Source organism: Carcharodon carcharias, chromosome 3 (genome assembly GCF_017639515.1).
Source record: "Carcharodon carcharias isolate sCarCar2 chromosome 3, sCarCar2.pri, whole genome shotgun sequence".
NCBI lineage: Eukaryota > Metazoa > Chordata > Chondrichthyes > Lamniformes > Lamnidae > Carcharodon > Carcharodon carcharias.
The window spans coordinates 19,916,351-20,174,542 of NC_054469.1; the positions used below are offsets into that span (position 1 = coordinate 19,916,351).

At 48.7% G+C, this 258,192-nt stretch overlaps 1 protein-coding gene across 1 annotated transcript; it reads left to right on the top strand.

Moving 5' to 3' along the window:
* Positions 1-13,786: 13,786 nt before the first annotated feature.
* acvr2ba (activin A receptor type 2Ba) lies at positions 13,787-241,906 on the top strand. The gene is made up of 11 exons (XM_041184224.1): positions 13,787-13,984; positions 184,450-184,657; positions 187,811-187,917; positions 189,366-189,517; positions 192,365-192,508; positions 207,210-207,353; positions 211,838-211,986; positions 225,528-225,642; positions 228,937-229,075; positions 235,983-236,113; positions 241,083-241,906. Exons 1-11 carry the CDS (start codon positions 13,936-13,938, stop codon positions 241,275-241,277), a joined length of 1,533 nt encoding a protein of 510 aa, XP_041040158.1. The 5' UTR covers positions 13,787-13,935; the 3' UTR covers positions 241,278-241,906.
* Positions 241,907-258,192: the final 16,286 nt, after the last annotated feature.

The following is a 258,192-nucleotide window of genomic DNA, read 5'->3' on the forward strand; positions in this document are numbered from 1 at the left end:
CCCCTTTGCTGAGGAGAATTATGAGTGTCAGGCCTGTGATCCCGCCAATCATCCTCAGGCAGGAACGGTTCCTGTACACGCTCCCCCATTCTCGCTTAGAACATGGGCAATTCAACAGATACAGCTGGTGGAAATGCTCACTATCCTCAGGAGTCCCTCTTGCTGAAGGCTGCAGGGTTCTCCAGTCACATTGCCCTCGGCACTGATCACTTTGTAGGGATCCAGGCACCTACAAGAATAACTTATAACTGTGTTATAAGGCATTTCATGGGAGCCTTGTAAAACAAAATACAACACCCAACCACAGAAGGGGATATTAGGTCAGATGATCAAAAACTTGGTCAAAGAGGTAGGTTTTAAGGAGTGTCTTAAAGGAGAAAAGCAAGGTGGAGAGGTGGAGACGTTTAGGAGGCCATTCCAGAGCTTGAGGCCTCAACAACTGAATGGCAGAGAAATTGTGGAGAGAGAGATTGGGGATGCACAAGAGGCCAGAATTAGAGGAGTGCGGATATGTCAGAGGCTTATGGGGCTGGAGGAGATTACAGAGATAGAGAGGGGTGAGGCCATGGAGAGATTTCAAAGCAAGGATGAGAATTTTAAAATCAAGATGCTGTTTGACCAGGAGCCAATGGTAGGCCAGTGAGCACAGGAGTGTTAGAGGAACGGGACTTGAGTTAAGACATGGGCAGTTGAGCTTTGGATGACCTGAAGTTTATTGTTGGTGCAATGTGGGAGACCAGCCAAGAGTGTGTTAGAATAGTTGAGTCTAGTGCTAATGAAGATGTGCGTGAGGCACCTCTGCTGTGCAATTAGTTCCAGGAAAGTAGCCCACAGGCAATACAGGTGATGGCAAATCTCTTAAAAAGGAAGGTGTTCAAGGCACTGAGATGTTGACAACTCTGCTTCCAAAAGCAGCAACTTGCATTTATACGACACCTTTAACAGGACAACACAGGAACATTAGCCAACAAAGGTTATCCCTGAGCCAAAGACAGAGACAAGTGATCAAAAGCTAGGTCAAAGAGTTAAGTTTTCAGAAGTGTCTTAATGGAAGGAGGGAGGTGGAGAGGCAAAGAGGGAATTCCAGAGTTTGCAGGCTAGATGGCAGTTGCAATTGCTAGGGTGAAATCGGGAATGCATAGGAGGCCAGAATTTGTAGGGGTTGGGGAGGGGGGTGTCCATAGAATTCTCGGAGGATTGTAAAACTGGAGGAAATTACAGAGATAGGGAGGGATGAGGTCATGGAGGGATTTGGAAACAGGAGGAAAACTATAAAAGGGAAGCATTAGTGGAATGGGAGCCAATGTATGTCAATATGGATGGTGGTGATTGGTTGTTATGTACAGAAATGGTCATTATGTACAGCGATGGCCATTAGGTACAGTGAGGGCCATTATGTACAGTGATGGTCATTATTTACAGCAATGGTCATTACTTACAGCGATGGTCATTATGTACAGCGATGGCCATTATGTACAGTGATGGCCATTATTTATAGCGATGGTCATTATGTACAGTGATGGCCATTATGTACAGCGATAGTCATTATGTACAGCAATGGTCATTATGTACAGCGAGGGTCATTATTTGCAGTGATGGTCATTATTTACAGCGATGGTCATTCTGTACAGCGATGGCCATTATTTACAGTGATGGCCATTATTTACAGTGAGGGTCATTATGTACAGTGATGCTCATTATGTACAGTGATAGTCATTCTGTACAGCGAGGGGTCATTCTGTACAGCGATGATCATTATTTATAGCGAGGGCCATTATTTACAGCGATGGTCATTATGTACAGCAATGGTCATTATTTACAGCGATGGTCATTATGTACAGCGAGGGGTCATTATGTACAGCGATGGTCATTATTTACAGCGATGGTCATTATGTACAGTGAGGGTCATTATGTACAGCGAGGGGTCATTATGTACAGTAATAATAGTTCTCAATGATGGATCAGAAGCTGAGCTCAGGGTCAAGTCAGAGACAGAGCTTGTGAACAGTGTGATGCAGCCTCAGACAGTGATTAGGGAGGGAGATACAGCTGGTATCTAGGGAATGGAGTTTGTGATAAGGCCAAAAACAATGGCTTCAGTCTTTTATTCTGGGCTCTGTTTATCCAGTACTGGACATTGGACAAAGCAGCCTGAGAGTGCAGATTCGGTGGAGGGCTCACTAGGAATGGCAGTTAGGTAGAAGCCGATGATGTCAGCATGCATGTGGAACCCGACACTGTGTTTTTGACCAGGTCCACTGAGGGGCAGCTTGTAGATGGGAAACAGGCGGGCGAGCCAAGGACAGAACCTCATGGCCCAAGGAGGTATGTGCGTAAAAGACCCACCCACACTGGATGGGAGCTGTTTTGTCCTGTTGGTGTCATAGATAAACTAATGAGCTTCAGTTGTGAGGATGTGCTGCGGTTCTGTATTAAAGCAAGGTCACTTCCACAACTTGGTGTCTCATGTGTTCTGCAAGGCGGAGGCTTAGAAAAGACCCCTTGGAAGTGGGTAGTGGGCTGCTATTCGTGGTTCTGGAGGTAAGCAACCTCTGTTGTCTGCTGAGAATCTCGCAATACGTAAGGTTTCCAGCTGGCCGGTGGGCGATGGGTAAAGTTGTAATGTTTTAGTTAAAGGATACAGTTAAAAACCCCGAGGAGAAAATTCCTCTCGGCGTAACATGTATCCGTTCCACCCGCCTTGACGGTTTGCTGGAGAGAGATGCAATACAGAGAGAGAGAGAGCACATTCTCCCACCCCACCACACCTCCCCACCGCCCCCCCACCCCCCACCAAAATCTACAGTAAATAATAATCCTGCCATTGAGCAATCTGTTGCATTCTAACCAAAATATTTGGCACGCCACGTATTCAGCGAAATGGAATCTAAGGCAGGAGATAACATCTAAAAAAAACAAGCACACTGTGACACCGAGTTGACAAACCTCCTGCTTAACTGCAAAATCGGAATGCAGTGAGGGCGAAATAGGCTTCAGTGAAAGGCAGAACCAAAAAGAGCTGAACCCCACACTCGACACTTAATATTTCCCAGTATAAAATTCCACTTCATTTGCCGTGTGGAGGGGGGTTTGGGGAGGGGTGGGTGGAGTTAGTAAACACAGAGAGAGAACCATCACCTAAATGAACTGGTGGGTCACTGGTCAAAAATTTAGTCACTTAATTGAAGTGTCATTTGATTGCCGGATTCCAAAAGAATGTAAATTGCTGGAAAATACATGGAAGAGTCAACACAATCTCCACATTCACTCAGTCTCAAACTCACATTCTCACTCCCGTACACATTCACTTACACTCACATTCTCACTTGTACACATTCGCTCACACGTTTTCACTCATTTACATTCACTCACACACATTCTCACTCTCATGCACATTCAATCACATTTTCACTCACACATTTTCACTCATATACATTCACTCACACACATTCTCACTCATACACGTTCACTCACACATTTTCACTCATATACATTCACTCACACACATTCTCACTCATATACATTCACTCACTCACATTCTCACTCTCATACATGTTCACTCACACACATTCTTACTCTCATACACGTTCACTCACACACATTCTCACTCATGTACATTCATTCACTCACATTCTCACTCTCATACACGTTCACTCACACACATTCTCACTCATGCATATTCACTCACACATTCTCACTCTCATGCACATTCACTCACACACATTCTCACTCTCATGCACATTCACTCACACACATTCTCACTCTCATGCACATTCACTCACACACATTCTCACTCTCATAAACATTCACTCACACACATTCTCACTCTCATACACTTTCACTCACTCACATTCTCACTCATATACATTCATTCACTCACATTCTCACTCTCATACACATTCACTCACACACATTCTTACTCTCATACACGTTCACTCACACACATTCTCACTCATGTATATTCAATCACTCACATTCTCACTCTCATACACATTCACTCACACACATTCTCACTCATGCATATTCACTCACACATTCTCACTCTCATGCACATTCACTCACACACATTCTCACTCTCATAAACATTCACTCACACACATTCTCACTCTCATACACGTTCACTCACTCATATTCTCACTCATATACATTCATTCACTCACATTCTCACTCTCATACATGTTCACTCACACACATTCTCACTTATGTACATTCACTCATACACATTCTCACTCATGCACACTCACTCACACACATTCTCACGCATGCACATTCACTCACACGTTCTCACTCCCATACACATTCACTCACACTCACATTTTCACTCTCATGCACATTCATTCACACAAGTTCTCACTCTCATACACATTCATTCACACTCACATTCTCACTCTCATACACATTCACTCACACTCACATTCTCACTCTCATGCACATTCACATACACATTCTCACTCATACACGTTCACTCACACACATTCTCACTCTCATACACATTCACTCACACACATTCTCACTCATATACATTCATTCACTCACATTCTCACTCTCATACATGTTCACTCACACACATTCTCACTTATATACATTCACTCATACACATTCTCACTCATGCACACTCACTCACACACATTCTCACTCATGCACATTCACTCACACATTCTCACTCTCATGCACATTCACTCACACGTTCTCACTCCATACACATTCACTCACACTCACATTTTCACTCTCATGCACATTCACTCACACAAGTTCTCACTCTCATACACATTCATTCACACTCACATTCTCACTCTCATGCACATTCACTCACACACATTCTCACTCTCATACACGTTCACTCACACACATTCTCACTCATATATATTCATTCACTCACATTCTCACTCTCATAGACGTTCACTCACACACATTCTCACTCTCATACACATTCACTCACACACATTCTCACTCATATACATTCATTCACTCACATTCTCACTCTCATACACATTCACTCACACATTCTCACTCTCATGCACATTCACTCACACACATTCTCACTCTCATACACGTTCACTCACACACATTCTCACTCTCATACACATTCACTCACTCACATTCTCACTCATATACATTCACTCATACACATTCTCACTCATGCACACTCACTCACACACATTCTCACTCATACACATTCACTCACACACATTCTCACTCATATACATTCATTCACTCACATTCTCACTCTCATACACGTTCACTCACACATTCTCACTCTCATGCACATTCACTCACACACATTCTCACTCTCATACAAGTTCACTCACACACATTCTCACTTATATACATTCACTCATACACATTCTCACTCATGCACACTCACTCACACACATTCTCACTCATGCACATTCACTCACTCACATTCTCACTCATGCACATTCACTCACACTCACATTCTCACTCTCATACACATTCACTCACACTCACATTCTCACTCTCATGCACATTCACTCACACACATTCACACTCTCATACACGTTCACTCACACATATTCTCACTCATATACATTCATTCACTCATTCTCACTCTCTTACACGTTCACTCACACACATTCTCACTCATGTACATTCATTCACTCACATTCTCACTCAAATACATTCATTCACTCACATTCTCACTCTCATGCACATTCACTCACACACATTCTCACTCTCATACACGTTCACTCACACACATTCCCACTCTCATACAAGTTCACTCACACACATTCTCACTTATATACATTCACTCATACACATTCTCACTCATGCACACTCACTCACACACATTCTCACTCATGCACATTCACTCACTCACATTCTCACTCATGCACATTCACTCACACTCACATTCTCACTCTCATACACATTCACTCACACTCACATTCTCACTCCCGTACACATTCACTTACACTCACATTCTCACTTGTACACATTCGCTCACACGTTTTCACTCATTTACATTCACTCACACACATTCTCACTCTCATGCACATTCAATCACATTTTCACTCACACATTTTCACTCATATACATTCACTCACACACATTCTCACTCATACACGTTCACTCACACATTTTCACTCATATACATTCACTCACACACATTCTCACTCATATACATTCACTCACTCACATTCTCACTCTCATACATGTTCACTCACACACATTCTTACTCTCATACACGTTCACTCACACACATTCTCACTCATGTACATTCATTCACTCACATTCTCACTCTCATACACATTCACTCACACACATTCTCACTCATGCATATTCATTCACACATTCTCACTCTCATGCACATTCACTCACACACATTCTCACTCTCATGCACATTCACTCACACACATTCTCACTCTCATGCACATTCACTCACACACATTCTCACTCTCATAAACATTCACTCACACACATTCTCACTCTCATACACTTTCACTCACTCACATTCTCACTCATATACATTCATTCACTCACATTCTCACTCTCATACACATTCACTCACACACATTCTTACTCTCATACACGTTCACTCACACACATTCTCACTCATGTATATTCAATCACTCACATTCTCACTCTCATACACATTCACTCACACACATTCTTACTTATATACATTCACTCATACACATTCTCACTCATGCACACTCACTCACACACATTCTCACTCATGCACATTCACTCACTCACATTCTCACTCATGCACATTCACTCACACTCACATTCTCACTCTCATACACATTCACTCACACTCACATTCTCACTCCCGTACACATTCACTTACACTCACATTCTCACTTGTACACATTCGCTCACACGTTTTCACTCATTTACATTCACTCACACACATTCTCACTCTCATGCACATTCAATCACATTTTCACTCACACATTTTCACTCATATACATTCACTCACACACATTCTCACTCATACACGTTCACTCACACATTTTCACTCATATACATTCACTCACACACATTCTCACTCATATACATTCACTCACTCACATTCTCACTCTCATACATGTTCACTCACACACATTCTTACTCTCATACACGTTCACTCACACACATTCTCACTCATGTACATTCATTCACTCACATTCTCACTCTCATACACATTCACTCACACACATTCTCACTCATGCATATTCACTCACACATTCTCACTCTCATGCACATTCACTCACACACATTCTCACTCTCATGCACATTCACTCACACACATTCTCACTCTCATGCACATTCACTCACACACATTCTCACTCTCATACACTTTCACTCACTCACATTCTCACTCATATACATTCATTCACTCACATTCTCACTCTCATACACATTCACTCACACACATTCTTACTTATGTACATTCACTCATACACATTCTCACTCATGCACACTCACTCACACACATTCTCACGCATGCACATTCACTCACACGTTCTCACTCCCATACACATTCACTCACACTCACATTTTCACTCTCATGCACATTCATTCACACAAGTTCTCACTCTCATACACATTCATTCACACTCACATTCTCACTCTCATACACATTCACTCACACTCACATTCTCACTCTCATGCACATTCACATACACATTCTCACTCATACACGTTCACTCACACACATTCTCACTCTCATACACATTCACTCACACACATTCTCACTCATATACATTCATTCACTCACATTCTCACTCTCATACATGTTCACTCACACACATTCTCACTTATATACATTCACTCATACACATTCTCACTCATGCACACTCACTCACACACATTCTCACTCATGCACATTCACTCACACATTCTCACTCTCATGCACATTCACTCACACGTTCTCACTCCCATACACATTCACTCACACTCACATTTTCACTCTCATGCACATTCACTCACACAAGTTCTCACTCTCATACACATTCATTCACACTCACATTCTCACTCTCATGCACATTCACTCACACACATTCTCACTCTCATACACGTTCACTCACACACATTCTCACTCATATATATTCATTCACTCACATTCTCACTCTCATAGACGTTCACTCACACACATTCTCACTCTCATACACATTCACTCACACACATTCTCACTCATATACATTCATTCACTCACATTCTCACTCTCATACACATTCACTCACACATTCTCACTCTCATGCACATTCACTCACACACATTCTCACTCTCATACACGTTCACTCACACATTCTCAGTCTCATACACATTCACTCACTCACATTCTCACTCATATACATTCACTCATACACATTCTCACTCATGCACACTCACTCACACACATTCTCACTCATACACATTCACTCACACACATTCTCACTCATATACATTCATTCACTCACATTCTCACTCTCATACACATTCACTCACACATTCTCACTCTCATGCACATTCACTCACACACATTCTCACTCTCATACAAGTTCACTCACACGCATTCTCACTTATATACATTCACTCATACACATTCTCACTCATGCACACTCACTCACACACATTCTCACTCATGCACATTCACTCACTCACATTCTCACTCATGCACATTCACTCACACTCACATTCTCACTCTCATACACATTCACTCACACTCACATTCTCACTCTCATGCACATTCAATCACACACATTCTCACTCTCATACATGTTCACTCACACACATTCACACTCTCATACACGTTCACTCACACATATTCTCACTCATATACATTCATTCACTCATTCTCACTCTCTTACACGTTCACTCACACACATTCTCACTCATGTACATTCATTCACTCACATTCTCACTCAAATACATTCATTCACTCACATTCTCACTCTCATGCACATTCACTCACACACATTCTCACTCTCATACACGTTCACTCAGACACATTCCCACTCTCATACAAGTTCACTCACACACATTCTCACTTATATACATTCACTCATACACATTCTCACTCATGCACACTCACTCACACACATTCTCACTCATGCACATTCACTCACTCACATTCTCACTCATGCACATTCACTCACACTCACATTCTCACTCTCATACACATTCACTCACACTCACATTCTCACTCCCGTACACATTCACTTACACTCACATTCTCACTTGTACACATTCGCTCACACGTTTTCACTCATTTACATTCACTCACACACATTCTCACTCTCATGCACATTCAATCACATTTTCACTCACACATTTTCACTCATATACATTCACTCACACACATTCTCACTCATACACGTTCACTCACACATTTTCACTCATATACATTCACTCACACACATTCTCACTCATATACATTCACTCACTCACATTCTCACTCTCATACATGTTCACTCACACACATTCTTACTCTCATACACGTTCACTCACACACATTCTCACTCATGTACATTCATTCACTCACATTCTCACTCTCATACACATTCACTCACACACATTCTCACTCATGCATATTCACTCACACATTCTCACTCTCATGCACATTCACTCACACACATTCTCACTCTCATGCACATTCACTCACACACATTCTCACTCTCATGCACATTCACTCACACACATTCTCACTCTCATAAACATTCACTCACACACATTCTCACTCTCATACACTTTCACTCACTCACATTCTCACTCATATACATTCATTCACTCACATTCTCACTCTCATACACATTCACTCACACACATTCTTACTCTCATACACGTTCACTCACACACATTCTCACTCATGTATATTCAATCACTCACATTCTCACTCTCATACACATTCACTCACACACATTCTCACTCATGCATATTCACTCACACATTCTCACTCTCATGCACATTCACTCACACACATTCTCACTCTCATAAACATTCACTCACACACATTCTCACTCTCATACACGTTCACTCACTCATATTCTCACTCATATACATTCATTCACTCACATTCTCACTCTCATACATGTTCACTCACACACATTCTCACTTATGTACATTCACTCACACACATTCTCACTCATGCACATTCACTCACACGTTCTCACTCCCATACACATTCACTCACACTCACATTTTCACTCTCATGCACATTCACTCACACAAGTTCTCACTCTCATACACATTCATTCACACTCACATTCTCACTCTCATACACATTCACTCACACTCACATTCTCACTCTCATGCACATTCACATACACATTCTCACTCATACACGTTCACTCACACACATTCTCACTCTCATACACATTCACTCACACACATTCTCACTCATATACATTCATTCACTCACATTCTCACTCTCATACATGTTCACTCACACACATTCTCACTTATATACATTCACTCATACACATTCTCACTCATGCACACTCACTCACACACATTCTCACTCATGCACATTCACTCACATTCTCACTCTCATGCACATTCACTCACACGTTCTCACTCCCATACACATTCACTCACACTCACATTTTCACTCTCATGCACATTCACTCACACAAGTTCTCACTCTCATACACATTCATTCACACTCACATTCTCACTCTCATGCACATTCACTCACACACATTCTCACTCTCATACACGTTCACTCACACACATTCTCACTCATATATATTCATTCACTCACATTCTCACTCTCATAGACGTTCACTCACACACATTCTCACTCTCATACACATTCACTCACACACATTCTCACTCATATACATTCATTCACTCACATTCTCACTCTCATACACATTCACTCACACATTCTCACTCTCATGCACATTCACTCACACACATTCTCACTCTCATACACGTTCACTCACACACATTCTCAGTCTCATACACATTCACTCACTCACATTCTCACTCATATACATTCACTCATACACATTCTCACTCATGCACACTCACTCACACACATTCTCACTCATACACATTCACTCACACACATTCTCACTCATATACATTCATTCACTCACATTCTCACTCTCATACACATTCACTCACACATTCTCACTCTCATGCACATTCACTCACACACATTCTCACTCTCATACAAGTTCACTCACACACATTCTCACTTATATACATTCACTCATACACATTCTCACTCATGCACACTCACTCACACACATTCTCACTCATGCACATTCACTCACTCACATTCTCACTCATGCACATTCACTCACACTCACATTCTCACTCTCATACACATTCACTCACACTCACATTCTCACTCTCATGCACATTCAATCACACACATTCTCACTCTCATACATGTTCACTCACACACATTCACACTCTCATACACGTTCACTCACACATATTCTCACTCATATACATTCATTCACTCATTCTCACTCTCTTACAGGTTCACTCACACACATTCTCACTCATGTACATTCATTCACTCACATTCTCACTCAAATACATTCATTCACTCACATTCTCACTCTCATGCACATTCACTCACACACATTCTCACTCTCATACACGTTCACTCACACACATTCCCACTCTCATACAAGTTCACTCACACACATTCTCACTTATATACATTCACTCATACACATTCTCACTCATGCACACTCACTCACACACATTCTCACTCATGCACATTCACTCACTCACATTCTCACTCATGCACATTCACTCACACTCACATTCTCACTCTCATACACATTCACTCACACTCACATTCTCACTCTCATGCACATTCGCTCACACACATTCTCACTCTCATACATGTTCACTCACACACATTCACACTCTCATACACGTTCACTCACACATATTCTCACTCATATACATTCATTCACTCATTCTCACTCTCTTACACGTTCACTCACACACATTCTCACTCTCATACACATTCACTCACTCACATTCTCACTCATATACATTCATTCACTCACATTCTCACTCTCATACATGTTTACTCACACACATTCTCACTTATATACATTCACTCATACACATTCTTACTCATGCACACTCACTCACACACAGTCTCACTCATGCACATTCACTCACATTCTCACTCTCATACACATTTACTCACACACATTTTCACTCTCATACACGTTCACTCACACACATTCTCACTCATGTACATTCATTCACTCACATTCTCACTCTCATGCACTTTCACTCACACATATTCTCACTCTCATACACATTCACTCACTCACATTCTCACTCATATACATTCATTCACTCACATTCTCACTCTCATACATGTTCACTCACACACATTCTCACTTGTATACATTCACTCACACACAGTCTCACTCATGCACATTCACTCACATTCTCACTCTCATACATGTTTACTCACACATATTCTCACTCTCATACACGTTTACTCACACACATTCTCACTCTCATACACGTTCACTCACATTCTCACTCTCATACACATTCACTCACATTCTCACTCTCATGCACATTTACTCACACACATTCTCACTCTCATACACGTTCACTCACACACATTCTCACTCTCATACACGTTCACTCACACACATTCTCACTCATACACATTCACTCACACATGTTCTCACTCTCATACACATTCACTCACACACACATTCTCACTCATATACATCCACTCACACACATTCTCACTCATATACATTCACTCATACACGTCCACACTCATACACATTCACTCACACAATCTCTCACATACACGCTCTCTCTCTCTTTTTCATTTGCATACACGCACTAAAAGTGCACTGGCCGCTTTAAGAAGCAGAAGCCGGCACGTTTGCAGAGATTGGCTGATAGCAATATCCACTCGGCGAGCAAACTGAAATTGCTGGAATGCAAATTTCAAAAGAGAACCCCCCACCCCCCGCGAAACAGTGTAGGGCTCTGAATCATTCTAAAGAGCAGCAAGATTCTAGAGAGATTTTAAAAAAAAAAAAATTCATAAAGAAACCAGGGGAAGGAAGGAAGAAAAAAAGGAACCGAGATTAAAGTCTAAAGACAATTCCGAGCAAGAGTAATTCCTCCCTCTCCAGTGTTAATGCATTGACTGAAGGATTTCTCTCTGTTTGTATCACTGAGTTGCAAGTAGCTGACACATTATTCCCCCCTCTCACTTTTGTCTCCCCAGATTATTTTTTTTAAACAAGCATGCATTTATTGCAGGATTTCTCCCTCTCCCCGTGTCACTTCGAGCCAATGCTATGCAGTTGACACATGGTGTACTGCTATTATTCTCTCTCTCTCCCTCTCCCTCTCTCTGTGTGAAGCAAACATCCGGGTTTCCCTGTTCACTGCTGGACAAGCTTTTTTAGAAGCCATTTTGGACTGGGTTCAGTTTTTTTTTCCCGTGAATTCGCCACACCGCCCGGCCATTCAAAAATTATGCCCCATCTTTGGCGAAGATTGAATCTTTGCCAAGCTCTTCCGCTTCAGAAGATCAAATCCAGCTCTGCGGTCGCTGCTGTGCACTGGGGTTAGCTGTGCAAAGAGTGAACTTTTGTTGCATTTCTCACAGGCAGAAATAATTATATATATATATATAAATATATATATATATAATCATCATCATTATTTTGGAGGAGAGGGGAACACACAAGCGTCAAAAGAGGAGGAGAGAGGAAACACGAGAGGAAGGAGGAGGTGGTTCCAACAACAATAACAAAAATAAGCAATTGCTTGGTTTCTGTGTGTTTTGTGCCTGAAGAGTGTTGGACTACTGAGCGTGGACATCAGCGGGCCCTGGGTCACTGGGTCATTTTATCCAGCTCTTTTTTTTAAAAAAAAGAAGAAAAATTGGGGAGGAGAGAAAACAAAAAAAACATGTTTTAAATGTTGTGGAAGTGAACGGATGCCCTACCGCAGGAAATTAATCCAACATTTTTGGTGCATTTAAATATGATTATTTGTTGCCTGAGTTTCATACTTCTAGCAACTTTTTCTGCAGGTAAGGATTGGCGGCTGTGAAACCACCCCCTCCCCTCTTTTTTTTTTGTCTCTTTCTTGTTCTGAACCTGGGACTAACCTCGAGATTTGTGGAGAAAGAGGGCAGAGAGATTCAGATTATTTATTCTCTATGTGTGTGTTGCTTTGATTTTTCTCCTCTGTGCTTTATAAATGACTACAGATGCTTGTGGTTTGTTTTGCGGGAGGTGACTGGATTTTGTCTGTGGATATGCAGTTGTAGTTTTGCATTGTACAATATTGGGAGTAATTTGTGGTCTTCCTATTTGTATGTATGTGTGTGTGTGTGTTTTCCCCTGAATGATTCATGTGGCCTGATTTGTAAAGTGGAGCGATTCGCCTGTGTAAGTTTCTGGAATGAACAAAGCAGGTTTTGTGTGAAGGGGTTTTATTCCTTTTTTTTTAAAAAAAAAAGTTTTTGTTTCATTCGCAAAATATTGGAAAGCAATGTGAGTGTTTTTTTTAAAATAGAGCTATATAATGCGCCCCTTATTTTGTACTGGGGAAAGTTGAGTTAGGCGTTTGGAGAATGGAAGAATTGTAAAATGATAGCCACAAATCATTTCCTTGAATATCTTTCTTGCATTGTAAACACAATCCGATACACACAATATGAACACACTTTTTTTAATGATTCATGTGAAATAAGGACAGATTCTTACTTTCCCTCATTTTGGCTTCATATTGTGTCATTCTCTTCCCCCCCTCCCTTGTTGATATGAGACATTTATTTAAAACCTCTTCAAAATGCCCAACTTTTCAAAACAAAGCAGGTACAGGCACATTTTTTTGCGGTGGTTGCTGTGTCTCACACATTATTTTGTAGCCCAAAAGTGAAACATTGTGAAACCCTTTTAACTTTGTGTGGGGGTGGTTGGTTGGTTGGGTGGTGGGAACACAGAGATCCCATCACGTTTGAGCTGGTGGTGGGTTGAGGGATATCAACAGAAAGTGATCGGATGGTTCTGCAAACAAAGAAGTCGAGGCGTCCGTTTGAAACATTTTCTTTTGCAATATAGTGGCAAGGATGAGCTTTGCAAACAGACACACACACAGAGCAAACCATACATTGAACTCTCTAGGAAATTGCACATAGCTTTATTTAGACTGGGTTGTTAAATATGCACCAAGCCCCCCCCCCCCCCCCAACCTCCTTAGTTATGGTAAACGCGTGTGTTCCAACTCCACTCCCTTTTGACTTTAAATCATAATTTAATGTAATTTTTTAAAAAAAGATCTCTCTCTCTCTCCTGTTCTCTTAACCCAAGTTTGCATGTGCGGTTAGCTTAGCCTTTTGTGTGTTTACGTTGTGGGTGTGTGTTGTGTGGGGGTGGGAGGGTGGAATTGTCACATGGTAGTTGGATGTGTGTCAACTATGGATCCGAAATGAGAAGACAAACCGGTGGGAGTGGGGGTGTGGGGTGGAGGGAAGGTGGAGAGCAAGGAAACAGTGTGTTTTAAGGGAGACACGTGGTGGAGGAGAGTTGTAACAATTTTGAGCCGCTGGAGTGAGAGAATCTGATTCATTCTTTGAGTGCGGAAGCTTGTGGTCAACTGGTGTGGCTTTCTTTGATCCCCTCTCGCTTCGCTTTCCAAGGCGAGACACTGTGGCCAGCATGGGTGAGGCAACTGTGCTTTAAAAGAGCGATCTGTTTTTCACGTGTTTTCTCAAAACTTTACCTCCCCCCCTTTTTTTTCTCCTTTAAAAAAAAACAATCCGGTTCGTCGTTAAGTGCAACGTGTTTTTTTTTTCTTGTTCACCAAATCCCTGGGGTTGAGTAAAGCGGAATGAGCTGAAATGCAGCAGGTCTATTGTATGCATGTGGTGCTTGTGTTCCCCTGGCCTCGCTTTGTGTTGTGATGGTTGGATTTCTGGTCTGCCAGTTAGTTACTTGTACATACTTTTTTCCCTAAGCATTTCCACCACCCCCTTCCCCCTCCTTCCCAACTCTTGCAGGATTGTGTTTTCTGCAGGCCCTTCGGCTTGTGAGGTGTGTGACAATATGCAAACGTGAAAGCATGTTATTTGGTTCTTTCGTGATTTTCTTTTAAAAGAAAGATAAATGTTGAGAAGTGAGGAATGTAACCAGCGGCAACTTCTGCCAGGAGAGGAGATTGAGAGTTAACCTTACAGAATGGGACTGCAGCCACACACACACAGGCCAGGCTGAATAGGGAGGGAAGGGCACCAGCGAACTAACTGGGGTTTTACAATAACCCACAGCTTCTGAGGTTGATTTTTAAAAAACTGGTGTCAGCCCATTGATAAATCTGCTCACTTGTGGTCTTTTTGGTGGTTGAAAGCATTCTGTTGCAATTCTGACTCCACTTTGCGTCTAAGTGGCTTGTTGGTTATTTAATTTGGAAAAAGAATGAATCTGTGTGGGGGGGGGGGGGGAAATGATTTATTGTCCACTCTTTTAAAGTTGTTTACTTGTTTTTTTTAAAAAAGTGTACGGGTCTATTTGAAAATCTTCAAACGTCATGCATTTTCTTATTAACAGGTTATCCATTCCAGTTTTACATAGCATATCAGGGGAAACTGCATGAAGGCTTGAGTGAATGGGGGAAGAGCGTAAACCCCTGTTGGGCTGAATGGCCTGTTTCTGTGCTTGTACATTTTGATGTGCTTGTAGTTTTGGTGGGTGAAACGGTTCAGGGAGGTTACGGCCAATGCAGTTGGCTAAAACAATGCGCACACGTTTGTATAACAAATTCCTAGATGTTTTTGTGATTTCTGTCCTACCCCCAACTCTGTGCATATTAAATATAATACCACTGCAAAAAAAATTGTTTTTTATAAATAGAAAAAGGGTATTTTTATTTCAAGGTACCTGGCATGTGTGTATGTTGGATGTGTAATACTGGGCAGCAGTCAATGAGATTATTTCTCTGCATGTGTTTGCATGAGATTATGTCACAATACACAAACTTGTAGGGCAATCTCCTAATGATGCTTTTATTTTCAACTGTGTTCAGCAGCTAGCCACATGGGCATGATTATAAACAGACTGTGATGGCATTTTATTAAAATAAACTTTTCCTGTTTAATTTTGGAACGAGAAACATTTGAATTGTGTGTCTCCCGCCAATGCTATGAATACTTTGTCTGCTTCCCCCTCCCCCCCAAAAAAACCTTTGTTTTTATACAGCTGCATCAAAACCCTTTCCTTCCATGTACAAAACATGCCTCTTTTACTCCAACCCCTCTTTCAAATTGGTCAAATCAAACCCATTTGTCTAGCTGAAGTGAATCAGAACGTGTATTGCAGATTGGAGGGAAGTAATTTCTGAAGTGCACAGTCTGGAAACGAGCTGCCCTTCACGTTTCCAAACTCCTGCTTTTACAAGATGCAGTCAAAAAACACAAGGCTTTTACATGAGGCTTTGTTTTAAGTTGAAATCCAGAGTTTTTAGACTTTGAATATCTTAAACAGGCATCAATGTTTATGAAGTGAATTTTGCAAGGTGAGTAGGGGTATTTGGCTATCGTTTTCAATCCTTCGCTATGTCAGCATGGAACCAATGTGACTCTTTCAAAGTTATCCCCACTCTCAGCGCGCCAAAAAACCCCCATCAAATTGCTGCATCTATTTAATGTGAGAGCTTTGCTGTGTTGTCACTACATTTTGACTAGTGTGTAATGGTAGGTGGATGGGTGTACGTCCTTCCAAATATAGCTGGTGTTTGGCAAGGCAAGAGTGTTTTGAACCATATAACTCTTCGGTGGTGATGGATCTGTCACTAGTGGAAGCTGTTCGAGTGTTGCTGAATTAACTTGTACAAAATTGGAATATGTTGACCTCACTCTATTCTTTTTAATCTGTCGTGTGACAAATAAGCTGCAGAAACTGTTTTGGTTTAGACCAGATCACTCTGAATGGAGTAATTTACAGCTTAATCTTTATTCCATTATACTGCTTTTACCTTTCTCCTCGATGTTGAGTGGTTCTTTTTAGTTACTTTTGTGACTAAGTGCCCAACAGGACCCGTATGGCACCTATTAAAGAATATTGCAATAATAGAGCACCAATATTCCCCATTCTGTTTAGTACAGAAAGCTGTGCATTATACTCTTGTCAGTCAAACAACTGTATTTCTTGACAGTAATGACACAAAATGAACACTACACTTGTCTACCGCTAACAGAACCAAACTCAACGACTGAACACGTGAAGCTGTCAAAAAAGCCCCATTCTTTATTTCACAAAACAGTGACAATGCTGGGATCGGTGATAGAAAAGTAGCCTTGAACGCAAACAAATATTTCCAAAGCATAAGAAGAATTAAGGAGCTTCGATTAGATCTTGGCTCCTACCGGCATTGCTCAATCGACTGAGCTTTTGCAGCTTGTGACACTATCAGAACCCATCTGTTAAATTTGAAATCTTTTTAACTCTTCCTGCAGCATTCACTCTGCTCATAAAACGAGGAAGTAATTTAGGAGTTTGAAGTGCTGGAGTCAGGTTGAAGTGATTGATTTGCCCATTTTCATAGATAGCTGGGGGTGATTCACTCCTGGTAACCATTTGAGTTCTGCAGTAGATGTACTGCAGCACTTTCTGGTCTTAAAATCCATTCACAAAGCTCTGAAATGTTGTAAGCTCATTTGTTTACTGCCTTGCATCATCGCCTGTTTCGCCTCCCCACCCCACCCTGCACCACCGCCCCCCCCCCCCCACCCACCCCCTCTCACCCCCAAAGCTGGAAGCTGCTGATTCATGGTGAGGGGTTTCTGCATAAGGCTGCTTGTTGTCTGACATCTGGCACAAGTGACTGTCAGCCTGGATGACAAATTTCAGCCGGCTTTCCTCCCATCCAGTTGGGAGCCATAACTGGCAAGCCCACTCCTGTCTTGCCAACGGACTCACTGGATTGTCGCCAGGCCTTAAAAAAACAAAGCCTAGGCCGATATTTTCTATCCTCCATAAATGCGCTCATCCAAAGCTCTCTGCTCGTGACTTAAGACACACCGCGTCCCGTTCCCCTATCAACCCTGTGCTCACTGACCTACATTGACTCCTGGTCAAGCATCACCTCAATTTTAAAATTCTCATCCTTATTTTCCAATCCCTCCATGTCCTCGGGCTCCCTACCTCTGTAATCTCCTCTAGCCCCACAACCCTCTGAGGTATCTGCACTCCTCTACTTCTGGCCTCTCGAGCACCCCCCTCCCCCAACTTCGGTTGCTCCACCATTGGTGGCCGCGCCTTTGGTTGCCGAGCCCTCAAGCTCTGGCATTCCCTCCCTAAGCCTCCCCGCCTTTCTGTGTCACTTTGTCCCTTTTAAGACACACTCTTTCAAACTTACCTCCTCCTATACCAAGCCTTGGACCAACTGCCCTAATGTCACCTTAGTGGCTCGCTTTCCCATGAAGCCTCTTGGGATGTTTTGTTATGTTAAAGTGCAAAATAAATGCAAGTTGTGGGTTGTTGTGGCCAGTTGCTGCCTTGGCTCAACACAGACTGGTTGTTAAAGTCTAGGGCCTTCCCAGTCTTGGTGGCACTGTTTCAGACTTGGCTTTAGATATACTGAATGAGCTATTTTAAGAAACGGTGATGTGGCATTATGTTGATCAGCAGGTTTTGTTACCTTGAGATTACTGAGGTGCCCAGGCTCTCCTTTTACAGGTATTGCATCTGTTTGATAGATTAGCTTTCGCGAGGAGGTTTTGCAGTGTAATGATGGAGCTAAGGCAGGTAAACGAAGTTAAATACAGACCAGCCGCAATCTAAATTGGGTGGCGGAATGGGCTGAGAGGGGCTGAATGGCCTCCTGTTTCTAGAAGGGAAGAATGTGCAGGGTTACGAGGAGAAGATGGGGGGGGGGGGGGCGGCGCGGGTATGTCACTAAATGAATTGCTCATTCGGAGAGCTGGTGAGGGGCCAAATGGCCTCCTTCTGTGCTGTAATAATTTTGTGACGTGCAGATGAGAGCAAAAATTCAATTCTTCCAATTTCGGCACATGGGGATGTAAACAGGCCAATGTGGCTGTTCTGGCGGCAGTGAGGAGCCTCTTTTTCTTAACCTTGGGAACTGATGTCCCTTTCACTGCACCACAGTGAAATTGTGATGAGAAACTCCGATGACACAAAATTCTGGTTATGTCAAAGCCATCAACCATTCCTGCTGGCAGAATAGCAAATCCCACAGAACAACGCCCGTGATGAGCTGGAATTCCACTCCGGTAACTCCGGATGAGCTGAACTTGCCTATGCTTGTCATGTGACTGTACCGACCAATCAGAGCAGGGTTAGACCACGAAGAGCACCATATCACGGAGTGCTGGGCAAGCCCACCGTTTGATACTGAGATCTCCTTGTGAAAGGACGTGCAAGAGCTGGGAGTATGGCTAAACCTGCGCCAAAGTTGATCGGAGAGGAAAGTGAAGTTGATGACAACAAGTGGGGAAACTGTGGCATCAAGCGGGAAGTGGACATCGCGAAGGAGTGGGAGGGAGATTCCGCCATCAAGTTAGCCCACCATTACAAAACACAAGGCGAACATCTTGGAGCAGGTCAACGAGCAGGTCTCCTCTCCATCAAGGAAGAGGATGAGTATGGCTGCCTATCCCAACATCGAAGAAGCTCCACAACAGGGCAGCCCCGAGCAGAGAACCTTCCCACCTCTGTTCCAAACCCACAGGGAAGGGGTGTCGCCCTGCCGAAGAAGCTGGGCCACCTGGAGTTCACCTGACGGATGGTTGGGCCGATTCCGCGCGGGAAGCCGCGAGGGTGCAGCGGTGACAGTTGATTTGGCTCCAGAACGGCCACCCCCACCCCTTGAGCCAGTATGCACCACGAGACGTTTTTAACGTGAGCGAAACCAGGCTGTAAAGTCTTTTGCCGGACCGCCCTTCGATGTTAAAGGTGAAACATATAATAATGGCGGAAAGCGGGGCCAGGGATGTGTCGCTGCGCTAGTCTGCACCGACGTGGGTGGCACCGAAAAACTTGCTGCTTCCTGGGATAGGAAAGCTGAGGGAGCCGCAATTGCTTTGCGAATGTCAAGATGCTGCCCACGCAGTACGAGGCTAACAAAATCACCTGGGTGACCTCCAGCAATTTTTTTTTTTTTTTTTTTGAGGCGTGGATCAGGAAAGTGGACAAATTGAATAAAGACTTTGTCTCACTTTTTACCATGTTTTGATTTGGCATTTGATTCTGACAAGTTTTTGACAAGTTGTGTTTGTAGCTATATCAGGTTAGATTGAGATATGTTCGTATGGGAATGGGGGCCTCCTTGGGCCTCACCAGGCTCCGCTTAACACGAGCTTGTGGGTGGATCCCTTGGGATTCGGCTCATCGGGATTTTTACTGTATCACGTTCTGTGTATATTCTGTGTAGGGGGCATGGTGCTGGAGGACTAGTGAACAGCTGGTGCTGTTCCTATGTAAAAGACATGATGGGACAAATCCTGGGAACTCTAGACCAGTGATAGGAAAGGTCCTGTAATGAATGCTAAAAGATGAGAGAAGAGAATCTAGAGACAGAAAATGCAATGGAAATTGTCTTCCTGGGTTCCAAAAGGTAAAATCGTGCTTAACAAACTTTAAAAAAAATTCTTTCATGGGATGTGGGCGTCACTGGCAAGGCTGGCATTTGTTGCCCGTCCCTAGTTGCCCTTGAGAAGGTGGCGGTGAGCTGCCTTCTTGAACCGCTGCAGTCCATGTGGTGTAGGTACACCCACAGTGCTGTTAGGGAGGGAGTGCCAGGATTTGGAGGCTGGGTTGTTGAATATATTCAGGGCTGAATTTGATTTTTGATCGATAAGGTGGTTATGGGTTGGGGGGGCAGACAGGAAAGAGGAATTTAAGCCACAATCGGATCAGCTGCGATCTCATCAAATGTTAGTGCAGGCTGAAGGGGCCCAATGACCCACCCCTGATTCCTGTGTTCTTTAACCCGGTAACGGCGAAGGAATGGCGATACATTTCCAAGTCAGGATGGTGAGTGGCTTGGAGGGGAACTTGCAGGTGGTGGTGTTCCCATCTATCTGCTGCCCTTGTCCTTCTGGGGTCGTAGAGGCCTCGGGTTTGGAAGGTGCTGCCTAAGGAGCCTTGGTGAGTTTCTGCACTGCACCTTGTAGATGGTACACGTGCTGCTACTGTGTGTTGCTGGTGGAGGGGGGTGAATGTTTGAACCTGATGGAATTCTTTGAAGATGTAATGGAAAGAGTAGACAAGTATAATGTAGCAGAGGACTGAGGTGGGCAGATTCTCCAGCATCCAGATGTCTGGATTTTCAAAAGGCTAATTATAAAGTAGCTCCGGGCATGGCAAAGTTTTAGAGTATGTGGAGTTCAGGGACAGTTAGTTGAATTGAAAGCAAAAGGAGGTTAAAAGAAAGCAGTGAATAGGGTAAAAGGTCAGCAATTCCAATTGGAGGTGGGCGTGGAAAGCAGTGTTCCACAAGAATAGGTGCTTGGACTCTGTTCGTAATTTACATTAATAATTTGGGCTAAAAGAAAGAAGACTTGCATTTACATAGCACCATCTTACGACCACAAGGCATCTGAAAGTGCTTTACAGCCCTTTCTAATCCCACCTTCCTGCACCCGGCCCATAGCCCTGCAGCTTACAGCACTTTCAGCGCAGATTCAGGTACTTTTTAGAAGAGTTTAATGTTTCTACCTCTACCACCAACTTGGGCAACAGATTCCAGACACTTTTTTTTTAAAGATCGGATTGACGCGCGGTGATGTCGGGACACACACCCCCGACATCACCACACGCCATTTTAAGCGTTGGCATGCAGGGCCCACCCCCTGAACGCCAACCAGAAGATTCTGCCCATGGGATCTGCTCCATCATTACCGCATTGGAGTGTCAGTCTTGATTTTTTAAAAAAAAATATGTGCGCTCAAGCTCTGGAGTTGGACTTGAACCTGGAACCTTGCGATTCAGAGGCAAATGTGCTGCCGACCGAGCCACAGCCACCGCTCGCTCTTTGTGAGCCTGACTCCCCTGCTCTATCCCCATAGCACCACAAATTTCTCTTTTCAAATTCCCTTTTGAAAGTTTCTGCATGAATCTGGCTTGACTCTCCACCCCCTCCCCTCTCGCCCCGCCCTTCGGGAACTCAAACCAGGTCCAAACAACTGGCTGCTCCTGACATCCTTTTCAAATCTCCCTAGCATCCTTACAAGCTGACTCTAGTCTGGCTGTAACTCAGACGTTCACCTTTAGCCGTTGTAATTGGGAAAACACGGCAGCCAGTTTACACACAGCAAGGCCGCACCAACAGCAATGTGATCCTCTGCTTTTTGCGATGTTCGTTGAGCGATAAGTATTGACAGGACACCGGACTCCCCTACAACCCTTTGAAATGGTGCCCTGGGATCTTTGACAGTTGTCTGAGGGGGCAGATGGGGCCCACTGTTCAACATCTTATCCGAAAGACAGCACCCCTGACAGTGTAGCACCCCTCCCCCTCAGTACCGCACTGGAGTACCAGCCTTGATTTCTGGGCTTAATTCTGGAGTGGGACTGGAACTCAGAACCCTCTGACTCTGAGATGAGAGTGCAACGTGATACAAAGAGGTTAGAAAACTTGCAGACTGAGCAGTGAAGTGGCAAATGATGTTTGATGGGATGCACTTTGGGGGAAAAAAATAGCAATGTCACTTAGAGAAAACAGATGAATGGAATGGTGTAGAGAAGCAAAAGGGTCATGGACACAAGTGAGTAAATCACTTATAGCAGCTTCACAAGTCAGGAAGGTAATTAAAAAGCTCTCAAAGCCTTAGCATTTATTTCCAGGAGAATTTGGTGGTTGTGAAATTTATGTTGAACTTGTATGGAATCCTGGAAAGGCCAAACTTGGAAGTACTTTTGTACAATTCTGCTCTCCGTCCCATTAAAAAGGACGAGGAAGCTCTGGTGAAAGTGCAAAGATGATTTACAATCGTGCACCAGAACTGAGAGATTACAGCAATCAGGAACAGATTGAGCAGGTTTGGGCTTTATCCTTTAGGAAAGAGAAGACTTAGGGATGACATGACAGAGGTCCTTACTATTACACCACCATAAATAGTTTTGATGTTACTGGGCTAGTAATCCAGAGGCCCAGGCTAATGTTCTGGGGGACATGGGTTCAAATCCCACCAAGGCAGCTGGTAAAATTTTAAATTCAATTAATAAATCTGGAATATAAAGCTAGTCTCAGTAACGGGGATCATGACAACCGTCATTGATTGTTGTAGAAATCCATCGGGTTCATTAATATCTTTTAGGGAAGGAAATCTGCCATCCTTACCTGGGTCTGGTCTACTTATGACTCCAGACCCACAGCAATGTGGTTGACTCTTAACTGTTCTCTGAAATGGCCCAGCAAGCCACATAGTTTAAAAGCAATTGGGGATGGGCAACAAATTCTGATCGAGCCAGCGACACCCACACCCTGTGAAAGAATTTTTTTTGAAAAAATGAAAGTAAAATTATGTAGGGGTTGGGCAGGGTAGATGTGGTGAGAATGTTTCCACTCCTATTGAGTTTCTATCAAAAAGGGGCTTGTATAAGGACACGAAGGGGAAATAAAATGCAGGGCTACGAGGAAAAGGTGTCCGGGGTTGGGGTGTCACTCAGAGTTGTTCTTTGAGAAGGGCCAGCACAGACACACCAAATGGCCACCTCTTGTGCTGTAGTCATCCCATGATCACTTGTGGGAGAATCCAAAACTAGGGTTCAGAGACACGGGATTGTCACTAATAAGGGCAAAGTGTCCTTACCCAGAGAGTGGTTAGAACGTGGAACTTGCTACCACAGGAGAGAAGTGGCTTTGATGCCTTCCGAAGGAAACTGAATGATGGACATGAGAGGAAAGTGACTGGAAAGGCAGGCAGAAAAAATGGAAGGAGACTCGTGTGGGTCAGTATAAACACAGTAGTTGGGCCGAATGGCCCACTTCTGTGCTGTATATCTGATTTAAATGTTGTAATTTTGCCAGAAAGGGTATGAGCTGGGAGGGAGCAACAGTGGGAGCCTCTTCCCGAAAAGGATACAAACATTGCCTGTCGTGGAACATGTATGTAGGATTCACTTCACAGTGGATTGCATCTGTATCGGGGTCACTGACGTGCAGAATCAGCGTTGCCACGAGAATATTTTAACACCTGCGAAACTTTCAAGAAATTGTATTCTTTTGCTCTTTGGCCTTAACTTTGAAATGCCCAATTTAGGAACTTTTGTTTTCTTTTTGTGCAGTTCTTTGGCTGAAAGGGGGATGGAAATCGAGAGTTATGAGTGTCACAGCTGTGCTCCATACACACACACACATATATACACGCACACACACCAGCCTTTTTGAAAGGGTGAGGTGGAGCAGTTGAATTAATCACACGCCTGGTGTCACATCAGTTCTAAAAGGGGTCCTTTCCTTATGGAAACGGAACCGAGCTTCCTTCACTCCTTCACTCCCACTGTAGCTTCCAGCTCACAAAAGGTTATCGTGAATGCTACATATTGCACAGCTGGCAGGCTGTAGAAGCACTAGTGTGGCCTCGACATTCGAGCAGCTGTATCCAGCGCTGACCGCTTCACCAAGGGTAAAATAAACTCATCTCAGAGCTTCAAGTGTGAGGGATGATCGATATGAGGATGGCATGAACTGGAGTCTATTTCTGGGGCTCGAGAGCCATTGCTGCTAAAGCAGTTTCGGACTTTAGCACGTTATTCTCTTCCTTGCTGTTGGAGATTTCTGTCTTGGACTGTCGGTTGATAGACACAGTGCATAAAATAACAATTAGTCAATGTTTTCACCCATTGAAACAGTACACAAATTCAGCGATCACTAATTCTTTTCGGAACACAAAAGACTTGCGTTTATATAGCTCCCTTCACAGCCAGCAGAGATTTCTGTGCTTTGCAGCCAATAAAGCACTTTTGAAAGTGTATTCACTGTTGTAATATAGCAAGCGTGGCAGCCAGTTAGTGCTTGGCAAATCCCCACTGCAGCATTATGGTAACGCCCAGTATTGTTTTTGGGATGTTGATTTGGAGGACACTGGACACAGCCCTTCTTTGAAATAGTGCATTGCCATCTTTCTACCTGGGCAGGTAGCTGGGGGGCCTCTGTTTAATGTCTCATCCGAAAGACCTCCAACCAGCACTGCGCTGGAGTGTCAAGCCTTGATGTTTGTGCTCAAGCCCTGGAGTGCGACTTAATCCCAGAATCTTGTGATTCAGAGGGGAGTGTGCCACCAACTGAGCCATAACTGACTGACATGTGTACATATAATTGACGCACGCGCAGGTGAGAGAGCGTCTTAAAAGTTGCCTGAAAGAGACGGTGGATAATTGGTCATTGTCCAATAGTCTTGTTAATTATAAAGTGGACTTGTAAGGGAAAAGGTCTGGAAGCTTTTGGTCAAGTATTTTGTTGTACCGTTGCCGGACTGTGGTGTCACATCCATTAGTGAGAGCATGTTAGACTCCTCTCCAGGCCTGGCATTTTGTGATGAGAAAGTTAAACTCTTTCACATTATTTAACAATTCCAATTCCCAGAGTTTGAAGAGGTTGGGATTGCAAAGGGGGCATTGATGTAGGTTTCTGGGATGGGGTGGGGGGAGGAAATGCCAAGGTTAACCCCAGAAACCAGAGTTTCAGAGGCCCTGGCTAATGCTCTGGTGATTATAGGTTCAAATCCCAACGTGGCATCTGATGGAATTTAAATTCAATTCATAAAATCTGGAACTTCAAACTAGTCATGGTGATGGTGACCATGACAACAGCCATCGATCGTTGTAAAAACCTACCTGGTTCACTAGAAACACAGAAACTTGGAGCAGGAGGAGGTCATTCAGCCCATCGAGCCTGCTCCGCCATTCAGTATGAGCATGGCTGATCCTCTGCCTCAATACCATACTCCCGCTCTCTCTCCATACCCCTCGATGCCTTTAGAGTCTAGAAACCTATTGAATTTCCTCCTTAAATATATTCAGTGACTTAGCCTCCACAGTCCTCCTCCTGTGGTAGAGAACTCCACAGATTCGCCACCCTCTGAGTGAAGAAATTTCTCTTCATCTCAGTCCTAAATGGCCTGCCCTGTATCCTGAGACTGCGACCCTTTGTTCTAGACCCCCCCCCCCCCCCCCCCCCCCCCCCCCCCCCCCCCGCAGCCAGAGGAAATATCATCTCTGCACCCAGCCTGTTCAGCCGTGTCAGAATTTTATATGTTTCAGTGAGATGTTTTATATGTTTCAAAGGAATAATGTCCTTCCAGGGAAAGAAATCTGCCATCTATACCTGGTCTGGCCTACTACATGTGATTCCAGATCCACAGCAATGTAACTGCCTTCTGAAATGAATAAGCAAGCCGCTCAGTTAAAGGGCAGTTCGGGATGGGCAGTGAATGCTGACCTTGCCAGTGATGCCCCTAACCCATGAAAGAGTTTTATAAAAAGTTTTTTGCTAGGCGAGCTCTCACTTCGACAGGCTGAAAGGATTGAGAGGAAGTTTGATACAAGTTTCTAAAATGCCAAAAGAAGTAACAAGTGGAAATGCAAGCGAGCTATTAACCTGCTGCTGTAAGCACCAGGCTAGGGAGTATGTTAACCATAAAAAAGTGTCAAGTAAAGTTTGAAATCAGAACTATCTCCCCCTGCCCCACCCCCACTGAAGGAAAACAGTTGAGACACTTTTTTATTAAAACAATAAATTGAATAATTCTATTTGGTAGCTTACACTGAGCATTGACAATGCAATGTTTGTTCTTCACTAACACTCCTGTAAGAGGGTCTTCAGATTTGTTACGTTTGAGGCGCTAAATAAATGCAAAAGCAAAATTCTCATGACAGGCCATTGACCTGAAAGATTAATCCTGTTTCTCCCTCCACTGATGCCACCTGACCCATTGAGTATTTCCAGCATTTTCCCTGTCTACATAAATGCAAGCTGTCGTTTGAGAATCAGTCAGGAGAGTTAGCCGTTGTTCGATAGGTGGGCCTGGTCTTTTCCTCGTCCTTTAGTCGCATACGTTTTAGTAGGAATCTCTGGTCAGGGGCAGAGTTCACGGTGAACTCTATCTGTTTTCCTCTCCTTGCCCTAGCTCCTCCCTCACTCCCCTTAGCTTGAATGGAAAGTGCCCAGTTCCCCCTTTGGCACTCTGCCCAAAATCAGCTTCTGGCCTTTCTAACTGTACCAAACGGAGCAGTGCATTTACCCACCGAGTCACTCAGCTGGAGGGTGTTTATGCTACAGTTGCTTACGTGCAAACCCCTTACAGTTACCCACTGCAGGAGGTCCGGGGCTCAGGCCCCCAACTCTACAATCTGAGAGCATGACCTAAGATGACACTTTGAGGGAGTGCTGCACTGCCGGAGGCGCTATCTTTCAGCTCGGGCATTAAATTCCATGTTCTGCTTGTTCGGATGGATATGGAAACGTTCCCGTAGAACTTTCTCAAAGTAAAGCAAGGCATTCCCTCAACATCCTGGGAAATTTTCAGCCCACAAAATGGATTCACTTGGCAATGGTCTCAGTGCTGTTTGTGGAATCTTGCCGTGTGCAAACTGGCTGCGCTACTTGCCATCAGTAACCAAGCATTAAAAGTATTCGTGGCCTGTGAGGGGCCAGATCTGCCTGGGCCACTTATTAAGGAGCCTTCCCTGACACTCGCCTTTGCAAATCCAGTGGATTTTACACTGTGCCATCAGTTCTCAGTCGTTGACCCAAACTGTTCACTGATGTCAGGGTAAAAGCAGAGCTTGAGTGATACGTGAATTTTCACAAGCCTGGTAGTGTGTGAGATATTTAAAGTGTGCCCTCCTCTGGGCCTTGTGCTCCCCATTAGAGATCCTGGAACCTCATTCATGCGACAGGAGCACGACGACATGAGAAATAGGAGCAGGAGGAGTCCATTCGGCCCCTCGAGCTCAGTCCACCATTAAAAGAGATCATGGCTAATCTGATCGTGGCCTCAACTCCACTTTCTTGCCTGCCCCCCCCCCCCCCCCCCCCCCCCCCCCACCATAACCCTCATCTCCCTTGTAGATAAAAAGTCTGTCTAAGTCAGCCTTGCATTTATTCGATGACGCAGACTCCGCTGCTCTCCGGGGTAGTGAATTCCAAAGATTGATGACCCTCTGAGATAAGAAATTCTTCTGCGTCTACACCTTAAATGGGAGACAATTTATTTTGAAACTTTTTCCCTTAGTTCTAGATTCCCCCACAAGGGGGAAAAACCCTCTCAGCATCCACTCTATGAAGCCCCCCCCCCCCCCAGAATCTTATGTTTCAATAACATTACGTTATACTCTTCTAAACTTTGATGAGTATAGGCCCAACCTTTCCTCTTAAGACAGACAGACAGACCCTTCATCGCTGGGATCAGCCCGATGAATCTTCTCTGAACTGCTTCCAATGCAAATCTATCCTTCTTTGAAGGAATAAGGAGAGCAATGTTGTAGGCAGTACTCTAGGGTACTGTAATGCCCTGTGTTGTGATAGCCAGACTTCCCTACTTTTATACTGCAATAAGGGTCAACACTCCATACGCCTTCCTAATCACGTACTATACCTGCACGTGTTTCATGTACCAGGACATCCAGATCCCCCTGTACTGCGGTGTTCTGTAGTCTCCCTTCATTTAAATAATAACCTGCTTTTCTGTTCTTGTGGAAACCTCACATTTTTCCACGTTAAACCCCGTCTTCCATTTTCTTTGCCCACTGACTATCTATATCCCTTTGCAGAGCCTTTTTATCCTCCTCACAACTTACTTTCCCACCTAACGTCAACAGACTTATCGACAATGCACTCTCTCATGCCTCACCCTCACAACAATAAAACCCCTTGGAATATGTCTGCCACACGAATTGAAAGTAGATCAGGGTCTAGTAGAAATGTCTGGCCTTAATGTGAACAATAAATATGAAAGGTGCTACATAAACGCAAGTCTTTCTTTCTGAACCATCAGGATGTGGGATGGGGGAGAGAGGATTTTTTTTTTTGAATACATTAAAACAATACAGCAAGAATCATTAACTTAACTGAGAGTCTGCAATTCCATTTTTTCATACATTTTGGAAGCACTGTCTGAAAGCAGCAACAACTTTTATTAGATTTAAAGAAATATTAAGTTATAATTGGTCCCTGATCTGTTTAGAGGGGAGAAGATTCATTCGCTTGATCACTGGGGGTGAAGAGTTTATCTTATAAGGAAAGGCCGAGCAGGTTGGGACTATACTCGTTGCAGTTTAGAAGGATGAGAGGTGATCATCTTGAAACATGGAGGATTCTGAGGAGTCTTGACAGGGTAGATCCTGAGAGGGTGTTCTCCCCTCATGGGGGACCCTAGGGATTAGGGGGCAGAGTTTCAGAATGTGCAATTTGATATAGCCCACACTAAGGCCAGAGATTTTCACTGCTGAAAGAGAGGGCAGTTTGGTTCTTTACCTTTAGGTTTAAATCAAGACATGTAAAGATGTTTCCTCTTGTGGGAGAATCTAGAACTAGGGATCACTTTTTAAAAAAATAACGGCCAGCCCCTTTAAAACAGAGGTGAAATGAGTTGTTTTTCTCTGAGGGTGGTGAGTCTTTGGAACTCTGCTCCTCAGAAGGTGGTGGAAGCAGAGTCTTCAAACGTTTTTAAGGCAGAGGTGGGTAGATTCTTGCTAAGCAAGGGGGTGGGGGTTAGTGGGGGTGGGATGCAAATTTGAGGTTACTATCAGATTAGCTATGATCTTATTACATAGCGGAGCAGGCTCAAGCGGCAGAATGGCCTACTCCTTCTTGTTAATATGTTCCATGCCAGTGTTTATGCTCCACTTGAACCTCCTCCCATCTTTCCTCACCTAAATCTATGATAACCCTCTATTCCCTTCTCCCTCATATGCTTACCTAGCTTCCCCTCAAATGCATCTGTACTTCAACCACTCCCTGTGGTAGTGGGTTCCACATTCTCACCCACTCTCTGGGTGAAGACCTTTCTTTCTAATTCCCTATTGGATTTCTTGGCGACTGTTATATTCCCTCTCCACAAGAGGAAACTTCTCTCTGTATTCATTCTATCAAAACCTTTTAGTGTTTTAAAAACCTCCAGTAGGTCACCCGCCAGCAGCCTTTTTTCAACAGAAAAGAAACCCAGCCTGTCAATCCTTTCCTGAAACAAAGGATTTAAAAAAAAATTAATTCATGGGATGTGGGCTTCGCTGGCTGGGCCAGCATTGATTGCCCGTCCCTAATTGCCCTTGAGAAGGTGGTGGTGAGCTGTCTTCTTGAACCATTGCAGCCCATGTGATGTGCGTACACCCACAGTGCTGTTAGGGAGGGAGTTCCAGGATTTTGACCCAGCAACTGTGAAGGAATGATGAAATGTTTCCAAGTTAGGATGGTGAGTGACTTGGAGAGGAACTTCCAGGTGGTGGTGTTCCCATGTATCTGCTGCCCTCGTCCTTCTAGGTGGTAGTGGTTGTGCGTTTGGAAGGTGCTGTCTAAGGAGCCTTGGTGAATTCCTGCAGTGCATCTTGTAGCTGGTACACACTGCTGCTACTGTGCATAGGTGGTAGAGGGAGGAATGTTTGAGGATGTGGTGCCAATCAAGCGGGCTGCTTTGTCCTGGACGGTGTCAAGCTTCTCGAGTGTTGTAGGAGCTGCAGTCAAGTAGGGAGTATTCCATCACACTCCTGACCTGTGCCTTGTAGATGGTGGACAGGCTTTGGGGAGTCAGGAGGCGAGTTAATCATCACAGGATCCCTAGCCTCTGACCTGCTTTTGTAGTGAGGATGAGGATATTTGTGGAACTTCATCCTCTAGTGAGTTGTTTAATTGTCAATCGCCATTCACAACAGGATGTGGCAGGACTACAGAGCTTAGATCTGACCCATTGGCTGTGGGATCGCTTAGCTCTGTCCATCACTTGCTGCTTATGCTGTTTGGCACGCAAGTAATCCTGTATTATAGCGTCACCAGGTTGACACCTTGTTTTTAGGTTTGCCTGGTGCTGCTCCTGGCATGCCCTCCTGCACTCTTCACTGAACCAGGGTTGATCCCCTGGCTTGATGGTAATGATAGTGTGGGAGATATGCCGGGCCATGAGGTTACAGATTGTGTTTGAGTACAGTTCTGCTGCTGCTGATGGCCCACAGCGCCTCATGGATGCCAGTCTTGAGTTGCTAGATCTGTTCAAAATCTAACCCATTTAGCATGGTAGTAGTGCCACACAACACGATGCAGATATATCCTTCCTTAAATAAGGAGACCAATACTATACACAGTACTCCAGATGTGGCCTCACCAACACCTTGTGCAACTGGAACAAAACTTTCCCACTTTTATATTCCATTCCTCCTGCAATAAATGACAACATTCCATTTGCCTTCCCAATCACTTGCTGCTCCTGCATTATTAACTTTTCCTGATTCATGTAGCAGGACACCCAGATCCCTCTGTACCTCAGAGTTCTGCATACTCCCTCCATTTAAACAAAATGCTGCTTTTCTATTGTTACATTTTCCCACGTTATACTCAATCTGCCAATTTTTTCTCCACTCACTTTGCAGACTCCTTATGTCCCCTTCAAGACTTAGTCTCCTACTTATCTTTATATCATCAGCAAATTTAGCAACCATACACTCAGTCCCTTCATCCAAGTCATTGATATAGATTGTAAATAGTTGAGGCCTCAACACAGATCACTGCAGCACTCTACTCGTTACATCGTGTCAACCTGAAAATGACCCATTTATGCCTACTTGCTGTTTCCTGTTAGCTAACCAATCCTCTCTTCATGCTAATATGTTACCCCTACACCCTAAGCTCTTTCTTTGTGTAGTAACCTCTGATGTGGCACCTTGTCAGAAGTCTTCTTGAAATCTAAGTCCACCACGTCCACAGGTTCCCCTTTATCCATGTTGCTTGGTATTTCCTCAAACAATGCTAATAAACTAGTTTCACAAAACCATGTTGACTCTGCCTGATTGCATTGAGGTTCTGTTCCAAAACCTCCTCAATAATAGATTCCAGCATTTTCCCCATGACAGGTATTAGGCTGACTGGCCTGTAGTCTCCTGCTTTCTCTCCCCCTCCTTCCTTGAGTAGAGGTGTTACATTAGCTGTTTTCCAATCTGATGGGACCTTTCTAGAATCTAGGGAATTTTGGAAAATTGGAACAAATGCATCTACTATCCCAGCAGTCACTTCTTTTGGGACCCAAGGGTGATGTCCATCAGGTCCTGGGGACTGGTTAGTTTTTAGTTCTAATAATTTTCTCTGCATCCTTTCCCTGGTGATTGTAATTGCTTTTAGTTCCTCCCTCCCTTTCACCTTTTTGATTTACAATTATTTCTGGAATGTTATTAGTATCCGCTACAGTGGATGCAAAATATCTGTTTAATTCATGCCATTTCCTTATTTTCCATTATTATTATGTAACAAGATCAGAGAGAGGTGCTTACAGGATTTAGAATACATTTACATTCACTAGGCCAGATACTGCATAAAAATGAGGTATTAATTGAGTGTCTAACTAGGTCAGTTTAACAGATTTGCATTATCAAAGGGGGTGAGGGTGTTTAAACTAGAAACTTAACTACACATAAAGATAAAAATAGCTTTTTATACATTTAATGCCATGCAAGTCCACTAAAGATGTGTCTGAGGGGAATTGGCATTTAGTTACTGGGCTACATACCATTCTGTCCCCTTCAAAAGAACACTGTATTCTCATTTTCCCCTGGCGATGCTGATCCCTATTGGATTCCAGTACCATGAGTACAAGGCAGGTGCTCATCCCTGTTGAGATCTAGTTGTGTAGGTGCTCAGCAGATACTGACCCTTAACTGGAATCCAGCAACAGGGATGTTGGTCTGCTGTGGATTCCTACGGGGGTCCATTCCCCTGGATCCTGCTAGCCCTGGGGTCTCAACCCATGGGCTGCCATCCTCCAATACCTTGCTGGGCACTCATGTTCTGATATCTTGTCCTCCTGACCTGAATTAATCCCTCTCCAGAAAGAGAATCATCACCAATTAGTCATTACAGCACAGAAGGAGACCATTCAGCCCTTTGAGTCAATCCTAGCTCCTTGTGGAGTAATCTAGTCAATCCCGTGCTCCCACTCTATCCCCGTGACCTTGTAAGTTTGGTTCCCTCAAGGATCCATCCAAATTCCTTTTGAAATCATTCTTCCTTTCTATTTCCACCACCCTCACAGGCAGCGAGTTCCTGGTCACGACCACTCACTGCGTCTTTGTAATAATAAGCTCCTCACGAACATAGGAAATAAGAGCAGAAGTAGGCCATTTGGCCCCTTGAGCCTGCTCTGCCATTCGATAAGATCACGGCTGATCTGTTTGTGTTTTGAATTCCAAATTCCCATCTACCCCTCATTAACTTTGATTCCCTTGTCTAACAAGAATCTATCTACCTCCACCTTTAAAAATGTTCAATGACTCAGCCTCCACTGCCTTCCGAGGCAGAGAGTTCCCAAGCCTCCTCATCTCTGTCCTAAAAGGGAGACCCCTAATTTTAAAATCGTGCCCCCCCACCTAGTTCTGGACCCACCCACAAGAGGAAACATCCTTTCCACGTCCACCTTGTCAAGGCCGTCCAGGGTCTTGTATACTTCAATCAAATCACCCTTCACTCTCATAAACTCCAGTGGGAACAAGCCCAGTCTGTCCAACTTTTCCTCATGAGACAACCCACTCATTCCAGGTATCAATCTAGTAAACCTTACATCCCATCTCCAACCCCCTCCCCCCCCCACCACCCACCTGTATCACTTGTCCAAAATCTTCAATCTGTGCCCCCTAGTCTTTGTAGCATCAACTAATGGGAACAGCTTTTCTTTACCAACCCTATCTAAACCGGCCACAATCTTCTGCACCGCTATCAAATCTCCCCTCAACCTCATTCTGCTCCAAGGAGAACAACCCCAGCTTCTCCAACCTAATGTAGCTAAAACCCCTCCTCCCTGGAACCGCTCTGGTTATCATTGGACAAGTGATGCGCTTTATGTAAGATTACATTGGGTTTTCAGCCCAGCAACAGGCCGCTCGGCCCACCTAGTTCATGCTGGTGTTTATGCTTTACTCAAGCCGCCTCCATTTATTTTTCCTCATTTGAATCTACCAATGTAACCCTCTATGCCCACCTCCCTCCTGTGCTTGTCTAGTTTCCTGTTAAATACATCTATACTTCAACCACTCCCTGTGGTAGCGAGTTCCACATTCTCGCTACATTTGTGTAAAGAAGTTTCTTTTGAATTCCCTGTTGGATTTCTCGGTGACTATCTTATGTTGATACAAGATATCTTGTCCTCCCCACAAGAAGAAACGCTCTCTCTGCATCCACTCTATCAAAACCTTTCAGGATTTTAAAGTCCTCTAGGTCACCCCCTCAGCCTCCTTTTATTCAAGAGATAAGAGGCCCAGTCTGTCAACCCCTTCCTGATATGTACACACCCTTATGAGACAGGCAAACCACCAGGATCTACTCACAAGTGACTAACTGCACAACCCAACTTCTTTTAAAGGGTATAAATGTAGTTATAAGTGCAAAAAAAAAATCCTACTAATGGAACTTTAACACACAGTCGATTAGCCAGCTAGCCAACTGAGCTATAGTGTGATGCGGGGTGATGCCAATGGCATACAGGATCAATCCCTGTACTGTCTGTGCTAGTTCATAGAGACTTGCCTCCTTGCCTGATGTGGAGTGGTGCTCTCAGGCTAGATAACCAATCCCTCCCCTTCTCTAATGGAGAAAGGTGGCCTATGGCTAATTACTTCTAACCAAAGCTCTATATGTGTAAGATATCTGCTTTTGATGATATGGCAGCATAGTGGTAATGGCACTGCATTAGTCATCCTGAGGCACAGACAAATGTTTTTTTTTATTCATTCACAGGATGCGGGATTCGCTGGCTGGGCCAGCATTTATTGCCCATCTCTAATTGCCCTTGAGAAGTTGGTGGTGAGCTGCCTTCTTGAACCGCTGCAGTCCATGTGGTGTAGGTACACCCACAGTGCTGTTAGGGAGGGAGTTCCAGGTTTTTGACCCAGTGACAGTGAAGGAACGGCGATATATTTCCAAGTCAGGATGATGAGCGACTTGGAGGGGAACTTCCAGGTGGTGGTGCTCCCATGAGTTTGTTGCCCTTGTCCTTCCAGATGGAATTGGCCTTGGTTTTGGAAGGTGCTGTCTAAAGAGCTTTGGTGAATTCCTGCAGTGCATAGGGATATGAGTTCCAATCCCACCATGGCAGCTTATAGTGCAATTTAAATTCAATTAATAAAATCTGGCGTAAAAGCTACTGGGGAAGTAATAGTGAGCATGATGCTATTGGATTGTCATTAAAAACCCATCTGGTTTAGTGATGTCCTTCAGGGGAGGCAATCCACCCCTGCAGTGTGGTTGGCGCTTAATTGCCCTCTGCAATGGCTTAGCAAGCCATTCAGTTCAAGGGCTTTGCCAGCAACACTGACACCCGAGAATAAATTAAAAAAAAATGTGATTATATTGAAGAGATTGTACCATTCAGAGATGTGGAGCCTCAACAGCAGCTGAGAACTCGATTAGGAGCAGGAGTAGACCACACGGCCTGTCGAGCTTGCTCCGCCATTCAGTACAACCATGGCTCACCTTGGGTTTCAACTCCATTTTCCTGCCTGCTCCCCATATCCCTTAGAATTCCGGTCTCTCAGGGAATTGTCTATCCCAACCATAGATGTATTCAGCGATGGAGCATCCCCAGCCCTCTTGGGGTGGAGAACTCCAAAACCCCAACAAGCCTTTTCAGTTGATTTTCTCCTCAGCTCAATCCTAAATGATTGTCCCCTTACCCTGCCACAACGCTCCTGTATTTCAGATTCCCCGACCATCTCCATCCCCAGCGCAGTTGCACCAATACCTGCCTGTATCAGCACACGTTTCCATACCCGCTTTCTAGGTGATGCCTTTTAACAGCTGTTGTTCTGGGAATAGGCCTTGGCTCACTTTAGGCAGGTGGGTGGCGCGTGTTGTGCTCGTCTCCACCTTGACGTTCCAGACACCTGAGTGCAGGTTCTGTGATCCAGCCTCCTCTGACATCGAACTGTGTAATTCTCATGCAAGGGGTTTTGTAGGTTTGCAAGAGATATTGTGGCCTTCACCACATTTTGGACATTTGACAAGATGTTGCCTGGTAATAACTAAACCAGACAGTCTAGATTTATTGGCGCATATCACAGGCCTGCAAAATGCCACAAACTCTAAGATGGCACATTTCAAAACTACTTCAAGGAGGGAGGAGGGTGGGTGTTAGTCTCAATGCCTGTTGAATAAAAGGCATCGTTGCAGAAGGTTGCCCCCAGAAGGACAAGGGCAGCAGACGCATGGGAGCACCAGTCTCTCAAGCCCCCCTCCAAGTCACTCACCACCCTGACTTGGAAATATATCACCGTTCCTTCGCTGTCGCTGGGCCAAAATCCTGGAACTCCCTCCCTAACAGCACTGTGGATGTACCTACACCACATGGACTGCAGCGGTTCAAGAAGGCGGCTCACCACCACCTTCTCAAGGGCAATTAGGGACAGGGCAATAAATGCTGGCCCAGCCAGCGAAGCCCACATCCCGTGAATGAATAAAGAAAATTTCACCTTGAGTATTGTTGTTGACTCCTGTTTGAAGTGTGTGGAAAGAACTGACTGGAGTCATCAACCATCGCCAGCAGTCCAAGGAAGCTGAATAAAGCTATTGAATAGTCACAATACATCCGTGACGGCTTAAGCTTTTAAAATTATGATGGGTTTTGTTGGGGGAAAATCAACTTCCTGTGAGGTGCTAAAGGATCAGTAATTAAAAATTGTCACTAACAGAGTGAGCAGGAGATTTTGCAAGAACATCTTGGTTCATGGGTTTGCTAGAATATTCTAAGTTCTTCCTCCGGGATTGGGTAAGATCAAGAGGAATGTGAGCCACACGTTCATATGTTTTACAGAGTTGGATTGAGCCCCTAACTATTCTTTGTGATAGATTTCGCCCCCCCCCCCCCCCGCTTTGACAGATGAGTTGTTGACCTTCTAGGTTGATATCGTCTCAAGGGTGATGTTAAATCAGTTTGTGATTGGCAGACCTGATGGTAACTATTCCATGCGAAGTCAGTGTTGGAGGGATGCGTCAAGACTTTGCGGCGTGTTGGCTTATCCTGTAGATATCTGACTCTGTTCTCCTCAAGCGTTGAGGTCGCTCAATGACGGAGGCTTCTCCTTTTGGATCTGTTGTCCAGGATTGTTTTTTTTTTCTCTCTCACTGGGATCCAACTTGCAGCCTCTGGGAATGTCTTTGTATCTAAGTTTGGGGCGTCCTGTGGTGTGGGCCCCTGTGCTTGGCTAGCTATGGAAAACCCCCTTTGGTTTACGGGAATCCTCTGTGCGGACCACGTGGTGCACCCAGCGAGGCTTCACTATTGTTTATAAGGAGGAGGTAATTAGGTTCATCTCACGTTGAGGGGGTATGAAATTTCTTATAGTGATTACACTTCACAGAATCACAGAATCACACAGTGCAGAAGAGGCCCTTTGGCCCATCGAGTCTGCACTGGCATTGCTGTCGGGTTCCTGAGCGGATTCCTGAGGTTGTGAAAGGGGCTGTTTAAATACAAGTCTTTTCTAGATTGATGCTCCCAGTGCTGGAACATTGGAATTGAAGTCCACTACCTATTGCACACTTGGTAATAATTTAGCTGGACAGACCCACAGTACATTAGGAATCCGAGGGTGATTGACCATCTAACCTTGCTCGGTAATAGAACCTGGGTAAGTAGATCTGTGACTGGAGGCTTCTTAGCAGGTGCAGCCTGACCAGCCATTACCCTGATGGCTGGGTGGTCCGAGCAAGCCACACACCTTCAGGACAAAGTTGCTGGACCAGCACCACATCACTAGCACCACCTTAAACATTCACTCCCTCCACCACCAATGCACAGTGGCAGCAGTGTGTACCATCTACAAGAGGCACTGCAGCAACTCACCAAGGCTTCTTCGACAGCACCTTTCCAACTCAGCCTCTACCACCTAGAAGGACTAGGGCAGCAGACAGATGGGAACGTCACAAGCTGGAAGTTCCCCTCCAAGTCACGCCTCATCCTGACTCGGAAATATATCGCCATTCCTTCACTGTCGCTGGGTCAAAATCCTGGAACTCCCTCCCTAACAGCACTCTGGGTGTACCTACACCGCATGGACTGCAGCGGTTCAAAGAGGCAGCTCACCACCACTTTCTCAAGGGCAACTAGGGATGGGCAATAAATGCCGGCCCAGCCAGCGACACCCATACCCTGTGAAAGAATTTTTAAAAAACAGAGAAACCCTTAGTTGTAGCACCCTTACCCTGTGATGGTAAACTGTTAGCTGATTGCTCAACTTTTAGTTGTTTAAACTTCGACAATACCCTGAACTTTGGGCTCTTGGTTGCCTACACCTAAGCTGTCCGCACTGTCAATTTTCAGCCCTGGTGTTAAGCTGAGGCCCCATCTCCTCCCTCAGATAGATGTAAAAGATCCCGGGGTGCTGTTTTGAACAGGAGCTGGGAAGGTCTCTGGTTTCTTAGTTGATATTCCCTCCTTAACCAACATCCCCGAAAGAGATTATCTGGTGAATACCCTATTGCTGTTTGTGGGTGCTTGCTGTGCTTGGAACCTTGAGTCCTGAAGAAGAGGCATATTGGACTCGAAACATTAACTCTGCTTCTCTCTCCACAGGCGCTGCCAGAGATTTTCCAGCATTTCCTGTTTTTAATTCCGGATCTCTAGCACCTGTGACATTTGGGTTCAAATGTGTCTCAAACGCAGGCTGCCCCAAAACAACCCCTTTTTATTTTATTCAGAAGGGTTTAAACTCGGGTGGATTTTAAATGCTCTGGTGGGGTGAGGTGGGGGAGGGGAGGGGGTTGGGGGGCTGGTTGGGGTGGAAATCTGCACCTTGGGTTGCGTGGTAAGTATTGCAAGCTTGCAATCGCCCCCGAGCCTACAACACTCAAGACAAGGAGGTGAAGAAGGAAGCCCTGCATACCTTGAATACCTAGCAGCATGCTTGTGACGTATATGCAGACAAACCAGAGGGACCAGGGGATGGTTGCCGCAGCGATGGTGCCACATTTTATATCCAAAGCTCTCGCTTGGTTTCAGTAATCCGGCCTCCTGACTAGCTGTCACATGCTGTACCGTTCTGAAGCCTGGTGGCCTAACTTTGAGATGCCCAATACATTTCTGCACACTTACACGCTGTAGTCACTAATGGCATCTTTCTTTAGCCGGGAATACGAACATACGAACGAGGAGTAGGCCATTCGGCCCCTCGAGCCTGCTCTGCCATTCAATAAGATCATGGCTGACTTGACAGTAACCTCAAATCTGCATTCTGCCCACCCCTGATCCTTGCTTACTAAGGATCTATCCACCTCTGCCTTAAAAAAATATTCAAAGACTCTGCTTCCATCGCCTTTTCAGGAAGAGAGTTCCAAAGCCTCACGACCCTGTGAGAGAAAAATATTTCTCCTCATCTGTGTCTTAAATGGGCTTATGTTAAATGCAGTTTGCAGGCATTTCAGGCAGGCCCCTTGTGTTTTGCTCCTCTTACTGTTACATGCAGTAGTGGCTCTCCGCTGTGTTTGAAATGAGCCATTGTAAGGTGTAGAGTGATGGATCACAAAGGGTTCTGAATAGATGCCGTATGTGTTAGAATGAGGGGAATTGTGTGGTTACTCACTTTGTACTGTTTGAGGCAATATTCCCGCTATCCCAGCTGGATACTGCACTTCCATCAAAGTGACCAGTTGATGGGCAAGGTGAGGTGAAGCTGCCTTGTGTAGCGCCGCAGCGCGCGTGGCTTGACTTGTTGGCAGAGCTGGCAGTCACGTCGCCTGCTGAGAGTGAAGAAGTGATTTCAGGTTCTAAGTGCATGGCCTGGGCGTATTTTGTTTATTTGCGGCTGAAGGAAGTGATCCCGGGCAGAGGGATTCCTCACGCTTGTTTGTGTTAAGCCTAAAACTGGAGGTGACGTTGGTTTTCCTGATGTGACTGAATGGCTTGTGGCTGCGCTGGAGTCCGCGGTGATGTCACAAACGTGCTGTCCGCTGAGCGGGATTTCGCACTGTCTGTGTTGGTAGGATTCAGAAGAAACCTCCCTTTGTACAGAGCCTCTTGTGTCCCTGGGGTTTCCACTTTTTTTAAGCGGGCAGTTTGCGTAATGCAAGGTCGCAAGACCTTGATTGACCTTTGAACGATGTCGGTTTGATGGATGAATGTGGACAGGTCACTCTAGGGTCACTGTCAGTGCTCTGGTCGCTATGGGATCTCTAGTCCATGGGACCTCTTGGAACCACCTAGACTGGCAAACAGGACTAAGCTCAACAATGGTCACGTTCCTCTGGGTTTTTTTCATTGATTGCATTTGTTGCCTATCCCTAATTGCCCATGTTCAGGGGGCAGTTAAGAGTCAACGACATGGTTGTGGGCCTGGAGTCCCCATGCAGGCCAGACCGGGTAAGGATGGCAGATTTCCTTCCCTAAAGGACATCATTAGACTTCTAATTCCAGATTTTTATCGAATTCCCTCCGCCGTGGTGGGATTCGAACCCGCGTGCCTAGAGCCGCATTACCTCGGGCCTCTGGATTGCCAGCCCAGCGACAATACCACTTCACCATCACCTCCACATAACTTTGCTAATCGCAAGCACGTTGCTCCACAGAGGCACTTGCGTTTGTATCGCGCTGGTTTGAGATCAGGGTTTCAGCCCCATCTCTGATCCATGTCCAACCAGGCCCCAGGCTTATTAGAATTTTGAAATCGCCAGTGATATCTTTTACTTAAACCGTGATGCTACCATCAGCTTTTTGCCTTTGCAGCCGCCATTTAATAACCTTTTAAGGACTCAGCCGCACGCCGTCCCGTGGGTCTCGGAACTGTCTGGTGGGATAGCGATGGGAAGCAGTTTGTGCACGGCAAGCAGAAACATGTTGGAAATAAAATTGCATTTAGGCCCACGTATTAGTGATTTGGGGCTCAGCTGGAGGCGAGTGGACAGCGCTGTCACCTCTTGAGTCCAGATGTTGTGGATTTATGCCCCCCTCCAGTGTAGCACTGAGAGAGAGCTGCTGGGGTTGCCAACCCTCCAGGATTGGCCTGGAGTCCCCGGAACTGAAGCTCAATCTCCAGGACCGCAGCTTGTGTGCAACCCTGGAGAAAAATCACGGAGGCGCTTAAAAAAGATGGTGGTTTTTATTTTGCCATTTTCTTTGACGTTTCTCCTTGCCGCTTATAAAAATACTGAAATGGGGGAAGAGGGCCGTTTGGCAGCATGCAATTGGGTCATGAGTCTTTTTGCTTTCCAGTTGGCGTGGGATGTGTTGGCCCACCAGTTTGCTGGAGTGTGGGGGAAACGTCATGTGATGATAGCCTCCAGGGATATACTTAATCGCAGTTGGCAGCCCCAAGTGCTGCACTGTCAGAGATACCGTCTTTTAGATAAGTCATTAAACAGAGGCTCCGTCTGCACCCCCCTCGGGTGGATGTCAAATACCCCCATGGCACTATTTGGAGAGGGGCAGGGGAGAGAACAGCATCCAGCACGGATTATCTGTGTATGATCACAGTGCTGTTCCTGTGGCCTTGTGTGTGTAAACTGGCTGTTGTGTTTTCTGCAGAGCAACAGCTAAAGGGATGACTGGTGAATGTCCGAGTTAAGAGTCAGACCAGTGTCAGTTTGTAGGAGTGCCAGGGAGATTTTGAATGCGTATGAGGAGCAGCCAGTCTTTCTGGCCTGGAAATGGGGCCGCCCAAAGGATGGCGGAAGCAGGTTCACGTGGTAACTTTGGACGTACGCTTGAGCAGGGTTAATTTGTGAGCTGTGGGGGTAGAGCAGGGGAGTGGCACGAATAGTCCAGCCCTGACCAGCAGGAGGAAGATGACTCGAGTGGGCCCCCACCTGTGCTGCAAGGCTCAATGATACGGATAATTCCGAACCTTTCCTGGCTCCCTAAATGTGTGCAGTACAGTGAGATCAGGTTGGGGAAAAAGTGCACCAAAAGCTCCTCAATTGGCGACCTGCTTTTTGCGCAGTAGCAGCATTGCTCTCAGGAGATTTGCAGTGCCCTTCCAGACGTTTCTTCCCTCTGTAAGCTAGCGGCTGATTTAGCAACGCCCCCAAGACCAAGTGAATTCTTCGTTTCCGTTTGTTTTCAGGCGATAGGGACCAAGGCCTTATTTATTACCCGCCCTTAGCTGCCGACTCTTGTAGGCCTTTGGATGGTCTGTCTGACCCAGTAGACGGGGAGTCCCAGGTATTTGATACCACAGAGCTAATTCAGAATGGTGCCCGACTTGGAGAGGAACTTAGAGATTGGCATCACTGCTTTTGTTTTACTTGACGTTATCAGCAGCTGGGCTGTTGAGGGTGACCATGGCTGACCTTTGGAAAGGAAGTCCTGTCGGTCACTGGGCTTCAGGCATGGAGGGGAGCGGGTACCCAGTCCAGAGGCAGTGAGCTATTCTCCTGGTGATGTTGGGCAATTTGTGCGCATCCAGGAAGATGCGGAGTATTTCCTCACAAGCCTGACTCTAGCCTTGTTAGATGGGCCGAATTCCCGCGCGCACGTTTGTCCTTGCGCAGGGCGGCGACCTGCCGTTTCGTGAGGTGTTTCTTGCTCGGGAGTTCAAAGCCAGGGCCGTCTGCAAGATGCATTGCAGCAACGCACCACAGTCCCTTCGACAGCACCCCACAAAGCCATGACCTCTGCCCCCTAGAAAGGCAAGGGCAGTAGGTGCATGGGAACAGCACCACCTGCAAGTTTCATCGAGCTTGTTCAAGACAGAGGCGGGTAGCTTTCTAGGTATGAAAGATACCAAGGGATATGGGGGTAGTGCAGGAAAATGGTTATGAAATGGAACATCAGCCATGATCCAGTTGAATGGTGGAGCAGGCTCAAGAGGCTGAATGGCCCACTCCTGCTTCTAAGTTCCCCACCAAGTCACTCACCTTCCTGACTTGGAAATATATCGCCGTTCCTTCACTGTCGCTGGGTCAAAATCCTGGAACTCCCTCCCTAACAGCACTGTGGGTGTACCTACACCACATGGGCTGCAGCGGTTCAAGAAGGCAGCTCACCACCACCTTCTCAAGGGCAAGTAGGGATGGACAATAAATGCTGGGCCCAGCCAGCGAAGCTCACATCCTGTGAATGAATTTTTTTTAAAAAAGCATTATGACCTTGGCTACAGAAGTAATAGCGATGTGTATCTCTACCACCACCGTGGCTAGAAGTGAGAGTTTGCAGCCCTTAAGGATTCTGGCGAAAGGCGAGGATTGGAGAAACACTCTTATGGGGAAAGGTTTGCTGGCCTATGGGGCAAGAGCAGGGCTGTGGGACTAACGGAATTGCTCGTTCAAAGAAGTGGCCCAGTCTTGAATGCCACCCCAAGTTTCTGTGATTCTAGGTGATAAGAGATGGAGTTTATATAAAAAAAAGGATTAGTGGGTAGTCCTGCCCAAAGGACTAGGGGGGGAAAAAAAAAGTCCAATGGGTTTCCCTCAACCTGACACCTATGCAATGGGAATTGGCTGCTTAAGTGTCTAACAGGAATTACAAATGGGCGTTTTAATATGGGCATGTGCACCATGTGAAAACCAGCTTGTAATTCAGTACTTACCGAACACTGAGTTATGTAAATTGGTTTCCTTTTTTACAATGCGGTTTTTTTCTTTCAGCTGCTTTTGCAGAAAGGAGCGGGTGAGAGAGAGCAGAGCGTTCCTCATGATGTGAATGATCTGGCACAGCTTCTGAGGCTTCTGTCTGGCCTCCTGCCATTGATCTGCAATCAGCCTCTTGTGAGGTGTAACTCTCTCTCTCTCTGCCGAACATTACCTTTGTCACCAGTGAGTGACAGGGGAGGAGTATTTGTTTGATTCTTTGACACGTATTTTCCTGTCCCTTTCTTGTGTTGTAGAATTTTTATTTATATAAGTTCCCTGCGGTGGCTGAACGGACCAGAGTTTCCTGCACTGGAGGAGATGCGTTTGAGTGAATCTGTTTAAATCAGGAGCACAGCGCATTCATTGTTTCCCGCTTCTTCAACAACAGCTGCTTGCATTTACATAGCACCTTTCTAACAAAGCAGTCTGTACCAATGTGCTTCATGGGTGTGGTGTCACCAAACAAAACTTGGCATCAGGTAAGAGAAAATGATCTCACAGTGGATGACCAAAAGCTCGGTCAAAGCTGCAGGTTTTAAAGAGTGAAGTGAAGGAGAAGAGAGAGGTTTCGGGAGAGAATTCCAGAACTTAGGACCTGAGCCACCGAAGGCACAGCCACAAGTGCAGAGGCAATTAAAATGCTGGAGGGGCCATAATTGAAGGATAGCGGAGATCGCCGAAGGTTTGCAGCGACTTACCCTCCAATTTTCTCTTGGGAGTGCACAGCCGATTTGCGTGGCCCCTTTAAATTGTTTTGTGTCGCTGTGCACGCGCGGCGACCTAAAGGGGACAAGCTTGAGTGGGGCCTGCTGGGAGGGCCTTCGGGTTGCTGTGCTGTGGGGGGGAGTAGTGAAGCCGTGGAGGGATTAAATCTGAGCAGTTTAAAATCGAGCTTGCTGCTGACTGGGAGTTAGTGTAGGTCAGCGAGCACATGGGTGATAGGTGAACGAGGCTTGGTGTGAGTTAGGAAGTAAGTGTTTATTCTTTCCCCTCCCTTTGAAAATGGCAATGGATTTAGGATGCTGTGGGAGGGTATTTATACTAATACCCCCTTGAACTGGGAGCTGTGGAGGGTGTTACACAAATACCCCCTTGAACTGGGAGCTGTGGAGGGTGTTACACAAATACCCCCTTTAACTGGGAGCTGTGGAGGGTGTTACACGAATACCCCCTTTAACTGGGATCTGAAAGGGTGCAAGATGTTGGTCAAGCATGATGTCCCTGTTAATGTTCTTGACAGTGGAGGCTCCTCCCCCCCTCCCCCCATGGAGAATAGCAGCATGGTGGTACCGTGCATCTCGAGCACTGGCTCACAGTTGAACAATAAAGGCTCTTACATCATGACCAGAGCGCGATGGGATGGCTAACCTCTGACCTTCCTGACTATGTCGCGCAGTCAGACAGGAGGGGCAGCAGGTGTAGCTTTGTGCTGGACTCTCAGTTGGTGGCCTGATGTACGCTGTGTTTAGACGTATGATGAAGGGAGTGTGTTGGAGGGTCTGTTACTGGATGTTGTGTCGTGCCCTGTGGCTATCGTTCCTGGAGCTGCTCGGAATGAGGATTTCGTGCTGAAGCCTCCCATTTACGCAACTACTGTTTGCCTCAGGTACATGAGGTGGATAAGGTGCAGCAGATGCTTTAAGAGGCTCTGATTGGTGGATTTTGGAGGAGTAGCAGATTCAGAGGAGGGGGGAGGTGGTGGAGAAAAGATCTGGATTCTGAGACAGGTCACTGACCTCCAAACATGAACGCCATTTCTCTCTGTCCACCCGATCATGACAGGCCCTGCTGACTGCTTCTCTGCTTTAATTAACTAGGAGGAAATCTGGTCTAGATTTTGGAAATTTCAACTGTAAACCCTGCAGCGGCTGTAAACGTTCCTCCCGTGTTGTTTTGGGTGGTGGAGAGGTCTGCATGTGCAAACGTTGTTGCCACATGAAAGAGCCCTTTTAGATGGCAGGCTGGGCTCCGGAATGAATGACCCGAGACCAAGGGAGCCGAGGGCTTTGTCAGGGTGGGGGGGAGCAGGCAAGGCTACAATCAGATCAGCTATGACCGGAGCAGCCTAGAGGGGCTGAATGGCCTACTCCTCTTATTTCTCCCGTCCTTATTCCTGTTCTTCCCTAACTGGCTTTATGTGCCGCCGGCAGCTTCTCTGGGAAAGTCCTGCCTGAGGATACCGATATGTACCAAGCAGCTCGAACAGATTGACCACAGCAGATGAGTAATGTGGTTGTGTCACGCCTTCACTGCCCCGTGGCATTGTGACACGGAAGCATTTATGGGGATGCATTTGTTTGAGCGATGAAGTCATGGCTTAGGTGCGGCCATATAAACTGAGAATGGCCACCCAGTGGCTGGGGTTACCCTTGTGACCCAGTGACCTGGGGCTAATAACCTGGGGGGCATGAATTCACATCCCACCACAGCAGACGCCGTGTTCCGATCCAGTCAGAAATTGGATGGCGAAGCCAGTCTCAGTAATGGTGACCATGAAACCATTGTCAATTGTTGTAAAAACCCATCTAGGTTCACTAATGTCCTTCAGGGGAGTAAACCTGCTGCCCTTCCCTGGCCTGCATGTGACTCCAGATGCCCTCTGAATTGGCCGAGCAAGCCATTTCAGTTCAAGGGCAGTTAGGGATGGGCAGCAAATGCTGGCCTTGCCAGCGATGCCAACGTCACATGAAAGAATTAAAATGAAAGGACTTGCGTTTACTGAGCATCTTTCAGCAACTCGGGATGTCCCAAAGCACCTTGTAGAAAGTGAGGCCCTTTCTTGTGTGTTTTGATGTAAGAAATGAGGCAGCCAATTTGTGCACTGCAAGTTCCTACAACTATCAATGTGATGATAAGTTTTAGACATGTTGACTTAGGTGATTAAATATTGACCGGGATATATTTATATACACTGGAGATCAAACTGCTGTCAGTGCAGTGCTTGATGGTGAATATCCACTTGATTGGCACCCATCCACCACCTTCAACATTCACTCCCTCCACCACTGACGCACAGCAGCAGCAGTGTGTATCATCTACAAGATGCACTGCAGCAACTCACCAAGGCTCCTTTGACAGCACCTTCCATCCAACACCATCTACCACCTAGAAGGACAAGGGCAGCAGACACATGGGAACACCACCACCTGCAAGTTCCCCTCCAAGCCACACACCATCCTGACTTGGAACTATATCAGCGCCCCTTACTGTTGCTGAGTCAAAGTCCTGGAACTTTCTAACAGTGCTATGGGTGTACCTACATCACATGGCCTTCAGTGGTTCAAGAAGGCACCTCGAGGGCAATTGGGGATGGGTAACAAGTGCTGGTCTAGCCAGTGATGCCTACATCCCATGAAGGAATAAAAAGAGGACAGCATCGGTGCCAAGACACCGAGAGGATAAAAGCTTCCTGGGAACTGTCTTAACTTGATTTTAAAATCAAACCTAAATGGAATACCTCCATCTGACTGGTGGCCAAAGCAGAGCCAAGGAAACCAAGATTAGACTTCTCACGTGCCGCTCATGTTAAACAGCCATTTGATAAAGTGCTGCACAGCAGACTTTTCAGCAAAGTGTCATTGAATAAAAAGGGCAGTAGCAACATGGATGTGAAATTGGCTGACTGATGGGAAGCAGAGGGTAGTGGTAAATGGATCTCTTTTTGGATCGGAGGAAAGTTTGTAGCGGAGTTCCCCAGGGGTCAGTGTTGGGACCGCTGCTTTTCCTGACATATTTTAATGACCTAGACATTGGTGCACAGGGCACAGTTTCAAAGTCTGCCCATGATATGAAACTTGGAAGCATTGTGAACTGTGAGGAGGACAGTGTAGAACTTCAAAAGGACACAGAAAATGCTGGAAAAAGTCAGCAGGTCTGCCAGCATCTGTGGAGAGAGGAGGAGAGTTGACGTTTCGAGTCCCTATGACCCTTCTTCAGAGCTCTGAAGTTATGTAGATAGATTGGAGGAATTTGGACTGTTTTTGTGGAAGAGAGAAGGCTGAGAGGGATTTGATGGAGTTGTTCAAAATCATGAAGGGTCTGGACAGAGTAGATAGGGAGAAACCATTCCCATTGGTGAAGGGTCGAGAACAAGAGGACACAGATTTTAAGGTAATTGGCATAAGAAGCTATGGAGACATGGGAAGAAATTTTCTCATGCAGCGAGTTGGTTTAGATCTGGAATGCACTGCCTGAGAGTGAGGTGGAGGCAGGTTGAACCGAGGCATTCAAGAGGGATTTGGATTATTATCTGAAAATGAAGAATATGCAGGGTCACGGGGAGGTGGGGGAGTGGAACTCGGTAAATTGCTACTTTGGAGAGTAGACACAGATATGATGGGCCGAATGGCTGCCTCCTTTGCTGTAACAATTCTGTGATTCTGTGAAATATGTCTGGTGCCCAGGGCTAGTTCTCCTGCAGTAAAGCATCTCAGAAAGCCACAGCTTTCAATTGACAAAACTAAATGCAACCCGTAGAAATGCAACCACAGGGTTGGGAGCGACGTGTTTAATGGCAGCTGTGGCTCAGTTGGTAGCACTCTCCCCTCTGAGTCACAAGGTTCAGGGTTCAAGTCCCACTCCAGGGCTTGAGCACAAAAATCAAGGCTGATGCCCCCATACACTACTGATGGAGTGCTGCACTGTCAGGGCTGCACAGTTGGAGGTGCTTTCAGATACGATGTTAAACCGAGGTCTCAATGGGCAGGTGAAGATCCCTTGGCACTATTCAGAGAAGAGCAGGAGAGTCTCCCCGGCGTCCTGGCCAACATTTATCCCTCGATCGACAGCACAGAAACAAAAGTATCCGGTCATTATCGCGTTGCTGTTTTGTGGGAGCTTGCTGCGCGCAAATTGGCTGCTGCGTTTCCTACGTTACAACAGTGAGTACACTTTAGAAGTACTTCATTGGCGGTGAAGTGCTTTGAGACATCCTGTGGTCATAAAAAGGGTTATGTAAATGCAAGTCTCTTTTTCACACTCTCTCTCTCTAAACCACCCTTGTGTGGCTGGTGGGGGAGAGCTCCATTGCGTAAGGTCATATTGTTGCCTGGAGACCAATGTTATCTGTAGTGCTACATGGCTGGAGGAGCCTGTGTGCTTGTTATCTGAATCTTCCTGCTGTGACTGGAGTATAAACAGGCCAGGACAGCTTCATGCTGTGGCACCCAGCTACACCAAAGATTCTGCAGCTCCCAGTTGAAAGTGGCCTGAAGAGACGGATGTCTTCCTCGCTTAGTTGAGAAGTGCCGTTATCCCTCGGACCCCTGCCTGCCCTGTATAAACGCCAGCTCTTTCTTTCACAGTATCACGGCACCTTTACAGCGCAGAAGGAGGCCATTCGGCCCATCGAGTTTGCGCTGGCCCTCTGAAATAGCAGCCCACCTCGTCCCACGTCCCCCCCCCCCCCCCCCCCCCCCCGCCTTATCCCCCTTAGCCTTGCACGTTCTCTCTCTTCAGGTAGCAATCCGATTCCGTTTTGAATCGAACCTGCCTCCACCACCCTCCTCAGTACCCCCCCCCCCCCCCCCCCCCCCCCCCCCCCCCCCCGCCCCATGCAGTACAGATGCAGCAACCATTAACTGTAAGAATACGCCGCATGTCCAGTTATGGGTGCGCTACCCGCATCTCGAATACGCAGAGATTTGAGAGTTGTGTGGTGGTCTTCTCTCAAAAGGTAGATGGTAAGAGGTAACCGATCCAACTCCTCATGTTGCCTAGGAGACCTGGAGTTCCCTCTTTTACACCTCTCCGCCTCTCTACCTCGCTTTCCTCCTTTTAAGACGCTCCTTAAAACCTACCTCTTCGACCAAGCTTTTGGTCATCCCACCTGTGGCTTGTTGTCAAATTTTGTTTCATCACCCTCCTGGGAAGCACCTTGGGACATTTCATTACATTTAAAGGTGCTATATAAATGTAGGTTTGTAGTTACTGTAAATCTGGCACTCGTTTAAACTGGAGTTTAAACCACCACATCCTAAAACGAAAAAGCCGTTCTGCTTACCTTTTTTTTTCTGCTGTTCTTAAGATTTTACTCAGAGCTTGATTCCCTCTTGGTATCGTATCAAGTCTGAAATCGTTTTGTATCCTTTTATTATTAACCCATTGCAAGATGAACGAGTTAATGAGGGACCGTGACCCAGTGGTGTTTTAACTATGGTGAAGGTGCTGTACAATTGCAAGTTGTTCATTGTACGCAAGCTCAGTTATTTTCTTGCATAACTGATGCTGGTTGGGACCGATGTGTCTCAAAAGTTGAATAGTACTCAACTGCAACAACAATCTGCATTAATATAGCTCCTTTTTAATGTGGCGAAACATCCCACGATGACCTTTGGGAGCTATTATCACACAAAATTTGATGTCAGGAGACGTTAGGACAGGTGCCCAAGGGCCTGGTCAAAGAGGGAGGTTTTAAGGAGCATCTTAAAGGAGGAAAGATTTGGGGGTAGTTTCCAGAGCTTAGGGTTCAGGCAGCTGAAGGCACAGCCACCGTTGGTGGAGTGGAGAAAATTGGGGGCGCAAAGGAGGTCTGGATTGGCGGAGGGCAGAGATCTCGGAAAGTTTCGGGGGCTGGAGGGATCGAGGGGGGAGGGGGGGAAACCCTGGACGGATTTGAAAGCAGGAACGAAGATGTTAAAATTCGGGTGCTGCTGGACCGGGAGTCAATGTAGGCCAGCGAGCATGGGGATGATGGGGTTTGTGGGACAGGGAGTGAGTTACGACACTGGGGGGTGGGGGTGGGGGGGAGGGTGGTGGTGGTGCGCAGATGTGCTCCAGTTTACAGGGGATGCAAGATTCAGCGTTTTAAAAATTCTTTCACGACAAATAGGCATCGCTGGCAAGTCCAGCATTTGTTGGCCACCCCTAATCACCCCTTGAACTGAGTGGCAGAGGGCATTTCAGGGGGCAGTTAAGAGTCAACCACACTGTGGTGGGTCTGGCGTCACATGTAGGCCAGACCGGGTAAGGACAGCAGATTTCCTTCCCTAAAGGGGTGTTAGTGACCCAGATGGGTTTTTACAACAATCAATACATGGCACAATTACTGAGAGACAAGCTTTTAATTCCAGATTTTTTATTTATTAATTTCATTAATTGAATTTAAATTCCACCAACTGCCATGGTGGGATTTTTATTTATTCACGGGATGTGGGCTTCGCTGGCTGGGCCAGCATTTATTGCCCATCCCTAATTGCCCTTGAGAAGGTGGGGGTGAGCTGCCTTCTTGAACCGCTGCAGTCCGTGTGGTGTAGGTACACCCACAGTGCTGTTAGGGAGGGAATTCCAGGATTTTGACCCAGCGACAGTGAAGGAACGGCGATATATTTCCAAGTCAGGATGGTGAATGACTTGGAGGGGAACTTCCAGGTGGTGGTGTTCCCATCTATGTGCTGCCCTGGTCCTTCTAGATGGTAGTGGTCGTGAATTTGGAAGGTGCTGTCGAAGGAGCCTTGGTGAATTCCTGCAGTGCATCTTGTAGATGATACACACTACTGCCAGTGTGTGTCAGTGGTGGAGGGAGTGAATGTTTGTGGTTGGGGTGCCCATCAAGCAGGTGCTTTGCACTCATCCAGGCAAGTGGGGAGTATTCCATTACACTCCTAACTTGGTCCTTGTAGATGGTGGACAGGCTTTGGGGAGCCAGGAGGTGAGTTACTCGTCACAGGATTCCTAGCCTCTGACCTTCTCTTGTAGCCACAGTATTTAAGTGGCTAATCCAGTTCAGTTTCTGGTCAATGGTAACCCTCAGGATGTTGATATTGGGGGATTCAGTGATGGTAATGCCTTTGAAAGTCAAGTGGATTCTGATAGGTAGACACTTGCCAACCAATCAGCGCCCTCTACTCTTGCAGTATAAATTGTTACAAAAACAGAAAACGCTGGAAAAACATAGCAGGCCTGACAGCATCTGTGGAGGAGAGAGAAAAACAAAGTTAACGTTTTGAGTCCGTATGACCCTTCTGCAGTATAAATTGTTGTTCCTTTTGAAATTTGGCATTCTTGCACCTGTCCTGATGAGTGCAAGACGAAAAGTTTTGACAGCGTGTCTCTTTTTTCGGCAATACTCACATCCTGTGCCACCAAGTGACTGTTTGTATAAGTGCGTGTTTTTGGAGCACAACACAAGGTCTCGCAGCCAATCGAGAAGACCCACTGCCACCTTGTTGGGAAAGCTGGGGTAGTGGGGATGGGGGGAGTTCAAGTGGGAAATAAAAGTGGGCTGTACCAGTGTTGCCCACGTCCAGAAAAACCACGTTTCTGTTTTTTTTTGATGGTGCCTCTGCAGCAATTTGTCAGTGCGAGATTCATGAAAGAGTATTTGTTGTGGAGAGGACGGCTGTTACTGTACCCCATCCTGCCACTGTGGATGAGATCACTTGATCAATTGTGTAGCGTTAATTGACAGCAATAACGACACTGTGTGATATTGTGCTGTAGCAGGCCAGAAAACCAGCACTGTGCTTTCGCTTTCAGCAACATGCCTAAGTCGCTCGCACACACAAGCTGCCAAACATCGCACCGCACAGCTACCCTTCTGAATTAAAAACAATGAGAAATGGTGAAAAACCACGGCAAAGTTGTTCCTTTTTAAAATGCATCTTGTTTTGTTTGACACATCGCATTGAGCAACCGTTCCATGGAGGAAATACTAATGTTGCATCTAATGCAGAAGTGTGGTAACTGGGAGAGAACGACTCGTGAGATTTTGTGATGGTGAGCAGAGTCTGTAATTTAAGCAACAGTTTTATCATCTCCAGGATCCATTACTCACTCGCTGTCTCACCCATGGTGTGACATGAAGAACTTCAAGCGGTTATATTTGAGGTCCTTTTACAGAGCCGTAACGTTTCCTCTTGTCACGTGTCAGCAAGAATGACTTTTCTCGAAGTGGCCAAAGCCAAAAAAAACTGCGGATGCTGGAAATCTGAAATAAAAACAGAAGATGCTGGAAATACCCAGAGTCTAGCAGCACCTGCGAAGAGAGGAACAGACTTTAATGTTTCAGAGCTGCAGCCTTTAGTCAAAACTGGAACACGTTCAGAGGCGGACAGGTTGAAATCAGCTGCTCGGTAGTACCGAACTTGAATATTGCTGAAGAGAGAGAGGCATGTTGCTGAAGCTTTTTATCTTGCACTCATCAGAACAAACACAAGAATGCCAAATTTTGACTGACCACAACAATTTATGCTGCAGGAGGAAAGGGTGCTGATTGGTTAGCAAGTTGACGCCGATTGGCCGAGGTGTTGCCATGGAGAACATCGGGCTCCCCAAGATCCTGGGTAATTCAAAAAAAAAGGGCGCAAGGCTTGAACATATTCCTTTGGTTTGCAGGGGACGGGTGCCTGCGTATGAATGTATGTCACTTCCAGCAAATGTAAATGGATCATAATAGTTAGTCAAGCTCATTGGGGAGCTTTCCATGTTCAAGCACTCTCCCCTTGTGCCCCCATGACTTATATTCATGAATGATCAGGTCCATATTTTAATGGAGCCTTCACCACCAGTTATGAAGTTTATTCTGTGTTCCAATTTTTAAAAATTATCTCATGGGATGTGGCTGTCACTGGCAGGGTCACCACTCACTGGCCTTCCCTGATCATTCAGAAACAACCAAGATTACATTTCCACTTTGTGCAGTTTGCATTCTTTAATTTTAATTATTGGGATTTTCTTTTAATGTAAATAAGGATTTTGAGTTATAATTGAGCATCTCAAGTTACTGGCACTAGTCAATGCTAGTGTTTTAGTCTAGGATTTAGCCACCAAAGAGGAAACGGTTTCCTTTTTGTTTAAAAAAAAAAAGTATTATTAAAATAAACCCTCCAGAAAATTCGAAACAGTACAAGCTAGCCTCACAAGTATGAGTGTAAATCAGACTCTGCTCGTCTGAGCTTGCAGGGCTTGAGAGGGTGGGTGGGGGGGGGGGGGGTGCGCAAGGGCTTGAGGGGGCTATGGGTGGACTGAATGTGTCTCTCGGATCTCGGGCTTCTGGGATTGAGACTGCCCGTGCCCACGTGACAGCCTGCTCTTTGTGGGATCTTGCTGTGTGACAGACTAGCTGCCCCTGTTTCTGCCTGTTGTATCAGCGACCATGACATCAGCAAAAAAAGCTTTGAATATAATTCCTTCTAACACCGGGGAAGGACCCCCTCCCCCCCGCCAAAGGTGCTTTGCGGAGGTGTCATTACAAGAGGAATGGTTGGCGAGCTAAGAGAGGAGGCGGTATAGAAGATGCTTGAGAAAGCCGATTGGGGTCATCCTCAGGAAGTGGGAAGACGTTACATAAATGCCAACTCATTTCTAAAATTCATCCGTGGGTTGTAGGCAAGACCTGCGTTTGTTGCCCATATATAAAAGAAAAGAAAGACTTGAATTTCCTCTTCCTGATCACTGGACATCTTAAAGTGCTTTACAACCAATGAGGCACTTCTTGAAGTGTAATAATGTTGGAAACGCAGCAGCTAATTCACACTCGGTAAACTCCCACAAACAGCAGAGTGAAAAATGCGCAGATAGTCTCTTTTTGGTGATGTTAATTGAGGGATAAATTTTGGCCGGGGCACCAGGGATAACTCCACTGCTCTTCTTTGAAATAGCTCCACAGGACCTTATACATCTCCACCCCCCCCAACCCCCCCAAAAGCAGGCAGCTGAGGCCTCGGTTGGACGTCTCATCCAAAAGACAGCACTTCTGACAGTGCCGCAATCCCACAGCACTCCCCAGGAGAGCCAGCCTTGACTTTTGTGCTCCAGCCCCTGGAGTGGGGCTTGAACCCAGAACCTTGCGGTTTAGGGGCGAATGTGCTACCGACTGAGCCACGGTTGACAAGCCTCTAATTGCCCGCGAATGTGGTGGTGAGCCATCTACTCGAACCACTGTGCTCCACAGTTCTGTTCGGGGTTGGGGAGGGAGTCCTAGAACTTCGACTCAAGTGACAATGAAAGACCACAATATATTTCCAAGTCAGGATGGTGTGAGGCTTGGAGGGGAACTGCTTAAACATTTAATAACCAATTTTCAAATTTTCTAAAGTGCCTTTGAAATATTTTGCTGTGAAAGGGGTTTTATAAGCTAGGAGTTTAAACCCAGGAGAGCAAAGTTAGACTTAAAGGAATAACGCTGGCAGCAGAACCACTTTAGGGATGGCCTCGAAGCATCCCCGAAGAGGTCAAACATGCTCACCGACCCGTGGACGCCCCTGACCTGTGACCGACCGAAATGGAGAAGGCTCATTTGGGAAGGCACCGAGTGACTTTGTCAGGGCCCTGCAGAGGGGGTGTCAGATGGGAGAGCGCAAGCCTCAGAACAGCCCACCTAAGCTGACCTTTCAAACACCACCTGCCTTGCATGTGGCAGAGTCGGGCATGGGACTTGCCAGCCATCTTCGAACCCTGTTGAACTGGAGTGGAGGCAAGACTGCACCCCACCACCCCCCCGCCCAGTCCCGAGGGGCGGCTTAGGAAGAGTGCTGGCAGACCGACAGGCTCTGATCATTAGGCTGGGAGCACGGATGTCGCTCCCAGCAGAGCTGCAGGTCTGATGATTTCTGCAGTTGTTGTGTGGGGTATCGAGTTACCACACAGCCTGCCATTGGCTCGCTGAGCTGTGCAGTCGCAGTTGGGTTCCTGTTTGCAAGTGTTGCCGCTTTCCCCTGTGACTCTTTGAGCTTTTAATTGGGATGCACTGTAAAACCGCAGTGCAAGCCCGAACAATATCCAAATTAAACCCTCGCCTTGTTTCCTCCGAACAGCCCATTGCATCTGCCTCAATCGCTGCTCTGCTCTGCTCTGGACAGACTTTTTGTTTTCGCTGTGACATGCTGGGGTCAGGCCACGGAAGCTTTGTAAACAAGGATGAGAATTTTAAATCCCCTGCAATTCTGACCTCTTGCACATTCATTGCCCATCCCTAGTTGCCCTTGAGAAGGTGGCGGTGAGCTGCCTTCTTGAACCGCTGCAGCCCCTGCAGTGTAGGTACACCCACAGTGCTGTTAGGGAGGGAGTTCCAGGATTTTGACCCAGCGACAGTGAAGGAACGGCGATATATTTCCAAGTCAGGATGGTGAGTGACTTGGAGGGAAACTTCCAGGTGGTGGTGTTCCCATCTATCTGCTGCCCTTGTCCTTCTAGGTGGTAGCAGTCATGGGTTTGGAAGGTGCTGCCTAAGGAGTGCTGCCTTGGTGAGTTCCTCTTGCCTTGAATTCTGTCCCTATCCCTCTGCCTGTCTGCTGTCCTTTCAGACTTACTTGAAAAGTACCTGCTTGACCAAACATTCAGTCCCCCGACCTAATATAATGTCTTCTATGGCTTGGTGTGAAATTCTGTTTGCTAATGCTCTTGTGACATGCTTTGGGACATTTTACCTTGTTAAATTTGCTACACAGGTGCAAGTTGTTGGTCAGACTGTGTTTGAGGGAGGTTTATTCTCACTGGTGGTAATCTTGAGACTTCCTTCGCTGGTACCCAGCCACATGAGGTGTGGGGGATCTCCCCAGGCAATGTGTTGTGCTCTTTACGTAACATTGCATTAATCTACATTAGAAGTTGTTTGTTCTAAATCAATGAATCAATTGTTTAAGCTCATTGAAGGCTCTTTGCCCTCCCCCACCATATGGCGCCACTATCTCCGGTTCCTCAGCAGAACGATACCTTAAAACCCAAAGGGGATGGGTGTGTGTGTCTGTGCTTTCGCTTAGAATTTCCAGTGTCTTTCATTAGTTTTCAAACCAGCCCTGATGCAAAAAAAAAAGCCTAGTCTATTCGGAAGTGTATTCTTCAGTAAAACTGCACCAAAGGACACGTTGCCTGTTTTACTCTTTAAGCTTCTGCTTTTTTCTGCCTGTTCCTTTTATCTTGAGTTTCAGTGCTTGGCTGCACAGTGACTGTGCCACTGCTGTCCAACGCTACAGAGCCACATGTGGCTAATTGGGTATCCAGATGTGGCTAATTGCATTTCTGATTAGTGCCAAAAAAATGAGTATTGGACACTTGTTGAGCATAGGCTGAATCCCAAGGGTCACTCACATGACATGCACGTGTGAACTTATGGTCAAGTGAAAAACTGTGTCTGTGTGTCAGTGTTGTAGGGAAGCGTACAAGTGTGAGTGCATTCAGGGTACATGGTGTCATAGTGGTTATGTTACTGGACTTGTAAACCCAGAGGCCTGGACTATTGATAGGAGATGAGATCAAATCTCAGCAGAGCAGCTGATAATTCAGTAAAACCTGGAATAAAAGAATCTATAGCCTCAGTAATGGTGACCATTGAGCTGCCATGTTTTTTTGTTTAAAAACTCACCTAGTCCTCTAATGTGCATTTTTAGGGGGGGGAAATCTGACACCCTTGCCCGGTCAGGGTTACACGTGACTCCAGGCCCACAGCAATTTGGCGGATGTTAACTGGCCTAGCAGGGCACTCAGTTTTAGAGTTGTCACGGCCTATCGGGTTCCTGCAGGCTCCGTGTGGAGAAATCCCGTCAGCCCCGTTGCCTTGGAGCCTGGCAAGTTTCTTTCCCTCGAGTGGCCATCCAACTTCCTAGTTGCAGTTAAAACCCCATAGCAGTTTGGAAGGGTAGCTGGCTAATAGGAATGAGTAATAAACGCTGGCCTTGTCGGTAACACCCACTTCCTGAAGGTGCACCTGTGGATTGCCCCGCGACCTGCTGTGGATAACACTGGAGTTGATCACAGTGCCACATCGGGTTACGCTGAGGGTTTGCAACTCTCTCTCGGGATTCAATGGTTCTGGTGCTGCCATTGGCCCTGCTCTCTTTCTACTTTGTGTTTTCTACAGCTGGTTTCCTTTGGCTATACTTTCTCTGGTACTTTGCTGGCTCGCTGCCCCGCAGTGAGGTTATTAGGGCTGTTTGTTGGTTTGTGTTTATCTGTTATTGGGCATGTATTCACTTTCTTAAATCTTTAATCTCCCTGTACGTTTTATGTGCCTGACTACTGCTGACTGCCCTGTTGAGGCGATGCAAGGCTTCTCGCACAATGTGTTGGAGCTCACCGGTGCTCATGTCCCTGATGCAACCACTAGGGTCAGAGCCCCTAGGATTTTAATGATTCTTGTGTCCCTCTAATTCCATTCTGTCATTGAGGGGGTTACTATGTGCGCGCACATGTACTTTCACTGTTACAACCTGTCCCCGGGCGAGGTTCCCCCAATTTGTTATGATCCCGGACGAGGTACCCCAAATTGTTATGCTCCTGGTTGAGGAGGGATGGACTTGCTCCCTTTCCTTATTCAACCCCCTTGGTTGGTCACAACAAGGTTAATTTAAAAGGGATCCCTTCACCCGTGGATACCTGTCCCCAGTCTGAATCTATTAATGTTTTAAAAGGAGCCAATTTAACCAGGCTGTCTTGAGTCAAAGAGTGAGTTTATTAGTTACTAAACGCGAGAAAGAATAGTAAAAACGCAACACACATATACACAGATTAGAAACGAGAAATTGAGTCCACAAATAAAAGCTAGTGAGGTATATGCATCAGTACTTTGGCTCCTCTGTGAGGAGGAGTAGATGGTGAAACATTGTGGCCGTTCAGTTGGGGTGATTTCGATGGCGCTGACTTTGGCAGTTGAGGAGTGGATTTGGAGATTCTTGGTTCTGCAGGTTAGCTGGAAGGAGTTGTTCTGTTTCCTTTTTGACTGTGGCTTTGCTGAATTGACTTGCTTCCAGCAATCAGAGAGGGAGAGAGAGTTTTTAACTTGCAAGCACAGGGATGCCCAGTTGGTGTTCTTTAGCTGTGACCTTCACAGCGCGCGCGCGCGCGCGCGCACACACACACACACACACCCACACACACACACACACACACACACACACACACACACACCATCAGATTAGCACACAGAATGTGGGTTGCAGTTGGCTTTTTTAAAACCCCTTACCTTGTGTATTCCTGGAAGGGAAAAAAACATGTCTTTCGCCCAGATCTGTTTCCTTTTCAACTCAGTTCATGTTCACAGCCTGGGGTATAACTCAGGAGGTGGTTTTGGCTGAGATGGTAATCATTTTCCATTATCTCCGCAACCACAGGAGATTACCGTTCAGTTTGCATTGTATCTTTTCCTTCGAAGTGCTGCTGTCTGAAGTAGGCCATGTCACACCTTTTTAGGTGTGACATTCTGTTCTCTCCAAACTATTTGATCAAGTAATCCACATAAGAATTTTCCAGCAAGTGGTTACCTTACAGCCTCTACCAGCTTTTGCATGTATGTCCTTTTTAAAAAAAACATGCTTTACTTAAGTTCAATATGTCCGTGAGTAGTTCTGTTTACAGAATAACAGTTTAAAAAAAAATCATTGGCAGTGAAACAGCTTGAGGTATCCTGAGGATATGAAAGATGCTGTATCAATGCGAGTGCTTTCACACTAACTGAACATCAAGAGGGATCCATTCACATGGGAGGAAGGTTCGGGTGGGGTGGGAGAGGGGGGAATGCATTTTACAGCCCCTTCCCCGCTGCTATATCTGAAAGCTGGGGGGTGGGGGTGGGGTGTGGATGGAGAGAGAAAAATGGGTAGCTAGCCCAGCATTGACCCACCCACCCCTGAGCTGTCCCCCATGTTACGCTGGTAGGGTAAGGCATCAGTCAGCCCTCCTGCCTTTATGCCTAGTGAGGCCCTTAACTGATCAATTAATGGCCAATTATGGGACTGTTTCCAACCCTGTTGCAACATACGTAAGGCCAAGGATGACAGGCAAATTCATGAAGCGTTCCATAGTTTAGACTTACAAAAAAAAACATACGTAAGGCTGGGGAAGGCCGGTTGAAGGAGGCCAGCCTGCTACTTTATTCAATTCAGGCCAAAAGGTGGGAAGGAAGGAAGGTACCTCTTTATAGGTGTGTCCACTGGGGGCACAACACCCCCCACAACCCACTCAAGATTGCGCCCCCTCCACCACACCTTTCCCCCGCCCCCCCCCCACTGAGCCTGTGAAACCTAACGCCCACCCCCACTCGCCCCTTCCGTTCCTAGAGTTCCCGATCCCTCCCGGACCAAAATTCAACTTTCTGGGACTCCCTTGTAGTCCCAGCAGTGACCACTACTGAGTTCTGGCGCTGCTGGGACTACGCAGCTGCTGGTCAATCAGATTGGCCGGCAGCTCCTGAGGAGGGCGGGGCTGACCCACGTTTCACTTGTGAGAGCTTCCCCCCCAGCGTATTATCGCTCTGGGGCGGCCACTTCTGAAGTTGGTGAGCTACCGACCGATTTGACTACTGGTGGGGCAAGGAATACCCCCACCATTTCTATCAGCCCCCCCGCCAACATAGAGTTCACCCAATGAAATCAATGCTAGGAGACATTTCCACTTCTAGTTAATTTATGTTCTTTTCACTTATTTTATTACTTGTTGATGTGGGGGACAGGGGTTAGGTCTCCTTTTTGGAATGAGTCCACGTGCTGACTCAAGACAGTAAAATGTCAGATAATTGGGTTGGATGTACAATTGTTTGGAGACTTGAAGCAGAGTTCAAAAGCACTTGGACCACCAGCTTGTGCACCAGTGGAAATCTGTAAGGGGGATCGTTGATGCCATGGGGGGTGAAGTAATATGTATACACACCCCACACGTGCGTCCAAATGCTGCCCTTGGGTACGATTAAATAATTTTCATTATTTTTTACTTCTTTAAGGGTGCCTCCATGTTGAAGGGCCCCCTCGGTCGCCGACCGGTCTCAGCAGCGCCCACCTCTCTCGATGTGGCTGCCCAGGCTCCAGAGTCGGCCCTCTGACCGGGCTAGCAGCATCAGGGGGTCTGCCCCACCATCCACAACAGGGCAACAAGCTCAGCCAATTAGGAGGGTGGACCGATGGACGCGGGTATAGGCAAGAGCACTTACACACCTGTTCTTTCCAGAAAAGTCAGCATTGTTGGCTGCAAGGTGATTTTTTTATTTTGGAGAAAGGGCTGCGTGATCAGTGAGATCAATTTTAGGCGTAGGAAGGAAAAGAGAATATGCGGGGAATGCCCGATTGATGGGGCCCGGAGCGCACTGCATCCTAGTCGAAGCCAGTCGAGTCACTCAGGATTATACACTTACCAACAGTATTGATAGTCTGCGACAGAACAGCAGCCATGTTATTTTTAAACTCCAACAGGGAAGTTGTGGAATGGGTGAGGAGGAGGAGGATTTCTATATTTACACTTGAGTCTGAAGGGTTCCTGTGAGCTTGTGAGTGAGGTAATTCATGCTGGCTGCGCATATGTAGGTGGCAGAGAAAACTGAGCTGTTAAAACTGAGATGGAAATGCTCGTTTGAAATGCAAAGTTTAAATTGTTTAGCGTGACTGGAATCCAGGAGCATTCCGCTTGTGAGGTTGAAGCAGTATCACCTCGAGCTTGACAATACTGAATGAAAGCACCCCATTGGAGATCTGGGCGGCCCTGCAGTTTGTCAAGGCTGATATGTTTCTGAAGAGCGCACACTCGGGCAACGATGGGTCCTCCAAAGGACCTTCTGGCATTTGGTATGAATGTTGAACTTGACTGAAATGTTTAGACCAGAGATGGTTTGTGGCTACTCTAGCTGCCCCTTAGCCGCATCAGTTGCCTTTGCTCTGTCAACAACACAGTCTGCACATGTGGCCCCAAGTGGGTAAAAATTCCGATGTAGCCATTTAGGTTACGATTTTCCCAAGTCCCAATTTTACTCTGGGTTTGCAAAAGGTAGCCCAAAGTGAGCCCTTCTTGTTGAAAGGCATTTTTATATTGTCATCTTGGTCATGGAGAGAGTGCAGTGTAGATTTCCCAGAATGATACCTAGACTCCAAGGGTTAAATTGTGTGTTGATATTACAAAACTAGGGTTGTATTCCCTGGAACGTAGATGGTTAAGGGGCAATTTGATTGAAGTTTTCAAGATATTAAGGGGAACAGGTAGGGTAGATATTGAGAAACTATTACTATATTTTAGGGAGGACTAGGGGTCATAGTGTATAAATTGGAGCCAGAGCTTTCAGCAGTAAGAGTAGAAAACGTTTGTACTTACAACGGGGAGTAGTAGTTTGGAACTCCCTCCTGTAAGTGTCAGTCGAAGCCAGATCAATAGTTAATGTTAAATCGGAGAGCGATAGATTTCTGTTATCCGAAGGGATTAGGGGATATGGAACAAAGGTGGATTTATGGAGTTTGGTCGCAGACTGACCATGATCTCATTGAATGGCGGAACAGGTTAGATGAGCTACTCCTTGTTCTGCTTCTAGCTGGTCTGACATGCAACCTGGACTATCCATGTGGGTTGGTGGGGAAGGGCAGTGATATGTGGGTGACAATGTGAATTATGTGCATGAGCTGCAGAGACCCGGGCCTCAGGCCGCGCCGCAGAGACCCGGGCCTCAGGCCGCGCCGCAGAGACCCGGGCCTCAGGCCGCGCCGCAGAGACCCGGGCCTCAGGCCGCGCCGCAGAGACCCGGGCCTCAGGCCGCGCCGCAGAGACCCGGGCCTCAGGCCGCGCCGCAGAGACCCGGGCCTCAGGCCGCGCCGCAGAGACCCGGGCCTCAGGCCGCGCCGCAGAGACCCGGGCCTCAGGCCGCGCCGCAGAGACCCGGGCCTCAGGCCGCGCCGCAGAGACCCGGGCCTCAGGCCGCGCCGCAGAGACCCGGGCCTCAGGCCGCGCCGCAGAGACCCGGGCCTCAGGCCGCGCCGCAGAGACCCGGGCCTCAGGCCGCGCCGCAGAGACCCGGGCCTCAGGCCGCGCCGCAGAGACCCGGGCCTAACTGAGAGTCAACTGAAGGAGCTTTCAGGCGAAATACAAGCCAATTGTGAAACCTTGCCATAGTTTTCTATTGAGTTGTTGTGCCATCACCTCTTACTGTGACAGGCTAATCGTTTTACAGATAAATTACCAGGGCAGGAGATTTGCATTGACCATGCTTTGTTTATGTAGTGGGACTTTGATTATCTGCACTTCCTATGTCTGCACATTTGATTATCCACTGGAATTTTCATGGGATTTAGGCTTTTGGGTTGAGGTGAGCGAGTCAGTGTTTGGTGTGGGGGGGAGGGGGGTTGATGGTGGGAAATCTGGAATTGTAAAAAAACAGCTAACAATGTCAGTTGTTTAAACTGAAAAACGATTCGGAGATTTTGAACCTTCTGGTAAGTACTCTGTTTTGAGGGGATATTGTTTCGGCTGGAGACTGGGAGTGCTCAGGACAGGATGGACCCTCCTGGGTCGATTCACGTGACCCCATCCCTTAATTTCCCAGCTGCTAAGTAATCGGAGCTGGAGCAGGCCATTCTGCCCTTCAACCCTACTGCACCATGCAACAAGATTATGGAAAATCTTCTCCCTCAACTCTACCTATCTGCACTATCTCCATATCCCTTAGTTACCTTAATGCCCTTCCATGTATCAACCTCTGGCCTCGAATATGCTCGGTAACTGAGCGCCCACAGTCCTCTGGGGTAGGGAATTCCAAAGATTCACAACCTTGTGAGCAAAGAGATTTCTCCTCATCTTAGTCCTAAATGGCCGACCGCGGATTCTGAGACTGTGACTAAAAATAAGTGGTCGCTCGTTTAAAACAGAGATGAGCGATTTTTCTCTTTCTCTTGGAGGGTTGAGAGTCTTTGGAAGCAGAGTCTTTGGATGTTTTGAAGGCAGAGCTAGATAGATTCCTGATTAACAAGGGTGGTGGGGTGGGGGGTGGGGTGAAAGGTTATCGGGGGTGGGCCGGAATGTAGGATTGAGGTTACAGTCAGATCAGCCATGATGGTATTGAATGGCGGAGCAGGCTCGAGGGGCCGGGTGGTCTATTCCTCCGAATTTGATTGTTTGTCTGTACCCGGCTTTCTAGATTCTGCAGCTGGAGGGAGAACGTTCTCTCTGTCTCTGCCCTGTCAAGACCCTTAAGGGATTTTTATGCTTTAATCACCTCCCGTTCGTCTAAACCCCAGGGAATACAGCTCTCGTTTACTCACTCTCTCCTCCTCTCATCCCAGGAACCAGTCAGCCAAAACTGCACACAGCACTCCAGGCGTGACGTCAACAATGCCCTGCAGAATGGGTGGAAGATTCCTGTACTCTTATACTCCAATATGTCTTTGTGACAAAAAGTTATACATGGCCAGCATTTGTTGAGCCTCGCCTGACTACTTTGAGACAAGCAATCAGAAAAGGAAGGCGCTAGCTTCCGTGTGGCCAGTGTGATTAACTTTGACAGGAAGAATCCAAGTTTCCTGCTATCTCCCCCCGCCCCCCCCACCCCCCGGCTAGAAGGAACTCCCATGTTTCCTACATTGTCCTTAATCCTGCACTCGAGGAAACTGGGGAAAGGAGGCCAGGATTAGTGGCTGCTCGGGATAGAAAGCCAGGCCCCTGTATTGTCATAGTCCCTTTGGCCCCTGTAAGACCATAAGACATTGGAGCAGAAATTAGGCCATTCGGCCCATCGACCTTTCTTTGTTTGTTGGCGTGTGTGCGCCCCGGTGCCGGGGCATGTGTACCCTGGCGTCAGTGCGTCACAGAGTCTGCTTCAAGTATGTTGGGTCGTATGATCATTTTTGTTTGCGGAAATGTGGCTGGGAATTAGGAGTGTCTGTCTCTCTCTCTCCACCACCCCCCCCCTCAGTGAGGTCCCCAGTGAATGTGGAGTTTTTACATTCACGTTAAGTAGAGTGTCAGAGAGCTAGTCAATAAAGATCGGGCATTTGTGTAGCGAAAGTGAGAATTGTAATGTTATTTTTCTTCTATGAAAAGGGGTGTGAGGGTGTACGTGGCCCCACATTCATTACAAATTACTTCCTGAGAGAACAGGGCTGAAGTGCCCCTCTGTGCTGAGATTCTGCTTTTTATATTATCCATTGCACAGAGTCCTACAGTGGAGGGAGCCCATTGTGCCTGTGTTTGGAGCATGAGCCTCTGTTCACTGCTATTTTCCCCCAGACCCATTACGTTTCCCCCTTCTAAGCTTTTATACACTTCCCTCTTTAAAAGTTACTATTGAACCCGTTTCCAATACCCTTTTAGGCAGTGCATTCCAGATCATAACTCAGTGTGTGGAATAAAATTCTCACCTTGACTGTGGTTGTTTTGCCAATTACCTTAAATCTGTCTCCTCCAGTTACTGGCATTGCAACCAGCAGGAAGAATTCACCCTTGTAAACTCTATTTAACCCCCTCATATTTGACATTTTTCTTCTTGGGGCTTAGAATCGAATTTATGTACTGTTCAAATATCCTGTGTTTGAGAGTCTGTTTACCTATCGATACATACTATGCTTGATTGGTTAAGCCTGGGTGTGGGCTCAAGAAAAGTAAATAAATTGTAGAGGTGGCTGGAGCGGTAAACATGGAGCAGACATTTTAAAGCACTGTGAATAAAACCAGATATACCCACACAAACAGGAGTGTCATCTCTGCATAGCACCAAAGTATAAAATGTCCAACAATTTGCAATTTGGCGTATCTGCAAACAGGGCAAGATAGATGGTCTTTGAACTTCAAACTCCCAATGCCCCCGTAAGGTGACTTACCTTAAAACTCCATGTTGTATTGAGCAAGGCTGCATGGAGATTTCTTCACCAGTATCGCACCCTGCTTAGTGGAATCGGTTTTTGGTTTCTTGTTTCAAAGAGGATAACTATTTCAAGATAATTGGCGAGAGAAACAGCAGTGACATGAGGAAAATCTTTTTAAACCGTGAGTGGTTAGGATCTGGAATGCACTGCCTGAGAGTGTGGTGGAGACAGCGTCACCAAGGCATTCAGAAGAGAAGTAGGCAATTGTGGAAAGCAAAAAAAATTTGTAGGAGCTACGGGGAAAAGGCGGGGGGAGTGGGATGAGGTGAGTTGGTTTTGCAGATAGCTGGCAGGGACACCACAGGCCAAATGGCCTCCTCCTGTACTCTTGACAGTATTCTATAGTTTGGAGTACCTGCGAAGTACAATTTTTGCATTCCTGGAGATCGGACGTTTCTCCTCTGCTCCCCCCTTTTCTCTTTCCACTGCCCCTAATTCAACTCGGGTGCCCTTGAGTCTGCTTGGGGCCTTCATTCCCAGTTGCTGCACAGCCTGGTACCAAGTTGGCATTCCTCACCAGGGAGCTGGTCTTTCCAATGTATGACGGAGTACCGGGAGACAGGTGGACAGGGAGAGGCAGAAAGAACAAGCCAGATGTTGGCTGCGTTGCCATACAGCTTAGGGCTGCCAAGACCAAGCTGACTGCACCTCTGGATGAGATCTGCTAACTTGACACCTACTGTGGCCCAGCCAATACGGTTCAATTTTATTTCATCGCGGCCTACTTCACCGCATGGCCTTTGGAATTGTGTAGCTTGGTGCCGTGGATGCTCAGGTGTCGAGTATATTCGAGGATAAGATTGATAGATGTTTAGACTCGAAGTGAATTGAGGGAAATGAGGATAGTGCGGGGCTGGAGGGTAAATGATTAGCCGCGATTACCCTGAATGGTGGAGCAGGCTCGAGGGGCCCATTGCTGCTCCTACCTCTGACATTCTTGTGCCACCCCGCTGCAATATGATGTTTCCTCCCCCTCCCCTCTGCTCTGGCCCTGCACCCCCCCCCAAAGGAAACTTGTCCTCTAAGTTTCACCAAACAGCAGTGAGACAAATCACCCCATTACCTATTGTTGGTTGCCACAATGCCCACATCCCATGAGTGGACATTAAAAAAAACTATCAAGGGTGGTGGCTCAAGTTGAAAGTTTGTTGTGATAACGCAAAAATAATTTCCGTTTCTGTACTGTCTTTCACAATCTCAGGATATCCCAGAGTCCTTCACAGCCACTAAAGTCATTCCGAAATGTAGCCCCTGTTGGAATGGAGGAAACAGAGGTAGCCAATTTGCGCACACCAAGCTCCCACAAACATGATAGCCAACATGTATCAGCTATTTATAGCAACATGGGTTGAGAGATATATAGTTTCCAGCACTCTGGAGAACTCCCCCACTCTCCAAATTAGTGTCTTGGTTTAATGTCTCATTTGAGAGACATCACCTCTGACAGCGCTGTACTACATTGAATGTGGGAGAGGCTTTTTTATCCTTTCACAGGATGTGGGCGTCGCTGGCTGGGCCAGCTTTTATTGCCCATCCCTAATTGCCCTTGGGAAGGTGGTGGTGAGCTGCCTTCTTGAACCGCTGCATTCCATGTGGTGTAGGTACACCCACTGTGCTGTTAGGGAGGGGGTTCCGGGATTTTGACCCAGCGACAGTGAAGGAACCAGTGTCTGGCCAGTGACACCCCCCCCCAAGAATGTTGATGGTCTGGGGTGAAAGGTTCAGCGATGGGAATACCATTGACTGTCAAGGGGAGATGGTTTAAGAACCAGATCCTATGTCACCTTTTGAGCCTAACGATTCGAACTGAACTTTGCTATCTGAAAAGAGAATGTGCAAGGTCACGGGGATAAGGCAGGGGAGTGGGTCTCGGTAGGATGCTTCTTTCAGAGAGCTAGTGCAGACTTGATGGGTCAAATGGCAGCCTCCTGCACTGTATAAAAAAAATTCGATGATTAAGCAGATTTTCTGCTTCCTTATGATGACCCCTGCGACCTGTATGAAAATATCCTGCCGACTGTCAGAACCTGGTCTTGTTTGTGAAATGCTGCTGGTATAGCGAGGTCTCGGAGCCTGTCAGCACCATTTGAGATCTCCGTGCTTTCTGGAAAGGAGGCGAATTTTCAGGGAGAAAATGAATGCGGGGGGGGGGTGCGGGGGGGGTGTTGGGGTGGGGTCGGGGGTCAGGGGGGAGAGGTGTGGGACGAAACACTAGCCACGGGTGGTGGGGATTGTGTTTGGTTTTGCTTTAGCAAGTGTTCCAGACTTCCACGTGGGCCTGATTTATTGCCGTTTGTCGTGCTCAGTGGGATTTTCGACAACCACGCTTCTTTTAAAAAAAAATTACTACCCGATTATGATTAAGATGTCACGAGTTAAATTATTGTTTCTGGAATCTTGAGAGCTTTCTGGCTGCCTGACAACAACTTAGTACATCAACTATAAAGCCACACAATAGAAGCCCCTTTTAATGAAGCCTTAATAACTAGCACTCAATTTACAATGAGCAGCATCGCCTGACATGGACAGTACATCAGAGTCAGTCCACTTTCTCCCAGCCTATTCAGATTCCAATCTCTCAGTTTGTCATGGTCTTCCTTGAACTGTGTCAAAGAACTGCAAACTGGAAAGCTTGTATAGATTAATATTTGCCTTGCCCTCCCCTTCCGCTTCCATCTTTTTATGCCCTATATAAAATGTAGTAGATATCGGTAAGCTTGACCTCATCCAAAACCGTGCTGCCTGTATCCTAACTTGCACCAAATCCTGTTCCCCTTCCGCCCGGGCTCGCTGACCTGCGTTGGTTTCTGGTGCAGCGGAACGTCCTCGTCTTCAAGTCCCTCCCAGGGCCTCGACCCTCCCTATCTCTGTAAGCTCCTCCAGCCCCCACGATCAGCTCGAGATACCTGGCCTCCCCCCCCTCCCCCCGACCCAATCCCGGCCACTTGAGTGTCCGCCAGTTTAATTGCTCTGCCTTTGGCAGCCGTGTTTTCAGCTGCCTGGGCCCCCAGCTCTCGAACGTCCCTTCCTAAACCCTTCCACCTCACTTTTTCCTCCTTTTTAAGATGCTCCTACAAACCTACCTCCCCAGCCAAGCTTTTGGTCATCTGACCTAATATCTCCCTATGTGATGCAGTGACAGATTTTGGTGAAGTGCCTTGGGTTATTTTAACTAGATTTATAGCACCTGATGGTAGATTGAAGTTGTAGCAGGGAAATGGGCCACTCGGCCCAGCCGATTGATGTCAGCGTTTGCCCTCGACCTGAGCAAATCGTTGTAGTCGTGTTTATCTCTTTTCCCCCCCCCCCCGACTCGATACCCCTATTCCTTGCCTCTGAGTCACAAGGTTCCCGGTTCAAATCCTATTCCAGGAGTTGAGCAGAAAAATCAAGGCTGATGCTCCACTTCAGTTTAGCACTGAGGGAGTGCTACCCTGTCGGAGGTGCCACCTTTCGGATGAGTCATTTAAATAGCAGCCATGTCTACTTTCAAAAATAATCCCACGACACTCCTCTGAAGAGTGGTTGGGGGTAGAGGGTAGTTATCCCTGGTGTCCTGCCCAATATTTATCCCTTGTTTGGCATCACCAAGACACGGATTATCTGGTCACGATCTCGTTGCTATTTGTGGGATCTTGCTGTGTGTAAATTAGCTGACGTTTTCTTAACATTACAGCAGTGACTATACTTCAAAAAATAAAGTACTTCATTGGCTGTAAAACGTTTTGGGGCATCCAGTAGCCATGAAAAGTGCTGTATAAACGCAAGTCAGTCTATCTTCTGTCCCTTATTCCTTCAACCCCCCTCTCTCACCCGCCTGTCCTGTCTAATCTTGAACCTTGTCCTCGTTCCTGCTTTAACCCTGGAAGTGAATTTTGCCGCCTCGCGCAGCTCGCTTGTGTGAAGGAACTTACCTGGCTGTCTTTTCTAAATCCATAGTGCTTTACCTTGTGTGCCTGATCCCTTATTCTTTACCAACTCAACTAATGGAAGCAGTCTGCTTCTATCACTGCTGGAGTTGTTTTGTGTGTTTGCAAAGCATTAAGTAGCACTATTGGTTGGCTCGAGGCGCTGAAGTTCCATTATTTTCAGCTAAGGGGGCACGTCGATTAATAATTTATGCTTGCAAATCCTGAGATATTCTGTTCCTCAGTGACTGCATCTTCACTGCCGTAATAAAACACCTCTGCAGAAGCACGCTTCTGCTTAAATATGCAAATATATCGATTCAGGATTTTGCGCAGAATTTCCCTCCTAAGATGGATAAATGGCGAGCGCGTGCGCACGTACACCCCAGCGTGCACGAGTGCACACACACCCGCCTGCTTGTACACCTCCGTGTGCACAAGTGCACGTACACCTACCCGCCCGTGCACATCCCCATGCGCGTACTCACGCATACACAGCTTACCAGTGCTAGATGATCCCAACAGTATGGTACATCATTGGGAACTTTCTGGGGCAAAAAGCTTTTGGGGAAACCATCTGAGGACTGAGGGGCATTTAAGCTCACCAGGATTTCAATTTTCATGTATAGCGCAGCTGTAGCTCAGACAGCAGTACTCTCAGCTCCGAATCGAGAGCTTGTGGTTTCAAGTGCGGCTCCAGGACTTGAACACAAAAATCGAAAATTGCCAAGTGCAGTACTGAAGGAGTGCCGCACTGTCAGAGGTGCTGCCCTTCGGCTGAGATGCTCAACCAATGCCCCCTCAGGTGGATGCAAAAGATCCCACTGAACTATTTCAAAGACGAGCAGGGGGGAGGGGTGGGGGCAGTTATGCTCAGTGTCCTTGCCAAAATTTGTCCCTCAATCAACATCACAAAAAGGTAGATTATCTAATCATTATCGCACAGCTGCTTGTGGGAGCTTGCTGTGCATAAATTGGTTGCCACGTCTCCTACATGACAACAGCTAGACTTCAAAAAGTACTTTGTTGGCTGTAAAATGCTTTGAGCGGTCCGGCACAAGTCTTTCCTTGTCTTTTATGAAGCCTAAGAGTGTAACATATGTCCCCTTCCCGAGGTAACTCTGAAAGGGGAAGGGAAATAATTGATCGTGAGCAAGTACAGTACGAGAGCTGAAAGCATAAGGGAGTGGGAAAGGACGGAGGCAAAGCCATGAGTTAATCTTTTGTCACGTATGCTAACTGTTTACATCAGCTGCTGCTCTTGTTTATTTCTGTAAGAGTCACTGCTGAATGAGTCTGAATAAGGAAGAGTAATGGGTTGTAAGAGTGCCATAACTCACATTTGGGGACGAGCTCTGAAGAAAAGCCTGAATTTCAAGGTGTTTAGGTTCAGTCCGCACTTTTGGTGCCAGTTTCTGCAAAGGCTACTTATTAAGGCAAGCAAGTTGCAAATCAGTCTGAAGTGCAGATCTTGTGACCATCACTATAAAATCAGAGATTCCAAACAAATAATAAAGATAGAGAGTTGTTCGCTTGCAGTAAGTGGAAGAGATTTATTTATCTAAGTGTAAAATGTGAGGAATCGAGCTTTATTTATCTACCCTTCAGTGGATGAGGGCAATACTGTTTATTTTTGTAAGATTCGAGCCAAAGAAAAGATTTCGCTATCTCTAAGGAGGTTCCTTTTCGATTTTTGCGATGGGAGATTTGTACCAATTCCGTCCCTGACATCCACAGCCGAGCACGTTTTTTTTTCTCCTCACCGTTGCGACCCTGTGATTTATTTTGGAAGTGCTTGTTAATTCCTTCCAGCAGTTGCTGCCTTGTGTTGCTCAGTGGTGATGCCGATCAAATAGGGCGTCTGTGTAAAAGTTCTCTTTAAATGACCATCACTGTCGATAGGTGTGCACAGTGCTCCAGTTATGAATAATGTCGCCTTTATATTTGCTGCCGCGACAGATAATGTGACCTCCCTATCAGGGCAAGGCCTCCTTTCTAATCTGTCCGTTGAGTGGAAGGGGGAATGAGAGGTGAAAGCTGATTTGAACTTTTTAATACCAGCTGTCATCTCTCCTGCGCGAAAGGCCTTTTTATTGCTTGTGACTTGTTCAGCCCGCGCACCAGTTCGACATGTCCGTGTGCGTGATCCAAGCCAGACTTGGCAGCTTCTTCACTGTCCTGCTGAGCGCCCCCAGGCCGCTTTCTCTTATTCTTTCATGGCGTTTGTTAACCACCCCCGAATTGCCCTTGAACTGAGTGGCTTGCTGGGCCATTTCAGAGGGGCGGTTAAGAGTCAACTGCGTTGCTGCGGGTCTGGAGTCACATGTAGGCCCAGACCAGGTAAGGACGGCAGGTTTCCTCCCCTAAAGGAGCATCAGTGAACCAGGTGGGTTTTGTTTTACAACCATCGATGATGGTCGATGTGGTCACCGTTACTGAGACTACCTTTTGCATTCCAAATTTACGAATTGGGCTTTGGTTCAGATCTCACCAGCTGCCTGCTAGCCCAGTGACATTACCGCTATGCCACCGTCTCATCTCCGCCGAAGCTGAGCAGAAGCCCGTGTTCCAGCAGTAAAATGGTGCCTCCCCGGGTTGGAGACATGAGATCGTGACCTTTACGAGGTCATAGAGAAGCCCCAGTCTCCCGAACTCGCGAGCAGTCCCTAGGGTTGCCAGCTGTGACTAACTGTGTTCCTGGAGGTTTCATCACATGACCCCAGCCTTTAGTCAGCCAACACATCCATCCTTGTGACGCACTGCATGCCCACACCAATTGGAAAGCTTAAGAGACTCATTACCCAATTGGATGATGCTTGGCCATCAGTCAAACAGCATTATTTCCCCCCTTCATTTCAATATTTTTATATCTGGTAAAGAGAAATGTTCAAATAAAATGGCAAAAAAAAAACCCAATCTATTTTAATCTCCAGGGTTGCACACAGCAGCACCCTGGAGATTGATCCTCAAATCCTGGAAACTCCAGGCCAATCCTGGAGGGTTGGCAACCCTAGCTGACCCAGATGCATAAGACTGTATATAAGACATAGGAGCAGAAATTAGGCCATTCGGCCTATCGAGTCTGCTCCGCCATTCAATAAGTTTCTCAACCCCATTCTCCTGCCTTCTCCCTGTAACCTTTGATCCCCTTACCAATCAAGAACCTATCTATCTCGGTCTTAAATACACTCAATGACCTGGCCTCCACAGCCTTTTGTGGCAATGAATTCCATAGATTCATCACTCTCTGGCTAAAGAAGTTTCTCCTCATCTCTGTTCTAAAAGGTCTTCCCTTTACTCTGAGGCTGTGCCCTCGGGTCCTAGTCTCTCCTACTAATGGAAACATCTTCCCCACATCCACTCTATCCAGGCCTTTCAGTATGCTGTAAGTTTCAATCAGATCCCCCCTCATCCTTCTAAACTCCATCGAGTATAGACCCAGAGTCCTCAAACGTTCCTCATATGTTAAGCCTTTCATTCCTGGGATCGTTCTTGTGAACCTCCTCTGGACCCTCTCCAGGGCCAGCACATCCTTCCTGAGATACGGGGCCCAAAATTTCACCCCTTCTGTTTTGGACTGGTTAGTCTCGGATGAGGCTACGTACATTCATGGAGAAATTGAGCGACGCACCCCTCTGGAACAGCACCCCTGTCGCGCAGGCCTGCGGACTAAACTGCGCCAAGCCAACAGCACCCCCCCCCCCCCACCCCCGCACTAGCAAGGAATTTTTTTTTCTGTTTTTTTTTAATGTTTAACTTCCAAGGAGGGGACAGGGCTGCAGGTGGTGGTCAAGATGGGGCAGGGCCGGCTGCTTGGAAGCGTTCAGTCACCTGCTCATCATTAATGTGATTCAGGCTTGAAGGGCCAGCTAGGCCTTACCTTGCCCTTCAAGCTTTTATACATTCACAGCATTCCTTCGAAGGAAGTGACGGTGCCAAACCAGAATTTAGCAAAAGGAAGAATTAGAAGCCAGGTGAAATAAAGACCTTTTCAGAAGCGCCATTCTTTGCTGCAAGTGAAGTGCCAAAGCTGTTCACTTCAAAAAAAAAATCAAAAACGAGATTGCTGTCGATCTAAAGCTGAGTTGGAATCATGTTTAGAATTATTCATTCCTTCCGAGCGGTATTTACATTTCTTGTTCAGTGATTGAAGCGTGCTGTTTCCTGGAGCACTCCAAAGGACCCAGTCATGAAGTACTGAAGGCAATGGTGTTCTTAGGCATTTATGGCTTCAAAATTCCTGTCTGCAAAAATATTGAGTGATGATGGTGATGTGAAAATGTTTCGTTGAGTTGACAAACTGGCAAACTAGGGCCCAACTCATTCTGTTTCTTTTTAATAATGTGTCCCTTGTTACTTGTGATCACACAAACATTATGTATATCCGCACTGTCGCTGGACCCTGCCAAACATATCCTTCAATGGCTCAGTATCTTCACTTCCAGTGACGGTTCTCCCTGCGAGCTGCTTAACTCTGTCTGTCATCATTGTGTTAATCCTGTGGCCTTACTTTTTGTACCTCGCAGGTGCATTAATACAATCAGTAATACATCTATTTAGCCTTTTGCCAGCTTTCCCTTTACTTGTATCCATCTTGTGGTAAATTGTTGTTGAGTATTATTTCAGTTTCTCTATCGTTTTGATCGTTTATAATGTTTCCTTGCTCTTTAGGCAGTATTAACTATTCTGTGTCAACGGGAATCTCCGTCTCTAGATCTTTGCTTATCACCCCCTGTGCATTTCCAATGTCTCAGTTGATGGCCAGATTATCAAATTCACTTCCATTAAAATCTTTGTATATTGTGTCCTCTTTCCCTAACTTTTTCTCCTACTTGCCTCATGCCATTTTACACATGCAACAGCTACCATCTTACCTTGTTCAGGTTGCCTGGAGAGACTTTAAAATAAATAAAATATTCTCATAGCAGTTTTAAAAACAGAAATCAGGCATTGACATGTTTTGCTTCCTTATCTTCTTCTCAAACATTTTATTGTCCCAAAAGTAACCCACTAAATTGTGTCTGACCTGTTCCTTTTAGAATTATCCCAGATTCATTAACTCGGCCAAAACTTGGATTTCTGCCAAACTTTGTCAAGGTCTTGAGCTTAGCTTCATATTTTGGGAACAGACTTTACAAATACAAAAGCTTGCAGCATTTGAATTAGTGCCAATTGTTATCAAACCTTTTAAAATGAAAATTCCCTTTTGAGAACTTATCACAAGCTAAACCAAAAATTTTAAACTTTGTAAGGAATGTAATTTACGCTATCAAAATGAAAACACTCTCTTTCTTACGTGTATTGATTTGTATCCAAGTTATAATTCCTGTATGTTTATCGACACATTCTTTATCTTAGATGGCATCCTAGTGATTCAAAAGTAACCTGTTAAATTACACTGCACTTTACATCTCAAGATTGTCCCAAATTCAAACTACAGTGCTGTTAGAATGCAGATTTCCTTTCATATTTAATTCATCTCCTCAAAAGAAACCCCTTTTTACCCTTTGGAACCACCTAGACCGTGTGTTTATTCCTTTTGGTTTTCCTGGAATCCCTTGAACTTCAGGTAATTTTTCCCCTCAGAATTTTAGAATACTAACTGGTATCAGTTAATGTAACTCGTATGTATCAATCCCAATCAGCTTGGAAGCTGGTGATACCAGTCTGCAAAGGGGGTGGTACAAAGGTTGCTTCATCTAACCCTGTTTAACGACTTAAAACTCTCATATTGTAAACGAAACTTCAAATAGCAGTGGAGGGAATAAAGGGATCTGGAAGGCTCCACCTATAGGGACCATCAAACTGACAAAAGCTCACATTTCCTCTGCTACTGCCTGTCAGTGTTTACTAACGCCCCTAGGGGTACCCCCCACTTTTCTCTCTCTTTCTCTCTCTTCAGCACAAGCAGCTCTTGTATTGGACCTTTCGGGTCCCAACCATCCTTCTACATTTTCAGGAAAATCTCATCATCCCACACGGGACATTATACGCCCCCAATTCGTTTCTCCCTCCCTGCCGCCTCAAAGTCCCCGTGCAGGGCTGTCACCTTATCCCGACCTGGGACATCCCCAGGTTTCGCCCGGTCTCCACTTCTAAACTGCAGGGGTAATCTTCCCCAGATATCCCCTGGGCATTTCGCCTTCACCAGTTTGTGGGTATCGAGGGGGTGCACTGCATGGAAATCTTGCATTTCCCGTAGTTTGGTCCAAAAACCTGGGTTGCAATGGCTGAGTTTTAAGTCTCAGCAGTTCTTTAAGCAAAACCTGCTTCTCCCCTGGGCTGAATGGTACCTGCTTAACTTTCCCCGTAATTTTCTCAATCTCCTCATCCTCCCTCTATTCCTCAGCCCCCCTTTCTCCCTTTGGGTTTTAATTCGCCTTTCCTGACTTTACTTTTCCTAACGGTTACTGCCATAGGGACCGTGGGATTCAACGGGCACAGTGGGGCGGCTGGTTTGTATGAGGGCGGTTTTGTCCCAACTCCATCATCGGTTTCTCCCTTGGAGCTCTCCTCCCCTTGATCAGTATCACTACAAGCTGCTGCCGCTGTTCTGAACTGTCCTGGATCTGACTTTGTCTCTCTCTCTCTCTCTCTCTAATCGACTGGAACTTAATATTAACCCACCTGCACAACTGCAGGTACAAGATAATAATAACCGTTCTTTTCCTTATCCTTTTCCTGCTCTATCCACCACTGTTTTTGTTCTCCAGGGGTTCCCTGTGGATTCCACTCCTCCTTCTGCATTTTTACTGGTTGTTCCGCTATGAACCTCGTACGGAGTCCGCGGTTCCCCAGTCGAGTTCCATAGCGCTATTTTGTTTCCCTGACGGCATTCTGTTCCTATTTTCTGTCTATACGTTCGCACGGTCCTAACAACTTAATTATCTGAGGTATGTGCGGTTTCACTGGGGTCTGGCCTCCCTGTCCGGCTTCAGCTAAGGTTATATTTCAAACCGTAACCCGCCAGCACGGCTCTGTCTGCTATCTCTGGTAATGGTTCCGGCCTTCCTGCGCGGCTCCACCTCTTACCCCTGGCGCCTCCTATTTCCTGTCCTGAGTCCTCCTCCTGATTCTTTGATACTTGACTGGACCGTTCTCAGGTAGGCTTACTGCACTAAATACGGGTGGTAAATAAATATACTCACCCACTTTGCAGAGCCATCCTGAGGATCCGATCCAAGTATCCTGCCGACTGTGCCAAATTGTTGTGGTCACTTTGACAAATGGACCACAGGAGACTCAGGTACAGGTCACGATCGTTTATTCGAGCAATTGCAAGGAGGGCACCATCTCAATGCATCTTGACACAGTACTCTGCTAAATTACAAGTATTCAGCATATTTATACATTATTGGTCACGTACAAGAGCAGTTTCCAGATTCTGATCTTGTCAACATATAGGCTTACATTACAAGACATCTCTGGTAACAAGTACATCCCTATTTGTTTTCACCCAGGCAGAGACCTTACCATCTGTTCTTCCTCTATCTGTTGAAGAGCACATTTAATCTTAGTTGTTATTGCCATCATCTGACTACAGTCCGGCTCCAAGGCCTTTCTGTTGTTTGCAGGCCCTTAGGTGGTGCAAGGTTCATCTGGTAACCTTTAACAGCCAATGTGCTTGGAGATTTTAAGTAATTCATTCCCTTTCAATAAGTTCTTACTGTACCCCTATATTCCGCCTAATAATTACTGTCCCCCTTTATTTCCCCCTAACAAATCCAAATTTCACCATCTGCCGTGGTGGGATTCGAACATTATCCTGGGTCTCTGGAATACCAGTCCAGTGACAATACCACTACACCATCGCCTCCCCATTGTTGTTGATGGGAGTGTGCTGTGTATAAAATGGCCATGGTGTTTCCTACATTGTGACAGTGACTCAGCTTCAAAAAAATGCTTAATTGGCTGTCGGGCCTTTTAGCATGGCCTGAAGTCATAGAAGGTGTTATACAAGTTCTGACCTTCTTTAAAAATCCTGGACAAAATGACCACCCCCCCCCCCCCCCCCCCCCCCACCTTTATTCCGTTGGTTTTAGTCTGACAATAACCACAGATTTGGTGTGAGACAGTTAATGGAAAATGTCTGTATAACTCAATGAGCTGACTGCCCCAGGCACTGAAGGTTCACTAGGCTGATTCCCAGGATGAAGGAAGTGCCTTATGAGGGATGGCTGGGCAGGTTGGGCCTGTACTCATCGGAGCTTAGAAGAATGAGAGGTGGTCTCATTGCAACCAATAAGATTCCGAGGGGGCTTGACAGTGTGGATGCTGAGAAATTGTTCCCCCTCGTGGGGGAATCTAGAATTAGGGGACGCAGTCTCAAAATAAGGGACCACCTCCTGAGGAGGAATTTCCCCTCTCTAAGGGCCTTTAGTCTGAAAATTCTCTTCCATAGAGAGAAGTGGAGGCTGAGTCATTGAATATATTCAAGGCTGAGTTAGATATTTCATCAACAAGGGATTCCAGGGTTATGAGGAGGATGGGGAAGACATGCAGGAAGGTGGAGAGAAGGCCACATTCATATCATCCATGATCTTATTAAATGGCAGAGGAGGCTCAATGGGCCGAATGGTCTTGTTTCTCCTCTTGCTCCTGTTTCGCCGAATGGTCTTACCCTTGCTCCTGTTTCTCATGACCTGCTGAAGCAAGAATTGTGAGACTACTTCTGCCTAGCGTGTATCTCAGACTGGCTCCAATTGTTAAACATATTCAGCGTTTTCATTCAGTTGGCCGCCCCACCTTTCAGTATCGTTAATATTTAGGCTAAAGAGAAGAGTTCCACACATACACACGCGTTTCCTAGCCACCAAAGAACAGAGCTTATCATAGTGCTCTTACTGTCATTAGGTTGCATGAGAGTCACCAGCAAGGAGCAGTGGCCTGTCTTACTGTGGGGGTCATAGTGTCTGAGACCAGCATCTGGAATGTAACCATGATTGTAGATCCTGATCTTTCTTTTGGGCTCCCTTGATGATGAGATGCATCAGTATAAACTTGTCACCTTTCCGAATCTTTCTGACTAGTTTCTCAGTGGAAAAGGAAATGAGTGTTGCTAACAGGAGGGATTCTGCAGCCGGGAGCCCATTTTTATGGTGGATTTAGAGGGGCTGTAATGATGTTGCCAGCAATGCCCTGGCCCGTTTAATCCCAAAGGAGAGGCAGCTGGAGAGAACGTAGGCAACCAACTAAAACCCCCAGAGACGTGAAACTGCTTTTTCTCTCTTCAGTTGCTGATCGATGTGCATTTCCAGTCACTTTTTTTGTTTCATATTGTCAGTAGACAAGGTACTTGTTCATTATTCGGAGGTAGCATTGTCGAATTCTGACCACTGGTGGTGTGTGAAATTTTGAGGTACAGGAGCTCTTAAGAAAATGTGTTGGTCACATAAGAGGTCAGTGTATAAAATAAAAGCACATTGGATTGGGAGTAATATAGTGGCATGGATTGAGAATTGGCTAACAGGCAGGAAACAGAAAGTAGGAATAAATGGGTGTTTTTGGAGAGGAAGCTGGTGACTAGTGGGGTACCGCAGGGATCAGTGTTGGACTCCAGCTATTCACAATATATATCAAGGATTTGGATGAGGGAGCCAAATGTAATATTCCCAAATTTGCTGACGACACAAAACTTGGTGGGAATGAGAGCGATGAGGAGCGTGTGAAGAGGCTTCAAGGTGATTTAGACAGGTTGAGTGAGTGGGCAAATACATGGCAGATGCAGTATAACGTGGAAATGTGTGAAGTCATCTGCTTTGGTAGGAAAACCAGATTTTTTCTGTTTTATTTAAAGGGTGATAGATTGGGAAATGTTGATGTACAAAGGGACCTGGGTGTCCTCGTACACCAATCACTGAAAACAAGCAGGCAGGTGCAGCAAGCAGTTAAGAAGGCAAATGGTATGTTGGTCTTCATTGTGAGAGGACTGAGTACAGGAGCAAGGATGTCTTACTGCAAAACAAAAACAGAATTACCTGGAAAAACTCAGCAGGTCTGGCAGCATCGGCGGAGAAGCTTACTGCAGCTGTACAGGGTCTTAGTAAGACCACACCTGGAATATTGTGTGCAGTTTTGGTCTCCTTACCTAAGAAAGGTTATACTTGCCATAGAGGGAGTGCAGTGAAGGTTCACCAGACTGATTTATGACAAGTATGAGGAAAGATTGGGCTGACTTGGCCTGTATTCACTGGAGCTTAGAAGAATGAGAGGGATCTCATTGAAATGTATAAAATTCTGTCAGGGATGAGGTTTCCTCTGGCTGGAGGGGGATCTAGAACAAGGGGTCACAGTCTCAGGATATAGTGTAGGCCATTGAGGACTGAGATGAGGAGAAACTTCTTCACTTAGAGGGCGGTGAACCTATGGGATTCTCTACCACAGAAGGCTGCAGATGCCAAGTCACTGGATATATTTAAGAAGAAAATAGATTTCTGGACTCTTAACGAAGCCAAGGGGTATGGGGAGAGAGCGGGAGGAAGGCATAGAGATAGAGGATTGGCCATGATCATATTGAACGGTGGAGCAGGCTCGAAGGGCCGAATGGCCTACTCCTGCTCCCATTCTCTATGTTTCTATGTCATTTCTAAATCTACTATTATGTTGTTTGCCTATGTATTAATCACTTGAGTCCCCAAATCTCAGTAAAACTCTGCCTTTTAAGTGAAAAATATTAGTGGTATTTTGTGCCATTAGTCATTAGCATAGCTAGAATTTCATTATGCAACAGTTTAATTATTTAATTCAAACCTATTAAAAACATGAATTACAGAAAACTATACTTATTTCTGATGGGGGATGGCATACAGAGGGCCACTGCTTTTCTTAATTTATGTTAGTAACCTAGACCTGGGTGTATAGGGCACAATTTCAACATTTTCTGATGATGCAAGACTGGGAAGTATTGTGAACTGTGAGGAGGATAGTGGTAGACTTGAAGAAGATAAAGACAGGCTGGTGGAATGGGCAGACACGTGACAGATGAAATGAAGGGTCCAATTCTAAAGGAAATGCAGGAGCAGAGGGACCTGGGTTTATATGTGCATAGATCATTGAGGGTGGCTGGGCAGATTGAGAAAGCAGTTAATAAATTACGCTGAATCCTGGGTTTCATAAATAGGGGCACTGTACAAAGGCAAATAAGTTGTGAACTTTCATAAAACACTGGCTCAGCCTCAACAGAGGAAGTGAAGGTTTTAGAAAGGGTGCAGAAAAGATTCATGAGAATGGTTCTGAGGATGAGAGGCTTCAGTTACGTGGATAGATCGGCGAAGCTGAGGTTGTTCTCCTTGGAGAAGGGAAGGTTGAGAGGAGATTTGTTAGTCGTGTTCCAAATCATGAGGGGCCTGGATAGTGAAAATGGGGAGAAACTGTTCCCATCGGCAGAGGGTTGAGAACCTTAAGGTGATTAACAAAAGGACCAGAGGTGACATGGGGAAAAACTTCTGTGCAAAAAGTGATTTGGACCTTGGATCTGCCTGAGCGCATGGTGGAGGCTGGTTCACTTGCAGCTGGATAATTATCTGAAGAGATAAGATTTTGCAAGGCTACAGGGAAAAGGTTGAGGAGTGGGACTAGCTGAGTTGCTGGTGCAGAGAACTTACACAGAGACACTGTGCTGAATGGGCTCCTTTTGTGCTGTAACCATTCTATGATTTTAGTATTAAGAGTAGACTGATGGGGCGGTAATTGGCCTGGTTGAATTTGTCCTGTTCTCAGTTTACAGGACATACCTGGGCAATTTTCCACATAGTCAGGTAGATGCCAGTGTTGTAGCTGTACTGGAACAGCTTGGCTAGGGGTGTGGCAAATTCTGGAGTACAGGTCTTCAGTACTATTGCCAGAAAGTTGTCAGGGCCCAAAACCTTTGTGCACGTGGAGTGAATTGAATTGGCTGAAGACTGGCACCTGTGATGCTGGGAACCTCTGGAGGAGGCCAAGATGGATCATCCACTCAGCACTTATGGCTGAAGATTGTTGCGAATGCTTCAGCCTTATCTCTTGCACTGATGTGCTGGGCTCCTCCATCACTGAGGATGGGGATATTTGTGGAGCCTTCTCCTCCAGTGAGTTGTTTAATTGTCCACCACCATTCACGACTGGATGTGGCAGGACTGCAGAGCTTAGATCTGATCCGTTAGTTATGGGATTGCTCAGCTCTGTCTATCACTTGCTGGTTGTGCTGTTTGGCATGCAAGTAGTCCTGTGTTATAGCTTCAGAGCCACTCTTGGTGATGGACATTGAAGTCCCCCACCCAGAGTACATTCTGTGCCCTTGCCACCCTCAGTGCTTCCTCCAAGTGGTGTTCAACATGGAGGAGCACTGATTCATCAGCTGAGGGAGGGCGGTATGTGGTAATCAGTAGGAGGTTTCCTTGCCCATGTTTGACCTGAGGCTATGAGACGTCATGGGGCCCAGAGTCAGACTGAGTTCTGACAGGGCAACTCCCTCCCAACTGTATACCACTGTGCCACTACCTCTGTTGGCCCTGTCCTGCTGGTGGTGTCTGGGGCATTATCTATCTATGATATGTTTCTGTGAGGGTGACTATGTCAGGCTGTTGCTTGATTGGCCTGCAAGACAGCTCTCCCAATTTTGGCACTACCCTCCAAATGTTAGAAAGGAGGACTTTGTAGGGTCGACAGGGCTGAATTTGCTGTTGTCGTCTCTGGTGCCTTGGTGGTCCGTCCGGTTTCACCCCTTTTTTGAGACTTTGTAGGGATTTGATACAACTGAGTGGCTTGCTAGGCATTTAAGAGTCAACCACATTGCTGTGGGTCTGGAGTCACATGTAGGCCAGACCAGATAAGGACAACAGATTTCCTTCTCTAAAGGGCATTACTGACAACAATCTGCTATGGTTTCATTGTCATGGTTAGACTTTTAATTCCAGATTCTTATTGAATTCAAATTCCACCATCTGCCGTGGTGGGATTTGAACCCAGTCCCCTAGAGCATTGCCCTGGGTCTTTGGATTACTAATACATACCACTGCACCATGATGCCATTGCCTCCCCCTGATAGTGCCAAAATCTCATCGATCTGAAATGCTGTTTCTCCCTAAGCCTGCTGTGTCACACAGAGAGAGGGGGAGGGAGGGAGGCAGAGAGAGAGAGAGGGGGAGGGAGGGAGGCAGAGAGAGAGAGAGAGGGGGAGGGAGGGAGGCAGAGAGAGAGAGAGAGGGGGAGGGAGGGAGGCAGAGAGAGAGGGGGGGAGGGAGGGAGGCAGAGAGAGAGAGAGAGGGGGGAGGGAGGGAGGCAGAGAGAGAGAGAGGGGGGAGGGAGGGAGGCAGAGAGAGAGAGAGAGGGGGAGGGAGGGAGGCAGAGAGAGAGGGGGAGGGAGGGAGGCAGAGAGAGAGGGGGAGGGAGGGAGGCAGAGAGAGAGGGGGAGGGAGGGAGGCAGAGAGAGAGAGAGAGAGGGGGAGGGAGGGAGGCAGAGAGAGAGAGAGGGGGGAGGGAGGGAGGCAGAGAGAGAGAGGGGGGAGGGAGGGAGGCAGAGAGAGAGAAGGGGAGGGAGGGAGGCAGAGAGAGAGGGGGGGGAGGGAGGGAGGCAGAGAGAGAGAGGGGGGAGGGAGGGAGGCAGAGAGAGAGAGAGAGGGGGAGGGAGGGAGGCAGAGAGAGAGGGGGGAGGGAGGGAGGCAGAGAGAGAGGGGGGAGGGAGGCAGAGAGGGGGAGGGAGGGAGGCAGAGAGAGGGAGGGGGGGGAAGGAGGGAGGGAGGCAGAGAGAGAGAGGGGGAGGGAGGCAGAGAGAGAGGGGGGAAGGAGGGAGGGAGGCAGAGAGAGAGAGGGGGGAGGGAGGGAGGCAGAGAGAGAGAGAGCGGGAAGAAGGGAGGGAGGCAGAGAGAGAGGGGGGGAAGGAGGGAAGGAGGCAGAGAGAGAGAGGGGGAGGGAGGGAGGCAGAGAGAGAGGGGGAAGGAGGGAGGGAGGCAGAGAGAGAGAGGGAGAGATCAGAGAGAGTGAGGGGGAGGGAGGCAGAGAGAGAGAGAGGGGGAGGGAGGGAGGCAGAGAGAGAGAGGGGGAGGGAGGGAGGCAGAGAGAGAGAGGGGGAGGGAGGGAGGCAGAGAGAGGGGGGGAGGGAGGGAGGCAGAGAGAGAGAGGGGGGAGGGAGAGAGGCAGAGAGAGAGAGGGGGAGGGAGGGAGGCAGAGAGAGGGGGGGGGAGGGAGGGAGGCAGAGAGAGGGGGGGAGGGAGGGAGGCAGAGAGAGAGAGGGGGGGAGGGAGGCAGAGAGAGAGAGGGGGGGAGGGAGGGAGGCAGAGAGAGAGAAGGGGAGGGAGGGAGGCAGAGAGAGAGAGAGAGGGGGAGGGAGGGAGGCAGAGAGAGAGAGAGGGGGAGGGAGGGAGGCAGAGAGAGAGAGAGGGGGAGGGAGGGAGGCAGAGAGAGAGAGGGGGGAGGGAGGGAGGCAGAGAGAGAGAGGGGGGAGGGAGGGAGGCAGAGAGAGCGAGGGGGAGAGAGGGAGGCAGAGAGAGCGAGGGGGAGGGAGGGAGGCAGAGAGAGAGAGAGGGGGAGGGAGGGAGGCAGAGAGAGCGAGGGGGAGGGAGGGAGGCAGAGAGAGCGAGGGGGAGAGAGGGAGGCAGAGAGAGAGAGGGGGGAGGGAGGGAGGCAGAGAGAGAGAGAGAGAGGGGGAGGGAGGGAGGCAGAGAGAGAGAGGGGGAGGGAGGGAGGCAGAGAGAGAGAGAGAGGGGGAGGGAGGGAGGCAGAGAGAGAGGGGGGGAGGGAGGGAGGCAGAGAGAGAGAGAGGGGGAGGGAGGGAGGCAGAGAGAGAGAGAGAGGGGGAGGGAGGGAGGCAGAGAGAGAGAGAGGGGGAGGGAGGGAGGCAGAGAGAGAGGGGGAGGGAGGGAGGCAGAGAGAGAGGGGGAGGGAGGGAGGCAGAGAGAGAGAGAGAGAGGGGGAGGGAGGGAGGCAGAGAGAGAGAGAGGGGGGAGGGAGGGAGGCAGAGAGAGAGAGGGGGGAGGGAGGGAGGCAGAGAGAGAGAAGGGGAGGGAGGGAGGCAGAGAGAGAGAGGGGGGAGGGAGGGAGGCAGAGAGAGAGAGGGGGAGGGAGGGAGGCAGAGAGAGAGGGGGGAGGGAGGCAGAGAGGGGGAGGGAGGGAGGCAGAGAGAGAGAGGGGGAGGGAGGGAGGGAGGCAGAGAGAGAGAGAGGGGGAGGGAGGCAGAGAGAGAGGGGGGAAGGAGGGAGGGAGGCAGAGAGAGAGAGAGGGGGAGGGAGGCAGAGAGAGAGGGGGGAAGGAGGGAGGGAGGCAGAGAGAGAGAGGGGGGAGGGAGGGAGGCAGAGAGAGAGAGAGCGGGAAGAAGGGAGGGAGGCAGAGAGAGAGGGGGGGAAGGAGGGAAGGAGGCAGAGAGAGAGAGGGGGAGGGAGGGAGGCAGAGAGAGAGGGGGAAGGAGGGAGGGAGGCAGAGAGAGAGAGGGAGAGATCAGAGAGAGTGAGGGGGAGGGAGGCAGAGAGAGAGAGAGGGGGAGGGAGGGAGGCAGAGAGAGAGAGGGGGAGGGAGGGAGGCAGAGAGAGAGAGGGGGAGGGAGGGAGGCAGAGAGAGAGGGGGGAGGGAGGGAGGCAGAGAGAGAGAGGGGGAGGGAGGGAGGCAGAGAGAGAGGGGGAGGGAGGGAGGCAGAGAGAGAGAGGGGGAGGGAGGGAGGCAGAGAGAGAGGGGGAGGGAGGGAGGCAGAGAGAGAGGGGGGAGGGAGGGAGGCAGAGAGAGAGAGGGGGAGGGAGGGAGGCAGAGAGAGAGAGGGGGAGGGAGGGAGGCAGAGAGAGGGGGGGAGGGAGGGAGGCAGAGAGAGAGAGGGGGGGAGGGAGGGAGGCAGAGAGAGAGAAGGGGAGGGAGGGAGGCAGAGAGAGAGAGAGGGGGAGGGAGGGAGGCAGAGAGAGAGAGGGGGGAGAGAGGGAGGCAGAGAGAGAGAGGGGGGAGGGAGGGAGGCAGAGAGAGAGAGAGAGGGGGAGGGAGGTAGGCAGAGAGAGAGAGAGGGGGGAGGGAGGGAGGCAGAGAGAGAGAGAGAGGGGGAGGGAGGGAGGCAGAGAGAGAGAGAGGGGGAGGGAGGGAGGCAGAGAGAGCGAGGGGGAGGGAGGGAGGCAGAGAGAGAGAGGGGGAGGGAGGGAGGCAGAGAGAGAGAGAGGGGGAGGGAGGGAGGCAGAGAGAGAGAGAGGGGGAGGGAGGGAGGCAGAGAGAGCGAGGGGGAGGGAGGGAGGCAGAGAGAGAGAGAGGGGGAGAGAGGGAGGCAGAGAGAGCGAGGGGGAGGGAGGGAGGCAGAGAGAGAGAGGGGGAGGGAGGGAGGCAGAGAGAGAGAGGGGGGGAGGGAGGGAGGCAGAGAGAGAGAGAGGGGGAGGGAGGGAGGCAGAGAGAGAGAGAGGGGGAGGGAGGGAGGCAGAGAGAGAGAGAGGGGGAGGGAGGGAGGCAGAGAGAGCGAGGGGGAGGGAGGGAGGCAGAGAGAGCGAGGGGGAGAGAGGGAGGCAGAGAGAGAGAGGGGGGAGGGAGGGAGGCAGAGAGAGAGAGAGAGGGGGAGGGAGGGAGGCAGAGAGAGAGAGGGGGAGGGAGGGAGGCAGAGAGAGAGAGAGAGGGGGAGGGAGGGAGGCAGAGAGAGAGGGGGGGAGGGAGGGAGGCAGAGAGAGAGAGAGGGGGAGGGAGGGAGGCAGAGAGAGAGAGAGAGGGGGAGGGAGGGAGGCAGAGAGAGAGAGAGAGGGGGAGGGAGGGAGGCAGAGAGAGAGAGAGGGGGAGGGAGGGAGGCAGAGAGAGAGGGGGAGGGAGGGAGGCAGAGAGAGAGGGGGAGGGAGGGAGGCAGAGAGAGAGAGAGAGAGGGGGAGGGAGGGAGGCAGAGAGAGAGAGAGGGGGGAGGGAGGGAGGCAGAGAGAGAGAGGGGGGAGGGAGGGAGGCAGAGAGAGAGAAGGGAAGGGAGGGAGGCAGAGAGAGAGAGGGGGGGGAGGGAGGGAGGCAGAGAGAGAGAGGGGGGAGGGAGGGAGGCAGAGAGAGAGGGGGGAGGGAGGCAGAGAGAGAGGGGGGAGGGAGGCAGAGAGGGGGAGGGAGGGAGGCAGAGAGAGGGAGGGGGGGAAGGAGGGAGGGAGGCAGAGAGAGAGAGGGGAGGGAGGCAGAGAGAGAGGGGGGAAGGAGGGAGGGAGGCAGAGAGAGAGAGGGGGGAGGGAGGGAGGCAGAGAGAGAGAGAGCGGGAAGAAGGGAGGGAGGCAGAGAGAGAGGGGGGGAAGGAGGGAAGGAGGCAGAGAGAGAGAGGGGGAGGGAGGGAGGCAGAGAGAGAGGGGGAAGGAGGGAGGGAGGCAGAGAGAGAGAGGGAGAGATCAGAGAGAGTGAGGGGGAGGGAGGCAGAGAGAGAGAGAGGGGGAGGGAGGGAGGCAGAGAGAGAGAGGGGGAGGGAGGGAGGCAGAGAGAGAGAGGGGGAGGGAGGGAGGCAGAGAGAGAGGGGGAGGGAGGGAGGCAGAGAGAGGGGGGGAGGGAGGGAGGCAGAGAGAGAGAGGGGGAGGGAGGGAGGCAGAGAGAGAGAGGGGGAGGGAGGGAGGCAGAGAGAGGGGGGGAGGGAGGGAGGCAGAGAGAGAGAGGGGGGGAGGGAGGGAGGCAGAGAGAGAGAAGGGGAGGGAGGGAGGCAGAGAGAGAGAGAGAGGGGGAGGGAGGGAGGCAGAGAGAGAGAGAGGGGGAGGGAGGGAGGCAGAGAGAGAGAGGGGGGAGAGAGGGAGGCAGAGAGAGAGAGGGGGGAGGGAGGGAGGCAGAGAGAGAGAGAGAGGGGGAGGGAGGTAGGCAGAGAGAGAGAGAGGGGGGAGGGAGGGAGGCAGAGAGAGAGAGAGGGGGGAGGGAGGGAGGCAGAGAGAGAGAGAGAGGGGGAGGGAGGGAGGCAGAGAGAGAGAGAGGGAGAGAGAGGGAGGCAGAGAGAGCGAGGGGGAGAGAGGGAGGCAGAGAGAGCGAGGGGGAGAGAGGGAGGCAGAGAGAGAGAGAGGGGGAGGGAGGGAGGCAGAGAGAGAGAGAGGGGGAGGGAGGGAGGCAGAGAGAGAGAGAGGGGGAGGGAAGGAGGCAGAGAGAGAGAGGGAGGGAAGGAGGCAGAGAGAGAGAGGGGGGAAGGAGGGAAGGAGGCAGAGAGAGAGGGGGGGAAGGAGGCAGAGAGAGAGGGGGGGAAGGAGGGAAGGAGGCAGAGAGAGAGGGGATGGGAGGGAGGCAGAGAGAGAGAGAGAGGGGGATGGGAGGGAGGCAGAGAGAGAGAGGGGGGGATGGGAGGGAGGCAGAGAGGGAGAGAGGGGGAAGGAGGGAGGGAGGCAGAGAGAGAGAGAGAGGGGGGGATGGGAGGGAGGCAGAGAGAGAGAGAGGGGGGGATGGGAGGGAGGCAGAGAGAGAGAGGGGGATGGGAGGGAGGCAGAGAGAGAGAGAGGGGGATGGGAGGGAGGCAGAGAGAGAGAGAGGGGGATGGGAGGGAGGCAGAGAGAGAGAGAGGGGGATGGGAGGGAGGCAGAGAGAGAGAGAGGGGGAGGGAGGCAAAGAGAGGGAGAGGAGGGAGGGAGGCAGAGAGAGAGAGGAGGGAGGGAGGCAGAGAGAGAGAGGAGGGAGGGAGGCAGAGAGAGAGGGGGGAGGGAGGGAGGCAGAGAGAGAGAGAGGGAGAGAGAGGGGGAGGGTGGAGGCAGAGAGAGAGAGGGGGGGATGGGAGAGAGGCAGAGAGAGAGAGAGGGAGAGAGAGGAGGAGGGAGGAGGCAGAGAGAGAGAGGGGGGGATGGGAGGGAGGCAGAGAGAGAGAGGGGGAGGGAGGGAGGCACAGAGAGAGAGAGAGAGAGGGGGATGGGAGGGAGGCAGAGAGAGAGAGAGGGGGATGGGAGGGAGGCAGAGAGAGAGAGGGGGGGATGGGAGGGAGGCAGAGAGAGAGAGGGGGGGATGGGAGGGAGGCGGAGAGAGAGAGAGAGAGGGGGAGGGAGGGAGGCAGAGAGAGAGGGGGAGGGAGGGAGGCAAAGAGAGAGAGAGGGGGAGGGAGGCAAAGAGAGGGAGAGGAGGGAGGGAGGCAGAGAGAGAGAGGAGGGAGGGAGAGAGGCAGAGAGAGAGAGAGGGGGAGGGAGAGAGGCAGAGAGAGAGGGGGGAGGGAGGGAGGCAGAGAGAGAGAGAGGGGGAGGGAGAGAGGCAGAGAGAGAGAGAGGGGGAGGGAGAGAGGCAGAGAGAGAGAGAGAGAGAGGGAGAGAGAGGGGGAGGGAGGGAGGCAGAGAGAGAGAGAGGGGGAGGGAGGGAGGCAGAGAGAGGGAGGGGGGGAAGGAGGGAGGGAGGCAGAGAGAGAGAGAGAGAGGGGAGGGAGGCAGAGAGAGAGGGGGGAAGGAGGGAGGGAGGCAGAGAGAGAGAGGGGGGAGGGAGGCAGAGAGAGAGAGGGAGAGATCAGAGAGAGAGAGGGGGAGGGAGGGAGGCAGAGAGAGAGAGAGCGGGAAGAAGGGAGGGAGGCAGAGAGAGAGGGGGGAAGGAGGGAAGGAGGCAGAGAGAGAGAGGGGGAGGGAGGGAGGCAGAGAGAGAGGGGGAAGGAGGGAGGGAGGCAGAGAGAGAGAGAGAGGGGAGGGAGGGAGGCAGAGAGAGAGGGGGGGAGGGAGGGAGGCAGAGAGAGAGAGAGGGGGAGGGAGGGAGGCAGAGAGAGAGAGGGGGAGGGAGGGAGGCAGAGAGAGAGAGAGGGGGAGGGAGGGAGGCAGAGAGAGAGAGAGGGGGAGGGAGGGAGGCAGAGAGAGAGAGGGGGGAGGGAGGGAGGCAGAGAGAGAGAGAGGGGGAGGGAGGGAGGCAGAGAGAGAGAGAGGGGGAGGGAGGGAGGCAGAGAGAGAGAGAGAGGGGGGAGGGAGGGAGGCAGAGAGAGAGAGAGAGGGGAGGGAGGGAGGCAGAGAGAGAGAGGGGGAGGGAGGGAGGCAGAGAGAGAGAGAGAGGGGGAGGGAGGGAGGCAGAGGGGGAGGGAGGGAGGCAGAGGGGGAGGGAGGGAGGCAGAGGGGGAGGGAGGGAGGCAGAGAGAGAGGGGGGAGGGAGGCAGAGAGAGAGGGGGGAGGGAGGCAGAGAGGGGGAGGGGGGGAAGGAGGGAGGGAGGCAGAGAGAGAGAGAGAGAGGGGGGGAGGGAGGCAGAGAGAGAGGGGGGAAGGAGGGAGGGAGGCAGAGAGAGAGAGGGGGAGGGAGGGAGGCAGAGAGAGAGAGTGGGGGAAGAAGGGAGGGAGGCAGAGAGAGAGGGGGGGAAGGAGGGAAGGAGGCAGAGAGAGAGAGGGGGAGGGAGGGAGGCAGAGAGAGAGAGAGGGGGAGGGAGGGAGGAGGCAGAGAGAGAGAGAGGGGGAGGGAGGGAGGAGGCAGAGAGAGAGAGAGGGGGAGGGAGGGAGGAGGCAGAGAGAGAGAGGGGGAGGGAGGGAGGCAGAGAGAGAGAGGGGGAGGGAGGGAGGCAGAGAGAGAGAGGGGGAGGGAGGGAGGCAGAGAGAGAGAGAGAGGGGGGAGGGAGGGAGGCAGAGAGAGAGAGGGGGAGGGAGGGAGGCAGAGAGAGAGAGGGGGAGGGAGGGAGGCAGAGAGAGAGAGGGGGAGGGAGGGAGGCAGAGAGAGAGAGAGAGGGAGGGAGGGAGGCAGAGAGAGAGAGAGGGGGAGGGAGGGAGGCAGAGAGAGAGAGAGGGGGAGGGAGGGAGGCAGAGAGAGAGAGGGGGAGGGAGGGAGGCAGAGAGAGAGAGGGGGAGGGAGGGAGGCAGAGAGAGAGAGAGGGGGAGGGAGGGAGGCAGAGAGAGAGAGGGGGGAGGGAGGGAGGCAGAGAGAGAGAGGGGGAGGGAGGGAGGCAGAGAGAGAGAGGGGGAGGGAGGGAGGCAGAGAGAGAGGGGGAGGGAGGGAGGCAGAGAGAGAGAAGGGGAGGGAGGGAGGCAGAGAGAGCGAGGGGGAGGGAGGGAGGCAGAGAGAGCGAGGGGGAGAGAGGGAGGCAGAGAGAGCGAGGGGGAGGGAGGGAGGCAGAGAGAGCGAGGGGGAGGGAGGGAGGCAGAGAGAGCGAGGGGGAGGGAGGGAGGCAGAGAGAGCGAGGGGGAGGGAGGGAGGCAGAGAGAGCGAGGGGGAGGGAGGGAGGCAGAGAGAGCGAGGGGGAGGGAGGGAGGCAGAGAGAGAGAGGGGGAGGGAGGGAGGCAGAGAGAGCGAGGGGAAGGGAGGGAGGAAGAGAGAGAGAGGGGGAGGGAGGGAGGCAGAGAGAGAGAGAGGGGGAAGGAGGGAGGGAGGCAGAGAGAGAGAGGGGGGAAGGAGGGAAGGAGGCAGAGAGAGAGAGGGGGGAAGGAGGCAGAGAGAGGGGGGGAAGGAGGCAGAGAGAGGGGGGGAAGGAGGCAGAGAGAGGGGGGGAAGGAGGCAGAGAGAGGGGGGGAAGGAGGCAGAGAGAGGGGGGGAAGGAGGCAGAGAGAGAGGGGGGAAGGAGGGGGGGGGAAGGAGAGACGGAGACAGAGAGAGAGAGGGGAAGGAGGGACGGAGACAGAGAGAGAGAGGGGAAGGAGGGACGGAGACAGAGAGAGAGAGGGGAAGGAGGGACGGAGACAGAGAGAGAGAGGGGAAGGAGGGAGGGAGGCAGAGAGAGAGGGGATGGGAGGGAGGCAGAGAGAGAGAGAGGGGGGGATGGGAGGGAGGCAGAGAGAGAGAGAGGGGGATGGGAGGGAGGCAGAGAGAGAGAGAGGGGGGGATGGGAGGGAGGCAGAGAGAGAGAGAGGGGGATGGGAGGGAGGCAGAGAGAGAGAGAGAGGGGGATGGAGGGAGGGAGGCAGAGAGAGAGGGGGGGGATGGGAGGGAGGCAGAGAGAGAGAGAGAGGGGGGGAGGGAGGGAGGCACAGAGAGAGAGAGAGGGGGATGGGAGGGAGGCAGAGAGAGAGAGGAGGGAGGGAGGCAGAGAGAGAGAGAGAGAGGAGGGAGGGAGGCAGAGAGAGAGGGGGGAGGGAGGGAGGCAGAGAGAGAGAGAGAGGGGGAGGGAGGGTGGCAGAGAGAGAGAGAGGGAGAGAGAGGGGGAGGGAGGGAGGCAGAGAGAGAGAGAGGGGGAGGGAGGGAGGCAGAGAGAGAGAGGTGGAGGGAGGGAGGCAGAGAGAGAGAGGGGGAGGGAGGGAGGCAGAGAGAGAGAGGGGGAGGGAGGGAGGCAGAGAGAGAGAGAGGGGGGAGGGAGAGAGGCAGAGAGAGAGAGAGAGGGGGGAGGGAGAGAGGCAGAGAGAGAGAGAGAGGGGGAGGGAGGGAGGCAGAGAGAGAGAGGGGGAGGGAGGGAGGCAGAGAGAGAGAGAGGGGGGAGGGAGAGAGGCAGAGAGAGAGAGAGAGATGGAGGGAGGGAGGCAGAGAGAGAGAGAGGGGGAGGGAGGGAGGCAGAGAGAGAGAGAGGGAGAGAGAGGGGGAGGGAGGGAGGCAGAGAGAGTGAGAAAGACAGATTCACATTAATTGCCTTGGCTGCAATGGCCTGAGGAAGAGAGACGGGGTATAGTGTTTGTATTCCCTTCTGACAGATTTACATGGAACCTACAACACAGAAACAAGCCATGTGGCCCACCCCATCGATGTTGGTGTTTATGTTCCACTCTAGCCTCCTCCCAACCTTATTGATCACACTATCAGGGTAACCTTCAGCTTCTCTCTTCCTCATATGTTTATCAACTTCCTGAAATGCATCGATACTAGAATCAATCTACTCTCAATCATCAGTAAAGTAATGGAAGAGGTAATCAATAGTGTTATCAAGCGACACTTGCTGAGCAATAACTTGCTCACTGATGTCAGTTTGGGTTCCACCAGGGCCACTCAGCTTCTGACCTGGTTATAGCCTTGGTTCAAACATGGACAAAAGAGCTGAACTCCCTAGGTGAGGTCAGATTGACTGCTCTTGAAATCAAGGCAACATTTCACTGAGTGTGGCATCAAGGAGCCCTAGTAAAACTGAAGTCCATGGGAATCAGGGGGGAAACCCTCCACTGGTTGGAGTCATACCTAGCACAAAGGAAGATGGTTGTGGTTGTTGGAGGTCAGTCATCTCAGTTTCAGGACATCACTGCAGGAGTTCCTCAGGGTAATGTCCTTGGCCCAACCATCTTCAGCTGCTTCATTAATGACCTTCCTTCCATCATAAGGTCAGAAGTGGGGATGTTCGCTGATGATTGCACAATGTTCAGCTCAATTCACAACTCCTCAGATACTGAAGCAGTCCATGATCAAATGCAGCAAGACCTGGACAGTATCCAGTCTTGGGCTGACAAGTGGCAAGTAACATTCATGCCACAAGTGTTAGGCAATGACCATCTCCAACAAGAGAGAATCTAATCATCACCCTTTGATGTTCAATGGCATTACCATCACTGAATCCCCCACTATCAACATGCTGGAGGTTACCATTGAGCATAAACTGAACTGGACTAGCCATATAAATACTGTGGCTACAAGAGCAGGTCAGAAGCTGGGAATCCTGTGTCAAGTAACTCACCCCCTGATTCCCCAAAGCCTGTCCACTATCTACAAGGCACAAGTCAGGAGTGTGATGGAATACTCCCTACTTGCCTGGATGAGTGCAGCTCCCACAACACTCAAGAAGCTTGACACCGTCCAGGAGAAAGCAGCCCGCTTAATTGGCACCACATCCACAAACATTCCCTCCCTCCACCACCAATGCACAGTAGCAGCAGTGTGTACCATCTACAAGATGCACTGCAGGAATTCATCAAGGCTCCTTAGACAGCACCTTCCAAACCCACGACCAGGCACCATCTAGAAGGACAAAGGCAGCAGTTAGATGGGAACACCACCACCTGGAAGTTCCCCTCCAAGTCACTCACCATCCTGACTTGGAAATATATTGCTGTTTATGACAGTTGGTGATAGTTTGATGGTCACCATGACTGAGACTAGCTTTCGCTTCCAGATTTATTAACTGAATGTAAATTCCAGCAGCTGCCATGGTGGGTTTTGAACTCATATCCCTATGGAATTAGCCTGGGGCTCTGGATTACAAGTCCAGCGACCTGACCACTACACCACCCTCTGTACCCCGAATCTGAAACTTAAAACTAGCATCATTAATGGCGCCCATGAAACTAATGGATTGTTGTAAAAACTAATGTCGCTCATGCCTCGGGGAAGAAAATCTGCTCTCCTTACCTGGTCTGGTCTACTTGTGACTCCAGAGTAGTTGACTCTTGACTACCCTCTGAAACGGTGTAGCAAGCCACTCAGTTGTACAAAACCACTACAGTTCCCCTCCAAGTCTTTCCGATGACGCATTAAACCAAGTTTAGCGGCGAATGTCCAAAATCCTATGTACCTATGCCAATTGGAGTGTGGAGGCAATGTATGCTGGCCTTGCCAGTCATGCCCATCTCCCACGAAGTAGCTCTTAAAAAAGTTATTGAGTTTGGTGCACCAGGAGAATGTTGTACTTCTTTGGTCGAGGCTCCATCTGCCCCATTCAGCCGGGCGCTGAAGAGTCCGTGATTCTACCTCAGAAAATCGATGCTTTCTCACAGCTAATTGTTCTCCATCAATCACCAGCTCGCTCAAAAACAAAACGTGAACTGCTCATTGATCCCGTTGCTGATTGTGAGATTTTGTTACTGCCAAACGCTCGCATTTTTTCTACAAAAGGGATTATGCGTGTGAAGCACTTTCAAGTTCTGAGTAACATGATTGAGCGCCGGACGAAAGGTGGTGTTTTGGGCTTTCCGAAAGTGCTCTCTCAGGGAAAAGGGGAAAAAAAGACTTGGGTTCATGTCGCGCCTTTCACGACCTCCGCATATCCCAAAACACTTCACAGCCAGTGCCGCGCTTTCGAAGTGCGGTCGCTGTCACGATACAGGAAGACACAGTAGCCGATTTGCGCGCAGCAAGATACCACAAGCAGCGATGCGTTATATAGCGAGTAAGCCAGCTTCCGATCATGCTGATCGAGGGCCATCCAGAGCGCTTGTGGAGAGCTGTCTTGGTGCCGTGGAATTTTGTATATCCGCCGTTAAAGTTGCTTTAATGCCTCGTTGGAAAGACAGCACCTCCAACTGGTGCACAATGGAGGCATCAGGCCAGGTTATGGGTTCTATGGACTGGGGCCAGAACCCGCTGACTTTCTGGCACTTGAGAGTCCCCAGTGAGCCAAGGTTGACGTAGCTCTTACCAAAGAAGAAAGGGAAGGTTTCTGTGGCTGTTACTTTGTTTGCTCTTGTTTCTTTTTTTTTTAACTGGTTTAAACTTGCGTAACCATCTTCACGAGTACATCACGTGTTAACCCAGATTCTTGTGACCTGGAGCCCAAGACTTTTTCGCTAATTGTGAATTGGTCCCCGAGTTAAACACCAACTCGTCTGCCTCCTGCTGATTTGACACGCAGCATAATTCGTTATCCGGAATATTTTCGGGTGGGGTTCTGGTGAGTCAAGCTTTCACTTCGGTGACGGTTGAAGATGGATTGATTTTAGAATTGGTCATTGGAATTGAATTTCGATGGCCTGTTGGAGGCCAGAAGAAGTGTCAATGTGTTTACAGCTCCTCGACTCGCTCGGCAATCCTTACTTTCTGCAGTCCGGAGGACGGCAAAATCCCGAATTGTGGCTGAATTTCATCCTTTTTCCTTCAACGTTGCTACAGCCCTCCCTTCGCCTAGGCGTTATACTGACCAGATCGCAAGGCAGGCTTCAAACCCCATCAGAAAAAAAAAGAAAGACTTGCATTTGTACAGCGCTTTTCACGACCACAGGATGTCTCAAAGTGCTTTACAGCCAATGAAAGTGTACTCACTGTTGTAATATAGGAAAGTGGCAGCCAATTTTCTCACAGCAAACTTCCACTAACAACAATGTGATTTAAAAAAAAGACAGATTATCTGCTCATGTTATTTCAGATTTCCAACATCTGCAATTTTTTTTTAACCTGTCTTTGTGATGTTGATTTGAGGAATAAATGTGAGTCAGGGCATCAGGAATCACGCCCCCATCTCTTCTTTTGAAATAGCACCCTGGGGTTTTTTTTACACCCAGCTGAGCAAGCAGGCGGGGCCTCAGTTTAATGTTTCATCCAAAAGGTGGCACTTCTGACAATGCAGCACTCCCTCAGTACCACACTGGAGCCTCAACCTCTACCAGTTGGGCCACAGCTGCACTTGATCCTATTGCTCCAGCATATTGGAATGAGCTGCTTGGTGGGCTGGTGGAGGCAGATTCAATAGTAACTTTCAAAAAGGGAAATAATTGAAAAGAAGAACTTTTCAGAGACCGTGTGAAATGAGGTGGGGGAGTGGGAATATAGATAGCTTTTTTGCAAAGAGCTGACACACACAGGATGGGCTGAATGGGCTTCTCCTGTGCTGCAAGATCCTGTTATTGACATGATCACCTTCCATTGTAGTAACTAGCTGTGTGAACATTGTTGAAAAGAGAGAGATGTTACCAAAGTTTTCCATCGTGCACCCATCAGGACAACCTTAAGAATGCCAAATTTCAAAGGGTCACAGCAATTTATGCTACAGGAGAAAAAGGTGCTGATTGGTTGAATTTCAGTGCCGGTGCGATGCCAAGTATGTAGGCCATATGTCCCAGTGATATGCTGATCGAATCAAACACAATATTCCTTCAGTTGTTTGTAATAAGCAGAGTACAGACTGTGCTCAACCAGCCCAACCTTGCAGAACCCAATAGTGCTAATAGTTACACTAACAACCAATTTAAGATAACTGGTTGACATACATTCATACGCAGGGTCCTGTCCCTGCAAACAAAAGGAATATGTTCAAGCCTTGTGTCTTTTTTGAATTACCCTGTTGCTTTCGCCATGGCAACACCCTGGCCAATCAGAGTCGACTTGCCAACCAATCAGCACCCTCTCCCCCTGTAGTATAAATTGTTGTGATTGCTTGAAATTTGGTATTCTTGCATTTATCCTGATGAGCACCAAATGAAAAGCTTTGGCAAATTGTCTCTCTTGTCAACAATATTCAAGATCTGTATTACCAAGCAACTAGCTGCCTCTTCAATAAGGTCGATGTCTTGGTCTTGAGCGACCCATTCCAGCTATTGCCTGCGGCCTTCATAAAGAAACCCCGCCCTGACATTTGTCCTAAATTGACTCCCTGCCTGCAACCCACCCCCCACTCCCAAAGCTCCACTTGCCCTTTTTGTGCATTTGAAAGTATCCTTCACCTAGTTTTCTCAACATTAAAAAAAAAACCAACCCCACTATTCCTGATAGCATGATTACCATATACCTTGTGTGAAATGAGATGGATGTGGCGGTGGATCAGGGTGTTGGATTGCAGTGCTACATCACAATATGCCAAGTCTATAATTTGTTTCTTTATTTTTTTACCCATTGTTGGGTAATTGTAAATTATTATTGTAACTTTGATAAATCCACAGTCAAAATGGTTGAGACAAGCCTAACGAGACTTTGGACAAAAAAATGACATTTCCTAGAAAGGAGGAAGATTAATGAAATTTCACGATAATTGTGATGTATGATTCTGCTTATTAGTCCATTGTCATACCATAATTTGCTTTTTTGGGGGGTGGGAGAGGGTTGTATTAATTTATGAGCTTGTCAAAAGGGAATGATTTTGCTACAGAGGAACGTTTTCTCCACGTTGAGCAGCCACTGTTGATATTGAGTGCTCCCAGGTGTGAACGGAAGGTGGTCCCGAGCTGCGATGCCGATTCCCCTCACTTTCGATGTTTTACACATTCAACCTTTGATTTTTATGCCCAAGCCCTGGAGTGGGATTTGAACCTGGAACCTTGTAGCCTAGAGGTGAAAGTTTCACGAACCGAACGGCCTACGCTAAAGTTTGACACCGAGCCACGTGAGGAAATAGTAGGACAGTTAACCAAAAGCGTACCCGATGATGTGGGGTTTTATGGATTGTTTTAAAGAGGGGAGAGAGAGAGGTAGAGAAGTTTTTAGGGAGGGGATTCCAGAGTTTAGGACCCTGGCAGCTGAAAGCACGGCTGCTGATGTTGAGCTGAGGGAAACCGTGGATGGGTAAAGAGGTCAGAATGGGAGGAGGGCAAAGGTCTCGGAGGGTGGTAGAGATGGAGGGGAGGTGTCAGATGCCACCACAAGAATGCGAATTTGTAAATCTGAGACATTGCCATACCGGGAGCCTTTGTAGGTCAGCAGCAAGATGGAGGTAGCGGGAGAGTGGGACTTGGGAATGCGAGTCACGCATTCGGCAGCCGGGTTTTGCAAGGGCTCGGGTTTGACAATAAGCGCAACAGCAGTATTCCGTCCACGCAAGATGGGAAACCTACATCAAAACTTGTACAGCACTCTAAAATGCAGGAGAATGAAACTTCTGTACAAGACCTGTGTTTATATAAATATATGTTTGTCTTACAACCTGCCAAATCCTGTCAGAATGCACAGCATAACAAGTTCTCTTTGAAGTGCATCGATTTATTAAGTAACAAACTCAGGCACTTTATTTTTTTACAAGAGAAGAGGAAGTGAATCTGTAGCAGATTTGCAGGTGTATGAGGATGTTGGAGTGGGAGGATGTGCTCTCACACCAGCAATAACATACTCCTCAGATAAAAGCAAAATAGCGCGGACGCTGGAAATCTGAAATAAAAACAGAAAATGCTGGAAAAACTCAGCAGGTCTGACAGCATCTGTGGAGAAAGGGATTAATTTATGTGCAGATGCTGTCAGACCTGCTGAGTTCTTCCAGCATTTACTGTTTTAATAACACACTCTCTCTAGCCCTGGGAATCGCTTGGCGTTGACTAATCCAAGGCTGACATTTCTCGTTTCCATCGCTGGGTTATGGCCTGAATCACGTTTTTCAGCTGTACTTTCATTGGAAAAGGCAGAGGCTTTATTTTTGTGCATCAGCCAGTGTTTTGCTCTGTTGTTTGAAAACCATTCCCAGGCAGATTGTCCTGCAAGCGTATTCAATCAATAAACCCTAGTTGTATGCTAACCTGTTCACCAGCACCTACTACCAGCACTTGTCTGTAACGTGTGGTTTGTTCTCGCAACTTGACTATTCAGCTATTCCTCGTTCCATACCTTCTTCCTCCAACCCCCCCCCAACTGTAATGCTCAATGGTTTAATTGATCTGTGTTCAACTATGAGTGTCTGTTAACTGATCTATGCTCACTGTGCTTGATTGGTTAGGGCTGGGTGTGGACTCAGAGCTAAAGGGAAAAGGGAAGCTGCTTAGAAGCTAGAGTTGGAAGAAGCCTGGGTACAGATATTTTGCAACTACAGAGATATTTTAAAATGCTTGGAAATAAACCTGCACACTTAGAGAAACTAGTCTCATCTCTGCATTGTTCTGAGGCCAAGTGAACATCACCCACCATCCCCAGTTTCAAAATAACAAGAGAAGCAAGTTTACTGTCAAATGTTAAGACCCTGGCATTCCTTTATTCACCCAAAGTGAAAGTCCCCTCCTGGGTGCTGGGCTTCCGCACTCTCAGCTCTTCTGTATTTCTAGTTTTGAGGTTGGGGGTTGAGGAATTACGCTTGGAATCTCAGGATGTCCCGCTAAAGCCCTCTTTGAAATGCAATCTCTGTCCCAATGCGGGGAATGAGTGAGTTGGGGTGTTTTTTTTTGCCTCCCTGCACCGCTCCCTTTCCGGCTCAGTGAGGTGCTACTCTTCAGGGCTTGGGGGGGTCTGACCACACCAAGTGAGATTTTAACCTCGGGTTCAAACCCATTCACAGGGTTAAAATGGGGCCCCTGGAACACAGAGCCACACTGGCAGATCCACAGACTCGCCCCTTTCAAGTGCCTGCTTGACATACGAACGTGTGAATCAGGAACAGGAGCCGTCCCCTCGAGCCTGCTCCGCCCTTCAATAAGATCCTGGCTGATCTGAATGTAACCTCAACCCCACGTTCCTGCCCGCCCTTTCACCCCCTTGTTAGTCAAGAATCTATATAACTCTACCTTTTTAAAATATTCAAAGACCCTGCTTCCACCATTTATTCGTTCACAGGATGTGAGCATCTTGGCAAAGCCAGCATGTGTTGCCCTGGAGAAGGTGGTGATGTGTCACCTTGGCAGCTGAGGGCTTGCTAGACCATTTCAGAGGGCAGTTAAGAGTCAACCACATGGCTGTGGGTCTGGAGTCACATGTAGGCCAGAGCGGGTAAGGACAGCAGATTTCCTTCCCTAAAGGACATTAGAGAACCAGATGGGTTTTCACAAGAATCATGGTCCTCATTTCTGAGATTGGCTTTCAAAGCCAGATTTATTTAAATTCCCCAGCTGTTATGGTGGGTTTTGAAGCAGTATCTCCAGGTCAGTAGTCCAGGCCGCTGAATTGTTAGTCCTGTAATACATCGACCAAGCCTGCACTGGTTTGAAGTGTACCTTCTGCAGGCCTACTCAGAGGGCTTTGTGTTTTAAAGTCTGATGAGCAATTGCCTGTTGTTGACCCTCACTAACCAGCAGCCAGGCTAAGTGTTCAGTGCAGAGGTTGCTGCATGTTCCAGTTGCCTTCGGGTCTTGGTTTGTAATGGGGAAAGGGGTGTATAACTGCCTGTTTTCTCATTCTTCCAATTGGCCAGATTCTTCCCATGTGATCCAGTCGCTCCTGTTGGGTAATAATACACAGGGCAGACACCCACACACATGATTATACCTCCTAAAGTATCGCAATCTGTAGCCCTCTGCCTCCCGATCACCTCCCTCCCTGTGTGTGTGTGTGTGTGTGTGTGTGTCTGTGTGTGTCTTCCCCATTCTGTGTGTGTGTGTGTGTGTGTGTCTCTCCCTCTTTCTGTGTGTGTGTGTCTCTCCCTCTTTCTGTGTGTGTGTGTCTCTCCCTCTTTCTGTGTGTGTGTCTCTCCCCCATTCTGTTTGTGTGTGTGTCTCTCTCCCCCCCTTTCTGTGTGTGTGTGTCTCTCTCCCCCCCTTTCTGTGTGTGTGTGTCTCTCTCCCCCCCTTTCTGTGTGTGTGTGTCTCTCTCCCCCCCTTTCTGTGTGTGTGTGTCTCTCTCCCCCCTTTCTGTGTGTGTGTGTCTCTCTCCCCCCCTTTCTGTGTGTGTGTGTCTCTCTCCCCCCTTTCTGTGTGTGTGTGTCTCTCTCCCCCCCTTTCTGTGTGTGTGTCTCTCTCCCCCCCTTTCTGTGTGTGTGTGTGTCTCTCTCCCCCCCTTTCTGTGTGTGTGTGTCTCTCTCCCCCCCCTTTCTGTGTGTGTGTCTCTCTCCCCCCCTTTCTGTGTGTGTGTGTGTCTCTCTCCCCCCCTTTCTGTGTGTGTGTGTCTCTCTCCCCCCCTTTCTGTGTGTGTGTCTCTCTCCCCCCCTTTCTGTGTGTGTGTGTGTCTCTCTCCCCCCCTTTCTGTGTGTGTGTGTCTCTCTCCCCCCCTTTCTGTGTGTGTGTCTCTCTCCCCCCCTTTCTGTGTGTGTGTGTGTCTCTCTCCCCCCCCTTTCTGTGTGTGTGTGTGTCTCTCTCCCCCCCTTTCTGTGTGTGTGTGTCTCTCCCTCTTTCTGTGTGTGTGTGTCTCTCCCTCTTTCTGTGTGTGTGTGTCTCTCCCTCTTTCTGTGTGTGTGTGTCTCTCCCTCTTTCTGTGTGTGTGTCTCTCCCCCATTCTGTTTGTGTGTGTCTCTCTCCCCCCCTTTCTGTGTGTGTGTGTCTCTCTCCCCCCCTTTCTGTGTGTGTGTGTCTCTCTCCCCCCCTTTCTGTGTGTGTGTGTCTCTCTCCCCCCCTCTGTGTGTGCGTGTGTGTCTCTCCCCCCCTCTGTGTGTGTGTGTGTGTGTGTGTGTGTGTGTGTGTGTGTGTGTGTGTGTGTGTGTGTGTGTGTCTCTCTCCCCCCCCTCTGTGTGTGTGTGTGTGTGTGTGTGTGTGTGTGTGTGTGTGTGTGTGTGTGTGTGTGTGTGTCTCTCTCCCCCCCCTCTGTGTGTGTGTGTGTGTGTGTGTGTGTGTGTGTGTGTCTCTCTCCCCCCCCTCTGTGTGTGTGTCTCCCCCCCCTCTGTGTGTGTGTCTCCCCCCCCTCTGTGTGTGTGTCTCCCCCCCCCCGTGTGTGTCTCCCCCCCTCTGTGTGTGTGTGTCTCCCCCCACTCTGTGTGTGTGTCTCCCCCCCCTCTGTGTGTGTGTCTCCCCCCCTCTGTGTGTGTGTCTCCCCCCCCTCTGTGTGTGTGTCTCCCCCCCCTCTGTGTGTGTGTCTCCCCCCCCTCTGTGTGTGTGTCTCCCCCCCCTCTGTGTGTGTGTCTCCCCCCCCTCTGTGTGTGTGTCTCCCCCCCTTCTGTGTGTGTGTCTCCCCCCCCCCTGTGTGTGTGTCTCCCCCCCCCTGTGTGTGTGTCTCCCCCCCCTCTGTGTGTGTGTCTCCCCCCCCTCTGTGTGTGTGTCTCCCCCCCTTCTGTGTGTGTGTCTCCCCCCCCACTGTGTGTGTGTCTCCCCCCCCACTGTGTGTGTGTCTCCCCCCCCTCTGTGTGTGTGTCTCCCCCCCCCTGTGTGTGTGTCTCCCCCCCCCGTGTGTGTGTCTCCCCCCCCTCTGTGTGTGTGTCTCCCCCGCCTCTGTGTGTGTGTCTCCTCCCCCGCCTCTGTGTGTGTGTCTCCCCCCCCGCCTGTGTGTGTGTCTCCCCATCCCCCCGTGTGTGTGTGTCTCCCCATCCCCCCGTGTGTGTGTGTCTCCCCATCCCCCCGTGTGTGTGTGTCTCCCCATCCCCCCGTGTGTGTGTGTGTCTCCCCCTCCTCTGTGTGTGTCTCCCCCCCCTCTGTGTGTGTGTCTCCCCATCCCCCCGTGTGTGTGTGTCTCCCCATCCCCCCGTGTGTGTGTGTCTCCCCATCCCCCCGTGTGTGTGTGTCTCCCCATCCCCCCGTGTGTGTGTGTGTCTCCCCCTCCTCTGTGTGTGTCTCCCCCCCCTCTGTGTGTGTGTCTCCCCATCCCCCCGTGTGTGTGTGTCTCCCCATCCCCCCGTGTGTGTGTGTCTCCCCATCCCCCCGTGTGTGTGTGTCTCCCCATCCCCCCGTGTGTGTGTCTCCCCATCCCCCCGTGTGTGTGTGTCTCCCCGTCCCCCCGTGTGTGTGTGTCTCCCCGTCCCCCCGTGTGTGTGTGTCTCCCCGTCCCCCCGTGTGTGTGTGTCTCCCCGTCCCCCCGTGTGTGTGTGTCTCCCCGTCCCCCCGTGTGTGTGTGTCTCCCCGTCCCCCCGTGTGTGTGTGTCTCCCCGTCCCCCCGTGTGTGTGTGTCTCCCCGTCCCCCCGTGTGTGTGTGTCTCCCCGTCCCCCCGTGTGTGTGTGTCTCCCCATCCCCCCGTGTGTGTGTGTGTCTCTCTCTCCCACCCCCCGTGTGTGTGTGTGTCTCTCTCTCCCACCCCCCGTGTGTGTGTGTGTCTCTCTCTCTCCCCCTCGTGTGTGTGTCTGTGTCTCTCTCCCTCCCCCCGTGTGTGTGTCTGTCTCTCTCTCTCCCCCCCGTGTGTGTGTCTGTGTGTGTCTCCCCCCCTCCCAGTGTGTGTGTCTGTGTGTCTCTCTCCCCCACCCCCGTGTGTGTCTGTGTCTCTCACCACCCCCTCTGTGTGTGTGTCTGTGTGTCTCTCCCCCACTCTGTGTTTGTCTCCTCCCTCCCCTCTCCGTGTGCATGTGTGTGTCTCTCTCTCTCTCCCTCTCCCTCTGCATTTGTCTCTCGCTCTGTCCCTCTGTGTGTCTGTTTCTCTCCCCTTCTCTCTCTCTCTTTCTCTCTCTCTTTGTCCGTCTCTCTCTCTCCCTCCGTACGTCTCTCTCTCTCTCTCCCTCTGTGTGTCTGCTTCTCTCCCCTTCTCTCTGTCTTTGTCCGTCTCTCTCTCTCTCCCTCTGTGCGTCTCCCTCTCTCTCCTTCTCTCCCTCCCTCTCTCTCCCTCTGTGTGCGCCTCTCTCTTCCCCCTTCCCCTCCTCTCACACACAGGCTCCCTCTCTCCCACCCTGTCCACCTCCCCCCCTCGCCCTCTCACAGGCAAGCTTTCTCACTCGCCCCTTCCTTCCTTCCTTTCTCCTATTTCCTCCACTTCTCCCTCGCGCCCTCACCCATTCTGAGGTGAGAATGGGAGGACATTGTGCAGGCAAAGCAAGGGAAAGAGGTTTGAATCGTAGCTCAGACACGCAATTGGATGCAGTCACTCCGAATACCCGGAATATCTGCCCCAAACGCTCCTGTGTTGGGGCGGTGCGCTTGGTGGTTCTCTCTCTGCCAATCCCAGGCTGCTGGGCCAGGTGCTTGCAGTCTGGGTGAGCTCCTTCCCCAAGCGCCATCCCAGGTGGCGTGTCATCGTCACACCTTCGCTGAAGCTCATCCTCTCTCTCCGTGTCACCGGTGCCGAAAATAAGATGTGTTTGTGCCTAAATGTCAGAGACTCTGTGGTGGGGAGCACCTGGCCTGGCCGGGAGGGTGGGGGTGGGAGGGGAGACAAAAGGAGTATTTACGTGGATGTGGGATAGGGAACGAGTTGTGCCACCATCGTCTGCTGAGGTCTGGCATCGTGCTGAGAGCGCACCCCCCCCCCTCCCTTTTTCCCCTCTCTCTCTCTCTCTCTCTCTCTCTTTTTATTTCTCCCTCTCCGCTACCTCTTCCTTGCTCCCTCTGCCCTCCCTGCCTTCCTCCCTCTCCCTCTATTTGTCTTGCTCCTTCCCTCTCTCTGCCTCTTCCTCTCCTTTGTCCCCTGTCCCTCCCCTTTTTAGACCTCCCTGCCTTATGGTGTTTCCTCCCTTTTTTGTTTTTGCGCCTCTTCCCCTCTTTGATTACGTTTCTCTCAGGTGTGGATCCCTCCCTCCCTCCCTCCCTCTGTTCCCTGGCCATCCTTGAGCTTCTCGGCGTGTAAATGTGCAATATCGGACTCTGCACCCGTCACCAGTATGTATTGTGCAGTGTGCAGTCACGTTCTGCCTGGTTCTGTGCCAGCTCCTATAAATAGCATTGTGTGTAAGTAAGAGTGTTTTTTGAGTTAGTGGTGGGGTGGGGGGGGGGGGGAGGGGGAGGGAGATGGTGGTGGCGGTTGTGCAGGGGAGTGGGGTGGGGTGGGGGGGTGGTGCGTGGTTGCAGGGCTGGCGGCACCATCAGGAGGGGGAATGTCCCTTTTGGTGTCCAACTGGCTGACTGCCAAATGATTAAGCAGATGAGAGTGTGGGGAAGTAGAAGATTTAACAATGAATGCTAACTGCTGTTAGCGCAAAAGAGAGAGAAAAAAAATAAATTGAATAATTTGAAAAGGCACTTATCATTCTTTTAACCAATTAAACAGATCAAAGACTGAGTGCAGTTTGGCACAGTCTTTTGCATTGAAACCTGGCCCTAAGCTATCAATGTTTTCTCAGCTTTGGCTTTTAATGCTAAGCAAAGGTAACATGAGGGAAATTTATTTGTTCCTTTTATCATTTTTTTTTTCCCTCTAAAAAAAAAAATTGTGCGAAAGCCAAATATCGATCGGTCAGGCAATGCTTAAAAGGTTTCATCGGTGGCAGTAACTTAGTTAAGGAATTACATGTCCTAATTAAAATCGACTGAAATGTTGAGGAGCTCTGGATCAATCTGTGCGGGTTGTGGGGGAAGAGAATTCCTTCATGGTGGGGGGGCGGGGGAATGCTTAAAATCTGTAAGTGCCAGTACCCTTCCGGTTTTGTGGGAAAGACGTGCCGGCAGCTGAAAAGAGAGAAGGCAGTTTTAGCCGTCTTTGTTTATTTTGAACGAGGTGTTCATTCTCGGGGCCTGGGCCTCGCTGGCCCAGGCGGCCATGTTTCTGCCCATCACCGGGTTACCCTGAGCAGGTGGTGGGTGGGTGCGTCTTTGAGTTGCTCGCTCGGCCACTTCAGGGTGGTGGGGGGGGTGGGGGGGGCCGTCGAGAGCCTCGACCACTTTGGTGAAGGCTTGCTTAGGGTTGAGAGGAGATTGGGTAGAGGTTTTCAGCATTGAGGGGTCTGGACAGAGCGGGGAGGGGAGAAACTGTTCCCATTGGTGGAAGGATGAAGAACCAGAGGGCACTGATTTAAGGTGAGCTGGCAAAAGAACTGATGGCGTCATGGCTCAGTGAGTGGTTAGGGTCTGCAGTGTGCACTGTCTGAGAGTGTGGCGGAGGCTGATTCGATTGCAGCTTTCAGAATAGAATTGCGCTGTTATCTTTTTTTTCCATTCGTTCACAGGATGTGGGCATCACCATCAAGGCCGGTATTTATTGCCCATCCCTAATTGCCCTTGAGAAGGTGGTGGCGAACTGCCTTCTTCAACCGCTGCAGTCCCTGTGGTGTAAATACACCCACAGTGCTGTTAGGAAGGGGGTTCCAGGATTTTGACCCAGTGACAGTGAAGGAACGGCGATATATTTCCAAGTCAGGATGGCGACTGACTTGGAGGGGAACTTCCAGGTGGTGGTGTTCCCATCTAACTGCTGTCCCTTGTCCTTTTAGATGGTAGAGGTCACGGGTTTGGAAGGTGCTGTCGAAGGAAGCCTTGGTGAATTGCTGCACTGCATCTTGTAGATGGTGCACACTGCTGCCTCTGTGCGTCGGGGGTGGAGGAGGTGAATGTTTAAGGTAGTGGATGGGGTGCCAAACAAGCGGGCTGTTTTGTCCTGGATCGTCAGACTTCTTGAGTGTTGTGGGAGCTGCACTCATCCAGGCAAGTGGGGAGTATTCCATCACACTCCTGATTTGTGCCTTGTGGACGGGCTTTGAGGAGTCAGGAGGTGAATTACACGCTGCAGAATTCCCAACCTCTGACCTGCTCTTGTAGCCACAGTATAAAGTTTAGTTTCTGGCCAACAGTAAGCCCCCAGGATGTCATCGTGAGGGTTTAGCGTTCCTAATGCAATTGAATGTCAAGAGCTGATGGTTAGATTATCTCTTGTTGGAGATGGTCATAGCCTGGCACTTGTGTGGTGCGACTGTTACTTACCACATGTCAGCTGAAGCTTGGATATTGTCCAGGTCTTGCTGCATTTGGACATGGGCTGTTTCAGTATCTGAGGAGTCGTGAATGGTGCTGAACATTGTGCAATCATCAGCGAACATCCCCACTTCTGACCTTATGATGGAAGGAAGGTCATTGATGAAGCAGCTGAAGATGGTTGGGCCGAGGACACTACCCTGAGGAACTCCTGCACTGATGTCTCAGGACCGAGATGATTGACCTCCAACAACCACAACCATCTTCCTTTGTGCTCGGTATGTCTGTCTGAAGAGTGAGAATTTTCAGGACTCGGGTTGGGGGGGTGCGGGGAGGGGTGGGGGGGAAAGGAAGGTGAGGGAGTTGGGACTGCTTGAGTTGCTCCTTCAGAGGGCCATTGTGGATACAATAAGCTGAATGGCCCGCTTCTGTGCTGTAACCGTTCTCTGATTCCAAGGATGGCAGGTTTCCTTCCTAAAGAATGATGGTGAATCAATTGGGTCATCACAGCATCTCTAGCTTTTCATCTCCAGATGAAGTGAACTGAGTGGGATTTGAACTCGCTCTGCCTGAATTATTATTTCAGTCTTCTGGATTACTAGTCCCGTAGCGTAACTATTATGCTAAAGAACAGTTGGAGTTTTTTTTGTCAGAACGGGTATGGTTGCTGGGGATTCCCAGAATTTATTGTTCTCATTTTATGCTTCTGCGAGAGGTAACAGTGAAGTCAAGGCAGTAACCAGAGTCTTCCTGCTCCCCACCCCATCTCTGTTGACAATGCTAGCTGTTGAACGTCTGGTCCTTAAAGCCGATGCTGGGAGGGTTATAGTTTGGTTTGATTCCTGGCAGAGCACTTCCCGAGTGTGTGCATTACTTAACTGGGCTCTGTCACCCGAGCAGGGCAATTCCGGATGCGGTTTTTGGTGGTTTACAATCCTGTCCTTGCGATATTGGGTTTAGAATTGTAAAACACTGGGAACTGGCTTATGGACTTTAACTAAAATCTCTGAGAGTGAATGTAAGCCAGCGCTGATATAAAAGGAGCTTAAGATAAATGCTGATCTCTGCATAATGTTTGACAGGGAAGTTTTTTTTTAGATTCTGCCCGCTCCGTGTGATTTAGTAATGCCTCACGGTTTTCCAGTATTCTCCACGACCAGGTGGACAGACAGTGATCAGTGAGGCTGTGTGAAGTGCCCCCACCCCAAAGGAGGCGAGACCGAAACATCGGCTGCTCTTGCCTCCAGACTAGGTTGGAGCAAGCGCTCGGGTTCCGACAAATACATGAAAAGGAACCGGGTGCTTGGGCGTGTGGACCGACCTTACCGAATCAGGGAAGCATTCTTACCTCTGAGTCAGAAGGTGGTGGGTTCAAGACCCACTCCAGACGCTCGTTCACGTAATTGAGGCTGACACGTACTGACAGAGCGCTCCAGGTGACAGCCTTCGGGTGAGACGTTAGACCGAGGCCCCCCACCTGCCCTCCTGGGGGGTTGTGCAAATGAGCCCACGGGACTATGGGAAGAAAAAAAAGGGGGAATCCTCTCCAGTGGTCTGGTTAACATTTGTGCCCCTCAGCATTAAAAACGGACCATCTGATCACTGGAAGAATGAAAAAGAAGCATATTATCTAAATGGTGAGAGGTGCAGAGCTTGGAGGTGCAGAGGGATCTGGGTGTCCTAGTGCATGAATCACAGAAGGTTAGTATGCAGGTACAGCAGGTAATTAGGAAAGCTAATAGAATGTTATAGTTTATTGGGAGGGGAATTGAATACAAAAATAGTGAGGATATGCTTCAGTTGTACAGGGCACTGGAGAGACCACATCTGGAGTATAGTGTACAGTACTGGTCTCCTTATTTAAGGAAGGATGCAAATGCATTAGAAGCTGTTCAGAGAAGATTTATCAGACTAATACCAGGAATGGGAGGGTTGTCTTATGAGGAAAGGTTGGACAGGATAGGATTGTATCTACTGGAGTTTAGAAGAGTAAGAGACGGCTTGATTGAAACCTTTAAGACCCTGAGGGGGTCTTGACAGGAGGGATGTGGAGAGGATGTTTCCTCTTGTGGGAGAATCTATACTAGGGGTCACTGTTTAAAAATAAGGGGTCACTGATTTAAGACACAGATGAGGTGAATTTTTTTCTCTCCGAAGGTAGTGAGTCTTTGGAACTCTCTTCCTTAAAAGGCAGTGGAAGCAGAGTCTTTGAATATTTTCAAGGCAGAGCTGGATAGATTCTTGATTAACAAGGGGGTGAAAGGTTATCAGGGGTGGGCAGGAATGTGGGGTTGAGGTTACAATCAGATCGGCCGTGACCTCACTGTGTGGTGGAGCAGGTTCGAGGGGCCGAGTGGCCTACCCCCGCTCCTAATTCGTATGTTCGTATGTACTTGCTGGTTGTAGGAGCATCCTGCATGCAAATTGGTTTTCCTACATAACATTACAACAATGACTATGCTTCCAAAGGCTGTAGAATGCTTCGGGGCGTTCTGAGCTCATGAGAAGCGCTATATAAATGGAATTTACCACTTTATTATTTTTTTTTTATTGGGAGCATTGCATTTTCTGAGTGGAATGGTGAAATCACAGGTGCGTGTCCCAATGTAGTGCTGGTTCTCTTGTCCCACTTCAGCTGAATTCTGCACCTAGCCTGGGCTCCTTCTGTGGAGCAACTGACGTAGATTTTCGCCTAGGTCAGGGGCCTAGAGTTAGGAGGCATAGTCTAAAAAATTAGACCCAGAACCTCTCAAGGAGTAAAATGAAGAAACATGACTACACAAATTGGGCGGTCAAAGTTTGGAACTCCCTCCCGCAAACTGCAACTGATAATCTTTTAAATGAAAACCAAATCAACAAAATTGGGATAAATCAGGCACAGCCCCTAATTCAGGTCAGCTGAAAAACCAAGAACAAAGTTTAAAGGAAACTTACAAACTTTAAATCAAAATGTGATATTGATAGATTTTTGTTAAGTCGAAGGTATATGGGGCCAGGGTGGGTATCTAGGGTTAGGCCATGATCTCATTGGATGGCAGAACAGGCTGGAAGGGCTAAGCGGCCTCCTTCTGTTTCGCTGTTCCTCCCCCTGGATCTGCTTTACCGAGACTTTTACTCCCAGCCTCCACATCATTTGCCAAAATGGATTGGAGCCTTTTTTTGGATTTCTCCAGAAGTGAATCTGGGGTGAGAACTCTTACCTCTGAACAACAACAACAACAACAACTTGTGTAATTCTGTAGTGCCCTTTAATATAATGGAACATCCCCAAAGTACTGCACATGAGCATGATAAAACAAAACCACAGGAGGATGACCTAAAGCTTGGTCAAAGAGGTAGGTTTTAATGAGCGTCTTAAAAGAGTAAAGTGAGGTGGAGAGGGATAGAATTCCAGATCTCAGGACCTGTGTAGCTGTGAAGGCTTGGCCACCGGTAGTGAAACACTTACAATCGGGAAGCTTAACAGGCCAGAGTTAGAGGAGTGCTGGTATCTCAGAGGATTGTGGGGCTGAAGGAGATCACAGAGATAGGGAGGGGTGAAGCCACGGAGGGATTTGCAAACGAGGGTGAGAATTTTAAAATCAAGATGTTGCTTGACCGGGAGCCAATGTAGGTCAGTGAGCGCAGGAGTTGACAGAGGAATGGGACTTAGTGTGAGTTAAGACACAGGGCAGTAACATTTTGGATGGCCTCAAGTTTATGGAGGGTAGAAAGTGGGAGACCAGCCAGGAGTGCGTTGGAATAGTCGAGTCTGGAGGGAACAAAGGCGTGAGCGAGGGCTGCAGCAGCAGATGAGCTGAGACGGGGGTGAAGTCGAGCTGTGTTGTGGAGGTGGAAATACAACTTGCACTAACCACCAGCTGATGACAACTTCCCATAAACACACGGGGGAGTTGGTTTTTGTCTCTCTGGCTTAGCTCCACTGTTTTGCTTCCAGTGTTTCTGAGAGGCAAGTGTCACCTGCAACTTTAGTTTCACAAAGTCCTTGAGGGGAAATTCGGCTCCCCCCTCTTGTTTGAAGGCAATGGCATTGAAACCACCTCCGGCTAAGATGGGTCAAATGTCAGACCTGAACATTTACTCGTATTGAACTAGCACACGAGCCTTGTGGTTATGTCCTGTTATTTTGATAGCTGAGCAGAAAGGCTTGTGGTGTTATTCTTTTTTTAAAAAAGAAATTCTATTAATAATTTGATCATGCTTAAAAAAAGAATTAGCTGAAAAGCTAATGACCTCAATTTATTTAGTTGTGTAATTATTTGCAAGTCATATTAATAGCTGATGAATTGACACTTTGATGCAAAGTGCCTTGAAAATGATGCTCAGTTCATACAAATCTGTTTAATGGATTTACCCAGTCATCTATTTGTACAGATTGTATAGATCTAAGAAACCCAATTTCATACCTGCAGCATGAATTATAGAATGAATGATTTCTTCTTGGTGAGTTTAGGGACTACAGGCTCCATTACAAGATTAACCAACCTGCAAGTTGATTACTCCTGCCTTCACCTCCTTTCCCTGTGCAGTGAGAGATGTCCTGGTGGCCCTCTCTGTTTGAGGCTCCATCTCTGGCCTGACTTTCTGCATTTTCCTTGCATATCTGCAGCCAGCTGCCCCCACTGGGGGGGGGGTGGGGGGTGGTGTTGGTGGTGGTGATACTGTTTCTCCTTGAAGTTGGGCTTCATCTGATCAATGGGCACATGCCCAAATTAATCCCCCAAGCCCCCAAACACATCGGTGGGCACCGCATATCATCAATTCTGAGGGCTGGTTGCTTCTTTCCCCCTCTATAGAGGGTTCTCAAATGTTAAAAGGATTTGATGGGGTAGGTTCAGAGAAACTGTTTCCTCTGGTAGCTGAATCCAGAGCAATTTTAGTGAGCTTCTTTTTATTCGTTCATGGGATGTGGGTGTCGCTGGCTGGGCCAGCATTTATTGCCCATCCCTTGTTGCCCTTGAGAAGGTGGTGGTGAGCTGCCCTCTTGAACCACTGCAGTCCATGTGGTGTAGGTACACCCAAGCGCTATTAGGGAGGGTGTTCCAGGATTTTGACCCAGCGACAGTGAAGGAACGGCGATATATTTCCAAGTCAGGATGGTGAGTGACTTGGAGGGGAACTTCCAGGTGGTGGTGTCCCCATCTATCTGCTGTCCCTTGTCCTTCTAGATGATGTTTGCTTCAGTTGTGCCAGCGTCACAGACTAACATTCGCATTCCGCCAACGTTTATATGGGTCGCGTTTGTTAAACCAAACATGACCTGCTGAGATTATAGCCCTGATAATGAACAATTCACGAATGGAAGCAACCTAGAGATGGATCTTGAAGATGTCCAGTGACGGGGCTGTGACTATCTCCTTTGACAGCTTGTTCAATTGTGGGATTGTCCTTGGGAAGAAAGATTGTTGATGCACTGTCTTGGAAACAAGTGGCCTTTGTAGTCTGTGTGGATGGCCACCTCGTGTTTTGTCCTTTCCAGGGGGCACCAGGTCCTTGTTCCTGTCAATTCCCACCAGTCCATTCCATGTTTTATAGTCTGTTCTCCCTCCTTTGCTGTCGTGATTCCCGTTCCTAATCCTTGATTCAGGATGTGCCACTGGTGTACTTCCTGCATCGATTTGTGCAGCATCACGTCTTCGGATCACTTCAATCTTTTCCTTGATTGGCACCACATCCACAAACATTCACTCCCTCCACCACCGACGCACAGTGGCAGCAGCGTGGGTACCACCTACCAGATGCCCTGCAGGAATATTCACCAAGGCTCCTCAGGCAGCACCTTCCACACCCACGACCGCTACCACCTAGAAGGACCAGGGCAGCAGACAGATGGGAACGCCACCACCTGGAAGTTCCCCTCCCAGTCACTCACCATCCTGACTCGGAAATATATCGGCCGTTCCTTCACTGTCGCTGGGTCAAAATCCTGGAACTCCCTCCCTAACAGCACCGTGGGCGTACCCACACCACACGGACTGCAGCGGCTCAAGAAGGCAGCTCACCCCCACCTTCTCAAGGGCAACTAAAGATGGCCAATAAATGCTGGCCCAGCCAGCGAAGCTCACATCTCGTGAATGAATTAAAACAATATCTTATTTCTATCTCTTGCCATATAAGGGTCCCATACACAACTTGCACACTCTAGGAATGGGCGAACAAATATTTGGTGCACAGTAACTCTGATACTTTTGTTACAATACCAAAGACTCGTCCTCAGAAATCCGAGCACCCTGCTTGAATTGGGTGTTACCTGCCAAATATGGAACCCCCCCCCCCACCACACCCCCAGTGAAGATGAACCCACGGGTATGGCTGGGTATCTACCTGTTGGAGAATTTGATTACAGAGCTGAAAGCTGTCGGTTGGTGCATCTTTTGTCGTTGCTGACGCACATGACATTTCAGTTTTTGCATCGAATGCCATCTCCCATTGGTCCTGCCATTTTGCGGTGAATTGGTATGATCTTGAGTTTTCTCTGCGTAAACTACTCAGTCGTATGCAAATTGCAGCGCCCTGTTTTCTACCTGTTGGGAAAGGCATTAATGAATTAATGAAGACGTTTATGTGTGTCGAGAAGAGTAAATGTCCCAATGTCTGAGGCGCTCCGGAGAGGACATCTCCAAGGGAGGGCGATTTCCCCCACACGTCACTCAGTCTTTTTTTGCCCCCCTTTACGTGACCATTGCTGACCAGGCCCATTCCCTAATTGCCCTTGAACCGAGGGGCTTGCTGGAGCCGTTTCGGAGGGCAGTTAAGAGCCGACTACATTACTGAAGAGTCACGTGGAGGTCAGGCCAGGTGAGGGCGGCAGGGAAGTGAACCAGGCGGGTTTTTCCAGCGATCGATGGTGGTTGTCATGGTCACCATTACTGAGACTGGCTTCATGTTACAGATTTAGTAATTGAGATTTAGATCTGCCAGCTGCCCCCGCTATGACCTCTGGAATACGAGTCCAGTGGCAGCGCCACTGCACCACCACCTGCCCCTGTTGTTTAAGATGTGCCGGATCCATTTTAATCACGTCCCCCTGATTTCATAGCAGCGGAGTAGAGGCCGCGGGTTTGAAAGGTGCCGGTGCAGGAAGCTTGGCGAGTTACTGCAGTGCATCCTTGTAGACGGCGCATGCGCACACACGCACACGCACACGCACACGCAGACACGGACACGGACAGATGCATGCACGCACGGACACGCACACACCACACACGCAGACACAGACACACGCACGCACACGCCACACACGCAGACACAGACACACGCACGCACACGCCACACACGCAGACATAGACACACGCGCACACACACATACACGCACACATGCACACGCACGCGTGCACGCACACGCAGACGCGGACACGCATGCACGCACGCGCACACGCACACACCACACACACAGACACACGCGCGCACACATGCACACACCACACACGCAGACACAGACACAGGCACACGCACACACGCACACTGCTGCCACTGTGTAATGCCCATCACCTTGGCTTAAAAAGTCTCTCAGGCTCTGTTAAGCCAAAATATCAGACTGACACCATGCTTACGTGCTTTATTTCCTGCGGAAGATCAGGGTGGGGAAGGGAAGGGGTGGTGCGGATGTGGGAGGTGGTGGGGACGATGTTCCCCCCGCCCCACCCCCCATTGTGTGGCCACCTCGGTGCAGTCTTACAGAGATGTGTGGCTGTGTCCAGTGCGACGCTTTTCAGAAAGCCAACCCGAGCTTTATTCTGCGATTTGCAGCTGTCCCTGCCCTCTGGGTTAACACTTCTCACGCAGCCAACTCCGAACCATTCACACATGGGAGCTGCTAGCTGATGGCATCAGCACAATAATGTTCCCGAATTAATTCTAAAGAGATGCACTGCAAGTTTCAACTATAGCTTGGCGACCATTTGGTAGATGAGAATGGTGATTAGGAGTTCCAGTCGCTTCTTCCACCCTTACGAAAAGCATTGAGGCGTGTCCAAACTAATCCTGTGTTTCTCATCACCTCCTTCGTATTTGGTTTGTATGTTTTCTAGTGGGTTTTTTTTTCTTCTTTTGCCCCGTTTTCCTGACCTAAATTTTCTCGACTGTGCCCCGCATGTTGCTTTTCAGAGTCAGGAAGGTGGTGGGGGGAGGGTGGGGGACAGGTTGTGAAGGATTTGTATTTCTCGGCTGCCCTTACAGCCAGTGAAGTAACTTCGGAAACATAGTCGTTGTTGTCCACGCTACGTATTGACACCCAGACACAGAACCGCGGCTACAGGTCAACGTGAATTGTAGAGATCCACCAGTATTCATTCCGGTGCCCAAGACCAGCGGAAAAGCAGGTCAGCTACCTGTTTGGTGTTGATTTGTCCTGGTGTGGCCGTTGCCTTTAAACCGCCCCCCCCCCCCCCAAAACCCCCACAGGTCACTGCATTTCAAATAGGACGCCAGCTGTGGACAGGGAGATCTCTTGACCCAAGATAATAATTAACCAACAAGTTGCTTGCATTCATCTAGCTCCCTTCACAATTTTAGGATGTCCCAAAGTACTTTACAGCCAATGAAGTGCTTTTTGAAAGGTAGTCACTGTCGTAATGTGAGAAATGTAACCAATTTGCGCATAGCAAGTTCCCACAAACAGCAGTGTGAAAATTGCCAGATAATCTTTTTTTTTTTGGTGGGGTTGATTGAGGGATAAATATTGACCAGGACAATGAGGAGAAAACTCCGCTGTCCTTCTTTAAATAGTGGCATAGGTCTTTAACGTGTTTCTGGTAAGGCACCCAAATGACAGTGCAGTACAGAGGGAGTGCTGCGCTGGAGTGTCAGTCCAGATTTTGTGCTCAAGTCCCCGCAGTGGGAGTTGAACCCGCAACCTTCTGGCTCAGAGGTGGGGGCTGAGTCACGGCTCAGGTCAGCAGAGCTTCATTATTTGTCCAGTCCGCAGTCCTTCTGCGGGGTTATCTGCAGGGAGCTCCCTCCCTAACAGCACTGTGGGTGTACCTACACCACATGGACTGACTGCAGCGGCTCAAGAAGGCAGCTCACCACCACCACCTCAAGGGCAACTAGAGATGGTTGATAAATGCTGGCCCAGCCAGCGAAGCCCACATCCCGTGAATGAATAAAATATTTCTTTTGTTACTCCACCGTCCCCACCCACTCGGGTTTTAGCTTCCCCGTTGTGCACGATGTGGAATCGATCTGATAAAGGAGGCCCAATGGCTCACAGTTGCCGCATCTGAGTTATAGGCTTCCAGGCTCTTGGGAAAACTGCAGGAGCTCACTGTTCACCTCGGAGATATGCTCCCCGCAATGTCAATTTGACACATTCCTTATACACTGTAAATTAGTTAAACCTTTAGCCTGAAGACTCCTTTCTGCCTCTTTTTTTCTGTTGAAAGTATATCTTCACTCAGTGTAGGGGTTGCCTCCAGAAGAAAGGTTGGGCCTATACTCATTGGGGTTCAGAAGAATGGGAGGTGACCTTGTTTAAGATTCTGAAGGGGGCTTGACTGGTGTAGATACTGACAGATTTTCTCTCCTGGGGGAACCTAGAACTAGGGGGCACAGTTTCAGAATAACAAGTCTCATATTTAGGACAGGGGCGAGGAGGAATTTCTTGCCTGAGGGTCTTTAATCTTTGGAGTACTCTTCCCAAGCGAGAAACAGAAGCTGGGTCATTGAATATAGTCAAGGCCGGATTGGACGGATTTTTGACCTACAAGGGAATCGAGGGATATTGGGGTGGGGTCAGGCAGGAAAGTGGAGTTAAGGCCACGATCAGATCAGCCATAATCTTACTGAATGGCAGAGCAAGCTTGATGGGCCGAATGGTTGCATCTCTTATGTTCTTAGATGTTTGAGTGAATATTGCAGTATCCTATCCAATATTGCAAACCGATTTGGAGTGTATTTTTTTTCATCATTGAATTGTGGTGCTGTAATGACATTTAGCATCTTGTTCTTTTGTGGTACTTTTGCTAGAAGCATGAGCCCATTTAACACCTTTTAACATAAAATAAACCAGGCTGCATTTTGAAGCAAGATTTGGCGCTAGCAACACGAAGTATTTGCTGTCTTTGAGGAGAGTTGAGGTAGAGAGACGGAGAGGTGCAGGGAGGGAATTCCAGAGCCTGGGGCCTAAGCAGCTCAACCGTCAATGGTGGAGGATTCGTAAGAGGACCGAACGAGATGAGCGCGGATATTTCGGGGCTGTGGGGTTGGAGAAGATGGGGAGGGATTGGGTTTTAAAATCAAATTCAGGGGTCAGTGTAGGTCAGTGAGGGCAGGGGTGATGGGGGAATGGGACTTACTGCGAGGAAGGGCAGGGGCAGCCGAGTTTTGGCTGGCCTCAAGTCTGCGGAGGGGGAGAAAAGTGAGGGGGTGTTGCATTTGAGTCCAGGGGAAGCAGAGGCAGCAAACGACCTGAGGAAAGGATGGAGTCGGGCGACGTTACAAAGGTGGAACGAGGCGGCCTGAGTGAGAATGCGAAATTGTGCCTGGAACTTGATTTCAGGAGTTAACACAAATGAGCTGATGAAATAACAGGCCGAGGAGACACGTTAAGCGTTTGGATACGGCCCACGCTTGTTACTAGCCTCCTGTGGTTTTAATGTTTGCCATGTAGCAATTGTGACTGGATTATGGTAAAACTAATTGTTTGTTAGTCGACAACCCGAAGCGTTTGTATTGCATTTACTGTTTTGTATTTACCAGGTGTGCTGGCAGATTGTGAAGGCTAATTAGCAGTTTGTTTGTGGAAGGCGCTGGTGGGTTAGATTTTTGTGGCATCTGACAGTCTGGATAGCGCTTTCTGCTGGAAATGTCAGAGCGGGTGCACACCATGTTGAACTCCATCTCCGTGAAGCCCACAAAATGGGAGATTTGATGCGAGAAAGACTCCCACACACTACTGTAGGGAATATTTGAAGTCGGTCGGCTGAGAGCTTGACAGGTTTCACTGGGGGCCCAGACTGGTTATTACAGGCGTCCGCACTCGCTGTCCAGTCTCTGAACATTTTGCAGCCGGCAAAGTCCTTGTATGGCACGCAGTGTGGCCTGCAGAGTCAGTCTAAGTTAACTGCTTGCTTTTCAAGCCTTGTACCTGAATAGCTTCTATAGCACAACTCGCTGGCTTCCTGATGCAGGGTCTTTTGATTCACTCCGTAGATGCAGTGACGCAGCCAAGCTACAAGAGGCTGTCATTGTTCTGACAGCGACTGAGAAAGCCTAGCTCTTAACTGCCATAAGCCAGTTCATTGACTGCCCATCCGTGTATGTATAACACTGATAACCCTTTTGAAATCAATGCTACAGGATGAGCCAACCTTTCCTGGATAGAAGCGAATGACCCACTGACTGATTTAATAGCCAGTGTCACGTATTTGAACGACTGGATGCCTGAAAGCTTTTTCACTCCTTTGGGCTTGATGGAATGCCTATACTCTGCCAAAGAGTGAGAAAAAAAAACCCCAAATGAAAATCGGACCATGTGGGAGAAGAAGCATTTAATCATAGAATGGGTTACAGCACAGAACGAGGCCATTCAGCCCTTCACATCCTTGCCGGCCCTCTGCAAGAGCAACTCGGCTAGTCTCACTCCCGTGCCTTTTCCCTGAGGCCCAACAATTTTTTGTCTGTATGGAAAGTGAACCGGTTCCCTTTTCAAAAGCCACAATTGCACCAGCCTCTGCCACCCTGTCAGGTAGCTCACTCCAGATCCTAATCACTCGCTGCACACAGAGTTTTTTTTCCTCGTGTCACCTCTGCTTCTTTGGCCAGTCACTTTAATCCCGGGTCCTCTGGTTCTGGAACCAGTTTCTCCCCCATCTACTCTGCCTGGGCTGTTCATAATTTTGTGTGGTCTAAATGTCTAATTTAACACTGACGAGAAATGAAGACTTTATTATGAGCATAATGAACTTCTTCATCCGTGTAAACTCCGAAATATACACCTAGAACCACTCAAAATCATGGCTTTTCCACCCGCCCCCCCATCACCCAAGTCGACAAGGCGATGGGGATGGGTGAGAAGACCTGCAAGATTCTGACTAATGGAGTTCAGCTTGAACACTTGTGCTCCCTTGGGGCACTCATCATGGAAGATGCTGTGTCCACCAAAGAAATTCAGGCTGGGCTCAACAAAGGTCACGGCGTTGGGAACTCGCTTAAAAGAGTTAATGGGTAGCCACAGCCTCTCTATCACAGCGAAAATTCATAGAACCATAGGACACTACAGCACAGTAAAACAGGCCATTTGGCCCTTCCAGTCTGTGCCGAAATATTATTCCGAACCTTGTGAAAGGCCTTGTGTGGCTGTTAACGCTGTGTGGCTGTGAAAGCTGTACCATCAAGAAGAGTGGCGAGCTTCGGATAGGAGCATTTAAAAGGAAAGGACCCGGACGGATATTCCGTGTGTGGTTGCCGGCAAAGAGGGCAAACAAGCGGGTGCTCGAGACAGCTGGTGTTAAGAGGAACTTTATCTGAGGCAGTGATATCAAGGGAGCTCTCGTATTTTGGACACGTGATGCTATCAGGAGGGAAGGGTTTGGAAAAAGAGAGAATATGAGAGAAAAAAAAAAACACCTGGAAAATGTGCACAACGAAGACCCAAGATGGCATGGATGGATTATATCAGAACGTGGACCAGCCTCTCTCTGGGACAGGCTGTGAGGGCAGTGGAGACTAGAAACCGGTGGAGAAAGGTGGTTCATAGTGCGGTCAACCCTCGGAAAGACAGGTGGATTATAAGCACTAATTTAAGTAGTTGGTGTTACAGTGTGTTGGTAGTAGGTGCTCTATGTTACAGTAACAGTGTGCCAGATCTGGCCAGCCATAGCATTGCGACAAGGTGGGCTAGAGCAAAAAATCCCTCTTCTACTTTTGCTGGCTCACTTCAAAAACTTGCTTCCACGAGCCCACGGCTCATTAACTTTGTGCCTGTCATCATCGAAACCTTGGAACTACTGGTGACGAAGCAGGAAAAAGAAAGGTCCAAGAAAGTCGTTTGCAGGACTCTACTTCTCACGGTTTTAATCGTCCTGTTTGGGTGCTCGGTTCGGGTGTTGTCTCCGAAGTGAACCGATACTCAGAGTCATTCTGAACTCGGCGCAGCTATGCACTGAGCTGCTCCATTGAGAAATGGGACCTCCTGGAGGAAGGCTATTGTGGATTAATCCTTTGTCCTTCTCACAGAAGGCCTCATTCTATATGGGCTGCCCCTTGCTTTCTCTCTCTCTCTCTCTCTCTCTTTTTTTGCTCAGGGAAAGGAAGAGAAGTAACGTTCTCCTAGTGAAAGTAGGCGGCTGAAGAATCCAGCACAACTGCCAGTACCTTCTGTTCGCAAAGCGCTCACTTCAAAAACCCCCGGTTGTATGTTAATATGGCCGAAGGAGGGAGAAGTTTCCAGACTGTAGGCCGTTCTGCCACTTTGTCTTGCAAGAATACAGTCAGGCCTCAATTAACTTAGTTGCCCCGTGAGACAGCTTTGGGAGGTCAGTTATGCGAATCCCCTTAACATTCGTGTTTGTGTAGGACATCTGTGCAAATGGGCTGCTTGACGCTCGGGCCAGTCCCACAGTCCTTTTATGCTAATTGAATTAATTTGCATTCCTTCCCTTTTTTCTCTCTCTCTCTCTCTCTCTCTCTCTCTCTCTCTCATTCTTACTCCTCCTCAGGTTTTTGTTGTTGTTAACTCCGCTGAGGAATTGTTCAGTGCAAATCCTGAACGACGGAGGTGGTTACAGAGAGGGTGGCTGCCTTGCTGAAAGAAGATAGGTGGCTGCTTAGAACTGCCGACGCTGAATTATTACCAGTCGTCCCCCCCACCCCCCGCGCCAAGAATTTTAACCCTTTTCGGGGCACTGTAGATACAGAGAGTGATTGGGCAGGTAGAGGGAATGTTGTTTCTTACAAGGGGAGTGGAATGTAAAAGTAGGGAAGTTCTTGCTTCATTTGTACCGGGGCTTGGTGAGACCACATCTGGAGTTTTGGCCTCCTTATTTAAGAAGGGATGTAAATGCGTTCGAAGCAGTTCAGAGAACGCGACTGATCCCTGGAAGGTGGGGTGTTATCCTATGGGACAGCGGGGTTGGGGTGGAAATGTTAGACAGGCTGGGCCTGTATCCTTTGGAGTTTACAAGATCGAGAGGCGATCTTCTCGAAACACCTGAGGGGAATTGACGGGGTGAATGTTGAAAGGATGTTTTCCCATTGTGGGAGAGACTAGAACGACGGGGGACATAGTTTAAAAATGAGGTGTCTCCCATTTTAAGATGGAGCTGAGGGGATGTTTTTTTTTCTCCCTGAGAGTCACGAGCCTGCGGAACTCACTTCCCCAGAGAGCAGGGAGGCAGGGCCAATGAATATTTTTAGGGCAGAATTAGATAAATTCTTGATTGACAAGGAAGCCAAAGGCTATAGGGGGGTTAGAAGGAGAGTGGAGTTGAGGCCACAATCGGATCAGCCATGATCTTGATTTGAATGGTGAGGCAGACTTAAGGGGCCGAATGGCCTACTCCTAATTCATAGGTATTTACATATGTACAACAGCCTGGATCATTCAGAAAGCACACAAGTTTTTTGTAGTGCCTCCTTTGCCTTTGGCACTGTTGATGCTCTGTTGTTTGTTGTAGGGACTCTGCATAGTGGCTGATACAGGACCACAAGGTGTTCCACTGAACGCAAACTGGAGGAACATCACCTCACCTTCCGACTAGGCACTTTAAAGCCTTCCGGACTGAACATTGAGTTCAACAACTTCAGTTCCTGAACTCTCTCCTCCATCCCCACCCCTTTTTTTCAATATTTATTTTTTAAATTTTATATATATATATATATATTTTTTCCTACCTATTTCTAATATTTTTAAAATTTATTTCCATCCATTGTTTTGTCCCCACTTTTCCGCCTGTTTCGATCTTTCTCCCCCCCCACCCCACCCCCACTAGGGCCGTCTGTGACTTGCTCATCCTGCTTTCTGCCCTTAACGTCACCATTAGCACCTCCTTTAGCCAGTATCACCACCATCAACACCCCTTCGACCTTTTGTTAATGACCGTCTTTAGCAGTCTCTCTGCCTCCACCCATCACTGACTGGCCTTCTATCCAGCTTCACCTGTCCCACCCGCCCCCCCTCTAAACAGTATATATTTCACCACATTGCTACTTCTCTTTATTTCTGAGGAAGAGTCATCCGGACTCGCCATGTTAAATCTGTCTTTCTCACCACAAACGCAGTCCAGACCTGCTGAGCTTTTCCAGCTATTTTTGCTTTAGTTTCAGATTTCCAGCATCCGCAGTATTTTGCTTTTATCAAGGCGACAAGGCGACCAGAAATTCCCCATTCAAGGGTCCCACTAGTTAAAGGGAGGGCAACATAATGGCTGTGTAATCCAGAGGCCCAGGCTAATGTTCTGGGGACCCGAGTTCCAACCCTAATGGGGCAGCTGGGAAATTTAACTTCGCTTGGTTAAATAGATCTCGAATTAAAAAGCTAGTCTCTGTAATAGTGATTGTGTAACTCCTTGCGTTGTCCTATAGGGAAGGAAATCTGTCACCTTTTACCCGGTCTGGCCTCCGTGTGACTCACAGCAATGCGGCTGACTCTTAACTGCCCCGCTGAAAGGGCCCAGCAGGCCGCTCAGTTCAAGGGCAATTAGGGACGGGCTGGCCTTGCCGGTAACACCAACGCCCCAGGGAGCACAGAAAGAAACATCATTGAGTGTATTGGTGCCTGGGAATATGAGCAGTTCGGACTTAACCAGTGCAGTTTGCATGAAAGTCGCGCTATAAATGCAGATGGATTGTCGTACCTAAATAATCATTCCACATTCCTGGGCTGAAAAGAAGATTAATTCCCGCTAATCCTTTTGAGAACTGAACTTACGATCCCCCTGCCTAAGGTTTTTAAAAAGAACTGAAAATAAAAAAGAATTCCACTGCAAGTGAGCCGACGAGCTGGCCCTTAAGTTTGCACTCCTGTAATGAGCCTGATTTCGAAACCCCAGGCGGGGAAAAAATATTTGCAGACGTCTCACAGATTTTTAAAAGGCTCTTCGTTTCAGCATGTGCCCATAGGATAACGAATTCCAGCACAGATTGAGGATTTCATTTTCTTAAGTTGTTCTCGCACTTGCTTGGGCCCTTGGACTGGACCTGAGCTCTAGTTCCAATTTCCAGTCTCCATTGTTTGCATTCTTGCTGTTCAAAATTCCCTTTATCTTTAAAAATTAAAAAAAAACTGACCTACTCTTTTGCAGCGACTGCCACTTAGGGTTCAGATCGCCGGGTTTGAGGAATCCTCGAAGCGAATGGTGCGTGAATTTTCCAACTCCCTCCCCCCCCCCCACCCCCCTTTTTTTATATTCCTCTATTGATGAATCATGCACTCTTTTTTTATCTCCCCCCCCCCCCCCCCACCCTGTTACTAAGGAGCGAAAAGACGTAAAGACCTCTGCTGGCGAGGAGGTTATTGATGCGAAGCCTTTGCTTTTCCCTGCCGGTGGGTGCTGATGTAGCCCCTCCCAGTGATAGTGTAGTGGCCCATTCAGCGCACACCATCTGTCCCTCCACTTTCCCATTGTTCATCAGCTGCTTCTTTTTTTAAAAAAAAGCAGTTTACCATCTGAAGGGGGAGACCACTGCGCTTTCTGAAGGGCATGGCTTCTTGCTTTTTAATAATAAAAAAAAAATCACTGCCTTGTCCATATGTTTGTTTCAGCAACCAGGGTCCGCACCTGTCCCTTTTTGAGGGACGGGGCGCGATGGGGCTGTCTCCTGGCCGAAGGCAGGGCTGCCTGTTTTTCAGCCGCGAGGTGTGTTTCTATCCTTGGGGGTTCTCAGCGCGGTTCTTTTGACTCCTCGCTCACCAGGAGGTGTTGGACTGACGTGCGCTGGAGGGTCGAGATGTTAAACTGAAACAACAGCGAAAAAAAAATCGCCGGATAAACTCAGCAGGTCCGACAGCGCCTGAGGGGAGAAAGGCTAGAGTTAACATTTCAAGTCCGTTATGACGCCTCTTCAGGACCTGTTAAGCTTTAGTTCTGTTTCAGTTCTGAAGAAGAGTCAGACGGACTCGAAACGTTAACTCTACCCTTTCTCCCCACAGCTGCTGCCGGACCTGCTGAGTTTTTCCAGCAATTTTTTTTTCTTCTTGTTCCAGGTTTCCAGCATATCCGCAGTACTTTGCTTCTATGTTGAGGTGTTAAACAGTTGGGACCCCTCTGTTTCTCTCCCGCACTCCTTCAGGTTAGCATTTGGTGCAAAGCTGGCACAGGTTTCACCAGAATTCCTGACCTGCAGTCGGAAAGAACTCTCCAAGTCTGAAACCAGATAGGGAGCAGTAACAGAAGCCGGCAGAACATCTCCACAACCTTCCGAGATCTCTGCGGCTCCTCCAATCCTGACCTCTTGCCCATCCCTAGGTTTAATCACTCTGGGTGGTGGCATAGTGGTATTATCCCTGAACTTAGATGTGTTTAAGGGGAAGCTGGGGATGTATGAGGGAGAAGGGAAGAAATGGACATGATGGTGAGATTAGCTGAGGAAAGACAGGAGGAGGCTCAAGTTGATCATAAACGCCAGCACGGACTGGTTGGGCTGAATGGCCTGTTTCTGTGCCGTGTAATTGCACCTCTCGCCCTCAGGATATCCCAGAGGGCTCCGCGATTATTGAAACATCCTGGATGTGTGATCACTGTCGCAGTGACAGCCAAGTGGTGCGCAGCAAGATTCCACAAACAGCAATCTGATAGATGACCAGTTAGCCTGATTTGCTGGCAGGGTGAGAAGTCTTGGCCAGGACACCATGGAATTCTTTTAATACAGTGACTTCTCACTTAAAGTTGTGGTTGCATTCCTGGAAATTACAACTTTAAGTGAAAACGTCTTTAAGTGAATCATTGTTTCCATAGGAATCAACGTTAGAGCCAGAGTTAGGTTACTGCAGACATTCTCACCCAGAAAAACAATGTACACTGAAACACAGTGCCATACATACTGTGTATTCCCAGCCAGAATACCTTACAAAATAAAATAAATCACTGAATATAACAGAAATACCATATAAATTCAAATTAGGTAACACTAAATCACCCAAACAAGCCCTGAGCAGCGGAGCTTCTGTCTCTCGCCCACAGCACTCCTGAAAATCAGCTAAACTTTTTGCTTCTTTTCCTTTCTCGCTCTCCCTCCCTCTCTCTCTCTCTCTCTTTCTTTCCCTGTGTGTGTGTGTGTGTGTGTGTGTGTGTGTGTCTCTCTCTCTCTTGCTCCACTTCCTCACTCTGCCTCTTTTTCTCTCCTTTCCAACTCTGTCTTCCTGTCCTTTCCTACTCTGTTTCTTTCCCCCTTCCCCCACTCTCTCCTCTCTTTCCCCTTTCCCACACACACACACTCTCTCTCCCCTCCCCCTTCCCCTTCTCATCTCTTTCCCCCTTCCTCCTCTCTCTCTTTCCCCGCTCCCTTTCCCCCCTCTCGTTCCCCGCTCTCCCTCGCTCTTTTTCCCTCCAGAGCCTGGACACCTTCCTGACCATAGTTGTCAGGGGCTGAGCCTGTGTCTTGTTTGATACCGCGTAAGAAGCCAGGGGCCGAGGGGTCCCGTGCAAGGAGGCAGGGGCAAGGGCTGCTGCGGAAGAAGCCGGGGGCTCCTCCCTGCACACACCCCCCCCCCCCACCCACCGTCCCAGGTGATTTACACTCCATCCGATTGACAGCCAACAGCTTCCCGCTCCTGCCCTGCCCCCCTGCTCCCCCTAGGAATTCCAGCTAGCAATGCACAGAATGTATGGCACCTTTGAGGAGGTAACGAGTAGGTTAGACAAAGGAGAGCCAATGGATCTACTTGGACTTCCAGAAGGCCTTTGACAAGGTGCCGCACAGGAGGCTGCTCAGTAAGATAAGAGCCCATGGTGTTAGAGGCAAGGAACTAGCATGGATAGAAGATTGGCTGTCTGGCAGGAGGCAGAGAGTGGGGATAAGGGGGTCCTTCTCAGGATGGCGGCCGGTGACTAGTGGAGTTCTGTAGGGGTCAGTGTTAGGACCACAACTTTTCACTTTATACACTAATGATCTAGATGAAGGAACTGATGGCATCCTGGCTAAGTTTGCAGATGATACAAAGATAGGTGGAGGGACAGGTAGTATTGAGGAGGTGGGGAGGCTGCAGAAGGATTTGGACAGGTTAGCAGAATGGGCAAAGAAGTGGCAGATGGAATACAAGGTGGGGAAGTGTGAGGTCATGCACTTTGGTAGGAAGAATAGAGGCATAGACTATTTTCTAAATAGGGAGAGAATTCAGAAATCTGGAGTGCAAAGGGACTTGGGAGTCCAGTCCAGGATTTTCTTAACGTTAACTTGCAGGTTGAGTCGGTAGTTAGGAAGGCAAATGCAATGTTGGCATTTATTTCGAGAGGACTAGAATATAAAAGCAGGGATATGCTGCTGAGGCTTTATAAGGCTCTGGTCAGACCACATTTAGAATATTGTGAACAATTTTGGGCCTCGTATCTCAGGAGAGATGTGCTGGCCCTGGAGAGGGTCCAGAGGAGGTTCACGAGAATGATCCCAGGAATGAAAGGCTTAACATATGAGGAACGTTTGAGGACTCTGGGTCTATACTTGCTGGAGTTTAGAAGGATGAGGGGGGATCTGATTGAAACTTACAGAATACTGAAAGGCCTGGACAGAGTGGACATGGGGAAGATGTTTCCATTAGTAGGAGAGACTAGGACCCGAGGGCACAGCCTCAGAGTAAAGGGAAGACCTTTTAGAACAGAGACGAGGAGAAACTTCTTTAGCCAGAGCATGGTGAATCTATGGAATTCATTGCCACAGAAGGCTGTGGAGGGAAGGTCATTGAGTGTATTTAAGACCGAGATAGGTAGGTTCTTGATTGGTAAGGGGATCAAAGGTTATGGGGAGAAGGCGGGAGAATGGGATTGAGAAACTTATCAGCCACGATTGAATGGCGGAGCAGACTCGATGGGCCGAATGGCCTAATTTCTGCTCCTGTGTCTTATGCTTATGCTCCTGGATCTTGGGCCTTGCTCTCTCCACGCAGCCTGGGCCCCGGATGACTGCGGTGGCAGTTCCAGCATCAGAACATGGTGGCAGCTGTCCCAGAGTTCAGCACCGTGGATGGGTGCGGCGGGGGAGAGGGAGATAAGAGCGCAGACGATGTAAAATCGAAAACCGTGACATAATTTTTTTTTTTAAAAAGGTCGTAAAGAGTAAACAACGTTAAAGCGAAATGACTTTAAGCAGGGCGACTTAGAGTGAGGACTTACTGCACTGTATATCTTTGTCAGGAGAGGGTTGGGGCATGGGCTTAAACACTTCACCCAGCAGGTGGCACCTCTGGCAGTGCAGCACTCCCTCAATGTCACATTTGGGTTAGAGATGTCAAGAAAAGGCTGCAAGTGGTATAAAAATCCAAATGCAACGCAAAAGCCGGCATCTAAATGAGGGAAGCACTGGGACGTTTCATCGGGAGTCAGTCTGTCTCGTGTTCCTCTTATCAAGGAAATTGCTTTCTCCAAATCCCCCACTATATTTGAAGTTACTTGACTGGAAAGTATTACATTCTGATCCCATTTGAAAGCAACTAATTGGTGGATATCTGCTCTTAAAAAGATCAAGTGAACTTGCGCAAAAATGTATTGAAGGAGAAGCCATTCTCTGCTGTGGGACTTCGGGAGTCTCTTGCCTTTGTGTTTTGTGTAGGGCTTTTTTTAAAAAAAAATAGATTATCACTTGATTTGCATTAATGTTCTGGCTGTGAGCCAAACGTGATGCGGGGATAAACCTGAGAAGCAGTGGATGGAATTTTCACTTTTTGGCGGTGGCGGTCAGTGGGTAACTGCGGAGGGAATGGGTTAACTGAGGTCAAAGTTCAAATGCCAACCCCAAGGGCCTGCTGAAAGGTCAAGCAGCGTTGACTGGTTGGAAGCGGAGTAGGGTCGATTCAGATATGGCTGGGGGCTGGGGTGTATCTTAGCTACAGTATTAAGCTCACTTTGGCAATGTGTAGCTCTCTAGCAGCCCCCAGTGGCCACAAGCAAGTACTGTGACACAACACTGTTGACCTACACCCTTGCAAATCAGAGTGAAGGGGAACACGAGAGTTCGGCCCTCCTGAGCTTTGACATTTTTCTGAGTTGGTTGCAAAGGGCGAGAGATTCCATACACCACCCCAATCATATTTCTGAAGAAGGGGTCGTTGTTGATTTATCATTTTTTCCAGTGAAGAAATGAAGCCTCCTATAGGGTTAAGGCCACAGTCAATCAGCCATGATCTTATTGAATGCTGGAGCAGATTGGAGGGGCTGAATGGCCACCTCCTCCTGTTTCTTGTGGTGTTAAATTTATCACCTGTCATCTTTTTATTGCGTGTCGGTTAAATTTGGTTTGGAAGGTTTCTCCTGATTTCTTTCACATTCTTGTTTATTTAGCAAGCTGGATGCGTCTAAATACAAATTTAGCTTTGAAATGTTGAAGGAGTTAGGTTGACAACTTACAATAATTGCATTGTGATTAACTGTGTCTACGGCGTGTATACAACCTGCGTGTGTGCTGAAGAGTTAGCAGCATTTTCACACAACTGGCAAAAGCACTGAACAGGCGATAGGAGAGATTGTTTATATTGCTATCTTCCCCTTCTATAAAAATTGGTGTTTGTGCAGTAAGGCAGCACAGACACAAAGCTGCACAAAACTCTATTATGGAATTACTGATGCATTTTGGTATTGGGACTTTGAACCTGATCCCAAAGGTTTTTTCCAATTTGGTGCATGTGAAGCCCCGATGTGTGTCGGTTTGTCGGGGGGTGTGTGTGTGTGTGTCGGTTTGTGGGGGGAGGGTGTGTGTGTGTCGGTTTGTGGGGGGGTGTGTGTGTGTCGGTTTGTGGGGGTGTGTGTGTGTGTGTGTGTGTGTGTCGGTTTGTGGGGGTGTGTGTGTGTGTGTCGGTTTGTGGGTGTGTGTGTGTGTGTGTGTCGGTTTGTGGGGGGGTGTGTGTGTGTGTCGGTTTGTGGGGGGAGGGTGTGTGTGTGTCGGTTTGTGGGGGTGTGTGTGTGTGTCGGTTTGTGGGTGTGTGTGTGTGTGTGTGTCGGTTTGTGGGGGTGTGTGTGTGTCGGTTTGTGGGGGGAGGGTGTGTGTGTGTCGGTTTGTGGGGGGGTGTGTGTGTGTCGGTTTGTGGGGGTGTGTGTGTGTGTGTCGGTTTGTGGGTGTGTGTGTGTGTCGGTTTGTGGGTGTGTGTGTGTGTGTGTGTCGGTTTGTGGGTGTGTGTGTGTGTGTCGGTTTGTGGGGGGGGTGTGTGTGTGTGTTGGTTTGTGGGGGGGTGTGTGTGTGTCGGTTTGTGGGGGGGTGTGTGTGTGTCGGTTTTTGGGGGGGTGTGTGTGTGTCGGTTTGTGGGGGTGTGTGTGTGTTTGTCGGTTTGTGGGGGTGTGTGTGTGTGTTTGTCGGTTTGTGGGGGTGTGTGTGTTTGTCGGTTTGTGGGGGGTGTGTGTGTTTGTCGGTTTGTGGGGGGGTGTGTGTGTTTGTCGGTTTGTGGGGGGGTGTGTGTGTGTGTCGGTTTGTGGGGCTGTGTGTGTCGGTTTGTGGGGCTGTGTGTGTCGGTTTGTGGGGGCGTGTGTGTGTGTGTCGGTTTGTGGGGGGGGTGTGTGTGTGTGTCGGTTTGTGGGGGTGGGGTGTGTGTGTGTCGGTTTGTGGGGGTGGGGCGTGTGTGTGTGTGTCGGTTTGTGGGGGTGGGGCGTGTGTGTGTGTGTCGGTTTGTGGGGGTGGGGCGTGTGTGTGTCGGTTTGTGGGGGGGTGTGTGTGTGTGTCGGTTTGTGGGGGGGTGTGTGTGTGTGTGTCGGTTTGTCGGGGGGTGTGTGTGTGTGTGTGTCGGTTTGTGGGGGGGTGAGTGTGTGTGTGTGTGTCGGTTTGTGTGGGGTGGGTGTGTGTGTCGGTTTGTGGGGGGGTGAGTGTGTGTGTGTGTGTCGGTTTGTGGGGGGGTGTGTGTGTGTCGGTTTGTGGGGGGGTGTGTGTGTGTCGGTTTGTGGGGGGGTGTGTGTGTGTGTCGGTTTGTGGGGGGGGGGTGTGTGTGTGTGTCGGTTTGTGGGGGGGGGTGTGTGTGTGTGTCGGTTTGTGGGGGGGGTGTGTGTGTGTATGTCGGTTTGTGTGGGGGTGGGTGTGTGTGTCGGTTTGTGGGGGGGGTGAGTGTGTGTGTGTGTCGGTTTGTGGGGGGGGTGTGTGTGTGTGTCGGTTTGTGGGGGTGTGTGTGTGTGTGGGTTTGTGGGGGGGTGTGTGTGTGTGTGGGTTTGTGGGGGGGTGTGTGTGTGTGTGTCGGTTTGTGGGGGGGTGTGTGTGTGTGGGTTTGTGGGGGGGTGTGTGTCGGTTTGTGGGGGCGTGTGTGTCGGTTTGTGGGGGGGTGTGTGTGTGTGTGTCTGTTTGTGGGGGGGGGTGTGTGTGTGTGTCGGTTTGTGGTGGGGGGGGTGTGTGTGTGTCGGTTTGTGGGGGGGGGTGTGTCGGTTTGTGGGGGGGTGCGTGTGTGTGTCGGTTTGTGGGGTTGTGTGGGTAGGTGTCTGTGTCTCTCTTTTCAAAAAACCCATTTTGTCTGGGTTATCGTCATTGGCTGTCGCCAGATTCGGGGGTGACGTCTATTCATTCGTGGGCTTCTGCCATGGGTCTTCATGTGACTGAACAGGCTGATTCTCAAACCACACATCTTTGGGCACAAGGGAGCAGTCTGACCTGGAGTGCAGATTGGCTTCCTTTTCTTTCCCTCTCTGCTGCCGCTCTGCCTCATGATTAAAGTGTCTGACCATCTCCAACAAGAGAGAATCTAACCTTTGCCCCTTGACATTCAATGGCATCACCATCACTGAATCCCCCACTGTCAACATCCTGGGGGTTACCATTGACCAGAAACTGAACTGGATTAGCCATATAAATACTGTGGCTACAAGAGCAGGTCAGAGGCTAGGAATCCTGCGGTGAATAACTCACCTCCTGACCCCCCAAAGCCTGTCCACCATCTACAAGGCACAAGACAGGAGTGTGATGGAATACTCTCCACTTGCCTGGATGAGTGCAGTTCCTACAACACTCAAGAAGCTCGACACCTTCCAGGACAAAGCAGCCCACTTCAACACAAAAACTCGAAATGTTAACTCTGTTCTTCTCTCCACAGATGCTGTTAGGGCTGCAGAGTTTTTCCAGCATTTTCTGTTTTTGTTTCAGATTTCCAGCATCCACAGTGTTTTGCTTTTATTAAAGCAGCCCGCTTATTTGGCACCCCATCCACAAACATTCACTCACTCCACCAGCGACGCACAGTAGCAGCAGTGTGTACCATCTACAAGATGCACTGCAGAAACTCACCAAGGCTCCTTCGACAGCACCTTTCAAACCCGTGACCACTACAATCTAGAAGGACAAGGGCAGCAGATAGATGGGACACCACCACCTGGAAGTTTCCCTCCAAGTCACACACCATCCTGACTTGGAAATATATCGCCGATCCTTCACTGTCGCTGGGTCAAAATCCTGGAACTCCCTCCCTAACAGCACTGTGAGTGTACCTACACCACATGGACTGCAGCGGTTCAAGAAGGCAGCTCACCACCACCTTCTCAAGGGCAAGTAGGGATGGGCAATAAATTCTGGTTTAGACAGCATCCGTGAAAGAATAAATTAAAAAAAAAACTTAATTGGCTGTGGGGCCATCGTGAAAGGCGCTATTTAAATGCAAGTCTTTCTTTGCCTACAGCACAACAGCGACCAAGTTTTAAAAAGATAGCTCCTTCTGTTTGGAGAAGTTTGGAATGTTTTGAGCGATGCGATAAGACTTTAAAGCAAGTGCTTTTTAATAAAAGCGTTCAGTTTACACTGGCCCTACACCACTTATATTAACACTTTTAATGTATTTTGATAGGAGCATGAGGGCAGATGCTGAAAGCTCCCTAATTAAGTAAGTGATGGCCATCTGGAGAGAGGACACACTGCCAATTTATCTAATATTTCCATCGCTGTAATCTTTGAAACAAGAAATTCTGTTTATCCCTCTCAAGTGCTTAACTCTTTCGGGAGGACTTGATCCCAAAAGCTTCTGGTTCCGCAGAGTCAGTGTCACTCGTCCAAGGCTGAGACTTCAGACAGCAGGTTGAAGAGTCGGAAATTCTGTGTGGGATTTTGTTTTCAAACTTAACATGGATACAGAGGGCCCACATCCCAACAGCGCCCCCCCACCCCACCTCAGAGCCAAACGCCGGCTTTGCCCCGTTTTCTGGCCATTCCCCAGGACCTCACTGACTGGAGCATCCGCCAAGCGGATGGGAAGCTGTAGTGTGACCCCAGAAACCAGCGGGGGATTTGTCTGCTCTCGAGGCAAGCAGGAGATCAAAAGGAATGTGTGTGGGGGAGGGGAGGGGAGGCCGGGTGAGTGTGTGGGGGAGGGGAGGCCGGGTGAGTGTGTGGGGGAGGGGAGGCCCGGTGAGTGTGTGGGGGAGGGGAGGCCCGGTGAGTGTGTGGGGGAGGGGAGGGGAGGCCCGGTGAGTGTGTGTGTGGGGGAGGGGAGGCCCGGTGAGTGTGTGGGGGAGGGGAGGGGAGGCCCGGTGAGTGTGTGGGGGAGGGGAGGGGAGGCCCGGTGAGTGTGTGGGGGAGGGGAGGGGAGGCCCGGTGAGTGTGTGGGGGAGGGGAGGGGAGGCCCGGTGAGTGTGTGGGGGAGGGGAGGCCCGGTGAGTGTGTGGGGGAGGGGAGGCCCGGTGAGTGTGTGGGGGAGGGGAGGCCCGGTGAGTGTGTGTGTGGGGGAGGGGAGGCCGGGTGAGTGTGTGGGGGAGGGGAGGGGAGGCCCGGTGAGTGTGTGGGGGAGGGGAGGCCCGGTGAGTGTGTTGGAGGGGGGAGGGGAGGCCCGGTGAGTGTGTTGGGGAGGGGAGGCCCGGTGAGTGTGTGGGGGAGGGGAGGGGAGGCCCGGTGAGTGTGTGGGGGAGGGGAGGGGAGGCCCGGTGAGTGTGTGGGGGAGGGGAGGGGAGGCCCGGTGAGTGTGTGGGGGAGGGGAGGCCCGGTGAGTGTGTGGGGGAGGGGAGGGGAGGCCCGGTGAGTGTGTGGGGGAGGGGAGGGGAGGCCCGGTGAGTGTGTGGGGGAGGGGAGGCCCGGTGAGTGTGTGGGGGAGGGGAGGGGAGGCCCGGTGAGTGTGTGGGGGAGGGGAGGCCCGGTGAGTGTGTGGGGGAGGGGAGGCCCGGTGAGTGTGTGTTGGAGGGGGGAGGGGAGGCCCGGTGAGTGTGTGGGGGAGGGGAGGCCCGGTGAGTGTGTGGGGGAGGGGAGGCCCGGTGAGTGTGTGGGGGAGGGGAGGCCCGGTGAGTGTGTGGGGGAGGGGAGGCCCGGTGAGTGTGTGGGGGAGGGGAGGCCCGGTGAGTGTGTGGGGGAGGGGAGGCCCGGTGAGTGTGTGTTGGAGGGGGGAGGGGAGGCCCGGTGAGTGTGTGGGGGAGGGGAGGCCCGGTGAGTGTGTGGGGGAGGGGAGGCCCGGTGAGTGTGTGTTGGAGGGGGGAGGGGAGGCCCGGTGAGTGTGTGGGGGAGGGGAGGCCCGGTGAGTGTGTGTTGGAGGGGGGAGGGGAGGCCCGGTGAGTGTGTGGGGGAGGGGAGGCCCGGTGTGTGTGTGGGGGAGGGGAGGCCCGGTGAGTGTGTGGGGGAGGGGAGGGGAGGCCCGGTGAGTGTGTGGGGGAGGGGAGGCCCGGTGAGTGTGTGGGGGAGGGGAGGGGAGGCCCGGTGAGTGTGTGGGGGAGGGGAGGCCCGGTGAGTGTGTGGGGGAGGGGAGGAGAGGCCCGGTGAGTGTGTGGGGGAGGGGAGGCCCGGTGAGTGTGTGGGGGAGGGGAGGGGAGGCCCGGTGAGTGTGTGGGGGAGGGGAGGAGAGGCCCGGTGAGTGTGTGGGGGAGGGGAGGGGAGGCCCGGTGAGTGTGTGGGGGAGGGGAGGCCCGGTGAGTGTGTGGGGGAGGGGAGGAGAGGCCTGGTGAGTGTGTGGTGGAGGGGAGGCCCGGTGAGTGTGTGGGGGAGGGGAGGCCCGGTGAGTGTGTGGGGAAGGGGAGGGGAGGCCCGGTGAGTGTGTGTGTGGGGGAGGGGAGGCCCGGTGAGTGTGTGGGGGAGGGGAGGGGAGGCCCGGTGAGTGTGTGGGGGAGGGGAGGGGAGGCCCGGTGAGTGTGTGGGGGAGGGGAGGGGAGGCCCGGTGAGTGTGTGGGGGAGGGGAGGCCCGGTGAGTGTGTGGGGGAGGGGAGGCCCGGTGAGTGTGTGGGGGAGGGGAGGCCCGGTGAGTGTGTGGGGGAGGGGAGGCCCGGTGAGTGTGTGGGGGAGGGGAGGCCCGGTGAGTGTGTGGGGGAGGGGAGGCCCGGTGAGTGTGTGGGGGAGGGGAGGGGAGGCCCGGTGAGTGTGTGTTGGAGGGGGGAGGGGAGGCCCGGTGAGTGTGTGGGGGAGGGGAGGCCCGGTGAGTGTGTGTTGGAGGGGGGAGGGGAGGCCCGGTGAGTGTGTGGGGGAGGGGAGGCCCGGTGAGTGTGTGTTGGAGGGGGGAGGGGAGGCCCGGTGAGTGTGTGGGGGAGGGGAGGCCCGGTGAGTGTGTGTTGGAGGGGGGAGGGGAGGCCCGGTGAGTGTGTGGGGGAGGGGAGGGCCCGGTGAGTGTGTGTTGGAGGGGGGAGGGGAGGCCCGGTGAGTGTGTGGGGGAGGGGAGGCCCGGTGAGTGTGTGTTGGAGGGGGGAGGGGAGGCCCGGTGAGTGTGTTGGAGGGGGGAGGGGAGGGGAGGCCCGGTGAGTGTGTTGGGGAGGGGAGGGGAGGCCGGGTGAGTGTGTGGGGGAGGGGAGGCCTGGTGAGTGTGTGGGGGAGGGGAGGCCCGGTGAGTGTGTGGGGGAGGGGAGGCCCGGTGAGTGTGTGGGGGAGGGGAGGGGAGGCCTGGTGAGTGTGTGGGGGAGGGGAGGCCCGGTGAGTGTGTGGGGGAGGGGAGGCCTGGTGAGTGTGTGGGGGAGGGGAGGGGAGGCCCGGTGAGTGTGTGGGGGAGGGGAGGCCCGGTGAGTGTGTGGGGGAGGGGAGGGGAGGCCCGGTGAGTGTGTGGGGGAGGGGAGGCCCGGTGAGTGTGTGGGGGAGGGGAGGGGAGGCCCGGTGAGTGTGTGGGGGAGGGGAGGGGAGGCCCGGTGAGTGTGTGGGGGGAGGGGAGGCCCGGTGAGTGTGTGGGGGAGGGGAGGCCCGGTGAGTGTGTGGGGGAGGGGCGGCCCGGTGAGTGTGTGGGGGAGGGGAGGCCCGGTGAGTGTGTGGGGGAGGGGAGGCCCGGTGAGTGTGTGGGGGAGGGGAGGGGAGGCCCGGTGAGTGTGTGGGGGAGGGGAGGCCCGGTGAGTGTGTGGGGGAGGGGAGGGGAGGCCCGGTGAGTGTGTGGGGGAGGGGAGGGGAGGCCCGGTGAGTGTGTGGGGGAGGGGACGGGAGGCCCGGTGAGTGTGTGTGTGTGTGTGTAGTGCTTGGTTGTCTGGAGGGCGGGTGTCTTGAAGGAGGTGGGTTGTACCCCCTGAAACCGAGCGCTGTGTTTGGAAGGGTTTCGCCCTATTCCTGGGGCTGATATTCCAGAGCCTATCCCACAGGAACAGGAGGAATTCCGGAAAGGAGTGTACAGGTTAGGAGCAGGAATAGGCCCTGCTCCTGTCATGTGAAGCAGAGATAATTGACTGGAGCCTTGAAAGGCTTTGAAGGGCTGTCCAGTCATTTGGCCCTGGCAGCAGCAGCAGTGCAAGCGGAGATTCCTCCCTTTCCCCCATCAGTTATCGGCAGGAATACAGCATTTATTTATTATTAAAAGTTTTTTTTTCTATTTTTTTTTTTAAATTCTCCCCTCGAAGTGGGAATCTAAGCTGCTAATTAGTTTTGCTGACTGAAACTTGTACTGAAATAAAAGACGGCCTTCAGGAGAGAAACCAAGTATGTGCGCTGACTACTCCCAGGGCCTGTGAAAAGCTTTGCTGCGGAGTGGAATAGTGGCCCCTGAGGCGCACACCCGTCAGCCCACGTCAACGAATGGCGCTTACGTTCATCCTCCTCACCAACACAGTGTCTCCTGGCGCTAAAGTGGCTCGGTTGGTTGCGCTTCTCTTGAGTTAGAAGGTTCTGGGTTTGAAGCCCCACTCTAGAGACCCGAGGACGAATTCTAGGCTGGCACTCCCGTGCGGCACTGAGGGAGTGCTGCACTGCCAGAGCCAGAGGTGCCGTCATCGCGCTGAGAAGTTAAAACCAAGGTGTGAGCCATAAAAGATCCAGTGTAACTTTTCCAGGAGCCAGGAATTCGTCCCGGCCGATATTTCTCCGTCAACCTGTGTCGCTTAAAACAGTTGTTGTTTTGTGGAATAACTGTGCACACGTTAGTTCTTGTGTGTTTCAAATCATGAGTGTTGGGGGGTGGTTGGGGGGGGGGGTGGGAACTGTGGGGCGTCACTGATTGCCCTTGTTCAGAGGGTATTTAGGAGTCAACCGCATTGGGTCTGGAGTCACACGTAGACCAGACCAGGTGAATCAGGAGGGTTTTTGCAACAATTGACAAGGGTCTCGTGGTCATCATCAGGCCATTAATTCCAGATTTTTTACTGGATTCAAATCCCACCACCTGCCCGGTCTCCGAGCTTTACCCTGGGTCTTTGGGATATTAGCCCAGTGACAATCCCACTGTGACACTGCCCCCCCCCCCCCGCCCCTTCCCCCTTACATTACAATGGTGACTACGCTTTGAAAAGTACTTCACTGGCAATAAAGCACTTTGAGACGTGCAGCAGTCACGAAACGCGCTTTATAAATGCAGGTCCTTCAGAATGAAGTTGGAATAAATGCTCCAAAGTGTTGCTGCAGTTTTGGTGCACACTGAACGTGAAGTACCAAGAACTCGGGGTTGGGGGGGGGGGTGCGTGGTGGTGGTGGTGGTGGTGGGGACAGCTTCAGCACAGCGAGCGGGCTGACAACAGGGCTGACTCAGCCACTTAAAAGACCAGCCAACAAGGCTGGCACGCGGGGAAATCCTGGAAGTCGATCATCCAACCGGGCATCTTTTTTAAACGTCATTAATTACAAAATAACAAACCCAGATTGCAAACGTGCTGTGATTTTTTTTTTTTAATTTTGCAGTAACTCGCGTTTGCTGTCGGACTAGTTTGAAGGGGGCCGACAACCCATCGGCAAGGGGAAGGCTCCTTGTAAACGGTGAACCTGCCTGAGGTGGTTCACCATCATTTGGGCAAAGTGGACTGGGGGGGCAGCATCCGAGATTGCAGATAAGAGGGTGCAGTGGTGCCCTGCACTTGCACTTGGCCAGAATTTAAGAGGTGCCAGAGGAATTCTCCGGTTTCCTGCCTGTTGTTGCATCGCCAGAAGTATCCCTTGATGAGACTTCGCTCTCTCTGCTTTTTTTGTGTTTCCCTTCCCCTGTTCTGCCACTGAAATGATTTATTTAAGTCCTCCGGAAAACCAAGTCTCTGTCTGTCTCTGTCTCTCTCTCTCTCTCTCTCCAGGCCAGGTGCAGAGGCTGCCAAGAACAACACTTGTGAGCCGCCAGCACGGGCAGTGAGTGAAGCAGGGTGCCAGTTAGCTTTGGCCTGTGTGGGTTGGCACGCGTTCAGGTAAACAAAGCAAGGCCTCTGTTTGTGGCCAAGAGTGGTGCCTGCGAAAGGAGGCCCGCCTGTGTTTATACAGGTTGCTCGGCACAGTTAGCACAGAGGCCCCGAGGAGTTCCATCAGCTAGTTAATGAGGCTTCAGTATTGCGGGTCAGCAGCTTCAAGGGGAGAATAAAATAATATTTAGCTGGAGTTGGAACAGGTGTCCCTCTCCTCTCCACGTGCCTGTTGACCGGCGGCTTAATTAAATTGCTGTGGTGTCAAAGCACAATTTGTGTTTGCTGGCGGGCCTCTTTCCCCCTTATCTGCCCCTCGCAGCCCCCCCCTAACATGTCCCTCGCAGCCCCCCCCAACATGTCCCTCGCAGCCCCCCCCAACATGTCCCTCACAGCCCCCCCCAACATGTCCCTCGCAGCCCCCCCCCCAACATGTCCCTCGCAGCCCCCCCCCCAACATGTCCCTCGCAGCCCCCCCTAACATGTCCCTCGCAGCCCCCCTCTAACATGTCCCTCGCAGCCCCCCCCAACATGTCTCTCACAGCCCCCCCAACATGTCCCTCACAGCCCCCTCCCCAACATGTCCCTCACAGCCCCCTCCCCAACATGTCCCTCGCAGCCCCCCCCAACATGTCCCTCGCAGCCCCCCCCCCCCAACATGTCCCTCGCAGCCCCCCCTAACATGTCCCTCGCAGCCCCCCCCAACATGTCCCTTGCAGCCCCCCCCTAACATGTCCCTCACAGCCCCCCCCTAACATGTCCCTCACAGCCCCCCCCAACATGTCCCTCACAGCCCCCCCCAACATGTCCCTCACAGCCCCCCCCCAACATGTCCCTCACAGCCCCCCCCAACATGTCCCTCGCAGCCCCCCCCAACATGTCCCTCGCAGCCCCCTCGCTTATTTTTCAAACACTAAGGACACTATATAAATTTGACTTGTGTTCTGAGAACTGGCTCACTGATCCCCCTCTGTTTGCAGCATTGCATCTGGTGCTAATTCGAAACAAATTTCTAATGATAACCTTGGCCAAGGCAAGTTGAAGGCTCGTGACTGACAAATTCCATTGCGGACGATTGGCTCTCTCTCGACCTTTATCCTTGACCTTGGCGCAGCTTATAAATTTAAAGGAGTGATTGTCATTTGGAATACCATTCATATAGCATAAAGAGGCAGGTTATTTACCGTGCAGAGTTTATGGTTTACTGATGTAACCAGTTGGAAGAGTAATGATGGTGTTTAATTGGCTTCATTGTCCTGGGACAGGACGAGAACAGGAAGCAGCGAGGTGCACAAGATTATGAGGGGCATGGACAGGGTGGATCAGGAGCGGCTGTTCCCTTTAGTTGAAGGGTCAGTCACGAGGGGGCATAAGTTCAAGCTGAGGTGCAGGAGGTTTAGGGGGTATGTGATGAAAAACATTTTTACCCAGAGGGTGGTGATGGTCTGGAATGTGCTGTCTGGGAGGGTGGTGGAGGTGGGTTGCCTCACATCCTTTAAAAAGTACCTGGATGAGCACTTGGCACGTCATAACATTCAAGACTATGGGCCAAGTGCTGGTAAATGGGACTAGGTAGGTAGGTCAGGTGTTTCTCACGTGTCGGTGCAGACTCGATGGGCCGAAGGTCTTCTGCACAGAGATTCTGTGATTCTTGCTTTGGATGGGAAAACATGGAGTCGGCAGGTTCGAGCTGGGGGAGGGGGGGACAATGTTCCTTATGATGCAATGACCTACTGACATTCACTCTGTGTAAAGAAAGGACTCGTAAATGGTACTTTAGCCTTTATTGCAAGTGGATTGGGGTATAATGGTTAGGGGTCTTGCTGCTATTGGTGAGATCATACCTGGTGTACTGTACAGTTTGGTCTCCCTATCTTGAGTTTCGAAGAATGAGAGGCGATCTCATTGAAACATATAAAATTCTTACAGGGTTTGATAGAGGAGGTCCTCAGAGGCTGTTTTTCCTTGGCTGGAGAGTCAAGACCATAGTTCCAGGATAAGCGGGTTGACCTTGGACTGAGATGAGGAGAAATACCTTCACTCAGGGATAGGTGAATCTTTGGAATTCTCTAGGAACATAGGACTTAGGAGAAGGAGGAGGCCATTCAGCCCTTTGAGTCTGCTCTGCCATTCTGGTCTGGTTGTGGCCTCAAGACCCCAGAGGGGTGTGGATGTTTAGTTGTTCAGTACTGAGGACTGGGATGGATAGATTGTTAGGCACGAAGGGTGTTGAGGGATATGGGGACAGGGAGTTGAGGCAGAAGAGGAGCCATGGTTTGAATAGCGGAGCAGGCTCACCAGGTCCTCCTGCCTACCGAAGCTCCTTCTTGTTATGTGCTTATACAGAGCCCTTCATCAACTGTGGCTGTAAACTCTTTTGGGACACGAAACACTTGTGTAATGTTCTCACTGTTTGCAATGTGGGAAACAGAGCAGCCAATTTGTACAGCGCAAGATCCCACAAAAGGCAACAGGGTAACGACCAGGGTAAGGAGCTTTAAGTGATACATATCAGCAAGAGCTCCTCTGCTGTTCAAATCCAGTGCCGTGGGATCTTTTATATTCAGTCGGACGCAGGATTGTACCCTGAGGAATTCCTGCAGTGATGTCCTGGCATTGAGGTGATTGACCTCCGACAAACACGGCTTTTGCATTCGGTAAGACTCCCACAGAGTGGAGCGTTTTCCACCTGATTCCCATTGGTTCCGGTTATGCTAGGGCTCCTTGATGCCACACTTGGTCAAATGCTGCCTTGATGTCAAGGGCAGTCACTCTCACCTCACCTCGGGAGTTCAGCTCTTTTGTCCATGTTTGAACCAAGCTTCATATTGAGGAGGCATGAAGAGGGAAAAAACCTTAAAAGTTGGTTTCTCTTCCATATTCTCTTGTTTAAGTTCTGCTTTTTAAAAAATGGACGAAGGCTAACTCATCAGTCTCCTGGAATGTGACACCCCGTGCATTGTATGAACATTCCAGCTAAACCAACACAAAGGACTAGTAGATGACGTGTGCACCAACCAGCTCTGGACAAAGGCAGAGCTATCGTGACTCCTCATTGCCCAATGTTATGCTAATGGTTGCACAGTTATCTGCTCAAAATACAATGGGTTTTAATGAGGGTCTTTAAAATGCACTGTTAGCTGAATGGCTTGACCTGGAACTACCTGGTCACATGACCAAGGCCTGAGCTGTTTGAATTGCTTTAATTGTACAGCTTTTGGATTCTGTCTTCAGTTGCAGTTTACCCTCCGAAGAGAAAATGGGGAGGGGGGGTGGGGTCCAGGCTAGCAGCCTGCCTCTGACCTCCATCTCTCCTAAAGACTGATTTCCAGAAGGAACCCTGTATATCACCTACAGAGTGAACTAATTCCCCAGATTACAAGAATTCTTTGCTGTACCTTCCAGCGCCTCAACTGAGTTCCTAGGACAAGGGCCAGGAATTCTGCCAGACAAAGCCACCAGAAAGAGCTGTCATTGGACATGGAATTACTGGACTCTACTCACGTGAACTAACGCCAATACCTTTTGATTTTTTTTAAAAAAGTAGCTTGTAATTTGTAACTTTCCCTTTCTTTCTCTGTCTCTCTACCTTGTGTGCTCGTCAGTGTGAAGGTGCCTCATGATCCACCCGTCAGGTTTTGGAATGTGCTCGTAAATCCTAGCTGTGTTTCACCTCAAAAGAATTTGCTGTAGGGTTATCGTTAACATTGGACCTCATAAACTGGAGTTTATGAAACACAGCACGGCCCACTTCAACATGGGAAAGGATACCGAGGGAAACAAACTAAATTAGAAATTCAAACTGCCTGTCATGTGCTAAAAAGGGGAACAGCAATAATTCAGTACACCTCGCCCTCGTGTCCTTAATACAAGGCTGTCATGAGGTCAGGAGCTGAGCAGGCCTGGCCATCCCAAAACTAAGCATCAGTGATCAGGTTGTTGCTGAATGACAGCTGCCTACTGGCAACGACCCCTTTCGTCGCTTTACTGATGATCGAGAGCGGACTGCTGGGGCGGTAATTGGCCGGGTTGGATTTGCCCAGCCTTTTTGTGTACAGGACATACCTGGACAATTTTCCACACATCCCGGGTAGACGCCAGTGTTGTAGCTGTACTGGAACAGCTTGGCTAGGAGAGCGGCAGGTTCTGGAGCACAGGTCCTATTACTATTACTAAGTACTATTAAAAGGAGTTGGTCATGGTCTTTGGCCTTTGCAGTATCAAGCCACCTGCTGCAGACCCAGTCTAGTAGCTATGTCCTTTAGGACTCAGCCAGCTCGGTAAGTAGTAGTGCTACTGAGCTACTCTTGGTGATGGACATTGAAGTCCCCCACCCAGAGTACATTCTGCACACTTGTCACCCTCAAGTGCTTCCTCCAAGTGGTGTTCAACATGGAGGAGCACTGATTCATCAGCTGAGGGAGGGCGGTACGTGGTAATCAGCAGGAGGTTTCCTTGCCCATGTTTGACCTGATGCCATGAGACTTCATGGGGTTTGGAGTCGATGTTGAGGACTCCCAGGGCAACTCCATCATGACTGTGTACCACTGGCATACCTCTGGTGATGGTGATGTCTGGGACATTGCAAGGTATGATTCCATGAGTATGTATCAGCCTTGACTAGTCTCTCCCAATTTTGGCATAAGCCCCCAGATGTTAGTAAGGAGGACTTTGCAGTGCTGACAGAACTGGGTTTGGAGTTGTTGTTTCCAGTGCCTAGGTCGATGCCGGGTGGTCCGTCTGGTTTCATTCCTTTTTTGTTGACTTTGTAGCGGTTTGATACCACATTATTGTGGGGTCTGGGGTCACAGGTAAGGACAGCAGATTTCTTTCTCTAAAGGACGTTAGTGAACCGGATGGGTTTTGTGCAACAATCGGCAATGGTTTCGCTGTCACCATTACCGAGGCTAGCTGTTTGAATTCCAGGTGTATTAACTGAATTTAAATTCCACCAGCCGCCGTGGTGGGATTTGAACCCAGGTCCCCCAGAGCATCAGCCTGAGCTTCTGGATTACCAGTCCAGCGACATTACCACCAGGCCGCCGTCTCCCCTCGTTGCGTTTCCTCTTTGGCAACAGTGACTGCACTTACAAAAAAAAAAGAGCAATTAATTGGCTGCAACGTGCACTAAAGGACTGTGAAAGAGCGCTGTGTGTAAAGACCGGCCTTTCTAACTAGACGCTTCTGTTCACAGTGCTGACGGAACTTGAGGCAGCATCAAATTCTGCTGTGGTGCCAGAGGAGGTTCAGAAGACGGTGGACCGGCTCTGGTGTGTGAATGGCAGCTCTGTATGAGCTGATCTGTGCCCAGAAAGACGGGGAGAGTGCCTGAAGCATCGATAATGACGTTTTCACCAGTGCTAATGAAAACCACTCAAGCCGGGATTTTGCAGTGCTACCTCGTGCATGTTGCTGGGGTTGCCGCTTGAGTCGAGGCTGCTGTGGGCGTGTAGGAACCTGTAAGAGCTGGCTAAAGCATCGGCCGTTCCTGTCCGCCGGCCAGCGACTATGGGGTGCACCTTCTGTTTGTAAAGTAGACTTGCTTGCTGACTTCAGAGACCCTGCTACACGGCCACGTCTGGATCAGTTTGTACGGCATTTCACCAGGGAGAAACACGGGTGGCTTTAGTGAGACTCGGGCGAGCCAGTGTCAAGCTTGCCAAGAAGTTGTGACTTGGATGGAATGAGCAGACTGACATAATTGTTGGCAGTCACCACAATAGTGGGCCTTGCTGTTCCAGGTAGTGGAGTTGCTAACCAGCACTGCTTCAGGCCGGGTGTTCCCACTGTTTCGTTGTTTGTTGCGCCTCGCCTGTCGAAAACACTGGGTTTCCCAGTGCAGCTTCTCAAAGTGATACCAAGCCTTCCCCCCCCCGCCACTCCCAACCACCTCGATTTAGTGCAATGGCACAGCAGAGGACATACTGAGCGTGCACATTTGTAGAACATGCTGTGCGACAGTGTGTTTACATCTGTGGGTCCACGTGAGCAGGCACACAGGGCCTTGGTTTAACATCCTGTTTGAGAGACGGGCACCTCCAACAGTGCAGCACTCCATCAGTACTGCGCCGCAGTGTCAGCCTTGATTTTTGTGCTCAAGCCTCGGAGTGGGAGTTGAACCCGGAACTTTTTGATTCTGAGGTGAGTGCGCTACCAACTGAGCCACCGCTTGACCCAGGTAGGTAGGTTTTTAACTTTTCTTTTACACAGCCTTGCAACCAAAATCTGTACCTTTCTATCTCTTGATATATTAATATAATTACTTACTAGAAAAGACTGACTTTCGAGTACTGCTGTTTGTTGCAGTGCTCCACTGTAAACCTCTCGGGCTCCCCAATGGGAACTCTGCACCACTTGGTGAGCTTTCTAATGGCATAATTGCTCAGTTAATTTATTTACAGGCCCTTGATGGCTTGCTAGATAACTCAGATGTCCTGCCAAGCATCAAGCCATCTTCCACCTTGAAGGATTCTGCTTTGATCACTGCTCTGCCCCAAGTTAGCTGCACAGACAGCAAGACTGCTGCTCTTTGGGGCCTTGGCATCCCTGGATTGAGAAGGGTTATGTCGATCAGACTGCCTACTCCTAATACTGAGTCCTGCTGGAAAAGCTCCATGAAGGAACACGGGATCAAGAAAAAAAAGACTTGCATTTATATATTTTGTGACCTCGGGACACCCCCAAAGCACTTTACAGCCAATGGAGTACTTTTTGTACTCTAGTCACTGTTGTAATGTGGGAAATGCGGCAGTCAATTTGCACATAGAGAGAGCTTTGCGGGAGCTTGCTATCTCTCCGCCCCCCCACACACACACCTTAAACCAGCTTATATTTCAACTCTTTCTTGGACTCGAACTCAAGTTCTGTCGAAGGGTCATGAGGACTCGAAACGTCAACTCTTTTCTTCCCCGCCGATGCTGCCAGACCTGCTGAATTTTTCCAGGTAATTCTGTTTTTGTCCCGCAAACAGCAGCCTGTTTCCATAATGTTGATTGAGGGGTAATTGTTGACTAGTGCATGGTGGATAATTCCCCTGCGCTTCTTCGAAATAGTACCTGGAATTTTCTTACCCCCGAGCCAGAGGACAAATGGGGCCTCAAGTTTATCATCCCATCCAAAAGCCGACACCTCTTACCATGCTACACTCCCTCAGTACGACAGTACTGGAATGTCACTTTTGTGCTCGAGTCTCTGGAGTTGGGACTCGAACCGTCCACCTGACTCGAGGTGAGAGTGCTGCCAGTGAGCCTCGTCTCTTGGTCCCGTGGTCTAACAGCCTGTTGTCACTAGCGATCTGCTGACTTGTTGAGGCACTCTTCTGTAGACAGAGGCTATCCAAACTACATGTTTAACTGGACGCTATGTGTGTGTGATCACAAAGACCACCTATCACCACCTCTATAACATCGCCCGACTCTGTCCCTGCCTCAGCTCATCTGCTGCTGAAACCCTCATCTATCCCTTTGTTAGCTTGAAACCCTGTGTAAAGGTTGCTCTGAGGTCATCAGAAGCCTGTTGCCATGTGCCCACTAGCACCAAGTCCTGAACACTGAGTACCCCTGTGCTCACTGATGCCCACTGTCTCCCGGTCTGACAATGTTTGATTTTAAAATTTTCATCCTTATTTTCAAATCCTTCAATGGCCTCCCCCTCCCCATCTCTGTAATGTTCTCCTCCCCCCCTCCCTACCTCTGTAACCCCCTCCCTCCCTCCTCCCTACCTCTGTAACCCCCTCCCTCCCTCCTCCTTATCTCTGTAACCCCCTCCCTCCCTCCTCCCTATCTCTGTAACCCCCTCCCTCCCTCCCCCCTATCTCTGTAACCCCCTCCCTCCCTCCACCCTACCTCTGTAACCCCCTCCCTCCCTCCTCCCTATCTCTGTAACCCCCTCCCTCCCTCCTCCCTATCTCTGTAACCCCCTCCCTCCCTCCCCCCTATCTCTGTAACCCCCTCCCTCCCTCCCTCCTTATCTCTGTAACCCCCTCCCTCCCTCCTCCCTACCTCTGTAACCCTCCCTCCTTATCTCTGTAACCTCCTCCCTCCTCCCTACCTCTGTAACCCCCTCCCTCCCTCCTCCCTACCTCTGTAACCCCCTCCCTCCCTCCTCCTTATCTCTGTAACCCCCTCCCTCCCTCCTCCCTATCTCTGTAACCCCCCTCCCTCCCTCCTCCCTACCTCTGTAACCCCCTCCCTCCCTCCTCCCTACCTCTGTAACCCCCTCCCTCCCTCCTCCCTACCTCTGTAACCCCCTCCCTCCCTCCTCCTTATCTCTGTAACCCCCTCCCTCCCTCCTCCCTATCTCTGTAACCCCCTCCCTCCCTCCTCCCTACCTCTGTAACCCCCTCCCTCCCTCCTCCCTACCTCTGTAACCCCCTCCCTCCCTCCTCCCTACCTCTGTAACCCCCTCCCTCCCTCCTCCTTATCTCTGTAACCCCCTCCCTCCCTCCTCCTTATCTCTGTAACCCCCTCCCTCCCTCCTCCCTATCTCTGTAACCCCCTCCCTCCTCCCTATCTCAGTAACCCCCTCCCTCCCACCACCCTACCTCTGTAACCCCCTCCCTCCCTCCTCCCTACCTCTGTAACTCCCTCCCTCCCCCCTATCTCTGTAACCCCCTCCCTCCCTCCCTCCCTACCTCTGTAACCCCCTCCCTCCCTCCTCCTTATCTCTGTAACCCCCTCCCTCCCGCCTCCCTATCTCTGTAACCCCCTCCCTCCCTCCCTCCCTATCTCTGTAACCCCCTCCCTCCCTCCTCCCTATCTCTGTAACCCCCTCCCTACCTCTGTAACCCCCTCCCTCCCTCCTCCCTACCTCTGTAACCCCCTCCCTCCCTCCTCCCTACCTCTGTAACCCCCTCCCTCCCTCCCCCCTATCTCTGTAACCCCCTCCCTCCCTCCCTCCTTATCTCTGTAACCCCCTCCCTCCCTCCTCCCTACCTCTGTAACCCCCTCCCTCCCTCCCTCCTTATCTCTGTAACCTCCTCCCTCCTCCCTACCTCTGTAATCCCCTCCCTCCCTCCTCCCTACCTCTGTAACCCCCTCCCTCCCTCCTCCTTATCTCTGTAACCCCCTCCCTCCGCCCCCTCCCTCCCGCCTCCCTATCTCTGTAACCTCCTCCCTCCCCCTCCCTATCCCTGTAACCTCCACCCTCCCCCTCCCTACCTCTGTAATCTCCTCCCTCCCCCTCCCTATCCCTGTAACCTCCTCCCTCCTCCCTCTCCCTCCCTATCCCTGTAATCTCCTCCCTCCCCCGTCCCTATCTCTGTAATCTCCTCCCTCCCCCGTCCCTATCTCTGTAATCTCCTCCCTCACCCCCTCCCTATCTCTGTAATCTCCTCCCTCCCCGCTCCCTATCTCTGTAATCTCCTCCCTCCCCCCTCCCTATCTCTGTAATCTCCTCCCTCCCCCCATCTCTGTAATCTCCTCCCTCCCCCTTCCCCATCTCTGTAATCTCCTCCCTCCCCCCTCCCTATCTCTGTAATCTCCTCCCTCCCCCTCCCTATCTCTGTAACCTCCTCCCTCCCCCGCCCTATCCCTGTAACCTCCTCCCTCCCCCTCCCTATCTCTGTAATCTCCTCCCTCCCCCTCCCTATCCCTGTAACCTCCTCCCTCCTCCCTCTCCCTCCCTATCTCTGTAATCTCCTCCCTCCCCCCTCCCTATCTCTGTAATCTCCTCCCTTCCCCCCATCCCTGTAATCTCCTCCCTCCCCCTCCCTATCTCTGTAACCTCCTCCCTCCCCCTCCCTATCCCTGTAACCTCCTCCCTCCCCCTCCCTATCTCTGTAACCTCCTCCAGATCCATAACCCCCAATACCTGTGCTGCTCTAATTCTGACCTCTTGAGCTTCCCTCTCTTTAATTGCTCCTTCAGCCGTGCCTTCAGCTGCAGAGGCCCCAAGCTCTAGAATTCCCTCGCTAAACCTCTCCACCTCGCTTTTCCCTTAAGGGGCTCCTTAAGCCATCACCTTTGACCCAGCTCTTGGTAGCTTGTATTAATATCTCCTAATGTGGCTCACAGTCACATTTTGCTTAGTAACATCCCTGTGCAGTGCCTTAGGACACTTAGGATTAGGATGCTGTAGGAGGGAAAGTTCCTCTCTTCCTTTACCAATCAGGCGCAGGAACACCACGCCTGGGGAGGTGGTGGTAATGTCCGGTGGTCAGGAAGATTTCCATATAAACGCAAGTCGCTCTGTCAGAGACCCGAGCATAAACATCAAGCCTGACACCTCATGTGAAGTACTGAGGGAGTGTGGCACAGTCAGAGGTGCCACCTGTGGCCTGAAGTGGTAACACCGAGGCCCAGGCTAATGCTGTGGGGCCATGGGTTCATATCTCACCATGGCAGCTGATTTGACTTTAAATTCAATTAATAAATCTGCAATATAAAGCTAGTCTCAGTGATGGTGACCGTGAAACTATCATTGATTGTTGCAAAAACCCATCTGGTTCACTAATGTCCTTTTCAAATCTGCCGCCCATACCTGGTCTGGCCTACAAGTGACCCCAGACCCACAGCAATGTGGTTGACTCTTAACTGCCCCCTGAAATGGCCTAGCAAGACACTCAGTTCAAGGGCAATTGGGGATCAGCAACAAATGCTGGCCTTGCCAGTGACACCTACATCCCATGAAAGAATAAACTTAAAAAAAAATAAATCCTTCTCACCCAACTCTTGAATTGGGATAATGTTAGAGTAAAGGGTGTGGAGGGGAGGAATTTCTGCAATGTGTTCAGCAGAACGCCCTTGCTCAGTATGTTCTCGCTCCACATAGGAAGGAGGCATTGCTGGATCTGGTGCTGGGAAAGATGTGGGCCGGAGGACCCATGTGTCTGTGGAGGAATGTTTGGGTAGGAGTGTATCAGCACTGCTCCCCAAGGGTCAGTGCTAGAAGCACTGTTGATTTAGCTGGATAAAAATGGCATTGATCCTGTAATACAGGGGTAGTTAGTTTCAAATACCAAACTTGGAGGAGTGGCAAATTGTGAGGTGATGTGAATCAACTGCAGTATGACATGGATATGCGATTAGAAGGGGCAGATAAGTGATGGGGGTGATTTAATGCAGAGAAGTGTGAGGTGATGTATTTTGGCTAAAGGGATAGGGGGAGGTAGTATAGACTTAATGGCACAGTTCTAAGCGGCGTGACTACACTTTGAAGTATTATTGACCCTAAAGTGTTTTGAGACATCTGATGGTCATGAAACATGCTACATAAATGTAAGCCCTTCCTTTCGAGACTCGAGCATAACCATCGAGCCTGACACCTCAGTGAAGTACTGAGGGAGTGCAGCACAGCCTTTGGTATGAAGTGTTAAACTGAGTTGTCAGGCTTGGCGTTTTTGTGCTTGGGGGTCTCGGCAAGAAAGGCTTGAGTTTATATAGCACTTATCATGACCACTGGACATTTTGTTAACTTCAGGAAAAATATACAATTTAAATGGAGAGAGATTGCAGAACTTGGTGGTACAGAGGGATCTGGGTGTCCTGGTACATGAATGACAATAAGTTAGTGTGCAGGTACAGCAAGTGATTGGGAAGGAAATGGAAAGTTAGTGTTTATTGCAAGGGTAATGGAATGTAAAAATAGGGATGTTTTACTGCAGCTGTACAGGGCCTTGGTGAGGCCACACCTGGAATATTGTGAGCAATTTTGGCCTCCTTATTTAAATAAAGATATAATAGCTTTAGAAGCAGTTCAGAGAAGGTTCATTGGACTCATTCCTGGGATGAAGGGGCTATCTTATGTGGAAAGGTTGAACAGGTTATGCCTTGGAGTTTAGAAAACTGCTAGGTGATCTTATTGAAACATATAAGATCCAGAGGGGACTTGATGGGGTGAATACCCGGAGGATGTTTGCTCTTGCCGGGGGGACTAGAACTCGGGGACATGGTTTAAAAATAAGAGGTCTCTGACCGAGATGAGGAGACATTTATTCTCCCAAAGGTTCGTTGGTTTGTGGAATTCCGCTCCCCAGAAGGTAGTGGAAGCTGGGTTAAGGCAGAGTTGGGCAGATTTTTGTTAGACAAGGGAGACGAGGTTAATGAGGGGGCAAACAGGAAAATGGAGCTGAGACCACGACCAGATCAGCCACAAGATTATTGAATGGCAGAGCAGGCTCAAATGGCCACCTCCTGCTCCTGTCTTTGACATCCACCCGGCAGGCGTGGCCTTGTTTTTCCAGAAGAGACGTTACACAGCACCTCCAACAGTGCACTGCGCGTGTCGGCCTCCACTTCTGTACTCGAGCCCTCAGAGTTGCATTTATGTAGCACCTTTTGAACGCAGTAATTTGGGCTGTGGGGAGGGCATCATCATGGGTTCTACTTGGATATACATTCATTAGTTGGCGTATCTACAGCAATCGGGCTTGGGAGGTGGCCTGATTTCTTTTTCCTCGCTCGCTTGCTCTGTGTCACTGGCTGAGACTATTAAGGTGTCCCAGTTACTGCTCTGGCTCCGATCGTATTAATCGATTTACAGCAGGAAGGGGGCCTGACCTGAGTACCTCTGTACCACACTGTGTGCGTGCTTCATTACCGAGGCACTGCAGTGCCCAGAGCTCATTACTCAGTACGATTAGGAAGTAGGAAAGTGTCATGTACAAGCAGCTGGGAAGTTGGATCCTGAAAAAGCACTGTCAGCTGCTGTGGGGTTACTAGATTGTTGCTAGGGTGTTTAAAATGCAGCCTGGAGCTGGGCCGAGAGGCCGGGGGATGTAGGGGAAGGGACCGGACATGTGTGTCAAAGGGCTCTGGTACGCAGTGAGTCACGCTCCCCATCAGCTGGGATGCACCCCCCCCCCCCCAGCCAATCTCCTGTCAGCGATCTATTAAAGTCCCGGTGAAGTGAACTTGGGTCCTCTCCTGGTTTAATGACTAGGGATTTACAGGTTTCCAGGCTCCAGTGGGTTTTAGCAGGAATGGAGGCACCAGCTATTAATAAAGGCTGCTTTTTGCTGCCAGCACGAAGATTGTGCCTGCGCTGTGCCGCTTCGCTCCGTGATGTCCTTGCCAGTGACAGTGTTCGGAATCAAAACCAAAAAGAAGTTGAACCGACTTCCCAAAATTTAAAGAAAAAAAATTGCATGTGGTTTAACAGAAATAAGTTATCGGGGGGGGGGGGGGGGAAAAAACCTTGACACAGAAAGTTAAACGTGAGCCAGAAAGAACGCTCGTGTACCCCCTCCCGCTCAGTCTCCAGCTCTGTTCAATGCAACAGGCCTGTCACAGCAGTTATATGCACAGCCCCTCGTCGTTATAAAAAAAACTCTGCTTATGTAATCGGGAAGGGGAAACAAAAGTGTCTCTGATTGTTTTAATATTCCCCTCCCCTCTATCACAGAAGATTGACTTAAAAGAAAGGCTTTGCTCACACTGTGGCTTTGCTCACGCTGTGACTGCAGCCAATGATGTCATTGGTTTCTGTGCGTGAGTGTTGGTGGCCATCTTGCGATGGCAAAAGACACAGACTAATGAGTAAGAGATTTGTTCTTTTCGTTGTGTTTCTAGTTTTCTGGCCCTTGCCTGTCACCTATTCCCACCTCTGTGACGTCGCCTGACTCTTGCCCCCCTGTCTCAGCTCATCGGCTGCTGAAACCCCTCATTCACGCTACCTCTAGACTCGCCTATTCCAACACAAGCCTTGGCTGCTCTCCCAAATTCGACCCTGGGGCCATTCAAAGCCCTGCTGCCCCTGTCTTAACTGGCACCACTTGGAAAGTAGGGAAGCTGTGCCGAACCTTGGCTAGACCACACTTTTGTACTGTGAGCTGTCCTGGTCGCCGTTATCACCAAAAGGGTATCGAGGCACGGGAGAAGGTGCAGAGTGGATTTACAAAGGTGATATCAGAGATGTGTGTGTTTACATACCAGGGAAGCGTGGACAGGCTGGGCCTCTCTCTTGATAAAAGAGGGCCGAGAGGTGACCTAATAAGTGTTTAAAAATTCTGAAAGGTTTCGGTAGAGAGGATATAGGGAGAATGTTTGCTCATGTGGGAAGAGCATAACTAGAGGCCATCGGTATAAGAGAGTCACCGAGAAATCCAATAGGGAATTCAGAAGAAACGTCTTCACCCAAAGAATGGTGAGAACGTGGAACTTGCTATCCCAGGGAGTGGTTGAAGTGAATGGTGTAGATGTGTTTAAAGGGAAGCTAGATAAGCATATAAGGGAGAAGGGAATAAATGGTTATGACGATAGATTTAGATGAGGAAAGTTGGGAGGCGGTTTGAGCATAAAAATCAGCATGGACTGTGGGCCGAATGGCCTGTTTCTGTGCATCCTTGGTAATATCTCCTTGTGTGGTTCCGTGTCATATTTTGTTTTATAACGCTCCTGTCAGGCGCCTTGGATCACTTTCTGTTGAAGCCTCTATGTGTCTTTATACATCATATATTTAAAATATATATATTTATGGTCGGATGATGTCAAGCTTCTGGCATTTAAGTGTTGTCTTTGACTTCTCCTCTGGTATCCGGCACTCTGCTCATTCTGAATGAAGTCATACGTATGTATCTAATGGGCAGCAGCACTGCTTTTAGAAGCTGTGGCGGTGTGGTTTATTTTGAAAGAATGAGCAAGTAACATTGACACTCGTGCGAAGTCACAGGGCACCTTGCCGAGACCCTGTCTCGGTGTCTCCAGTATCATCAGCTTTGAAGACTTCAGGGGATTAAATCAGACTGGCTCGTGGTTCTATGCAGAGCCTGCAGTTTGGCAAGAGACACACACACACACACACACACACACCCGCTCAGAGACTTGCCACGTCTGCACTGATGAGCACTAATCCCACAGTGGGCTTTACACTAGATAACTACTTTCCTTTTAAGGAGGGGGAGACGGGGGTGTTGAGTTGAATTGGCCTTTCACGTCTTACTCCGAGAATCTGAAGCCGGGAAAGAAAATCCTTGAGAGACTCCACAAAGTGCCCCCTGTCAGTTTGTTTCACAAGCTGAAGGAGGGCCCTCGGATTGAAGGTGTGCCTGGCGTTGGGGTTGGAGGGTGCTGAATTCGAGCCTCGCTTCAGGTACACGAGCACGTGATCCAGGCTGACATTAAGGGCACGTTACTGAGAGAATGCTGTATTGTTACAAGTCACATCTTTAAACACAGGCCTGCCTGTGAGGCAAACAGAGAAAGAAAGAAGTTGCATTTATATAGCGCCTTTCATAACTGCAGAATGTCCAAAGTGCTTTACAGCCAACAAAGTTATTTTTTTGAAGTGTAGTCAATATTGTACGCAGTACAGCAAGCTCCCACAAGCAGCCTGACTACCCAACCCTCTTTTTTTTAAGATGTTGATTGCGAGGTAAATATCGGTCCAGCCACTGGAGAGTGCGAGCCTGCTGCTCTTTGAAAGAGTGCAGTGGGATCTTTATCAACTTGGGAGAGGACAGGCAAGACCTCGTTTTTAACCTTTCATCTGAAAGACAGTGCCTCCAACACTGCAGCGCTCCCTCAGAACTGCGCTGGGGTGTCAGCCTGGAATTTGTGCTCAAGTCACTGGAGTGGGTCTGGAACCTACAACCTACTGACTCTGAGGCTCTTTGCATTTATGAAACTCCTTTGTCTTTTTAAGGATGTCCCAAAGCATTACACTGCTGATGAATGATGACTCTGAAGCATGGTCACTATTGTGCCAACAAACCTGGGACCCAATTTGCTGGCAACATGGCTGCACAAGCCGGTTCATCTGCTTAACATGAAATCGTGCCACCTCTCTCAGTCGGCAGATTTAATATTTCCTCTGACAGACCTCGTCTCTCACACTGCAGTGCTTCCTCAGTACTGCAGGATTTAATGATATGTTAGACTGAGAAAAATCTTGCATTTATCTAGCGGGATTCCCTTAAAGCAGTTCACATTCAAGAATAACAAATAACACCGTTCTGATGAAAGGTCACAGACGCAAAACGTTAACCCTGTTTCTCTCTCCGCAGATGCTGCCAGACCTGCTGAATTTTTTTTTTATTCGTTCATGGGATGTGGGTTACGCTGGCAAGGCCAGCATTTGTTGTCTCTCCCTAATTTCCCTTGAGATTGCTGGTGTTTCCAGTTTTTGTTTTTCATTTCCAGCGTCGGCAGTATTTTTGCCTTTGTTACACGCAAGAAACTAATGTTTTGAAATGTTATGTGCAAATAGCTAAAAACAAAAACACCTGGGAAAAACACAACAGGTCCGGCAGCATCGGCGGAGAAGAAAAGAGTTGACGTCTCGAGTCCTCATGACCCTTCAACAGAACTGAGTGAAATATAAGCTGGTTTAAGGTCAGGGTGGGGGGTGATGGGGGGAGAGAAGTGGGGGGGTGGTTGTAGGGACAAGCAAGCAGATAATCAAAAGATGTCACAGACAAAGGAACAAAGAGGTGTTGAAGGTGGTGATATTATCTAAACGAATGTGCTAATTAAGAATGGATGGCAGGGCACTCAAGGTACAGCTCTAGTGGGGGTGGGGTGGAAAGACTAGCGGGGCATAAAAGATTTAAAATTAATGGAAATAGGTGGGAAAAGAAAAATCTACATAAATTACTGGAAAAACCAAAGGAAGCGGGAAGAAACGGAAAGGGGGTGGGCTTGGAGGAGGGAGTTCAAGATCTAAAGTTGTTGAATTCTAATATGCAAATAGCTGTCGGTTGGGCATATTAAGAGGAGTTTCAGATTTCGAACAAATTGTAATGCTAGTACAAGCAGCAAATAGAAGACATTTTACCTCGGTAGTTATTTCAAGTCATTTTCCAGTAGTTTATATAGTTAGTTGATTTAAAAATAGAGGATTTACAGCTTTAGCTGTGAGGGTGTAGCTGGGTCTGTGAAATTCTGTGACTCCCCCTGGTTAATAACTGTGTATGTGTGACCTGTAACTCCTGACTTATCAGATCTGCTGTGTGCTTTTTAAAGTTAGTCACTTAGAAGGACAGAACTTGAATATTTATGAAAAAAGAGAGACATGCTGTTGAAGCTTTTTGACTTGCACTCATCAGGACCGACTCATAAGAATACCAAATCTCAGGGAGGAACAATTTATACTGCATGATACCACGCTGGGAGGAACTCCCCTGCTGTCTCTTCTCACGCAGTATAAATTATTGCTCCCTTTGAGATTTGGTATTTTTGTGATTCTGTCCTGATGAGTACAAGATTGAAAGCTTTGACAGCATGTCTCTTTTTTAAAAAAAGTTTTTTAAACTTGAACTTTTTGTGGATTTAATTTATAATTCAAGGATGTTACTTGAGTTACTTAGTTACATAAGAATCAGTTACTCAAGAAAATCCAACTGGCGATTTGGAGTCACAGTCACTGCAGCATGGTAGATGGCCATTCACCCGAGTCTATGCCAGCTCTCTGTAGAACAATCTGGTCAGTCCCATTCCCTCGCTCAGTCCCTGTAGCCCTGCAAGTTTATCTTCCTTCAAGTGCTTGTCCGGTTTTCTTTTGGAATCATTGTTTCCGCTTCCACCTCTCTCCTGGGAAACGAGTTCCAGGTCACGACCACTCACTGCGCTTTTAAAAAAAAAGCTTTTCCTCGTATCCCTATCGCCCTTGTTCTTGTGACTTCAGATAACGGGAACACTTTTTCCTTGTCTACCTTATCCAAGCCTGTCTTGATCTTGAACACCTCTCGCCCTTCAATTTCCTTTCTTCCAAGGAGGGCAACCCCAGCTTTTCCGATCTAACCTTGTAGCTAAAGTCCTCCATCCTTGGAACTGCCCCGGTAAATCTCCTCTGCACCGTCTCCAAGGAAGTTGCGCTTATTTGAGATTAAATCTGCAGCCTTGCAAAGCACCCCTTCCTCTTGTTGCAGTCCCATGTTTTCATAAGTTTTTGGCACCTGATGCAATGCACAATCGAAGAGTTACTTTTGAAGCGGGGTCACTGTTGAAAGTAACTGGGCACAAAAGAAGGTCCCATAAACAACAGTGAGATTAACGGGCAGGCCAGTGATTTGGGTGCTCTTGCCTCCGATATGAATATCATCCAGGACACCCCCCTCTTCTCGTCTTTTGACTAGTGCCTTGAGTTTTTTTTGCTTCCACCAGAAAAGATTTGGCGTTTCAGGTGAAAGAGAGCACCTCTGACAATGCAGCACTCCCTCCGTACTCCTAGCTTAAATGCCCAAGTGTGGGATATTAGGCTACAACTGTCTGACTTTGAGGTGAGAGTGCCACACACTGAGGTAAGGTGATACAATGGAGACGTGGAAGAAGGGGGACGTCATTTTTTTAATATTCATGGAATCATGCCAGCATTTATTGCCCATCCCGAATTGCCCTTGTTCAGAGGGCATTTAAGAGTCACACGTGCCAGGTACCAGGTAAGCACAGCAGATTTCCTTCCCTGAAGGACATTAATGAACCAAATGGGTTTTTAACAACAATCGACAATGGTTTCATGATCATCATTAGACTTTTAATTTATTGAGTTCAAATTCCACCATCTGCCATGACGGGATTCGAACCCAGATCCCCAGATTACTAGTCCAGCAACACTACCATGATGCCGTCGTCTCCCCATGGGCCATGTCAAGGCGAGGGTGGCGTGAAAGTTGGAAGCAAAGTGGATGGAAGTTTCAAGTTGCGTTCCCGTTGCTGAACAGATGTCCCCCACCTCGTGGGAGAGCCTAGAATTAGGGGACGCTGTTTAAAAATTAGAAATCTTCATTTAAGACAGAGATGAGGAGAATTGATTTTTTTTCCCCCTGAGGGTCATTAGACTGTGGAATTCACACTTGCAGTATTTTCTGCTTTGGTTCCAGTGACCTACATGTTTGGGGCTGGCGGCATAAGGGAGTGTGTGTGTGTGTGTGTGTATGTGGGGTGGGGGGGGGGGTGGGGGTGGGGGCGGTGGTTGTGGTGGGGGTGGGGGGGGCTTGGGTGGTGGAGAGGGGGCAGCAGGACAAGCTTGAAGCCAGCAAGCGAGTCTTGAGCCTTTGAGATGAGCTAATGCAGGCCAAATAGCAGTCGTCCAATGTGCCTGCCTTGTTGAAAATAATTTTATTGCCTGTCTGCAGTCTGTTTGAGGCAGAATAAAGTGTCAGGGAAACCTGTGACCGGCCAACGAGCTCAGGCTACCGCTCCAGCATTCCTGAATGCTGGTGCCGAGGAGCTCTGGCATCACTTTGAAGTTACATAAAGGGCGCACTGTGTATAAAATACTTTGCTATCTTCCTGTCTGATCATCCACGTCCTGCCCCCTCATCTCCCTGGTTTAGCTGTGTGACTGGGGTGGAACGATTTCAGATGACTCGTGGCCAGCCAGGCCGAGAGAGTTCAGCCTCGGATAAACCAAGCGGTGCCAACAATTTAACCCGAGGCACAGCGGGTGGGGGGGGGTGGGGGGGGGCAAAGGCCCTTGATCCTGTTGAAGGGAATGCGTTTGTGCCCCTTTTCCCCGCCCCTGTGGGGAAAGTGCTCACCCCTGTGAATCAGAAAGTTAGTGCGTTTCCTTCCATCAAATCGGACGCAGTAGAGGTTTTTGAGAAGAGAAACGTCTAAGGAGGCAGAGGTTTCACATATAAGAACAAAGAAAAGTACAGCACAGGAACAGGCCCTTTGGCCCTCCAAGCCTGCGCCGATCATACTGCCTGTCAAACTAAAACATTTTGCACTTCCGGGGTCCGTATCCCTCTATTCCCATCCTATTCATGTATTTGTCAAGCTGCCTCTTAAACACCACTATCGTACCTGCTTCCACCACCTCCTCTGGCAGCAAATTCCAGACACTCACTACCCCCTGTGTAAAAAACTTGCCCCGCACATCTCCTGTATAGTTTTCTCCTCTCACCTTAAATCTATGTCCCCTAGTAATTGACTCTTCCACCCTGGGAAAAAGCTTCTGACTGACTATCTAGTCTGTCCATGCCACTCATAATTTTGTAAACTTCTATCAAGTCGCCCCTCAATCTCTGTCGCTCTAGTGAGAACAATCCGAGTTTCTCCAACCTCTCCTCATAGCTAATAACCTCCAGACCAGGCAGCATCCTGATAAACCTCCTCTGCACCCTCTCCAACGCCTCCATATCCTTCTGGTAATGTGGCGACCAGAATTGCATGCAATATTCCAAGTGTGGCCTAACCAAGGTTCTATACAGCTGCAGCATGACTTCCCAGCTTTTATACTCAATACCCCTGCTGATGAAGGCAAGCATGCCATATACCTTCCTGACTACCTTATCCACCTGCATTGCCACTTTCAGTGACCTACGGACCTGTACACCTAGATCCCTCTGCCTGTCGATGCACTTAAGGGTTCTGCCATTTACTGTATACTTCCTGCCTGTATTAGACCTTCCAAAATGCATTACCTCGCATTTGTCCAGATTAAACTCCATCTGTCATTTCTCCGCCCAAGGCTCCAACCGATCCATTTCCCGTTGTATCCTTTGACAATCCTCTTCACTATCTGCAACTCCTCCAACCTTAGAGTTGTCTACAAACTTACTAATTATCCCAGTTACATTTTCCTCCGAATCATTTATGTATACTACAAACAGCAAAGGTCCCAGCACTGATCCCTGCGGAACACCACTAGTCACAGCTCTTCATTCAGAAAAGCACCCTTCCACTGCTACCCTCTGTCATCTATGACCAAGCCAATTCTGTACCCATCTTGCCAGCTCACCTCTGATCCCGTGCGACTTTACCTTCTGTACCAGTCTGCCATGAGGGACCTTGTCAAAGGCCTTACTGAAATCCATGTAGATAACATCCACTGCCCTTCCATCATCGATCATCTTTGTCACTTCCTTGAAAAACTTGATCAAGTTAGTGAGACATGACCTGCCCTTCACAAAACCGTGCTGCCTCTCACTAATATGCCCATTTGCTTCCAAATGGTAGTAAATCCTGTCATGAAGAATCTTCTCCAATAATTTCCCTACCAATGATGTAAGGCTCACCGGCCTGTAATTTCCTGGATTATCCCTGTTACCCTTCTTAAACAATGGAACAACATTTGCCATTCTCCAGTCCTCTGGGACCTCACCCGTAGCCAGTGAGGATACAAAGATTTCTGTCAAGGCCCCAGCAATCTCCTCCCTTGCCTCCCTCAGTACTCTGGGGTAGATCCCATCTGTCCCTGGGGACTTATCCACCTTAATATTCTTCAAGACGCCTAACACCTCCTCTTTTTTGATCTCAGCACTATCCAGGCTATCTACACACTCTTCCCTAGACAAATCAACCGCTAAATCCTTCTCTTTGGTGAAAACTGATGAGAAGTATTCATTTAGTATCTCTCCCATTTCTTCCGGCTCCACACACAGATTCCTACCTCTGTCCCTTTTAGCTCTCCTGACTCCTTGCTTAAGTTTCTTCCTACTTTCTTTATATTCTCCACGGGCTTCATCTGTGCCCAGCCTTCTAGCCCTTACGAATGCTTCCCTTTTCTTTTTGACTAATCTCACAATATCCTTCATTATCCAAGGTTCTTGAAACTTGCCATACTTATCCTTCATCCTAGCAGGAACATGCTGGTCCTGAATTCTTATCAACTGACGTTTGAAAGCCCCCCACATATCAGTTGTTGATTTGCCCTCAAACATCCGCCTCCAGTCTAGATTCCTCAGTTCCTGCCTAATATTGTTATAATTAGCCTTCCCCCAATTAAGCACCTTAACTCGAGGACTCCTGTTATCCTTATCGACCAGTACCTTGAAACTTACTGAATTATGGTCACTTTTCCTGAAATGCTCCCCTACTGAAACTTTGACCACCTGGCCGGGTTCATTCCCTAATACCAGATCCAGTATTGCCCCTTCCCTAGTTGGACTATCTACATATTGTCTCAGGAAGCCCTCCTGGATGCACCTTACAAATTCTGCACCATCCAAACCCCTAGCATTAAGTGATTCCCAGTCAATATAGGGAAAGTTAAAATCATCCACCACAACAACCCTATTGCTTTTACATCTTTCCAAAATCTGCCTACATAATTGTTCCTCAATCTCCCGCCGGCAATTGGGAGGCCTATAGTAAACCCCCAATATTGTGACTACCCTTCCTATTCCGGAGCTCTACCCATATTGCCTCGCTGCATGAGCCCTCTGAGGTGTCCTCCTGTCGTACAGCTGTGATATTCTCCTTAACCAGCAGTGCAACTCCCCCACCTCTTCTACACCCCTCTCTATCCTGCCTGAAACATCTAAATCCTGGAACATTTATCTGCCAATCCTGTCCATCCTTCAACCAAGTCTCTGTAATAGCAATAACATCATAGTCCCAAATACTAATCCAAGCTCTTAAGCTCATCTGCCTTGCCTGTTATACTTCTTGCATTGAAACAAATGCATTTCAGACCCCCAGTCCCACTGTGTGCAGTCATTTCTCCCTGCCTGCTCTTCCTCTTAGTCCTACTGGCCATATTCACTGGTTCCCAGTCATTTATTTCATCTGCTGACCTATTGCTCTGGTTCCCACCCCTCTGCCATACTAGCCCTCCCAAGTGACATTAGCAAACCTCGCAGCCAGGATATTGGTGCCCCTCCAGTTTAGATGCAACCCGTCCTTCTTGTACAGGTCCCACCTGCCCCGGAAGAGATCCCAATGACCCAGATATCGGAAACCCTCCCTCCTATACGATCTGTTCAGCCACATGTTTAGCTGCACTATCTTCCTATTTCTAGCCTCACTGGTACATGGCACAGGGAGTAATCCTGAGATTACAACCCTAGAGGTCCTGTTTTTTAACTTTCTGCCTAACTCCCGCTGCAGGACCTCTTCACTCTTCCTGCCTATGTCGTTAGTACCAATGTGTACCACGACCTCTGGCTGTTCTCCCTCCCCCTTCAGAATGTCCCGTACCTAATCAGAGACATCCTGGACCCTGGCACCAGGGAGGCAACATACCATACTGGTGTCTCTGTCACGACCACAGAAGTGCCTATCTGAGCCTCTGACTATAGAGTCCCCTATGACAATTGCTCTTCTATTCTTTGACCCCCCCACCCCCCCGAACAACAGAGCCAGCCGTGATGCCACTGCCCAGGCTACTGCTGTTGTTTTCCCCTGATAGGCTATCCCCCCCAACAGTATCCAAAACGATATACCTGTTAGAGAGGGGGACAGCCACATGGGATTAATTAGTTTAACATGTTTTAGTTTCAAATTCAGTGTAGATTCCCTACCAGCCAATCAGGTCACAGATTTACCGTGGCTCCACTTCTAATTTTTTTTTAAGACTGCGAATCCCCGAGGTCAGGTTTTTAAACTCACCGCTCTGGAACTCCGCCCTCCGACGCTGCTCCCTAGAACTAGGCTGCGAATCCCCGAGGTCAGGTTTTAAACTCACCGCTCTGGAACTCCGCCCTCCGACACTGCTCCCTAGAACTAGGCCGCGAATCCCCGAGGTCAGGTTTTATACTCACCGCTCTGGAACTCCGCCCTCTGACTCTGCTCCCTGGAACTAGGCCGCGAATCCCCGAGGTAAAGTCTTTATACTCACCGCTCTAGAACTCCGCCCTCCGACTCTGCTCCCTGGAACTAGGGAGCACCTTTCACAACTTCAGAGTGTCTCAAAGCTTCACAGCAAATGAAGTACTTTTGAAGCGTAGCCATTTATAATGTAGAAAACATGGCTGCCAATTTTCAGGGTTATTGGGAAGGGACAGAGGAGTGAGACGAATTGGATAGCTCTTTCAAAGGGCCAGCAGAGGCATGACCGGCTGAATGGTGGCCATCTGCACTGTTATAGTTTCATGATTCTTTTTCCGGTTACCTCAATGAGCAGGGTGGTCTTCCTCCCTGTTCCTAGGGGCAAGGTTCTGCAGGTGTTGGTGAGAAATTTGCCACCTAGCCTGACATCGGGCCTAGCAGACCCGCAAAAACACTGGATGGTTTGGCCTGTTGTGTGGTTTGAGCTGAATTGTGAAACAAGTGTGCTTGTAGATTGCAAACGGTTTTCCAGAATAAATGGGTGAAGCTGACCATCGGTGATCTCTGGTGGCTTGTTCATGTTTGCACCATTACATGTCCACACTTTGCGGTTATAGAGATACCCGGGGTCAATTCTGTGTTGTGACTCCCCATCAGTGTGTGACGGAGTTTACCCTCCAGCTAGGCAAATGCCCAACCGTTGTTCCCATATCGCTCTTACAGCCCTTTTCCTTCCTTCGATCGAATCGTGAATCCTGCCTCAGCGGTACCCTATATAGATTGGAATCAAAATGTTAATTCACTGAGAGCAGAGCAACCAGACTATCAATTAATGATCTTTAAGAGGTGCCTGTGCAGTAATTGCTTTTGTGAAGATGTCAATTGATTTATTCTATCCCGAGGATTAACCTCGGGAGAAAAGATAACCCCCACCCCAACCCCCTCCCCCACCCCAGTTCACTCATGTCCATTGTGCTGAGTTTTTAACTACGTGATTTCCCCCTCACTCTCGTGCACACAATGCACACTTCATCAGGAAAACTGATGCCTGTTTTCATCTTTTTTACAGATGCTAATCTGCTCTTTGTTCCTCCAGTGCTGTCGGTGTAACACTTCATTTACTCACTAGTCTAATCAGTCAATGTGTTCAAGATGGCTTACAGACCCTTTTTTTGTAGTAAACATAAAACCCCCATGAGTATTCTTTTGGCTCCTGAGCGCCCAGGCAACAGTTGGGAACTTATGTCCTTGACTTCAGGCGCGCCCTTTGGGCGCTCAGAGGAGTTCAGTTCCGGCTACGTACATAAGATTGACTCTCTGGGATTGGAATTCCCTGCGTTTCACTCCGGCGTTTCCTGTCGTCCTGATCGCCAAGCTCGATGTGCCTCTGGGTGAAGGCAGGCTGACGTCGTTTCAGCTGGGGGGGGGCTGTTGGTTATGCCCGGTCCGTTTAAATAAAGTTCAGTTGATGGCTCTGCCTGGTGGTGATGCTGCCATCCCCGGCTTCACTTCCCATTGGACGAGCCGACAGCTTCCCTCTGGGCCCCACCTCCAAAGGGGCTCATTGCAAAGCAGCAACTCCACTCGGCGCGTCCCACTGCCCGACTGAATCTCCTCCAACCCCACCACCCCTCGGAGGTCTCCGCACGCTTCTGATTTCTTATGCGTTCCTAATCATAATTTCCTCCGCTGTTGTCAGCCGCGCCTTCAGTTGCCTGGGCTCCCGAGCTCTGGAATTCCCTCCCTACACCCCTCCGCCTCGGCTTTCCTCATTTAAGACGCTCCTTAAAACCTACCTCTTTGGACCAAGCTGTTGGTCACCTGCCCTAACATCTCCTTGGTGGTTTGGTGTCGTACTTCGTTTTACAAGGTTCCGGTGAAACGTTAAAGGCGCCATATTAATATAAGTTGTTGTTGTTGTTGGGGTCAGCGCTTGTGAAACCACAAAACACGGAGGGGGTTCAACTTATGTTACGTGTCTGCTCCGTTGTGGAACTCCTGGACTCCTCCACTTTGAAGTCTCAGTCAGTGTTTCTGAGTGAAACACCGATAATCTCACTCACGCCTCACCAAAAAAGCAAACCCTGTCACGCTAATGTGATTTTTTTTTTAAATTTTGCTCTACGATGGAGCCGAGGGTTACTGGGGAGGTTGGGATGGGGGGAGACGGGGGTGGGTGGTTGCGGGGAGAGATGCTGGCAGAAAAGCAGAGTTGAGCCCACAGTCAGATCAGACTCTTGTTGAATTTGAGCAGAGGGTGCTGGAGATGCTCAGCAGGCCTTGGCGGCATCCGTGGGGAAAGGAAGCAGCGTTAATGTTTCCGCCCTTGACCGCTCCTCAGAACCACCGACCCGGTCAAGCAGGCTCAAGGGGCTGGATGGGCCTAATCCTGCTCCTGTTTCTTATGCTCTTGGCTCTGGTGAATTCTACCACCTTGGGGTCCACGGCGACAGACCATCTGTCCTTTGGTGCAGGACCTGCCACGCGCATTGGGAATGGAGCTACTACCTTTGACTGACTCTCAAGTCACATCTGGACCAGCGTCAAGCTGACGGCCTGTCAGGTCTTCGTTCCCCACACCTTGCTGTGCAGCTGTGAAATAGGGATAACTCGCAGCTGCCAGGAAAAGAAGCTCAGCCATTTCCATCCTTGCTGGCCTGTTGCACCTTGCGGGCGTATCCCGGCAGGGCAAGGTCAGAAAGGTGGCTCTGCTCTCTCGAAGGCAGAGATCTCTGGTTTGTTGGCACTCCCTGTAAAACAGGGGCAGCTCCACTGGCCTGGGCACCTTTTTGCAGGATGGAAGATGGCCGCGTACCCAAAGGCCTTTCTGTATGGTGAGGTGGTCGAAGCCGGACAACCAGTGGGGCACCCAAAGCTTCACCTCGAGGATGGTTGCGAGTGCGCCTCGAAGGCCCTAAACATGGATTCTCACAGTAGCGCTCCTTTGCAATCCCAACCAATGGCCAGGCCCAACCTCAAGTCCTCATCCTTGTGCTATTGGGTAGGACCAATGATCTTAGACCATAAGACATAGGAGCAGAAATTAGGCCATTCGGCCCATCGAGTCTGCTCCGCCATTCAATCATGGCTGAGAAGTTTCTCAACCCCATTCTCCCGCCTTCTCCCCGTAACCTTTGACCCCCTTACCAATCAAGAACCTATCTATCTTGCTCGACTCGCCCCTCCCCCCCCCCCATCCTATTATCCTAAAGATGTAGAGGCAGCCTCGAGCGCAGCGCTGCTTCCACGTACTGACATCTCTGCAAAGGCTGGAGAAGTCTAAGCTGAGACTCTGCTGTCCTGCGTGGCTATTGTAATATTGCAGTTGCCTATGCTGCCACTGTCTAGGAAAACATTCACATTAAGAAGTGAACCTATTGTGGGAAAAACTCAAATGACACCAAATATCATCACCGGCTACACAAATGACAGATAAGCCAATCTCTCTCTTGTACCATCTCTGCCCACACCCCCTTTCCAACCCTACTTTCCTCAGCAACGAAAGCACCATAATAGTTTTCACATGGGCACCCTGCTCTACCCTGACTCCTCCACCGTTGCTAAGTTGTCGCGTCGCTTCTCCAACACCCAATCAGCAACGAAAAGACTTGCATTTCTGTAGCGCCTCTCACCATCTCGGTGCTGGATGAGCAGAAATTTCCTCCAATTAAATATTGGCTGTGAGAATCGATACGGCAGCTAGGAAGAGGAGTCGGCCATCCAGCCTGATCCACCGCTCCATAAGACCCAGACTGAACCTCTACACCAGCACCACGCTCCTGTCGCAACCCCTTGATTCCCTTTTGTGTCCTGAAGTTTGACGACGTCTCTCTTGAATATTCTCAACAACCGAACGTTCGCAGCCCTCCAGTGGAGAATTCTAAAGATTCACAATCCTCCGATTGAAGAGATTTCTCCTCACCTCAGTCCTAAGTGGCCCACTTCTAACCCTGAGACTGCGATGCTTTTGGGAATGTGAACCAGCAGCCACTGTCCTTCATAAGAGAAATAAAGAGGACTGCGGTGGCTGGAAAACATTGTTCTCCTTGACTAAACCGTGGCCAAATTCATCTTGTAAAGTTTTGCTTTCTCTGCTTGAGAAAGATGGTCACTGTGCAAAACCTTTTACATAAAAGATCAAAGAGGAGGAGGAGGAGGAGGGGGGGAACTCCTCTCCAGTGTCTCGCAATATATATTTCCACCTCAACCAAGACCCGGAAGCAGATTACCTGGTTATTATCACATTGCTGTTTGTGGGAGCTTGCTGTGCACAAATTGGCTCCCGCGCTTCCTGCGTCTCAACGGCGGCTCTGTTTCCTAAGCGCTCCAGTGGCTATGAAGTGCTTTGGGATGGTGAAAGGCGCTATAGAAATGCAAGTCTTTTTCAAGGCTGATTGTTCACACTTTGTAGAGCGGCCTGGACCATCTCGATGTTAACAAACGTGGAACTGTAAGACGGAATGAGCTTATTCATAAACAAAATAACTGTCGATGTTGGAAATCTGAAATAAAAAGCAGAAGCGCCGGCGATGCTCAGCAGGTCTGACAGTGACTGTGGAGAGAGGAACAGAGTTAACGTTCCCGGCTGATGACCTTTCATCAGCGCTGATCTGAACTCATCACGATGCGGTGGATGCGCAATGGTAAGTTGAGTCTTGTGAACAAAGTAAAAGCAAAAAAATAGAGGGGCCATGGACAACAGCCACCACTGTCAAGGCAAAAAAAAAGACTCGACTGAGAAATCGGAGCCGTCAGAACGAGGGGGTGGGGGGGGGTGGGGGGGGTGGCGAGAGTGAGTGTGCGTGAACCGTATATATCGAGTCTTAAATATGGTCAGGGGCTGTCAGCTCAGCAGTCCCCATGAAATCCGGGTGGCATTGGTATTGGGGAAGGTAGATCGATTCGTTTCTGCCTCCTGGAGCTCAGCTTCCGACCTCATTTGTATGAGTAATGCTGGAGACCAGGGCCTGCATTTCAATGACCGTTGGGTTGAAAGGTGAGCAAATTGAATACATCAGTTTAAAATGGCTCTCAGTCCCTGTCACTGCCGAGCACCTCGTTCTTCCAGCCAGCGTTACATATTTATTCTTGTTAATCCGGAGGTTTTTTTTTTTGACATTTGCTCGGGAGATGGCGGGGGTGGTGGTTGTTGGATTTTTTGCTTGTGTTTAATCAGTGAGCGCATGCTGATCGATACCTGTTGGGGGGGGGGGTGCTGGAAATTAAAGCTTTTCAACCGGGGCAGCTGCGCAGGATCCCCATCGCGACCTCACTCGGCCCTCTCTCCACGATTTCAGGATCTCCCGGAAACCCGCCGGCCAGCTTTCCAAGGAAGCCTGGAGCTTTTGTAATTTGGGATGGGCAAAGGAGCAAGGATGGGCGCCACCTGGGCAAGCAGCAGCTTTGCTCGCGTTCCCAGGGTCTTGGGTGAAAGGCCAGGGCAGCGACGCACAGCAGTAGGCAGGTGGAGACGGGCGGTCCTTGTGGACGGGGGGGCCTGGGATCAGACACTCGGCTTTGCTTTTTAGAACAAGCCAGGTTCAGCCTGAGCAAACACCCGGGGTCGCTATGGGTTGGCGAAAAGGGAGGCCGCGTTCGACGGATTTTATTAGAGTTTTATGAGGATGTTACTAATAGTCTTTTGGCAGTACAGAACTTGAGTATCGCTGGAAAAGAGGTTTTTTTTTTTGGTCAAAGCATTTGGTCTCGCACCCATCAGGACCATTCACAAGAAAATGCCAATGCTGCCTGGTTTAAATGTCAAAGGATGCTTGGCAGCAAATGGTCGGTCACCATCAACTGGTGCATTCTCCGTGGTAACGCCTCGGCCAGTCAAGAGTCCCGTTTGCCAACCAATCAGCCCTCTCTTCTCACACTGTATTTGCCATATGGGGGAGGCAGTGGCATAGTGGTATTTTCAATGGACTCGTATTCTCGTGACCCAGGGTAATATTGTGGGGACCCGGGTTCAAATCCCACCACAGCAGGTGAGGTGGTGAAAACTTGAATCCAATAAAAATCTGGAATTAAAAATCTGATGATGACCACGAAACTTTTGCTGATTGTCCTAAAAACCCACCTGGTTCACTAATGTCCTTTAGCGATGGAAATCTGCTGTCCTTACCTGGTCTGGCCTACATGTGACTCCAGGTCCATGCCATTGTGCTTGACTCTTAAATGCCCTCTGAACAAGGGCAATTAGGGATAGGCAATAAATGTTAGCCAGCAATGCCCACATCCCCTGAATGCATAAAAAAAAAATTGAGATTTGTTAGCAAAACATATGGGACCTTCGATATACTGAAACTTTATAAAGCTTTATCACCAACTCTCATCATCCCATTTGGATCCTTGGACCGAACACTGGGTCTTTGGAAGTGAGAGGAGAGTTACCGGAATGGTTCCAGGGAAATTTAGCTACGAGGTTAGGTTGGAGAAACTGGGGTTATTCTCCTTGGAACAAAGGAGAAGTTGAGGAGAGATGTGGTAGAGGTGCACATAACTGTGACAGGTCAGGTTAAGATAGGCAAACAAAAGCCGTTCCCACGATCTGATGGTACAACGACTAGGAGGACATGGATTGAAAGTTTTGGGCAAGAGGCGCAGGGGCAACGCAAAGAGAAACCCTTTTACGCAGTGAGTGCGAGTGACCTGGAAGTCGTGGGCCACGAGGGTCGGTGGAAGCAGAGATGATGATTGATTTCAAAACTACTTGGATGGGCACGTGAGGGAAATCAACTTGCAGGGCTCCGGGGATAGAATGGGAAAATGGGACTGACTGGACTTCTCTACAGAGGGCTGCCATGGACTCGCGGGGCTGAATGGCTGGCCTCCTGTGCTGTTATGACTCGATGACCTACACCGCGTGAACTGCTGTGGTTCAAAAAGGAGGCCCACCTCCAACCTCCCGAGGGCGGTTAATGATGGGCAAACAGATCTGACCTTGCAGTGATTCTGACATCCAAGAGCAAATCAAAATAAAGACACCATCATTCTCTCGGCTCTCAGTTGAAGGATGGTCACATAATTTTGCAAAAACCGTGACTGACGCCTGCCTAACAATGTTACAGCAAGGACCGGTTTGGACCAGTTACCTTGAGAAAATTGTCTGGAAAAAGGCAAGCAGAGGTCCTGTGCCCTTAGAGAAAAGGAGGGAGGAAAGCTACAAAGTGGCTCACGCTGTTGTGTTTACACCACACAGTGACTATGCTACACAGGATGTAGTAGAGGATACGTCAACGCAACAGCGCTCTATAACCTGCACCCATGCAAATATCAACGTGACATCGCACCTGCTGTTGAGCCTCAGTTCAGTTTAATGGTGCAAATCAGGAATTTTGGAAAAACTGGCCTAGATTTTCCTGGAGTCGGTATTTTGCAGCATAATGATGTTGCACTGCAGATGGCTGGACCGGCGAGCTGCTGGAGGCCTGGTAAAGGCAGCAGGACGTCTTAACAACATCACCGACTGTCTGTCTCCTTGAGTATCAGCCATGGCTCAGCTGGTAGCACACTTGCCTCTGAATCACAAGGTTCTGGGTTTGAGTCCGACTCCAGGGCTTGAGCACAAACATCAAGGCTGACGGTCACGTGCAGTACTGAGGGAGTGCTGCACTGTTGGAGCTGCTGTCTTAGTTTACCACATGGCTGTTTGTGGGGAGTTTGCTGTGTGCAAATTGGCTGCTGCATTTATGACATCACAACGTTTACACTTCTTCAAAAAGTACTCCATTGGCTGGGAAGCACTTTGAGACTTTTGATAGGCTTGAGAAGCGCTAAATAAATATTAAGCTTTTCTTTTCCTTAACCATTGAGATGTAAGGATTGAGAAATAGAGGACCAGAGGAAATAATGTGAATTCGACGCATATCAACAGAAAGAGAAATAAAGTGAGGGAAAGAAAGATTGAATTGTAGAGTCGTTGAAGTACAGAAGGGGAGACCATTTGGCCCATCTTGTCCATGCCAGCCCTCTGCAAGAGCAACTCAGCTTCTCCCGCTCCCTGCCTTTTCGATAAAGCCCAACAAATTTTTTCCTTTTTTGGGTGGTTTTCCAATCCCCTTTTGAGAGCCACCATGGATTCTGCCTCCCCCACACTCTCAGGCAGTGCATTCCAGATCTGAACCACTCGCTGTGTTTTTTTTTAAAAAAAAAATATATTCCTTGCCCTGGATTGAGTGTGAGCAGTGAGACAGAAAGGAACAAATGAGAGAATCTTGTTTTAAAAACACGTGAACTTTAAATTTTACAAGAACTTGCAACCTGCAGGAATGAGATTCCACAATTCACTTGTTACCTTTCTGAGCTTGGGTTGCAGGAGTTTCAATCTAGTTATTAAAGAGGAACCCCCGCTGTAAGTTTAGCCGATAATTAATGAGCGAATGCAGCAATTTCTCAAAATTGACAACGGTGATACTGAAGCTCTCATTTTTGCAAAATTAGCAGCTGTTACTAGCGAGCAAATTATGGCGATTTGCAACTCCATTGTGTCTGCCTTCCTCATCCAAGTTACTGGACAGTTTATACGCTAATATTGGGGAATGCATTAAACTTTGCCAGCAAATCGTAGAGTCCTCATATACTGAGAGAGGGAGCATACTGAGCACACACAAACCAACAAATATACCCTTAACTTGCCTCCAGCAGCAAGCTGGTGAAACAACACTGAGTTATCGTGTTGCAATACTGTCAAGTGTGCTGCGTTCATCACCCAGCAGAAGGCATATTTCAAGGTGAAGTTCAACACTCCACCTCTTAACTCTTCCCAACAATCGATGGTGTTCAGCATTCTGCACCTTGCCCCTTCACCTTAACTTCTCTTTTGTTAAATAGTGACTTGCATGGTTAGTTCCTCTGCGTGCGCCTGCGTGTCATACACGAATGGTTCTATGACTTAGCAAATTTTAACCTAACAAGAATTGACTGTGTGCGCTCTCCCTCACCCTCCCTCTCTCCTGCTCTCCGCCCCCCCCCCCCACTACCCCCGTGCTCTGCCTCCTCCAACACCCCCCCCCCCCGCCCCCCGGCGTTCTCGTGTCGTATGTCGAGCATGTTGGCCTTTCAAGTTGAGTGGGGACTTTGTTGGTCAAACACTGACACAATGACAAGCTGTAAGGCCTAGATTACTGCCCTTCAGGGGAAGTAGTAAAATTGCTGAGGTTTTCAAACTGGACTCGGGGTCGATGATGTCAGTCATTTGTCAGCTCAAGGACTAGGACACAGCATCGCTTGAGGAAAATGTCTGCTGTAATCTGTATTCCATTGTTTAAATCTGTTGACACTCTCTGTCTCTCTCTCCACCTCGGTGTGTCTCTCTCTGGGTCGCTGGCGCTCTTAAGGAAGCTTGGTACAATCCTTCTGTAAGGCAACCTAATGGAGATCTTTAAAAAATCATGAAAGGTTTTGAGAGGTGCACTAAGAGGGTTTTCACTTGTTACAAAGACCAAAGTTGGAGACCATCAAAGTAAGTTTAATCAGCAAGAAATCAAACTGGGAATTCAGAAGAAGTCCAGAGGGTAGTTAGAATGTGGAACTCACTAACATAGGGAGTCTGGGTGCCTTTAAGGGGAAGCTTGGATAAACAGATGAGGGCGAGTTTGAGTGGAGAGTTAGGTTGACAAGAGTCAGATGAGGAAGGATGAAAAAAGGCTCAGGTGGAGCAAACGCTGGTTGGGCCGAATAGCCTGATCCTGTGCTCTATATCCTATCTAAGTGGAGGAGCCTGAGAAACACCTTGGGTAACGCCCCTTCCAGCTGACAGGAAGAATAGACCTGCGACCCCTTAGCTTGGCCTCGAGGCTCTTGAAATGGTCCATCCATTTGGGAACTGAGGAGCCACGTCACCCGTGGAGATTGCTAGAAACCACAACTGTGGGCGACTTCATCGCTTCGGCCCAGTTTCGTGTCTGGCCAAATCCAGGGGATGGTTTAACGGAGACATTCAAAACGATCCTGCTCAAACGGCCCTGCTATTGGAGACCCTGGTGGGTGGCGGTTGTCCCTGCCCCTTTGGGAGCTGCCCCCAGCTCGGGTAGGGGTTTCAAGCTCAAGGTTACGGCGGGATGATGGAAGAGCTAGAACCTCGAGGGTCAGAAGCTGCTCCAAGGAGGATCCTTCGGGAAGTGGACTTGTGTTTCCTTTAAGCACACACAAGGAAGGCAGCGGGAAATCACCTGGTATATTCTTCGCCCCTATTCCGATTGCTCACTGAAGTTGAAAATGGGAGGCGCTAGCAAGCAAGCGAAGAGGAAAGTGCAAGACCACGAGACGTGGAGAACTGGGCCGAGGAGCTGCCCTCGGCTGGATCACCACCCCGTTCAAAACGATGAAGAGTTTAGACAGAGCAGCTAGAGAGAAACTGGGTCCATCGATGCAGATTTACGATAATTGATAAAGGAACCAGGTGGGAGGTGAGGCTTCGAGATTCCGAGACGGGAGGCGAGGGGCGAGGTTTTCTCTTTAAGCAGCTGGTCGGGTGGAGTTAGGCGAAAGATCGGCAGCGATCTTGTTGAAAGGGGGCTGGACAGGCTCGAGGGGCTGAATGGCCCGCTACTGTTCCTGTGGTTGCACCTGGTGATGCTGGGGGTGGGGGGGCTGGCTTTGACCTGGATTGGCACTGCCTGAAAGGATGGTCAACAATATCTTCCAAAAGGTAAGTGGATATAAACTCGCAAAGGAAAAATTTTGTCAGGGCCAGTTGGCAAAGAGTGGGGACGAACTGGATTGCTCTTTGCAAGAGCCAGCAGAGACATGATGGGCCAAACGTCCTCCTCCTGTGTTGTCACAAGCTGTGCTATAAAGAGAACAGGAAGAAAGACCTGAACGTTTACAGTATTATTATTGGTCGGCCTTTAGTCCCATGGCTGCTAACAATGTGGCTACTACATATGGTCAAACCTCATTCGGCTGTGCCTGAAATTCATGTACCTGGCTGCAGACGGTGTGTGAGGGCCTGCACTTTGCTGCAGCCTGAGCAGGGCTTTTCAATTTTATTTGGTACGTTTGAGCAAAGTAATTGTTTCAAAAAAGCAGTAATAGCAGCAACAGGGAATTTGACAGAAGCAGCCTGCAGCATTGATCGCTTACCCAGCCCGGTTCAAAGCTGACTTCTCCCACAAAACTTGCCTTTTGCTTTAGTAGAAAAGCTACAGCATCAGAAGGTGTGGTTTGCCAGGAGACATCGGTCCTCAAGTGAGCGAAAAGTGATCTTTGCAACTCAATGGCCCCATCACGGCCACCCCTGATTTACTGCAAAATGCACAGCTGCTTGGGGGGGGGCAGGGTGGGGCTAGGGGGAGCTAGGAAAACACCAGATGTGGAACCCCCTCCCGCTAAACGCTCCGATAATAGGTTTCAATCCACGATCGGGAAATCTTTGCCAGCCAGCGAAAGGGGTGTGAAGGGACATGGAGTCGAGCTGGGTAGATGGAGCTAGTTGAAAGATCAGCAGCGATCGCGTTGAATGGGTCTGAACAGACTCAGGGGCTGAATGGCCCGCCTATTGTTCCTGTTGTTGCACCTGGTGGGAGGGCAGGGGGCCTGGCTTTGGCTGTGATGACTCCCATGACCGCACAGCTCTGCACCCACATTCGTTGCTTGGGCCTGCACCTGAGCAGGGGTCGCTTTGCTGGGGTGTGAGAGCAGCCCCTGCTCACAGGACTGAAGTGCAGCGCTCCTTGAGGAAACTGGAAGTGTGGAATGCAAGACGTGCATCTAGATAGCGCCTTTCATGACCACGGGATGGCCCAAAGCACTTGGCAGCCGACGAAGTCCTTTTTGAAGTGCAGAGTGAAAAGTGGCAGCCATTTGCACAGGCCAAACTCTCTCAAACAGCAAATGTCTTGGTGAGCAGACTATCCTCTATTTTGTGTGGTGTTAATGGAGGGATAAATATTGGCCAGGGCACTGGGGAGAATCCCCCCGACTCCTCTTTGAAATGGTGCCACGGGATCTTTTACATCCACCTGAGAGGGCAGGTGGTAGTGGGTGGGGGGGGGGGGTGGACCTCAGTTTGACATCTCATCCGAAAGGTGCATGAAAGACGCTCAGTCTTTATCTTCCTTTTGAGAGCTTAAGTCTGGCTGAAGCACCGAGTCTTCAGAAGATAAACGGATGTGACCGGCCGCAGGATCGGATTGGGTCCTGTCTCACCCCCCCCCCCCCCGGCCTTCCTTTCCCAATCCACTCGGCCTCGTACAGGGAGAGAGCCCATTTGTGCCGTCTCTCCCCATTACTTTCTTGTGAGTCGCCGCTGAGTGGACAGCACCCTCAAGTCTCGTGTCAAGGGTTGTGGGTTCGGGCCCTGATCGAGACACTTGAGTGCAAACTCCTGGCCGACGCTTCAGTGCACGTAATGACTTGACACTCCGGACGGGCTTCTACCGGAAACCGGTAACTTCAGGACAGAGAGCTTTTCGGAAGCGACGTGCTTGAACCAGGCCCTTGGCCAGACAGCCCGGCCCTCCCGGATTACCCGCGTTTAGGGCTCGTTGGTGGGAGTCTCCAAGAACGACCATGTGACAGTAGGCAGTAGGAAAGACTACAGCCTCAATTACTGCAGTGCAGTACTGAGGGAGTGCTGCAACTGTCAGAGGCACCGTCTGCCTAGGCAAGTAAATGTGAATAGGATTGGGTGGGAGCTGGAGGTCATGGTGTTCCAGCACCATCTGAAGAGGAGCAGGGCCAATTATTTCTGTGTTGTTCAACGGTTACCGATCAACTCCAACATCAAAAACCGATCACCTGGAGGTTGTGAAAGCGATTGCATAAAAGTGCTTTTTATTTTTCTCTCTCTGTTCCATTCTTTCCTTTTTCTTTCTTCCTTCCTTCCTATCCTGTCCTGTCCCTCGACTCCCAGTGAAACAACCGTGCAGTAAGTTCCTTTCCAGGCAGTGCTCGGCGTAACTCAAGCTGCCATAATGGAGTTCAGCATTCCTTGTAAGAGTGGAAGGAGGCCATTTAGTCATCTTTTACAAGGTGTCAGATGAAATAAAGATTGCACGTTCTTTCAGGTTCGCGGCCTTCAGTTGGCCAAGTTTGCTTTGCGACCTCATAAATAGCGGCTTTGAAAGGGGAGCACCAACATGTGCTGGCCATTTGCGTTCAACAAATGTTGCCGTCACTTGTGTCCTCGATGCTCTGTAATTTTTTTTTCCCCCGTTGGTCGCAGGGAGCTCGGAGCTGACTCGTAACAGGCAACGAGGCAGGGGCCAGGTTTTTATGCGTTGCTCGTCGTGACTTCTGAACTCAAAACTTGCTCCCGCGAGCTCCCAGTACGCTTTAATAAAGTCGCCATGCCGCGTGGTACCGAGCCAGGTAGGCCAAGAGATCTGAGGATTGACTATCCATCGATAATGACTTACCTGGTCCCAGCTAGGATGGCAGAGGTGAACTGTAATTAGCCACTGCGGTGGGCTAATGAAGGGAAAATTACAAACCATTTGTACATCTGACCATATAAATTAGGAGCAGGAGTAGGCCACTCGGCCCCTCGAGCCTGCTCCGCCATTGGATAAGATCATGGCTGATCCGATTGTGGCCTCAACAACTCCACTTTCCTTCCTACCCCCTGTACCCTTTGGCTCCCTTGTCAATCAAGAATCTAACTAACTAACAGCCTTGAAAATATTCATTGACCCTGCCTCCATTACTCTCTGGGGAAGAGAGCTCCACAGTCTATCAACTCTCAGGAAAAAATTTCTCCTCGTTTCCGACTTAAATGGGAGATCCCTTATTTTTAAACTGGGTCCCTTAGCTCTAGTTTTCCTCACAAGTGGAAACATCCCCGCAGCATCTGAGGCCCCCTCAGGATCTTGTACTTTTCAATTAAATCACCTCTCATTCCTCTAAACACCAATGGGTTTAGGTTATAAAAACAAAAAATTACGGGTGCTGGAAATCCAAAACAAAAACAGAATTACCTGGAAAAACCCAGCAGGTCTGGCAGCATCGGCGGAGAAGAAAAGAGTTGACGTTTCGAGTCCTCATGACCCTTCGACAGAACCACCAGCCTCCACATTCAAAGGATCATCCTCCGCCATTTCCGCCAACTCCAGCATGATGTCACCACCAAACACATCTTCCCTTCATCCCCCCGTCGGCATTCCGTAGGGATCGTTCCCTCCGGGACACCCTGGTCCACTCCACCATCACCCCCTACTCCTCAACCCCCACCTACGGCACCTCCCCATGCCCACGCAAAAGATGTAACACCTGCCCTTCACTTCCTCTCTCCTCACCGTCTAAGGGCCCAAACGCTCCTTTCAAGTGAAGCAGCATTTCACTTGCATTTCCCCCAACTTAGTCTACTACATTCGTTGCTCCCAATGCGGTCTCCTCTACATTGGAGAGACCAAACGTAAACTGTCGACCGCTTTGCAGAACACCTGCGGTCTGTCCTCAAGAATGACCTGTCGCTTGCCATTTTAACACTCCACCCTGCTCTCTTGCCCACATGTCCATCCTTGGCTTGCTGTATTGTTCCAGTGAAGCCCAACGCAAACTGGAGGAACAGTACCTCATCTTCTGACTAAGCACTTTACAGCCTTCCGGACTGAATATTGAATTCAACAACTTTAGATCTTGAACTCCCTCCTCCATCCCCACCCCCTTTCTGTTTCTTACCCCTTCCTTTTGTTTTCTCCAATAATTTATATAGATTTTTCTTTTCCCACCTATTTCCATTATTTTTAAATCTTTCATGCCCCTCCCACCCCCACTAGAGCTGTACCTTGAGTGCCCTACCATCCATTCTTAATTAGCACATTTGTTTAGATAATATCACCAACTTCAACGCCTCTGTGTTCTTTTGTCTGTGACATCTTTTGATTATCTGCTCCTATCACTGCTTACTTGTCCCTACAACCACACCACCCGCCCCCCCCCCCCCCCCCCCACACTTAAACCAGCTTATATTTTACCCCTTTCCTATTTTTACTTAGTTCTGTTGAAGGGTCATGAGGACTCGAAACGTCAACTCTTTTCTTCTCCGCCGATGCTGCCAGACCTGCTGAGTTTTTCCAGGTAATTCTGTTTTTGTAATGGATTTAGGTTAACCTGTCCAACCTTTCCTCATAAGATAATACCCCTGCACTACCACCCCCCCTGCCCCCCACCTTCCCCCACCCCCTCCATCCCAGGTATCAGTCAAGTGAACCTTCATATCAGTCGAATGAGTGAACCTTCTAAGGTGGTAGCATTCTAAAATTAATGTGATGCTTCCCTGTGAGCCCTGCATTTTGGTGGGTGTCTGATGGTGACGGCTATGATTTTCTCCCCTCTACACCCTCTAGACCATGAGCAAAGCTCTGGGAGGATACCAGTGTCTTTGCTGTAGGGAGACAGTGGTGTAGGGAGACGGTGGTGTAGTGGTAATGTCACTCGACAAAATAACCCAGAGAACCAGGCTAACACCCTGGGGACATGGGTTCAAATCCCACCCTGGCAGCTGTTGGAATTTAAATTAAATAAATAAAATCATCGGTTTTATTAAACCCGTCTGATTCACTGATGTCCTTTAGGGAAGGAAATCTGCATTCCTTCCCTGGCCCCTGGCCTACATGTGACTCCAAACTCAGTAATGTGGTTGACTCTTAACTGCCCTCTGAAATGGCCCTATAGCAAGCTACTAAATTCAAGGGCAGTTAGGGATGGGCAATAACGGCTGGCTGTAGTCAGCGATGCCCACATCCCATGAAGGAATAACAAAAAAAAACACACACACACACACACAACAACTGTGCATTTTTCAATAGAATAAAAGCTTGAGGGACAGCCATTCCCTCAAGGAGGTTGGTCCATTCCCCATGGCAATGCCTTGACCAATCAGTGCCAACCTGCCTGGCTTGAATTTGAACAAAAGCGTGGCAGTTAACTGTTCCATGCTGTATTCTCCATGGTGACGCCTCTACCAACTGGAGTCCACTTGCCAACCAATTGGCACTCTCTTTTCATGCAGTATAAATTGTTGTTCCCTTTACTGTTGGTATTCTTGCGGACTGTCCTGCTGAGTGCAAGATGAAAAGCTTCAATAGCATATCTCTCTTTTTCTTCAGCAATATTTGCATTTACGTCAATGATTTAAGGTAGCGAAACATCCTAAAAATGGGCACCAGAGCCAGTGGAGGAGGGGCCAATTAAACGCTTCATTTTAAACCGTCTTAGAGTAGAAAAGTGTCGCGGTTTAGAAAGGGAATTCTCGAGCTTATTGCCTAAACGGCATAAGGTTAACATCGGTGGGTTAAAGTGAAGTGGGGAATTCATAAGGAGCCATGGTTGGTGGAAGACAGAATTCCCTGAGCAAGATTCAGCAGCTTTAGTGACGAAGGGCAGGAATGAATCAACGTCGTCGTTGATAATAATGATAGACGGGCCTGACTGCCTAATGCAAGAATCTGTATTCTGACTGGGAGGGGAATGATGGTCCAGCAGCATGGAGCTCTTAATCGAAAAAGCCACCAGTCCTGACTGCAGCGTGGAAGTCAAGGGCATCAGATGGAAGGGACTGGGGATAGCAATAGAGTAAAATCCAGTCAGAGTTCAGAGACGCTCAGAAGCCACAAGAGTAATCACTCAGCAGAGGGGGAAAAGAAATAGGAGATGTAGGGAGTTTACTGTCAAAAGAAAAAAAATGTATTTCCAACCTCCTCCTCCTCTTGGTACATGCATTGAATCAACATCAGGGCAAGGTATTTATATCCAATCCTACCTGTGTGCTGATGAAAACAAAATAAACAAAAGCTCTGAAGAAGAGTCAGACGGACTTGAAACGTTAGCTCTGTTTCTTTCTCTCTTACAGATGCTGCCAGACCTGCTGAGTTTTTCCAGCATTTTCTGCCTTTTATTCCTACCTGTATTCTGCTCCTTACTAACAGGATGAATCCATTTCTCTACATTACTTCCGAGCTGTGTTCCGTGTTACTCCGGGGGCAGTCACAGTATGACTGAAACCCGGTTTGTCCACTGATGTTTAATGACCTTGGTTTAAGGCCCTCGGTAGTTTTTCAGCTAGCCTAGCGCACTTCGAATCTCTCTGGTTGGACAGATAAAATGCAGTGATTAAGTTAAAATAAGCTCAATAAATCATGTGTAAGAAGCCAGGCTGGAGCTACTGAGCCATCAGGAGATTGCAGGAAGTCACAATATTTCCCTATAGCTGTGGGTAATAAAATAAAATTGGGGTTGGACACAATATTGAGGAGGTGCTCAGACTTTTTTTTAATGAGAGTAGGTCTAGAGTCAATGTAAATTGCTGTCCGTCAAGTTTTGTCCTGCTGTAAACCCAGGGTTGCCAACTGGTTTAACTATCTCCTGACGATTTCATCACATGTTCCAGCCCTTAGTTGGCCAACACATCCATCATTGTGACGTACTGCCTTCCTACACCAATTGGAAAGCAAAAAGACTCATTATCCAATTGGATGACGCTTGACTATCAGCCAAACAGCCTTTCTTCTCCCCAACAACCCCCCACCCCCACACACAGTCTTCAATATCTGGTAAAGAGAAATGTTCAAAGAAAATAACAAAAATAAAACCCCATCTTTGTTGGTGTCCCCGTGATTTTACTGCAGGGTTGTGCAATGCTGTGGCTTGGCGATTGACCTTCAGTTCCAGGAGTCTCCAGGTTAATCCTGAAAGGTTGGCGACCCTTCCTAAACCAGATAAGGCTGAAGGGCGGGGTTGGAGGGAGGAGGAGCGGAATGATGATTTGAGTTCCAGTTTTTGTTTTTGCTGCTTCTGCTAATGATTGGCTGACTGAAAATCTCATTAACCCTGCATCACTGGGCACAACAGCTTGGATTCATACAGTGCCTTTCCTGTAGCGGATGTCGCACTGTGCTTCACAAACAAACATTGACACCCAGCCAAGTGAGGAGACATTAGGGCCGACAACCAAAAGCTTTGTCAAGGAGGTCAGTTTTAAGGAGTGTCTTAAAGGAGGGGGGAAGAGGCAGAGAGGTGTAGGGAGGATATATCAGAGCTTGGGCCCTAGGCATGGACACCGGTGAGTGATTAAAATGAGGGACGCGCAAGAGGCCAGCATTGGAGATGTTCAGGGTTCTCTGAGGGTTGTGGGGCTGGAGGGGATGGGGTGGGGTAAGTGGGGGTTGTGATGAGGCCAGGGTAGGATTAACAAACCAGGATGAGACATAGCAGCGCGTGGAGAAGGAGAACTGAGTTCTGCTTTAGCACCAGGTGTTTAGTGTCTGGCCTTCTGGGTGCACAGCATCAATCAGACTGGTCTGATTTCAAACTGAGTTGATTGGAACCATTGCTGGAGCTGTGAGAGATGACTTGTTGCCTCCCAGCTGCTCAACGTGAAGGGAGTGCTCAGTGATCTATAGGAAATTAGCTGATCTGTTTCCGAGCGGAGCGTTCACGAGCTGATAACCTAATCTAATTTGTCCTTTTAAGTCGTACGTTAAATAAATATTTTAGCTTGACATGAGCCATTAGGCAAATAACCCAAACAGCACTTATACAGAGCTTTGGTGAGTCCACAGCTAGAGTACTGTGAATGGTTTTGGTCTCCTTACCTAAGGAAGGATATGCATGCCTTAGGGAGGCTTGATCTCTGGGATAAGAGGATTGGTTGCCCGATAAAGAGAGATCAAGACCTATATTCTTTGGAATTCAGAGGAACGAGAGGTGGTCTCGTTAAAGGGGGCTTGAAGGTGTAGATGCTGAAGGGCTGCTTTCTCTGGCTGAAGAATCTAGAACTCCATGTCACAGTCACAGGCTGTAAGTATACGCAAACTGTACAATCATAGGGATTGTCACCCAGGTCAAATCCGGACACGAGTGTGTGTGTGTGTGCTATTTAAAGGAGTTGTACAGTGACATTCAAGGGCAGCCATCCTGCCTGGTCTGTTCTTGACTTTCTCCCACCTCTCCAAAGCGAGGGACCTTGAGGCAGACTGTGGCATGATATTTAAAAAACGAAAGACTTGCTTTATTTAGCATGTTTCACAACCACCGGATGTCTCGAAGTGCTTCTGAAGTGTGGTCACTGTTGTAATGTTGGAAATGTAGCAGCCAATTTGCACACAGCAAGCTCCCACAATTTGATTACTTAGAGGTAATTTGTTTTTGTGATGTTGATTGAGGGATAGATATTGGCCAGGGCACCAGGGAGAACTCGCCTGCTCTCCTTTGAAAGCAGGACTTCTGCATCCGGCCGAGAAGGCAGATGGGGCTTTGGTTTAATGTCTCATCCGAAAGGCAGCGCCCCTGACAGTGCAGCACGCCTTTAGTACTACACTGAAGCACTCCGGTCCTGAAGTCAGACCTTGTGACTCAGAGGTATGCATGCTACCGGATAATTGCTCAGGCTGACAGCAGTGTCAATCCTCACAGACCATGACCGCTCACAGCATTAACTGTCCTCAGACTCGGAGGGGAACTCCCTTTTATTTTGAAGGCGTCAGTCAAATTTTGTGACGAATTGAGTTAAACTGCAACCTAATGGCAAACCGAGTCGCCCCTCTCAGCATCTGCTGATTGGCAAAGATGAGAAAATGGGTAAAAGGGATATCAGAGTTGCACCGTAACATCTGCCCATAGAGTTGCTGCTCCTCCATATCTGAGGAAGGTCAGTGTGCTGAGGGGGAGGAAGGTTAAAAGTAGTATGTTTGTTGGGAGCCTTGTCTATTATAGTAACGAGTCACTGGCAGATCAAGACTAGGCTTGAAGCACTGGCTCTTTGAAGTTTGGCCAATGATGTGTTACCAGTTGCTATTAATCAACGACTATATTTGATGCTTTTCTTCCACCACCACAGTCCCCATTGGACTGAATAAAAAGGCAGCTGCTGCTAAGAGAGTTTCAGGCCATAGAAGCACCTGCAAAGTCTTTCTCTTTGGATAACTATCTAATTCCCTCTTGAATGCCCCGATTGAACCTGCTCCCTCCCACCACACACTCAGAGCATTCCAGATCCTAGCCACTCGCTGCAGAAAGTTTATCCTCCTGTCGTTTTTAGTTCTTCAGCCACTCACCGTAAATCTCTGCCCTCTGGTTCTCCACCCTTCCACTAATGCGGGCAGTTTCTCCTTATCTACTCTGTCAAGACCCTTCATGATTTCAAACACACCTCTGTCAAATCTCACCCCACCCACCCCCCCAATCTTCTCTCTAAAGATCTCTATTCTGTCCCTGAGACTGAAGTCACCCATCCCTGGAACTAAAAACAAAAAAACTGCAGGTGCTGGAAATCCAAAACAAAAACAGAATTACCTGGAAAAACTCAGCAGGTCTGGCAGCGTCGGCGGAGAAGAAAAGAGTTGACGTTTCGAGTCCTCATGACCCTTCAACAGAACTGAGTTCTGTTGAAGGGTCATGAGGACTCGAAACGTCAACTCTTTTCTTCTCCGCCGACGCTGCCAGACCTGCTGAGTTTTTCCAGGTAATTCCATCCCTGGAACTGTTCTCTTAATCTTTTCTGAACCCCCTCTAAGCCCTTCATACCCTTGGAGATGACATTCAGCATTCATTTTAATCTTTATAGAATTGTTTGGGACCATTTGTTCTGGGTTTCAGAGATGTGAATTTAAGGGTCATTTGACCCCATATTTCTGTTATTGTTTTGGTCTTCCTGTGTTACAACTGAGCTCTCGAGTCTGACCAAAGCTGCTCCCAGTCCTCTTTAGGTGTCTCCACAGGCACTGCCATAGGTATTGAGTGATTCTCTTTGGTTCTCTTCTCATCCCACCATGCTGTACGCCCTTACCGTCAGAACCCCATTCAGAACCTCCCCGCTAGTTAGTAGAGGTTTGGAACTCCTGTGGGTCAGTAATCCACACCCTGTCTGTAAAACTAGGGTGAGTGAACCGGCAATTCCCCCTCCCCCTCCTTTTTCAGCTCTTGCTCTCCCCCACCAACTTGCTTTGTGATTCTTTCTTTGGACCTGACCGTCGCTGGCAAGACTAGAATATGTTGCCCTAAATGCCCTTGAACTGAGCGGCTTGCTGGGCCATTTTTAGGGGGCAGTTAAGAGTCAACCACATGGCTGTGGGTCTGGAGTCACGTGTAGGCCAGACCGGGTAAGGATGGCAGATTTCCTTCCCTGAAGTGAACCGGGTGGGTTTTTAACAGCAATCGATGATAGTTTCGTGGTCGACATTACTGAGACTAGCTTTCGCATCCAGTTATAAACTGGATTTATTAACTAAGTTTAAATTTGTGGATTTGCTAAATGCTGGAAACACTCATGACCTCACGGTATTAGTCTAGGTCCCAGGGTAAATAGTCAATAACATTACCATTACGTCACTGTCTCCCTTAATTGAGCTTTTAGCCAAGTGTTTAGAAAAGGCTTTTCGCACCATGTTGACTTGGAATTGTTAAAAAAGAAATCTCACAATTACAGGCTAGAGGGAATGTTTGGGGAAGTGTGGGCAACAAGTGTAAGCAACTTACCAATAAATCGAATCAGGAATTCAGGAGAGATTTCTTTTTCCGGAGGGTGGTCAGAATATGGAACTAGCTATCGCAGGGAGGGGGTTGGGCAAATAGCAGGGACGCATTTATGGAGAGTTTAGACAAACATGTGAGAGGGGAAAAGAATTAGAAGGATAGAATGACAAGATCAGAGGAAGGGAGGAGCCTTAGAGTCATAGTTATACAGCCCAGAAACAAGCCCTTCGGCCCTTTGAGTCCATGCTGGCCATCAGCCACCTATCTACTCTAATCCCATTTTCCAGCACTTGCCCCGTAGCCCTGTACGCTATGGCCTTTCAAGTGCTCATCTAAATACTTTGTAAAAAGTATGTTTCTTAAAAAGAAATACTTCAGCTCCCTGGTGGGGTGCCAAAACGACACTGATGGAACAAATGGCCTGTTTCTGAGCTGTGTAATACTATGCAATTGTGTGCGCAACCGAGCTGAAGTAGTGACGAAGAAATGGGAGCTGCTTTGAGTGACTAATCACTAATGTCACGGACAAAGCATGTTAAGGCACATTGTTTAAAACGGAATAGCGTGGGCCGAGAGAGTGACTGTTCTGCATGAATTTCAGTATCAATAAAGCACGACATGAGTAACACGATGAAGAGAAAGAAATAGAACTAGCTTAGATATAGAACTACGGGGCAGTTTTAAAAATAAGGGGGTCTCCCTTTTAAGATTGAGAGGAGGAGAATTTTTTTTTTCTCCTATTCGAGGATTCTGAATCTTTGGAACTCTGTTCCCCCAGAGAATGGAGGAGCAGGGTTAGTAAATATTTTTAAGGGCAGAGGTAGATGGATTCTTGACTTAACAAGGGAGTCAAAGGTTATCAGTTTTAAGATTAGGGGTTGTTCTTTTAGGACAGAGATGAGGAGAATTTTTTCTGAGGGTTGTGCGACTTTGGAACTCACTACTTCCGAAGGTGCTGGAGGCGGGGCCAGTGAATATTTTTAAGGCAGAGGTAGATAGATTCTTGTTAGGCAAGGGAATCAAAATTTATTAGGTTGTAGATGGGAATGTGGAATTCAAAACACAAACAGACCGGCCATGATCTTAATGAATGGCGTAGCAGGCTCGAGGGGCCCAATCGCCTACTCCCGCGGCTATTTCGTGTGCTATCGGTGGAAGGGGGAATGTGGAGTTGAGGCCACAGTCGGATCAGCCAGGCTCGAGGGGCTGAATGGCCTACTTCTGCTCCTAATTCGTGTGTGTGTAAATCTGCCAGAGTTGTCGATTTTATATGTTTTTAAAAAAGCGGTGGGTGGGCAGAGTCGTGTGAGGTGGGTGTTAATGTTACTATTGAGGAAAGGATGAATCTTGAAGGCAGTTCTTTTCCTTAAGATGGTAAGTTTATTTCTAAGACTAATGACACAGATATCTCTAGTCCCCCCCCCCCACCAAACACCCAAGTGTGAGTTGGTTTTTATACTCCTTCACCGATTCCCTAACCTTTCCTCAATTGGGGGCAGTTACCCATAATTACCAACTTAAAGCACGCACTCTATTGCAGCTTGATTCTAACGTGAACGGTGCGGGGAGGATGGGGAGTCATGTAACAGAAGCTTGTCGTTTCGATTGCATCTTCCCCCACCATCTCTCCCCCACCATCTCTTTCCCCCTCCCCCCCACCCCCACTCACTTCCTCCCGCTCGTCAGCTTATAGCTTTTGGGAGTTTAAAAAAAAAAGACAAAGCCCAAAAGATGTTCACTGCTTCAAAAACAAAATACTGCAGATGCTGGAAATCTGAACTAAAGGCCGAGACGGCTGGAATTGCTCAGCAGGTCAGGCAGCATCTGTGGAGAGGGGAACAAGAGCTCACGTTTCAGGCGAAAGGTCACTGAGCTGAAACATTAACGCTGTGTGTGCGTTTTCCTCTCTCTCTCTCTCTCTCTTTCTCTCCTTCCCTCTACTCAGCCGCCCCTGCCTGACCACCCGACTTGCACTTGGGGGGAGGCGGTGGCGGAGTGGTATGGTCACTGGGCTAGTATACCAGAGAGCCGGGGTAATTCTCTGGGGACCCGGGTTCAAATCCCACCACGGCAGATGGTGAAATTTGATTTTTTTTTTTTCTTTACGTGTGACTCCAGACCCACAGCAATGTACGCTGGCCTAGCCAGTGACGCCCACACACCCCCCCGCTCCCCCCCACCCCCCCCCACCGCAAACAAATAAATAACATGTCAAGAAAAAAAGAGCTCTCCTCGTCGTTGCTAACTTTTCCCCTCGTGCAACCTCCCACAGGGCCCAGCCATGGAGAAGCCGAGACCAGAGAGTGCGCTTACTACAATGCAAACTGGGAGCTCGAGAAGACCAACAAGAGCGGTGTGGAGCAGTGCGAGGGCGAGAAGGACAAGCGCCTTCATTGCTACGCCTCCTGGCGGAATAACTCCGGCTCCATCGAACTGGTCAAGAAAGGATGCTGGTTGGATGATTTTAACTGTTACGACAGGTAAGTCCTGAAAGCACAGGGCGGGGGACGGATGAGTACGGGGCACCCATAGAGAACCGGGAATAAACAACGGCGATGACTTATATCCAGCTACTAGTGGGGGTGGGGGGGGGTTCACAGGAAGCAGAATTAGCAGAGCGCAGGTGATTGTGGGGCTGGAGGCGATCGCAGAGATAGGGAGGGGCAAGGTCAGGGAGGGATTCGGAAACGAGGATGAGAATTTTAAAATCAAGATGCCGCGCTCAGTGGTTGCCCATTTATTTAAAACTTGTCCTGTTTTTAATGAACGTCTTGGAGAGCCTAGATTTACTGCTGACAGCTCTCGCCTGGAGGCTGCTCATTATGGATTATCCAGGTTGATCTGAATTGAGTACAGTGTTCTGGTGCTTATACACAGTCTCATCTCAAACCCGGAGCCTGACTCATGTGTGGGCATCTTCCCCACCCCATAAACCAGTTTCTGATCACGTGGTGTGCAGTGTCACGTCCTCAGTCCGCCGGAGCGGGGGTGTTCGAGTTTCCATGGATACGGATATGGAAGCAGTGTTTAACTCTTGGGCCAGCCTTGGATTTATTGAGTTGTTGTGGGTGAAAGGTATATATATATATATATATATATAATATATTAAAAAAAAGAGAGAGAAACGATGATTTCTGTTAGCAGCGGAAGAATTGTAGAACTCTTCCATTTAACGTTGCAAGAGATAGTGAGGCTTTTTGGGGGGGGGGGGGGGGGGGTGCGGAATTGTAGCATTTTATCTCTTGGGCTCGAGTTCGGATTTAACCCAGAGTGGGATGAAAGCTCGTGCCTGCTGGCTGTGTGCGTGTCCTATTTGAAATGGGCCCCGTGTGGTTTCAATTCAATCTCCAGTGGGCATGCCTACCCTGTAGAGCTGGCGTTAACCGGCAGTCGGGGAGGACAGAGGAGGCTAGTTTGGAAATACCGTAGAGGACCTGGTGCATTTTGGGTCATCGGTGTTGCCCTGTGACTCTCTGAGATCGGCAACTCACTGCTAAAAGCCCAGACAGCTTGGTCCTGTGTGTGCCTGCGTCCCTTACTCAATGGGTTATCCTGTTCAGCCTGGAGAGGGGCCCTTTTTTTTTATATAAGTAAAATCGCCTGATCGACGGAGAAATTGGGGAGGTGGTGGCGTAGTGGTGATGTCACCGCACTAGCAATCTAGAGGCCCAGGCCAATGCTCAAATCCCACCACGGGGCAGCTGGTGGAATTTAAACTCAGTTAATAAATCTGGAATTGAAAGCTGGTCTTAGTAACGGTGAGACCAAGAAACTATCATCGATTGTGGTTTTAAAAAAAAAACCCAATCTGGTTCACTACTGCCCATTAGTGAAGTAAACCTGCTGACATCCAGACCCGCAGTGATGTGGTTGACTCTCAACTGCCCTCTGGAGTGGCCCAGCAAGCCACTCAATTCAAGGGCACATGGACACACAGGGTTGGGCAGCAAGTGCTGGCCTTGCCATCAAGGCCCACATCCCATGAAAGGATAAAGAAAAAAAAAAAAATGGATTAAAATTTTTGTGTTTTTGGTGACCCCTGAGGTAACGTCATAGGAAGATTCTGAGGGGGGCTTGACAGGGTGGATGCTGAGAGGGTATTTCCCCTCCTAGGGGAATCTAGGACTAGGGGGTGCAGTTTCAGAATTAGGTGGGTGGGGGGGGGGGTGGGGTGGGGGGGTGTGTCTCCCATTTAAAGTAGAGCTGAGGAGGAGTTTCTCCTCTCTCGGGGCTGGTAATCTTTGGAATTGACAATCCCGGGTGGTGGTGGTGGTGGTGGTGGAAGCTGGGTCATTGAACCGGTTCGAGGCTGAGTCGGGCAGATTTTTTGATGGACGCAGGAGCCCGAGGGTCACAGGAGGGCAGGCAGGGAAAGCGGAGTGAAGGCCGCAACCTGATTAATCACGATCGTATTGAATGAGGGAGCAGATCCGAGGGGCCGAAAGGCCTGCTCCTGCTTCTATTTCTCACGTTATCATAGACGCCGGTGTGACCCTTGAAAACAACAGCTCGGGCATTCCCCCCTGCAGCAGCGTGTGTTCGGGCACAGCCGCGTTGTCGGGGCAGGGTGGAGTGAGCTCTGCTCGACCTCCCCGAAGATACTTTTACACGTGGGCACATCTGGGAGAGCAGCGTCCCTGTGCTGGATTCCCACGTACAGAATTCCAAAAGCAGATACCCTCTCCTGACTTCCAGATCGTAAGCCCAGGATGAAGGGAACTGGTCCGCCCTGTCCTCCAGACTGAGCGGTAAGTGAATTGAGCGTTAAAAAGGGAAACATCATTCTGCTGTGCAAAGTTGATAAACCGGCAATTGGACGTCTGAGATGGGAAAAGGTTCCGTGTTCCCGGTGCAGATTTCCTTCTCCTTGCACCAGTGGGGGGAGGGGAAGAGGGGTTTAATTTGTAAAGAGAAAGTCGGAAGTTAAAAGGAGCCACAGGAATCGGGACTCCCGAGGGTTAAGGTCCATTGAATACGGGTTCGCTTCAGTGCGTGTATTCATTGTGCAGAGTAATTAAATCGTTCATCAGGATTGCAGGTCCGATGTGCTACAACATATATAATAGAATTAATTATCTAATGAACCTTGAGGTGATCTGCGGTCGTTTATTTTTTTTTGTGTGACATATCACTCAGTATCTGGTCCCAGGTTCCACACCTGCACAGTGAGGGGGGTCTGAAGTGTGTGATTAATGCACTATTTGAAGGGGGGGCTGAAGGATCAGTGCAGTGTGTGATTAATGCACTATTTGAGGGGGGGGGGGGCGCTGAAGGATCAGTGCAGAGTGTGATTAATGCACTATTTGTGGGGGGGGGTGCTGAAGGATCAGTGCAGTGTGTGATTAATGCACTATTTGAAGGGGGGTGCTGAAGGATCAGTGCAGTATGTGATTAATGCACTATTTGAAGGGGGGGCTGAAGGATCAGTGCAGTGTGTGATTAATGCACTATTTGAAGGGGGGGCTGAAGGATCAGTGCAGTGTGTGATTAATGCACTATTTGACGGGGGGGGGGGGGGGCTGAAGGATCAGTGCAGTGTGTGATTAATGCACTATTTGAAGGGGGCTGCTGAAGGATCAGTGCAGTATGTGATTAATGCACTATTTGTTTCTGTTTTTGCTCTCCCCTGCCAGAGCGGAGTGTGTAGCCACAGAAGAGAACCCTCAGGTATTTTTTTGCTGCTGCGAGGGGAACTACTGTAACGACAGGTTTTTCCACTTCCCAGAGTCTGTGCCAGAAGGTGGGTCTGTGTACGTGCGTGCGTCTGTGTGTCCGTGTGCACGTCCGTGTGCGCGTGCGTGTGTCTGTGTGCACCCCCATGTGTACGTGCGTGTGTCTGTGTGCGCCCCCATGTGTACGTGCGTGTGTCCGTGTGTGCCCCCATGTGTACGTGCGTGTGTCCGTGTGCACCCCCCCGTGTGTGCATGCGTGTGTCCGTGTGCACGTCCGTGTGCGCGCATGTGTCCGGGCCTGTGTGCGCCCCCGTGTGCACGCGCATGTGTCCATGTGCGCCCCCCCGTGTGCGTGCCCCCCGGCCTGTGAACACATGTGTCAGTGCGCACTGAGCAGAGGAGCCATTACTGCCCAAGTGCTTTTTGAATCCAACTGGGCAACTGAGTTTCCACAAGGGAGCTGAATGGATCCCAGAGCAAATTACTGCAGAGGATGGAAATCTGAAATAAAAACAGAAAATCCTGGAGATACTTAGCAGTGCCGGTGGGAAGAGAAAACGTTTCCGACCATCACCTTTCTTTAGAGCTGAACGGATCCCGGTTTGGCCTGTGTGACACGCGAGTGAACGAAGCTGGCCGTCATTTTTATAAATTAAGTAACATGCAGCTCGTTCACAACCGGAATCCAAGTATAGCTGTAAGCTGTCCAATCTAGATTTAACTGAGTCCCTTCAGGCTTTGTGTGATGCTTTGAGAAGGAGACTTGAATCCACGCTGGGGACATTTACTTTCCCCAGTGAGGTGGTGGATATTTGAGCAGGACGATGGACATCAGATTTTTGCAGAAAGGACTCCCTGTTGTCTTCCCCGCCCCATTCCTTCCACCTCCCCACCCCAACCCCTCGAGTCCCAAATGAGAACAGAAAATGCGTGCAGCGTCTGCGGAGAAAAGTAGCAAAGTTAGCAGTTTCTGACCTTTCATCAGAACTCCCACGGTCGGTGTGAGGCTGTGTGTGTGGCTGGGGTCAGAACCAAAACTGGGAAAGAGGGAAAGGGAACTCGTGCCAGAAAGGAGTGCCGTTCTCTCTCTCTCTCTTGAGCAAGACGTGGGCCTGGTGCAGTTGGCAATGCCAAACTCAAACTGCCAAGGCCAGTGGGTGTGAAGACGGGGTAAACTCAGCCAGGCGCTTTCACACTCCCACTTACAGCCACACTAGTCCTCACTAATCTTCCACTGAGCTGGAAGCAGCGTCTCAAGGTGAAGGCAACCCCTGTGGACCTGCAACACCAGCGCAGCGATAATTCATTGTGAACCGTCGTGTATACAGCGATGGTGTACGCGCTGGTGTCTGTGTGTGTGTGTGTGTGTGTGTGTGTGTGTGCGCATCATGTCTATGTAGCCGGGGGGTTGGGGGGGGGGGGAATAAACACACGTGCTGACTTTTTTCCTCAATCTTTTTCGCCCCACTGCCCCCCTCCCCCACCCCCACCTGCACCCCCACCCCCACCCCCGCAGTCGTGTTTGAGCCACCGCCTCCAACTCCTTCGCTGCTGAACATTCTGGTGTACGCCCTGCTTCCCATCACTGGCCTGTCCATGATCATCCTGCTGGCCTTTTGGATGTACCGCCATCGTAAGCCTCCATACGGACACGTGGACATGAATGAGGTCAGTAACCTTCCGAGTGCCGCTGACCTGTGACCACCAGCTTTGGGTGCTGAAAAGAAGATACAAACCCAACAGCGCCCACCACCCCACCCACTGCCGCCCTACCGTCACCTCATAAAGGGGCTTTCTGTAACATGAGCCCCTTTTAAAGTTCTGTGACTGTGATTACGTTGGTATACGTGTTTGCGCACAGCAAGATCCCATGAACAACAAGGAGATGGGTGATGTGTTGATTTGTTTTTGTTATCGTGGTGGAGGGAGGAACCTTGGGACGGACCCCTGCTACCCTCGAGTCCTGCCACAGAATCTCTCATTTCCATTCAAATAGAATAGGCCGTGGTTCATTGCTTCATCTGAAAGACAGTTCCTCCGACAAGGTGGCTTTCCCCCTATCCTGTTGTGAAAATAGACAAGAAATGATGCAGCTACTTTCACAACCTCAGGCTATCCCAAGCAGCATTGCAGCCAATGAAATACTTTTTGAAGTGTAGCCATCTGTCGTAATGTAGGAGGCACTGGCGCTAATATGTGCACAGCAAGCTCCCACAAACAGCAATGAAGTGCCAATCAGGCAATCTGCTTCTGTGATGTTGATCGAGGGATAATTAGCCAGAAAACCAGGGAGAACTGGCCTCAAAATATTGTGCACATCTGCCTGAGAGGGCAGATGGATTTTAACATTTTCATTGGAAAGACAGCGCCTCCGGCAGTGCAGCACCCCCTCGGTACAGCACCGGAGTGTCAGCTGAGATTATGTGCTCAAGTCCATGGAGTGGGACTTGAACTCAGAGCCTTTTGACCCTGAGATAAGTGCTGCCAACTCACCCCCAGCTGATTTCTCGCAATGTACCCCCGTGTCTGGCCTTCGAATGGGGTTTTCACCCACAACCTGCCGAGCTGAGGAGTTAAAGGATGAGGGTGGGATAAAATGCCAACCTTTTCATCCCCTTGATTCCTGCTCCACATATCAACAAAGTGTTCAACCTGATGTTACTAATTAGTTACCGGTTGGGAACTAATCCATGTTTTCCAGCAACAAGAGTTTTAGTTAGATTATATGTCTTCATAAAGCAACTGCAAATATTGTGCTAGTTTTCAATCTTCGGCAATGCCACTTCAGAGATTGGAACTACAGCTGTGGTTGGAATAAGGTTACCCTTCCTCCGAACACAAATAAGCCGTGGCGAATTAAAAACATCTGGGTCCTCGATTTAAATTTCCGAGCCCAAAACCGGTGGCCATTTCCTCTTCCTCCACTGCCCTGCCCCCACCTCATGTTCTTCAGACCAGTTAATGCCAACTCAGATGGGTCACGCTTTGGTGAGTTGCTGCTGATCTCTGAGCAGTCAATGTAAGCCTGTTCCTGTGAGACTGATACTCAGAGCTTCATGTTCCCAATTCGACATCAAAACTTGGCATTGAACCTGTTATTTTATTGTGAATATATTTAGAGAAAATCTACTTGGTCAGTGGGTTATTGAAGTGTCTCAGTATTTCTATTTCTCTCTCTCTTCCCTCCCATCACCTGTTTTGCTCCCCCCTCCCTCTCTCTCCCATGCCTCTCTTGCTTCTTTCTCTCTTCCCCCACCACCTCCACCATTCCTCCACACACCACTGGCATGTTCTTGCACGCTCGTCCTTGCGTGTCTCGTTGTCTCTCACTCTCTCATCTCGCACTCGCTCTCCTGTGCTTGCTGTCTCCCACGTGCTCTCTCTCTCGCGCTCCCAAACTCTCGCTTGCACTCTCACACTCGTGCTCACGCTCCTGCACTCTTGCACTCTCGCGCACTCTCATTCTCTCTCTCACTTTGTCTCCCGCTCGTGCGCTTGCTCGCATGCTCTCTTGCACTGTCTCTCTGTATTTGATGGTACATTTTGGGAAAAGGAACAGTGAAAAGGGGTACATTCTAAAGAGTATGCATTTCGAGAGAGATTTAGGAGTGCAGTGCACAGATCTTTTAAGATGCCGTCAAAATGTATGTGAAAACAGCTGGGATTCAGGGTTCTGTACATTGAGGTGTTGACTTTGTATAAGACATTGGATCGACCAAACTTGGAGTAACGTGTGAAATTCTGGTCACCCCGGGACAGGAAGAATGTTCAAATCCTGCAAAGGTACAGAGAGAATTCACTCCAGTTGTCGCAGGAGCAATAAGTTGTGAAATGCTCAAATATTGGTGCCTTTTCTTTTCTGGGACAAAGAAAGTTAAAGGGTGGATCTAACGGACCTTTATAAAATTATAAAACAGTGTTCAGAGAGGATAAATAGTAAAATATTGTTTTATGCGGGTTTAAAAAATCAGGGTTAGACGCCGGATAATTTTAAAGAATGTTTTTTCCACATGGAAAATTACTGTAATATTGTAGTGTAGCTGCTGAGGCCCAGACTACAACATCATTTAAAAAGGAATTGGAAACCTATCCCAAAAGTGGGGTGGGGGTGGGGGTGGGGTAGCTCCAGTTGAAGAGATATCGTTGTCGGGCATGATGGGCCAAATGGCTGCTTTCTATATGAGAAACAGGATGTGCTGGAAATACACAGGTCAGTCAACATCTGTAAAGAGAAAAGACAGGTTAGGACATACACCCTTCATCAGAATTAAGCTGCTTCTTGTACTGTAAATCCTATGATGTGTTTTCTTTCTCTGCCTCTCTTTCTTCAGCTTTCCCTTTGCTCTTTCCTCTCCTTTTTCTCTTGCATGTGCCTGTTTCCATCTACTCCTATCTCTAGCCCTCTTTTCTATCTCTTCCCCTCAATTACAATGCGTTAGAAACTCTCTGATATGCCATAATTTTAACGTTTCTCATTGGAGCGAGTGACCAGCCTTGCTGTTGTGCTTTGTCCAGGACACGAGTCTGCCATCTCCGTCACCACTGGAAGGCCTGAAGCCTCTCCAGTTACTTGAGATCAAAGCCAGAGGGCGGTTTGGCTGCGTCTGGAAGGCTCGGCTGATGAACGACTACGTGGCTGTAAAAATCTTCCCTGTTCAGGTAAGAGGTGATGGCGTTGAGTTTGGCAAATCATTCCTACCGCGGATTTCCTTTCAAAGAGATGGTTGAGAAAAGGTTGTCACGTTCACGTTGTAGTCATCCACCCCCTTGAATTTTTTTTAAATTCATTCATGGGATGTGGGCTTCGCTGGCTGGGCCAGCATTTATTGCCCATCCCTAATTACCCTTGAGAAGGTGGTGGTGAGCTGCCTTCTTGAACTGCGGCAGCCCATGTGGTGTAGATACACCCACAGTGCTGTTAGGAAGGGAGTTCCAGGATTTTGACCCAGTGACAGTGAAGGAACGGTGATATATTTCCAAGTCAGGATGCTGAGTGGCTTGGAGGGGAACTTCCAGGTGGTGGTGTTCCCATCTATCTGCTGCCCTGGTCCTTCTAGACGGTAGTGGTCGTGGGTTTGGAAGGTGCTGTCTAAGGAGCCTTGGTGAATTCCTGCAGTGCATCTTGTAGATGGTACACACTGCTGCTACTGTGCGTCAGTGGAGGGGGGAGTGAATGTTTGTGGATGTGGTGCCAATCAAGCGGGCTGCTTTGTCCTGGACGATGTCAAGCTTCTTCAGTGTTGTAGGAGCTGCACTCATCCAAGCAAGTGGGGAATATTCCATCACACTCCTGACTTGTGCCTTGTAGATGGTGGACAGGCTTTGAGGAGTCAGGGGGTGAGTTACTTGTCACACAAGGATGTTGATCACTAGGTTGGACTATACAGTTCAAAACTCTGTCAGCACAGGATTGAACTTCTTGGAACTTGATCTTTCGCTCGTGCCTTCGTTACCTCTAGACTTGACTATTCCAACACAACCCTGGCTGGTCCCCCCGCATTCTACCCTCTGTAAACTCTGCTGCCTTAGCCTTAACCTGTACCAGTTCCCATTCCCCTATCACCACTGTTCTCACTGACCTACATTGGCTCCCGGGCAAGCAAAATCTTGATTTTAAAATTCTCATACTTGTTTTCAAATCCCTGCATGGTCTCACCCCTCCCTATCTCTGTCATCTCCACCAGCCCCCACAACCCTCTGAGATATCTGCTCTCCCCCTGATGCTCCTCATGCATCCCTGATGTGAATTGTTCCACCGTTTGGTGGCCGTACCTTCCGTCGCCCGGGCGCCAAGCTCCGGAATTCCCTTCCTACACCTTTCCACCTCGCTCTCCTCCTTTAAGACACTTCTTTAAATCCCTACCCCTTTGACCAATCCTTCGGTCAATGTAACCCAGTTGTTCCTTATGTGGCTCTGTCGCACTTTGTTTTATACTGCTCCTGTGGAGCACCTTGGAATATTGTATTATGTTAAAGGCGCTATATAAAGATAAGTTGTTGTAGATTGCTCACCATGCAATACCTTTTCAATTTGGACTGACTGCAAGTGGTGCAACGTATGGTTGTGAGAGAGGATCGATGGTTCCCAGTGATGTTAGCAGCTTTTGTTAATTTACTCTTGCTGTCTGACCGGCGATTATGACGCTTTTATTTTGGAGCAGCCCCATCACAGTTTTACTCTCAATTTAACATGGACGCTGCAGAATATCATTATGGACACGTTGTCAAACATTGAAAAGCCGGCATACAAAACATTTTAAAAAATGGAAATCTACGGTCCCCAACCAGCGAGGGAAGGTGGGGATGGGGGTGGAGGTGGGGGGGGTTCGTAAATTGCAGTGTGTGTCCTTCCCACTGTCTGCCCGCCTGCCCTGACCTGTCTCCCATTTTACAAGGGGTGGCGGAGGCCAATTAATGGCCACCTAAGTGCTGCATCCCACCCCCATTGTTACTTTACGAGTGGCGGGGAAGGCCCAGGTGGGCAGCCGACAGCTTTAGCTGTGAGGGCTGGTGTCTGGTAAGGTTACTGCCTTTGGATATCCCCTGTGACCATCGGAAGTAGTCCCCCTCCCAAGGTCATACCCTCCTTTTAACCCCTCCCCCTCCCCCTTCCCCACACCCCACCTCTTCCCACCACTTCCGATCTCTCAAACCCACCCCCTCACCCCCTCACCCTTCTCACTGTGGCTGATTCCCCAGACCGACCTCCACTCCGGCCTCCGTTACCGCCTCTCTGGGGACTGGCTAATCCCACCAGCGGCCAGTGCTCAAGCCTGGTGCTGTTGGGACCATCCGATTGGCCAGCAACTGTCTAAGGCTGGACTGCCTCCCCAGCTGGGGGGGGGCAAAAGTCTTGCCCTGAGCTAATTACCATCCTGCCCAATATTAAGCAGGGCAGCCGGTATCGACAGGGTGTGTTCCCCAATGACTCCATGCATTGGCAGAACAGGAAACTCCGCCATCCGAAAAATCCTGCCCTGTATCTGTGATCTGATAACTTTCCCCAAACAAGAAAGAGACCCCTTTGACCAGTAAATCTCCCTTACCCAGCATTAATATTAATGAGCACTTCACCCGAGCGAGGGGTTAGTTTGTACTTCTGTCCTGAATAAATATGCCTAAATGTGAGTGCACTGGAATCCTACCCCACCAGAGAGATCCAGACCAATCACTGAATTATTACTGTGCAGGAGGAGGCCATTCGGCCCATCGTGTCTACACCAGCTTTCCAAATGAGCATTATGACTTAGTGCCATTCTCCTGCCTTTTCCCAGTACCCTTGCACTTGGTTTCTGTTCAAATGATCATCTAATGTCCTCTTGAATGCCCCAATTCAACCTGCCTCCACCACACTTCCAGGCACTGCATTTCAGACCCGAACCACTCGCTGTGTGAAAAAGTTTTTCTCAAGTCATGTTTGCTTCTTTTACAAGTCACTTTCAATCTGTGCCCTCTCGTTCTTGATTCTTTTATGAGTGGAAACAGCTTCTCCCTATCTACTCTGTCCAGCCCCCTCATGATTTTGAACATCTCTATCAAATCTCCTCTCAGCCTTCTCTCCAAGGAGAACAGTCCCACCCTCTCCAATCTATCCTCATAGCTAAAGTTTCTCATCCCTGGAACCATTCTTGTAAACCTCTTCTGCACTCTCTCCAATGTGTTCACATCCCTCCTACTGTGTGGCACCCAGAACTGTACACAATACTCCAGCTGAGGTTTAACTAATGTTTTATGTAAGCTCAGCATAATTTCCTTGCCCTTGTATTCTATGCCCCTATTAATGAAGCCCAGAATACTATATGCTTTATTAACTGCTCTCTCCTTCTATCCTGCCACCTTCAGTGATTTATGCACATATCCACCCAGGTCCCTCTACTCCTGCAGCCCCTTAAGAATTGTGCCCCTTATTTTATAATGTGTTTCCCTGTTCTCCCCATCAAAATGCATCACCTCACACTTCTCTGCATCGAACTTCATCCACTACCTATCTGCCCACTCCACTGACTTGTCTATGTCCTTCTGAAGTTCTGTACTGTCCTCCTCACAGTTTACAATGCTTCCAAGTTTCATATCACCTGCAAACTTTGAAATTGTCCCCTGCACACCAAGATCTTGATCATTAATATATATCAGGAAAAGCAAGGGTCCTAATCCTGACCCCTGGGGAACTCCACTACAAACCTTTCTGCAGCCCGAAAAATATCCATTGACTAGTACTGTGTTTCCTATTACTCAGCCAATTTTGTATCCATGTTGCTACTGTTCCTTTTATTCCATGAGCAATAACTTTTCTCACAAGCCCTTTGTGTGGTACTGTATTGAATGCCAATTGAAAGTCCATGTACACCACATCAACAGCATTACCCTCATCAAGCCTCTCTGTTACCTCTTCAAAAATCTAGAAGCTTCCCCACCACTGAAGTTAAACTGAATGGTCTGTAATTACTGGGCTAATCCTTCATCTTTTTTGAACAAGGCCATAATGTTTGCAATTCTCCAGTCCTCTGGCACCTCCCCTGAGTCTAGGGGAGACTGAAAGATTATGGCCAGTGCCCCTGTGATTTCCACTGTCACTTCCTTCAGTATCCTTGTATGCATCTCATCCAGTCCCGGGGCCTTGTCAACTTTTAAGTACTGACAGTTTATTCAACACTTCCTCCTTATCAACTTTGAACCCTTCTAGTGACAGAGTTTCCTCCTCTGTCACTGTGGCCTGAGTAGCTCCTGCTTCCTTGGTAAAGACGGATGCAAAGTATTCATTTAACACCTCAGCTATGCCCCTTGCATCCACATGTACATCATCTTTTTGGTTCCTAATCAGCCCTAATCCTCCTTTTACCACCCTCTTACTGATCATGTGCTGATAGAAGACTTTGGGATTCTCCATTATGTTGGCTGCCAGTCATTTCTCATCATCCCTCTTTGCTTCTCTTATTTACCTTTTCACCTCCCCTCTGAACCTTCTGTATTCCTCTTGGTTCTCAGTTGTATTTTCTACCTGACGCCTGTCATAAGCACACTTTTTCTTCTTTATCTTAATTTCTATCTCCTTTTTCATCCAGGGATCTCTGGATTTATTTGCCCTACCTTTCCCTTTCAATGGAATATACCTTGACTGTGCCTGAACCATTTCTTCTTTGAAGGCAGCCCATTGTTCAGCTACAGTTCCTCCCGCCAATCTTTGGTTCCAGTCTGTCTGGCCCAGCTCAGTTCTTGCCCCATTGAAGTCGGTTTTGCCCCAGTTAATTATTCTTACTCTGGACTGCATGTTGTTCTTTTCTACCATCATCCTAAACTTTACGATACAATGATCACTGTTTCCTAAGTGTTTGCCCAGCGACACTTGATCTACTTGGCCCACCTCATTTCCAAGAACCAGGTCCAGCAGTGCCTCCTTTCTTGTTGGATTGGACACATACGGTTGTAGAAAATTTTCCTGAGCACAATCTAGGAACTCTTGCCCTTCCCCACCCTTTACCCTACCACTGTCTCAGTCTACATTTGGGTAATTAAAGTCCCCCATTATAACTACTTTATAATGGGCATCTCTCTGTAATTTCCTTGCAGATTTGTTCTTCTACGTCCTTCTCACTATTTGGCGGTATGTAGACTACACTGAGCAATGTAATTACACACTTATTGTTCCTTAGCTCGAGCCAAATTGATTCTGTCCTTGAACCCTCTGGGACATCCTCTTTCTCCGGCACTGCAATGCTCTCCTTAACCAATACTGCTGCTTCTCCTCTTTTCCCTCCTTTCCTATCTTTTCTGAACACCTTGTACCCGGGAATATTTAATACCCAGTCCTGCCCTTCTTTGAGACAGGTCTCGTTTATCACCACAACATCATATTTCCACAAGGCAATCTGTGCCTGTAACTCCCCAATCTTATTTACTATACTCCATGCATTCACACACATGCACAGTAACCCTGATTTAGACTTTATTACTTTCTCCCTTACTCCAACTCCACCTATTAACTGACCATTCTCTACACTACCGCTGTCTGTGTCTCCCAGTATTTTGTGCACCCTGGTATTCTTCCCAATATTTTCTCCTGGCCCCCACACCCCTGCCGGGTTAGCTTAAAGCTTTCAATATTACCAGCCGTCCATTGGTTTCTCTGTTCCACCGGTGATTCAGTCAAGAAGGTGTTAGGAAATGTTGGTGATCTGCTTCATTTCTGCTGTCTGGTCCTTCTGTTAACCTGGTGAATGTATCCATGCTCTGTAGGATGCTGTGAGAAACTCGTTTACTTCAAAGGGAGGAGGAAATATTCCTTTAACGTAGCAGTGAAGAGCGAAAGACTTGCATTTATAAAGCGCTTTTCATGACCCTTGGACATCTCAAAGTGCTTCACAGCCGATGAAGTGCTTTTTAAGGTGTAGCCACCATTGTAATGTAGGAGACGCAACAGCCAATTTGTGCACAGCAAGCCCCCGCAAACAGCTATGTGTCAAATTACCAGATGATCTGTTTTTTTTGTGATGTTGATTGATGGATAAATATTGGCCGGGACAACAACTCCTGTTCAAAATAATGGGATCTTCTACATCTACCTGAACAGCCGGGGGGAATGGGGCCTTGATCATCACTGGATCTCGCCAAGTCAACCCCAACACCCCGACAGGCTGCGCCATTGCACATCGCAGCCCCCCACCCCCATCCATGCACCGTGGTGTGTGCAACCCTCTGCCAAGTTCAGCAAATCAAGGAAAATGCACGGGCTCCCACACACCAGGGCATGAACAGTAACACATTCCAATACTGCACGATGGGCCCCTGCGCTTAACCTTCGACATTGCAACATTGACCACGAGGAAGCTGCGAAAGCTCAACAGCGTTCACAGGCAAGCAGATATTTCAGGAAAACCTGACAAGAGACAGTCCCTGGCTTTAATCTCTCATGAAACTCATGTGAAAACTCCGAACCACATTGGCACCAACCACGGCGGATATGAATAGTTAATGAACAAATAGAAAATTAACAACTCTCCAGTGTGTGCCTGTGGTCACCCAGGACAGGCTGCTATACATAAACATCTCAATGCCTGATTCGCAAATACGAAGAAGGAATTGCTAACGATACGCTCCAGTACTCCTGATGGGATTATCTGCCTCCATCACGTAAATGTAAAATTATAAGCAACAAAAACAGAAATTGCTGGAAAAATTCAGCAGGTCTGACAGCATCTGTGGAGAGAGAGAGACAGAGTTAACGTTTCGAGTCCGTATGACTCTTTCATCTGGACTCAAAACATTAACTCTGTCTTTCTCTCCACAGATGCTGTCAGACCTGCTGAGTTTTTCCAGCAATTTCTGTTTTTGTTTCAGATTTCCAGCATCCGCAGTATTTTGCTTTTATCTTAGTAAAATTATAGCCGTTGGCCTCCATCTACATAAGCCTTAAAGAGAGAGAGAGAGTGTTATGGAAGGTAGCGCCCAGGTTCTATTCCAAGTCAGCTGATTTCTGTTGGGGCAATGACTGACGATAGGAGTGCTACGGTTGACTTTAATGCACCTCTGTAGTGGGAGAGGGGGAGTTTAGGGTGACATCTGTCCTGTGATCCCTCTGGAAGTACAGTCGAGCAGATGCCTGATGACCACAGGACTAGGGCCAGCTCCGATCCTGCTGCTGTTGAACAGTGTCGGAAAGCTGCTGTCACATGAGTAAATAGTTACTCAGACAAAGAAATGGTGGATGAACAATACCTGTGGAGCTGCTAAGAGTGAATGCCTTCAGGCACAGGCTGCAAGAAGAAACTTGATAGGAACTTAATGGAAACATTAGCTCGCTTGAGTATTTGTGATTTAGGCATCCGTACTTGCCTGAATTTGTACAAAGAACTCAAAAAGTCAGCATGCAGGTACAGCAAGCAATTAGGAAGGCAAATGGCATGTTGGTCTTTATTGCAAGCGGTTTGAAGCACAAGAATAAAGCCTTGCTACAATTGTGCAGGGCTTTGGCGAGAACACCAGGAATACTGTGTGCAGTTTTGGTCTCCATATTTAAGGAAAGCTGTGCTTGCATTAGAAGCGGTACAGGGAAGGTTCGCTGATTGGTCCCTGGGATGAGAGGATAATCCTCTGATAGGTTGAGTAAACTGGGTCTATATTCTCTGGAGTTTAATAAAATGAGAGGTGACCTCATTGACACATTCAAGGTTATGAAGGAGCTTGACAGGATAGATACTGAGATGTTGTTCCTGTTGCCTCGGGAATCTAGAAAAAAGGGGGGGTGGGGTACGGTTTCAGAATAAAGAGCCGATCGTTTAGGACTGAGATGAGGAGAAATTTCTTCACGCAAAAGGTTGTGAATCTTTGGAATTCTCAACCCCAGAGGGTTGTGGATGCTCCTTCACCGAATATATTTAAGGCTGGGATAGACAGATTTTTGGTGTCTCAGGGAATTAAGGGATGTGGGGGGGGGAATGGGACTGAAGCCCACGATCGGCCATGATTGTATTGAATGGCGGAGCAGGCTCAATGGGCCATGTGATGTGCTCCTGTTTCCTACGTGCTCCTGTATTTAGGTGCAGTTCCATCATGGGGCATCTTTATTTATTTCCTTGATGGACCTCGTTTCACTGTTGAGTCCTGCAGATGCATCTTAGGTGGTTTTCAGCACTACTACCACCCACCCCCACCCAGCCCCACCACCCCCCACCCCCCCACCCCCCACCACCACCACCAATCCCTGATGTCAGGTCCCTCAATCAGAACTGAGTGCTTGTGAATGAGGTAACCCAAACCCCACCCCCGCCAAGGCCGCAGGCAAATACGGCAGGGTTTGGTAGACGGCCTTGAGAGGCATGGGAAAGCTGAGCAACTCCCATCGAACCCCTGAGCCACCATTAAATTCTGGATAACTGGTGCTAAGTGGCTCATTAATGAGTCTAATTGACATCCCGCCACAAGCGGTTGAACTGCCTGCGTCGGCCCCTTCCCACCCTCAGGCTCGTTGCCGGGAGATTTTCTTGCCTCCACCAGAGAGGCCCACAGCCTCCTGCGCGACTAACTGGGCCCGGCCACCATGTTTCCTGTTGAGCCTGGCTGGATTGAATTCCACCCCAACGCTTCAAAGCCTTTGGTAAGAACAGCAGGAAAAAACATATGTCTTGTTTTTGGGAAAGTTTCTTGGAACACTTTACAAATATTTTATCATTAATAATTGAAATGGGGATTAAAGGCCATTTGATTGGAGGTAAAGAATCACGCAATAGGACAGTGAAGACTCTTGCCTTCCAATTGGCCGGGTGAGGCAGGGTACAGGGAGGTTGGGCAACCAATGGTGGGGCACTTGGCAGTCATGTGATGCCGTCTCCAGGGATACGTCCAACCAGAGTTGGTCACCCTATGGGAAATGATCCAAGGTTTTATGGCACGTTCCTCCTGTTTCCACCACACCAGCAGCACTTATTTTTGGAATAGAGTGTGTAGCCTGCGTCACGTCAATGCGCGGTTTTGCTTCCAGCTTTTATACTTTGAGCCATAGCTGGCACTAGCGCGTGTAGGAGGCATGAACCCTGCAGGCAGACAAATAACTCGGTTGCCTCCAGTGTCCGGTGCCAATATTTGTGGTCCTATTCTTCCCCTTGCAACTCTTTAGCAGGCATACAAGGCTCTTAAGGCCAGAGCACTTCCTCGTCAAATTGCAGCACTGACACCAAGGCTACTGCAGCAGCATCAATATAATTAATGTCAGTGAAGTTTTAGTGCTGATCACTTTACTTCATGAAGAAAGACAGACTCGTTTACTCAAACGACTTTCACAACCGGGACTCCCCAAGTGCTTTACAACCAATAGAGTGCTTTTGAAGTGCAGCCAACTTAGTAACATGGAAAATGGCAGCAGGCAAAATTCACACAGCAGCCAATTTTTTTTTTTATATTCATTTGTGGGACGTGGGCTTCGCTGGCTGGGCCAGCATTTATTGCCCATCCCTAACTGTCCTTGAGAAGGTGGTGGTGGTGAACCGCCGCCTTCAGCCGCTGCAGTCCACGTGGTGTAGGTACACCCGCAGTGCTGTTAGGGAGGGAGTTTGAAGATTTCCACAGAGCAGTAAAGTGTTTCCAAGTCAGGATGGTGTCAGACTTGGAAGGGTATGTTGCAACAAATGGCAGTGAATAACTGACCAGGTCATGTGTATCGAGGAGTTGATTGCAGAATAACTATTGGCCGTTACAAAGGGGAGAGTTCCCCTGCTCTGATTCTGCCGATGGAGCAGAACGCAGATGCCTCGTCACTCAGTCAATAAAGGCCACGTGTAACCGAACCACAGGAACAGAAGGAGTTCATTCAGCCCGTCGAGCCTGCTCTGCCGTTCGTGGCTGGTCTGTGCCTTCACTCCATCCACTTGCTTTGGTTCCATATCCCTTACGTTATTTGTTGGACAAGGATATTATCAATTTCAGTTTTGAAATTCTTAGCTTGCCTCCAGCCTCAACAGCCAATGGAGGGCAGAGTGTTCCGGATTGCCACTAGCCTTTCTGCTTCCTGATGTCACCTCCGAACAGTCAAGCTCTAACTTTAAGGTCATGCCCCTACGTTCTGGACAATCCCACCAGAGGAAATAGCTTCCCTCTCCATCAACCCTGTTAACTTCTTCAATCCTCTTAAATACTTCAATTAGATCACCAGTTAAGATACAAGGGAATTCAGTGCTTGGCCTAAATAGCCAAGTGGTTATGATACTGGGTTTGTAACCCCAAGATCAAGAGTTCAAATCTCACAATGGCAAACTATGAAACAATGTAACTTCATCTGAAACAGATGGAAACAGGTTTACTCAAAAAAAAAGAGTATCAAGAGTTCAAATCTCACAATGGCAAACTATGTAACTTCATCTGAAACAGATGGAAACGGGTTTGTACTCGAAAGAGTTACAAGGGAATTCACAGACACTGGCTCTTGTTTGGTTCCTGGTCTATTGGCTGGTCCCAGCCAGGGTGGGGCGGGAGATGCTCAGTGAGCTAACCTCAGGGACCCTGAGTTTGGAAGGGGGCCATCAGCTCGTGCTCTCGTTTTTGTGATTATCCAGTGAGTGCTTCCACGTAGGACGTGTTTGGCGGACCTCAAGTGATAGGATAGCGGCTGGCATTTGTGATGACTTATCCTCCCGTGGGTGAGAAGCCATTTGAGACGCACTCTCAGGGTTTCATGTGAGGAGCGACCGCTTGGCCAGGATAGAAACATAGGAGCAGGAGTAGGCCATTCGGCCCTTCGAGCCTGCTCCGCCATTCACCATGATCATGGCTGATCACCCAACTCAATAGCCTGCTCCTGTTTTCTTTCCCCCTATCCTTTGATCGCTTTTGCCCCAAGAGCTATATCTAACTCCTTCTTGAAAGCATACAGTGTTTTGGCCTCAACTACTTTCTGTGGTAGCGAATTCCACAGGCTCACCACTCTCTGGGTGAAGAAATTTCTCCTCATCTCAGTCCTAAATGGTCTACCCCGTATCCTCAGACTGTGACCCCTGGTTCTGGACTCCCCCACCATCAGGAACATCCTTCCTGCATCTACCCTGTCTAGTCCTGTTAGAATTTTATAGGATACCAGAAGAACAAGCACTGACTGTGGAACTGGATCCCCAAAATAGGCCGACATCTTCGAAAGAAAAGAAGGCGGCGTTAAAAGGAAGAAGACACAGTTACAACGGGGGAAGGTCACAGACTCCACGCCTCGTGTCCCCGGCTTGGTTGAATGCCAATGAAACTCCTGTCACAAAGGAGGGCACTGATTATATTAAACAAAACTAGCTGGAAAAACTCAGCAGGTCTGACAGCATCTGCGGAGAGGGATACAGTTGACGTTTCGAGTCCGTATGACTCTTCATCAGAACTAAGACATCTAGAAATGAGATGAAATATAAGCTGGTAGAAGGGGGTGGGACAGGTAGAGCTGGATAGAGGGCCAGTGATAGGTGGAGGCCAAGAAGAGACTGCCAAAGATGTCATAGACAAAAGGACAAAGGAGTGTTGACGGTGCTGATATTATCTAAAGGATGCGCAGTATTGTGCTTTTATCTTACTGGTTCTATTACTGTTTTCTCTTCATTATTCCTGCCAATATTAACGTATTTTGTTGAGAGTCCATTGTATGTACAGGTTGATTGTGAGTTATCACCCTCCACTTCATCAGAGCGGCAATGCAATTGTCTGAGAGCGTCTGTGGTTCTGCTGTAGCTGGTACTTCATTGGTTCGGAAGCATTTTGTTGGGGGGGGGCGCCTCAAGGTTGTGAAAGGCGCTATATAACTGCAGGTTCTTTCTTTAAAAAGTGTTGGCCTTTGTTGTGGTAAACTTCAGAACAGCAGAGGGATTAGCATTTGATATTCCAACTGGTCATTCAGTTGATTAAAAACATCATGGAAGATCCTTAGAGAGAGAGAGAGAGAAAGAGAGAGGATTTAATAGATTTTGTAACCAGCTCGTGTGGATTACTGGGTGGGGGGGGGGGGGGGGGGGGGGGCGTGTGGAGGGGGGTGGTGGTGGTGTTTAAAATTTACCTATGTCCTGCTGATTTTCCAGAAGGTTTGATTTTTAGAAATGACCAGCGTCAGGTTTTTGATTAAAAACAAAAAATTGGGCTGAGAGTGCCGATTCATTTTGGTACAGAATAATGGGAATATAGTTGGATTCCAGTCAACTCCAAAGCTGCTTTGCTGAGAGATGTACAAATAGTGCCAGATTTCTACATAAACCTGCCAAACCGTCAGTCTCCAAACCTTCATATTACAGCGCATTTAATGGTTTGTTCAGCAATTCGACAAATCAAAATAAAAGTTAATCAACAAAAGCGAGGCGCTATTTGTGCTGAGGTGATTCTACATCTGGGGGTGGCACCCTCTCCGGTTGTCCAGCTCTATTTAGTTCCTTCAGATTTCCTTTCCCTAGAAGCCAGGGAAAACACTTTGTACTTTAGTTCAGAAATGTGTTCAGTGAACGTAAATTAGATGTGGTTTGGCGGGATTGGAATGCAGTCCTGTCATTCTAGACACAATACTGCTAATAGCTACAATGGTACTGAAGCTTTAAGCCCTGTGATTGATTCAGATAAACCACAATCTAGCTAACTAATTCTTTTGACACCTGGACTGCCATTATTTATTATTGTGTTGCCTTAATAACGCTGCCGCTTTGATCTCCATATTTAAGAGAGGGTGTGCTTGCATTAGAGGTGGTACAGCGAGGGTTCACTAGATTGGTCCCTGGGATGAGGGGGTAGTCCTATTATGAGGGGCTAAGTGGACTGGCCTTATATCCTCTGGAGTTTAGAAGAAAAAACCTATTAAAACCTAAAAGATTCTGAAGGGGCCTTTGTAGGGGGAAGACGCTGAGAGATTGTCTCCGCTGGTTGGGGAGTCCAAAACACAGGGGCACAGTCTCAGGATAAGGGGCCGATCATTGAGGTAAGCAGAAATTATTTTACCCAAAGGGTTGTGAATCTCTAGAATTCTCTACCCCAGAGGGTTGTGGATGCTCCATCGTTGAATACACCTAAGGCCGGGATAGACAGATTTTTGGGGTCTCAGGGAATCGAGAGATATGAGACATGGACAGGAAAGTGGGGTTGAAATCCAAGGTCAGCCATAATTGTATTGAATGACTGAGCAGGTTCAACAGGCCGTATGGTCTACTCCTGCTCCTATTTCTAGTATTGAGGCAGAAGAGGTGGGTGGAGACAGCAAATTAAGTCAGAGCCTGGGTGAAAACTTTTTGGAGTTTGCGACTTGGAGATTTAAAAAAAAAATTATTCATTCACATGATGTGGGTGTCGCTGGCTGGGCCAGCATTTATTGCCCATCCCTAATTGCCTTCGAGAAGATGGTGGTGAGCCACCTCCTTGAACCGCTGCAGTTCATGTGGTGTAGGTGCACCCACAGTGCTGTTAGGAAGGGAGTTCCAGGATTTTGACCCAGCAACAGTGAAGGAACAGTGACATGTTTCCAAGTCAGGATGATGAGTGTCTTTCTTTATTCTTTCATGGGAACGCTGGCTAGGCCAGCATTTATTGCCCAAGCCTAATTGCCCTTGAACTGAATGGCTTGCTAGGACATTTCAGAGAGCAGTTAAAAGTCGGCCACAATTCTGTGGGTCTGGAGTCACATGTAGGCCAGACCAGGTGAGGTTGGCAGATTCCCTTCCTTAGAGAGACATCGGTGAACCAGATGGGTTTGATTATGGTCGTCATGGTCACCATTACTGAGACTAGCTTAATACCCCAGATTTATTCATTGAATTTAAAATTCCACCAACCGCCTTGGTGGGGTTGAAACCCATGGTGCAACAGCATTAACCTGGCCCTCTGAGTTATTAGTCTAGTGACATTATCACTGCGCCACCACTCTGGAGGGGAACCTGTAGGTGGTGGTGCTCCCATGCGCCTGCTGCCCTTGTCCTTCTCGGTGGTAGATGTGTCCAGTGTTGAAGGTGCTGTCGAAGGAGGGTTGGCGAGTTGCTGGCTCGAAGGTTGAAGGTTGGAGGGGAGTGGGGAGGAAGGAGAAAATAGAAAAAGTACGAGGCAGCAACCACAGGAAATGATCTCGTGGGACTCAGTTATTCTTGAGAGGTGGCTGAGGCACTAGAGATGGATCAAACGGTGTGTTAAGTAGGAGTTCTCTATGCTGCACTGAAATGTGTTGCCGGACATGTGGCCTGTGCGCTTTCTGGTAAAGCTAACCGTGTGGTGTGGTATTGTAGGGGTGGCTGCATTCATTCATCACAATTGAGTTGTGTTTGCAATGTACCATTTAAAATAATTCCCAAATTGCGCTAATGTTGAATGGCCCCTGATGGGGGTCCAGAGCCACCGAGAGCAGGAAAGTATCAGATTTTGGCATTATCCCATGTTGTACCAGCTGACGTTCCTGTTGGGGCAGGAGGCAGGGTTAAAATTAGACTCAGTGACCCCGTGCTAGGGAAAGAGAAATTGGCCGTCACTGTCGAGTGGGTGCTGTTGTGCCTATGCGTGCCTGGTGAGGATGGTCGAGCTGTGCTGTGATGCCATCCCCAGTTAAGCAACTTGCCAACACAGAATTGTTACGGTGTGGGAGGAGGCCATTTGGCCCATCGCATCTGCACCTGCTCTCCGAACACCCCATCTGCCAGCCACGGACAAGCGGTGACCATGCGGGTGAGTTTATGGTGGGCAGTCGGCGATGGGGGGAACCACAAACGAGCCTCCTCAGGAGAGATGGGGAGAGAGCAGAGGGTGAGCCCAGGGAAACCAGCCTCTGTTGCGGGATTCGATCACCAAGAGAGGTTAACCTTTCCCCTGATTTATAGCAGGAAGAGATTCATGACTGATTTTGTGTTATTCAAAGCACTTATTGTTTTCTGTGTTTTTATTTTGAAAGGACAAGCTATCCTGGCAGAATGAACGGGATATTTACACCACTCCTGGGATGAAACATGAGAATGTGCTCCGCTACATTGGCTCTGAAAAACGTGGATCGAATCTCGAGATGGAACTCTGGCTCATCTCCTCCTTTCATGAACGGGTAGGGACGTTGCTGGCACTGCCGATATTTAGATATTAGACAGGGCATCCTTCATACCATCACCACCACCACAGTGTTAACTCAGACCAATGTTGATTGCCAGTCAGGCAACATTTCGATTTTTAAAATTCCCATCCTTGTTTCCAAAAGTCCTTCAGCCTCGCGGCTCCCCGCGGTATCGGCACTCCTCCAATCCTGGCCTCATGCATACTCCTCGATTTTAATCTCTCCACCGTTGGTGGCCATGCCTTCAGCTGCCTGGGTCCGAAGTTTGGAATTCCCTCCCTAAACTGCTTCACCTCTCTCCTCCCCGTGATCAAGTCAACTGTCTGAATGCGTGTCTCAGTTTCAATTGCTTTTTTGGTAAAGCTTCCTAGGTGTGCCTTGAGCTGTGTTACTACCATGAAAGATGGCACTATATAAATGCAGGTTTCATATGATTAGACCCATCAGAAAAAGCTTATAAGCATCAAGCTCAAGAGAAGGAAAGTATATCTGTTCGTTCTTAATGTGCGGGTGCATTTATTGCCCATCGCTTGGTTGCCTTACTGAGTGGCTTGTTAGGCCATTTCAGAGGGTACTTAAGTGTCAACCATACTGGGGCTGGGACTGGAGTCACCTATAGGCCAGATCTCCTCCCCTAAAGGATATTGGTGCACAAAGTTTTGAACAGCAATTCAGTAGCCCCATGGTCACTTAGTGGTTTGCTGAACTAAACAGCCACCATGAGGGGATTTGACATGATATTAACATAAACTTGCCTGGTTTGAATTTGAATAATAGCTTGGCAGTTAACTGTTCCCTGCTACATTCTCCATGGCAACGCCTTGACCAATCAGAGTCCACTTGCCAACCAATCAGCACACTCTTCTCATGCGGTATAAATTGTTGTTCCCTTAACTGTTGGTAATCTCGTGATCTGTCCTGATGAGTGCAAGATGGAAAGTTTAGACGGCATGTCTCTTTTTCAGCAATAACCCAAACCTGTATTTTTTCTCGCATGTAGAAACATTCAAATTAGCCAATGTAATCGGACCGCATCACAGTAAATGGATGCACGCTAATAATTTATCACCATAGCGCACTCACCTCTGCTTCGTAAGGTTCCAGGTTTCAAGTCCCACTCCAGGACCTGAGCACAAAAACCTAGGCTGACACTCCAGTGCAGGACTGAGGGAGTGCTGCACTGTTGGAGGTGCTATCTTTCGGATGAGACCTTAAACTGTGGACCCATCTGCCTGCTCGTTTCCATGGGTGGATGAGAAAGATCCCATGGTGCTATTTCGAAGAAGAGCAGGGGAGCTATCCCTGGTGTTCTAGCCAAATTTATCCCTCAATTAACATCCCCAAAACAGATTACCTGATCGTTATCACCCTACTGTTTATGGGAGCTTGCTGTGCGCAAATTGGCTGCCACAATTCTTTCATTACAACTTCAAAAAGTACCTCATTGGCTGTAAAGTGCTCTGGGGACATCTGGAGGTTGTGAAAGGCACCATATAAATACATCTTTCTTTCATGTGGATGCTTAAATAATCCAGAGACTGAGAGTTGAAGCCGTGGCAATATGAGCATTAGAATTCAGTTCCCTTTTCAATAAAAAGGATCTGGGAATGTAAAGCTCAGCGACCCTGCGACTATCACATTGTTAAAAACCCAACTGGTTCACCAATACCTTGAGGGAAGGAAATCCTTCCCCGGTCTGGCCTATATGTGACTCCAATGTGACCCTGGTTGAAGTGGCCACTGCAAAGATTATTCAGAATTTGGTATGCACAAGTCAAGAAAAGGTCTAAGATCAGCATATCATAGCAACAAGGGGTGAGCAATAAATATCAACCCTGCCAGTGAGGTCCGCACAGAATTTTTTTATTGATTCACAGGATGTGGGCATCACTGGATAGGCCAGCATTTATTGCCCATCCCTAACTGCCCTTGAGAAGGTGGTGGTGGTGAGCTGCCTTCTTGAACCGCTGCAGTCCAAGTGGTGTAGGTATATCCACAGTGCTGTTAGGGAGAGAGTTCCAGGATTTTGACCCAGCAACAGTGAAGGAACGGCGATATATTTCCAAGTTGGGATGGTGTGTGACTTGGATGGCCCAACCATCAATGCTCACATCACATAAATAAAAAAACATCCCGCCATGGAAATTCCTACCCTTTTTTATCAACTCAGTGAATTACTCCACTTAAAAGGGGGAGAAAATGGCACAAAAAAGATCAACACAGCGACCCTCACTTAACATGCAGTTGGCCCAAAGATTCTCTCACTCGTAGGCGCTGAAGCCTAGTTTCGAGCAAATTAGCCATTTGTAAGTTAGTTGCAAACTTCAGTCAGGAGATCTGAAGCCCCACTCCCCCAGTATCCCCTCTCTGAGTGATCTCGTTCACGGGTACTCCCCCCATTTACGCCAAGGAGCCCCAAGGTAAGAGGTCTCAGGCTGGGCCTCCTCAGCACAATACGACCAATCAGAGCTGTCGGGGAATTTTAAAAATAGGCCCAGGGACACACTCGTCTGGCAAGTATTTATGATGCAGTGGTGGTAAATGCAGAGGGCTATACACAAATACCACGCACAATAATGAAAAGGTGGTGGTGAGCTGCCTTCTTGAGCCGCTGCAGTCCATGTGGTGTAGGTACACCCACAGTGCTGTTAGGGAGGGAGTTCCAGGATTTTGACCCAGCGACAGTGAAGGAATGGCCGATATATTTCCAAGTCAGGGTGGTGAGTGGCTTGGATCTTTTTCCGATCTCGCCCCTTCAGGCGTAAACCTTGCTGGTTTTCCCGGGCAGCAGCACAGCCTGGATGTTGGGCAGGACCCCACCCTGGGCTGTGGTGACCCCCTCCCAGCAGCTTGTTGAGAGGGGAACTTCCAGGTGGTGGTGTCCCAATGTGTCCGCTGCCCTTGCCCTTCTAGGTGGTGGAGGTCGGGGGTTTGGAAGGTGCTGTCGAAGGAAGCCTTGGTGAGTTGCTGCAGTGCGCCTTGTAGAGGGTACACGCTGCTGCTGCTCTCCCTTCATCTCCTGGTTTAAAAACTCTGGAGAAATGGTGTAAAATTGCAGAGAACCGGCTTCTGTTGACCTACCACTGACACTTGGGCAGGAGATTGAGAGAATTCTCGCAGACATTACTGCTGTCTAACTTTTCAAATGGCTCGATTTTCATTGGCTTCACCCATCCACTCCTTGCTCTTTTTTAAATGAAGACCCACGATCCCTTTCCTTCCATACACAATCTCTGCACCCTCTTTTGCCCCCTCTGCACCGCACTCCCCCACCTCCACCCCCATTCCCCAAACCGCCCCCCCCCCCATTCCCCAAACCCCACACCTCACCAATATTCTCCCATCCTGACCTAAGAGCGCTGGCAGAATTGATTCCAATTAAAACCCTTCTCCCTACCCCCACCCCATTCCGCCACCCACCTCCAGTCACTCGTCTGAGAGGTTGTTCTTGTTTGAACCCTGCCTTGGAGCGTGGGCAGGCGGTTCAAGCACAGTGTGGCCACGACAACGGCAACTTCCAACGGGGAGCACCTCTGATGCACTAAAACGTCTGAGGCATCTTTCAGGAATGTTGCCAATCTGACCCAGATGAGATGTTGGATCGCCTGGCCCAAAGGCTTGGTCAAAAGAGGTAGAATTTAAGGAGCATCCTTGAGGGGCAGAGAGGTGGAGAGGCTTAGGGATGGAACTCCACACATTTGCCTCCCAGGCAACTGAGGGGCACCAATGGCGGAGTGATAATAATCGGGAATATTGCTGAAGAGAGCGACATGTTGCCAAAGCTTTTCATCTTGCATCCATCAGGACAAACGCAAGAATGCCAAATTTCAAACAATCACAACAATTTATACTGCAGGATAACAGGGTGCAGATTGGTTGGTATTGGACTCTGATTGGCCGAGATATTGCCTTAGAGAAAACAGTGGGGAACTCTTGGCTCCCCAAGCTCCCAGGTAATTCAAAGTAGGCACAAGGTTTGAACATATTTCTTTTGTTTGCAGAGAATGTGCTGTGTGTGTCACTTGTAGCAGGTGTGAATGAGCCACATTTTGAGCTCCAATGATACCTTAAATTGATTGTTAGTGTCAGCTGTTAGGTACACTAACCAGGAATGCTCAAGAGGCCAGAATTTGAGGCGTGCAGACTACCTTGGAGGGTTATGGGGCTGGAGGAGGTTACAGAGGTAGGGAGGGGAAAAGCCACCTAGGATTGAAGGATGAAAAATTAAATATTTTAGACGAGACTGTCTCTTCCTTCATCTGCCGTCTGCTCTTGGGTACTGAAAACAGGAGCCATCAAACTACAACCGGGACAGGAACCCTGGGGGGAGGTTTTGTGCTTTCCTAAGCTTGGGAAAGTAGGGAAGGTAAATAAACAACGGCTAAACCTACCGGATTGTTCCGGTAAATACCACCGTCGACATGGAAATGAGTAAACCCGACTCCATTGACCTTGCCTTTTTTTTTATTTAAACACAGGGCTCGTTGTCTGACTATCTGAAGGGGAACGTGATCAGCTGGAATGAACTCGGTCACATCGCTGAGACGATGTCATGCGGATTAGCCTTCCTTCATGAAGACATTCCCCGGTGTAAAGGAGAAGGGCCAAAGCCTGCGATCGCCCACAGGTACTGAGCGAGGGACATAGGGTGGCTTTAAGGACCCAGATGTGGGTGGCTGTGGTGCCTTTCGCGACATTGGATGTCTCCAAGCACTTGACAGCCAGTGAAGTACCTTTGAAGTGTTGTCACTGTTGTAATGTAGGAAACGCAGCTGCTAGTTTGTGTGCAGCCAGATCACGCAAACAGTGACGCAATAATGACCAAATGATTATTTTCTGGTGATGTTGGTTAAGGGATATTTTTGGCCAAAAACACTGGGGATAACACCCACCCCCCCCCACCCCCGTTCTTCTTCAAATAGCACCACGGGATCTTTTACGTCAATCTGAGAGAGCAGACAGGGGCTCAGTTTAACATCTCATCTGAAAAATGGCACCTCTGGCAGTGAAGCACTCCCTCAGTACTGCACTGGAGTCTTGGTCTTAATTCCTATGCTGGCGTCCTAGTGTGGAACTTGAACCCACAACCTTGTGACTCAGAGGCAGGAGTGCTACCAACTGAGCCATGGCTGACATAATCAATTCAGTAAGTTCAGTGCCAGGGGTTAAGGGGGGGGGGAGGTGGGGGGGGTGCGCATCCGCCATAATGTCTGTCCGGCCCCCTGTTGACAGTGAATGGGATGTGGGTGACAGCGGAGGATGAAATGTGGCCTACCTGGTGAGCCAGCTTGATAGGGTTTGTTTCCCAGCCTCTCGAGGTGCACACAGTGGCTACTTGGGTGAAATACCTGAGGTTAACTGCAGCAATAGGTTGCAGCTTGTTTCTTTAGACAACATGGCAACAGAAGTAGGGCACTTAGCCCCTCAGGACATTCAGTTTGAACATGGCTGCTGTGTACATGTGTACGTTTAGTTCCTTTGCTTCATATCTCCCCTCATCCAACAAAAATCTCATCAATCACTGCTTTGAGAGCTCCAGTTGACTCCAGCTGTACGTGGCCCAGTAGGAGGCTGTTTGGTCCATCGAGTTCATGCCGATTTTAAATTCTTGAGTTCTTGCGAATTACATGGCAATTCTTTTTTCACGTAAGCTCTGTCGGAAATTTCGAGTAGACTGACGGGTTAATATTAAATCACGCTTGTCAATTTATGACGGGTTGCCTGATATTTTAACTTGTTGCCAATCTCCTACTGAGTTGACACATGGAAGGGAGGCTTGCAGAAAATATACTGAAACAGCAAAACAGACCCCCTGTGCCACACAAGTGCCAAGCAATGACCACCTCCAACAAGAGAGAATCCGACCATCGCCCCTTAGCATTCACTGACCTTACCATCGCTGAATCCCCCACCATCAATATCCTGGGAGTTACCATTGACCAGAAACGGAACTGGGCCAGCCATATGAATAGTGTGACTACAAGAGCAGGCCAGAGGTTGGGAATTCTGAGGTGAGTAACTCATCTACTGACTCCCCAATTCACTATCCCAGATTTCTTTCACCCTAGGGAACGCTGCACTTTGTTTAATACTTCCAATTATTAGGTAGATCAGATGATGGTGATGATGGTGGTGGAAGATTCTTTGCAGCTTGAAGATCATGCGAAGGCTCGTCTCTGGCAGTTGGCACAATCGTTGGTGATCGAAGGGGGGGGGGGCGACTCTTGATTTGCCAGCTCTTGGTACAGAGCTGCGGGGCACAGGAATTCCTGGTGTGGAGGAGCTCTGGTATCAGCTGACACCTTCGCTCGCCGGGGCCTTTCTTCACCGGCCTGGTGTCCTGTCGTTTCAAACTTGCTTTCCCCCAGCCGCCGTGCGCCAGCTGTCTCTGGCCAACAGCTTTCTGCCCCTGAACCCATTGGTCAGCGTCAGCCAGAGAGACCTGTCTTTGCAGCTGGTCTTCCTGAAGCATTTGTGAGACGCACCTCAGTCTTGCTTACCGGAGTATAGTTTGGACATCCCAGGAACAGGCTGTTTGGCCCGACAAGTCAATGCCACTGCTTATGCTCCACACGAGGCTTCTCCCGCCCCTCCTCATCCAGCTATCAGTATATCCTTCTATTCCTTACTTCACCATGTGCTTATCTAGCTTCCACCTTAAATGCATCTAAACTATTCACCCCAAGTAAGAAAAGAGTTGACGTTTCGAGTCCTCATGACCCTTCGACAGAACTGTCGAAGGGTCATGAGGACTCGAAATGTCAACTCTTTTCTTCTCCGCCGATGCTACCAGACCTGCTGAGTTTTTCCGGGTAATTCTGTTTTTGTTTTGGATTTCCAGCATCCGCAGTTTTTTTTGTTTTTATTTTTTTTCACCTCCAGGAAGGTCGGGTTAGGGACTGTTAACGTTTGAAGAGCAATCCGAGCACCTCATTTGAACAACGTTTTTAATCACAAAGACGCTTTATTGAACCTAAAATACCTAAACAAAACAAGCTCCGTTAATGTGGTTTATAACTCCAGGCGCGCGTTGTGCACTCAGTTTCACTTCTTATACTTAACTTTTAGAACAAAACTTTTTAAAGATATCATTATGTTCCAAAAATGCGTGGACCATTGAAACGGACACTCTCAACGCAGCCCTTGGGGAAACTGAGTTCCACGTCCTTTTTAATGGTAAGACGCTTATAAAGAGTGAGGGTGATCCGTTTTTAAGTTAACTATTTTTTTTTTTTTAGTGCACGGTTTCTCTCAAAGAGAAAAAACACATGCTGATGAAACTATTTTTGGCTCGCTGCAGTCGTTCTGTGAGAATCCAGTGCATGGGAACATTAAACAGAGGAAGAGCTTTGCAAAAGTCCCTGCGAGCAAGTGAACTGCAGGGGCGGGGGGAGTGGGAGTGGGGGAGGTGGGGTGGGGTGGGGTGGGGGGGGAGGTCAGACCCGGCATCTCGAGTTTCACAGGGAGTTTGTTTTACCGTTTCAGTCTATTTCTGCGAGGCTCTCACCCCATGTGTCGGCTCAAGTGGGAGATGGGCAGCAGGTTAACATATCAGGTGACCCGTCATAAACTGACGGCGCTGTCTAATGTTAAACCCGCCAGCCCCCTGCTGATATTTCCGGCGGAGCTCGTGTGAGGAAGGGAACTGTCAAGCGCGCTCCGCCTGAACTCCAGAACTTAAAATTGGCACCCGCCCGATGGGCCGAAGGGCCTCCCGCTGTGGCCCCGGCGACTCTGCCGGCGGGGTCTTTCCAGCAGGTGGGGTGGTCCCGCCACCAAGAATGTGGGGGGGGGGGGGGTTGCGAGTCCGCACGGGCAAGCCTGGGCAGCGGGACCCCTGAGCAGCATTTTTACCGGCAGTGGGTTTGAGGGGCAGCTGCCGCTGCTGCTGGGAGTACCACCCGGCTGGGGGGCAGCGGCAGTGACAGCGCCCGCCGGAGCCGCTGCCCCCCCCCCCCCCCCCCCCCCCCCCCCACCTCGGATGGCTGGGAGCATCACCGTTGGAGACGGTCACTGCTGGGGGCCCCCGCAGGGAGAAAGTGAGGGGGAGGGGGTGGGGGGTGGGGGGGGCGGTCTCCATGGCGTGAGGCAATCTCGGAAGGTAGGCAGGCAGGTTTTGTTTTATTTCCGTGCCGTGTCGGTGGCCAAGCAAGCCCCAGCGACAGGAGGGGTGAACGGTTTAGCTGGCGGCATTGGAGGCCATGCCAGTGGCGCCCTTTGGGGGGGGGCATCGAGCGGCTGTTACGAAATCCCCCCCCCCCCCCCCCGCCACCCACTCTCCGGGAAGTGGCTGGAACACCCTCCCGAGGGCTGACCTGGCAGTACCTGCGCAAGGGGCGAGAGCCTGTGCCGACGCTGGTAAAGTATCGGCGGGGGGGGGCGGGGGTGGTGGTGGTGTGCAGGAAGTCACTGCTGGTTGTCCGATTAGTCGGCCGGCCGCCTCTGGTCAGCAGGGCGCTCCACCGTGGTGAGTCCTGCCCGTCGGGTCGAGGACATCCCATGGACTCTCCCTCCCGCCTGCTCGGCCTGTCTCTGTGGAGGGGGGCGGGGGGGGGAGCTGATTAAAAAAAAAATCCGTCCCTAATAACCCGATGGCTTGCAGGATCGCTTTTAAAAGAAAAGAGCACGCTTGAGCCGTCCAGTACTTCAAATCACGAGGAGCGGACTGCGCTGGCTTCGGTGTTGCTTTCTCCCCCTTGCGTTTCTCAAAACCGCTTGCGTACCCGCCCCCCACCCCCCCCCCCCCCCCCCCCCCCCCCAAGGTAACTCTGGATTTGGGAAGGTTACCGTTGGCGGTGACTGGTTCTCAGGACCGCTGCCACATGATGGCCGACCGACTCGGCAATCCTGCTCTTGTGATGCTGGGCGGGGGGGATGGAGGGGGGGGGTGGTGGGGTGTGTGTGTGTGTGTGTGTGTGTGTGTTGTGCTTTCCATCTTTTCCCGGTATTCTGGGAAGTCCAATTTGAGGATTCCAGCCCCTCTTTTGAGAGTCGGGAAGCTGGTACCTGTGTGGGAAAGAAATTCTGTGGACTTTTAACCAGCATTTTTGGGATTGCGATTCCAGGATTCCCAGCCCTTTTATATTCCCACAGAAACTGCGAGCCGAGTGGCTTTGCTAGTTAAATGGGACGGCAGAGAGAAAAAAGGTTTCTCTCTTCTTTTTTTTGGACGGTGAAATGCTGCCTCCTGGAGGTGTTGTACTGTAATTGCAGATCTCAGTCTCTGGTACCGTGTTCCTAAGTTGCGCCAGAGTTCAAGGCGGAGGGGGTGGGGGGTGGTGCCCTCCTGGGCCCTAAAGCCACAAGTGGATGGACAGCTTTCCCCAGCTTGGTTATTTTACGCCGCGTCTCGCCTCGTAACCAGAGGGCACAGGTTCAAAATAATTGGCAAAAGGGGTAAAACGTGATGTGAGGGAAGAAATGTTTTCACCCAGAGGGAGGTTGGAGTCTGGGGCTAACTTCCTGGAAGGCCGGCGGAGGCAGGGTCGATCGAGGTACTCGAGAGGGAGTTGCGTTGCTACCTGAAAAAGAGAGGGCAAGGTTACAGGAATATTGCAAGGGAGTGGGACGAGGTGGAGTGCTCTTTCAGAGAGCCGGTACAGACTCGATGGGCCAAATGCCCCCCCCCACCCCCGCACTGTAAAGATACCGTGATGCCGTGTGCGGTAGTGCTCTGCCTGTCGAGGTGCAGTCCGCACCAGACCTCCCAGCTACCCCTCAAAGTCTGAGGCACCGGGCAACGTTCAGTGGGGAGACCTGCTACTTCTGGGCCAGGAGATTGAGGGTTCAATACCCAGTTCAGGAGCTAGAGCACGTGACAGGAGAGCGTTGACAGAATTTCAAGCGAGCGAGGCACCGGCAGAAGCGCCGTCGCGGGTGGGGTGTTAGACCAAAGCCCCGCCTGTTTTCTCAGAGGCTGCGGAGGTGCGGTGTGAGGAGGCGCTAGAAGATTCCGTGGCTCTGTTTGAAGAGAAAGGGAATTCTCCTCGGTATCCTGTCCATATTTACCCCTTCAGCCGACACCGTGAATAAACAGACGATCTGGCCGTTATCACGTTGCCGTTGAGTGCTTGCAGCGAGGGTTTTGCCCGCCGTGTTACGACAGTGGCTGCGCCTTCTTTCCGAGATGCTTTGTGACATCCTGAGAGCATTTGGAGACCCTTTTTCTTTTGAGCCTCGTTCACCATTGTGGCTGAGAATGTTGCGTCGTGTCTCTGGAGAAACTCGCCCAGGACTTCCACTAATTGTACATCGTTTTTTAAGCAAAAGTAGAATTTTGGAGGGTAAAAGATTGCTGGGAATTTGGAATGCAGAAACAATTGCTAGTAACGAGTCTCACCGTCATCGTAGAGTCATGGTGGGACACAACAGGAGGCCGATCAGCCCATTGAGCCTATGCTGCTCTCCATGTTGTAATCCAGACAGCCCCATCCTTCGTTCTAACCCCATTGCTCTGTAATAAAAACAAAAAAACTGCAGATGCTGGAAATCCAAAACAAAAACAGAATTACCTGGAAAAACTCAGCAGGTCTGGCAGCATTGGCGGAGAAGAAAAGAGTTGACGTTTCGAATCCTCATGACCCTTCAACAGAACAAAACTGTTCTTGTTTCCTTCAAGTGCCCATATAGCTTCCTTTTGAAATCATTCATCATCCCGGCCTCCTCCACCATCCATAGGCAGCAAATTCTAGCCCATTACCACTCACTGTTTATTTGTAAAAGAAACGCTTTCCCTCTCATCCTCCAAGTAACTCTTGCCCAAAACCTTAAACCTGTGTCCCCTAGTCCTCGTACCATCAAAAGAGATGAGGGGAGGCGGTAGCATCGTGGTATTGCCACTGGACTGGTATTCCAGAGACCCCCCAGGGTAATGCTCTGGGGACCCAGGTTCAAATCCCACGAGGGCAGATGTTGAAATCTGAATTCAATAAAAATTAAAGAATTAAAAATTAACGATGGCCATGAAACCATTGCCAGTTGTCATAAAAACCCGTCACTAATGCCCTTTAGGTCTGGCCTACATTTGACTCCAGACCCACGGCAATGGGTAATTAGGGCTGGGATGGGCAATAAATGCTGGCCCAGCCTGTGATACCTACGAATATATATTAAAAAAATCACAACAGTGAGCGAGTGGGTTAAAGTGATCACTTGTCGAAACGAGTATTTTGTAAGCATTGTTTATGCTCTCAAAAAGGAAAGTAGCCCAAATTGTAAAGGAATGCAGCATTTTCAGGATGATCTATCATTGCGTTTTTCAGAAAAGTAGAAACTGCAAAAGCTTCCTAAAATCATTGGATTTAAATTTGTATAAACTCTTGAGGAGTCAGTTAAAGTTGAGGTGTGCTCTGAGTTGCCTCATGATTAATGCTATGAAGTAAAATTACAAAGGGACAAAAGTGCCAATTTTCTCACAACGGCAGATCATATGGCTTTTTATTGAAGACATTTCAAATGAGCAAACTGGGTTTAAAAGGTGACATTTCGTGGAGCTTTATCACACAACCAGGAGAACCACCTTGTCGAGAAAGGAGGCAGTCTAGCTGGGGTTCAGGGAAAGAGTTTGCGTTTAAACATCCCAGAGGCAACTGGATGCATTTTGAGAAAGAGAGAAGTGGCTGAAGGATGTGTCTGAGACAGAAACGTAGCCAAATAAAAATTGACCCAGAGCCTAAGAAAGGAAGCCCTGTATTTATAGAGCAGCCCTGACAACCTCCAGGATGTCCCAAGGTGCTGTACTGCCAATTAGCTTATGCAAGAGACTGTGGAGGAAAATTGCAAGAAATTTGCTGTGTACAAAGCTGTGGTCATACCTCCTACCTCTCTGTCTGCCTGTGAGACATGGACTCCGTATTCCAGTCATGTTGAGCAATTGGACAGGTTCCACTTGAGATGCATTTGGCGTGGCCATCAACCGGAGGACCAAGTGCCGAAGAGCAGAAATGTCTGGAATTGAAGTACTCATCCTCGGAGCCCAGCTCAGATGGAGCGGGCGCGTAACCCGTGTGGCTGACAATGGAATCCCTGAGACAGTTCCGTATTCACAGCTTAAACCTAGCACCACCTGCGAGGTTAGGCCGAGATTAAGTTCCCATGACTCTTTGAAGGTGGGCGTCAGGAAACCTGGCACCTCCACCATGGACTGGGAGAAAAATGCACAAGAAAGCTGCCTGGGGAGCGATTCTCAAGTAGTGCTGTTGTTTCCTCCGAGCGACAGCGAGTACAGACAGCAAAGGATAAAAGGCAAGCTAGAAATACCGTGTTGGCGTTCCTGACAAAATCAGACAATTCTGGCTTGCCTGCAATATGGAAATCCATGCAGCTCTGCATTCGGGCTGCATAGCCAACTACAGAAGACTCTAAGCACGCAAGAAACAGCCCTCTTCAATAATGAAGATGACGACGACAAAATGTAGCCACTGTTGTAGTGTAGGAAATACGGTAGCCAATTCACACACAGGAAGCTCCCACAAACAGCCATGATGATGACACCTGTTCCAGCAGTATTGGTTGAGAGATCAATGCTGACCAGATCAGTGGGGAGAACTTCCCTGCTCTTATTCAAAATATGGCTGTAGGATCTCTTACTCTGAGAGGGAAGACGGGCCTTGGGTTTAAATCCTCAGCTGAGAGACGCCACCTTCGGCAGTGCAGCACTCCGTCAGTACTGCACCGGGAGTGCCCAACAAGGCTTTTGTCCAGGAGCTGATGTTTAGGACTGAAACCTTGTTCAAGCATCTTACAACCTGGAATTGTTTGAAAAATGCTGCTGCTTATGGCTGATCATCCAACTCAATAGGCTGCTCCCACTTTCTCCCCATACCCTTTGATCCCTTTCACCCCAAGAGCTATATCTAACTCCTTCTTGAAAACATACAATGTTTTGGCCTCAACTACTTTCTGTGGTAACAAATTCCACAGGCTCACCACTCTCTGGGTGAAGAAATTTCTCCTCATCTCAGTCCTAAATGGTCTACCCCATATCCTCAGACTGTGACCCCTGGTTCTGGGCTCCCCCACCATCGGGAACATCCTTCCTGCATCTACCCTGTCTAGTCCTGTTAGAATTTTATAGCTTTCTATGAGACCCCCCCCCCTCATTCTTCTGAACTTCAGCGAATATAATCTTAATCGACTCAATAGTTGCTGTTATCTACATTCTGGGGGCTCTGGCATCAGAGACGTGTGTTCTAAGATCTTTTTAATTTACTGAGACTGACATTTAGGGTGATAGGAGTGAAAATAGCATCTTGGTTAGACTGATGAGAGAGAGCTGGGAGGGGGGGTTGGTGGGAGAAAGAAACAGCTCATGTGAGGCAGTGTAGATTCAAATGAGAATTCTTCATTTTATTCGAGGGGGTCAAAATGTCCACCTGCACTATTATCTGCAACAAGCCTTTCAGCTGAGACCAAGACCAGCAGAATGAAAATCTCTCAACATGGAAGATCATTGCTCTTCCCATCTATTTGGGTAGGGGGAAGCGGGGGGTTGGTGAGGGGGTGGGGGGTGGGTAGGGAAGAGCACGTGTTGGCGTGTGCTGTTTAAGAGTAACCCCGCCTGCCTTTTTTAAACATGCCCTTGCACGTTCTTTATCAGTGGTCTAGCACAGCCGTCCGACCTGAGCGGTATTCGCACGATTTGGAGATGCACAGATGAAAGGTTAGGCTACATCTTGGGGCAGTGTTTAAGCCTGTTGCAGAAATTTGCCACAGACCAAACTGGACCCCAAGGCCTCCATGAACATGGATGCTGCACATCTCTTAACTGCTGGAAAGGAGTTTGGGTGAATTAGCTGCCGAGCCAATGCTGCCATTCTGTGAAAACGGCGTCTCTATTTTGTGCAGGTGGGCTCTGCGCAGTAGCTGGGAACAGGCCTGAGATCCGACGCCACGATCCTCTCCCTCATACAACCGATAGCCAACTCATTGCGACATACTTTCTGTGGATTGTTCCTGAAAGTGGGATCTTCATGCCTGAGCTTTCCCTACAGTCCAAACTGACGATGGTTTAGACCAAGTGCCTCGTGTGGTAAGGTGTCAGCTCTGGCTTATTGGCTCTCGTCCGGCGAGTGTTTGTCATCTCTGCCGGGCGGCGGGAACGTCCCGAGCAGTAACGCCACTTTCAGTAGACTGGGATAGCACAGAGAGAGGCTATTTGGCCCATTATGTCTGTGCTGGCTCTGTCAGAGTGCAATCCAGTTAGACCCACTCCCCAGCTCTTTCTCCATAACCTGGTGATTTTTTTTCTCCTTCAAGTATTTATCCAGTTTGTTTTTGAAGGCTACAGTTGGCCCATTTCCACAACAGACAGTGTATTCCAAATCTTAACCACTTGTTGCTGCGAAAGGTTTTTCCTCCTGTTGGCTCTGCTGCTTTATATGTGTGCATTCTGGTTATTGGGCCTCCAACCATTGGAAACGATTTCTCTTTATCTACTCGATCTTCAATCTTTCAACACCTTTATCAAATCCCTTATGGGCCCTATTTACATGAAAAAAATAACCTTAGCTTAAAATCCTTCCATTGCAATATCCAACTGTTTCTCAAGTGGCTCAAGGGTTTTCACCTTCATTACAGCGTATGGAAGTCCATTCCACACATTGATTCTTACAAGAAGGAATGCTTCCTGATATTGGTCTGAAATTTACCTGTTACCAATTTGTGGCCATCTGTCCTGGTTCCGGTTTAATTAGAAGTAATTTCCTTCCAATCTTGTTGGCCTTGCCAAGATGATTTCTTTCGTAGCTCAGGCCCCTGAGGGATCAACCTTGTGCCCTTTCCCTATATAGCATCTCGGTGGCCAATCAGGCCACTTCTTTTTATTCACTGATGGGACACTGGCTAGGCCAGCATTTATTGCCCATCCCTAATTGCCCTTGAGAAGGCATTTAGGAGTCAACCACATTGCTATGTGATCTGGAGCTAAGTGTGGAGGATTTCCTTCCCTACAGGGCAGATTCCTTTTATTCAATTCAGACTTCACCATCGGCCATTGCGGGGTTCGAACCCGGGTCCCCAGAGCATTACCCTGGATCTCTGGATTACCAGTCCAGTGACAATACCACTACGCCGTTGCCTTCCTTGGACTTGTACTCAGCTGCTTTGGCTATACAGTTTAACCAGCAATTAACTGTGTTCATTGCTTCTCTGTATTGAATGGATACGTAGAGTATGTAAATGACATGCTGGAACTTTTGAGAAACGTGATATTGGATCCAACATTAAACTCGGGAGTCTATCGGGCAGTGGTTTTCCCTATGCTTCTCTATGATGCTGAACCTTGGACAACTTATAGGTACCACCTCGAGGCCCGAGAGCAGCAGCATCAACAGCGTTTTAGACGGATCTTGCAAATCAAGTGGGAAAATAAAAGAACAAATGTGAGCATTCTCCAGAACACAGAAATGCCAAATACAGAGGCCATGATAATCTCACATCAGCTGCGATGGTCGGGACATGTCTTCGGAATGCCCGACACAGGGCTATCCAAACAGGTTCTCTAGTCGGAGCTATGTCAGGGAGCACATTCACCCAGGGGCCAAAGGAAACGTTCCAAAGATGATCTCAAAGCCTCTGTGAAGATCTGCTCTATAAACACGTGGGACGTGGATGCCCAATCACAACTAAAATGGCAATCTGTCATCAAAAGTGGTGACAAGGGAAGCCACTGAGAGAGAACGGTGGGAGAGATGGAGAGAGAGACAGAGAGGGCAGCTGCTCGAGACAGCAACCTGTCGCCCTCTACTGGCTGATGGCTGACGTCCTCGCTGGGGGAGAGTCTGTAAGGCTCAGAGACCATCTCAAGTCCACTAAGGCTGTTGGGTTTTTGTTCTAACCTCTTCCTCAGCGATTTCCACATCATTCATAGAATATCAGTGCTGCCCATTTCTCTTCCTACAAATCAACCTGCAGTGTGGAGTTCAGAACAAGGGGAGGCTTAACCTAAAATTGGAGTTAGACCTTACAGAGGTGATGCCAAGACCCACACAAATGGCAGTGGAACATTCTAGCTTTTCCCACTGTTTCAAAAAAAACCACACTGTTGAGGCTGGTGTAGGTTGGGGGTGAGGGAGGGGGTGGGGGCTGCGCTGGTGGTGTGGGTGTAGGGGGGTGGTCAATGGAAAATTTCAAAACTAAATGTTTGATAGATTTTTGTTAGGCAAAAGGCGTTGAGGAACATGAAACCAAGGCGGGTGGATGCCATTAAGTCATGATCTATTTGAACAGCAGGATACGTTTGAGGGGCTGAATGGCCTGTTCCTATTATTCTGCCTACTCACATCCTGTTCCACTCGTTTCGTAAGCTCTGTGCTGCTTTCTCTGGTTTTTGTTGCACCTCCTGGTTTCAAATCTGCAAATTTGGGGGATGTATACTGAGTTTCTGAATGCAAGTTAATAGAGGCTGTATTAGTCCCAGCCCCAATTTCTGGGACATTCCAGTCGGTACCGCCCGCATCCCCCCCCCACCCCCCCCCAAACCCACCTCCACCAAGTTGTTTTTTACCTCTCGTCAAATTTATTATCCATAGCCAAGTTTTACCCTAAATCCCCACATCTTTGAATTTGACAGCCTTTCATGTGGAACTTTAACAATGCCTTCCTGAATCTTCTTTAAAATAGCCTGTAGGCCCTGGCCTAGTCATTATGGTTCTTCGAAGAAATCAAGGAGTTTGGACAGGTATCATTTTCCCTTTCAGAATCTACACTGACTGTTGCCATAAGGTTCTTACTGGGTAGGTAATCTTTCAGTTTAATCAATTCCATTATTTTAAGTTGAATTCAAGAAACGCTAATGGATCTGTTCCTGCCTTGTCTTCAACTCGTGCCTCTTGAACCAGGAATCATGTTGACCTGTTTCGGACTTGCTGGTCCCCCCCCCCTTCCATGTCCAGAGGCTCCCTCATAACGGTTGGCAATGCTTTTTCAAAAGTCCCGCTTTAGCAGATCATAAATGATCCCGCGACATTATTTGAGGCCGAGCAGAGGAGTTATCCCCAATGCCCTGGACAATAGCTATCCCTGAATCAACGCCACTGCATCAGTGCCCCTTCATGCTCTCGCCTGGACTTGGAAGAATTTATTGCTTCTGTCCTTGTCCTGCTGCAACGTTCCAGTGAAGCCCAACACAAACTGGGTGAGTGGCTCCTCATCTTCCGATGAGGCACTTTACAGCCTTACAGATTTAACATTGAGTTCAACAGCTTCAGAACATGAACTCTCTCCTCCATCTTTATCCCCCGTTTTTTTTTTAATGCGTTTTTAATTCCATTTATTTATTTATTTTTCTTAAATGTTAAAGTATTTTTTAAGCTTTCCCCCAGCCCACACAGGGCCATCTGCCTCTTGTTTCTATGTTGTGCTTTCACAGAGTACTGACCCTTGTTCAGTTTTAGACACGTTCTGCTATCGTACCTTTATGCCACTATCAGCACCTTCTTTAGTCTTTAACACTACCACTAACACTCCCTTTGCCTTGTGTCCATGACACCCTTGTCAATCTCTCCTGAGCTCCCACTTATCCCTGACCTTCTTATCTTGCTCCACCCCCCTAAATTTCTACCCCGCTTTGCCTCTGAAGGAGAGTCATACAGACCGGAAAAGTAAACTCTGTTTCTCTCTCTCCGCAGTTGCTGCCGGGCCTTCTGAGGTTTTCCAGCGTTTTCTGTTTTTAATCACGACACAGATTATCTGGTCGTGATCACGGTGCTATTTGTGGGAGCTTGCTGTGCATAAAATAGACTGCTGCGTTTCCAACATTTCAGCAGTGACTGCGCTTCATTGGCTGTGAAAGCGCTTGGAGACGTCGCCGGTCATGAAAGGCGCTAAATAAATACAGTTTTCTTTTTAAAGTATCGTATTGAATGGTGGGGCAGGCTGGAAGGGACTATATGGCCTGCCCCGATCCTCTTTCTTCCGCTCTTGCGTCAGTGTTGCCGGTGCATCTTGCAAAACCCCTCTTATGCAGGTTTATGCTTTTGCGTGAGGCCATCGGCCTGAACCTAGAGAAGGGAAACTAGCAGCTACGTTTGATGGAAGAGCCCGATTTAAGGCGCTGGCAGCCAAGTTAGTTGTGTATTCTTGCTGTGCTTCTGCCTCCTAGGGTGCAGAACGCGGCAGTGTGGAGAGTTGCCTCTAACCCTACCCCTTCCGTTTTCTTTTTGTCGACAGGGATTTTAAAAGCAAGAACGTACTACTGAAGACCGACCTGTCGGCGTGCATAGCTGACTTTGGACTGGCCGTCAGGTTCGAACCTGGGAAACCACCTGGAGACACGCACGGCCAGGTGATACAGACACTGGGAAGGGAGGGTTGACTGAACAGCGCTGCCAGGCACAAGGACGCACGTAGGGGCAGGTGTAGACCGTACAGCCCATCGAGCCCGCCCCCGCTATTCAATACGACCATGGCTGACCTTGGGCTCCAACTCCATTTTCCCACCATCTCCCCAGTCCCTTAATTCCCTGCCTATCCCGGCCTTAAATGTATTGAGTAACGGAGCACCCGCAACCCTCTGGGGTAGAGAATTCCATAGATCCACAGCCCCTCGAGTGAAGTCAGTTCTCCGCATCTCGGTCCTAAATGATTGGCTCCTCGTCCTGAGACTGCGTCCCCGTGCTGTAGATTCTCCGGAAGCAATCTCCCAGTGTCCACCCTCTCAAGCCCCTTCAGAATTTCAGTGACACCGGTGGCCTCTCATTCTTCTAAACTCCAGAGAACGTAGGCCCAATTTACTCGGCCTCTCATAATGGGCCAGCCCCCTCATCCCGGGGACCAATCTAGTGAACCTTCGCTGTACCGCCTCCAGCGCAAGTATATCCTTTCCTAAATGTGGTGACCAAAACCCCGCACAGTATTCCAGATGTGGTCTCACCAAAACCCTGTACAGTGGTAACAAGACTTCCTTATTCTCGTAGTCCTGTAGCATTACATTTTACATTGTTAAAATAGTTGACAGTCAGCGGGGAAATCGTTCCTTCGCTCCTGGAGGTCAAACCTTTGCTAGTTACTTGTGGAGCAAGGTCGTGTTAGTAAGAGCAGAAAGGCAAAGAAGTGAAGGTGTTAAATCCTCACGTAATATCCTTAGACTACCCATACAGGGATAATCAGCAAACCATTGGGTGGGGGAGGGGGGGAATTGTTGATTGTTCTTTGCAATAAAAATCCTTTAATTTTGAATAATTTCCCCTTTTCCCCTTTGTGTGTTTGCCGATTGCCACTGAATATGGAGGATCGGTTTCCATCTACCATATGGTGGGTCATATTAACTCCTCCCCCTCACACCAAACTCCTCATGCTGATGGCTTGTGATGGAAGATGTGCGTTATTGGAAATCCCCATTGTGAAACTGGTGAATAGGTGTGGTGTCATTGTGATTAATACCTTCGCTGCTGTATAATGGGAACCTCGGTGTCCCTGTAGTGCAAAAAAAAAGGCATCTGTACGGGAGCTGGAAGCAGTGATGAACGCTCTTGGCCCTGACTGCGAGATCACATCCATCTGCTTCAGAAAACAAACTCTGCTATAAAAGAAGTGAGGAATTCCAGCCAGATACTAAACCCGTGATATATATCGGAGGAGACGGGGTGTAGGTACCTGCCAGAATCATTGTTCAGTGCAAGTGCCAGGCTGTTCACTCCGGCCCAGTAAAACCGCGTGTGTAGAAACAGGAGAGGATAAAATACTTTGTGCTAAAGACAATGAGGGCTGCCTTGTCTGATATCTACAGGGTGCAGCCTTTTAAAAAGCTGGCCAGTTAGTAGCACAGAATGCTGGTGTTCAAGCCATGTCCATTTTCTGTTCCATGTTTTGGAAAGTGCAGAGTTGCTGCTGCTGTGTTTGCAAGCTCTTGTCTAACTGTTCAGCAGCATGGCACAGAACTCCGCGCTTGCTAGTCGAGTGCTTCGCTAACAACACAGCTCGCTTTACGGTCCACAAATGTGGCTAGTGTTGAGCCGTCCGGCTCTGGTAAGCTGCATGTTCGGGTGTGAAGGAGTCTGTCATGGCGGTGTTCAGTCTGAGCCCCTAGTTGCCTAGTTTTTGAAATACCAGCTTAAAAGATGTGTGGTACGCCTCAATCATTGTGTGTTAAAAGCTGCGAGGTAAGCCAAAGGATTTGGTGAGTGGAAAGGAAGACAGGTTTTCAAGGTACAGTATTAGCATGAGGTGGGGAGAGAGCCACTGATAGAGGAGGTTGAAAGATGTAGCTTCTCAGCAGCTTTGAGGAGGACCCATCATTCAGTGTCCTATTAATCCCCAGGTGTCGGGGGGGTGGGGGAGGGAAGCAAGCTTCGATCAATTTTTTTTGAGGAGGTAACAAGGATGGACGGTGAGGGTAGCGCAAGTTGGATCCGAAATTGGCTCAGTGGCAGGAAATAACGGGTAATGGTCAAAGGGCTGGAAGGCCATTTTCAGTGAGGTTCAGCAGGCCCCTTGCTTGTCGTGGCGTGTGTCAACGATTTAGACTCAAACATAGGGGGCAAGATTCAGAGGTTTGTAGATGATACAATCATTGGTCGTGTGCTTGATAGTGAGGAAGACTGTCAATGGACTGGTCAGGTATCAGAAAAGTGGCAAAGAGAATTCAATCTGGGGCAGTGTAAGGTAATGCAAGAGAATACACAACAAACCATGAGATACTCAGAGTAGAGGGAAGAGTGAGACCTTGGAGTGCATGTCCACAGGATCCCTGAAGATGGCAGCACACCTGGATAAAGTGAGTAAGAAGTCATAGGGGATATTTTCTTTTATTAACTGCGATACTGCTTATGAGAGCAGAGAGGTTATGCTCGAATTATAAAACACTTGAGTACTGCGTATAGTTCTGATCACTGCATCGCAGCGAGGATATGGACACACTCGAGGGTACGGGGGAGATTTGTAAGGATGTTGCCAGTCGTGGGAAAGATAGAAGGAAGGATTGGGTAGGCTGAGGTTGTTTGCTTTGGAACGAAGGAGGCTGAGGGGAGATTTAATTGAGGTTTATTAAATGATGAAGGGTCTCAATACAGTGGATCAGAAGGACCTATTTCCCTTAGCAGAGAGGCCAAAACCAAAGGGGCATAGATTTAAAGAAATTGGTGGAAGGGATTAGGGGAAAGTTGAGTTTTTTCACCCAGATAGTGATGGGATTGTGGAACTCACTGCCTGAAAGGGTGGTAGAAGTGGAAAACCCTCATCGCGTTTTAAAAAGTACTTGGATATGCACTTGAGGTGCCGTAATCTGCAGGGCTATGGACAAAGAGCTGGAAGGTGGGATTAGGCTGAATAATTCTTCCTTGGCTGCTTCAGACTTGACGGGCCAAATGGCCTCCTTCTGTGCCACTAAAAACTCCTACGATTGTCTTTATAATGAATGGCAACTACGACAAGAGACTAGACGACTGTTGGGATTGTGGAGCTGCCCCAGGCACTGAAAGGTGGCTTGCCGTGCCATTAGCTTTGACCATTAATGGGCTTGACCGTTGATGGGTGGAACAGTGTACAAGCAGAACCACCAATCACGTTGCGGAAAGGGAGCATTAGAGGCACCTTCACAGAGACTACAACTTGTTAAAGGGGGATTTTTCTTTCTCCGCAGGTTGGGACACGAAGATACATGGCCCCTGAGGTCCTGGAGGGGGCAATTAACTTCCAGCGTGATGCCTTCCTCAGGATAGACATGTATGCCATGGGACTGGTGCTGTGGGAGCTGATTATGAGGTGTACCGCAGCTGACGGCAAGTATTAGCTCCGTCACTTCATTAAAATACGGTCTGCGTTCAAATTTTACTATTCACTTAATGCAGCCAGTTGGTAGCACTCTCACTTCTGAGTCAGAAGGTCATGAGTTCAAGTCCCACTCCAGGGAGCGCTGCACTGTCAGAGATGCCTTCTTTCAGATGAGATGTTAAAACAAGGTCCCCCGCCCTCCGACAGATGCAAAATAGTCTACAGCATTGTTTTGAAAATGAGCAGGGTATGCTGGTCAATATTTAACCAATGTCACGCGAAAGAGATTATCCAGCCATTATCACATTGCTGTTTGCGGGAGCCTCCTATATTACAACAGCGACCAGACTTTGAATGAAAGTCACCGTAGTCCCAGAGGACCATAGGCTGCTCTCTTATTGGAGAGAGGTGACTGGTGGTGAGTTTAACCTGAGGGTCAGCGCCCCTCAGGAGAGGGGCATGGTTAAGAAGGCCTGTGATGGATGACCTTAGCCGGTAACCACCATACTCTAAAAAGTTTGTAACTGTTTTGTACAGCACTTTGGAATGGCCTGGGTTTGTGAAAGGCGCTATACAAATGCGAATCATTTCTTTTTTTGTCCTGGGCTGTTAACTCCTGGTTATCTTTTAGCAAGGATTATCCAGGATAAGGTGCTATCGCAATCTAACCGGAGAGCAGTGCTTCCCCAAAATGTGGGTCGCAACTCCCAATTGCGGCCGCAGAAGCAGCTGATGGGGTCACAAGCTGTGCTGCCGAGACTCAGCCCGTCACCGGAGCCAAGACCGAGGTGGCAACCAGCCCTGCCCTGGTCCAGCTCCGTCTGGTCCGTCTTCGAGGCGTGGTGGAGGAGAGTGTTGGACCTGGCAGGTGGGTGGGGAGGCTTCATAAACATCTTACGTAGGCTGCAAACCCCGATTAAAAGCAGCCGGCCCAGTGTTCGCACCGCGCTGGGATGTGCCCAGGTTAGTGGCTGCCATTCCTATAGGGAACAGCGTGCAGCAGGACATTTGCATGGCATCATCTTTATAGGGGGCAAACGTAGCAGGGCGTATGCACAGCCGTCTTGGACCAGGAAGCAGGGTGAGAGGACCTTCACTGAGTCTGTCGCTGAGAAATAGGGAGACCTTGACTGAAACCCACATAACTACATAAAATAATAACATTTTTACAAAGCAGATTAAAAAACAGTTTTTCCTCTTGATATATATGATATGCTGATCTATAATGCACAAGCTTTAATAATTATGTACTGAATGGTTCTACGCTATTCTTGCCCTGCTCTGAAGCTGCAGTTGTGGCTGCAGCAGGTGACAGATTTCAACGAGGACAGGCAATCTCTCGCACTGTCCCTTGCTGAGATTCAGGTAGGTGGGTTGCTTCCAGATCACCCTGGGCACATATAGCCTTCGACTGATAGCTGTTTGCCCTCCTCCCTCTTCCAGCAGCCTGTCTGACTTTGCATTGCCCTCTTCATTCACCAAGTCACAGTGGATTCCAAGGGGAATGCCTGGTGCTGCACCCACACCTGAGAGCAGCTGATTTGTGTAGATGCCTTGAAGTCAGAGAAACGTTCTTCAACACCTGTCACACCATCCCTGCAGACTTTTGCAACTTGAAGTCACTCCAGAAAACACTGAACACTTTTTCAATTGAAGTGGCAGCCAGCAGAAATCAACCAGCGACTGGAGAGGCCATCGGTTAAAGAGTTGATTTCCTAAATGGCAGGGCTGGTGTCAAATTAGCATTGCATACTGGTTGATATCATGATCATCCTACTCGCCTTAAGCTCCGACCAACATTAGCTGCATGCATGCTAACGCCCTCACCAGGCTGGCGTCCACCACAACACTCAGCAGAAGGGTGCGGTGTGGGTATATCGCATGCCATTTTGGTCTCAGAGTGGCACCCGTGGTGCCTTAACAACAGGTGCTACTGAGCCCAGTTTTGTGCACAGAATTTCCAGCATCAGTTACAGGCTTCACAACTGGAGTCATTGTTTTGGATTATCTCCCTGGTTTGAAGAGAGGCTGGCAATTATTTCCCTTGGGCGCATCTGTCTGTTGTGTGAGTGGGAGGTCCACCAGCCCCTGCGGACATGTGTGATGGACCAAGATGGCTTTTAGTGGTGGCACAGTGGCATTGTTGCTGGATTATTAACCCAGAGACCCAGGGTAATGCTCTGGGGACCCGGGTTTGAATCCCACCATGGCAGATGGTGAAATTTGAACTCAGTAAAAAATCTGGAATTAAACGTCTAATGATGACCATGAAACCATTGTCGATTGTCATAAAAACCCATCTGGTTCACTAACGTCCTTTAGGGAGGGAAATCTGCCAAACTTACCTGGTCTGGCCTACACGTGACTCCAGACCCACAGCAATGTGGTTGACTCTTAAATGCCCTCTGAAAAGCCACTCAGTTGTCTCAATAAAGGAATGAAACCAGACGGACCACCCGGCATCAACCTAGGCACCAGAAACGACAGTGGCAATCTCAGCCCTGTCAACCCTGCAAAGTCCTCCTTACTAACATCTGGGGGCTAGTGCCAAAATAGGGAGATCTGTCTCATGGGTTAGTCAAGCAACAGCCTGACATAGTCATCCTCACGGAATCATAAGTTACAGATAATGTCACAGACACCACTATCACCATCTCTGGGTATGTCCTGTCCCACCAGCAGGACAGGTCCAGCAGAGGTGGTGGCACAGTGGTATACAGTCAGGAGGGAGTTGCCCTGGGAGTTCTGAAAATTGACTCCGGACCCCATGAAGTATCATGGCATCAGGTCAAGGAAACCTCCTGCTGATCACCATGTACCTTCAGCTAATGAATCAGTGCTCCTCCATGTTGAACACCACTTGGAGGAAACACTAAGGGTGGCAAGGGTGCAGAATGTACTCTGGGTGGGGAACTTCAATGTTCATCACCAAGAGTGGCTCGATAGCATCATCACTGACCGAGCTGGCTGAGTCCTAAAGGAGACAGCTGCTAGACTGGGTCTGCAGCAGGTGGTAAGGGAACCAACAAGAGGGAAAAACATACTTGACCTCATCCTCACCAACCTGCCTGCTGCAGATGCATCTGTTCCATCAGCAGGAGTGACCATCGCACAGTCATTGTGGAGATGAAGTCCCAGCTTCACATTGAGAATACCCTCCATCGTATTGTGTGGCACTACTACCGTGCTAAATGGGATAGATTTCGAACAAATCTAGCAACTCAAGACTGGTCATCCGTGAGGCGCTGAAGGCCATCAACAGCAGCAGAATTGTACTCGAACACAATCTGTAACCTCGTGGCCCAGCATATCCCCCACTCTACCATTATCACCAAGTGCAGGCAGGCATGCCAGGAGCAGCACCAGGCATACCTAAAAACAGGGTGTCAACCTGGTGAAGCTATAACACAGGGCTACTTGTGTGCCAAACAGCATAAACAGCAAGTGATAAACAGAGCTATGCAATTCCACAGCCAATGGATATAGATCTAAGCTCTGCAGTCCTGTCACATCCAGTCAAGAATAGTAGTGGACATTTACACAACTCACTGGAGGAGGCAGCTCCGCAAATATCCCCGTCCTCAATGATGGGGACCCCAACACATCAGTGCAAAAGAGAAGGCTGACGAACTTGCAACAACTTTCAGCCAGAAGTGCTGAGTGGATGATCCGTCTCTGCCTCCTCTGGAGGTTCCCAGCGTCATAGTTGCCGGTCTGCAGTCAATTCGATTCACTCCACGTGATATCAAGAAACGGCTGAAGGCACTGGATACTGCAAAGGCTATGAGCCCTGACAATATTCCAGCAATAGTACTGAAGACTTGTGCTCCAGAACTTGCCGTGCCCCTAGCCAAGCTGTTGCAGCACAGCTACAACACTGGCATCTACCCAACTATGTGGAAAATTGCCCAGGTATGTCCTGTACACAGAAAGCAGGACAAATCCAACCTAGCCAATTTCTGCCCCATCAGTCTACTCTCCATCATCAGTAAAGTAACAAGTGGCTCTTGCTTAGCAATAACCTGCTCACTGACGCCCAGTTTGGGTTCTGCAGGGTCACTCAGCTGCATACCTCATTACAGCCTTGGTTCAAACATGGACAAAAGAGCTGAACTGCTGAGGTGAGGTGAGACTGACTGCCTTTGACACCATAAGGTCAGAAGTGGGGATGTTCGCTGATGATTGCACACTGTTCAGCACCATTCACAGCTCCTCAGACATTGAAGCAGCCCATGTCCAAATGCAGCAAGATCTGGACAATTTCTAGGCTTGGGCCAACAAGTGGCAAGTAACATTCATGCTATATAAATGCCAGGCAATGACCATCTCCAGCAAAAGAGAATCTAACCATCGCCCCTTCACACTCAATGGCATTACCAGCACTGAATCCCCCACTATCAACACACTTACCATTGACCAGAAACTGAACTGGGCTAGCCATGTAAATATTGTGACTACAAGGGAAAGTCAGAGGCTAGAAATCCTGCAGTGAATAACTCACCTTTTCACTCCCCAAAGCCTGTCCACCATCTACAAGGCACAAGTCAGGAGTGTGATGGAGCACTCCCCACTTGCTTGGATGAGTGCAGCTCCACCGGCACTCAAGAAGCTCGACACCATCCAGGACAAAGCAGCCCACTTGATTGGCACCACATCCACAAACATTTACTTCTTCCACCACCAACGAACAATGGCAGCAGTGTGCACCATCTACAAGATGCAAGGCTCCTTAGGCAGCACCTTCCAAACCCACGACCACTACCATCTAGAAGGACAAGTGAAGCAGAATAATGGGAACACAACCACCTGAAAGATCCCCTCCAAGCCACTCACGATCCTTGACTTGGAAATATATCGCCGTTCCTTCACTGTTGTTGGGTCAAAATCCTGCAACTTCCTTCCTAACAGCACTGTGGGTGTACCTACACCACATGGACTGCAGCGGCTCAAGAAGACAGCCCACCAGCACCACCTCGAGGGCAATTAGGGATGGGCAATAAATGCTGGCCCAGCCAGCAACGCCCACATCCCATGAATGAGTAAAAAAAAAGTATCTGAAACACATCCCCAAGGTGCATATTTTAAGATGTCTGTCTTCTTTTTAGGATTCGATAATTTTCTTTTTTTAATTGTCGGGTTGAAATTGGAAGGAATTGGGTAGCCGGTTCGGGAATTGGACCTTGACTCCGAGGTCATGGGTCATAAGTCCCAGTACAATCCATGAGTCGAACGGACATTTTGATTAAGAACAGGAAGCACCTGATGGGCGGGGTCTCATTTGATGCTGGGATTGAGGGGCATCTTTGGCCAGAGCGTGCCTGCCCTAAAAAAATAAGCGTTACCCTTGAACTTTTCAAATTCATTCTCAGGTTGTGAGTGCCGCTGACGTTCATTGGCCATCTCTCGTTGTCCTGAGAAGGTGCTGGTGGTGGACAAACGGTAGTGATTTGCTACAACTGAGTGGCTCGCTCAGCCATTTTAAATGGCTGTTAAGAGCCAGCGACTTTGGTACGATGATGGAGTCAGATATAGGTTGGAGCAGGAGAAGATGACAAGTTCCCTTCCCTAAAGGAGACGTTCATGAACCAGTCGGATTTTCCCAGAAATTGGACAGCTGTGTGGTCACTTTTCAGCTCCTGATTTTTTTTGAACTTAATTGAAATTCACAAGCTTCCATGGTGTTGGGATCTGAACTTACAGCACTGAAAGAGACCATTCGGCCCATCGTGCCTGTGCTGGCTCTTTGAAAAAGCAGCTGTGCTTAGTACCAGATCCCTGCTTTTTTGACGATAACCCTGGAAGTTCTTCGTCCCCGAGTCGGTGCCCAACTCCCTTTTTAAAATTATTTATGGAATCAGCTTCCACCACTTTTTCAAGTTGAGCCTTCAGATCCTGGCAACTCTGAGTGCGAACATTTCCTCTCACCTTGCTCTGTCTTTTTCCGGCGATTTTGAATTTATGACTCTGGCTATTGACCCACTCACCAGAGGGGATAATTTTTCCCCTATCTACTCTCTCAAAACCTTTCATTATCTTGCATACCTCAACTACGTCATCTCTTAACCTTCTCTGTCCGAGAAGAACAGTCCGAACTTCTCTTGATTGTTAAGAACACGAGATAGGAAGAGGAGTAGACTGCACAGCCCACCGAGTCTGCATTACCATTCAGTACGATCATGGCTGATCTTTGACTTCCACTCCACTTTCCCACCCCATATCCCCGATTCTCGCCTATCCCAGCCTTCAATATATTCAAGGATGGAGCATCCGCAACTCCCTGGGGTAGAGAATTCCAAAGATTCACAATCCTATTAGTGAAGCAATTTCTCCTCACCTGATCGTCCCCTTATCCTGAGACTGTGTCCCCGTGACCTAGATTCCCCAGGCAGAGGTAACAACTTCTCAGTATCTACCCTGTTGAGCCCCTCTAGAATCTTGAATGAGATGTGATCTCTGAAACATTCTTCGAAGCCCCAGAGAATACAGACCCAATTTGCTCAGCCTCTCATCATAAGGTAACCCTCACATCCCAGGGACCAATCCAAGTGAACCTTCACCGTTCCTTAAATATGGAGACCAAAACTGCACACACTATTCCTGGTGCGGACTCACCAAAGCCCTGTACAATTGTAGCAAGTCTTCTTTATTCTTGTACTCCAATCCCCTTGCAATGAAGGCCAACATGCCATTTGCCACCCGAATGGCTTGCTGGTACCTGCATGTTAACTTTCCCCTGTTTCTTGTTTGAGCACAGCCAAGTCTCTCCCAACATCACTGTTTACAGGTTTCACGCCTCTTAAGAAATATTCTGCTTTTCTATTCTTACAACCAAAGTCAGTAGTCCAGTCATGTAACTTAGAAGCTCACTGTACCGGTGAAAGTGAAGTCATTTTTCTTGCCCCTCTGTTTGTACAGGGCCTGTTGATGAGTACATTTTGCCATTTGAAGAAGAGATTGGCCAACATCCGACACTGGAGGATCTGCAAGATGTGGTCGTCCACAAAAAGCTAAGGCCTGTCCTGAAAGAATGCTGGTATAAGCATCCGGTGCGTATCGAGAGCCCTATGTTGCTTGCTTGCCTGTCAGATAATGATTTGGAAACTCAACTAATAACTGCCTCATGTAACATTCAATCCCCTGACTTTTGGCTGAAAAATTGTATCTATATACTACCCGCTTGCCACCTCTCTCGCAGGCAGACTCTCTCCCTGCTGCCTGACCCCCCCTTCTCTCCCTGCTGCCCCTCCCCCCCCTCTCTCCCTGCTGCCCCTCCCTCCACTCTCTCCCTGCTGCCCCTCCCTCCACTCTCTCCCTGCTGCCCTCCTCCACTCTCTCCCTGCTGCCCCTCCCTCCACTCTCTCCCTGCTGCCCTCCACTCTCCCTGCTGCCCCTCCCTCCAATCTCTCCCTGCTGCCCCTCCCTCCACTCTCTCCCTGCTGCCCCTCCCTCCACTCTCTCCCTGCTGCCCCTCCCTCCACTCTCTCCCTGCTGCCCCTCCCTCCACTCTCTCCCTGCTGCCCTCCACTCTCTCCCTGCTGCCCCTCCCTCCAATCTCTCCCTGCTGCCCCTCCCTCCACTCTCTCCCTGCTGCCCCTCCCTCCACTCTCTCCCTGCTGCCCCTCCCTCCACTCTCTCCCTGCTGCCCTCCACTCTCTCCCTGCTGCCCCTCCCTCCACTCTCTCCCTGCTGCCCCTCCCTCCACTCTCTCCCTGCTGCCCCTCCCTCCACTCTCTCCCTGCTGCCCCTCCCTCCACTCTCTCCCTGCTGCCCCTCCCTCCACTCTCTCCCTGCTGCCCCTCCCTCCACTCTCTCCCTGCTGCCCTCCCCTCTCTCCCTGCTGCCCTCCCCTCTCTCCCTGCTGCCCTCCCCTCTCTCCCTGCTGCCTGACCCCCCTCTCTCCCTGCTGCCCCTCCCTCCACTCTCTCCCTGCTGCCCCTCCCTCCACTCTCTCCCTGCTGCCCCTCCCTCCACTCTCTCCCTGCTGCCCCTCCCTCCACTCTCTCCCTGCTGCCCTCCCCTCTCTCCCTGCTGCCCTCCCCTCTCTCCCTGCTGCCCTCCCCTCTCTCCCTGCTGCCCTCCACTCTCTCCCTGCTGCCTGACCCCCCTCTCTCCCTGCTGCCCCTCCCTCCACTCTCTCCCTGCTGCCCCTCCCTCCACTCTCTCCCTGCTGCCCCTCCCTCCACTCTCTCCCTGCTGCCCCTCCCTCCACTCTCTCCCTGCTGCCCTCCCCTCTCTCCCTGCTGCCCTCCCCTCTCTCCCTGCTGCCCTCCCCTCTCTCCCTGCTGCCCTCCACTCTCTCCCTGCTGCCCCTCCCTCCACTCTCTCCCTGCTGCCCCTCCCTCCACTCTCTCCCTGCTGCCCCTCCCTCCACTCTCTCCCTGCTGCCCCTCCCTCCACTCTCTCCCTGCTGCCCCTCCCTCCACTCTCTCCCTGCTGCCCCTCCCTCCACTCTCTCCCTGCTGCCCCTCCCTCCACTCTCTCCCTGCTGCCCTCCACTCTCTCCCTGCTGCCCCTCCCTCCAATCTCTCCCTGCTGCCCCTCCCTCCACTCTCTCCCTGCTGCCCCTCCCTCCACTCTCTCCCTGCTGCCCCTCCCTCCACTCTCTCCCTGCTGCCCTCCACTCTCTCCCTGCTGCCCCTCCCTCCATTCTCTCCCTGCTGCCCTCCACTCTCCCTGCTGCCCCTCCCTCCATTCTCTCCCTGCTGCCCTCCCCTCTCTCCCTGCTGCCTGACCCCCCTCTCTCCCTGCTGCCCCTCCCTCCACTTTTTCCCTGCTGCCCCTCCCTCCACTCTCTCCCTGCTGCCGCTCCCTCCACTCTCTCCCTGCTGCCCCCCCATTCTCTCCCTGCTGCCCCCCCATTCTCTCCCTGCTGCCCCCCCATTCTCTCCCTGCTGCCCCCCCATTCTCTCCCTGCTGCCCCCCCATTCTCTCCGTGCTGCCCCCCCTTTCTCTCCGTGCTGCCCCCCCTTTCTCCCTGCTATCCAAACCCCCATCTCTCCCCACTGCTGCGCACCCCCCCCCGGCCCCACCTTCTCTCCCGAATGCTCGCTGCGGGAGGGGGCTCAGGAGAGAGGTCGGAGGAGGGAGGAAGTGACTGGAAGGGGCTGAGAGTGGGAGACGGTCTTGAGGAGCAGAACAGACTGTCCCGACCGGGTCTCACACTGGTGCTCAGTGGGCTCCAGCCTGGAACAAGGGTAAAGCGAAAGTCCTGATGTGCATCATCGCACCCAGGAACATGCATGGATTTCAACCCCTTGAAAATATTACCCTGTGTCTAAAACAACCCTCTGCTTTTTGCCTAAAACTTTGGCTGAAAATAAATTGACTTTTACATGAGTGTATATGGTAGCTATCTTGCAGAATGGTGGATTTCTGGTAGGGGAAGGCTAGCTGGGTGGAAATAACCTCTGACCTGGATTGAGACCCTCGAGGTTGTTCATTCTGGGGTCTGCACGTCTGACTAGATGCAGCTGTGTGTGCGTGTTAGAATTAAAGGAAGCTTGATAGCATTTCCCTCCTGTGTTAATGGCTCCCTGTTGGATTTTTGAAATTTGAATTTTTTTTTAGAGTTTTTGTTTTGTGTTAAATATGCCAAATGCATGGATTTAATCCTAAACTCCTGGGTTCATTGCGCTAGGCATCACCTCCTAGCTAGGCCTAGGCTTTTCACTCCAGGCTCTGCTATGGACATTGGTCCTTCATCTTAGATTCTCAATTTAAAAACAAAACGATAAAAGCAAGCGACAATCCGTGTCTCGGTAAAGGACGAGGAAGAAGGAACATATATTTCACTTGGGATTTGTGGCAAAGGAACAGCCCATTCAGGGGGAAGCAATGGCAATGTTACCAGACTATTAATCCAGAGGCCTAGGCTAATGCTCTGGGGCACATGGGCTCAAATCCCATAAGGAAATCTGCCGTCCTTACCTAGGTTTGGCCTAAAAATGACTCCAGACCCCCAAAGCCCTCTGAAAGGGTCTAGCAAGCCACTCAATTCAAGGGCAGTTAGGGATGGGCAACAAATGCTGGCCTTGCCAGTGATGCCCACATCCCGTGAAAGAAAACCAAGCCCAACCAGCCCATGCCAGTGCTTATGGTGCAATGCAGCCTCCTCCCATCTTTCCTCATCTGAAACTATCAGCATAACCCTCTATTCTCTTCTCCCTTATGCATCTCTAGCTTCCCCTTAAATACATATATACTGTTCACTTCAACCACTCCATGTTCTCACCACTCTTTGGGTGAAGACATTTCTTCCTAATTCCCTATTGGATTTCTTGGTGACCATCTTATATTGATGGCCTCCAGTTATGCTCTTCCCCGCATGAGGAAACATTCTCTCTCTATCCGCTCTATCAAAACCTTTCAGAATTTGAAAGACCTGCTATTAGGTCACCTCTCTTTTTTTTACCAGAGAGAAGAGACCCAGCCTTTCCTTGTACCCACACATTTCTGGTATCATCCTCGTGAATCTTCTGCATCCCCTAATCCTTTTTTATAATATGGCGACCACAGTACTCTTCAATGTGGTCTAACCAAAGTTCATAGCAGGATTGTCATAACTTCCCTGCTTTTCAATTCTATCCGTCTAGAAATAAAGCCGTGTTTTTGTTTTATATATATCACCCTTCCTTCCTGTCCTCAAATGTCCCAAAGCTACAGAGAGGTTCTGCTGTCTTGTAGGTGAACGGAACGGCCATTTGCTCCTTAAAATGAAGAGAGCCCCGGGATCCTTTATGTTCACCCGATCTGCAAGACGCGACCCTGCTTTAGCATCTCATCCCGAAAGGCATCACCTCTAACCACTGTGCTTGGTAGCGCAGTGTTGTGTCCGCTTGGGTTGCTGTGCTCAGTCCCCTCGCAGAGCTTAAGCCACCCGCCTTCTGACTCAAAGTTAAGAGTGCTCCCAGCGGCTGCCAGTAAAACTGAGCCCTGAAAGCGAGGCCCAACAGAGCTCACCCACATCAAACAACTTGTTGATAATCTTTTAAATGAAAACCAAATCAACAAAATTGGGATAAATCAGGCACAGCCCCTAATTCAGGTCAGCTGTAAAACCAAGGACAAAGTTTAAAGGAACCTTACAAACTTTAAATCAAAATGTGATTAAAGGGGTCAACAAAACACCCCAGTCCCCAAACAACTTGTTGATCTTGCCCCAAGTTGGGGCCATTTCTACGGTGGTGAATGCTTTGATGGCGTTGCCTTCTTGCCTTCAAGACGTGGCAACGATTTAAAGATGGCGCACTTCATGCCAGCAATAACTTATCAGGCAGAATTTTGCCACCCGCCCGTATCAAGGGGATGATGGAACAAGTGAGCAAAAAAGGGGCCAAAGTGCTAGGTTTTGAGGGCCATCGTTGAGGAGGAGAGGTTGAGGGAGGGAAGCTCAGGGGCCCAAGCAGGTGAGGGTGCAGCCACCAGTGGAGGAGCAAAGGAAGCCGGGGATGCGCAAGAGTTTTCGGTTAGCGTTAAACAAGCGATTGGTCAGAACTTGGGGAGTCCCAGGCCGGTATTTAGGATACACGGTATGGTCGTTATTGGACGATTAATCCAGACAGCAAGTTCAAATCCCACCATGGCTGCTTAAGAATTTTAAATTTTAAGGTAATTGGCCAACCAGCCGGGGTGAAACGAGGAGAATTTTTGTTTTTTTTTAACTCAGCCAGTTGTTAAGATTTTGAACGCAATATCTGAAAGGATGTAGAAGTGGGGGTTGAATAGTAATTTGATAAAAGGGAATTGGATCTATACTCGAAAGGGAAAACAGTTGCAGGGATGGGTGGGGGGGGGGGAGGGGGAGGGGATGTTGGGAGGAGGGGGTGAGGGGGTTGAGGGGGTGAGGGGAGGGGGGTGAGAGGGAGGGGGAGGAGGGGGTGAGGGGGAGGGGGGAGGTGGGACTGATTGATCTTTCAAAGAATTGGCTGTATGACTGCCTCTGGTGCTGAATCATTCTATGATTCCTAAACGAGTGGGTTTTTTTTCTCCCCCCCCCCACCCCAACTTTCCCTGCAGGGTTTGGCGCTGTTTTGTGAGACGATCGAAGAATGCTGGGACCATGATGCTGAGGCCCGTCTCTCAGCTGGCTGCGTCGTAGAGCGCATCTCGCAGACCCGCAGACTAATCAATGGCACTACCTCAGACTGCCTGGTGACAATGGTAACGGCTGTCACGAACGTGGACCTGCCACCCAAAGAGTCCAGCATCTGAGTGTCATTTTGGAGCGAGAGAGAAGAAAAAAAATTAGAGGAAAGAGGAAAAACAAACAAACGGAAAAAAAAAATCTGTCTTTTCCCAGACTCGGTGGGATTCGAACCACCGAAGCAACACAGCTGCTATTTTAACCTGACTTTTTTTTTTGTTCTTTTGGATTCGGAACAATTTACCAGCACATTACTCTACTGTAATTAATGGGACATCTCAGCATAAAAGCATTCAGGTGCTGACCAGTGAATGCAGCAAAAACAAACAGGTGCAGGTACCTCAGACTCGAGTCCATTTTAGCCGTGTGAGTTTCTTTTCTCCGCTCATTTTGTGGCTTTCCTGTCTTCTCGACAGCATGTTTGTGACCTGCAAAAAAAAAACACACACAAAGCGGGGGAAAAAGATGCTGCAATTATAGGAGGAAACTTTTAGACTGTTACACGCGATTTACCTTCCTCAAGGGATCTACATTTTGACAGTGAGTGCTTAAATGGTAAACATGTCTTTCACGGATTGAACGGGTGTCACAGTTATACACGCACACGCACACACACACATACTCTTGCACACATGCACACACACGCAGGGAGACGTTGTGGTGATCTCTTCAATGGGTGGTTATATGATGGGAAGAGAATAACTGGGAGGGAGGAGTTAACAAAACTTTGCAGCATTCGGACAAAAACAAAAATAAAGTAGCTACGGAAGTATTTCTCAGGTAACCAGTAAATTGGGGAGGGTGGGGGTTTATTTGAGGCGTGGGGAGGGGAGGGGGTGCGGGCGCTGTGTCATCGTCCACGACCACACAAAAGAAGAAGTTCTTTATTTTGTCTTAAAAGAGGTGCATATTTTACGGCTGCATTTGCATACACCATGTGCAGTTTAGTGGGTGAATGTCCCTGACGCTGCTCCTTTGAAACGCGAGTTTTTAATTTTTGCATTACTCAGAAAGCGAAAACACAACAGCGACAAAAAAAAAATACAAACACATATAAATACGTGGCTTCCGAGGTTTTAACAAGAGAGAGAAAAAAAAAGATTCATGACCATAGACCACCTCAAAAACCAGAAATACCTCAGATTTTTTCTACCTGTATGATTTTATTATATATTTTGTTAGTTGTGTTGTATGTAGTGCTATTTTAATGTAAGTTGGCTTTTATGACAAGGGAGTTTAATAAGTTTCAAATTCTTAGGAAGTGCTACCATTTACCTTGTAAGGGCACTGTTGTAAATAACTGTATGCAGTTGTCGAAGATTGGCTATAATAAGGTACTTGGGCATTATCTGTTTCATTGCTTGTGCTAGCATCTCTTACTATTTCTTCCTACCCTTTTAATTTTTTTTTTAATAACTGAACTCTGTGAATATTTCACTATCGTGGCGGTTTTATTTTTCTCTTTTTTAAAAGAAAGAAAAGTCTCGCGGCTAAATCTTGTGCAGCAGTTGCCTTCTGAACACAAGTTTGGAGAAATCTTTCTTTTCAGAAGCTCTTTAAGTCTCTCTTTTCTCTCTCTTAAGTTGTACTCCCCACCCACTCTCCCCCCACCCACCCGCCCCCCTTCCTCGCAGCCCCAGGTGCCATATTGTTAACTAACAGGGTGATTAACAACGTGAGACTAGTGTGAGATTTATTTTAAAAATTGGTTTTATGAGCATGATCCCTTTGTGCTAAAGATGTTCACAAAAAATGCCAATACAAGCTTTTTTTTATATATGGAAAGAAACAAACTGTTTATCTGCTGAGGGGCAAGCACTGTTGAAAAGATCTTGGAAAACTGCAGCCTTTATTTTCCATTCTATGCATGTATTTTCAGGCCACTCTTTTGCACATTTTTAAAAAAAAAACTCATTGTAAAATTGACGTTACGCAGATTGAAACGTAGCCCCAGTAATGTAATGTTCGAACGTGGAAATGAGTAGGTTTAGTTATTGGTTTTAAAATCCGAAACAGACACCGAGCCCTTCCAATTATGCAGGATCTTGCAGCATAGGATGAGGCCGTTTGGCCCGTCGGAGCTGTGCCAGCTCTTTGAAATTAAATCTGCTTCCTCTGCCCTTTCCGAGCAGTGCATTGATTGAGTTTAGTGACAGACCGAAGAGGGAAGGTTAAGCTCTACGTTGTAAGTATTATGTGCTGGTTTTTTGCACCACTCATCTTGACTGCTGTGTAGTTTAAAGGTTGTGAAAGTCTTGATGTTTTTGTGCCTGGCGATTTGGACATCACCGTTGAGGTGTTTCCCTGGCTTCGTGTGAAAGCTTTGTTCCTCTTTGACAGATATAGTCCGTGCCTCTCTCTTTCATCAGATAATAGCGCCAGGTAAATATTTTGGGTTGAGTCAGCTCAGTGCAGTTCGCTAAAATAACCTGAGGACCAGCGCTGGGAGCCTGTGGGGACTTTTTTGTGCTCAGGTACCTTTTTTGAGTATCAGTAAACACATTGGCCCATCAATTTTATTAGGAGCTGGATTCCCGAGGCCATAGTCATTGGCTACAATGTGTTTCGCCTGCCCCCTCAACCCCCGATCGCAAACTCCATCTGCTCTGAATGATTGTTATCACGCCTGCATTTTGTGGCAGCACTGGGCCTTGCATCGGGAAAAGTGATGCTCAAATCTTTGTGCAAAGTCTCGTCGCAAGTTGTTAAGATGTTCACTTGGGTGTATTTAAGAAGTGTTTTTATTTTTAGTTAAAGAGTGGCCACAGTTCTCTGAAAGAGGGTACGTTTTAAGTACGCAAGGACGTGCACACCTGAAGTAGAACAGGAGAATACAAAGTTGTATTTGTTTCTGTGAACGTGGTAGGATGATTTCAAATGAGAGAGAGAGAGAGAAAAAAAGCCTCACATAAACAAGATGCTGTTGCACCAAAAATTGTGAACTCGGAAGGAGTTATCAAATACCTTGACTCGAACCTTCCAACTACGTTGGGGAGATTTACAAACCTCCCCTAGTTTTTTAATTTCAATTTTTTTATTTCCTTAGTAACTACTAATGAGCTCAGTTTTCCCACTTTTATTTTGTTTGATTTTTGGCGTTCTGAATATAAACAGCCAGCTGTTCATAGAGGTGGTGCTAAGCCCGTTGTTGAGAAAGCCCCTTGCAGGCATTCTGATCTATTCTGCCTTCTGTGCGGCTTCGTGGGAATCCGCGTACAGACTCTTTGGATTGAATACCACGAACAAAGGCAGGTTGGGAATCACAATAGGGCCTGGATTCCTTTCTCGGATAGGTTCTCCCTCGTTTGTACTGTCGGTTGTCTCCGGGGCTGCATTCTCACACGAGGCGTGTTTTTCGTTGGCAATTGAGAAGCGGGGCCGGGTCTGAAGTAACTCGGAGAATGGGCGGTTAGGGTTGTGGTGGTGGTGGTTGGGGGGGTGGGGGGCAGAATGTTCTGCCAAACAGCCCGCACAGTTTTCCTTCACCAACCAACCTCTGGTGCTCATTACTTCTCAGCTCGACCATCGAGACAGCGTTGTGTTAAAATGTATCGGGCTGTTCCCAGTTTCCAGAAGGTAGAAAGCAGGAAAGGAGATGAGATGAGATTTGTATGGGGGAGTGGTGCACCAAGTACTTCAGGCTTTTGCATTCAGAAGTGAACTCGTGTAGGAAAATCGGAGGTGTGGCTCTGCTGAGTCAAGTCCCAACTGTGCTTCCTTCTGGTTTTTTTTAAAACAAAAAGCAGGCACTGAATGGTCCAAAGCTCTTGTGGTATTGAAATGGCACTCGACACCAAGGATCACAATTTGCAAACGACGCCTTTTAGGAATGTCACGATCACCATGTTTAAGAATCAATGTTTTTTTTATAACATTTTTTAAAAAAATTCTCAGTGCTGTGCATTGGAATGTGATTGACTTGAATTGCAACCTGTCACAATGATCCACGCTATCACAAGGCTAAGCAGATGTATTATTCGTTTTAATTTAAAGCTGCACACCTTTTCAGACGTGAGGTGGAGTGCAACAGTTGTGTGGCGTTTTGCTGGTTGTAGTTCCATTTTCGATTCCTCGGTTGTTCAAAAATCTCTTTTTAAAAAAAAGTGTTTCCACAAAAGCAGGAGTTTAATACAACGTGTTCACGTTGAAAACTGGCAAAAATTGTTAGTCATGTCCTGGGACCTTTTTTTTGGGAGGGAAAAGAAGCCAGTCTGGCTGGTTTTTAGAAGGCCTGTGTGCTCTTTTGTCCCTATTCTCTGCCACTGTATGGTACTGTAAATATTCATGGTCTCGTTTTTGCTGTATTCAAAAGTAGAAATAACAAAGGTGGCACGTGACAAGGTTTGGAGAGCTGCGTGTGACTGTAGCTGTGGAGGTGGCCTAGGCCATTTTTTTAAAAATTATTATTTGCAAGCTCTAAGCCTAAATTGGAACCCAGGCCGAAGATGGCTGAGAAGCATGTGGTCCGTGGCTAACCTTGGGTGGGGAGGGGGGAGTGGGGCGGGGGGGGGGGGGGGTTAGGGGCGGGGGGAAATGCGCCCAAGTCTGAGTCATAAGGTAAGACATCATCCCAGGACAGGAAACCCAGATTTAGCTCTGACATCTCGCGCTCTCGCCCCTGCTTGGGTTGCTAGAGCAGGGATGTGGTGGGGAATCAACTCCTTTGAGTACCTCTGCCCGTCACTAATAGTGTTAACTGGTAGGGTACCTGTAACATGGAAGGTGTTTTATTTATTCCGCCTCCAGTTTGAAGCGAAATGAAATGGAATCAACTTTGTGCTAGTCTGACTGACCTCGTACTGATTGGGGAAAAAGAAACCATCTCGAGCTGACACCCAAAAGCAGGGTTAGCAATGGGGACAGGAGGTTTTGTGTTTTAGCGTGTCAGTTCCTGATGATGATCGTTGGGAAGGACTGAGTTCCTTTCCCTAATCTTTACCGTTTGGGGGGGGGGGGGGGGGTGGGGGGGGGTGGAGAACATCAGATTCAGCGTTACGAAGCTGCTAAGACACATTTTGGATTGTGTTCAGCGGCCGACCCTCTGCTGTGTCTCCCCACAGGTGTGAAGAAAGCAATGTCAAAGGACCTGTTTAGCATCCCCAGATAAATCTGAATGTCTTGTTTTTTTTTCATATTGCGCCGCTTCTACAAATCGTGCAAAGGTGGGTTTGGGTGTGAAGCCGTAAGTCGGCTATATTTCAGGTTTTACCAAGTTAATGGTTGAGAAGTGGGTCAGAACTTGCTCGTTGACAGTGCGGGTGGGGGGGTGGGGGGGAGGGGTGGGGGACAGCGTGTGTGTTCAGTTGTGGGCGTCTTGGCTGTCACCATGGAGCTGCCCGCCGACACTCTGCCTGTAACGCGGTGAGGCCACTCTCCAGTACTGCCCCATTCCAGTGCTTCACTCCCCAACAGACCTTTCAACCCGAGGAGGACAGGGAGGTGCTTCCCCCCCCCCTCCCCCCACTGTGAGGCGGTGGCTTATTTGGCCGGTGTTTCGGGGGGGGCGGCCGCCAGTGCTGCAGCAGCAGCAAAGGCCCTCCAGTAGCTTTGGGTTGTCACAAAACCCTTTTCGTTTATTCTGCTTTGGTACAGGACGTGCCAGTAAAATGAACAACAAGTGAATGTATATTAGAAGATGCGGGTGATTTCTCGTTTTCCAGAGCTGAGGGTGAGTTGGAAGATCTGTTTGAACCGTGGACCTTTCCCTTCCACACTCACCGTGTGAACTATAAGTTCCAGCTGGGTTCACAGCTCCCGTCTCCAGTTGGCCCAGAGGTCCATGGGTACTTTTAGGTCAAAGTCTGTAGGTTTCACTCATTGCCTTTTATTTTCCATACCATCAAGCCATGACCCGTATCGAAATCCGCTTTGGAAAAGAGCTGCTCAATAATGACCAGTGGTTGAATTTGACAGTCACAGGGCTAGGTTAGCTCCATGCTGCTATTTGTATTTAATCCAGCTCAGGCTCCATGAACCAGGGGCTCCGTTGCATCTGCCCACAGCCACTGCCTGTGGGTCAGTGGTTGGGGTACATGTTCGCACTGGCCCGTGGTGTATCAGTGGAATGAGCCTGGTTTGTCTTGTGCAGTTCTTTTCCTTTTGGCCTGAGCCTTCAACTGCTGAAGCCAGGCCTGCGTGTAGAGATATGTGCCAACCTCAGGCAAGGGCTCATTCACAAGAAACACTATCTAACTCATCCTCTGTGCAATTAAGGCTGAGCGGTCATATTCGTATTCCAAACTGATCTAGCGAGTCCAAACGGGGGAACTTCACTTTATGCTAATTGCTCACAGCTACTGTGGAGCTGTTACACTGATCGTATCCATCAGTCTGTTGAAGGTGTTCAGATTATGTACCTTGGCCTCTTCTGAGAAGCAATTGTACCTTACGTTAAGTGTTGAGAACTGATACCTGCTCAGATGTAGCCTTGAAAGCAAGTGCTCAATACTGGGGTAATTTTAAGTTAGTGTTCTCCATCTGCCAACACTTAGAACTGATGGAAAGGTGAAGAGTAATCAGAAATTGTGCCTTTCCTTTACTTTCTTCCTTTTATGTTGTTTGGCAAGCAACTGCTGTGTGTCTTTCAGCTCATGTTGGGTTCGAACTGAAACCTGAATCTTTTGGGTTTTTTCGTTTCTTTCCCTTTTCCTCATTGGCCAGCCATTATTTTTTTTTTGTGTGTGTCTGGATGCAGTTTTTGTGATCCAGATAGTTCAGGAACCAATTACCTCAAACTTCATTAAACAGTGTTGCTAGCTGGAACTCCCTTGATAACTTCAGATGTAAACAAAACGAGAACCTCTCTGGATTGTCGCTTGTGAAAAACACTCCCCAGGGATTGAAAAATCTTTTCTCATAGGTCCAGCATCAAATAAAAATACCAAAGAGCTTGGTTAAGCTCTGAAATGGCATTGTGTTGAAAGTGTTTATTTTGAAGGCAGTGATGGCTTAAAAGTATTTCCTGAGGCACATTGTTTTTCAATTTTTTTTTGGATTGTTGTAGCCCTGTCTTATTAATTAGAAGCTGCTTTTGGGGGATCTCTGGGGAACCACACAGCAGTAGGCCCCGAATGTGCTAAAGGTCTTATCTCTGCAGCACATTCAAGCATCATTATGTGCCACAGCCCTGAGTGCAAAAACAAATGGTAGCAAGGAGTGGAATTCCGAACAAAAGGCACAATAAAACGGAAGACTTGCAAGGAAAAGACCAAGCATGTGAGTAAAAGATTAGGCACAGGCCGAGGAGGGTTGGCCCTGCTGACAACTGGGAAGGCTGAAGCGTCCGCTTTTAGTGAAAGCTTAAGAGACTAGTCAGCCAGGACTGAGACAAAGGAAGGCCCTCCAGTGTCAAGAAAGCACTAGAAGCCGATAACCAGGACACAGGCTCGAGGTCACACCCCACTGCTGTAGGCAAAAACAAAAGAGTTCCAAATTCCGTCAGCCAGGCCCCAGTATCAGAACCCTGCAGAAAAATGGTAGCCTAGCAATGATTAGAGGATTCTCCAATCCTTCCCAACCCTATTCAACCTCCAATTACTTGAAAAGGAACCCAGGTTGGCTCTTGGGACCTCCTGCACAAATCTGGAGCAAACCGAGTTGGAAAAATTGTTGTCGCCCATTTGAGTTTTGTCTCTAGTGGATCGTGGGTCTGTATTTGCAAACTACACGGCCCAGTTTTGTCATGTGAAGCCCAATTATTGTCACTCAAGTTTTAAGTCAGCCTGTGTGGGTTTTGATTTGAAGTCACCATTACCCTATGGACTGAACTCTGCAGGGGAACTTGGACATGAGGCCCAAGGGTAGGTTAGCATATCCGGGAGATAATGATACTGAAAGCGGGACTTTTTTTTTGTCGAAATTTTTAAAAATAAAAGTTGCCCCTTTTGGTTTTAGTGGTGAGCAGTGGATTTGTTGAGATCGAGCTTGAACATTTGGAAACTGTTGGGGGTTCTGTAACTCAAGAGACCCAGCCTCCCCTCCCCCAATCAAACTCTGTTCAAGGATGTCACCTTAATATGGTCTGTGATGTCTCGTGGGCTCTCATTGTAGTTGTGGCCAACGATCCGGGAAGATCTCCCTGCATTGCTGGGACCAGGTACTTGAGGAACTTCCTGTTCTGAAATTATTAATTGTAAAACCTCTAAGGAAAGTTTCTTTCTTTGTTCCAGGCAGTGAAGCTCATGCAATGAATGTTTCTGCCTTGGGAACTCATGTTTTTTTTTTAAATTGATTGTATGGGTGTGTGTGTGGGTGTGTGTGTGTGGATGTGTGTGTGTCTGTCTGTAGAGGTAACGTGGACCAAGATATTTTGTTAGTGAGTTAGTGCAGTGGATAAATTATTTGGTTCTTTTAAGGTGAATTATTCAAGGCTGGAGATCCATAAAATTAAGTTGGCCTGTCCTTTTAGTGTAATTGCGGCTTTAACTTTTCAGTGGCATATATCAAATTCAAATAGCCACTGCTTTTTAATCCCCATTCTGGGCTCTCTTGGAGCCATATGTCACTGTGGTGGAGCTAATGTCTGGATGGGGCCCATAGCAACCAACTGGTTTCTGACCCTGGGGTTATTAGTAAAAGCTGAGAGGCTCTTCCTTAGCTCAGTCTGCCTAATTGGTTTTAAACATAGCTTCCTTGCTTCCCAAATGATGCTGCCTCATCTCACTGCCGGTGCAAAAAAAAATCTAAATTCAATTTACAAGTTTTTTTTTAAAAAATGTTGGGCTTAAAATTCTTGGGACTTTTAAGATTGCTGCATCGTCATCATCAGTTTAAAACAAAAAGTAAAAGGCAAGAAAACCATACCTACTGCAGCAGTGAGTCATTCTTTATCCTCCATGTGACTTAACCAATTCTATAGCAAGAGGTCAATGTGGAGGCAACTTTGCCACACGTGTTAAACACACATGATTGAAGGATTTTAAATGCTGTGTGGTTTGCCAAGAGCTCATTAGTGCTGTCTCTTAACCCGCTACCTGGAGAACCTTTCAGTATTTCGAGCAAGTGTCAACAGAAAAAAAAAATTAAAAATAATATTCAGCCAGTGTTCTGGGACAAGTCCCACACTGGCCTAGAGGGTTCTGTGAAGTAAGAACTCTACTGTTACAAATAGTATTAGCTGTTCCAAATGGGCAGCACTGATGCCAATAACCTTTTTTGGCCTTAGGGTTGCCTTGCAAAGCAGACTTTAAATGCTGTGACATAAATCTCTTTGGTATTTCTGACTTATTCACGTAGCTGGTGAATCTCTTTATGCTATGCCGTGATTTCACACAATGCCATTGTCAAAATTCTCAAGGAAAAGGAACACCATGGAGCTTTTATTTTTTATTTTGCCTTTTAAATTTGTTTTTTGATTTACGATATTTAAGTCTGTTTTTAGTAATTATTTATTTACCAGAGCAATGGTAAGATGACAATGAACTTGGATTTTCTTTTCAACAAAAAAAAAGACAAAAAGAGAGAGTATATCGAAAGGAAAATGACTTGGGATGAAGGAATTAAGAAATAGTCTTGCAATCTGAACCATTTAAAAGGAGGAATTTATTGCAATGCTCTAAGAACTGATGCTGGAAAAGATTTCGAAAGGTTTCTTGATCTTTGGGCCAAACTTAAAGTACTGTTCTTTTTATCAGGATGAGAGCTGTAAAAATGTGTAGGTTATAACTGACTATTGTAGTTGAAATTGTAGGACAGTGATAGCTTGTACTACTGATTTAACAGAAATTATACTTTAAAAAAAAGAAAAACTGTACAAAAAAAATATACGGAGAGTTAGGCTCTTTGATGTAACCCCTTTGAATTGGAAAGAAGAGTATGCTGATTTTTTTAAACTATTAAACACCCTGAAACAGTCCATCCATTGTATTGCAGTTCTGAAAGGACTACATTTCAGGCAGAACACTTAACAATCATTGTAACATACTTCATACAATTTGCAGTGATCTTTGTTCTTTTTACTGTGGTAATTTTAGAAATGAGTATCAAACTTTTGACTAGATGCTATGTTGGGGTGTTGCTGTTCTGGGCTCTGGACCGGGTGCCAGAATCAACCAATATGAATGTAGTATTACCCACCGTGTAAAGCAGCAACACCACAATAGTAGGAAAAACTAGAAAGGATTATTTCAACTTTATCTTTTTGTATATGAAAATAAACAATAAAAAAAACCGGATAAATCGTGGACTCCTCGGGGTTTTTTTCCCACTGGATAAGGAATTGTGTGTTGTTGATTGATGCTTCAAAATGGCCGGGTAGGTTCTGGGCAACATTCACACAACATTAGTGGTAACATTACTGGATTTAGTAATCCACAGGCCCTGAGTAATGCTCTGGGGATGCATATGAATCAGGAGTAGGCTATTCGGCCCCTTGCACCTGCTTCTCCATCCAACAAGATCATGGCTAACCTGATTGTGACCTCCACTCCACCTTCTGCCTACCCTCTGTCCTTTGACTCCCTTGTTAGTCAAGAATCTATCTACTTCTGCCTTAAAAATATTCATTGACCCTGCCTCTACTGCTCTCTGGAGACGAGTTTTCCAAGGATTCACGACACTCTTAAGAGAAAACTTATTCTCATCTCTGTCTTAAATGGAAGACCCCTTATTGTTAAACTGTGTCCCATAGTTCTAGTCTCTCCCACAAGGGGAAGCATCCTTTCAGCATCCACCCCGTCAAGTTCCCTCAGGAGTTATGTTTCAATAAGATTACATCTCAATCTTCTAAACTGCAATGATTACAGGCCTAGCCTATATAACCACCACCTCCCCCTCCCCCCACCATCCCACTATCAGTCACGTGAACCTCCGCTGAACTGCTTCTAATGTATTTATAACCTTTCTTAAATAAGGAGACCAGAACTGTACACAGTGCCCTAGATGTGGTCTCACCAGCATCGTGCATAACTGTAGCAAAACATTCCTACTCTTATATTCCATTCCTGGCGCAATAAATGACAACATTCCAATTGCCTTCCTAATCACTTGCTGCACCTACATGCTAACTTTGTGATTCATGCACCAGGACAGCCGGATCCCTCTGCCTCAGAGTTCTGCAATCTCTCTCTATTTAAACAATATGCTGCTTTTCTATTCTCCCAGCTAAAGTGGACAAGTTCACATTTTCCCACATTATACCCCATCTGCAAAATTTTTGCTCACCCATTTAATCTATCTATGCCCCTTTGCAGACTCATTATGTCCTCTTCGCAACTTATTTCCCTACCTATCTTTGGGTCATCAGCAAATTTAGCAACCATACATTTGGTCCCTTCTTCCAAGTCACTGATGTAGGTTGTAAATAGTTGATGTCACAGCACTGATCGCTGCGCACTCCACTCGTCACATTCTGCCTACTCAAAAAAGACCCTGTATCCTTAATCTCTGTTTCCTATTAGCTAACCAATCCACCATCCATGCTAATATGTTCGCCCCTACACAATGAGCTCTTATTTTTTGTAGTAACCTTTGAGGTGGCACCTTGTCAAATGCCTTCTGGGAATGTAAGTACAGCACGTCCACAGGTTCCCCTTTATCTGTGTTGTTTCTTACTTTCTCAAAGAGCTCCAAAAAAATTAGTCACACATGATTTCCCTTTCACAAAACTATGTTGACTCTGCACGATTGCAATGAGATTTTCTAAGTGCTCCGCTGTAACCACCTTAATAATAGATTCCAGCAATTTCCCTACGACAGATGTTAAGCTAACTGGCCTGTAGTTCCCTGCTTTTTGTCTCCTTCCTTCCTTGAATAGAGGAGTCACATTCAATACTTTCCAATTGGATGGCACCTTTCCAGAATCTAGGGCATTTTGGAAAATTAAAACCACTGCATCTACTATCTCAGCATCCACTTCCTTTAAGACCCTGGGATGATGTCCATCAGGACTTGGGACTTGTCAACTTTTAGTTCGAATAATTTTCTCGGTTCCCTTTCCCTGGTGATTGTAATTGTTTTAAGTTCCTCCCTCCCTTTCACTCCTGGCTCACAGTTATTATTGGGATGTTATTTGTATCCTGTACAGTGAAGGCAGATGCAAAATATCTGTTCAATTCATCCACCCATTTTCTTATTTTCCACAATTAATTTCCCATTCTCACTCTCTAGCATACCAACTCTCACTTTACTTTTTTCCTTTTTAACTACCTGAAGAAACTCTTACTATCTGTTTTTATATTTCTAGCTAGCTTTCTCATACTCTAATGTATGCTCCCATATTAATCTTTGTCATTCTTTGCCATTCTTTATATTCTGTCCAATCTTCTGACCTGCAACTCATCTTTGTGGAATTGTATGCTTTTTCGTTGAATCTGTTACTATCTTTAACTTAGTTTGTTAGCCACAGATGGTGTGGCCTTCCCTTAAAGTCTTTCTTTCTCACTGGAAAGTATTTTTTCTGAGTATTCTGAATTATCTCCATAAATGTCAGCCATCGCATCTCTACTGACCTATCCCTTAATCTAAATCACTTTAGCCAGCTCTACCTTCATGCCTTCCTAATTGCCCTTATTTAAGTTTAAAACACTAGCCTTAGGACCACTCCTCTCTCCCTCAAACTAAATGTAAAATTTATTATGATCACTGGTATGTAGGGCTGCCTTTACTATGAAGTCATGAATTAATCCTGTCTCTTTGCACATTACCAGATTTAGTATAACCTGCTCTCTGGTGCTAAAACATGCTGCTCTAAGAAAGTGTCTTAAAAACACTATGAACTCATCATCCAGGCTATCTTTGCCAATCTGATTTGTCCAATCTATATGTGGATTAAAATCACTCATGATTATCTCCATACCTTTCTCACAAGCCCCATCATTTCTTCCTGTATAGTCAGTCCTACAGTGCAGTTACTGTTAGGGAGCCTACAAACCATTCACACAAGTGACTTACCTTTATTATTTCTCATCACTACCAAAACTGATTCTACATCTTGACTTCCAGAATTAAGATCATCTCTATTATACCAATGTCATGCTTCATTAACAGAGCTACCCCTCCACCTTTTCCTAGATTCCTGTATTTCCTAAATGTCATGTACCCTTGAATATTCAGGTCCCAGTCTTTGTCATTCTGCAACCATGTCTCCGATATGGCTATCAAACACATTTATTTCTATTTGTGCTGTCAATTCATCTGTTCTGGTACGAATGCTACATGCACCCTGATACAGAAGTTTGTACACACTTGTCTTTTCCTGCCATGCTCTGATCATCATTTCCTTTATTCTTACCTTGCTCTTTTGCCTCATCTTCTCTTTTAATTTATCACATCTTTCCAAACTTTATTCCTTACCCCCACTATTTAGTTTAAAGATCTTGCTACCAGTTATACAACTCGCCGGAACACACGTCCCAGCGTAGTTCAGGTGAAGACTGTTTCAATGGTACACCTCCCACTCTCCCCAGTACTGGTGCCAGTGCCCCATGAATTGAAACCCATTTCGCCCACGCCAACCTTTGGGTCATGCATTTAGCGCTCTAATCTGACGCACCCTACACCAATTTGCTCGTGGCTCAGGTAGTAATCCAGAGATTATTACCTTTTCGAGATTCTGCTTTTTAATTTAACCCCTAGCTGCTCAAACTCCTGAAGCAGAATCTCTTTCCAAGTTCTACTTATGCTATGGACCACAACCACTAGATCCACCCCCCTCAAACTGCAATTTCCTCTCCAGCCCAGAGCAGATGTCCTGAACCCTGACACTGGGCAGGCAACATAGCCATCTGGACTCCTGCTCTTGGCTGCAGGGAACTGTGCCCATACCCCTGACTATATTATCTCAAACTACCATTACATTCCTATTAACTCCCCTCACTTGAATGGTTTCCTGTACCATGGTCAGTTTGCTCATTGACCCTGTAGCCCCTGCTTTCATCCATACAGGCTGCAAAAACCTCAAATCTTTTGGACAATTGCAAAGGCTGAGGCTCCTCCACTTCCACCTTCTGGGTCCCCATACCTGCTTCATTATAGTCACATCCTCCTGTCCTTGACCATGGACCAAATCAGAACACCCTATCCTAAGGGGTGCGACAGCCTCCAGGTACAAAGTGTCCAGATAACTTTCCCCCTCCCTCATACATCACAATGTCTGCAGCTCAGTCTCCAGCCCAAAGACTCCTCAAGCTGCAGATACTTACTGTAGATGCGTTTGCCCGGATCACCCTGACATCCAGGAACGCCCACATTCTGCAGTTGCAACACATCACCTGGCCTGCCATCTTTAATTAAGAATAAATGAACATAGAAAAAATTATAAATGCTGCTAATTCCAATAGCCTTTACTACTGCTAGTAAAGCTTACTACAATTAATAAAACCTTATAATTACTAATAAATTACATGGGCTCTGAAGATAAATGAGCGAAGTACTCACCAACCAATCACTTATCTGTTTTTCCTGTGATGTTATGCCTTGATTTCTGTCAGAACCTGGCTGCCCTGATCTGGGGCCATAGACGGGACTGGGTTGGATAGCTCTTCTAGGTAGTGGTTACTGCCCCTGGGCACTCTTTTCATCCACTCATCTAGGTGCTGTTGACTGCCTTCTGGTCCTCCTTGATATGAGTTTAAATGCCATCATGGCAGCAGGGGGAATTTAAATTCAATTGGAAATAAAGTGCCAATCTCAGTAACAATAACCATCAGATTGTCATGGACGCCTGCCTGGTTCACTAATATACTTTACAGGAGGCAAATCTGCCATCCTTACCTGATCTGGCCTCCATGTGACTCCAGACCTACAGCAATGTGGAATAACTCTACAAAACAAAAAGTCAAATGAGAATATATTTGGACTCAACACCAGGCATCAGTACAAGCACCAGAAACAACACTGGCACACCATGCCCAGTCAACCCTGTGAAGTTGTCCTCACGAACCAGACCCTCCGCTGGGGTCTTGAGTCAAAATTGGGAGAGCTGTCTCACAGACTAGATAATCAACAACTGCCTGACATAGTCACACTCACTGAATCATACCTTAAAGTTAATGTCCTAGACATCACCATCACCATCCCTGTGTGTGTCCTATCCAACAACCAAGGGGTCAGATCTAAGCTCTACAGTCCTGCCACATCCAGTCATGAATGGTGGTGGACAATTAAACAACTCACTGGAGGAGGAGGCTCCACAAACCTCCCCATCCTCAATGATGGAGGAGCCCAGCACATCAGTGCAAAAGACAAGGCTGAAATATTTGCAACAATCTTCAGCCAGAAGTGCCAAGTGGATGATCCAACTTGAACTCCTCCAGAGGTCCCCAGCATCACAGATATCAGTCTTCAGCCAATACAACTCACTCCATGTGATACCAAGAAATGGCTAAAGGCACTGGATACTGCAAAGGCTATGGGCCCTGACAATATTCCAGCAATAGTACTGAAGTCTTGTGCTCTAGAACTTGCCGCACCCCTAGCCAATCTGTTCCAATGCAGCTACAACACTGGTATCTATGTGGAAAATTGTCCAGGTATGTCCTGTACACAAGAAGTAGGACAAATCCAACCCAGCCAATTACCACCCCATCAGTCTACTCTTGATCATCAGCAAAGTGAAGGAAGGTTCATTGACAGTGTTTTCAAGTGGCACTTACACAGAAATAACCTGCTCACTGACGCTCAGTTTGTGTTCTGCCTGGGGATCACTCAGCTCCTGACCTCATTACAGCCTTGGTCCAGGGACAAAGAGCTGAACTCCAGAGGGTGAGGTGAGAGTGACTGCCATTGACGTCAAGGTAGAATTTGGCCAAGTGTGGCATGAAGGAGCCCTAGCAAAGCTGGAGTCAATGGGAATCGGGGAAAACTCTCCACTGGCTGGAGTCATACTCAGCACAAAGGAAGATGGTTGTGGTTGTTGGAGGTTAATCATCTCAGCTCCAGGACATCACTGCAGGAGTTTTTCAGGGTGGTGTCCTCAGTCCAACCATCTTCAGCTGCTTCATCAATGACCTTCCTTCCATCATAAGGTCAGAAGTGGGGATGTTCGCTGATGATTGCACAATGTTCAGCACCATTCATGACTCCTCAGATACTGAAGCAGTCCATGTCCAAATGCAGCAAGACCTGGGCAATATCCAGGCTTGGGCTGACAGGTGGCAAATAACACTCGTGCCACACAAGTGCCAGGCAATGACCATCTCCAACAAGAGAGAATCTAACCATTGCCCCTTGATATTTAATGACATTACCATCACTGAATTCCCCACTATCAACATCCGGGAGGTTACCATTGACCAGAAACTGAACTGGACCAGCTATATAAATACTATGACCACAACAGCAGGTCAGAGGCTGGGAGTTCTGCGGCAAGTAACTCACCTGCTGACTGCCCAAAGCCTGTTCACCATCAGTAAGTCACAAGTCTGTTACAATGTTCTGCTACTGATAGCAAATTGATGAAGAAAGAAACCAGAGTCAGCCTTTACTTGGAATAGATTTATTCACTGACTGAAACTTTACAGGTATATATCTCTTGATTTCACTCTACTCCTGTGTCAATAAGTGTCTCTTTACATGTGTTCAGTGAACCATCCAATGAATGTCCTCCACCTTATTGTGCTTAGCCTTAGTTGATACAATTAATGCACACATCCTATGTCCCATTCAGCCATCACCCCTGTGTTGACCCTTTTAATCACATTTTGATTTAATGTTTGCAAGTTTCCTTTAAAGTTTTGGTTTGCTTTTTGCAGTACCCCTTTAAGGGGCCACCTTTTAATTTGTTAATTTAGTCTATTGGGCTTCCAATAAAAATACTCATCACCCCGTGCTCCCTGATCTACATTGGCTTCAGATCCCGCAAGGCCTCCATTTGAAAATTCTCAGCTTTGTTCTCAAACCCCTCCATGGCGTCGGCTCTCCCTCCACTGGTAATGCAATCTCCTCCAAATCAACAGCCGTCGGAAGGTTATCTGCTCCAGTCCTCCAATTCTGACCTCTTGAGCATCCCTGAGCAGCATTGGCAGGCATCTTTTCAGCTGCCTGTGC

Bases quoted from the DNA above. Each gene is read 5' to 3' on its own strand.
- acvr2ba (XM_041184224.1), top strand. From the start codon at position 13,936: ATGATTATTTGTTGCCTGAGTTTCATACTTCTAGCAACTTTTTCTGCA. The intron at 184,658-187,810 runs GTAAGTCCTGAA...CTCCCCTGCCAG, and splicing joins GATTTTAACTGTTACGACAG to AGCGGAGTGTGTAGCCACAG. The intron at 207,354-211,837 runs GTAGGGACGTTG...ATTTAAACACAG, and splicing joins TCTCCTCCTTTCATGAACGG to GGCTCGTTGTCTGACTATCT.